Raw genomic sequence first — 226,650 nt, forward strand, 5'->3', positions numbered from 1 at the left:
CTCAGACATTAATACCTTGCCGTAGATCTCATCGTTAAATCTGCCTGCTCTTCCTCTTCCTCCAGTGTCCTTCAGCAGAGTCTGCTGGAAGCACCAGGGAGCCAAAAATCAACTCGTACAAGATTTGAAGAGTAAGTGAGGAGGATGGATGTGTCGACACAAAACCTGCGCCCTGCTGCCATCTGGAAACTATTACACAGTTCATCTTCTCTAGCTGTGAGAGGTGTGGCAGGACAAGGAGCATCCACAGAGTTAAGTCCACAGTTTCTAGGTGGAAAAAAGAGTTTTACTTATTCACAACAGATGAGAGGGGATGTTTTACACTGACTCTGCTTAGCTCATAGATTATTTGTTATTCTCACATTAGTTAGGTTGATATTTAATGATATAAATGTGCATTAAATGTGCACATATATGCCCACATGAACAATTTTTTTTCTGAAAACAGATTTTACATAATAAGATTTTACATTTTATAGCATTGGAGGTTTTCCATCTAATGGTATGTTTGTGGCACTGCAGTTCACATCATGCTGTGGAGTCAATGCGCCCCCCCCTCCCCATGTCACATAGTGTTTGTTATCACACCAACAACTGAATCAAGCCCCCCTTCATTAAGCTTCAGGATGAACTTACCAAACTGGTATAAACAAGAACTGTTGTATGTTTTCATATTTCAGTGATGTAAGGAGCAAAATAATTTTAGAGCACAAAATAAAATACACACTTAAATTACTAATTTGAGGACATCTGCCAGCCTTCACAGTGTTCGGTGTAGATTTCTTTGTCTTGTATCTGGGATGATTTCCACTCTCTTTTAGTCGCACAGCATGTTCTCATGTTTTGACTTCCCGAACACAAAGTTATATTTCTCTCAGGTGGAACTGTGGTTGGTTATCTGTGACCCTCAGCCTATACAGCTCCCACATGTCGCCTCCTCTGCTTATATAACTGATATTTCTCCATCCTAGTAAATCACAGAGTCTGTCTGGAATGCTCAGCCTGTTTCTGTTCTTTCATCTTTGTTTCAGGATCCTTGCTCATATGACTGGATTTCAGCCAGCGTTGTGGGAATGATGGCAATGGAGGAATTTCCTCCTGCCAGCTCCTCGACCTCCTCGGATAGACAAAAGCATCTTCACATCGTTCCCAGGGACAATGTTTAAGTGTCAGCTGCTAAATCCTGCTTCCCAGCTCAGTGTTTTTGTTCAGATTTATTTGTGAGTGTTTGTGTTTTACCTATGTGTGAAGAAGAGGAGAAGGAGGAGGAGGAAGGTGATGTTAAAGCTCTTCAGTGGACAATAAAACCCTGCAGCTCTCCTGAGGTTTAACAGGATAATTGATGATTGATGATGTTGGCATGTTTCAAGGTTAAAAATCATTTCGGTGTAGTGAGGAAGGCTGTCAATAATCAGTCAATACTGTTAACTAGTCAACAGCTTCTCTTTAGGCTCCTTTGAGTCAGTTTATAATTGATGTTTAACAGTAAATCAGCAACAGCATGAGCCCTCAGTGTAAGACAGGAAACAGAGTAAAGCTGCAAAAAGTCACACTGCTTCAGTCACGTAAAAAACATTAGGAAGATTCTGCTGACACTTGATTCAAACGATTTTTATAGAATTCAGACTGTTGCTGAGGGTTTCAAATCAAGTCACCAATTTTTCCCTAAGACGTCTGCATCATGAAAATCCAGGGATTAGACCTACAATCTGCTGATTATTTTCAGTTTAGAGGACGTGTAGATGACAGCATGACAGTAGATTTATTGCAGATTATTATATTACCAGAATATCATACTGTCTGCACATTGATCTGAGAGCTATTTGTGTTTACTGTAGAAGCTGTTTTAAAGTTCTTGCATTTTTCAGAAAAAAAAAACTGACAAAGAAAATTGGGAATCTGGAAAACTGCAGTTATGGTGTGCCACAAGGATCAATTCTAGGCCCTCTGAGATACATGACTGTTTATTTTCAAACTGAGCGTTGACCTTTTTTTTCTCTTTGCTGAATCACTGCAACCTGCTTCTTTATGAACACTCAAATCAAAGTTTCCCCTCAAGCCTCCTCCTTACACAGCCACTCCAGCTGCCTCAAGGTATCTCTGGCCCCTTCAAGGTTCCCTCAAACTCTGTCAAAAGTGACCTTCTCAAAGAGAACCTCAACTTCTTCAACATCCCTTAAAGCCATGTCGAAGATAAAACTGCTGTGGTTGTATCCTACTCCAAGTCAGTTGAAGTAGGATACAAACACAGTTCCAATTAGGTGTGAAAAGGAGCCAGAACTACAGATGTGAAACAGTCTGAAACACACCTTTTATGATGTCCCCATTTTTTGTTATGCCTGTGAAGGTCTAACTGGTCTGTTTGTTTTATCAGCTAGTGGAAAAAGCCATCAATGAGCACAACACCAGCAAGGTTTGAATCACAGGACAAAAAGACGTGGTCGCTGATTCAGAGGTTTGAAAGCAGCTAATTACATTCCTACAGTCCCTTCAGCAAAGTGCTCGGTACCTCCAACCCCTAACCTGACCGCACACGCACACACACACACACGCAATCATGTTTCCATCACTTCTGAGGACATTACATAGACTTAAATGCATTTCCTGTAGGCTTGAACACCACCTAACCATAAGAATAAACATTACTTGCCTAATCCTAACTCTTACTTTAATCTAATCCGAACCTCATCCTAACTGTAAAGCATGTCTTCACCCTAATATTTAATGATTTACACTCTGCGGGCTGGCATTTTTGTCTCCACAACCACAGGAATGCACACACTCACTTACACACACTCACTTACACACACACACACACGCACTCTCAGCAGGTGATAAGGCTAGCATGAGGTCTTCCAGATGACTCACTTCTGTCTGATCTCTGTGAGTGTTCCTGTGCAGCTGATAGAAACATTAAAAATGCTTAACGTCTGTGACCAGCTTGCACCCACCAAGACCTTTGATTTGACCACCAGGACATCCATATAAAACAAGATAAAACTAGAAAAACATGCTGTTATCGCTTTGTAGAGTTTGTCAAAGACAAAACAAACAGTACCTCTTTATTTCTGTTTTGTTTTTGTGTTTTCCATTTAAAAGACCACAGATCAGTCAGGAACAGGTTGTCATCTTTGATTTAAGATGTGTTCTTGTCTCACTTCAGTGGCTCAAAATATACCCCAACCTATACTGGTAGCATAATATTATCTATAACACAACAAATGACTGTTCTTGCAGCTTACTGTGTAAGTAATATATAATTACATTTTTATGGAAAACATGGGGCGGCACAGTGGTGCAGTGGTTAGCATTGTCCTCTCATAGCAAGAGGGTTCCAGGTTCGAATCCCGGTCTGGGCCCTTCTATGTGTGCATGTTCTCCCTGTGCCTGCATGGGTTTTTTCCAGGTTATCCGGCTTCCTCCCACAATACCAAAAAAAACATGCACATTAGGTTAACTGGCTACTCTACATTGCCCCTAGGTGTGAGTGTGAGAGTGTGTGGTTGTCTGTCTTTGTGTGTCACCCCTGCGATTGACTGGTGACCAGTCCAGGGTGAACCCTGCCTCTCGCCCGTAGTCAGCTGGGATAGGCTCCAGCTCCCCCACGACCCTGATGATGAATGGATGGATGGAAAACATGTGTGTTAATAAACATGTTTATATATACATCATTATGTTTTGGTGATGTAGTATATTGTCACCTTATTTAATCTGCTGTTTTTCTGTTGACGTCAATGCTTTTTTTTTTTTTAATAGTATACTGTATTGTGTTTACTTCTAAAAAACATTGGTTAAATAAAGTCGATAAAGTCACATTTCCTGTGAAGCCAGAAGTCGCAGCAGCTGGACAAGCAATCACTGAGTCACTTTTATTGATCAGTAACTCTATCAGATATATTATGTTCACCGCGTCCTGTGTGCAATCTTATCATTCATGTCAATAGTGTGTATTTGCTCCAGCTGCCTGTCTGGATCCAAGAAAAACTTGAAGTATCAGGTTAGTGAGATGAAAATAGACAGACCTGTTTCTGATCCAAAACTGTGGTGAAATACTTACAGGACATAAATAAGTTGTGACAGCTCATGATATTAAATTTAAGCACTTCAGTTCTCTATTGTGAGCCAAAAATACAGACATAAATCCAAGCCGCTACCAGACGACAGACAATCCTTCATTCTCCACCCTGCTGAACTTGTTCATTCAAAAATTATTATTAAAATATTTAAACTCTCAGAACTTTATTCTGAAGCTTCCTTCAATTATTGATTTGATAATTAATCGAAAGGAGAACAGTTTTCTAACGTGCAAAATGTTTGAAAGTCCACCTACTTGTTTCACCAGATGCGACTGACAAATAATTTTATATTTGTTCTAAATCAACAAGTGTTTTCAAAACCAGAATAGTTTATTGTACGTCTACCTAAAAACACTTTCTGTAACTCTAATCATTACATGAAAAAGTAGTATTAGTTTGTTACTGCTGTGTAGTACTCATGGTAACAATGACAGTAAGCTGAAGATAGTACCAAGTACCATGAAGACTCAAACTTAATGGTGAGTCATGGGCCAAGCACCTTTTGTATTGTCTTGTTTAGATATAAAATTAAATTTTATTTAATTGCCCTGATTGATTGACTTCCTGCTCAGAATATCATTCTGTCTGCTGTGCACAGATTATGATTAATAATTAGGAATTCTACATATTTAAAGCAAACGTTTCTGTTGACAGTTACGTTATGTAGCATTAGCAAACGATATCGGATAGGCGAGTTACAGCAACCTAACCAAATTGCGACCTTAGGTCATGTGACTATGTCAGCAAAGGTCATATGACGAAACGTCATCCATCATGTCATAAAATGACATGAAATGCTTACACCATCCCATGAGATCACGCTGAGTCATCAGTTTTCTGTAATCAGTACTACTGACACATTTTTGCTATAATAAGGCACTAAGGTTCAAAAACCACCACATTAATAAGCTTTAAATTCTAGTGGACATCAAAAAGATACCAAATCTGTTAGACTGAATATTGTGAAAATGTGTTTAAATTTATGCATAAGACATCTTAGGTTTCATTTCTATAACTTCCAAGCAAAGCTGGAACAACATGATATATATGAAACATGTGTGTATTTAAAATACAACCTCAAAGGTAATTTTGAGCAAAGTTCATTAAAACCAGAAGTGATGTGTGACCTGTGATGGGACCAGGAAGGTCACATTAAGGGTGATAAAATATTGAAGTGACCTCCTTTCCCCCCTGCTGAAACTGCAACTGAGCGGAGGAATTTTCCGGGTTATAATTCCATTTGGCAGATCTGATTACAACCTGGACCGTTTCCACAGGAATAAAACCCACCAAAGATGGACCCGGAGAGTCAAAGCTACTGCAGTCGCTCTGATTGAATTCCAGCATTTTCTTTCCCCTCCAGAGAAGCCAAAGTTTGATCTTTACTAATTGATATATCCCGGCTCTGCACATGAATCTCAGAAAGCTCATACCTTGGGCCAATTTAGCTGTTCCACTGGCTGAGTTTTAATTGAGTCCACATTAAAATTTACTTATAAAATAATAATGGGCTCCCATGCAAATGAGCCCATCCCGATATTGCTGCGGCTGCATTTGCATATCCACAAGCAGCCTGGGAGTTCAGAAATCAATATAGATGATTAATAATATATGGGCTACAGGAATAATTAAATTCATTTGATGCAAGGACTCAGTCAGCCTTGGCAAACCAAAGGTGCAATTTTGCCACAATCTAATTTAATACAAGTTGCCTGGATTGCGGTTTCAATTACGAGGACTGAAATAATAATAATGTGTGTTAAAGAAAAATTACACTTTCAAATATATGTTATTTCATTTCATTTCGTTGAATGCATTATGGGACGAATCCCTCTTTCTTCCTACATTAACATATTGCACCAAATTGGTAAATTAAACTGCTCTTTAATTTATTGCAGAGACATTAAAATATACAGCTTGCTACCGCTCAAACAGGCCAGATTTTAATGTGTTTACACAGTGTAAAGATGCAATATGTCATATGGAGACATGTGAAGCTTGTACTACAGTATGAAGTGTTAAAATCCAGATGTGGTTTGTTGAAAAAGACATAAAAAACATAATAATAGACAACGTTGTGTTAATGACTTGATGAAATGAATCCCGAAAATAACATCACACTGACTTATCTGACTGAGCTGTAATTACATGGAATATGCATATGCAGTCTGTGATAATAAAGTCAGTGGAGTGTGTTTAAGTCAAGTTAAAAAAAAAAAAAAAAAAAAAAACAGTCACTGGGCTTCCATTCAAATGTAAAGCAAAATTTAACCAAAATGGGAAAAATATGAGTGGTTGTTTCCATACACTCCTGTTATTTGAGTGAAATGGCTGGAGATAAACAGCTGCTGCTGTTAATGCTCCAGTTGGTGTCATTAAAAGAGCTCCAGTCAAAGGTCAAATGATCTGATGAATGATCAAATGAACTATGTGGAAAACATGATCGAAATATGACATTTCTGTTAGTTTCATGTATTAATTATTTCAGTATGAATTATTTATAATTTCCACCTAAGGTAAGTGTAAAAACATGTTTGTGTTATTTCAGAAATTTTCATTTTCATTTTTGTCAAACTGAACTGAACTTATGGAAACAAACCAAGAACATTCATACAAGTACTGAACTAAAATAAAAATTGAAGTCCTTTTTAATTTTTAATTTTATTTTAATATTTCCATTTTATACTACCTACATCAACTTCACCACAATATAGATAACAATGAACCTATTATTGAGCCTAGGGGAACCCCATAAGTAATTGTCATGAATGAGTTAAAATGATTAAAATTACTAACTCACTGTCTGTGTCAGACTGCCTGACCGATGGTGTATCAGTATAGAATTGTATACTTACGATGAATAAAATGTGAGAGCAGACCAAGACAGTAATTAAAAGACTGAACTTTCGTGTCCATGTATCCTTTATGTTGTATTTACTCCCTTCCAACAAACTGCCATGATACCAGTTGATTAACAACTAAGAAGTAATAGTAGTAAATAAATGATGTATTTAGCGAAGCTACTGTTTTGTGTTGAATATTATTGAGGTATTTTGAAATTTGCTTGACTGACCCGAAATGTGTTTCTAAAAAATAAGAAAAAAGAAATAAGGATACTAAGAGTCAGGGATAATGAGCAGAAGTTAAGAGGACAGATTTCTATATTCTTTGTCTCCACAGTAAACGTATTGACATGTTTGATACACACTCTGCTGCCTGTTTGTTAAAAACCTTCTGGACATAAACTGGTGCGAAGTAGCAGGTTTGACCATTAAATCAAACTGCTCAACCGTTTCAGAAACAAAAAGCCACCATCATGTTGTCCTCCCTCTGCCTCTTCTTTCACCTGACGTGTGAGGAAGCTGCTCAGTGAAAACAACCACAACCGCCCGGTCCTCTGGTACCACCTGCGAGTCACGTGACGCTTGCACTCATTAACATTCAGCTCGCATTACAAATGAGCGGCGTTCATCTGGAGCTCGCTGGAGTTCAGGGAGTCTTGGACTGCGGAGGAGATGAGATTATGGGCATTACGATCTTGACATCCTGTTACGTCCTGGGCATTGCCAAGGCGATGTCAACAATGCCCAGAATCCACTGCTGCTCGTAATGAATGCACTCCAATAAGTAATGACTGAGTAATCACATTATTTGCAGTCTCGACTTTATTCTGACGGAGCGGCCGCCTGCATCTGTGCTCCGTCAGTAATTGCCAGGCTGGGGCGGCGAGCGTGAGCAGCATTTGCATCCTGCACTGGGGAGTTGCATTGCAAATGATTATGCTCAATTGTTTTTGCAACAGGAATGTCCAATCCAATAAAGTTAATGATCTCGAAAGACATGGAGGGAGGAGAGGAGGAGGGAGGAAAGTAAATCGATTAAAATGCAGATGTTCGCCATCCGACAAAGACGATGATGGCGGTGCTGTGTCTATGTAATTAAGCCTATTTTTTTAGCTTCTCATTTGGCTCCACATTCATCACCTTCTGATCGCCTTAAAACGCCTGGAAGCAAATGGCTGGAAATACTCCTGCCAGTTGTTTCCATAACACTTTGCAGATAACTAACTGTAATTTTCTTATCAATCTTACACTTAAGCGCAAAAATCACAAATAACAAATCTGGAGTAGAGTAAAACCGCTGATTTTACGATTAACACAGGCATTATGGGAAATGTAGGTCTCAATGTTGTTGCACTGAAAGTCAGAGTATCTTCTGCCTCTTCATTAATAATAATGTGCGACAGAGTTGATTTGGAACCAGCGTGACTATTCATCATAGGTAAACTTTGTCAGTGACGTATTACAGCAAATGAACCCAAATGATTCCAACATGCTGATACGTTTAAATCAAATGTAATGTTGGCCACATTACATTTTCACTCAACACAACCAGAAATTGTTGTTTTGTTAACATTTGGCTTCATTTTACAAAACGATCAGATTAACAAAGTGTTGCTGTTGCCCAGACTACAGCAGACCTCTGACATGCTCTCTGCTGTGTGGTTGTACGTTCATTTAGGGATTAGCACATCAGCAACACCAACACCTGCTATATGGCCCTGCTCAAATTTTCACAAATGTTTAATCTGCTGCTGGAAATAGTCCCCAGCAATGCATTATTATGTAAGCAGCTGTTTTAATATATAACTCAACCTTAACCTAAAAAAGAAATTATAGATTTGTTTTTAAAGGCTTACATCTTCAGTAGGAACCAGTGAGCTTGGAACTGAGAGACACAGGCAGGGAGTCAGGAAGTAAAAAGAGACGCACTGTTAGTATGAGTCTGCCTGTGAAATTTGATGAAAAGAAGAAAAATGTAGAATAACACCAGACTTTATTCAGGAGAAACAAACATAATATTCACCTCTTAAAGCAATAAAAACAACAGATATGAAAATCCAAACACATTAACAACTGAATACTCCATGCAACTGGAAACAATTTGTATGAAATGACATTTTATGTAGCATACATCACCATAACACACACTCTGTGAAGGCTACCGCACACACAGCTACCATAAAGTAAGACTTTTTTTTGTTTTCACATGTAATTAGCCTGCCTGCATGATTAACAGGTAAAACAAATGTGTTTTGTTGGCAGCAGATAAATCTGGTCTCAATTCGCCGTAATGACCCGTGTAATTTTTAAGCAGCGCCTACATTGCAGCTCTTTTAACACGTATCATTAGTGGGGTTGTATATTAGATATACATTGTGTGGCTTAATTTGGTCTCCCAGGAACACTTGTAATGATGCAGCTGCCGGGTACAGGACACCTTTAATTTATGTATTTTAAATGTTGAGAGTAATTGAGTTCTTGAGAGATGTGAGGCGAGCCTGCTGCTGCTGCTGCTGCTGCTGCTGTTGGGCCCCCTCTGAAAAATGCATTAATTCGACATCGCAATCTGTTGCAAAAATTAATATGATGGGAAGCTTCTAATGGAGAGGGAGGAGGAGGAAAAAATAAAAAGCGGGCAGGAGCTTCTCCTCTAAACTCGGCCTCCTCTTCAGAGACGAAACGACAACGAACCGAGGCTCCAGAGGAGTTATTTATCTCCCTCTGAAGGGTTATTTATTACAGACGATCAAAACGGCTCCTGTGCCCTCACAGCATCGCAGCAGCTGCAAGTGATGATAGAAATAATTTGTTCCACAGATCTCGTAACACATTTCACCAAACATCAGAACAGTTCCTCAAAAACCAAACGGTCAGTGACAAAGACGACGAAGGTGGCAGCTGGTGGTAAGCAGGGGCCGTCCTCTCTGATGATGATGATGCCAGGGGAGACATCATCGCCGTCTCACCTGTAAAACCTTAAACAGAACTTAAAATGTCTCACAAAGTCACTCGTTCACTTCTTTTTTAGCTGTTAAACTGATCCTGAAGCAGGAGCAGGTCGAGTCTGAAATCATTTTATACAGTCAGTGTGTGTGTGTGTGTGTGTGTGTGCATGTGCGTATGAGAGACCAGGTGTTGGTTAAAAATAGACATGAATGTGAAACATAAAACTCTGACTGAGAACTTGATGAAAGATCAGCAGCTGGAATTCTGTCAGAATTCATTTTTCTGTTTTGTTTAGTTTTGTTTTTTTTCCTTTAGAACACATTCAGATTTTAGGGCAGCAACCAACAATGACTTTCACTGTTGACTAATCTGACAGTTAATCTACCATCATTTGTGGAGGCGTCTGTCTGGTACAGGAGTGTAAAGAGCGAGAAAAGTCTATGTCAGGTCTGGGAGGTTGAACGGGTCAAACACAGGACTAGCCTGTGGGAGACCAGCGCTCAAGTCCTGTATGTAACCAAATGTTAGCTGCCTTGTTTTGAACTTACAGTGTATTTTAAGTTAGGTAGTGAAGATATCTTAACAATAAAATCATGATTTTTTTGTTTCTTGTTTCATTATTGGTGGTTGACAAACAGCTGATATCCCTAACTTCTGACAAATCTATATTTTGCGTAGCATAATCCAATGATCCAGTTTTTACATGTTGTCCTTGAGGGGGGTCCAGGGGGTCCCCAGCAAAATTGGGAATCATTCACTGTAATTCCAGCCATAAATGGGACAATGAGAATTCAGACTATGAATTTATGGTCATGAGTTTTATACACTTTGTGTGATAAAACATCTAAAAGCAAAAGTCTGATCAAACGGAGGTCCATTATGTGAAACAGTTTGAGAACCACTGGTTTAGTTTATTTGCTCCAAACCTGTTCATGGAAACACCCCTAATTTTCTTTTTATTCTTTTTTGCAACATTTTAAAAGTTCACTTCAAATCTATTTGACATCTAGATGGAAAGAAAGCTGAGATCCTAAAGTTCTTTAACTAAAGTCGGCTATCAAGTGCACAGTTTTCCACTTCAGGTTTTCTTTTTGTTTTCAAAGATTCAGACCTGACCCTCCATAATCCTCCATAGTCCTGTCCTGCGGCACTGCAGCATGTTTCAGGACTGAAGGCTCACCACGCTGCCAAACAAACATAGCAAGAAGGGAGACCCGGGGTGAGAAGGAGGGCCGAGGTAAACCGTAAGATGCTCCTTCCCTCTCTGCCTGGCTGCTTTTTGGCTGGATGGGATCCTGGGGGAGCGGGCCTTGGACGGAGGCCCAGATCAATGTGACCTAAATTCAAATGCGAATTAGAGGTTGTCAGTAGGAGAGGACATTCTGTAAATGAGCTCAGACAGTGCAGGGTCCCTAGAGAATGTGGAAACCAGGGCCCCATGTCCATTGGAGATCTTTAATGAGTTCCAAATGGATATCCAGGACCTGGGCCCTGGCTCCACACCCTGCCTGCAGGCCTACAGCCAGCTGAATCCGGGATCAGGGAGCAAGGTGCTTCATGGGGCCTGGGGCTTCAAGCCTGGCACCCTGGGAACCTCAAGTGGCGCAAACATGTTGGTATCCAAATGATTAAAATTTGTGAGATCAGTAAATGTGCAGCAGGAAGGGAAAGGATTCTCTGAGAGGAAGTGAAGCCTCACGTTGTTCCAAACATTACACTCGTACTTAAACAGGTTCTGAAAATGAATTCTACAGACAAATCACCTGAATTTTGATTAAATCTGACTTTAACTCTGAATTGGTTTCCTTCAACAATCCAACATTCAGTGTCACTGCAGGACGTGGTGAAGAAAGGTGGAGGTGAGGAGGCAGAATGACTCTTACACAGGAGAGTTAGTGTGTTTGGTGTTCTACAATAATCCTGGGTTCTGCAGAATTATCCAACATCAATGCTCTGTTGAGAAAAATAAAAACAAAAAAACAGGCTGTGGTTGAGGATGTAAATCCCCACCTCTCACCTCCCCCTCCTTTGTGTAAGGCACTGGTTGCTCCGCAGCCACTGGAGATACAAAAACCAGTGCATTCCTAAGTGTTGGTTCCAGGCCTGGATAAACTGGGTGGGTTGAGTCAGGAAGGGCAGCGGGCATAAAAAAGCTTCTGCCACATGGGGCTACAGCCTACCAGATGGAAACAGCATGCAGTATAAAAGAAGAAGATATGTTTTTGCGCATTTCTATGACTATATTGGAGATTCTGACAGTGGAGAGATGACAGCAATTCATGAACTATGAACCAAATCACTGAAAACTGAGAACTAAATAAAATGACACAAACTGCCTCTAGTCTGACCTCTGGAAGTCAAAAGTTTGTACAGGAAAACTCTACTTCCTGCAGCGACGCTGCATCAACATTTATACGCATTTTAAAAGCCGAGACACCCTGCAGGCTGTCAGAAGAGTCCAGAGAACAAGCTGCTTCTGACCTTTTGTTTACAAGTCTCAGTCGGCTCGTAACAAATCAGCGTGAACAAACCAAAGTTCAGCAGAGCTAACTTTTCCCTCTTCTGGTTCTGAGCACAGAGAAACAACAGGTGACAACTTCCACCTCTGTCAAATCAAACTCCTTGTGTCATCCCATCACCCCTAGCCACCGACACACCCTCCTCTTTGTGTTTTCCCTGGTGGGTTTGACAGGGTGTTCAATATGGTCCACCTCCCCCTCCTTCTCCTCCTCCCCCTCCTCCCACTGTGGAGCTGCAGTACAGCAGGGTGAGAAGGGGAGGCTGCAGTAATTAGCATGCTGATTCTGCATGTAATCAGATCACCCTGGCATGCTTGCTGGCCTGCTTCTATATATCAGGCCAAGCGTCGGCGGACTGCAGCAGTGTCTGATTGTCTTCAACGCAGCATATGCTAATTGTTGATTGTCTCCAATATTATATGCTAATTGCTAGGAATTAGCATAATTCATTAACATTTGGGCCCTAATTACACAATGAAAAAGACTGGAAAATACTCGGCTGTGCTCCGACTGCCTAATGTGAGATACGATTAATGCAGCTCTCATTTACATCCGGAGAAGAAGCCTGAAATATTAAAAGTGTTGTTCAGAGAAAATTGTGATTAGTCCCTGATCAAATGTTGTTTCTGCTGTTTTAAAAGGTGTAACAGCGTTGGCCCCCAGGTGAGAGGAAGCAGTCTTTGTTCACTCACAGAAACACACTGAGACTTCCCCACATGCAAATGAGCCACAGATCAAAATCTGCAATTAGCTGGAACACTTCTTTTTGGCGGAGATTTAGAGAAACAAATGAATGTAGATCGTCTTCAGCATTGGAGTCGTCATTGTGGATTCTCTTTGATGTCTGTGGTTTATCTCGTATTAATGAGACACTCAAACAAAAAGAAACAACCAAATTGCTTTGATTTCATCATAATTGTAGTCGCGGGTCTGCTCACATCGTTCAGCTGCCAGCGGCGGGGAAACATTCACAAACACTTTACTGACAAATTCAAGTGTAAGTACCACGACAGAGAAATGCTCAAATCTGAAAGTACAAAAAGTCAAATGAAGTCTGAAGCCACAGGAGGCTACGAGTCTGACTGAAAGACAGTAAGGAAGACGGGATGAAACTAAAAGTAAGGGGAAGAAAGGAGGGATAGCATGAAGTGATCAAGGGAAGAATATTGGAGGAAGGATGGAAAGCAAAGAAATTAGAAAGCACAGAACTAAAAATAAGAAGACTAGTACAAAGGGAAGATAGAAGAAATGAAGATAAAAGATGTAGAAATGATAAGTGAAACCCCAACAGTATTAAGTAAAAGTAACAGGAGGTAGAAAAGTTTAGATTCACTAAACCTCACACTAAATTAAAGAGGGAAAGAAACATGAGGAAAGAAAGAAAGACTGGAGGAAAAGCAAACAGGAGAAGACACAAGAAAAGTTGATTCTTTGAGGATTTTATCTGAAAACGCATGTATTTACCTCATGTTGACACTGCACAGTGAACCAGTAACTCATTTACATCCATCATCTGAATTTCCTTATTGTTGAAAGATGTCAGACAAATATACTTGCCTATGTAGCCTGAGAGGTGAAACCCAGGGCAAATTCCTGTGAGTTTATGAGACTCAGATGAGTGCTGGACAGTCAGAGGACTCTGCTTATAGAGATGTTAGAGAGGACATCAACCTGAATGATGAAGACAAAAATAAAAAGAAAAAAAAAAGATCATTTTTCCCTCTAAGCAGGCTATCAGGTCAATGTGGTGCAGTGAGAAGTAGAATGTTTCCCTCCGAAATGTGGTGAGATACAATTGCAGCGACTGTATGAAACACTGTGTGCGATCTGCAGTAATCTGACCTCCTCCTGAGTGTCTCTGACATGTTTCACATTCGACCTCCACATGTCGGTTCATGACAAAGACCAGGACTCTGCGAAAGACACATGATGGATGCCAGTCTGTGTGACAACAGGATGATGCTCTGAGTTCAAGTTTCTCCTGTTAACAGCAGCGGGGCCGAGCTGGGCTGGGGCTCCCAGGGACACACATCGGGTTGTGGTGGTGGGGGGCGGGGGGTTTGGGGAGGGGGGCATGTGAACGTGGAGGGTGGGTTAACTCGGAGGTAATTGAAGCGGGGCTTTTGTCAGAATATGCTTCCAATCCACAGGAGAGAGGGCAAAGAGAGGAAGAATGAGAGTTTTAATGAATGGAGACCGTCATTAAAATGATAACTATTTCCTCTGAGATCACTTCCAATTTAAATGTGGGGGGAAAAGAAAAAAGGCATAATTGAAAGATCTTTTTTTTTTTTTTTTTTTGCTTCTTCTGCCATTCAAACTGTAAATTTGAATCTTGGGGAGAAGAGGGAGATTGTTTGTAGCTATAGCTCACTAGTTCCAATTACTCCTCTTTCGGCTGCACTTAAAGCCGTGAGGGAGCGCAGAGACTCGAATGTTTTAACCCCTCAGCCAACAACAGACGAGCAGCCATGTTTTCTTTGGATCAGCAGTGGTCAAAGGGAACAGATCTGGATCAAATAGATTGAAGATAAATTGAAGCAGACGTGAAGAATGACTTAATTGATAAACAATGAGGCAGACAGGGCTTTTCAGATCGGCTCATATTAACAGAGCAGCTGCACATGCAGTCATATCTCAGGTCCTAACAGTAACTCATCTGTTCAGAGAACATCAGCGGCTGGACATTTTAACCTGCCAAGGGTCACACAGACGCTCATTCTGATTTTTGTCTCTTTTAGGTTGTAGTTTAGTTTCTTTCATATTTAGGCTCAACAACTCACCAAATGGCGTGAGAAGAAAATGCCAATGTTTGAAGTCTTTTTTTTTTTTTTTGCTTGTGGTGTGTCATTTAACACTGACTGCATTAAGCTTGTTTTTCTTGGGTCATTTTAGGTGCATTTTAGGTGAAGCTTCATTGAGGACACGTTAGTCAAACCTCCAATCTGTACAAGTAACACAAACAGACCAACATGGGCAAATGTGACCATGGCACATGAAAGAAACAAGGTGCCTCACCTGACAAACATAAACCCTCCCATCACCCAGCACTTTAGACAAAATACTTCTCAGTCACACTAATTTCTAGTTGCAGTGAATAAAAATTAAGTTTTGTCTGGCCATTTTGTGGTAAACACCCCTGTGTCTGATGCATCTTGTCTGTCAGTCAATTCAGTTAGTCATTTATGGGATAAAATATCTCCACGTTCATTAAACACATGGCATCTGCTGAGTTAAATAGCCCCTGTTCCATAAAGGGGAATGTTTTATTTCATAAAAGAGTCTTTAGGACAGGTGGTCGATCTCAACTATAAAACACTGCACAATCAATCGCGTAACCTCAACATTTATATTTAGGTATGGACCATGATGAATATCACTCATGATATGAGGAAATGATGCAAATAGTTGTCCCTGAATGAAGTGATAAGTGCAGTCATAAACACAAATAACCGTCACATACACACACACACACATACACACACACACAAGGAGTGATCCTGAGTTTTTAACGTGCAGAGTTCGTGAGTGTGCTAATTGAAAGCCATTACGGGCCACATTATCACACTGTCACATGGCAGGGGTGCAGCACTTGCTCCACAGTCTGAACTAAACTCAGAAACCTGCATCCAGTTCTGAATCACTGTTTACGCTGTTAACAACATGTTCAAACAGCTGTCAGAGAGCGAAACCAGTTTCAGCAACAGCTAACAAAAATACAGAAATATCACAAAAAAAAGAAAGAAAAACACAGGATGTCCAAGAATGTATCGAATGAAATGATGCAAGCATCAGTGAGCGCAAGTATCTTCTTCTTCCTCAGTATTCTTCACACAATCGAGAGCTTGGGCGTCGGCATGTTTATCAAAGAAATGACTGATCATAATATCAGCCTTATTGGTCTCAACAGAAATGCCACAACCATCTTGCAGATTACTCCTTGATGAGGAAAATGCAATTAAAACGTCAAGTGCGTTTTATTAGATTCTACCCACCCTGCAGTGTTTTAGCAGCCCTGGGAGTCCCTGGATGCTCAGGCGATGGATGGCATATAGAGCTGCAAGCAACATTAGGAGAGCCATGCCAAAATAACAGCCGCTTGCTCCCCGATGATCCACCTTTCATCACCATACACTGCTGAATACCTACATGCTGGAGGACGGCTGTCTGCAGGCTCTCATGGAGGCTTTGCTGTCTCTATACAGGCTCATATGCAAGGATACTAGTCACTGTTATTATCTGATTTCAGCTGGCTGTCCGTTATGTGAGAATACAGCTGAACAATATGTTGAATGTTTAAATCTCCACCAGCAGGCCATAAACAGAAACCTGAAGTGAAGTGTGAATTCAGTTTGATTCCAGATTGCGACGCAGTGAATTGACTTCAGTGGCATCTGAATGTCAGGTTTCACATCACCGCATCAAGCAGTTAAGTTACATATCTATCAAGATAATATAAGTGATTCACAGTACAGCTGAATATTGTGCAGATACACAAGTCTGAGCTGTGTATTTTTAGACAGTCAAAACCCACAGCTCATGTCAAACTGTGACAAAAAAATTTAACAGGAGCTGCAGTTTGACAGATTAACAGGGTGAGTCACACACATGTGGAATTACTCCCATTCCTGCTAGTGAGGGGGCAAATAAAAGGTGTACTTCCAGTGGTAAAGCAGATTCACATCTTGGCTTCTCATGGAGTTCAACTTTGTTGAACTTTGAATTGCAAAGTCTCAACCAAGAGCAAAGACGTGAGTGTGTAAAGACATATCTGTGACTAACCAACGAACTGATGTCCATGTGTGTCACACTTTGCACTTCTGCTCTGGCAGGTGATGTTCGTTCGTCCTGTGTGACCTGTGTGGAACATATCAGAGAACAAACTGCAGAGGAGGGTGTGACAGATCACCTGACAAAAACAAACAAAAAACTGTAATGAAACCTGTTGTGTTAATGCAAGAGAAATATTCTGTCACATCAACAGGTAGCAACAAGTCATTTTGAGATCTAAGATGTATTTTTGCTCAGATTATTACAAACAGATTGTAAATAAACTGTTAATTGATTAAAATCTGTATGTTGAGAAATAAAATAAGATAAATAAGATTTAAAGTATGAAGAAGCAAAAAATAAAATAGAATATATAAAAAAAATTACAAACAATACTAGAATAAAAGAATAAAACAGTCCAATAGCGTGCAAACAATTACTGAGTGATAAAGTGATAAGTGACCAAGAAAATGTGCAATGTTAAACTGTCCAGCGACACAGTCTAATTCTGTCCTCCCAGGGTGGAGTTGAAGAGCCGTGTGGCCTGAGAGACAAATGTCCTCCTCAGCCTGTCTGTGGAGCAGTACAGGGACAGCAGCCTGTTGTTGAATGTTCTCCTCTGCCTGCTGAAGGCGCTGTGCAGAGGGTGATGGGCATTGTTCATTATGGATCTGAGTTTGTTCAGAATCCTGTCCATACAAGGGCTAGAAAGACTGAAAATATCAAGGAAAGCATTTCCTGTTTGTCCAGGAAGAGAGATATTTTGTGTTCACACATCAGTTCAAAAAATTTTCCATGAATCTGCATGTTCTCCTGGTGCTTCCCCATCAACAAAGACATATTTGTTGGGTTATTTCTCCTGTCAGTGCTTGACTGTATGGTGCTTTCATCAAACTGGAGTTGGTCCTCAGGTGCTGCACTCCTCCTAGCATCTAGTGTGGGTTACATGCAGAAAACAAATTTCCCTATAGAGAACAATAATGGATAACTTCCGTAAAGCAAGAGTTTTGCAGCTAAGACAGAAGTTTTGTCTGACCAGTATCTTTAACAATAGAAACATCTGACTTCATATTTTCACCACCTGTGCTGTTAAGGTCAAAAATGACTCACCCAAAGTGTCTGAAGACAAACTTTGTCCACACACGCACACACAAAGCATTTAATGAAGAGGACTTTTCTTCCACAACACCATGAAATACCGTTTTTAAGGCTTATGTCAGGCTTAATTTTACATTAATTACTGGATTTGGTTGGATGCAGCGTCATGACCTTTAAAACAGGAGTTTGTTTGCTTACACTTGAGAAGATGACACTGACCGTGTAGCTGGGAAAAAACACAAATAAAAAAAGGAGAAGGAAAATAGATCTTTTTAATGGAGTTTAACAATTGGTCTCTGGTGGACTCATTAGGATGACCAGTTTGACTTATTTTACAGCCACTGGTAATTAGTATCTGCAGGAGTTATAGCTATAATCAGCCAAGTTTTCCCTTCGACTTTCTCACAGTTTGCCATTAACTTTGTGTTATACTTGTACCAGGAAGGCGGTCAAATGTATAAAAAGACAGCAGCTGTAAAACTAATAAAACTGTAGGGTTCCTTCTGGGGAACTTTAATACTTCCAGCAATATGATAATTCTTTTTACTTCAAAGCAGCCATTAAAAAAAGGACAATTTTCACTGCCTTTCACCGCCTTGATGGAGCTGTGAAGGCCTTGTTGGATTTGACGGGTATTTGGGGTAACAGAGCTGCCTCCTGTTCACTCTACAGGGGGTTTAGTGCTCGTGATAAATAATGAACAGCAAGAGACACAGTCTCTTTGGTGGGTAATGACAAATATTTTAAAGTGTTTATCAGACAAAACATTTTGCTTATCAGTATTCCTCCTTATCAAGCCAATTCACTGTGGCTCATGAGAAAACAACTGTTAGCAGCAGGACTTTTCTGGATACATGCAGCAAGACAAACACTGTCAAAAAACACTTTTTAGCATTGTTGTGTAAAATATTGATCCGTCCCTTCATTATTACCAGGTTTTATTAAGCTATACAAGCAGAGATTGAATGTCTTAAGTTCCTTTTAGTTCATGTGCCAACTTAAGGCCACGAGAAAGTGATGCTAGAGTCTTAGGAGAGACTAAGCACAAAACTGTTAGCAGTAGAAAGCATGTTGACTCGCAAAGAAGAAAGGTAAGCGCTCACACCTAGCTGGCCTGCTAATGTTAGCTTGGTCACCAGCAGGATTAGAAGAAGAAAAATCAGCTTTATTAGCAATATATATATTTTTACATACACACACTGAATTTGTCTTCTGCATTTGACTCATCCTTAGTTAAACACACATGCAACACCTGGCAAATTACATGCAGTGAAACACACAGGAGCAGTGGGCAGCATCAAGCGCCCGGGGAGCAAATTGGGGGTTAAGTGCCTTGCTCAAGGACACATCAACCGGCTAATGGGGGGTGGGGACATTATCACTCCACCACACCCAAATTTTTCCTGCCCGTCCAGTGAGGGAATCGAACCAGTGACCCTCCGGTCACAAGCCACTTGCCCCACATTATCTAAACATGTTGAACACATGTTTAGAGAAATATCTGTAGCTGCGTGTGAACCAGGTCTCTGTGGTGGAGCAGTTCCCAGAAGCTAAAGTAAAACTGAAGGTGACACACAGCTAATAAGCTACGGTCATCCATGTTGGACTCTTCCTGTCAGGATCTGCCAGATGTCCCCTACTTGTGTTCTCCCCTGTTTTCCCCTCTCTTGTGTTTTGATTTGTCCCTGTCTTGTGTGTCCCCTCCCCTGTCTGTCTTTTTAGTCTGCTTTAAGCTGGGCGTATTCCCCTGAGCACTACTTTCCACCTCTACAAGCGCACACCTGCTGATCATTACTTGTAATCAAGTCCACTCCTGTCTGCTGCATGAAAGACCAGTTCACTCTCTCCAGCTTTGTCAGATTGTTGTGATGCCCACTGTGGTATCAAAGTTTCAGGCTCTCCACTCCTGTGAAATTGTGATTCTAGCTCTGTGTTTTGTGGGCGATCAGTAACTCTCTCCTTTTTTTCTGCCTCAGGTCCATTGCCTCCCTCCACTCACCCAGCATTTCCCTGTGTTCCTTTCCTGCTCTGTAGACTTTTGAGTTTTTTGTGTATTTTTTCCCCTGACCACTACTCACCCGCAACCTTTTCTCGAGACCTCTCTTTTACAGACTGAGAATTTCACTCTGGTTTTGAAGAACTTGACATTAAATCTGTTAAACCTATTTCCTATGTCGTGTGTGTGTGTGTGTGTGGAGTTCGGCTCAGAGAGTCCTCTGATTATCTGCATTTACGTAACACTTCCTGCTCTCCGTTCATTTAGCGTCCAGCTCTGTCAGGACAGTTTGCTGCTGCCTGAAAAAGGTTGATCCTCATCACCACAAGCAAATGAATTTGCTCCTGTTCCAAGTTTGAAACAGTTTCAGAGTAAGGACAAATTTACAAAGTCTGTTTGTCATAAGTTTTTTAAATTTACAAGTTGATGAGATAAAAAGAGATCAAATATATTGTTTTTGTGCCATTTTCACTCAGTCAGATGAGGAGACTCATCCGACTTACACACATGAACACAAGTCCTTAAATGTAAACTTCAAACCTGTCAGTACAGTAAAGCAGTGAAGCCCAAACACCTGGACCGCCCCCTGATGGTTGGCTGCAGTACTGCTCATAACCCTTCCCCCCTCCATGTTAGCAGATGGGACATGAGCCAAACTAAAAACTCAAAGTACACATCAAATAACTTTTTTCCCAAAGATGGTTTCTGTAACTTTAAGTAGTTCTTATTATGCTTATGGATGTTCAAGTGTTCATTTTTCTGCTAAGTTGGTTGATGGTTTTAATTAGTGATAGTAATAGCAAAATAAATAAATAAATAACTATTAACAGTACATTTAAAAAAACCACATCAACATTATTTTTGACTACACCACTGCCTTACATGTTCGTGCAACAAACAAATGTGCTAATAGTTACTGACAGACATGAGAGACCAACAGGTCTCAAACAAATATTTTAAATTGTTTATCAGAGAAAACATTTTCTCATTTTATCAACATTCCCTCTGACTTCAATTAACAGAAATTGTAAATGATCATCAGCTGGATTTTGTAATGTGTGCTGCAGGTTTTTAAAGTGTCCACATTATAGTTATCAGAACTCATTTTTAATCCTTGATTTGCGAACAAACACAAAGGTCGAAAATAGAAACTTCTCCAAGTGCTCATCAAAAGGCAACAAGACCCATCTCAACTCATTTCAACGATGTTGTCTTTTTTTTTTATATCCTCCTCTTTTTACTGCCCATCTAATGGCTTATTTATTACATTCATTCTTTATAAGCCAGCTCCTGTGTGGCCTCATTATGACTGTAGCACTGCTTTGGAATTCCAGGATAATTATGGGCTTCATTGTTTTAATAAGAGTCTTGGTCAGCCCAGATCTCTGCTACATCTTCACAGCTTCCAGTGGGAAATATATGAGGGCAGCACCAGCACCGGACAGATGGAATCAGGCGCACTGCAGGTAAATATTTATATGCTGCTGTGTGAAGGAGGATACTTGAATCTCATCAACTGTCTTGTAAAACTGGTCTGATGTGGTGTAAATCTATGCAGCTGTACATCCACAGCCTTAATAAGTCTGTGATGCAACTTCGGCTTGCCTGGTATCTCCTAAATCAAAGCAGCACTTTTCTTCTCATCATGAGGTAAAGTTTGGAAACTCTGTGTCTTTGGATCAGGCAGAGCTCAATAATACATCCATTATACATTTAGAGAACGTAAATAACTGTTTTTATTTTGCAAATGTGTTTCTGTGCTGATCCATTTTTAATGCAGCTGAAAAACACTGGACATTCAAATAAAGAACTAAAAAGTCATTAAAGGAAAATGTGAATGAATGTGTTTCAGGAACTGTGGTCAACTAATAATATTTCCATAAAATACACAAAAGGCTTGATTCCACAGCAGCCCTCATCTGAACGTGGTGTGAACATGACTTTAACTCTGTGGGTTTACTTTGGACAGATTTCATCTGACAAAACATTAACAGTGTGTTAGTTTCACTGTTAAACAAACTGTATTGAAATTACATTTAAAATCCAAGTGTATTTAATGAGCAAACTGAAAAGGTTGCAGGTTGAAGAAACATTAAAAAAAATTGGCAGACTGCGTTGTGTGGTGATCCAGTTTACAATACAACATACCTGCATTGCCAGGTAGTCTAACAGGGTGTATTGACCCCTGTTAGTTAAACTTAACCTGTTTTTGTTTTGGTCTAAAAAAATATTTAACATAAAAGCTGCAACTGAAAGCAGCAAAAGGTTTAGGTTTAAAAATGTGCAGCTGTCTGCAATGCAACTCACTGCTGCATTTCCAAACAGCACTGGGACTTCCCTCTGGTGAGGTGGAGATCTGCATTAAAGGTAATGTACATCCAAACAGCCATACAATGCAGCCCGACGGGTTATAACCTTGGTGCTCCCTGTGGAAGCTGTTCATGCTGCAGTAAACGGTCCTTGGCGCTGAAGGACATCACCTGTTGGCCATAATGGAAGGCCTGAAATCAAAGAACGATGAGTCTTTTACATGAGCTTCATGGCTGTATTATCTAATCAGCTACTTACAGCGAGCAAGACTCTTTATAGAGGCCGTCTTTGAGTGGATAATGGATATGAGCCAGTTGGCCCCAGAATCCATTTGTGCCCTCTGTGATGTTGAGCCTGAGCCTCTATACCTAATCGTCCGTTCTCCTGAGACATCTTCGGATGCTCAGGCAGATCTTTGTGGGACAAATGATCTGTTCTCAATTGCTTCTACGCTGAATTCTTACCCAAATATCATCACCTGAAGCACAATCATTTGAAAGCCAATACATTTACCCTGAAGAGAACAGTTCATCTAAACAGGAACAAACATATAACAGATACTGTTCAACAAATAAGGAGCTATGTAGTTATCGTACTTTTGTAAACTAATTTATGTCTATGGTAAATTTATAGTCCTTCATAATCTTCTCCAGAGCAGCTTATTTGATCCTTTACAATAGTGATCTGGCCAGGTTAAAAGAGAGCCATCATCGTTCAACATACCTCACCAACCCGTTAATCTCTTGTCATACTACTCGCCTCAGTGGGGAGCTAAAGTTCCTGTGAGTTTACACAACAACAAACAAAGCGAGTCAACATCCTGCTTCTGATCGGCATCATCACTCAAGTTACCCCCAGAGACAGTTTAACATTTCAAACCATAAACATTTGACTGAGGCCTGTGATTTCGGTGTGTGGCCTGTTTCACCATCCTCCTAATTCATGGCCGTTTCCATGAGGGTGGGGGCATCTGCAACATTCGGCTGTAAATCTGACATGCTACCAGAACATCTTCATCCATGACCGCCGTGGTGCCGCTGTCCAAAACATCCCCCCGACTGCTTGCTCTGGGCATGTGCCAATGATTTTTGGTCTGCTGAGATCATTAAAGGTATTAGTTACTTCCTCCTCCCCCACCCTCATTAAACATGCTGAATCCATTTGTTTAGCAAGCAGCTGAGGGAGCGATGGAGAGCTCACCCAGGCTGGGGATTGATTTATTAACACTGATTTCGGCCTCTGAGGCCATTCTGATGATGATCACTCCGCTTCAGGAATTTCAATGGAGACGAGGAAGATTCGATATGCCTGCTGTAGATGGACTTTAATGGACAATAATGTGAAGGACACAGAATAAATCCATCAGTCAGAAGGCCAAATATTTTTGCAAAATTGCCATCAAATATATGGAAGCCCAGTAGTGTCAGGAATAGAACATAAATACTGTCAAATTTATGAGAAAATTATTTTGTTCGAAAGTAAGTTATGCATAATGACAGTCTCATATGGTTTCATTTTATTTCATATTTCTTCTCCTCCATTCCCAAAAATTACACATAAACTCCATGACTCATAGATAAAGCAGCTCTAAACCTGTGCCTAAAAAATATTTATAAAGAAAGCTGCAAAATGGAGGAATACAAGAAATAAAGTCAAAACATTTGACCTATGTTAAGATCTGATCTTTTTTACTAAAGTCAGTCAGACTTTTAAGTAAGTCCTGATATAATAATATAATTTTTGTTTAGTAAATTAAAGTACTGATTTGATTTCATTTGATCATGAAAGACAGTATCATAATCTGACCTAATTTTGGTTTTGACCCGGCAACTCATAAATTAATTTATTAAGTCAGAGTTTTTATGTTTTTAACTTTTCACTTTTCTTCTCTTCTTGTCTTCCATATAAAGCAAGCGGGTCCATCTGGAGAAGGTGTTTACAGTTTGACTGTCAGGAGAGATGCTACGACATGAGCGATGAAACGCTATCTGCATGCTGCATCCGCAGATGTTTGTGCGATATTATCTTGGAGGGCTGAAGGTGCCCAGCTGTCTTTGCTGATTTTCTCTCCTGTGTTACAGTCCAAGCTCTCAGATATGTTTTATGATGAATCTACATATTTCCTCTCTCCGGGGGGACACACATTATTGGGAAGCACTCGATCTCTGCCTCCATTTCCTGTCGGCTCTAATAGCTTCCAGGTGAGAGGTGTTCCTCAGCCCTCGCCTGGGAATGCTTATTAAAACTGTTTTCCTATTGATACAGTTGGTTTGATACTTACCAGATTTGACAAAGTAAAGATCTCATGTTTGGCGTAATATTATAAGGGAAACATAAGTGAGTTATTTGGCCTCGACGTGCTGGAAACGTAACGTTGTTAAAGCGCAGGCCCTGAAACCTGAAACGGGGTCCCTCAGCTGCATTTGGTTTTCATTATTTTTTTGCTCGAAAAATTTAACAATAGCATCCAGGGATTAAGTCATGGTGCAGGTCACAGCCAAGTCAAACATCCTGCCTCCTCCAGAAAAATGAAGACAGATGAAGAAGGGAAGCAGGTGTAAAGTGTACTCTGGTGCTTTGCCTTTTTGGTCTTGTCTGGGAGGTGTTGTGCACAAAGCCTGTCGTCCAAAAACATTTCACCGAGCTCTGAGGAGGTGAGGAGGAGGAGGAACAGGAGGAAGTGAAAACAGGATATTTTCTGTATTCTTGCATGTATCGAACACTGTTCATGGGAACTGTTAGAGGATCTGATAATGTATTAAATTGGAGGAGAAAAAGTCTGCTTCTGTATTTGTTAGACTTCCTACCTGTGTGTGTCTGTTTGTGAATATGTGTGTTTTGGTTTTATGATTCACCGTGCTGCAGTGTGTACATCTTTTTTTTTTTTTGCATGTTTAAATTTTTGAATTTTGTGTTTTTAAATTGAGTCCCTTGCTAGCAGAATTTGATTGTCTTTCCCGTGCACATGATAAATTTGAACAGTCAGATAGTTAATCAGACTGAGATCTTATTGTTGTTGACTGCTATCAGTGGATCGACAAATCTTTTCGACTGGTTGGTTGGAGTCCAGTATATACTAGCTGTGCACTCCAGGAAATAATCACAGCCTTAGAAGTTTTTGTTTGTTTGTCCAAGGAATATTTTACTGATTGAAATGTTCAGAGAGAATTGGAATTGAATCTGTTTGTCATGGGGAACAGGTTTGTTGAAGTGATTTTTCCGGAGGTTTCTCCTTCACTCTAAAGCAGTGTGGAGAAAAGGCATCAGAGGTAAAGAAACCCAACTTTCACAAGTTTAAGACTTCCACTGTAGATCTGTCAGATCCCTGAACCTGAAACCTGAACCTGGTCTGTCAGAGTCCTGTTGAACTCTTCAGAGTTGGTTTCAGGCGTCCCTGTTAGCAATGAAGAAAATGCTGACCCTCTCTTTGAAATTTCTCCCTGTATTGACTAAGTGGAGGTTGAGCAACACATGGTTTCGATGGGCCCACATCAGATTTCCAGTTCTCGTCCAGAACCTCGTCCTTCCCAGGAAACAAGGCTGGCGAGCGTGAACCTTTGGATGAGTGATTTACATACCTTCTCTAGCTGCAAGCCCAGTTGGCGAGGGCTCCGGTGTCATTGCGAGGGCTGGGCCCGGGGCTTTTCCTGTGCTAGATGACTTACAGTCCTCCAGTCAGTCCTGAGCACTGCTTTATAATAGCACACACAGTATACCTTGAAACCAGGCCTGCAGTACTATCACAATGACATCATCACCTCACAGGAAATGGTCTAATTCTTTAAGTTTTAAGAGCGCAGATGTATGGAGAGCAGCAGTGACATAACGTCACTTAACTTCATTCTTTGCCCAAACTAAACACACCTGCACTAACTCAGTACCCCCTCTTTTTGTGACTGATTAAAAAATATTTCAGCTATTCAGGAAGAAAAAAAAGCTCTTTGGCCTTCTCCTCCTGTAGCTCTTAGCAGCTGGTGTCAACAAATCCAGCAAAGTCTTCACACTGAGCCTGCAATCTTGCAGTTCACACCACTGATTTAATTTTTCTCTTCAGCCTGAATTAAACGCATCACCTGTAGAAAAAAATGCAGGATCTAAAAACAATACGAATCAGATGTAAAGTCAACAGTTTGATATTACATAAAAACTCTGCACACTGAGAAAACACGTTGGCTGGTCTCACTGCCCTGCCTTTTAATTTGTAAGTCTTCTAAGTATTTTGAGGCTACAGCTGTTGGCATCTTTGTGTACAGTTATCACGGTGACTGTTGTCTATCTCATAATCAAAGAATTTCCCCTCGGGGATAAATAAAGGAATTCTGATTCTGAATTGTCTACTTGTTGTGACACTGTGACTCCTAAATAAATCCAGTTTTCATTATAAAACTATTTCGTGGTTGTTTAATGTCAAACTCTCAGTGGGTTATAAATCAGATAACATTACTGAATCTAACATGCTTCCTATTAGGCAGAGCAACAGGTCCAACGGATAATCCTCTGAACAAGTCAAGTCAAGACAAGACAACTTTATTTGTATAGCCCATTTTTACAAGCAGTTTGTCTCAAAGGGCTTAACATAACATCAGCAACATCCTCTGCCCTTCGACCCTCACATCGACTGAGGAAAAACTCCCAGAAAAACCTTTAACAGGAAAAAATGGAAGAAACCTCAGGGTGAGCAACAGAGGAGGGATCCCTCACCCAGGACGGGCAGACGTGCAATGGATGTTGTGCAGGCAGGAAAGCAGTTAACAACATGAGAATGACATTACTAAAAAGATAAGCAAAACAAAATCTCAACTGTTTAGTTTCACTTTTGATACCACCTCAATATGATTTTAACATTTGAAAATTATAATAATGAAAGTATAATGAACTGCTGTATCATTCATGTAAGTTTTATGTTCTGTTGAAAACCACTATCCTATCAATTCAGTTCAGTTCAATTTCGGCCCGCAGGGAGAACCACTCCGCCGATAGTCAGTGCGCAGAAGAATGACAGGCAGATGTCAACAATACACATTGGGTTGGTCATAGAGTCGGCTACAGTTCAACTTGAAGATCTGGATGGAGAGATACCTGGAGAAAGATACAGAGAGAGAGAGAGAGAAAGGGAGGGAGAGACACAAAACTACGAGGAGCCAAGAACAAAAGATGTTATTGGCTGGTGGGTGAAACCGGTTGACCAATCAGGAGCTACTGTAGCAAACTGACTAAGAGTTTGGGCTAAAACCCAATTTAGTTATTTTGTCCTTTTGTTCGTCAGTCAGTGACTGAGCGTCTGTGACTCTCAGCTCTTCTCCACATTCACTGCAACCTGTTCACCTAATCAGCAGCCTTGCTTTCTGCCATAAACCTTTCCCTCAAATTCCAGAAGAATTCCTGATCAAGCATTTCTGAGGTATTCATCAAAATGCGTCCAAACTGTAGAAGGTTGTCTCAGCACTGCAGTGCTTCTTCTTCTTCTTCTCTCAGTGAAAAAGAGTTGGTCCGTGTTCAGCTCGGCCTGCCAGCTGCAGCATGGAGTTTGGCTGAAGATGTGCAGACTCGGGGAGGGTTGGAGGTTTTCTTTGTGTGTTTGCTGTAGCCTCAGGCGTCAGTCTCTGCTAACAAGTGCGGTGTATTCAAGAAACTGACTTCACAACTCAAGCGTCAGTCTCCACTAACGAGTGCTGTGTATTCAAGAAACTGACTTCGCAACTCATCAAGGTTGGTGCTGACAATGGAATGAAAGTTAATTGTGCCTGTAGCCGAGCCTCCGTAGGCCAAACGCTGCCAAACAACCTCCACCCCCTTCCCCTCTGCTGCAGACTCTGATACTGGGCTGTTCTGGTCCTCCACGATGAAAACCAGACTTCCTGTTCAGGACCGCCTGATAAAGACTGCCACTGACCTTCAGACTTTAAAAAACACTTATCACACTCTGAAAGGAACATTTCTTTTCTCTCAGCATGATGGAACAAACAGAACAGAGAAGTTTGACTTACTTCAAGTCTGCTGAAGGAACCGGTGCGTTCACCGGTTTGTCCACTGATGGTCTTGTATTATGTCAACTCTAGCTTAACATTTCAGAGTTGATCATCGATTTGGAACACATTTCTCTGCAGCAAAAGGTTCAGCATAGCACATCTTTGTTGAATGCCAAGTTTGTCAAAGTTTGACATTTCCTAACCTAAAAGGCTCTTCTGTCCTGGTTCCAAACCTCTCAATCGCTGCCCACATGGATTTTTTTTTTTCAGTGATCCAAACAAGCGTGCTCTTTCATAGCTGTCTCTTCAGGTGTACAAACGATCAACCAATCAAAGCTTTACGGACTTACAGAAATAACAGCCTCGATCATCACCTAACATCCCTGCTGACCTGTTTCCAGCATCCTCATCAGCTTTTCAACATATACCAACCTTTAAACCTGAAACTACACCACTCAGTGTCCCCATGTTTTAATCCACATTCCTCAGATTAATTATGCCATTTGATTAACAGTGTGTTCTCGTCTCCTCTGCTCTCACTATCTGGATTTAATCCAGGTCGATCTGAATCTTAAACCTCTTTTAGATGGGATTAACGGTCTCTTCTGGAATTTACCCCATCATTCTGGACAGCTTTTCTGCCATCAGGAAACTACAGGATCTAATTGATGATAGAGATGGACATTTGGCAGGATAAAGATAAAAACTGTCCTTTAGAGAGTGCGGAAAGTTGATGGTGAGGCAAAGGTACTGCATGAAACTGTGTCACAAATCAAATAAAGTCCAGTCAAATAAATAAACATTCATAAATCCTTCTGAAGTTGTCTTTACCAAGAAACTGCTAATAGTTAACTATTACTATGTTTTTATAGTACGTTCTACTTTTACTGCTCACTATTAATGTCCTTCAACTTGTTATATACAAGAATCCATAATCGCTCATTAATTTCCATACAGCCAAACATTTCACCACATACAATGCAGCGTTAGCCTAGCATAGCTTAAAAAAACTACTTGTCCTCCTCTGTTCAGGAACACGTGTCCCCTGAGTCATTTACAGTACAGGTAGGAGAACTGTACTGTAAACTGTACTGTAAATGATAAAGTACAAAGGTGACATCCAATTGACAATGTTGTGTTCTAGAAATGGCTCCTACAGGAATAGTAATAATTAGTTTAATAACTGACTTGTGCTTCTGCTGCTGACTAGCAAGTGGAGCAACATTAAATAAACAGTCGACTAATCCCACACACACCTACTCGTGACCCCTTACCAGGAGATGCCTGAATGATCAAATTGGCCAATAATGTTAACATCACCTCACTTACATACATAAATCCAGTCTGAGTGGGGCATCAAACTGAGACATTGCACATGGATATGTTTTAAAAACAATGATGGGTTTACAGGACAACAGACTCTAAGAATGTTGACACTGCAGACGTCATCGGTTCATGAAAAGCTGTGCATCATTATGAAAGCATAATGATTAAAAACTCTGAGAACACAACTAATAAAGTTATAAAGAGCCCAGTCCATCTGTGAACTCATGTCTGAAGGTTTAGAGTTGCAGATTTACAGGCTGTCAACACAAACCTCCACGTAAACCCTCCTGAATCATCGTTTGTATCTCCGGATCCCAGCTGATGTTTTTACCTGCTGCAGAGCTTTCTTTCGGGCTGAAGGATTGCTGCTTTGGCAGGGAGCTGCCTTGACTGATTTACATCAGCTCAACTCCAAACGTCAATGACAACTCTGTCTTCAAGATCCTCTGCCAAAGGTCTTTGGAGGACCCTTTCTGCTGGGTGAACGATGTTGGAAGTTTTAAGATGAAATGTAAAACACTGTCCGTCCAAAACCTAAAAACTTCTCCTCCAGTCGCATCCTTCAATCCAGTTTGCTCATTCTGCTGCTTTACTGGACTATTTCCACTTCGGAGATTTTTCCTACAATATCTTAATCTGACAGCTCGAGTTATTGTAGACATTTGTTTTTTTCTACATTCAACCTTTATTCTGAAAAACAGTCTTGTTTCAGCTTAATGACGCACTTTCGCTTTTCTATACTTTCTTTTTCGATGTCACCTGTCCGGGTGAGCTTGTTTTCATCATGATGCCCCTTAAAGGTCCATTGACTGAAAGGGTCGCAGCTTTGTGTGCTGCAAAGTACCAGTAAAAACCAACCTGACATATATTGTACAATATTTTAAGACATTGTAAGTTTAAATGTGATGACACTGTAGAACTCTCTGCTTGTGTGCTCCTTCTCTCACGCCCCACCCCCTCTCCCTCTCTCTCTCTCTCTCTCTCTCTCTCTCTCTCTCCAACCGGTCAAGGCAGATGGCCGCCCATCTTGAGCCGGGGTCTGCTCCGAGGTTTCTGCCTTCTAAAAGGCAGTTTTTCCTCGCCGCTGTCGCCAAGTGCTCAAGGGGAATGTTGTATTACACTTTAATTAAAGAGTTTGGTCTAAACCTGTTCTAATTGGAAAGTGTCATGAGATAACTTTTGTTGTGAATTGGCGCTATATAAATAAACTGAATTGAATTGAATTGAAACATGAACCATGTGAGAACGTACAGTTCAAGCCAAATGTAATCTTTATTAGACCGTTTCTGTACAAAAAGCACTGGATCACAGGGAAAAAAAAACAAAACAAAAAAAAAAAAAACAAAACAAACAAAAAAAAAAAACATGCATCTATTTACAGCATGGCCAGAGACAGAAAAGAAAACAATCAGGGGTGTTGTTCCCGTTTGTATTTTAAAGACATTAATTAAACGTTGTGCTTTGATATACTTTGATGATATATTTCATATTTCACAAAGATGCAGTACCTCTGCCCTCTTTCACATTGAAGTAAAACATTGAAAAAAGTATACTTTGCAGTTTTTAAAACCTCGGCTGAAAACCAGGTCAGTGACTGTGACCCAAAAGAAAAGATTCAGCGAGCTGTTGAACGGTGAAGTCGGATGAGGGAGTTTATGCTGAACTGAAACGAGGTGTGACTGTTCACTCTGCAGACTGGGTTTCATTAGGGTAATTGAAAAAAAATGGCTTTTCCTGAAGACACTGGACAGATGTTCACCCACAAGCCAATGAAACGGTGTCTGGGTGATGCTGTGCAGTGACTTAAGGCTTCTGTCAGTCCAACTCCATTTGCATAAAGTTTAAAAGTTTAATCCATCCAAGCTTCCAATTCCTGTCCTCACCTTTTTCATTCCCATTTAATTTTTTTTTTTTTTTTTTTTTTTTTTAGGAGTTAAAGGGATGTTTGATGGTTCCTTGCTGTCTGGTAAAACTGGTTCTACAACAGTCCATTAATGTGAACTCTAATCACATTAAACAATGGAAAATAATGGAGATTTTTTTTGTGTAATTATATTCTCTAGACCTGCAGCTCAGTAGCTTTGGATCTTAAGAGCCGTGTCTCAAGAAAGACTTCAAATATTGAACTTGTAATGAAAACCTGTAACTAGGTTATTTTTTGGAAATATGACTGTTTTTTATGTCTTCCTGTGATTATAAGTTACTAAATTATAATTACGTAATGCAGAAGTAATGTCTAGCATGTTATTTCCGCTGTTGTAAACTCCTGGATTGAGTTGTAGTACCTTCTTTTGTGATTTGATGCCACAACTAAACCAGGAAGTTTTACCTTCCAAGTTTTTCACTGAAACCAACAGGCTATCTAAAAGGCTAACCGCTAACAAGGTTTTCTGCAGTTTGAGATCAGCGCTGCAAACGTATGGTGCGAAACAAAACAAATTCCCACAGTTTCACTGGAGAGAAGCTTGTCAAATGAATCAGAAACTAAAAACAGAGAGAAGACTTAGTGTGGTCAATCGTAAGGCATCGAACATGACTTTTAGTTCTTCTAATATTCCACGGCAGCGTGGAAGACAAGCTTGCATTACAGAAGAGGAACACGGTTGCATAATTAAATGATCCAGATTGTGTGCGACGACGAGAACAGCACCATCAACAACAACACCAACATCGATGGAAGTTTCCTTGAGATCAGTGACCCAAAAAACTTGGTTTTAAAATCTTCCTGTACTCGTACAATCATTCTCACCAAAAAACACAAAGACGAGGATCGGGTCTAATATCAAGATGGATAAAATATTGTCTTCTAAACACCAAAAACCAAGAGATACGCTTGGCCCAAAAGTAAAAGTGGAGGAATATTATGACATTATAAGCTTCTGAAATATAAAAATTTCACATGACAAGGATTTTTACCATTTCAGAATGGCAGAGAAAACATATCGGTGCATATCGTTCTAGCTTTCATCTTTTTGTTTGTTTTTTTTAAACTTTCAGCTTTTTTTTTCTTTTTTGCTAAGATACTTTGCTCTTATTAAGTGCCCCAACAAAAATAGTGCATTAAGAAATAACCATGATTATACATTTCACAATAATACACAAAGGACGAGAAGAACCAGGGGAAACACAAATGATGCCGCCGTTTACAAAAAGTTAAATATTGTATCGGAAAAGCATTTTTATACAAAAGTGATGAAAGCTTTTTTTTAACGTCCTGCTTTCAAAAACAGGGAGACTGCGTCATGACATTTTTTGTTTTTACAAAAGGGTTAATTCCTCTCACTTGTTCACTCTTTTTACAATATCTAAAAGGTATTAAGACATCAAATGTGTTTACATATATATTTGAGACTATCATCCAGGCCTAAATCACAAAGGAACTCCCCAAAACATACTTTATAAATACATATAAAATAAGCACAATCAGAAGAATCACAAGAAAATCTGGTACCTAAATGTGATTAAAACTGGTGCAAGCTTTTTCTGGTTAAAATCTACCACTCGGCACACCTGCAAAACAGAACTATTGTACTGAAGTTTTAAAAATGAGACCTCCAAAACAAAAGAAATAAACAGAAAATTTAAAAAAGAAACACTCGGGCTGCCTCGACTTTTCTTCAGACGAATGTTAGGGTAAAGTTCATTCTTCTCTCCCCGGCAGAACTTTTGTTCACTCTTTCTTTAGCTTTGAGATTTACTGCATTTCCCCCCTTTTTAGAACATGAGATGCAAACATTGTTAAAAGCTATGGTACAGAAAGGAAAATGTAAGAATATTTACTCTGGATTTAATCAGGAAAACCGTCTGACGGTCATTTCCACATTTGAAAAATGGTTTGAAGAGTTTTCCTGGTTTCTCAGGGCTCAGTCCAACTCAGGGCCAGTGTCCGCCGAGAGCTTGTGGTCCAGGATGAGCCAACTAAGTCAACTTCAGATGGGGTTTTTGTTCATGTGACTATGGGAAAAGTCAGTGAACAGACCATTATCTTGTCTTCCAACCAAATGAGGTCATAACCTGCTGTAAATAGTTGTTTCAAACAGATCAGATTTTAGGTGGTGAATCAATTAAAATCTGAACCTTTTGTTTACTACACAACCACATATTTACATGTCTGACAGAGTCCTTCACTGTGTCTTCATTTCAAAGTGCTTAATGAAAACAATGAACATCACAATACTGTCTGACCTCCACTCATTTCTGTATGAGTATTAATTCAAATTTTGTGTGATCTGTAACAGTGATTAGAGTGACATATTGTGCCTTGTTTGTGCTGTTGTCAGTGCTCTTTTATTGTGTTTTGAAATGTAGTTTAAAGCATCATGTTTCTGGATGCCACTTGGGTTGTTTTGCTTTTAATTAATAATAGAGTATCTTGATGTGTTTTGTCTGGTTTTAGAATCAAATCTGGTCTTACCAGTCAGGCTCAGTTTGGGTCTGAAGTAGAATACAGGCCCATGCAGAACATTTAAGTAGAGAGTGATTTAAGCAAAGTCTGTGCTTCAGTAGCAATAATGAGTCTTTGATAAAAAATAATTTTGTGATAAGTCAAGAGTCTCATTAATCTCATGTTATATGGGAATAAATGGAAGCTAACGAGGCCTGGAAAAGAATTCGGATGGCTGTGATGTTTGTGATTTTTGGCCCTTAAAATCTAATCCTGATCTTATTGGCTTATTATCCAACAATATCAGAACCTTTTTTGGTGATGTCATGGAGGTGAACAGAAGCTCTCGGTGGACACGCCTCTTTCCTGTCTCACAGTGGTTCTAACTGACCTGAGACCTGCGTGGCCTCCACAGACTTCTGAAGTCAAACTAACCTGCGTCATAACTCAGCACAACAATACTCACGCAACATGTAGACACCTGCCCTCCCACCCACAGTTCGCTCTTCGCATCGCTGACCTTTCGCCTTCTCTGAGGAAGCATCACCTCAACGTGGAGCTGCTGCACATCTGACAAGGTTCCATTCCAATTTGAACATCTGTGGCGCCTTGAAATCTGACAGAGCACGAAGACGTCAACTGGCGGTAAACTAATCGATGAAGAATCAAACTTATTTTCGTGGTGCAGTGATGATTCAGGGTAAGCTGGGGTTGGTCGGTCTCAGGGAAGATGAGTTTTTTCGCCACTGTTGTTGCCATGGCATTCAGGTTGGTGGGTCCATCAGTGCAGGGGTTTTTTGAGGGGGTGGGGTCTGACGGTGTCTGGCTGAAGATCCTCCTCACATGGGTGGGACGATGAGACCTGCCATAGCTGAGAGACATAAACACATTCAACTGTCTGATTTTCTGAAACGGCTTCAAACAAATATTTGTGAAATATCTCTGAGGTTACAGGACAAGTAAGATGAATTCGTTTATGCTGAACATGACGGTCTAACAGTCTGTCAGGAGTCAAACTTAGAGCGCATGACTCCCTCGAAAACTTCATCGCATCAGTTTTGCAGTAAATAAGTCATCACATCAGTGTGTCGCAGATTTAGCCTTCTAAAGTACACGTTATACGGATAAACATCTTTTTTCTGTCTACACATCTGAGTGTATTTTCCTTACATTCGGTTTGATTATTGAACCCAAACTTTTTGTTCTTAAAAGCCATTTTTCTGTAAAAAATAAACTTGAATTGAGTGAACAATCAGAATAAGTTTGTTTTTGTTCTCCTCGCGTCCCTGTAGTCCCAGTGTTGACTCTTGTTTAGACTTATTTTGAAAAGTAAAGCTGTCCAGAATAATTGACTAATTAGTGAATAATTGACTCTAACTGAACAATTGTTGACACTGCACAGAAATGACACTGCAAAAAAAAAAAAAGAAAAAAAAAATATGAACCATCTCACTTTTTTTGATTTGTGTTTGAAGCACACTGAATTGCCAGTAAAAGACTGGAATTACTTGACAAGATGAATCCAATCGAAAAGCATTTATTAAAGTCTTAACATTTTGTGCCAGAAGTTATGGATCAACTTTGACCTTGTCTAACAGCAGGTCTTCACATGGAACAAGTACATTATTATCATTACAGTGACACAGGACGTGTGTCTGTGTGTCCAGGTGAGACAAGGACAAGTGGACAGCAAAGGACGGGGAGTTTCTGACAGGTGGGAGGGGTGGTGGGATGCTCACCCTGAAGGTTGCTGCCATTGGTGGTGGTGCAGGTGGGGGGCGGGGAGGTCTGTGGCCGCACGACAGGGGCGAAGGCGCTCTTCTGTTTGACTGCAGAAACCATATGGACAGGAGAGAATGAATAAGGGCCTATGGGAGCAGAGGAACAGAGAGGAGGAGGAGGTGATGAAGAATGGAGGAGTCCTACAGGCTGAGGAGATAACAGTAACAAGCAGGCAGACAGACAGCGGAGGTGAGTGATCGGATGGAGATGAATCATGCAGGAGGAGGAGGAAGAAGAGGAGTAATGAGGAGTGGGGGGGTGGGTCCCTGGCTCAGATCGGGCCGAGGAGGAGCTGGAGGAACAAACATGCTCCAAACACAAACATCTGCACATCTGGCAAAGTTGATCCATAACTTATAGGACTTTTATTTTGTAAGAAACCAACCGGATCCAATCTGATCCAACCTGAGAACAGCGGCAGCTTCATCCACACACACAGGTGTGTGTGTGTGTGTGTGTGTGTGTGTGTGTGTGTGTGTGTGTGTGTGTGTGTGTGTGTGTGTGTGTGTGTGTACCCAGCATTTGATCTCCTCATGTAGCTCTACAACAGGTTCTGATTAAAGAAACAGTTCAACATTTTCTCCTTCTGAGTTCAGTCTGTGTGTTCAGCACACAACTGGAGGCAGGGCAGGGTTAGCTTAGCATGAAGACTGGAAGCAGGAGGAAACAGCTAGCCTGGCTCTGTCCAAACTTCAAATATACTTCTACCAACACCTCAGTAGCTTACTGGGACTTTTTAGTAAACCTGAGGACATTAAGGGTTAGCGTTAGGGTTAAGAGATCTGCATTTTCATCATGATGAAGATCATGTAAGATCACTGAAAGCTCTGGAACAGCTACTAAACAGACTCTAAAAAAGTTACCTGAAACACATGAAATTATCTGAGGACGTGACCTCAGAGACCCTATTTTTCTGTTTCTCCCTGCTACCAGTCTTTGATGCTAAGCTAAGCTAACCAGCTGAACACACAGACTGAAGAGAAAGAATCAGGGGATTTCAGACAGTGTTGAACTGTTCCTATAAGAGCTCTGCAGAGTTTATGGACACAGTGAGTCTGTGAATGATTCAAGGACAGCATTTGAAAATGAAACTGTAAAATGAAACTGGAGGGAATGTAGATGTGATTTATCACTTTGTGCCAATGACTATCAGTCTGTCCTGGATTGCTGCTTCTTCCTCTTCATACTTTCTCTCTTTCTTGTTGTTTTTCTGTGTCTTTCTGCAGCTGATATTAATGAATTCAGCCCAAAGCGTGAATGCATGAAGGGTGCAGTGAGGATGTTAGTGGGGTTAGTACAGGAGGAGGAGGAGGAGGGGAAGGGGTGCGGAGGAGGATGGACAGGGGGACAGTCAGGGGGAGGTGAACAATGCGTGGCGGTGTTCAGTCAACATAAACACACACACACATACACACATTTAGACCCTCGGTGGAGGCAAACTGTAGCTCAGCCAGGCGAGAAGTGAGCCCACCTTTTGTTTGGTCGCCAGGGACAACAACATCACCTGGCACAGAGACGCAGTGTAAAGCTCGATACCTTCTAAACGAGTCTCACTGAGGCTCACTGAGCTCTTTGATACAGAAGCCAAAACAATGGAGCACTCCCCGCGGGCGAGTTTAGACTTTACCGGTCTCCAAAACACACCTGCGCCTTCCAAGCAGCAGCTCCGACTCCAGGCATGTTAATCAGAGCCGAGTGTAAAGTTTCAGAGGAACAACAGGGCCAACTGCTACTGAAGTATCAACTCGTCTGTCTCTCGCAGCGCTTCACTTCTGTTAACTTCCATTATTCTGTGCAGGAAGAAACGACGACGACTAACAAGTACTTGAGCTTAATTCCAATATCGACTCTGACAGCCTGATCGTGTCAGAGAATCTGATGATGCATCAGTCGATCTTTTTCTTTACACACCTTAACATAAATTAACATTTTTGATAAGAATCCCGTAGATTTGCATGCTCATGAAATCTGCAGGACATTTTACAACGTGAAAAGAGAATGACAACATTGTTCGCGAGGATTTCTTTTGCATTTCTCTACTTTTTATCATTTACCTCCTGATGTATGTATATGCTGATGCCGATCTGCAGTGAGCTGATATTTAGACAGTTTATTCTCTGGAATCAGATAGTTTGACAGGCCTTTAGCAGCTTCCAGCCAAATGAACATTAGAAGCATTTCTCTTCAGTGCAATTACATGATATAAAAGCACAAAAGCTTGAATCGAAAATATCACAAACTGTTGACTCTTGCAAAAAACAGTGAAGTGTACTTCAGATTGTAGAAACACCCTTAAAATTCCAGCTGACAGTTTGAAAGGATTCGTCCTGCTAATTGCCTCTCAGATGGATGAGGTTTAGTTTTCAAAGTAAATGAACCCACTCACTTGCGTAAGCCGAGTTGGTGGAGCCATTGAGGAAGCTGGGGGAGCCAGGTACGCCCAGGTTGGTCATCCCTGCTCCGTATCCGTTCATGGTGGATGTGATGGTGTTGTAGTTGGACTGTTGAGGCGTGGAGCTGGGCACATAGCCACGAGGGGACACGCTGTTCGAGTTACGGGAGTAACCTGCAAGGAGCAAACATGTCAGTGTCAGAGAGGGTGAGGTCGGTCACTCACCAAAGCCAACATGAAATAACTGTTTTTAAAAAGAGAGAGCTGATCCAAAAAGGGCAGAAGGGTAACGATGATGATGATGTTGCAGATGATGCAACATGTGACCAGAGCTAATAAACTACTCAGGTCCTCGTTTGGGTTGTGGTTACAAGGACTGGAGACCTTTTTTGGTCAGAAATGTAAACAAAGTTTTGAGTGTGTTGTTCCTGGCGTTTCCTCTACATGTCCTCACTGTGATATCATCACTGCTTTTACCAACCGCTCGCCTCCCACCGGCGAAGACTGCCCTTCATCTCACCTTACTGCTGCGCTGTACTTCTGTACTTACCTTAACAACCCCCCCACCCCCCACTGATTGACCCTCATCCAACATGCATTGAATGCCGATGTTCCCTGCAGTACTCAGCCTGACTTTTGACCCCCTTATGAGACTCCCATGTTCCCAACGACCTCGGGCCGGGCTCGACGAGCAGAGCCAAAAATGTGCCAAGTAGTGCATTACAGCCCCCCCCCCATGTTCACTTTCCCCCACTTCCTGGTTTGGGCCAATGCTATTCCCAGCAGGAGCAGCTAATGGAGCACTGCCCAGGGACAAGGGCGAGGAGAACTGGCGATGGGAAACACATGTGGAGGAGAACAGTGCAGAAAACAGCCAAGAGCTGGAGCACGTCACAGCTCACACTAAATGTCACAATTGTTCTTCAATAATAATAATAAAAACAGAACTTCTTTAATAAATGGACTGTGTCGTATTTGTTTTGGTGTGTCGGTGTCCACAGCAGCGTGGGAGATCAGATGCACGTCACATCCTTTGACCGCACGCTGACAACTGGTTTCACAGTTTTCACAGGTCACATGATGGATTTCACTCACTGAGACAAACACCACAGCTGCGACAGGAGTGAAACCCTGAAATGTTTCATAATGGCTGGTACCCTGTGCAGAAAGGAGGAAGTTTTTGTCATTCTGTCTCTGCAGATGTGAAATCCTGCTTAATTATTTCTGACAAGATGATATGGAAAAATGTCTGTCTGTCCGTCATATGTCTCATGGTTTTCTTTATCCAACTGACGGATGAAAGATGTTGTATGTTGTGGATTTTGGGCCCAACATGATGTTGCGTTTTCTAAATAAAACTGACTGCAAAAATCATAATTAAAATATGCAGAAATCACAATTATGACAACATAATTACGAGATACACGCTTAAAACCAAGAAATCCAGTTATTTTTCATTTGGCACTTTTTTGTGGAACATTTTTTGGATTATTCATAAAGTTTTTCATCAAGTTGTTTATTTGCTCTTGCTGGAGTCGAGACAACGTGTGTAGATCTGTCTGTCTGTCTATCTTATATTCACAGAACAGTCTGTTTATTAGACAAGAATAAAGTCAGGTTTACTGTTGTTTCATTTACCAGGTTATTCTGGTTATCCTTATCCTACTGCATTCTTCGGCAACAGGTGTAACTGCTGCAAGATAACACCTGAGCGAGTTCCACTTACCGAAGAAGGCCATAAAATGCAGTCAAGCTGCAGAAAAAGTAAGCAAATCTTGAGTTTAGCGCAGATTCATAAATCAGATTTAACTGCGACTGTTCCTGCAATAAATCAGTCAGTCTGGAGGTGACAGCAGTGTTCAGATCTGCTCGAGTGTCAGACTCAACTTATTGCTCTGTAAACCTCACCAGCACCTCCACGCCTGCTGTCAAAGTGAAACAGAAGAACGAAGACAAGAGAGGAAGAGAAAGAAACTGAGGCAGAAAAAAAATAATCTCCTTTTTCAGGACGACAACATGACGCTGAGCAGGCCTCCCTGCTCTGAATTAGTGCCGTACATTACCCGCCCCAGCCGTCTGATAAGACCTGTGCTTAGGAACCTCTGTTTTTATTAATGTTTTAATCATGGTAGATAATTGCGAGGGGCACAAAGAGCTGTTTCATACTTCATAACAGCGGGAAGGACAGCGGTCAGATCCTGGGTGTAATGTTTCGAAGCGGAGAGCTCGATGCACATTAACTACTGGAGTTATGAATTTTCAGTGCAGTTGCAGCCCCGTTTCCCATGACCTCATAGATTCCTGTACGGTGTTCGCTTGCGAGCCGATCTAAAAAGCAGACGATAGTTTAGTCAGGGAGGAACAGGGAGGCTTTTGGGGAGCAAAAGTAGCTCCGTCTGCTTCCTGTCAATACATGTTCACAAGCTGTTTGCTGCACGTTTTCCTGAGCATCCGTGAAAGAAGCAGAACTGACTTCTGAAAGGAGACATGGAGCTTTTCTCTGAAAGTCTGCTGATACTCTGTTTTCTTCTTGTCAACATGTTCATACTCAAAACCAAAATGTGTAGTTTATTTTGACTCAGTTCTACTGCCACAAATAATCACTACAGCACCGAATGTGGATTGATCCTTCACCGATCATAGTCTGCAATGATTGAAAAGAAAGAAAGACTGAAGGAGGGATGTTTTGTCCAGATTGTATTCTGTAAAAATAGTTTTTATTTTAATATTTTTTTTTTATTTTGAAGTACGGAAGAAATGTTTGATGAGGTCTCTGCCTTTAGATGATTTGAGAAAATCTTAACCACAAGTAACTCATCAGGAAAAACGTTAATCAATCAGGAGGAAAGAGTCAAAGACAAGACAATAACCCTGATGTGAAACAATAATACTATCATAAGGTGTGCGTGTGCGTGTGTATGTGTGTGTGCTCTAAACTTTATGATAAACATCTTTAATTTTGTGAAGCTGACATCAACACTTTTCAAACTGCTCAGACAGCAGGAAGAGCAGAACCAGCAGAGACCAGAACCAGGAGAGCCCAGAACGAGAAGCAGTCGAGACATGGGCAGACAGGACCAACTGATCACATGGTTACTGCAGGGAGTCTGTTGGTTTATGCTAACTCACAGATTTTGCTGGACTCTACTGGTCTGTGTGAATGACCACTGGCCTCTCTGAACTTTACTCAGTTCTCAGTTTGTACAGCTTGGCCTGAAACAGCTGATGTCCTCAGCGGCCTTGTCTCGTTGGTGGCCCCTGGTGTCGAAGGGTCCCTCTCATATGGGCCTCTTCAACATAAACAGACACCACCCCCGCATCCCCCCAGAGGATTATGGGTAGTGACGAGCGCTCACCCTGGTCGGCCTGCGAGGCCTCGGAGATGTTGACGGCGAGCTGACTGCTGAACGAGTTCACTCCCATCATCCCTGAGTGAGCAGCCGAGCCGGTGAGAGAAGGCAGCTGGTTGTGACTGCGAGGGACGCTGTAGAGCGCCTCGGTGAGGTCAGCCGCTCGTTTCAGGATGATCTCCTACACACGGAGGGAGGGAGGGAGGGAGGGAGGGAGGTGGACAAGAAAGGGAGCGAGTAGAGGAGATGATGGAGGGAGTGATGAGAAAAGAGGGAAGACAGTTGTTATCAATGTTCCAATAATTTTAACACAAAAAACATAAAAATGCTAAAACTGCTGGCCAATAGAAAAAGAGTTTCCTGGCCGAAGCCAACTTTTCCTACAGAACCTTAATTAATTTAATAGAGAAAGTCGATGTGAAATGCTGGAGAACAAACATCTCCACTAAAACTGGAGAAATGACTTCACAGTTTTGACTTTGTTTCAGTCAGTAAGTCCAGTGTGGCTGAGATCAGGGAAAAATGGTTACAGTTCACAAAAAGATTAACAATAATTTCAGATATGTGACAGGATGTGAACTCTCTTTAGTTCAGGTGATGGCTGTTCCTCCAGTGAGGTTCTGTTTGAATGTGCAGAACTCAAAGGAGGTGAAAGGTCAAAGCGAAGCTGCTGACTCACCTGGTTGTTGTGTGGCATCCCGTACAGAGCCTCCACCAGGTCAGCTGCCCGCTTCAGCAGCACCTCCTGAGACACAGACAGACAGACAGATAGAGAGACAGACACAAAGATGGAGACAGTTCAAGTTCCCTTGCAGAACAGCTTTAAAATTGAATTTTTTTGTGTTGTGCTGTAAATCTGTAAATGTCATTTAAACTGAATCTGACTCAAAGTTTGTCCATGTGTCAGAAAATAGTTGACAACAATAAATAAATAATAGAAAACACAATTTCCCAAGACCCAGACTGATGTAATCTGATGTGTCAAGCAAAACTCAAACATATTAACAGATGATGAAGAACCAGCAAAGGAGCAGGAAGCGGTGGAAGTTGCCATTTTTCCTTAAAAATTACTTTAAACAATTAATCCATAAAGTAACTGATTGATTAAGGGATGAACTGTTTCAGCTCCAGCCTAACAACCATTGGATTATTTCTGCTTATTTTCAGAGTGACTAAAACTGTCCAATCAGAACACTCTACAGCTGGAGAACAGCTGGAGGAGTTTCTTCACGATGCACATTCCTCTCACTAAAGCGAACCTGTTAAACAAGGTAACAAATCAGTGTGTTACACCTGCACAGAGGGGAACCAGTCAATCATCAGCATCAGCTCTACTACAAGCACTCAGGTTGTTTTGTCTGAACTTCACTGAGACACCACGTGATGGAGGAACTGAGAGTCGATTCACGCCAGCATCTTCAAAATGGCCACTGATGGAGATCAGGAAGAGAGATGGGAAGAGGAAGGGATGGATGTTTGTATCCAGAAGGAAGGGAAAGAGAGAAGGGAAACTATTAACATTCACACATGCATGTACATGCACAGACAGACAGACAAACACACACACACACACACACACAAATACACACTTTCTTTCTCTCTCTCTCTCCCTCTCGCCCGGGGCTGTTTTCTCATCAGCCCACAGGAGAGGAAGCGTCCAATCCAGGCGTCGGCAATGCAGCAGGTCGCTGCATCGATGGCTGTTAATAACAATAACTGGACTAATAAATAGATAAACACACACACACACACACACACACACAGGGGGACACTGTGTGGTCAGAGGAGGAGGAGACAAAAGAATGAAAAGAGATGGAGTGAAGAAAGGGGGAAGTTCTCCCTCCCTAAAGAAGGAAAGGAAGGCAATGAAAGGAAACAGAAGGGAAGGAAATGGAAGAAAAGTAAAGGATGGAAAGTGGAGAAATGGAAGAAAAGCAAGGAAAGAAGGAATAATGAAAATAAAGCTAGGAAAGGAAAGAAAGGATTAAGAAAAAAAGGAGGAATAGAAATTAAGAAAAACACTGAATGGAAAGAAAAGAAGAGGAAGCAAGGAAGGAGACACAGAGAAACAGAGAAAGTGAGAAACAGAAATAAGAAAAACAGAAAGAATGGGTAAAGGAAGTAAAGAGGGAAGGAAGGAAAATAAGGAAATAAAGGAACAAAGAAAACAAATGGACCTGAAGGAAGAAAAGGAACAAAACAAAACTCCCATCAATGTGAAGGAAGGTGTGTTTTTTCACACCACAGCTTCAGGTGAAAACACACACCACACACACACGCAGGTGATCAGCTGATAGAGGAGACAACAGACAACAGGAGGGGGGTGGGGGTGTGTGTGGAGTCCCTGAGGAGCAGCAGTGAGGAGGTGGAGGCCTCTGCTGGAGCTCCCTGAGGTATTACAGCACAGAGGAGGATGAGAGACACTCAAAAGAGACAGACAGAGAGGCAGAAGGAGGCAGAAATAAGGAGAAAGCAAATGAGCGAGGCAAGAAAGGAAACAAAGATTTAAACCACCAGACGAAAACTGAACTAGCTCTGACTGCTGATGAATGATGATCGCGATGATAGAAATGATTTGATGCTTTTACCAGAGTAAAATTCATAATGCAGGACTTTTGCTTGAACTGGATTAGTTTAGGCTGTCTCCATCTGTGATTATTAAAGGAACCGTTCACCCAAAAATGCAGATTCAGTCATTATCTACTCGCCCGCATTTCATGGAACAGTAGTAGCAGTTAACAGATACTGACTGAATGTTCATTTTGGGTGAACTGTTTCTTTAATGTGTAATTGACATGAAGTGTTTTTCCTCGCAGGAGTCTTTGAACTGAACATTAGCATTTTGGCAGCTGTAAAACTCCTAAAAAAACCTTTTCTTTTCTCTTGGCTGTCAGCCTGAATCACCTGCTTCTTCGTCACATCACATCTGCTCAGGTTTGCTGCTCAAATCTGTGGATTTTACTTCTGTCTTCACTCAAGACAGAATGTGAGCTGCTCTGATGGGGAGAGATTACAGGGGATTTTTCTCTGGATTCTACTCGGGTTTTATTTTAAAGTTCTGGTTGAGCAGCAGCGTCCAAACAAACGTCTCCTGTGACTCAGAGGAGAAACAGTCGCCATTAACCACATTGTTTTCCTCCCAGCCAATCAGAATGCTTCCTCGCGGCTGGCAAACAACCAGCCTTCCACACACACACAGAGCTCTTGTTTCCCACGACAGACGATGACCTCGAAGGAGACGATCCAAGACACTGAGATGGAAACAGAACAAGATTTTGGGGAGGGTTTTTTTTTTTCTCTCCCCAAAATGTTTCACATCCACCGACCTGAAACCCACTGAAGAAATAAAATTCTAACAGTCAGAAGATTTTTAATAAATACTAAAAATGTTTACTAGAAGATAAACATTTACTGTCTTGTGTTGCACTGCTGCTTGTGTTGCACACTTTTTATCTTGTCAGTTAGACCATTTATTTGGGCTGAATCCATCCTGAGTCCACCGTCTGGACCGGAAGCCTGCCCATTCAGACATGCTGTGATTTGTCCATCATGTACCTTTGGAATAAAATGTGCCACAAGACAGAACCCATTAACTAACTCTGAACTGCTCTTAAGGGTACTGATCATTTATGTGGAAATGTTTTCCACAATGTAACAGAAAGAAGATTAAAAGTTATGTGAAAAGGATTAAAGTTTAAGCTCATATACACCGAGATTGCTGTAAGTCAGTGCGTTCAACCTGACTGGAAATCTGCACACAGATCACTTTAAGCTCCAAGTGGACTTGATGATTTGTGGATTTGGACAGACGTCAGTGCTGGCAGAACTCAAGGAAGTATGGACATTGGCGTAATTTTTTTTTTTATCTCAATAGGTGTCACAAAAACCTAAACAGTGAATGCATCACGGTTCAGCTGTTGAATGCCACATATCAGATTTTTGCTGCATCACACTGTTTGGATTCGGTTTGGTTTCCTGAAGAACTCCACCTGAGCAGCTAATATTTAATTAAATCGTCTGGCTAACTGTCAGAGTCAGGGAGCTTGAGGACTCTGTTTACAGCTCAAAAATGAATGTCGGACCAGTTTGTTAGTCTTTGACCATGCAGAAGGTGAATTTTGTGTCTGTGTGACATCATCTGGACTCGTGTGTCTGTGTGTGTATGTTTGATGAATGAATGGCAATCAAAGCGACACGCTGCCACCACTGTGAGTGTGTGTACATATGATACGGACTGTATATCTGTGTGTGTTTGGTTTGTATGTTTGCACATCATTATGTCTTTTTCTTTCCTCCCTTCCCTTTTCTTTTTTCCTTTCTTTACTTACGGTCCCTCTTCTCCCGCCTTTGCTTCCTTTCCTCTCTATTTTTCTTACTTCTGTCAGTCCCCTTTTCTCTGTCCTGTTTTTCATTTCCTTTTTCCCCACTTTTCTCACTTGCCCTTTGTTATTCCTCTTTTTATTGTTCCCTTCTTTCTTCTGCTTACCTTTCTATCCTTCCTTTTATTGCCTTCTTCTTTAGCTCATCTTAATTTGAGTTTCTCTCTTTTTATATTTTAAACTAAAAACAAAACAAAACAAACAACAGCCATCCTCATGCAAGTGAAAGGACAAGTCCCTGGCAGTGTGAGTATGAGTGAGTGAGTGTGTGTGTTTGTGTGTGTGTTCCTCCTCTGGCTTCATTAATCTCCATTAGAAAACATAAGTTAGTTAATGTCTCCTTCACGGCAGCAGCGAGATGCCACAAGGCAGCAGCTGCCCATCGCACACACGCACGCACACACACACACACAAATACACACCTGAAAAACACAGTTCACAGAGGCCTTATGCACAAAAGATTTTAGCTCTTTCAGTAATGTGTATTGTGTCCCTGTGTGCATGCGGAGAGTGTGAGTGTGTATTTGTTCTCTTTCTATTTTCATTAGGTCCTGACAGACACAACAGCCTTCTCAAGTTAATGACGCCTCCAAGGCCTTGCTGCCGCTGCTCTGTTTCTGTGTGTGTGAGCACTTGTTCATTTGTTGGCCACCACTCTCTAATCTGTGAATCAGACAGTTATCGCTTTTACAGCAGCAGCCATCCAATCAAATCTGAAGTTAGGAATCAGTCCATAACTGCTCAATGTGTGGAGTTCCTCTCTAGAGCCAAGTTTTGGTTTGTCCATTCTGGGCTACTGTAGAAACATGTGGGACTCCACCAGAGGACCCACTGCCTCTGTTGATATAAAAGGCTCTTTCTAAGTTAACAAAAACACAGTGATTCTTCATTTCAGGGATTTTACACTAATGCAAACATAATTATAATTATATTCCAGTTCTCTCCCTAAATTCTAGACACAAACAGAGCAGGTTTCCATGGAATCTGTCAGTGTTCCTCCTCTTCCTGTCGACTTCCTGCACAAACTGAACAAAGTGATTTTTTTGAGGGGGGGTCAGATCCAGTTTCAGCAGTTTCAGGCCTCTGCTGCTGCTGCTGGATGTGTTGTTATCTGTGTCTAATTGCCTCCACACTGCTACGCTTTACATCCCCATTCACACCATTACACACACACACCAGCTGTGTGGCCACACCCTTCTCTCTCTCTGACACACACACACACACACGCACACACAGAGCGGCATTGGATTCCTGTCAGCGCAAGTGTCGGCAATCAGAGCGCTGGGCTTTAACGGCGCTGAAAGGCCTGCCCCGATCGATACAGTAATGCACTGGCTCCCGGTTATCATCATAATCTCTTATCACTGACCCACACCTCCAAGAGAGGTGGGGGATGGGGAATATGAGAGAAGATGATGGACGAGAGGAGAGGAATGGGAGATGAGGAGAAGAGAGTCTCTGGGAGTTTCCCTTCAGTTGTGAGGAGATGGATGCACTCAGGGGGAAGGAGGGAGGGAGCAGGGAGGTCAGAGTGGATAACTGGACAGCTCAGGAATGGGGGCAGCTAGAGCCGGGGTCTGCTCCGAGGTTTCTGCCTTCTAAAAGGCAGTTTTTCACTGCCACTGTCACCAAATGCTTGCTCAAGAGGGAATGTTGGGCTCTCTGTATTACAAAATGTAATTAAAGAGTTTGGTCTAAACCTGCTCTAATTGGAAAGTGTCATGAGATAACTTTTTTTGTGAATTGGCGCTATAATAAATAAACTGAATTGGATGATGATGGACTGGTGTTCAGTGCATCTGGATGTAAAAAAGGTTCACTGCAGGCTCTAGTCACTCAGATTACAACATTGTCAACATTGTTTCCAAAGCAACAGTGTTTAAACAATAATAATCATTAACTTCAGTTCAACCACAGAATTAACTTTAACTTATAAAAAAAAATAAGTGTCAGAGGCAGTTTTCCATAATGGCCAGTGAGGAGGATTGAGGTTATTATTTTGTTATCAATAAATCTCATGTGCTGACCACTGACTGTATATAAAGATGAACAGCGTGAGAGCAATGTGATGCCAAAACATCTGGATGGCCCCCTGGTGGCTGGCTGCAGTACAGCTCATAAGTCCCTCCCCCTTCATGTTAACAAATGGGACATTGGCCCAAGTACACGTCAAATAAAAATTTCCCAAAAATGGTTTCTGTCATTTTAGGTAGTTCTTATCACGCTGTTGTTTGTTCAAGGGTTGTTTTTTCTGTGTTGTTTAGTTTTAATCATTTATTTGATGCTATAGGAAGGAGAGGAATTCTGCATTAGTTGGGGACTAATTTCAGCAGCAGATTAATCCACATTTGGTGATCTAATGGGTATTTTTTTCCACACAGGATGTGGGGATAAGTCAAAATAAACAGTGTGTGAGTTCATGGTAAACAGTGTGGCTCACTGATGTGGCTGTTCTGGACAACACTGGAGCTCTGTGGCTCAGAGGAAGAAGACGACGTATCAGGCTGTAATACACACAGTGCTTGTCAGTAGAAGCATTCGCTGTTGATCAGTATTTAGCCAATCATGCAGCAACTACAGTGACCTCTAGAAGGATCACAGATTAAAAAAAAACTTCTGATTTGTGAGACTCATTGAGGTGCTACTACAACATACGACACACAGGTCACATGACCAGTGCAGGTAGGTGAGCTATGACTAGCACTAGCAAGCAAATCTGCAGCCATGTTCACTGCCAGCTGATTGTCTGATGGAGCTCTTTCACTTTTTTTTTAAAGAGGATAAGAAAAAACTGGAGCCACCTGCACAGAGGTGAAAGCAAAGGAAGTGTTTGATGAGAGTGCAGCAGTGCGATAGACACCTACACAGGGAGCCACAGGGAGTTTATAGGTGGAGAGAAACAAGATGGTCTCTCTGGTTCATCCTCAGTGGGTCTAATCAACTCAGCACTGAGAAGGAGGAGGAGGAGCCCACCTCGTTCTGGACGCATTGCCGTCGGTGAAACTCTCTTTCAGACTGAGATAAACTGATCCGAGATCTGAGTGTGTGTGTGTGTGTGTGTGTGTGTGTGTGGCAGATAAATTTGTTTTTTGTTTTTTTTACAGTTTACCTCCTCTTCCTCCTCTTACGTCTCTCTGGTGGAGTCACTGTCAATATCATCATGTACCAGGACCAGCTGATATGACAAAATATGACCTCACTGTCCTCCTCACAGACAGCAAACCACATCATTTGTTTGTTGGAAGAATTACTGCCAGTTAAATTTGTAGTCACCACAGAATAATACACAAAAGATCCACCTGCTTTTAACCCTCAATACTTTGAATGAAACGTAAATCATGATTTCCCCAAGAAGCCAAACAGTTTAATGCCAAGAATAGTTTGTATTCTACAATCAAAAAGGCCAAAAAGTCATTACAAATCTTTAATCTTTTCTTTTTTAGAGTAAATTCTTAGTCACCTGCACCAGTCTTACAGAGTCTAAAGAAGGATTTCAGATAACATTCAGACCCATATAAAAAAAAAGGAAATTTTATCAACAATTTTCTTGTGTAATTGCATCCTCTCCTTGCTGACTTCTTCCATTCTTTCCTTACCTCCTTCTGTCCTTCCCTACTTCCTCCTCTTCTATTCCCTTACTCCCTCAACCCCTTACTTACCCCCTCCTCTCCTTGTATGTATGGAGATATAAATGAACTTTTAAATTCAAAAACAAAATGAAATCAATCCGAAACAAATGTGTTCTTTTTTTAAATACTCATAAAACTGAATAGATTTTAATTGGTGTTGAGGAAGTAAAACACAAAATCAATGGAGTCCTAAAAGCATAAATATCAAATAATAAGCATATTCTAACATTACTTTTTAAAAATGACCTGTTAATAACTGATATCTCTGCAGGTTAAACTAGATTCTTCTGAGCGTACACAGAAACCTCTCACTATCACAGTACAGTCCTCCCAAAAGACGGAGGGCTGCGCCCTTGTGACCTTGCCCTGCTTCCGTCCATCTCTTGACATATTCCTCCTTTTCTCCCCTCCTCCCTCTGTATTTTTTCTCTTTTCTTCCATTGGTTTCTAGGGGCTTAATTACGTGGGGCCGGCTCCGTGGTTGGGGAGGTGCTGGGCGAAAAGGGATCAGTGTGACCCTGGAGGAGAAGCCATCAGACAGCGGCCTTAACAATGATAAATCACCCCGAGCTGAGCTACAGATACAGCCGCCACCCCACTGATCTCTATAAAATATGGATAGACCTGCGCGCTGTGCAGGAGGAGCAAAACAGCATTGCTCCGGATCTCCAGATTAGCGATTATCAGGTGGAGAGGTATTCTAATGATGTGGTACATGGTGTGGGGTTAATTCTATTCAGAGGAAATGGATTGAAATTCAGCTCATGAATTGAATATTGCTCATTATTCTCAATGAGAGCAGGAAATCTCCTCATTCATGAAGTGGGTTGGAATTAATAATCCCCGAACAGACGGATACCCCCCCCCCCCACTCCCACCAAGTGTGGATGGGGGTCAATCATCAGAGCTAAAGGTGCACACACAACACACCAAACACATTTAATCTCTACTTCATGCTTAACAAATCAGCAGGAAGGAGAGGAGAAAAGGACTCAACTTTAATTTCTCCTGCAGTTAATTTCAGTTTTCAGGTTTTTCCTGTTAAACCTGAGGTTTAAAGTTTAAAGACTGGTTTTTCACCACAGAATGTCCCTCATTTTACAAACTCAGCATGTCAAGCTGCAGCATAGAAAAGTAAAGCCATCAAACAGCCTCCATCTCAAACATTTACTGAACAGAAACCTTAAAAGACCCTCAGATGAAGGTGGAACAGACACAAAATCAGTAACTTTAACTAAAGCTTTAAAGGACAAAGGGAAACAGAACATGTTGCTGCTTTTCTGACTCGTGTTTTTAAATGTCTCTCATCTTAGTAATTAAGGCAAACTTCAGTCACATTTTCATATTTAAAGGAGCGCAGTTTTATGTCTGTCTGCGTATAACAGACACAGATAGGCAGTTAACAGGCGGTTCAACAGGCTGTGAGGCCAACTGGTCACCGATGACCTCTGGGGTTTCTCCTGGATCAGGTTCAGCCTTCTAATTTCATTTCCAGTCTGGCTTGGCTGCAAGCGGACACCTCAGCATCCGTGTGTCCGTGCATCCAGCAGCCTCAGGGAGGACATGCAGGACTCACTGCTGCCGCTCACTGTTGTGTTGACACCTCCACTTCTGTCTGATTCACACGTGGTTTACAGGCCAGGAAATACAAACAAATTTTCTACATAACAGATTAGTGATTAGTTCATTGGCTAACTAAACTTACTGATTTCAGTTAGCCTTGAGTCGGCTTCTCTGTCTGGACTCCTGGATGAAAACCCAGCTGATATATCTGCGCCAGGTTGTTAGTTAACATCCAACATCCAACAATGTAAACCAGAGAGGCCAAGAGGTGAACTTGATAGGCTAGAAGTTTCCCTCTGATTCCAGTCTCTGTGCTAAGCTAAGCTAAGCTAATCATGGCCTGGACCTGTCGTTGAGGTAATCTGAGAGCAGTTTCCCATCTTTCAGATAAAATCAGCTTTGTGGTTTCACTCAAGGTTTCCATATTCACAGTCACAAACATTCTGGCTCCATACAGCACCCGCAATCATCCACCTGACGCCCTGCAACAAATCAATCTGCCCTGCGCCGCACTGCCTGTCCAAAAACAAAACCTTCATCGTCCGAACAACTCTTTCCATTCCTCCTCCTGTCCTCCGCAGAGTACCAGCAGGTGAAAACAAAAGAGAAGCGACAAGCTGAATTAACCTGTCGCTGCTCAGTCACATGATCCTGATACGCCGTCCTGTCGCCTCTGTGGCTGCGAGCCAACAGATCAGTACATCAGTTTTCTTCTTGCTGTGATTTTTTCTCTTGTCCAAAACCTCTCGGAAGAAAAAACATTGGTGGTCTTATTGAGTTTTCTTTTGAATAAATAAATATTTAAAAGGACAAGGGGATGGAGGGTGGAGGTGTCTGACGTTCCACTCTGGCTGCAAATCAGGCCATCAAAGGGGCTAGACAATGTATGCTCGCCATTAGTATCAATTTACAAATAAACTGCTTTTTTGGTGGCTGGATCTCCGATGTCAGATTTTGATAAATGGTTTCAATTTGGCAGCTGCTTTCGAGTGTCAGAGCCCATCTGACGCTTGCTGCCCACCACCTCCGCTCGCTGCCTCAAAGAATCTGCCTCAGTTAGCCTTGCAGCCGGCAGCCGCCAAAATAATCTCTTCATACTAACAGGGCAGGTGCTTCTGTGTGTGTATGTGTGTTTGTGCGCATACAAATGTCTTTCTGGAGGTAAATATTGAAACCAGGATCCAGATTTCATTCCTGATGTTTTTCCTTACAAATCTTGAAAGAGCTTCCTGTGTTTTTCTTTTTTTTTTTTTTACACCATTAACTACAAATCACAGGCATTTTTCTTCACTGTTTTCCAAAGCCTGCTGTTGTTTAATAGATTTTTAAATGTGTTTTTTTCTTCCAGGCAACTGGTTTCTTTTTATTTTACTACAGATAGAGAAAAACAGTTTAAACATGCTTTAGATTAAGCTGTGAATTTATGTGACCAAGCTTATTTGTTATTCTACAACAAAAGACTCATTTTATTGTTTTAGTGTGTTCAGAAGTCTGGTTTTATTTAACCAGCAATATAAAGCCCAAAAATAAACAGAGAAAAAAATAGACACCATTCACATTCTGCTTGAAAAACTACTTAAAATATTAATCAATTATATAATTAGTTGGTGATTGATTTTCTATGGGTAAATCACCTCAGACTTTTTAGCTGCACCCATATTAAAAGATGAAAGTGACATATTTCGTCATTGGAGGGAACTCACTCCAACGAAATTCATGCTCTGCATTTAACCCACCCAAGTGACGTGCACACACACACAGCAAACCCGGGGCAGTGGGCGACCGCGTGCAGCGCCCGGGGAGCAGTGGGGGTTAGGTACCTTGCTCAAGGGTACCTCAGCCATGGACACTGGGACGGGGAATCAAACCAGCGATCCACCGGTTACGGGTCCAACACCCTAACCGCTGATCCACAACTGCCCAAACGACTTCCTCCCCGTCAGGGAATCGAACCCCGGTCTCCCGCGTGACAGGCGGGGATACTCACCACTATACTAACGAGGAGATGTATATTGTCCCAGTGTCTCCATCCACGTTAGCAGATGGGACATGGGCCAAATTAAAAACTCACATCAAAAAAAATTATCCTAAAGATGGTTTCTGTCATTTTATGTAGTTCTTATCACACTGATATTTGTGTGTTCATTTGAATTTGAAAATGTTCATTTTTCTGATTTCATTTGTTTTCTGTTCATTTTTAGCTATTTGATGCTGTAAAAAGAGACCGAAATGTCATGATTGACAGCTGAGTGCTGCTCCTGATTGGCCTAAATGAGTGTATGGGTGGGAATCGATACAGCGGCTCCACCTCCACATTACTAATGCACAGACTCTGGCTCCAAATGACTTCACCAGAACAAAATGGCAGCTCTCGTACCCAGGATATGTTGGCTTTACTTTTGTACATAGGGAGGAAGTGGAGACACGTCGGCCATCTTCATATGTGTCAGTGAGTGTCTGAATGAATGGCACTCTCAGCCAGAAATTACTCACATTTTCTTTTACTGAGAGCAGGCCAGATTCTCTAGACAAAATTAAATCTCTTTCACCTGGAAAATGGATGATAACTTTTCTGACATTAACCTCATCAATAAAGTTTATTAGTTGAAAATCACCTTTTGCTATTTCAAGACACGCAGTTTCATGAGTGTGTCCATCAGTCAAACACTGATGAACCAATCATCTCCCTCCACCTGCACGATCCTTACTCTCCATTTTCATCACATCATATTTAACATCGTGGCTTCTGTCACTGAGACTCAGCCAGCAACTCGCTGCCGTCCAAACCTTCCTCCTCGTCAGTCAAGGGGAAAGAAAGAGCAGCAGCAGTGGCAGCAGGTTTTGCTCCCATAAACAGCTGTCTCCTGTTTGAAGGATCAGGAACAATCAGTCCACTGGCAGCGACAAGTTGCCGGTGGTGCCAAGAGCGTACAGAGCAGAACCAACAAATCCAATCTGGCAACTCGGTCCTGTGCTGCATTAAATAATACAAGAAACCTTAAACTCGTGTGGTGCAGGTGGTCTATGGCATCGACAGAGGGACAAACAGCCACTTCAGCTTTAATTCAGCCTTTAAAGAGGCAGTAAAACCTGATTAAACAGGCTGGAGCTCTGATTGACAGGTGTATTCTGGGACATACCTGCCAGACTAAATAAAGTTCACTTCCTGGTGTTCAATCTGACCTGTGACCTGAGCGTGCACCAGTGACTTAATGACCCGTGTCCACTGACCTTTGGTAACCTTTCGGGGTCCCCGGGGTGGCGAGGGATGACCTTCTGTAGCCTCTGGAAGCCGTAGTCGATAGTCGGCTCGTTCAAGGCTGTGGGACGAACAGAGAAAGCAGCGGTTAGGATGACAGACACCAACTCAAGCCAACACACAGATGAAGCAGCACAGAAACAGACACTGATGTTACAATTACAAAGATCTGACAGGGTTTTCGTCACATTCAGTTAATTTCTGCAACAAACAGTGAGCAGCGGCTGGGGGCTCCAGGGCTCACTGAGTTCAGCACCTTCATCAGCACCATCACAACTTTAACAAATTACTCGAAAATCACTAGAACTGCATCTATTTTGATTAACAGATAGATACAACACAACAAACCAAAATATCAAAAATGAAAAGATTTTAAAATCATCTTGACAGTCATGAAAGGAGCCAGCAGAATTAATAAGAGCTTCACTTGGTTTTCTCGTTAAGCACATGTCTTTCCAGTTAGACAATGTTTACCACTGTCTGTATATGTATTAAACATTCTTGTTCCCATTTTAAGTCAAACACTTGGTGTTTTACGTTTCAAATGCCTTTTGTTGGTTGGCTGAGTGAAACAAGTCCAGCAGTTTTTACAGTTTAACTATTTCATCAAACCCTAGAACGTTTGGAAATTTTAATTCATATTTGAAAAATGCTTGCTGAAGTTAGTTGTGTTTAAATCAGTCCTCTGAGATTTCTGACAATCTTCTACTCACCAGTAGGTCTGGGTATACAGTGGGGAGGAAATCCGAGTTTTGGTACCAACGCAATAAATGTTTGATGCTTTTCATTTGAAGTCAACTTTCAGGACTTTTTCTCCTTTAACACACCTCAGTCAGTAAGAAGACGTGTTGAGATTTACACCAAACCTTGTTTCTCTGCTGGTTAAAAAGTCCGACCAATTCAGTGCTCTTCAGTCTGTTGGTCCTCATTAACAGTGAACGCTAACAGAGAGAGAGAGAGAGAGAGAGGGGGGGAGCGAGAGAGAGAGAGAGAGCAGTGTCAGTTGATCTCTCTCTCTCTCTTATTTTCCTGCTGTTTATTAAGTGTGAGACCTCACACTCCATCTGTCCTCCTCACTCTGCCTTTTCACGGCTCCTCCACCGCTAATTCAATCCAACCTTCCCTCCCTTTCCTATTTTCCTCCACTCATTCTACTCCGCAAACAATCTGCTTTCCTCCTCCTCCTCTCCACATGCAGTGAGTAGAGCTGGAGAAACACCCGGAAATGAGTTTGGGGAGATACTTCTCCATAATCAAGCCCATTAATCATAAAAGCCTGTCAAATTTGACTTTGGGGACAATTTGTCAGCCGATCTTGCCCACTCCACTTTTGTCACCGTTGGCTCTTGTATTCTGTAAGGATGATTGACACACCAAATGCTGTTGAGTAGAATAGCTAGTTTGCGCTAATATGCATAACCGTGGCTTTCATGAATAAGAATAAGGCAGCTATACGCCAGAGCAGAGGGGTCTCCTTCAAAGGGCCCTGCCGCCGTTTGTCGCCAGCGCTCCAAATAGATGTTATTACCATTATAACAATATTTGTTTTCTTTCCCCGGGAATGGGTGACCGCGAGCTGCTAAATCAAATTTGTCGGGCCCGTTTCAAGCAGCGGCAGAGGAGAAAAGGGGCTTTCAGGCTGCAACTGGGGTGGGGATGATATCTGAAGGGTGACAGAGTGCTGAGGGATGTGGCCCTCCACGCAGGGGCTGCCACGTTGGATTTCTTGCCTCCCTGCCTCCCTTAGAGGAAGCAGAGAGCAGCACGGCCTGATTCTATTACCTCCACCCTCCGTGAATCAAAGAGGGATTCACTGTTGGATCCCAAAGAGACTTTTTGGGAGAATGCAGAGCAGCAGAGGATGAATGGAGATAATGCATCGAGGATGACACAAGCACCAATGGCCACGTATATACATCCCAACTTATAAAACAGGTGAAAGGCACTATGGGAAATGCTGCAATTGAATAAAAAACCCATTTACACTCAGAGAAGGAGAGAGAGCGATGTTTAACTCTTCAGCTATTTGCATCAGAGTAGGAAACTTTGCTGATCTGTGGCCTGTCTGGCTCATGGACAATTTTATCCTCAGTAAATTCAATAATCATCATTATTAACGTGAAACTTTATTAATGTCATATTCTCTTTCTGTCTCTACATATTGTCCTTTCTGTTCCAGCTGTGTCCATCCTGGAGGAAGGAGGACGCCTCAGCACGATTTCTGTTAATGAACTCATCAAAAAACTTGAATGAATGAAATAAAAAAAAACTTATTTTAAAATTATAAAAACAAGCAAAGTGTCTGGTTTGATCTCAGCAGGACAAATCTGAGTGGGGGGCAGGTTCAAGAGCAGGAACTGACTGAAACTGTTTCTGATTCTAATTTGATTCTACATTTATATGATAACTTTAGTTACAAGCAGACAGTGTTGTGGGTGGAACATTTGGTGGTGACTACAGACCAAGAGAGGAGGCTGCTTTAATTTAAATTTCAACACTGTAAGCACATAGCAGCTACAGTGACAAACCGAAGTGGACAAACACACACTCATCCACAAACCCAACCTCCACCCTCTTACTTTCCACCAGCTACTACTGACAGTTGGTGCAGGACGCAAATCTTAACCTGCCATGCATGCTACAAGTCATATGTGTTTTTTCTAATCGAAGAAACCTCTGTCCCCTGTCCCAGAAAAACAGATGTCTCAGAACAGGCCACCAAAATAACAGTACATACAGAATGCAATGAACGATTACAAACAGGACAGCCGAGCCGTTTAAGGTGTCACCAAGTGGCGCCTGGGCCATACAAAATACAACACAGTTACTGATGTAACTACAGTTCTGTGCTGGCTCTGGGGGCATATGGTGCAAGGCCGCACCCCAGATTTAGAAGGGAAAAAGGCAAAGACCAAGGTGCCAAGGTGCTGACTATGTGTAAATTTGGCGACAGGCAAAGCAGAGCTGAGTAATTCTTTAGCTAACACAAGATAAACTGACTTTGTTCCTGCATCCTGCTGGGATTCAAATCGTCTGAATATCTTATCAATGTCATTTAACCTTGGACAAAAGGAGGGTGGGATGATGTGTTCTTCATCATCATCGCAGAAAGAAACAAAGACTGAGGGTTTTCTGGACAGGCGGCTCAGAGTCAACCCCCTTCCCTTCTCCCCCTTACTCTGTACAAATTAAGTCCATTACTTCCCCTTATTAAAATCTCACCGAACTTTGACCTCAGCACCCCATTGGCTGCATACAGGGCCCCTCGCTCCTCTCAGCCAATCAATACCGCCTGCCTCCCTGCAAAGAGCTCAAGTAATTGGAGAGCAGCGGCTGGCAGCACGAACCCTGACCCCCCCCACGCATGCATTACACCGCCCATATGAAGACAGATTGCCTGATTTAGTGTAAACATATGCTGCAATTCCAGGCATCAGTGCCACTTTCTCCATCGTAATTTGTATTGATTTTTCTCTCTCTCTTTTTTCTCTGTGAAGAGGCTGTGGCCGTCGTTTTCTCCTTCTGTCTGATGTTTTTTTATAAATCAAGAAAGGAGGAGAGGGAGATAATTCAGAGGTGAGGGCAGACAAGGGGGATTCTTTATATATTTAATCAAATTTTTATCTCTCTCTCTGTTTGTTTTTTTCCTCTCTCCTCACTGTGAAAGTCATCAAACGGTTGGTTGGCATCCTGCTGATCAGAGCGCTCTGTTATTAGGCAACTAAGTGACTGAGGAGTGGAGAGATGGGAGAAGAAGAAAGGGGAGGCGGGTTATGTGCTAAACTAATTTCTTGACGGCAGATTTGTAGCATCAGAGGAGACAAGGAGACGCAGTGAACAGCAGGTCAGAGCTGTGAATATTTACACATTTAAGAGCAGAGATGTTCACAAAATGATGTGTGAAAACTGGAACAGCTGCACCCTGATTGGTGATTGAAAGGGATATCTAAATGATCAGAATGTTTTAAAAGGAAATTAAACATTCAAATAAAAGAGTGTCACGGATATAAAGGTCAGTTTTTCATATAGTAAAATGAAACAAGTTACACAGGTGGCACAGTGGTGCAGTGGTTAGCACTGTCGCCTCATAGCAAGAGGGTTCCAGGTTCGAATCCCAGTCTTGCCCTTCCATGTGGAGTTTGCATGTTCTCCCTGTGCCTGTGTGGGGTTTTTTTTTCTCCGGCTTCCTCCCACAATACCAAAAACATGCACATTAGGTTAATTGGCTACTCTATATTGCCCCTAGGTGTGAGTGTGAGAGTGTATGGTTGTCTGTCTTTGTGTGTTGGCCCTGTGATTGACTGGCGACCAGTCCAGGGTGAACCCCGCCTCTCACCCGTAGTCAGCTGGGATAGGCTCCAGCTCCCCCGCGACCCTGACGGATAAGCGGTAGAAGTTTCAGTACAGTAAAATAGTACAATAGAATTAGACTGAAGCAATAAGGGCTAAAACATAATTAAAAGTGCTTAAGTAGAAGAGCAAGACTAGAAAGCTGGAGAACATGAGAGAGTGAAGGGGTGTTAGAGGGTTAAGGTTGTTAGGAGAGAAGGTGCAGTTGGAAGAGATGAATTTTCAGGTGCTTTTTAAAGGAAGAGAGGGATGCCCCTGCTCTTACTGCGGCTGGTAGGCTGTTCCACCAGCATGGAACGTTGTGGGAGAAGAGTCTGGCGTGGGAGTGCCTTTTGTGAAGGGATGCCCGAGAAGGCTTGTAAGCCTGAATGAGAATGCTCAGGTTGCTGGGTACAGATCCCGAAGTCACTCTGTAAGCTAGCGTTAGTGACTTGAATTTGATTCTGGCTACCATAGGTAACCAGTGTAGGTGAATGAGTAATGGAGTGACAAGAGTCTGTTTGAGTTCATTAAGAACTTAAAAAATTTGAACACATTGTAAATACCTGTACTTTGAGATTTTAGTTTTTGTTTATCCTATTTTTATGTTTATCCTATTTTTATACTCTTCACTTTTCACCTTTCTTGGTCGGGAATACTGCATGTGCAATGTCTGTAAGAATAAGAATTTTCCTTCAGGGATAAATAAAGGAATTCTGATTCTGATTCTGATTCTGAAGAACCAGACGCACTGCCGCATTCTGGATCATCTGTAAAGGTTTGACTGCACATGCTGGGAGGCCCGTCAGAAGGGCATTGCAGTAGTCAAGGCGGGAGATAACCATGGCCTGTGCAAGAAGCTGAGCGGCATACTGAGATAAGTGAGGTCGGATTTTTCGTATGTTGTAGAGTGCATAGGACCATAGGACAGGACCGTGATACAAATGCAATGTGGTCAGAGAAGGACAATTGGTCATCAATCATGACACCCAAGTTTGTGGTGGAGGCAATTGTTATGTTGATATCGTTCTGGATAGATGTGCTTAGCCGGAATAACCAGAAGTTCAGTCTTAGAGAGTTTTAGTTGCAAGTGGTGTGCCTTCATCTAGGCAGAGAATGACAGGTAGAGCTGGGTGTCATCAGCATAGCAGTGATATGAGAACCCATGTGAGTTGATTATAGGCCCCAAGGAAGTGGTGTATAATGCAAAGAGAAGGGGCCCCTTCACTGAGCCCTGGGGGACCCCTGTGGATAGCAAGTGGGGAGTGGAAGTTTGCCCCAGCCATGACACACTGAAGGATTGCCCAGAGAGGTAAGATTTGAAGCACACATGCTTTACCTGAGATGCCCATGTTTGCCCATGTAACAAACAGCAGGGCCGTTTAAATGGAGTGACCACTTTTGAAACCAGACTGTTTATGATCGAGTAGCCCGTACAGCATTAGGTCTGCTTAAAAAAAGCCCTTTCAATAACCTTAGATAGGAATGGAAGCAGTGAGGCCGGCCGGTAGTTTTCAGGTAGAGCAGGGTTGAGAGAAAGCTTTTAAGCAGGGTTGTTATCCTGGCTTGTTTGAATATAGTTGGAAATGCTGGAATTTTATCTGAGGTAATATAAAATGAAAGGATCAGAGGACTGTAAAAATATTAAAAAGAGTGAGATCAGAGGACATACTACAGAAGGATAGCGAAAGAGGATTAGGTCTATTTTATTCCAACCAGTATCACAGCAGCTCGTCAAATAGTGACCAACTTTAATCTGTTGAAAGTGTCATGCACACAAATTGTCCATTTTTTGGGACATCCAGCACGAGTTGATTTGTTTTCATGTGCACAAATCCTCAAAGCTAAATGTCTTTCAAAATTTCAAAAAATGAATTTTTATTACCATACAATTAAAATCAGGATGTTTCTTTTGTTGACTAAACCAAACCACGGCTAGGATTTGAACCCTGGATTCTGGTTTGACAGTCAAGGCAAGATAGTTGTGGTGAGAGTCACAAGAAAAATTAAAAATGTATGTTTTTGTGCGTGAATCCTATAGATTATTATTAAACATTTTTAAATGCCAAACATTAGGACAAAACAGGAGATTTGAAGACTTTCACTTTGAGACTTTCACTATTTCCATATATTTTATAGATCAAAGTCATCATCATCATCATCAATCATCAAGAGAATAATGAGTTACAACTATAATCCTAAGATTTTTTTTTCTTACCTATTTAGATCACTGTTATTATGTTTTACCCAGCATGAAGGTTCGAAATGCTTCAAAGAGTTCCCCATGATGCACAAATTAATTTCTAGTGGACAAAAATATTTATTCTGTACTTTCCTTATTGACGAGTGGGCCTGAAGGTATTCCAACACTTTAACATGTTAACAGACCAGCTTCCCATGAGTCTTTGTTGTCCAAACCTATTAGCAAAGGGCTCACTGACCAATGACAACACCTGTACCAAAGCCTGTTCCCATGGTAACGTCTGGCATCACTCATATAGCCCACCTAAGGTGTTCGAGGTCAAATCAGGGTCACAATGCCATCATCACAGTGTCAGGGTGACATGAGACAGGCGTGAAACCAACGACCTTAACATTCCACAGACTGAAATCCAGCTCCAACCAATCAACACAACACACTCTCATCCTAGTTTGTAACATACCAATGCTTTGTCATGTCTTCGGACGCACAACGTACACTTTGGCGTGCAAAAGTGCAAAATCTGGTCCCTTGGTGAAAGTCCTGAGTGTTTTGGGGGGCTTCTTTGAACCATGAAAAGGTTTCTCCTGTCTGAAAATGTGTTACATGAGTAGGTCTATTCGGATCTGTGTTGCAATTTGATAACACACATAATAATGATTTAGAAATATGCAACATGTGAGCATTAAACTGAAATAACAAATCTCTGAACCTTACATGGCCTTCAGTACAGCTTCCCTGTAAGAAAACATTTCTGACAAATTAGCACAAACCAGTTGGGGCTTCCCACTTTTCCCAGTTGTTATCCCAGCCTTGGAAATGTGGTGTTCAACAATGTTATAAATTAATTAACATTTAAGTGGGCAGAATATAGCAAAGTGATTTTTGTCTTTTTGACCTCGATATGTCTCATTTTTCTCTCTCTGTAATTTGAACCCCTTAGAGTTTGTCTCTGTAACTACAGGTGAGGCTCACCTGCCCTGTATCCAACTGACAGAAGCAGAGATGAAAGAGAATCCTCCTCTTCCTCTCTGCTCAGTTTCTGATCATCTGTGTGTTGGTGCCGCAGATGCCGGCTGATAACAGATCAGAGGATCAGAGCTCTGGAGGGAGGGTGCCGGATTACTGGAACATCTCTGCAGACTCATTACCCTGCTCACATCAGCTCCCACAATTCCACGGGCCTCCATGCTTCATAGGACCATGTATACATCCACTAAGCCTCTGTTTACATCCTCCTCCTCACAAATGTTTACATTTATTTATCTCTTGCTATTTTTCATTTGTTGGTTCCCACTGCCTTCGGGCTTCTGAGTGGGAATCTGTTTTTCTATGTGGCTGGTTTGTACATATTTACCAAGCAGAGATGAAATATGCACTTTGGGGGATCCCTGCTCATCTTTACCTTTTTTGTTTTGCAGTGATGGCCTTGTCGAAGGCGCAGTCATGTCCCCCGACATGTCCTCCTGACGCAGATAGACTTTATCTGCAGCATCTCTGCGTGGTTTCCTCCTGTATTACACTTATCATTTCAAATAGACTCCATAATCCATATGAAACACGTCTCTGAGTGGCGAATCCCCCGACACACCGCTGCACATGTCAAGATGCTTCTCCACCCCGTGGCAACATGTACCACAATTTCCCATCTCCCCCGGCTGCATGATTGATGCAGGTCAGAGAGGCATTTGGCCTCGCTGCCTGGAGATCACCACTGCTGATGATTCCTCACTTCCTTCACGCTGAGCCTTAAGTGGACGGGCTGATTTGTTTTGGTGCTTGTCAAGTGGGCAACTGGCGTCACCTGGGGCCAAGTGGGGTGGGGGGGACAGCATGTTGACAAGCAGCCATGACACCATGGATGGATCCTTTCACCAGTTTGTTGATGTGTTGTTTTATTCCTCCGACTTTCAATTCATCACTCAGTCATCTGAGGGAAAATGCCATCATAAACAACACAAATAGCGGAACGCAGCCCCAGGTTTACGCTTATCTTAATCAACGTCCAAGTCTTAACCTTAAAACTTAAAGACGTGATCGGGCGATATTCTAAATTTTTCTTCCCGAACATTTCATGTTCAGATTCAGGCATGTTAGTCTGTCTCTCAATACAGACTGACTTCCAGTCTCAATCTACACCACACAAATATACAGCACAATTCAGTAACTTCCTAAAACAGCTGCTCACTGTGGTTTTTATCCATACGGATGAAGGGAACTGTGTTGCCTGATAGCCACGATAATAAAAGATACAAATAATTTAATCTATGTTTCATTTATTGCCTTGAAACGGTGCTTCAACTGAACATGACTCAAAAACAGTAAATTGTGAGGTATCTGAATGAAACAAAATGTTTTAAGTCAGGTTACTGCTTTAATACTGCAGCAAATTACACTGAATTTATTTATATTCTTTTTTCCTTTCCTTTTTGGCAGAACCTCGTCAAACTCTTTTCAACTTGGGGACATGGACAGTTTGGAGAGATTACACCTCTGTAGCTCCTCACGGCTACAACTGACAGCAAAGGAAGTGATCTGAGAGTAGGATTTGGAGATTTGAGGGAACAAGTGTTGAGAGTCGTACCTCCTCAGAGCTTCCAGGTACTTTCAGAAGTACAGGTAACCTCGTCTTGTTCTCCCTCCTCTCCGCGTGTCTGGGGAGTGACATGCTCTCCCTCCTCGCTCTGTAACCCAAATGAGCATCTCGCCGCATGTCATCCTGCGTCTCGCAGGACTAGAGCGACAGAAGAACGCCCACTCCCCTTCTGCCTCCTCCACGGAGAGCCGCCGCTGACGCAACAACCTCGGTGATTAGACTGAACATCCGCCCAGATCCAGCATGTTAATCAGTGAATAATTACGTCCCCGTGATTAGAGCCGAGCGACAGGGCTGAGGAGAGTGCCTCAAAGAAATAGGCCCCCCACCTGAGAAGTTATTATTTTCTGGAGTCGTGGCCGAAAATGCCCCTGCAGAAACAGCTAATTACCCGACATTAGTTCCACAAGTCCCCGTTCCCTAAGTGGCGTGGTGCCGCTGTGCTCTTTGATATATGAAATGTGGTGCGTCTCTGCTGAGAGTCGAGGAATTCCCCCGGTGAAGAACACACTTCTGCTGTCTATTAAAAGACGAGACAAGAGCCAAGATCAAAGACGAGGAGAAGGAACCGCACGTGTTGTTTCATTACTGCCGTGTGATAACCGCTCAGATACGCCAACACCTTGTTACACATCAGATGCCATGTTCAAGACGTTTAACACCTGTAGGGCTTAGCTCTCTCGAGTGTCAGGTGAGCTGTCAGCAGAGGTTGAGGTAGGCTTGTGCCCTCCAACTGTCCAGCTGCTTAAATCCAGATCAGAGATGATTAAAACGTTGACATGATTAAAATGTTGCCTTCAATCATCACCATATCGCCGATTTGGGAACTTTTTTTGCCCTGGGTTTCACCTTTCAGGCTACACTCAGGCTGCCCTGCCTTTTTGGTGGAAGTTGTTGGCAACCTGAGAAGAGCACCTGCAGTCCTGTCATTTCCTGTCATTTTTGGGTAAATCTTTACAGTGAATATTTTCTTAATAAAGAACAGAACTTTACTGTCCAGAATGGGAAACTGTCTTCAAAATACAAAAGCATCACAAAAGCACATAACACAGGAGAAGGCAGATATCTCCAAAACTCTACAACTCTCTCCAAAACACAATGGATGAACAGCACTAGAGGAAAAAAGAAAAATATTTATTTTTGATTTTAGTGTGAAATGTCCCTTTAAGTACAACTAGAGCATTAATATTAATGCAGAGATTCTAAACAAATTCATCAGGATTTGTAAGGTCTGCTTCAGAAAAGACTTGATTTAAATAAGTACAAATGCAGATAATAAGATGCATATATACACATGCATGACTATTTTCTACGTATTTATTTTTTTAATTTATTTTATTATTATTTTTGTGGCTGAACCTGGACTTTATGGTGCCCACCTCCACCTCTGAAACCAAACCTCCATCACTCACACTGTCTTTAAGGGCCTGGGCTTCATGGCGGTCGAGGGCAGAGCTGCCTGTCAATCACAGTTTAAAGTTCATGAAATTTCTATGAGCATCGATTGCAGCAGAAGCCAGTGGGTGGGAGGGTGGTGATGTGTTTGTGTGTGTATGTGTGTGTGTGTGTAGGGGGGGGGGGTGTTAGTGACTGTATTGATTGATCAAGTGTCTTGCTTTGAATTTCTCACCTCACTTTGTCCTCTCCACTGCGAACAGTTTGATGTGTTGTGTGTGAAGCCGCTGCTCTTATTGTCAGGAATAACACAAGTGTGGCTGGGTTTAAACCCAGGTGAGACTGGGTTTAAACACAGGTGTGACTGGTGCGATCACAGGCAACATTAGGAAGAACTGCTTCAAAACATCTGTCGGTGTTATTTGGAGGATTAGACAGATGTGAGCTTTCAACACAACACTCACTATAACTAAGCGAATCACACCTATTTCAGTACGGAAGTGAAAGCAAATGAAAGTTTAACCAAGACACCAATAATAATAATTTAGTAATTTATTAGTTTAGTTTAAATGTATTAATAAATTACCAAAAGGAAGGAAATAAATAATTCACTCAATAAATTAATACATTTTTTTCTTTAAAAACACACAAAATATTTCCTCCTAAAACTCCTCTGTATGAAAGGATCCTCTGTGTGTGGACATACCGTACACCTGAAAAACAAACTGAGTCAAACTGAATAATAAATGATGAAACGTGCCACTTTGAAAGCCAGAAAAACAATGAAATGTTCTCCATCACTCTCTGTCCATGAGTGGAACTTCGTCTCTCTTCTCGTCTCATCTCATCTCATCTCGTCTAGTCTTCCTCTGCTTATCCATGTCCAGGTCGCAGGGGCAGAACCCTCAGCAGGGAAGCCCACACTGTCCTCTCCCTGACCACTTCCATCAGCTCATCCAGGGGGACACCAAGGCGTTCTCAGGCCAGATGAGAGATATAATCCCTCCATCATGTCCTGGGTCTGCCCCGGTGTCTCCTACCAGATGGACATGCCCGAAACAACTCCCCAGGAAGACATCTGGAAGGCATCCTAACCAGGTGCCCAAACCAGCTCAACTGGCTCCTCTCGATGCGAAGGAGCATCTCTAAGGCTGATCCCAGCCACCCTGCGAAGGAAACTCATTCCGGCTGCTTGTATCTGCAACCTTTCACAACCCACAGCTCATGACCATAGGTGAGTACAGCATTCGCAAGGGTACGCTTGTCCTTGGTTTTGCCTTTCACAGAGGTCTCTGTGAACCGCGCTTTGTCACGCGCTTCCCCCAGGGCCAATTTGTCTTGGGTGACCCTACCAGGGGCAAACAGCCCCTGACAACATAGCTCCTGGGATCATCAGGGCACTCAAACCCCTTCACCACCATAAGGTGGCAGTTCATGGAGGAGATGAGTGGAACCATAAGACTGAAAACTGATGAATGTTCAGTTCCTCTGCTCTTTTTTTCCCCTCTCTCTGTCTGTAGGTATAAACTGATCCTGAGCCAGTTACAGATAATTACCTCCATGTGTTACTGTGACAGTAATTAAACAATAAAAATTCTGAAGTCAATTAGTGAGTGGCGCTTCACATGTTGAGAGGACAAACGATAAGACAGAGATGGAGGTGGAGGAGGAGTAGATCAGACAGAAAAACGAGAGTGGGACACCTCCTGTTTCCAGAAAACTTTACGTCTCAGATGCAAGGTTTAACTTTCAAAACTCTCAGTTATATGTTCCCTAGACTTTTAGCAGACCCTGATGGAACAATCTGCTAATGTCTTCCACGTGTGTGTGTGTGTGTGTGTGTTTCATTGCATTTCCAGTGGTGCTGATAGGAGCTGCTGCCAAAGGAAACTGTGAGGCCGAGCAGTTAAGATGTGTCAAGACTCGAATTTGAAGTTCTGTTTTTTTTGGCAATAATAAAATGTTCTTATAATTAATTACATTGTATGTTCAGTGAATGCCAAATATAAACTTGCAATAATCTTTTGTGTAACTCTGCTGTGAAACTCAAATAAAAATCCTTTAGTCAATTAAAAGCTGGGTCTGATAATGGCCGGGTGCATATCAGTTACCCATAATCTGCATTCGTACTTGTCTATTATTATCCTCCATTGGTTACTGTGGGTGACTGAGCCTGGAGACAAATACAGTAGCAATGACTGCTGATATTTTTATCTGGAGTTCTGATATCTCAGGTTTGTTTTGTTTTTGTTGTGTTAGACTTCAGTGGGGTAATTAAATGTGTCCAATATGGTTCAAACTGAGGCAATGGTGGCATCTGCTGAATTCATTCTGATCTACTTTGCTTTGTTATCATTTAAACCTGCATGGCTGTTGTTATATATGGCATGCTTACGCTTTTAATTTGAAAATACAGAAGAGAGGAGAAAAGAGGGGTTTTCCAACCATCAGAACATGGTGGGAGGACAGCGTAAAATCTGCAGAAATTTGACCTTTTTGTCCACGGTCTGCTTTAGTTATTTTAGAGAAACAATTGGGAGTTTAAGTGGAGTGGAATTTATTTGTAGCTCCTTAATCTCAGGGACAGTCCCAGGGGGATCTGAACACCCACACTGCAACGCTACCAACAAAAAACAATGTGAACAAGAGAGAGTACGGATAAGGGCTACAAATTCACAGTTTTACAACTTAGGATCAGGAGCGGAATCCTGTTTTCGCCACAGTGCTAAGTTCACCGACTTATAAGACAGAATTAAAATTGATGATAGCTCACAAACTGACCTTTGACCTCAGAGTCAGCTGTATTTGTAAGAATATTTCCCTACAGGAGCCAAACAGCTTGTTATTTGTGCCATACTGCTTCTGTCCGACCTTCTTCCTGCTGATGTTGTAACTGTGTGCATGTACTCAAGCTACATGTGCATCTTTTGAGATGTTTGACATCTACAATCCTCAGTGGTGTCATTAAAAACCATAGGTGGAAAGTATATGCATTCACGTGTTCGACAACAACTCTGAAGTGGAGACAACTTACTGCTCAAATTCCTCAGCAGCAGTCTTCAATACTGAGAGTTTTTCTAAAATGAAAAGCTCAGCAGGTGTCAGAAGAAGAGACTGTTTGAACTATTGCTTCCTCACATTAGCTACAGGCCTTTACGTTGAATGCTCACTGAAGGAGAAACTTCATGAATGTACAGAAAGGACAGGGAAACGAAGAGAGAAACAGAGTCTGGCCTAATTTATAGGTCATGTACATTAAGGTATTATTATTGGATCAAATGAACAGAATTTAGACAACCACAAATGTTCTCTTATCAGATTGATGTGAGTAAAACAAGGTGAGAATCATGAGGATGATGTCACAGTCACATGTGGCTACAACACTCAGCTACTAGTTATTGCATTTGCTGATAATCCAAACCACCTGTGAAATTACTTGCAACACACGAACTGCTGCTTCAGCAGATATTAAGCATCATTGCAACCAAAACTGAAAAACTGCTGCGCCTCGTAAGTGCACCCGGCTGGGCGTTTTCTGAAGAGCGTCTGGCATGGGGCAGGTCAGATGTGATGTCATCCATCTTTACTATCAGAGACTTGTCGACACACAGATCAGCCACACCTGCTCCCAGCGCGGGGGGGCATGTCGAGACCTGCCTTGACCCCCTGGAGGATAACAACCCCCTCCTTCTCCACTATGCATCAGTGCACAGTGGGAGAACGAGGAACGAAGAGGTGAGCAGAAGCATTGTATGGGATAAATGATTCACAATTAGAGCCCTGAAGGAAACAAACAGCTGACTGTACCGGTTAAAGTTTCATATAAATAAACTCCAGTGTGGCTCAACTCAAGTTTGCAGCAATTTGGCTCAGGTAACCAAGTTGACATCAATAATCTGCTGCAAACATGATCCATATTAGGGATCAGTATGTGCTCTTCTATTTTCTAAAAGAGGAAGCACATCTTCGTTCCTTCTTTTCTTAGAAGCACTTCTTTAATTCATTCACTCACACCTTCCTTTCTCCTCCTCTTCATCTCCACCACCTCCTGCATCCATCGTTTTCTTCCTTTTATCCTTTTGACTTTATCACCCCCACATCACCCACCCACTGCTCAAAACTTCCATCATCTCAGTTTCTCTCTCCACCTTCGTCTCCTCCATCCAGTACCCTCCCTCCCCACCTCCCCCTCCGCACCCCTGCTCTCCCTCTGCGGAGCTGCAGGTCCCCTGGTGCAAGTGCAGGAGGAGGAGGAAGGTGGTGGGGGAATAGGAGAGGGTTGAAATTAATGAGAGGAGCCTGGAGGTATTGACTTTCCTGGGAAAACACAGCTCTCTAAAAATCAGTGGCCGAGCGCCGCACTAACTCAGCACCCATCGATCCCACAACATCACCTGCCCTCACCCATCCTTCCCCGCCAGGCTGCATTGATTTGTGCATTACAAGCTCTGAGGCCGGCGGTGTGGACACAGCAACACTGAGGAGAGGGTGATGGAACCTGTAGAAATCCACAAAGCTAAAAAACTACAGAACCATAAAACTACAAATCTGCAGAACAAAAAACTACAACTACGGAATCCAATAACTTCAAAATTACGACACTGACTCAAAACAATACAAAAACTATAGAACTACAAACGAATTTCCCAAAAACAAAATAACATTTTTAAATGTAGAGTCACAAAAAATAAAAAAATAAATTAACACCCCAAAAAAACTAGAAAACTTCACAACTGTAAAACAACAGCCGGCAGGTGTCGGAGAGTTTTGAGTTCTGAGTCATTGATTCCTTCAATCATTCATCACTCAGATTAGTTATTTATTAGTCATTTATACTGATAAATAATGATCTTAATTTATTGTTTATTTGGATACCAACTGTCACCTTGGGGTTGATATGTAGAAAATCCGATATAACCATCAAATGTACTCTTATACAAACAGTCACAAAATAAAAGCTGCTCTGACATACAAATCTCAGATCTGAACCGTTTCTTTATTAGTTGCTCTAAAGAAAAACTCAATGGCCTTTAGTTCTTTCTATGGAGACAGTATGTTTGTGGGGTAAGAAAACTCACAGAGGAATGTGTCTTATGTTGTAGAATTGGGGTAGTAAATGATCGAAAGTACTGTGTGTATTTGTACACAGATGTATTATGTCTTCAGTGCAAGTCGTTAGAGACCGACGTGTCTCAGGACAACTGTGGGAGGAATCAGCCTCCCTTCTCTCAACCTTCTTGTCATTCTGCTTAAGATTTCAGGGCAAAGCCGATGGATCAAATGCTGAAACTGCTTTAAGCTACAGGCAGGAAGAGAGGAGGGAATTCTGGGAAAACAGTCGCATCAGATTCTTCCTCGCTTTACCTCCAGCTGTTCCTCCACAGTGGCAGCTGAGAGGCAGAGGAGGACTCACAGGAGATGGAGGAGTCAGAGGAGTCTGAGAAGAGGGGGGGAGGCGAAGGTCAGAGAGCAGGGGAGTCGCAGTCAGAGGAGATGGAGGAGTCACAGGAGACAGATTCAGAGCAGGTAAAGGAGTCAGAACGAGAGTAAAACTCCTTTAAGAATGTCCCGAAACTACACAAAAACCACTAGAATCTTCTAAAGGCTCCTTCTGTGGTTAAAATTTTGTCTAAAATTTACTGGTCAAATTCATTATAAAGACAAAGAGGAACAACCAAAGAAATTAATGATATTGAGTTACGTTCAACATAAAACATTTTCTCCTTGACTGCTCAGCATCTAATAGCATCTGGACCAGGAGTGGAGTGAAGACCACTTCAAAGACCACACAAAAAAAAACAAATTAAGGCATTTTTCCCCATGTGGTCACCTAAATGTTGCATTATGATGCTAAAATCTGTGGTTTCTATTCTAAGGGGGAAATCATCATCATGACAGAAACGGTTGTCTTGGAGAACATGAATGGAATTTGACACAGGCGGCAGTTGTCCACTAAGAGCAATCACAATGCTTTGTATTTTAGTCTTTAAATAAATGTTTTTAAATGAAATCAGGACTAGAATAAAACTTTTCTATCTTTGTCAGTAAGGGTAACTGGCAGCCATGTTTCTTCCTGAATGTGGTTCGATGAAGCAGTGATGTGTGTGATGCCATGTTTCTTTTCTGCTTCCAGCGAGTAAAGGAACATTCAAACGCGTGTGAGTTTAAATTCCTGAAGGAAATGACATCAGCCTTCTCTTCTCCTCTTCAATTATCCACAGCTCGCCTGTTTAGCAGTTAAAAGCTCGGCTCATTTCACATTCAGGAACAACACACTGCTGGCACAACGAATGCGCTGTGGAAATGCACACTGACTTAAAATATGGATGCGTAAATCAGATGAACTGGCGATGTGTGTACACAATATGGCCGCCTCTCTGGCAGGAGAAGCGGGGAGAAGACTTACAATTACAAGAAACTGTACAACATTATGATGCAGCCACCTGTCGGGGTTCAGCCTCACGATGCCTTCAGGGACACACAGTTTTGTTGTTTCCTATCAATCAAACTCAAGTCAGATGTTCACGTTTTTTTCACTGGATGTGTGGAAAAACCAAAGAATCCTGAAGGACCAGAGCCCAGGCTTCACTGGTTTCTACTGGATTTTACATCGCTGCTGACCAGTTTACAAAACATGTTGCAGTCTAAAAACTTTTCCTTTTCAGTTTTAAGGGGAGTTACTAAATACCAGATTATTTTACTTTAACAGAAACCTTCTGTGACATAAATGTGATTTTATACTGTTATACTGAGAGGTTTGTCTTTATAACAACACACCAACAACCAGTGGTGGAGGAATCATTTACTCAGATAAAAGTAGCAACACCACACATACAAATTTATTTATATAATACACTAAAAAAGTATGAATGTGTAATGCACTAAAAGTAGAAGTACTCATTTTTCAGAATAGTGCATTTCAGAATAAAGTATATTACTGCATATCTGTGGATTAAGATCACTTGCACATTCAGGTGTACATCACATGAATTAGCTGGTAAATGTATGGCCAATATTAATAAATGTATTGATATTTTAAATATGTACTACTTTATATACTGTGGAGTAGTGAATTTCCCCTGATTATTGATGAAGTCTCACTGATATCATTTATTTGTTAATTGTATTTTGTATTGTCTGAATCTGCAAAGTAACTGAAGTTATCAGATAAATGTTGTGGATTAAAATGTACGATATTTCCCACTAAAGTTAAGCATCACTCGGGAAAAATAATTTCAACAACATGCTATTTCAATATTTTATCCTCTATTTTTCTTTATTTGCTTGATTAATTGCATTTTAAATTGATAAATAATTGTTTTTGTATTTTACGAGAAAAGAATCAACTCACAGAGAATTGAAACTTGCTGCTGGAAGACAATCCATCCTAATCAAATGTCTGACTTTGTTATTTTATTGGTATCAGAGTTATTTTACTGTCACATGTCAAAGCCTTTGTGACTCCTGGTGGATATGAAAACTCTGCAGCATGATGTTCAATGAGGCGAACTTGATAATTTGAGCTTCAAGAGTGTCTAAGCAATGGAAGCCTGGAAGAACAAAACTACTGAAATCTAAATGAAGAACTGTTGGATTAATTTGAGGGTTTTTTTTTTTATTTGCCTGGACTTGTTTTAAAAAAATTTAAATATAATGACTGACTGCATAAAACCATTTTTTTCTCTTAAGTTTTGGTCAATTTGGTTATTTTCCTTTTTTTTTCTTCCAGGTTTTGCACAGTTTGCAGGATGTCTGTCGACCCTGACTGTACCCTAAAAGCTGACGGTCACTGATGCTTTTATTTTGATTTTACTATCTGATTATAGGAGACACTTGGTTTTGGCCTCAAATATCATCAGCCTTGATATCAGTCCTATGCGATTTGGATGAAAACATGTCGGGCTGGTCCGTCCAGCATGTAGAGAACACACTCTAATGGACACAGATAACAACAGGCTCTATTCACAGCACACTTCCATATAAAAGCAAAGCTCACAGCTCTTGTCAGTCATATCTGTAAATGGAATCACAGATTAGCATTGCAAAAGGAGGCGGCAGCTGGACTGGCCATTGTGAGCAACTGTCTCGTCCATCCTCTGCGTTGTGGTGCCATCGGAGGAGGCGGCCCCTCCAACAAAGAAGGAAGGAAGCGGTGATAAACTAGTGTTAAACAGAAAGACTGAACACGCTTGCCTCTTTCATGACTTGACGCAATGACATTTACTTATCGCACTAAACAGCCTTCCATCTGACCTTTCTGCTACTTTGAATGACATCTGGATATTCTGACGGAATAATCGAGGACAGTAAAAGCACTGATTTAAGAGACAGATAAAGAGTGGCGCATGTGGTCTGGACAGCAGACAATGAGTCCGAAGAACGAGCTGGACAGAAGAGGACGAAGGGACTGACACACCAGGGAAAATGTTTACTTTACTTTGAGCTGGTAGAAAACAGAGAAAAACAAACCTGATTCTCAATGGTACAACCTTAAGTCTTAAGACGTAGGCCAAGAGAGTGTCTGTCCAACACTCTAAACCGTAACATGCTATTTGTTCAAACTCACAGAACTATTTAACTTTCTAGTGGAGATCACAAAGTCTCCAAAGATGTCAAAAATCTTCTGCATTTGGCTCAGTGTAGAATATTTTCGTGTGACGCCTCTGAGTGCATTAAGAGTAAATTTAAAAGGGGAAATGAGGGTTTAAGAGCTGAGATTGGGGATTAGTAAACCCTTAAATGTTAATTTAATGTTATATCAGTTTTCCATGAAGACCATTGTTACTGATCTTCAAATCCTGAAGTCTGCGTGGCAAAATTTACAACTTTCTGCTCGAAAAACCTTTCAACAAGTGAAACTGTTTGACAATCCAAACATTATGGAGGAGAGCAGTGTACAAAACCATAATGATGCCAGACAATCAGACATCAGGCACATAAAAAACACCAAAACCAAGAGATGGTAATGTTTTGTGGTCTGTAAATTGTGTCTTTAAGAAAGACCATATGAAAGACAGATAAAGAGCCCAGAACTATCAAGGGAGGTTAAATTCTCCCAAACAAGGTGAATCAACAGATTAAAACAAACAAACAAACGTTTGTGACAATATCTATATATATATTTACAATGTCTAACCTTAAGTAAAATCATCGGCCCAAAAACGAGAAGGACCGTCGTTTCTCAAGTTAGAGACTTGAGTCATTCCTTTGATGAGATGAAACATAACGACTCTTACCGGTGTAGACGAAGCGTCCTGGCGCTCCTTTGCAGAACTGTTTGGATTTGTAGGACAGTGTGACCTCCACGACGCCGGGGATGTGACGAGGGGGAGTCTGGACCCGGATGGCGTGAGGGGTGATCAGCTGGATGATGAAACACACACAGACAGACGCATGTGGGTCAGAACGCGGAAACGAGTTTTGTTCTCAACGGAACAAATGTGACAGTTCAGCTGCCAGCAGAGTTTAAACTTGAAGCTAAAATTTTCACTTTTTCAAAGCTTTTCCGTGGCTCAGCTTCATCCAACACGTCTGCTTCATAACATACATAGAGGTTTTGGGAGACCTGGTCTGGTGTTGATATGGAACCTTATTTTATCAGGAGTGTAATGAAAACCTGCAGCATGAGACTTTTGTCTCTTAATAAAGTTTCTGTGGAAAACAGCCCGACTGTTTTCCTCCGATCTGGGTCACTGTGCAGTCTGTGTTCAGAGGGATGCTGGGCTTTGGAGTCCGTCTGCTCGCCGCCAGACGACGCTGATCAAAGTGAGGAGCTCCATCAGTGGCGTGTGATGTGAAGTGAACAGCGTGTAGAGGTATATCTGTCTGCCTCGCGCCTCCTTCCCTCCTTTCCCGCCAGGTGTTCTCTTCTGGACCTGCTTCAATATTTCATGGCGTGCCGTATGCACAGCTCCTCCTGCACCTCAACATGCACTAAATCTACATATTTTTGGAGGCATGCAGACCTTTCTGAGCTGTGCAGCCACAGATACAGATGCAGGTGTTTCTACGGATGTTCGTGAGTATGTCGATAAATGTGTGTGTGTCAGTGAAGATGGAGAACATGCATACTATGTGCAGCTGCTTTTGGAGCACAGACTGTGCTCTTATTTTGTTTTTCTCCGAACTTGCTGGGTGTGTTTGATTCAGCTGAAAAATTAAACGCAACTATTGCAACACAGATTTGTCTGACTATTGTTTATGGAGCCACATCAGGGCCAAAAGTTTCATTCATTTAACAAAAAAAGATTTGAAAAGGTAAATTTAGAATTTGAACTTTGAGAAATACAACATTGCGTTTTTTTCCATTTAAATATAATTTTTATTCAACAGCAGTTAAACATAGGACTAGCAGAGTGTATAATCACTGGCCAGTGTCATGCCTTGCTGGCAGATGAATACATCAAATGGCCAAAATGTCTGGTACAAAATAGGTTCTTGTGTGCTGAATAAAATATGTTCATACCTGAAAGGATAACTGATCTGAAACGCAAAAAACTATGATTTAAACCTGTAAAAAAAAAAAAAAGGTGAATCTGAAAACTGAAAAAAATAAGAGCCTCAAATATTGAAATATATATGAAAGTGAAAACTGAAAATAGATAATTCATTCAAAAGAATTTCAGAACTGAATAAAAACTATATTTAAACTGAAAAAAACGTTTCCTTCACTTGTCATTAGTTCGAGTACAATGTTGTATTTTTCAAAGTTCAAAACTGAAATTTCAACTTTCAAATCTTTTTTTTTTAAATTGATGAAACTTTTGGCCCTGATTTGGCTCCATAATTGTTGGTCAGAAGTCAGTTGTGCAAAAGAATAAGGACGGGTTCTTCAAAAACACATCTGGAATCATTCAGGAAACAAATAAACGTCCTCTCACCTCGCTCCAGACCAGCATGGTGCCAAAGACGACTTGCAGGCCGTCAAAGAAGTTGTCCCCGATGAGGATGACGGTGGCGCCACCAGTTGTCCAGCCTTCACTCGGGCTGATGGCTTTGATGCAGGGCGTGGCTGCTTCGGAAACACAGACGACACAGCAGCAACATAAGTGACATTGTTAGAAATTCAGCCAAGAAATAAAATTACATCAAATAAAATCATTTAAGGCAGTAAATGATACATCTTGCACAGTCAGGACCGTGTCTGGGATTTTCTAACTCACTGACAGCTGTATCCTCAAGGTTTAGGAAAGAGTGGAGCATCAGCAGGTTCAATCACAGTATCAGAAAGCTACTGAAGTGTCCTGCAGGAAAACACGTGATGTTTTGACCTCTGACCTTTGACCACTCTGTTAAACCACTTTAGAATTTTATAACAAGATTTTAACAAAACTTCAGCTAAATAATGGATTGACAGAGGATTCAGACAGGTTTGCTTCCACACGAGACTGTTCTATGAGCACCCCGTTAGTCCAACACTAACACATGCAAAATGGTTGGCTTTTCCGATGCCACAGAGATCAATAAGGAGATCCACATAAGCAGTGTCTCCATGATGACTAGACTGGAGTCCGGACAGAGTCAAGTTGAGTCAGACAGGCGGATGGACTCAGAGCTGCGAGGAAACAAGACGAGGCTCTGCAGGTTTACAACCTTTTCCCGGACCGAGAGCCATTTTACTGTGAGAACGATTTAATATTCCAGTCAGAGCTCTGAGTTTCCTTTTGTTTACTATGTGACCTGATCTAAGTCTGTGTTTAGAGACTCTATTAAACATTCCAGTTAGCATTTTCACCACATTAGTGGAGCTATATTTGCCCACTACAAATTACTGGCAGCAGACGCTCTTGGAAAGATAATATGGAGAGAATGTTTTATTGATATAAATTATACACTCTCAGTCAAATTCTTAGAATTTTAACAGTAAATTAAAGTACAAAGTCCATAATGTGAAGTTTTTGCTGAGGTTCAGGGAATCACTCTTTGGTTTCTCGAGAGAGCCAAAATTGTGCAAAATAAATTTTGCAATATCTATTCTAATATCTATTAGTGAACAGGAAGTAGTTTCTAGACAGCGAGTTTTTTCATGTGCAACAGATAATTTCCTGTATGCACAACACATGGGATAATTTTTCACTAAGTTTACATCATTGTAATCTCTGAAACAATCCGATAAAGTATTGTGAGGAGTTACTTCCGGCATCCAGTTTTATGTTCTCACAGACTGTGTTTTGTGATAAAAACACATTGTGTTGAAGCTGAAAGATTTACAGTTAAATACTAGACTTCTCTTGTCTTCAATCAGCTTTGTGATCCTTGTTTCCCTCCTTTAATTACAACATCAACTTCTGAAAGTCAAGTCAGAGTTTCAAGATGAAGAAAAGGAAAAGCAGCAGCAGAGGGTCGAGGCTTTTCCTGCTCTAAGGAAACGATTGTCATCTTCTTATTAATTTCCCCCTTTTGTCACAGCAGTAAACAAACAGTGTGATGGGGTGGTGGTGATGGGGGACTTTCCAGTCAAATGAATAGCGCACAAAGGCAAGGAGCAGGCGGTGGAAAGTTTTATCGAAGAGACGAGGGGGGAGATGAGGGTTGGTGACAAAGGCGAGAGCAGATGTTGGAGCTTTAATCGGCTCTGAAAACATCCCAGTCTGGATGAGATGAAAGGCCTCAGTTTTCCTGTGGGCTGAGATACAGGACCGTCTGGTAAACAATGGGCCCCCTTTTGGCCCCTGCAGGACACCATACACTACATCCAGCACCCTCAGAGAGGAAACGCCTCTGTACATGAATGTTTAACTGCTGATTGGATAAATTTCTTCAGTGTCTCAAGGTATTAACATATGTGAGAAACAAGCATATCTCAGCTTGGTGAATGACACATTGATGTCAAATAGCAGTTGTTTCATCCCTCTAGACGTGCCAGACAGGTGGAGGACAGTGCAATAAGAGTAAATAAAAGTTTGAGCAAGAACAGGTCAGCTTACTCTGCTTTTTCTTTGATCAACATCCTTATGCTGCCTGAAATACCCCCTGTGTGTTAAACACCACCCCCCTGGTGCTGCAAGTAGGTTAAACCAAACGAGACAGTTACATCATCTGCTCCTGGAAAAGCCTGAAAACTTTAAAACAAGTTGAGGGAAACTGCAGAGGTAAGACCTTTGGGAGGTGAAAAAGGGAGGACACAACAGCTTTCTGAAGTCTGACTGGTGGCAAATTGTTTCAGGGTTTCTTCCATTCTGCTGTAAGTCCCAGAGGGATGGAGTTTACTTCATAAAAACTAAATGATAAGTGTCAAGAAGACAGAAGTATACAAAAGTCAATTTAATCTACTGTTCTGTGACTTTAAGTTTTACCTGGTATCTTCCAATGGCCTGATATTATAAGACCCACCTGCCTGGTGTTCCCAGGAGGTTAAAACAAGCGAGAGGTGAGGTGAGTTTGAGGAAACTGCACAGCAAGGTGGTGGAAGAGATGGAAGAGGGAGGACATGACAGACGGTGTGACTGGTGCCAAACTGATTAAAAGTTGTTTTGCACTGTCCAATGTCCCAGAGAGGCGGGAAGCGTTCCACTAACAGACATGTCTGAAGTGTCTGAAAGTTCAGGAAAAGTGCACGAAAGTGAAAGTCTAGTTTTTCGTCACTAAGATTTCATTGGATGCCCAGATATGATGAGCCCACCCATCTGGTGTTACAAGTAGGTGAAAACAAGTGAGGCGGTCTCTCCTGGAAATTCCTCAAACTTAAAAACAAGTCAGGGGAAACTGCAGAGGTTTGTGATGTGAAAGTGAGAGGAAGCAGGTGGTGATAAACAGATTCAGGGCTTGTTTTATTCTCTTTTATATCCCAGATGAGTGGGGTTTACCTCATAGGAGAAATGACAACTGCCGTGGAGACAAGAGTGCATGACAGTGAACGTCAATGTAGTTAACTTTTCTGTAACTTTAAATTTTACCTGATAGTTTGATATGGTAAGCCCCACCCATCGGGCTTTTCAAGTAGTTGAGAATAAGCAGAACAGTTACACCATCTTTCCCGGAAATAACTCCCTAACCTCCCACCCTACAGTGGACCCAACTGATGGATGCCACATTGATTTTTCTAAACTACTTATATGGTTTGATATAACTTTCTGAAAGTTCCAAGCAGGTGGAGTTTACTGAAAAATATGAATCAATGATGAACATACCAAGAATCAGTTTAATGTCACCAGTGGCTGACATCTCATCTGAAACTATTAAAAGCCTTTACATCATAAACTCCACCTGTCTAATGTTCCAACAAGGATAAGTAGTGCCAGATGGTTTTACCAAATATATTCTGAGTTTGTTTTACTCTCCTGTAGGGGCCAGGTGGGAGGGGCTTTCCACACAGGAAAAAACAATGGATGCTGGGAGGTTAACGTGAAGTATATTAAAGTCAGTTTAGTCCATGTTCTTGTGACCCACATCCTTCTTGATGCTGTCTGAAAGCCCTGGTACTGGTATGGTTAAACCCCACCCATCTGGCACTCCAAGTAGGCCAAATCAAGCAAGAGACTTATGTCATCGCTCCTGGCAGCACCACAGTGAGGCTGGAGGCTTTTATTAGAGTGGGGACAGGGCAAAGAGGTATTAAAGTTTACAACTTCAGAGGAAACATTACCGCAGAGTTCCAGCTCGCAGAGTTGAGTTTCACTGTGTGAAGTTTATACGCGAATGATGCATTTTATTTGGTCGCTGTGGATGGTGGAAGAACGAAGCATTTGTTCGCCGTCCCCTCATGAGGGTGCAGGATGTCCAACAGGGACACAGGACAGGACGGAGACCTGCCAGCAGCTGCAGGGTTTCATATAGTTCTGCTGTCCCTGTTTGACTCTTTAAAAGACAACTTCCTCAAATTCCCTCCTCTGCTGGAGTTGGTTTTTGGCTTCTGCCAGTTTTCCTTTGTAAAAATGTGACAACTTATTTTCAGTAAAGACCAAAGCAGCTGAATCAAAGCAAGCTTTGATTTTAGTTTCATCTTGTTAGATTTTACATAAAGCTCATCATGGTGAGTCGTCCTCAGTGTGTGGAAGCAGCTGTATTATGTCCTGTGAGACAACAGAGACAACAAATGTCTCACATAGTATGTGTTACAAACTACAGGTGTGTTGTTTTTAAGACGAGGCTCTTTACCCACCAGGGAGAAAGACACTATCCAGGTCCATTAAGGGAGCTGGACTGAACTGGACATTGCTGTTACATTGGCCAACTTTAAACACCAGGATGCCCCAACTGGATCAAACCTTTGGGTATTTATGGACCTGACACAGGCCTGCTGCCCTTCAGTCCGAACTCTTTGACCCCAAGTGCCTCTGATAGACGTCTAACCTTCAGAAGGGTCCAGGCGTCGGGCACGGCGGCCATGTTTGGAGTTGTTGTGGACAAACATGTTGTCGGATACAGCCAGCACATGACCATCCACATTGACTGTAGTGGAAACCACCACCTGTACATACAAACACATTGCGGTAATTAACAGCAACACTGACTGAACAACAGGCTTCATCTGAAGGATAATTCATGACTAATTCATGACTAAGTGGTCCCTGTCCCAGGTGTACCAGGTGTGTCTCTTACCTGGAACCTCCTCATGTCTCGTGGGTTCCCTGCATTTTTCAAACAGTTCTGATTGCACTTGAGGAAGAACTTGAGGAAGAATCTGCAAATAAAAACAAGAACACAGAAAGAGCAGATTAGTCTGAAGACATGTTTCACAGCTCAGAGTAACGACTGCTGGACAACACGTCAAACTCATTAGGGCCTGCCCCAAACACCGATCTTGGGTCAGAGAGAACAATAAATGCTTTATATTCTTTATTGAAAGGTATCTATAGACACAAAGTGCATTCTTGTACATACATTTATTGAGTAAAGTTTCAAGTTCAACACATCTGTGAGTTTTTAGAGGCATTCATACGCATGTACAACCAGTTAATAAATGTTTTATATCAGACTGTGAGGATCATTTACTGTTAAGAATGGTCGTAGTTATGATACACTGCACCATAAATCATTCATTAAACATATAAATGCTCATCTATAAATTGTAACAAATACATCAATAAACACTTTCCAAAGCTCTTGTATCTGCTTACAGCTGTATTATTCTGTGTTAAAGTTACGCAAGGGTGAGATAACTCACAAGATAATAAATGTTTAACTGATTCTGCTGCCATTCGACCCAATGTGTTATGGTTACATTTTTTAAAAATTTAATGATTTCAATGTAATGTAACATTATGGAGTTTCATTATATTTGAAATGGACAAATGAAATTTATAATAAAATGCATCCTGTGACTGATACCTTCAAATTTATCTTCATTGAACACAGATGTTTGCATATCTGTCCAAAGCATTAATAACTTTAATCAAATGGTGGGAAATCTACATTTATTTTAATCATTGGTTATTATTGGTTATTTCACCATGACACTCAGTGCTTCAGTGTGGCTCCTTCTTTACTGAGGTGCGTCAGTCTCTGGGTGTCAGGTCACATGTCGTCTTTCAGCAGCAGATAAAATTATCATTCTGCAGCGGCAACTTCATAAAGATGGTCGACACTTGGCGTCTCATTAGGAACCGCCTTTTGATTTTTCCTCCAGCATGTCCGATCTCTTGCCTGCCTGCGTGTTGATTTACGCCGATTTTTATGGCAGCAGAGGAGTATTGATTGGAAATGGATATCAGTGAGGACGAGCGGTAATAACCCGCAGCTTGCTTTGAAGGGGGACAGTGGTTGGGGTGGGGGGATGGATTGCCACCTTAATGCATTTCCCACTGCCTTGTAATCTGTGCACATCCATCTCTCAGACCATAACCCCCCCCCCACCCTGTTCTGATGGAGCGCTTCCTTTTTAATTGCCACATTATCACAATAATAATCTGGGCAGTTAACAAGCGCAAGGTCGCAGACAGACATGTCACATTAACCAGGGGATAACCTCAGCAGAATACCCACACGCCATCTTTTCTACCTCCTCCTCCTCCTCCTCTGCCTGAGCAAGGCATGCCGGGAGTGCACAAGAAGGGGGCTGTAGATATTAATGGGGGCTCTGTGAGGTCAGCATCGATTTCCACCTTAATAAGACAGTAACAATATCTTTAAAAACACACAGTGAGAGCTCAGCGTGCAGGTTTTCACTTTTGGTTCAGTCTGACAGCACTTTATCTGAGAAGTTGAATCCTTTATCTTTTTAACTTAAATTCCATTCATTTAGCCTTTAATGGTGGTGTCATTATGGTTCTTTTTGGGGAGGCTCTTCGGGGGATGATTTATGGATTGTAATATTTTAAATTTTTTGTATATATTTGGCAGACTTTCTGCATAAGAAGTTTTTGATTGGTTGAAAACTTTAAATCTACAAAAACACAAAGACTTACCCCTTAACTTAAAAGGACATATGTATTTTAATGGATTATCTGGTCGATTCTAAGTCTTTTTTAAAGGGTAAAAAACACCCCTTAAAAACTAACATGAAGGCCACTGTTTCATTCATACCTTTAAAGGATCTTAATTTTTCACATTAAAAATGCTTCAGCCATTGAGATAAGCCATTACAACCCCTCTGTATTCTAGTTAAATAAAAAGTTTAATGAAGAATGTTCACTTGTATTTTTATTTGAGTATTTTTACAATGTGGTATTAGTGCTTTCACAAGTAAAGGATCTAAGCACTTCCTGTTTAAAATATCACTTCCAGCATAGTGAGGCAGTAATCTCAGAGACAAACGTGTCAAATAAAACCAGATAGATACCGCTGGTTTTTATAATTTGTGTGAACTGACCCTTTAAAGAGACACACTGAGCATGGAGAGAACAGGGAGAGAGATGGGCAGTGTGGATGAGTGTGTGTGTGGACTGAAAGTTGATCTGTTGCTCTTGAGGCTCTAATGCCCTTTATGGCAGTGAACAGAATAATATGGAGCTCCATTCAGATGATACCGAGTCCTTCAGAGAGCTGATATGGATCAATACGGATTGAATTAAAACGCAGCTGGAGACGAGACCAGAGTCTCTCTCTCTCTCTCTCTCTCTCTCTCTCTCTCATACACACAAACACACACAGACACACATTGTGTGAGAGAGCGAGAAACACGCACCATACAGACAGACAGAAGCAGAAACACACACACGGGATACACACTTATGTATACACACAGAGAGACACAGATATACAAATACACAACAACGATGACACACATACAAGGAGCTGCTCTGAGTCAGAAGCATACACACACTGATACGTATATATGTAAATGGGTACACATTGAAATGTACACATGCATGCATACACACATACAAACATAAAATGATACATGTATATGCACACATGCAAGTACACGGTAATACACACAAGTACATACGTACACAAACTACTCAGAAATACACACTTATCTACACACAGACAAATAGACACACGACCTGACGTCCTGACAACACACACAAAAACTCAAACATGCATGTAATAGCAGATTTTACTACAGAATACACACAAGAGAACAAAGCATGAACACACACAGTAAACACACACACACACATTATAAACAGCGGTCTCTGTATGAACTGTGTTTGTATGTGGGTGTATCTTGCCTGTGTGTGTGTGTAACTTCATTAACACAGAAACATTACAACATTGCCAACCAGATGATTTTACTCCTCTGATATAAGGAGCATTTCCTGTATTCACAGTCACATCACAGAGTGACATCAGCCTCTGACTGAACTCATCTTCTTTCTGTGAAGGAGGTACAGCATCCACCTCTTAATTGAAAACTTATCAAAACACGATAAATAATGAAGAAGCAGTGCATACAGCCGGTGCTCCATCATTAGATCTGCCAGTTCCTTCTCCACCTTCTTCTTTTCTGGCTCTTAAAAAGTAGGTAAAGATAATGAGAGAGATGGGGTTTGCTGGTGTAAGCTGTCACCTCATTACACAATGCAACAATTCCAGCAGAGTGCAGCTCTGAGATCACTGCTGCCCTTCTCTTTCAGCAGGACAACCTGGATAACCTGAGTATACACATATATATACACGTATACAAACACCATCCAACAGCTCTGGAATGAGCTGGACTGCAATCCACATACTTTTGGATATGTGCAAAGACGTATCCATTGTCATATTATTATATTATATTATATTATATTATTATATTGTTGTATCCATTGTCACTCTGTGGTCGGGCTCATATTCATGCTGGATACTGCAGTTGTCTGTAATTCTATCAGTGAAGGTCAAATATTGGAAGAAGAACCCAGTAAAACATGGGATTAATTTGTTTTCCCAAACTCAAACTGACACCTGGTTCGTGTTCGGTGGACATGTTTTGTTTTGCTCTGCAAGCAGGTCAGGTTCACATCCTGTCTGTGGTCACAGAGCTACAGATATGATGTTTAGACAACAAAAACAGCAACAAAAGAAAATAGATAATTATGAAGCAATAAAGTCCATTCTTGTGCTTTAAATCACCACAATCTCTCCTGAATAAGATGCTGTAGGCTGAATCAAGCCTGAACAAGCAGAAAGTATAAAAGTTCTCCAATGTTCAGAATCAACATTTTGTACCTTTGCAGGTAGGTTTATTAAAACCTTTTCCTACAGGGTATTCTGCTGTTTCTCTCTAATAATCCGAACATTATAAGCCTCATGAAGGGAGGATTTACTGCAGGACTGATGGACTGGATATCTTCAGCGAGGTGGACCTAATAAACTGGAAACTGTTGGTTGAAATGAGAGCTGTAAATCTATAAATACAGTTTAAAAACTCTGTATAATTCTACAACTTAACTTTTACTTTATTTTACATCCAATTTCACCTTTAACTCTGAATAGAGGAGGGAGGACATGATGATTGGTGTAATTGATCCAGTGGGTGGTTTTAAAGCTAATTTAGCTCACTTCGGGGGTGTGGACAAGGGTGGAGGGGGAACACTGGTCTGACCGTTTTCACCGGCCACTCCAGATGATGTCACCCCTGACCACACCCAGTGCTCTATGGGAAGCAATTACATCTGGCTCAGATAACACGGCCCTGATGAACACACACAGAAACACACATACAGTTCATATGAGTGCTTGAAGGCTGAGGTTGACTGACACACACACACACACACACACACACACACACACACACACTCACACACATTCCCTGGAGTCTCTCACTTATTATGTTAGGCAAGAAAGAAGCAGAAAAAAAAATCAATATTTCAGCAGGAGTATTTTTAAAGGCTGCCATGTTGCCAATCCTGCCGCCTGCCACCACTGTTGCTGCTCACCTTCACAGTTTGGTGCTCTCTGCAAGAAGCCAACCACACTGCCTGCAGCTGCCAGTTTACCACCTGACTGCCTGGCGAGTCCAGGCCAGGACACAGCTACTGCCATCAGCTCATCCTACTGGTGACAAACTAAAATAAAGCACAAAGCAAGCGTGGCGAGCAGGGGCCAACAACAATCCGTCCTGGTTAACCTGCTAACCAGCTCCCTGTCACATCTCATTTGTTTGGAGTTAATGAAGAGGAACGAAAGCAAGGAAAAACCAAGCTCACAGGCAGTTTGCGCTGCAGAAAACATCAGAAGAAGAAGAAGAAAAAGAGGAAAGCGCTGGTGGAAGCGTCACCTCATTAGAAGGTCGAGTAAAGTCTAATATTGACTCTGCCATGTTGTTGAAACGCCCTCTTCAAATAATTACAGAGGAATTCAGAAGATGCTCCTCTGCTGCTAATTAGTATATGAAACAAGAGCAGCTTCATGCCCATTACCATTACATGATGATTCACTGGCCTCAACAGTGTGTGTGTGTGTGTGTGTGTGTGTGTGTGTGTGTGTGTGTGTTTGCTTTTGTCTGGCCTTATTACAGCATATGAGCAAGCTGTGTGTGTGAGAGTGTGTGGATGAGGCCCTCCTTGGCTCTGCTACACGCCATCAATAATTCACAAGGCAAGATGGCAATTACAGGACCATGTACAATCAAACTAAATATTTGATGAGGCACTAAAACAGTCCCTGGAACAGATCTGCCTCTGTCTCTCTCTGTCTCTTTTTTTGCCTCTCTCTCTCACACACAAACACACACACACACACACACACACACACACACACACACACAGTGTCTCTACTGTCTATTGTCACAACACATTAGGTCCTCAGTCCCTTATTCCCTAGACTTTGTCTTGACACGCAAAAGCAGTTTATTCTGCTGAAAGAGCCTCGTGCATTTCATTTGTGCCTTCTGAAATACGGAGTGCCACCATTATGAATTCTGGGAGGCTGCGGATTACGACTGTCTCATTTTTGTCTTTGTAAATAAAGGGATGGTAGTGATGAGAGCAAAAAGAATAAGTAGGGAGGAGTCATTGCATTAAATATCTGAAACTAATAAATCTGAATCGATCACATTACAGAAGGAGATGCTTACGCCCTCCTGCACCTCCTCCTCTCCTGTGAAAATAATTTGATGCAAAATCCATCTCAAGGAAAGAAAAAAAAGCAGAAAACGTGATGACTGCATCACATAATCGATCGCTGATGACAAAATCTAAAAGCGTATGAAAGAGTTTGTCTGCAGAGAGGGATATGCAGTAGGTAATCGTTTGACATCATTGGGGTTTTCATCTTTGTTTTAAGTGTTTACGGCCTGAAATTCAAACTTCCAATCACACGCAGCATAGGCAGGACTGTGGCCATGAGACATGATAACTCTTCAGGAGCAAAGGAGGAAGTCAGGTGACCTCGCTCTACAGAGGTCCGAGGTTTGACTTTAGCACAGTAAAGGTATGTTCACTTCCTGTTTGTTAACAAAAACCAGCAATGTTCACCTTCACCTGCTGGTGATTATTATGTAACCATGACCATGCCCTGTGTTAAAGTCAGTTTTTGAGGCCTAATCTAACCAAACCTTAACCAGTGTTGCATATAACCATTTTCATGAAGACGTGTAATGTATTCAAAATCAGACTTTTACATTGTTTAAATTAGTACTTTCTTGTGCAGATGAATTTATTTGTGTCTGTCTTTGGTGATGAACAAATGTCCAGGAGATAAAGCAGCACGGAGCACAATGATGTTCATAGCGAACACAAACTGAAACAAAGTGGATCAGAGTGGAGCAGGAGCCGACAGGAGCAGAGATGTTTTAACATGGAGGTGTTGTAGCTTCTTCCTGTTTGTGTTCTGTTGCTTCCTGCTCGCTGGAGGTGAGACGAGAATGTGTGTGCGTGTGTGTGTGTACACATGCTGCGGAGAAATGTTGTGCTTAAAAAAACACATGCTGAGTTCCTGGAGCGCAGAGACGATAAGAACATCCCATAATTATTTCATACAAACTGAGGGAGAGCGAAAAACCAAAAAAGGAAAGTTTGTTTTGGGTCGAGTGAACCAGCTTTCTTTTCTAACACACACACACACCCTGAACCTCAGCTGTATTTTGGCAGTGTTGTCATGACAATCAGCATATTTGTCTCAGCAATTGAAAAATCATCCACATGATGCAATACTGCAGCCGGTTTGTGTGTGTGTGTGTGTGTGTGTGTGTGTGTGACATCATGTCTTAAAAATGAGGTGGAAATCTGACTAAGATTCACATCATCTTAAAAACACACAGAACAGACTGTCCAGCCAATCAGACACATGGAACCCCCTCTCCACACACACGCACACATATCACAGTCTACACATTTTTGTAGTAAAAATTGTGATGCTTTACTTTACAAAATCCATTTGTAAAGTAAAGAATAATTTATAATTTGAAGGGAAGGAAAGCTGTGGAGCCAGTAAGTGCCAGATTAATGTGACTGAATGTGCCTGAAGGCTAGTGGAGCACAAGCTGAAAGGAAAACTTTACTGATGCAGAATAATGTGTTATGATCATGGATAACATCAATAAGAGCCATCAATAATCACAAAGTGTGCCAGGAATCACCCACTCCTTGCGGTTCATTTCAAACCATCAGCGACCAACACTGTACCCCACCACCCAGACTAGCTGCAGCCCCATGGGATCATGGGAGTTGTAGAGTATGTTGCCCAGTATTGTGGACAGCTTGGCAGCATATTGTCAAGCACAGGGAGCATCAACCAAGCAGCTGCCACCAGATAAACCTCAACAGACAACCAAAACACTGAGAAACATGGGAGAGGAGGCCTGGGAAGAGCCTGGAAACAAGCTGGAAAACAGCCTGGAAAAAGTCTGGAAATGCTCAGCTCACTCAGGGGAAAGACACTGGGCTCTCTCACTAAACCAAATTTACACATACTACCTGTAATTGTTCCTGTTAAATATGCAAATATAATTGGTGGTTCTCAATTGAGAATCTAGAGAACTCCAGGCAACCTTCAAGGTTGTTCCAGGGAGCTCCAGGGACACAAATGTAATGTTAGAAATTAATTCACTAGAAATTATCCCAGTTTAGAATATGTGGCTGTTACACTCCAGAGTCTAATTATAAGCTATGTGTCTGCCTACAGCACAGACAGACAAACCAGTTAGCATTTGTTAGCTACTTCCTCATCAACAATAGTATTTGTTAGCAACTTAGTTTATCAGCAAAGTTAGCTTTTGTTAGCAACTTCCTCTAATAGCCACATTAGCATTTGTTACTATCTTCCTGTGCAAACTGACTTTGACCTTGTTGGTTACTTCAGGTAATTTAGTTGCAATTAGCCAAACAAATTTTTACAAAAGTTCCGGTTATATCCACATAAGTATTTGTTACCAATATTAATATTGGTCACTCTAAGCAGTTAGTTTTACAAGGGTTTTTTTTCTGAGCTTTTTTCTACATTCTTTTCAATCATTTCTGCGTTGCTTGAGTAGGCCAAAATTAGTTTTAAAAGAACGGCTGAACGGTCTCCAAAATTCCAGGAGACCAGCGAGGTTAAACAGGTCTATTACTAAGGTCAAGAGCTGAAGTCTTCACATCCAGCTCTCTGGGGCTGAAACTAATCAATTCTGTGCTTGAGGGTCACTGTGTATCTGTCAGGGGTCAGAGGTCACATTTCCAGGAAATACTCATGTCCTTAAAAAAAACATCAGAATGTTACTTGAGCTTTTATTTTTCACTCTAATCTTACTTTTATTGTTTTGTCCCATCTCTATCCTAATTGCTAAACACACAATTGGGTTTCATGTCCCATAATTTTTTCTTTTGTTTTTGTGTCTTTACCTTATTTTCCAGGTATCTGTCTGAATCCTGCAGAAAGCTTGATATCACTGTCATCATATGAAATCCTCGTGGCAGTGGTCTTGCCAGTCTTTTTTTTGTGTGTGTGTGTGTTCAACTGAAGGATTTCTTTATTCTCACTAGACGAAAAAGATCCTCCAACTTCTACTCTGAGGAAATCCTCCTAAAACCCAGCAGATAAACTCCAATCCGCCTGAAGCTTAAAACTAAAAGCTGGACCATTCCTGTCCTGAAAAGTTGACATTTCAGAGAAATGAGGTTTGACATAAAATTCATCATGGTCGAGCTGTTCGTTGCTCAAATGCACGTCAGCAGCTGATATCAGAATTCTGTTCTGAGGTTAGACGATGAGGCAGCAATCCAAAATTAAGGTCAGACCTCCAAATATCAAAGATCAACTTATTGAAACAAGATCAAAAGACACAATGTAAAGTAAAGACCTTAACAGTTGAAGTTTGGCTGGTCGCCTGGGAAAAAGGGCTCATTTTCCAAATGAGCTCCTGACCTGCTGACTTCTCTCTGACCTCAAAATCTCAGACTGCTTCCTTCAGTTTGCTGTGGTTACCCAGAGCTGCAAACAGGCAAAGTTCCAGCCACAGTCCACATGTATGTGTAAAGGTTTTCAGAGCTTTAGTCCCCATAAAATGAATGGACTGAGAGTTGTTGTATGTATTAGAACTTTATGACTATTATTAGTGATAATGTTCAGTTTATTTCCCTTTAAAGTCATTATGGCCCACATAATATTGACATTTCTTTGATTCTGTCCACCAAGTGGGAGATATTGTAGCCGTCAGAAATTCCTGACATCTCTGATGCAGCGTAAGATAACAGTCGGTATCTTGGCTAATAGCTTCTAAATACAAATGCCAACATGGCTAAGATAGTAAGGGAAGTTATTAAGAAAGGTCATCATTAACCAGTCGTTGTTTACCCAATACACTGTTTTGTGATAACATCTAAAAATCTAACAACAATCTGAAACTCCAACAGATGAACTCATCAGATTTAAGTAGATGTAAGTGGATCATAGGACAGAAGATGAAATATAAACGTGACCGTTTGTAACCTCAGTTTGTCCTGATTAACCTGCTGTTAACGTCTGCCTAAAGGTCAGATCACACACTAAGTGACAGTAATGGTTTCTCTGAGCACTTCGCGCTCATTTATAAGAAAACATCTTCCTCTCCAGTTTTATGATTCATTTAACACACTCACTGCTCATGCCTGCCTGAGCAGTAAATTCTTAATATGTACAACATGATTAAATTATTGCTCCACATTCAAACCAAGATAGACACTAACGATTTTAATTAATGTTTTACATATGTGAAATATGTTTTCCTTAGCATTCACTCCTTCACCACATTCAGTGGTAGAAAAAAACTTAAAAGACAACTTGTACCCCTTAAGTACCAATCATGCAGACTGCAGTACATGCAGTGTTAAACCACTAAAAACCACTTGAATATCACAATTACTACAGCTAAAGCAATTTTTTTTACAGCATCACAACTATCACTATTTTCTATTACCACTAGTTGTAGTACTACTTGAACAAAGGATAGTGCACTACAGACTGTAGTACTTCTAGAACTCTTGCCTCATTGGTAGAGCTGTATTAGTAAAGCAGTAGCAGTAGTAGTAGAAGTAGTAGCGGTCCAGTAGTCCTGATGCGTCATTATAATCGTCTCTCTGTGTGATTTGTCGTTTATTTATTGGCTCAGATGTTGTGAGCAGCAGGTTTACCTCTCACTTATTGCTCTGACAAATGTTTCTCTTTGTGTGTATTGCTATTCCACACTTGCAGCTTGTACAGCCGCTGAGGTATTTAATTAAGTGTCTGACTGCTGATGTTTGAACGTCCAGCTTTTTATTGAACCAAAAGTAATAATCGCCCGGGGCTTGCCTTCCAACCATTTCATTTCAATATCTCTTCATGCCACTTTAACCTTTTCCTGCTGCTGATACGACTCATAGAGTGAAGGAAAATAAAATGTTGCTGCGTGTCACCTGAATGGGCCTAAGGAACTTCACAGATTCAATTATTACCAATGGCAAGATTACAAACAAGAGGAAACTGACTCTTTTCTTATTTCTTTTTCATTTTATTCTTTTTTTTTTCACTGTTGGAGGACCTTCAGTTGCTGTTTCTTAAAAGAACATACCACATTTCTGCATTTAAAAGCTTATTGAACTTTAAACAAACTGGTCAGTTTTTAGATTCTCCTGTTAGGAGACCAAGTATGGAAGTCAAGAGCTGTCATACTTTCTGCCCTAGTTGCTAAAGGGAAATCATTTTGACGTAATTGATTATTTACTTATCACTTGTATCTGTTTTAATGGGTAATTATATCTTATTTAGACATAATAGTTTAAATTTTAATGAATGAAAATGATTAATTACTGCCAAAATGAAATTACAAAATAATAGCTTCCACTGGAAACTTTATTGACAAATAATTTTTCATGCAATGTAAAATGGGCTTCATATTTTCAAATTAGCAGACATTAGAAGTGCAACTTGTTCATTTTTCATGACCCATTATGACACTGTGTCATTAGAAGTTATTATGCATTTTCAAACATGAAAATGAAGTTCATTTAGTCAAATATCCTCTGCACATAAGTGAAAAATTATGCCAATACCGAGTTTATTGGGAAAAAAACCTGCAACAAATACAAAAAAATGAATATCTCCATTCTGAATTTGTTCAGTGTATTTCTCCATACTGTAGTACTGTAGCTGGCCTAGTCCAGCTGGCTGTACTCTGCTGTACTCTGTACTCTGCTTTGATTTTTATTTGTTCTTTTTTTTTTTTTGTTTGTTTTTTTTTTTAAAATTCTGGATTTTTGGACTCTTTGAAGCCTTGATTCCAACACCTGATCAATCATGAGGTTTTAAGTAGCTGAAGTTTAGTTTATTCATAGTAGTGGTAATATTACTGTTTAAATATAGAAGTAGTAGAATCTACACTCACGCACACACACACACACACACACACACACCAATTGGTTGCTGATAAAGAGGAGGAATAATGATGCAAGCATTACAAAGTAAATGTAATTTACTCTCCTTTGAAGTTGGCGTCGACACCAAACCACATCAGACGGTGGGGCGAAATTAAACACACACACACACACATATATACACACATACACACACATGCACGCACACACATAGAAACACAAACACACTCGCTCACATGCACACACATCCAAAAGAATGAGTAAAGAAAAAATAACACCTAATTGGCACAAACAGTTTGGAGAAAACATGTTTTTTGTGGACTATGTTTTCCTGCTGAATCTCCTCTGCAGATTTCAGGGTTTTAAAGCTCGCTGCTATTCTCCATCTGTTTGGCGGCGGCTCCACTCACTGTGCTGGGACCAGCGGTCAGCAGCAAGGTGAAGCCAGCCACACCATCTGGCCTGACCTTGGTCCGCACTCAGCACAATGGAAGCCTGAATATCTGAGGCAGGACTTGATAAAAAAAAAAAAAAAAAAAAAAGAGAAAATGGAACGGAAAGCTTCATCCTGTTAAATTAACATGCTTTTATGCTGGTTCTGCTTCATTGTTCTTTCATCAGATTTTGAAAGGCTGAACTGTTTGTTTCAAAGCATACGTGAATAGAATTTCTCTTGAAAATGAACAGGGACAAACCTTCCTGATACTGAATCAGCAAACTGGTTTGATGGTTTGACGGCTTTTTCTTGATCTGTCCATTCTTCTATTTTCTCATTTTGTGGAGGACCCAGAGTCTCTTCTGGACAAATACCAAAAATATTTATTCACTCACAAATATTTGAGTTTATTTGCCTGAAGCATCACAAAAAACTGGCTTTTGGGACAGGCATTTGCTTTATGAGTGCACTTTTCCACTGCAGGAACATAATAGACCAACAATAAAAGAGTTTCAATTTATTGTAGGTTTTCGAGTTTCAAGACCAGTCATTCTGTACATACTGTGTTTCACAGCCAACTAAACCACATTTTGTAAGGTTGGTCCTGTAGATACACATTTTTAAAATAAGTCTGTCTTTCTTGTCTGTAATAGTTATTTAAAGCTTTGAATTTCAAATCAAAAATGAAGACCTGTTATCACAGCAATTGTGTGCCTTTGGAAAAATTCTTCCTACCTGCAACTTGACCCTCAACAGGAAGCTTCCTCCCCAATGTTGGGACAAAACAGAATAAAATTCAGCCTCAAAAAAGACCAACAAAGATAATCAAAAATATAAATGAACCTCATATGTGTTCAACTCAGCCGTAATCATCAAACAAACGAGTCAATCCAAATTTATATCTGATTTAAAACATTTACTCACAAACATTTAATTACTTATTTTTGGCTGGTCCTTTATTTCCTTATCGAGGGGCGAGATGGCAACACCTCGCCCACAACACAGACTGATGTCAGCATTCATATTTTCATATTTCCCACCAGCTATAAGTGGATTACTTGCGAAATCATTTGCAGCATCCAGAAGGCCGACAGACACACAGAGAGAAAGACAGATTCCTGCAGTGTCGATCTGCATCTCATCTGCTCAGTAAATAATGACAGAAACACGATCTGAGGTTGAGGCCTGAGATCGTGCTATTGCTCAAGAACTCTCTCCAAGATCTGCTTCCTTTCCCCTGGAAAAAATACTTGAGGGATCCTCTGTGTGTGTATGTTCACAAACTGAGAGCTATCATATGAACTAAACCTCATCCAAACCTCAGTGATGAGTCCATGCAACTGTCATGGCTAAATACTCCAACCTTGAAAAGCTGTTGTTACAGCAGTGCAACAGCATGAACATTTCAGCTGCAGCTGTTTCTTCCAGTTACTTTTCACAGGTGCAGAATCACCTCAGGGGACAGGGATCAAGCCCTTCCAATGCACACGAAATGCGCAAAATTGCCTCTTTCAATAATTAGAAGAGACCAGTCCCATCACCAGATCCCTCCAAAAGCTAAAATAACTCAGAATTACCTAGAAAGACAAGGCAGCACAAAATTTGGAACATTTACATGTTCATGCAAGTTATTCAACTTCAGCAAACAACTGACATGTAGCAGGCCGCTAACTTACAGATAATGTACAGAAAGGTATTCTGGCTGAAACAAGTGATCCTGCAGTCAAACTAAAGTAACACAGGCAAAACTTCGCTTCATGAGGAGATGTGCTGCATTCACCGCTTCATCACGTGTGTGTGCAGCTCGGTAACCTCTGTGTGACTGTTTTCAGTAGTCAGTCATGTTAAAATATGTGTGGCTGCTGGTTTCACTCTGTCACCTCACTTTCAATACACCCCCCAACGGAGTTACAAAAAAAAAAAAAACATTCAAAGCAACAAAAGTCTTAAACTAACGAGAAGAGGAAGGTTGTTGCTCTACTAAAAACATCACGGATCTTAATCAAAGTAAAACAATAACATTATAAATTTAATGCAGCTGTTTCTAAAATCATACTTCTTTTACAGTAAAATATGTGTCCAGCATCCCGACACCTACAGTCTCACATGAACCAATCATAAGAAATCCTCCTAAAGGAACTCTATGTCACTTGTATACACATGGCACAAAACAGTTACTGTTAAGGTGGTGTTCAAAAAGTCTGGTGTTATTAATATGTACATGCATGTAACACACACACACATGCACACACCGTGGTCCTGAGGCGTTACAGACCATAATAATCTGGTCTCTGCAATACAAACAATACAATCAATGAGATGCACTTTACAAATGTGATTAATATTCATAAGAGAGAGGAGAGGAGACAAGGAGACAGGATGTGAGAGTGTGAAAGCTGCTGGGTGTTGTCCACGGCAACCTTCAGTACATCTGTGTGTGTGTGTGTGTGTGTGCTTCAAATCCAGACACAATAAACAACCCTGGGGGTCAAACAGTCAGCTGTGAAACAAAGCATCTTGGGCAATGAAGGCTGCCTTTATGTTTACCTGCAGTGTGTGCTCTCTCACCACAGTTATTTCACTTCCTGTTTATTATATCACAACACAAACGTTCAAACATCATCAACTTCCTGGTTTCTAATTTTAACAGCAGCACAGAGAGAAGCAGACATCACATCAAAACCTGTCAGAAACGGACTCTTTTCTTTCCATCAACACCTGATCAAAACATGGAATATCCTGTAGAAGACTCTAATGGAGAATTCAAAGGTAAGAATTCAGTCACAAACAGCAGCTTCCTGTTTCAGGTGAGGAGGGAAAACCAGCAAGTGAACATCTCATCGAGTCACTGCTGACATGCTGCTAGGTCTCTCTAGCACACACACACACACACAGTCACACAGCTGACATCACAGTGACCCCACCCCCACACCCCTTCCCTCTCCTCTCTGTGACCTCACAGAGGAGTGTGGTACCCGATCACCTGATCCAGATCCCACAGGTCCTCACTCTGGATCTCTGCTCTCCTGCGATCCAGCGGCACCTCTAAACGCCTCATCAACATGTTTAATCAAATTAGCAAGCAGCCAAAAATTGACGCTTTTCATTAATTATACAGAATAATTCTAATTGCACATTCAAATGTATTCTCTTCGAACAGAAGGTGTTCAGTAATATTTCAGGGAATTTGCATATTAAATGGGGGTCGCTCTGCATTATGTATGCTAATGTATGCGCATTGTCTTTATTTTTAACTTGCAGGCCATATGCGCGGCTGCCTGTCTGAGCAGGTGAAAACAGTCCTGAGTGTTTCATTTTGGTGAGCAAACACCACGAGGACGCTTGTCAAATGCTGTATGGTCCGTGTCAATCTCTGGTTCCTGCTCCTTGTCTTTGCTTTAGTTATTTCCTGGTTCCTGGCTTCGCGTTTGATTGTTGCAGACGCAGCTTCCTGCTGTCGCTTTTCTCGTGTTTTCACGGCTCTTATAGCTGCAAACAGTCAGTGATGACGCTGCAGCGTCAGCACAAACATGAGCACAAAGAGCGTTACACAACATGACCCGAATGCACCTTGACCACTGACACACACCGCAAACACATAGTGCACACCGCAACACACACACACACCGCTGCAATCAGTCACGTATGGAGGCCAAATATCAACATTAAAATAAGCTGAAATCTTAAAAATGAAAAATAAAAAGCTAAAACAATATTTTTTTTCAAATCAAAAGTAGGAGATACTGTGGCTCGTTTATGATGTTTTACCTGAGAATTCAGTTCATTTTAAATACACCAAAGTTGTGAGATGTTAAGTCAGATTTCTACCTATCAAAATAATCACCTCTCACATCAAAGCTAAAGAATAGGAAGTAACAAGGAAAAAAACAAGAAAAAAGTAATTATTATGTGTTAACTGAAAATGATGACATATGACATATAGTCAACACTTTGACTAAGTGTAAGTCAAAATTATCACTTCACGGATTAAGTTTTGATGTGATGAGTCAAACTTCCGACCTACTAACTAAAAATTATGACAGGGACTGAACTTAATAATTAACTTAATAATTGTCTCATATGTAGTTATGATTTAACAGTAGATTTTTATTTTTAATTTTACAAACTTTCACCTTTTTTTCCCAGCAGAAATTATCTCTGAAGAGTTAAACTGTGAAACAACTCAATGCTGCTCACCTGGAAGGACTTCAACATGTCTGACTCAAAGGGGGCGGACGGAGGTGGAGGGGGGAGGGAAGAGTACCTCAGGGGAAAGACTACAAAGCAGATTTGTAGCCTTTGAGATAATAGGTGTCATTAAATTTGTAGACCGTTTTCTCAGGATTGCTTTTAGACAATGGAGCCGTTTTAATGTTGGAGGAGCTGCCTAGTCCTCCATTTGGCAGAGTCCCAGATCAGCTCCATCCTGCTCTTCAAGGAGATGAAAGCCCGACTCCACCGTCAAGAGGCCAACAATGCCTGGCTTTTGGATAAAATTGAACATCATTTACACAGAATTACTGTTTCTGTTTGAACTGGTGTTTCTGCGGGAGAAACGAAAACTCTGTCAGAGACATTAGAGGGAATACTAAAACCTGCAGCCCTACAGGTGAAAAGCAACACTTCCCTCTTTAACTCGGCTGCTGTCAGAACGCACCGGAGGCTGGGACCTTGAATGTTTGATAAATAGTGGAAAACCTCCTCGGCAGCTCGGGCAGGTAGTGAAACTCTCGTCAAATCAAATCTTTATCGAGATGCTTTTACATCTACGGTTCCCTGACGGCGGCTCGTCAGACCTAAAACCTTCAGCTCCTTCCTCCCCGCACCTCAACACTGCCTGACACTTTCCCCTGAAGCTTCGGCTGCGTTTTGCGAGGTGTTAACACAACGCAGAATCAGAAAGGGTGTGTGTGTGTGTGTGTTTTTTTTTTCTTTTTTTGGGGGGGGGGTCGTGAGGAAAAATAAAGATTAATTAAAAAGCAGCCAAGTGTGAGCGAGCATTGTGACACGTTAGAGGACCGAGTCACTTAATGAACTGAGATCACAGTTCCACCTCCTCCTCAGAGACAGAGTTTATTAGGTCAACACACACACACATGACACGTCTCCATCCAAACCATTTTCACAGGACACAGAAGAGTTTTAGCCGACGATGTTTTTATGAATGACTCATCAGTCGGAACATGAAAACTAAACCTGCCAGTGGCACCTTTTAAAAAGTTTCTGACACCAAGCAGAAACAGAAACTCTCATCTTCTGTCACATACACAGACATCACAGTAACACATCAAAACTGCCTTGGGGGGACATTCATGACTCGATAGATCGATAGATCGATAGATAGATAGATAGATAGATAGATAGATAGATAGATAGATAGATAGATAGATAGATAGATAGATCGATCGATAGATAAATAGATAGATACTTTATTGATCCCGAGGGAACTACACACCTGAAAAGGAAATTCTTTGTTTGATATAACAAGTTAAGTTGATTTCTAAGTTGTCTTTCATGCTGCTCAGCCCTTTCAACAAATAAAGTGTAACATGAAGTTTTTGTCGTTGGATCTGCTTTTTGTTTCTGCTCCTTGCTGCTCAGGACCTCCAACCATGACCCAGACCAAATGTGACATCGCAAAAACCACAAGGACACGACACAAAGTCAAACTGTGCAGACAAAACTAAGAAGAAAAGGCAGATTACAGAAAAATAAAGACTCATGATGCTGCAGAGAGAGAGAGAGAGAGAGAGAGAGAGAGGGCGGGCAGCCAGCTCGACTGTTGATCGTCCCTCAGTGGGAAAGTGCAACCTGGCAGTGGACAAGCGAGGCGGGTCGCTTTGGCCCGCAGAGAAGAAACAGGCCGGCCAAAGGAGAGCACACCAAGGACAAAACCAGCTCCCCTGGACCAGACCTGGACCAAATCTGAGCCAGAACCAAAAATCACACTTTATCCATAACAAAAACAACAACAACAACAACAAAAGAAAACCTCACTCATGGATGAACAAAACACACAGGCTCAACATCAGGTGTTACACATCCTTTCAGCTTATTCTGTTTTACTTTATAACATCTCTACATTCAATCTTATGCGATACTAATATGCATCTCTAAAGGTTAACCTCATCTTGTGGACCTTGTGGACATGTCCAGAAGATGTTTTTCAATTTAACATAATCCGTGGTGTTAGTTGATTTTTTGTTTAGATGGCGCTAAAGAGTTTGCTGCATGCGCTGAACCTAACAGGGCTGAGGAGGGGGGGTCAGCATGGACACCCCAACAGGTCAATCTGTCAGTCACCTTATTCAACAAGTAGATTCCTCATAGAGATCATGTGGCTTCCTCTGAGCGACGGCCGCCAGTTTGTCACGCTAGCTGAACAGCGGAAACACACTCAGTTACACAGTCAGATCCAATAAAAGGCTTTGGCTCATTAAGTCTCCTTTATCTCTGTTTACACCTGCCATCCTCTTCCTTCTCAATGAAATCCCATAATTCATTGTTGCTGTTACTTCAAGCCAGTAAAATCAGTTGATGAAATTGCACTGAAATAAAAACACTCATTACTGAATCACACTGACAGCTTCTCCGTTCTAGTTTTATTAACCGCGTCAGCACTCAGTCGCTTACTGAAACATCTCAACAGCTACTTTAACTAGCTCGTTCAGGTAGGCATTCAACTGCCCGTTACTTGTTTCTCACATTCTCAAATGTTTTGGAGTTGTAGGTCAGGAAAAGAACCATGCAAGGTATCAGTGTTCCAAAAAAAAAAAAGACATTTATGTTCTTGCAGCTTATACCTTCAAGATGAGCATAAATAGCTGCAGAGAAGGCAGGCAGGCAAAGGGCACCCTGCTGATGAAGAATCTACTCTGGAATAAAGTCCACACTGCTCATTTTTACCTAATATTACACAGCTGTTTCTCAAGTGGTCAAAGAGGTCTGTGTAATTCTGCATAATGTTATTTAAAAGCTATAAGAATACAGAAGAAACGCTTTGTGCACAGGATGTGTCGACTGTTTTTGTTTTTTGTGTGTGTGTGAGACCAGCAGCGAGAGCTGCTGCTGCTGCTGACAGTTTGTGTGAAGGTGAAGAGGTCAGGAGCTTTGGCGGAGCTGGGGGGGCTGTGGGACTGTAAGAGTGGTGCAACATCTGTACTCAGCTGGAAGAAATGAGGTTTCCCAAGAGAAACTCCCATCATCCACATCCTCTGTCTCTCTCTTTAAATAGAAAACATATGTCGCGCCATCACCGACCGGAAGCTGCACATCATGGATCATAAAGTTGGTGGAAGCTGCAAACCTCTGAGGATCAATTGCACTTCATCAGATGAGTTAAACGCTGCAGGTTCATGTTCCTACACATCAGACAGTGTTTACAGCAGCAGCAGCTCTCACTCTGAACATAAAGAAACAACAAGAGGCTGAAAACAACCTCCAGACTGCATTACCCTGACCGTGCAAGTGACAATGAGCAGACGTGATGTTGATGCTGATCTGCAGGAAGTTTCAGGTGAGTTTACTATTAAATATCCAAAGTAAAGGCACTTAACGATAAGAGGCAGTAAAAGAGTCAACATCTCATTAGCTTTTATGCAGAGTAAACAAACACCATTTAACAAATGAGCTTTAGAGGTGGTTCTGGTGTTGTTACATTTGCCTAAAGCCAAGCCAGTTGTTTCTCCCTGTTTCCAGTCTTCATGCTAAGCCGAGATAACCAGGTGCTGGCTGCAGCTTCATGTTTTTTCCAAGATGTCAAAGTTTTCATTTAAGAAAGTAAGGTTATGAGGAAGAAAATATAATTCTCCATCATAACCAGTAACACCACTTATTGAAAAAATGTAGTGCAGTCAAAAGTTCAGTATTTTCCTCTGGAATCTCATGTAGAAGGTCTCTAAAATAGAAATACTCAAGTCAGAAGGACTGAACTGGACTGGACTGAACTCAGCTTTTCTGCAGGCTGAAAGGTCCGGCAGGTCGTCTCCAGCTGTGACTACAGCAGGAGTTCCAGGTCGCAGCCTGAATGTGAAGCGATGGGTGGAAGACCAGAGCGGGTCAACCCAAGGTCAACACTAATCTGCATATACTGGTGCAGCACTCACAAACGTCCCCCAAGAAACAAGTGGAGGATGGTGTCATCTCCTCCTGTTGGAAACTGGAGCAGCAAATGCTTTTCATGGAAGAGAGAGTCTGTGCGAAAATTAAAAATGATCGATAACATCAGAAAGCTTCAACGTGTGACACAAAATATTAGTTATTTACGACAACCCGTGTTCAGATTGGTGTAATTACAGAGTGTCACTGCGCTAAATCAGGTTTGTTCTTCTTCATATACAAGCTCTGCCTGTTTCCACTCAGTGTCATCAACGCAGGTAAGATGGATGTGGCGGCACAACGATCCCGTACTCTAACAAAAGCACTTATAAACTAAAAATACAGTATAAATAATGCATTGAAAATGTTGCTTAAGTAAAAGCATGCAAGTATAATCAGGAAAATGTATTCAGTGCGGGTATACAGCCGTTGTGAGTGTTACGTGATCACTTCTTTGGTTGAATTTGTCACGGATGAAATCACAGGCTGCAGATGTAAATAGTTAGCAAGGCTTTGGATAGAGAGAGACAGTCGCACAGACAGGTAAGTAAGAGACAGACAGGTGAAAGGCAGACAGGTGATCAGGGAGGCTGCGGACTGACCCTCAGTCAGCGACACACACTTCATTACTGTCAACCAGCAGGAATCAAACACTTGGCCAAACATTGAGTAGCTATGCGTAAGCGTGTGTGTGTGTGTGTGAAAGAGACTGACAGGTGGAGAGAGCTAACACTGAGTGCATTAATTAATGACTGACGGCTAAACAGCCACAGCAGTAATAACAGTTAAGCCTGCCGGCGCTCGGGGGGCCGCACCGACTCCGATCGATGGATCAATGCTTGTACACACACGCACGCACACAGTCGAGTTTATCATTTTCACTTCCTATGCACACACTTGCACACACACCTGCTCTCCGAACTAGGTGGCCTGACGCCCTCGGCTTGATTTTAACGGACAGGGAACCTCCAGAGGAACAAGATGGAAGCTCCAACTCTCACTTTGTCTCTTTCAGTCATGGCGTCTTTTTTTCCCAGCATCCTCCAGCAGCGGCCTCAATGAGCTAATTAAAAGGTGGCCATGCAGCGGGTGGATCTGGGGGTCTTTGATTGGAGCATCAGGTTAGGTTTTGACAGGTTGGATTAGCGAGATGTGATTAGGAATACGGTCCACGTACGAAATGCTAAGCCCCACTGTAGAGCCTGGGGAGGAAACGCCGAGCATGCTGGGAGAGAAAACAGAGGAGGATGCCCTCCCCCACCCCCACTGACTGCAACCCCGTATCCCCTCTTTTTACATGCACATGTAGAGGAACTGTAGTACTGGATATTATCACTGGGCAAATACCAACATTTGATTGTTTGAATCAAATCCTTAACACCAGAATCACTTAGTACTATAAAAACTGCTCATGTATGTAAAGCAAATATGTGCCTCCCACTTTAGTGTCCAGCTGCTGGACGTCTGCACAGTTTTTCACCAGCAGTGGAAGAGGACAAAGGTTGACATAAAGGAGTTTAAACAACAGAAGGAGAGAAAGAAAGAAAGGGGAGCATGGAAAGAGGAGGAGGAGCAGAAGTATAACAGGGGTTTATGGAGAAGACAGGAGTTTTGGCAGAGAGGAGTATTCGCTCGGCTGGCGGCGGCGTGAAGCGGACTCAGGGGCATCCTTACTGAGCTGCCGTTAGGCGTTAAATGAACACCTGGCCACCGAGTCTCAGGCCGGGATGTGGGGAGTGATGAAGAAGAGGAGGAGGAGGAGAAGGAGGTTTTAGTCTGCAGATGGGGAGGGATCAGATCCACAGGAGGTTCCTGATGGTCAATATAAGAGTCTTAATAACCTAATGTGAGCTGACTGGTGTGTGTGTGTGTGTGTGTGTGTGTGTGTGTGTGTGTGATGCAGATGTGTTATTCAGAATCACTGATATGATCTTCAGTTTATCCGTCTTTCTTCTTCCATTTCTTCCTTTTCTGTTTTCTATTTGAACTCATGTGAATGACGAACCTGTCAGGTTTTCTGTCTATAAATAGTGTTTATCTGATTAAGGGTGTTTGTTGTTTATTATTACAAATTTAAAAGCACAGTTTCTGTTGTAAAATTTGTGCTACCTAAATATAACCCTTATTTCAAAAGAATGGAGAATTTTCATTCATACTGAGAAAATTACTTTAAATGTTTCTTTGTATTTAGGCAAAACATTATTGTTTTTAATTTTGGCTGCATTAGTTCTTTTTGGTGGGATCTTTGAGATTAGATTTATTTACTTATTTTATTTATTTTTTTCTGTCTGGCTGGTTATTTTAAGTATTATTTCCCCTCACTTTATTGTTTCATTTGTCTTCTTTTTGAAAGTTGACTTTTTGTGTCTATATTTTATGTCTGTTGCTTTTGTCTCTTCTTAAGAGTAAAACCTTGAGACTTCAGAGGCAGTTTGAAACTTTTCTCCTTTGACTCACCTCTTTCTCTGAGATGAGACAATATTGGTTTCTCTTGCCGTGATCTATTTTCTGCTCGGCTGCAGGTTTTTTACTCCTGCAGGAGGTGAGGGGTTGGGGTGCCATATAGGTCTACGTCTGGATTAGCATTATCTAAAAATCTCCTCCAGCCTCCCTGAGTGTCATCCAGCCTGCTTAAGTTAAGGTGCAACGACTGGTGGTGATTTGCATAAGTAATTAGCTAATGTGCTGTTCAATTTCTCTCCCATCTGGCTCGCTGAGCTACACCTCATTTCTCAAATTGACAGGCTGGTCACTATCGCTACCCACACTGCAACAAGGCGCCCACCAAATTAATTTGTCAACCTTCTCCTGTAATGGGACATTCACCTTGAAAACTCAATTTACCTGAGGAGGTGAGAGTCCAAGAGCAAGCGAATGGACTGCGAGGAGAAGCTGAAGATTTCTCCAAAAACAGATTCTTTGAAGAAAAAGAAGCAGAAATCAGGTGGTGCTGGGTGACAGCAGCAGAGACTGGATGGAGAGAATATTGAACCAGAGTGTTTGAGGGGTTAAAGGAAAAGAACTGAACAACAAAGATCTGTGAGTGAGCAGAGGAAGGTCAGCAGAAACAAACTAACCTCAACAAACTAGTTCCATCAACATGTTCCGCGGCTCTAACGACTACAGAGGAGAAATTGAAACGCTGAAGATGTCTGAAGAAAAGAAAGTTCCAGATCTTGAGGAAAAACTACAAAACTACAGACTGTACAGTTTCACAAAGACAAACTTTTTCCTGCATCACACTTAAATTTGATGACTGTTTAATCCAGATAAAAGCAGCTGCAGCAGAAGCATACTGAGCCATACAGTCAGTTTGTGGAGGACCATCAGTTTTTGTAGGATCTCCTTCTGTGGAGGAAGACTGTGCGCTGAAGCAGAGGAGGAGGAGGATGATGATGAGTGGTGGAGACAACTGGAGGAAGTGCTGGCAGAAGACACCTCAGACCCCCACAGTACTAACGCAGGTCACTGTTAGCTGCAGTAAAGGAGGAGATCAGCGTTCCCCATTTGCTGCATAATAGTTTGTCACAGATCAGATCGCCTGAACACACACACACTGTGTGCGTGTGTGTATGTTTTTGTAAGAAACTCAGATACACATACCTTAAATTGGGATACTGATGATTCCTCAGGGCATTCTATTTAAAACACATCACACACACACAAACATCTTACACACCTCTATTTTATTGTAATTTAGTTCCTTGCTTCATCCCTGAGCTCAAATGTGAGTGAGTGTGTGTAGTTCTGAGCATGTGTGTGCGCGCTCAGGGACCAAACCCAAGGAAACGGGCCAAAAAGTGAATCTAATGAATCCCCCTCCCAAATTAATTTTCAGTCTCATCTTCAGCTGCAGGCAGAGAGAAAGTGAGAGGTGTAGAGATGGAGACAAAAGGATGAACAGAACAAAAGGGCAAAGAAAGAAAAAGAGAGCAGAGAGAACACTCTGGGCCAACACATCATCAGCAAAAATATCCTCAAAAACAACTCTGGGTGACCAAAAGGTCAACATCGGATGATTCTGCACAAACTACATTAAAGCAACACCTGCATTAAGTTACTCAGAATTACTGATAATAATAAGTTATTATGACTAGCTGATCTGTAAACATACTGTTCTGTTGCTGTTCCCGCTGTTTGTCCTCATCACACAGACACTGTCTGTCTGTCTGTCTGTCTGTCTCTGTCTCATTCAGCTGTTCTGTTATTAAATTCCTTTGTACTGGGAGGCTTTTCACTCCACCAGCTGCCACCTCGCTCTGTACGTGTTTGTGTGTGTGTGTGTGTGTGTGTATGTGTGTGCATTAAGCTAACATAGCTATTAGCTTTGATAGCAGTAGTCCTCCCATATGGCGAGCTAGCACTGCTCTTTAATGTAGCATAGCACGGCCTTGTCGCTATGGTTCCAGCGGTGCCCCCCACCCCACCCACACACACACCCACACACACACACACACACACACACACACACATACACACACACACATCCCTGCTGCCATTTAGCTCTCCCTTCCACCGCGCCACATGCCGCAGCGACCTTGGCGTTTTCCAGCGGCACGCCCGCTGCCATCTGCAGGCGGCAGGCTTGGGCAGTAAAGCATCGCGACCTCGAGTTTTTTGGGCGCCGTTACGCCTCCGCCAGGGGCCCCGGCCAGATGGCACTACCCACTAAGAGGGGTTTTACTGCGGGGCTGAAGGAAGACGACTGCGGGCAGGCAGAGGATGAACTCCACTCCCCTACCCCCCCACATCGCTCCGCCAAGTGCCAAATTTCAGCTCCACTCACCTCCAAAACGCCGCTGCTTCAATATTTCAGTCATGATTATCCGGTAGCAGATGATCCTCTTTCAGCCAAAAGGGCAGAGCTGAGGAACGACATGCCGGGGCGTCATGACCAAAAAATCCAATCTATGCCGAAAACTGACTCTGCTGCATCAACATCCTGCTGCTTCACTGCATTTATTGGGTTTCATTTATTCCCAAATATTTACTTTATGGAGGTGACAGCTGTGTGACACAGAGAAGGTAACCAGGACTCAAGTATTCAGAGGTGGGAAGTACCTTTACTTTACTTTACTTTCGCTGGAGTATGAAAACACCAGGTTTCCTCCCATTCTGTGAGGGTCTCGCTGTCAATAAACAAATCAATAACCCAAAACGATCAGAACACTGCTGCTGTGGTCCGAACAACATGTGTGCAACTCAGCTCACGTTTTGTTCTTTAATTAACACCACATAGTCCAGAAAAAAAGACAACAGAGACTTTCAGATACTTCAGTAACTGGAATGCAAGTTATTCTTTAAAACTAAAATCACAGCAATTCAGCAGCACAGCTAATGTAAACAGCAGGATACACAGGAAGATTCTGAACTGAACAAATCCTGTTTATCTCACAGAATCATATGAACCTCACATTCATGCTGTGTTCATTTGACTTCTTATTTCTGTTGTCAGCTGGTTCCTTATGGGATCAATAAATGTAATCTGATCGATCAGTTCAATATTCATTTGATTTGAATATGCTGATGAAATTATTATTTGAAATTATTTTCACTCTGCTTTTGTTTTGAAGGGTCCTTGTTGATTAGACAAATTTTAATGAATTCTGAGGAAAACATTTTTCATGCAGTCGAGGCTTTGCTAACAGATCAAATGTTAGCAGTTCACTACTGGAAACCAGGGACTGATACTAGTTTGACTGGTATTTGATCAGTTTTGCCAAGTGTTCAAGATCTTAAAAAATCTACAAAAATGACTTGGTTAGTTTAATGAAAAAGATCATGAATTGGTGACATATGTTAAGTAACTCATGTACAAGCTGATCTTTGGTTCCACACAGGACACAAACCCTGTTTTCCTGGGTGTAATTCCTGGGTTTGACCCACAGACTTTTCGGAAACACTGACACTGAAGCACTGAACCCTGACCCCCAAACTGCTCCTGATGGCTGTTTGAATGAATGGCTTTGGATAGGAGGTCCTTTAGTAACAAGTTCAGCTCTGGAATCTTAAACTATTTGTTGATCAAACATGTATATACAGTACACACATAGTACACATAGAGCATGTATGACACTAGCTGTTTGGAAAATGAGACTTTATGTACTCATTTGGAGTATCACACATATGTTTCAGTGTTTGCAGATAATGGAGAGACGGGGGTTTTACATTTAGCAGCGTAATAATCCTGAAATGTATTATTTTGTTGACATCACTGACACTGAACAGAGAGTCAGGGAATAACTAAAACACACACAAACACACACACACAAAGTCTGTCATTAATCTGACAGCAGGCATATCAGATGAGACAATCAGATCAGATGAAACTGTGGTGGTGGTCAGGAAATCAATCAACAAGAAATATGTCATTATTGTTGTTTAGTTCTGTGTATTTGTATGCATGTTTATTTGTGTGTGTTAGTATGTTTTTGTGTACATGTGTCTACAGGCACGTGTGTACTTTCCGTTATATATGTATCATTGCATTATATAGTGTTATTATTAGTGTCAGTGATGTATGAAAATTTACACACATTTACACACAACAGATTTTCAGCCTAAAATCAATAAATCAATCACACAAAAGGCACTGAATTTACTGTTCGTGTTTGTGCAAACAGACACCAGACACACAAACACACACACACACACACACAGATCCTGGTGATCAGTGTCCAACACAACGATGTTCATATTTGAGGTCGACAAATCCTCTCAGCTGCATCCAATGAATGAATGGACAGGCTGTGTGTGTGTGTGTGTAGGGAGGGGCAAAGGGGGGGGTGTTTGAGCCCGTCCATCAGCTATTAGCCATCACGTTATCTCCTGTTAGTTGTCTCATCTCCAACTCAAAGAGAATAAATAAAGAAGACTTTATTCCTCAGAAACACCCGAAAGAAAAGGAGAGATGGTGGGTGGGGGGAGGGGTGGGGAGCAAGAAAAAAAAACGCAGAAGAAGAAAATCTCCAATTCATTGAGATCAAGTCAATAACACTGTAATATTTATGAAGGCTGGAAGCCAGGCTGCCCTAAAACCCAAACTCCAGCAATCCTGAATTATAAATTGGTATTGATTTGTGTTGTGGGTGTGTGGGTGAGTGAGCTGCAGTGTGTGTGTGTGTGTGTGTGTGTGTGTGTGTGTGCAGCAGCACCATGAAGCTCAGCAGCTGGATTGTTTTCACGCTTTCTCAGAAAAAAAATTGCAGGGCTGCTTGTTGGCAACAGTTTGTAATGCTGAAAAACACAGAGAAGGTGAAGGAGCACGTGTGTGTGTGTGTGTGTGTGTGTGTGTGTGTGTGTGTGTGTGTGTGTGTGTGCACCTGTGTGTTGATGTGAATTGAGTCAGAGCGAACTTCAGTTGTTTCCTGGAGCTTCTGAGTTTTAGGGCTTCTTGTGCGGGAGTCATTTGGACAACTGTCTCAAATTTTATCTGCTTTACTTTCCTGCTTCTGATTGGCCTCCTGACAGAAGCTGGATCAACCAATAAACTCAGGCCTTCAACACACATTGTTGAGATCTGTGAGGTTTGTGCAACAGCTTTCAAATTTATGCACCTGTGGTGTTCCAAACATCATCACTTCTGTTCCATAACGATGGAAATGACTGGTCTCTGAACACATAACCAAGTGAATTTCAGTGATAAGACACAGAAAACTACCTCTGAGGGTCATGTGAAGAGGAGAAGGTTTGCGCAATGTAGCTTCATCATGATCTGATCCAGGAGCAGCTTAAATGTCCCAACAAACAGAAGACATCGCCAGACAGCCATAAAACTTCAAACATGCGGACGCTTGCATCAAATATGGATGACACTGCCTCCTCCCCTGGCATGTTGCATTCACACCCATAATGCCTCTGCACACACGCTCACGCAACACACTCTTGACACCACACACACACTCAAGCTGATCCTGGCTGTGTTTAGCCTCGGCGGTGAGGTGAAGCTGATGGATGCCTGCCGCGGTGCGAAGGGATTACATGGCTCTGTACAGCAGGTAGAAACACACTCTGAGAGAGAGAGCTGCTGCTGAGTGTGTGTGTGTGTGTGTACTCTATGTTTGGTGTCATTACTCTGGCTCAGTGTGAATAATTACATAAAGTGACTGAGTCTGAGAAGTGAAGGGAAGAGAAGGGTCGGGTTGTAAAGGGTCAGTTCACCCACAGGCTTGACTGTAAGGCTTATCTTGGCCAACCGGAGGAAAAATTTATTTGTCTGAAGGGGAGGTGTCTTAAAGAGATTCCTAAATCAAACAGCCAATCACAGGAAGCAACTGCAGAAACTCTCTAAAGCCTTCCAGGTTTTAGTTTCAGTTCCATGACAGGTGGAGGTAGCTGTAGACTTTGTGACTAGGCTTACTTATACTGTGAAAGATGAGCAGAACCAGTGGAGAACATGCAGCCCCCCTGTCAGTCACATGAACCTGGTTTTGCTTCAGAAGTCTCTTGTCACACGTGAACAAATCTCACAGACCTGAACATCCCGACACACCTGAGCACACCTGAACACCTGCTGCGTGACAAAACTGTCTACTTACTATCTTTATCAGGGCTTTCAGCCACACACTGAGACAGACAGACAGACAGACAGGCGGATGTTTTGGTCATTATGTAACCTAAACCGTCGTCTCTCCTCCCGAGTGTCCTCCTCTCCTCCTGCGACTCTTCTGCTCTGCCCCCCCCCCATATCACATCCCTCCATCCTTATATAGAAATCAATACCCTCTTAATCTGCCCTCCCCTCTCCACTCTCTTCTCCTCTCTGTCTCCCCCAGCTGTCTCATTCTCACCCCTCCATCAACCCCCCACCTGTCCATCCACACCTCCCTCTTCCCTTTCACATCTCTCCATCTCTCTTCCTGCTGTCATGTCTGGACTTGCTTGCCTCACATTTCACCCTTCACACCGCAGACAGACAGACAGACAGACGGTCTTGTTTCCATCACTTTTGGGGACATTACATAGACTTATATTAATTTCCCAGAGGCTTAATGACCACCTAACCGTAACAATAAACATGACTTGCCTAATCCTAACTCTTACCTTAACCTAACCCTAACCTCAAACTAACCCGAAGGCAAATCTTCACCCTAATATTTAATGATTTACATTGAGGGGATTTGCATTTGTCCCCATAATGTAAGGTGGGTCCTCAAAATGACTGTGTATATTTTTGTCCCCACAAACACAGGAAAACATGTCCCCACACACACACTTACCTGGCTTATTCGTTATTTTATCTACACAAAGAAGCTCTTTCAGCCTCAGGTTGTGTGTTTTATATTTTCTGGGGTTAAATGTCTTATTGAAACAGGGTCTAAATCTAAAATTCTGTTTGATTTTTGTTTTATTTTCTGTAATGGAATAAAAATAAAACTGCATTAATTGCTAAATATTTCCTTCTGTGCACCACATTTCACAAAGCTTCTCTGGAGAATCTTTCTAATCCAGAAATGTCCAACTGCCGCTCAGGCTTGTTCACAACCTCTTCATGTTTTTAGCCTGAATCGCATGGGACAAGTGTTACCACGGAAACTCCTGTGATTTAGAAATAAAGGTAAGGGTTAGGATTAGAAGGGTAATGTTTATTGTTATTGTTGGTAGGTGGTTAAGCCTCCAGGAAATGAATGTAAGTCTAAGTCCCCAGATGTGATGGAAATATGACTCTGCATGTGTGTTTGTGTGTGTGATGGGAGGTTATCAGTGCATTCGTAATTGGGAAAACACTCAAATTTTGTAAGTTGTTATTACCTCTGTTTTGTTTTGTTTTTCACTATCCACTTGCTGCTTTAACAAGGTGAATTTCCTCATTGTGGGACAATAAAGGAAATCTTATCTTATCTTAATTGATTAAGAGGCAGAAGAGGGCAAGCAAGTTTGAGAACGAGAGGCGGAAAGCGAGAAAGCAGAGTGTTGATGTTCTGAAAAGAACGCTGCACCAAATAAGCTCACACCTCCAACATCATCATCTCACTTTGTTATCTCAGGCACTGTCAGGGCTGGAGGCACCCACTTTGGGACCCCTGGGCCACTAACATACCCGTTCTTTGTATGAAAGCAATCCACAAAACAAAGCGTCCTGCTTTTGTCATTTTCTGAAACAAATTCAGATTTGTACAACCAGTAAAAAGGAGAACCCTGCGGGTGGGGGGAGAAGCAGGGTGAGAACAGTGTGTTGAGTGATAACAGCGATAGTGAAAGAATTGCTGTTGACACCATCAGGTTTGTCTCTGTGTGTTTGTGTGTGTGTGTGTACTAAGATTAACAAGATGATTTGCCTTGAGGGGGTGAGGGAGCATGCTGTGGAGAGGATTTGGTGAGGGAGAAAGGGGTGGAGTGGGGGCTCTCAAAGTTCCCATGATCCCCTAGTGAGTGCCCCACTCTGGTTCAGGGTGGGAGGCAAAGGGTGAGGCGGAGGAGAGTTAGGTGGTGTTTCCAGCTGAGCACCACTGGATGTTAACGAACCTGCAGGTGGTGATGTAATACCTCAATCCAATTAAAAGTCAACAGGAAGTGGGAACCAGCTGCTGGCACGATGATGGCACAGGTTCAGGTCTGGTCCTCTCTGACTCTAATGTAAATTTGTATCTGAATTTTACGCTCTCTTGTTTTCATCCCCCTGTGCACAGTCATAAAAATAATCTCCAAAACTAGATGGATAAACAGCACTACATGTGAGTAAAAATCTGTGCTATTGATTTTGGGGTTAACTGCCCCTTATAGACTATATGATGGTCACATGACTTCTAATCAACATCTGCAAATACATATTAGATATCAGATTAAACAAAACTCCAGGTGCATTAACTCACCCCTCAGTTTACCAGGTGACCTTCATCATGCCTCATGTCTAAACAACCTCCCCCTCTGCTCTCCTCCCCCTCCTCCCCTGTGGTAAATGGCTGTGGGCACCTCGGGCCACTGAACATTTCTCCCCGGATTACATCAAAGCTGGGCAAGCCCCAAGGGCCCCTGCGGGCCCCCGGTTTCAACAGGGCCTAAAGGAGACACCCAGACAGAAGGGACAGCTTTCCACCACACACATCTGAACATGTGAGAGACGAACCTGAAGTGTGTGGAGTCGGTCGATCAGAAAGACAGTCTGAGCTACTGAGAGAAACTGTCTATAAACAGTCATGAGATCTGATCCCAGAGCTGTAAACACACACGCGCACACACACACAATTTTGTTTCCATCACTTTTGGGGACCTTACATTGACTTACATTCATTTCCTGGAGGTTCAACTACCACCTAACCATAACAATAAACATTACGTGCCTTGTGTAAACAGATTTTTGGCCCTACAACCACAGGAATACATGCACACACACACACACACACACACACAGAGAGAGAGAGAGAGTCTTCATCATTCCTCTATACTATTGTCGTTAAGTTTCTCAGGCACGTGAAGTAAACACAAACTCTAAAACAGAACTGATTATTTCACCTCTAACCTCTTTCTCTCTGCCAAAATTCATTTTTTAAAACAGAACAGAATTTTATGTTATCAAACATAATAGAGATCAGACACAAATGTCTGAAATAAAAGCTGAGTTAGAGAGAACACCATGGAGGTCAATCAGCTTCAGAGAACATCTGATTCCGAAGGAGCAAAACTCACAACACTAATCACAAACTGATTAAACTGAAACTGATCTTCACATTTTAATTAAATAAGAAACATTACATGTAAACTAGGTGTGTGACCTCGCCTTTGTGTGAAAGTGTAACTTTGAATAATTCAGTGTGAACATCAGACCACCTGCTGCAGCCACCATCTTTCTTTTATAGCCCAGCAAAACACAAACTCAGCCCAAATTCACACCAGATGCAGGACATCAGTGGTGTCCATCCATCCAGCCCACACTGTCTCCAACCTCCATCACTGTCCTCAGCAGCAGCTGTCTGTCTCTCAGGAGCACAGCAAGGGGGAGGGGGGGTCAGAACAAATGGGTGAGGAATAGTGTCAGTGCAGTAAATCTGGAAATCATGGTGATCTTAAAGAGGCGTCAGCAGCCTCTTTCTAACAGAATCAAACATCAAAATAAAACATCCTGATCCCACCCTACCCATGATGCGTCGCCCCCTTTACATCCCTGTTGGCACCATAAAACAACATTAACACGTCATCATGACATCAGTTCCTTCAGTAACCACATAAACCTGAAATTATGTCGCAGAAGTTGACCTCAGTGTATCCATAGTCACCCACATCCTCAGCTCAAATTACCCAGAAATCCCTGCAGCAACCTCCAGGTATTCCTCCCCCTCTGTCTGACTCTACCTCTCCTCACCCTCATTCCCTCCCCTGTCTCTCTCTCTCTCTCTCTCCCCTTTCAATTTTAGCCTCGCCTGCCCAGTAATGTCCTGCTTTTATTGTAAATCTATACTCTTAATCTGGCCGGCTCCGATGGGCCTCGCTCACCCGATCAATACACCAGGATTGCTGGGAAGGGTCCACAGGAGCAGATAACCCCACTGACACCACCCACCCCCCTGTGGATTTAACCCTCCATAGGGTCCAACACACACATACTCACACTGAAACATGACTTAAATCTGTCATTTTGAGGCTAAGATAAAATCCAGTTATATTCACCTTAAATGTGTCTTTTTACTGTCAAATACTGGGAGGTTCAAAGGTTGATGGATAGACCACTCAGGATAAAAAGACATGTTATGTGGACAGAAATAAGAGAATTAAAAGCTGACATGAAGGAGGACAAACCAATAAAAACAAAGGAAAGCTCTGAGGTGTGTTCCCCTTGTTGTTTCTTCCTGAATCATTTCTTTAAATCAGACCTTCCTCGCTCCCTGCTGAAGCTCGCTCTGCAGCCTCGCTGGTATCTCTGCTCCCAGGAGACCATAAAGCATCTTAACTGTGAGACAGAGATGGTGTGCAGGAGTTTCTTTTTGCAAATGATGATTAATCCTCAAAATGGTCAGCACAGTCAGAGGCTTGTTTTGAAACTCTTGGCTTGATTTTCCTGTTAACTTTACCTTCATATCTTCTGATTGCAGGAGACAAAGAGTAAAATCACTTTATTCTATTCAGTGCACAGAGGTAGCAGGGCTGATGGGAAATGTAGTCTTAATTTGACAGTAACTTGTTGTTACTGAATACTTTTAAAACTTTAAAGCTGGTATAGAAAGAAAAATTATTTTCTATCTTTAAAAAAACAGGGAGGGGGTGGTGCCTGGCAATTAGAGGCCCACTGATTGGCTGGTAACATCAATCAAAGGTGTGTGTGTGTGTGTGTGTGTGTATGTGTGTGGGGAGGTCAAAGGTCACTCTCCATCACTGTAAACTCTCTACAGATGACATCAAAGCTGCAAATGGCATAGAGGAACAAGCAGTGTGTGTGTGTGTGTGTAAGTGTGTAAAGAGGGGTGGGTCATGACCTCCGTGTAAGGCCCAGCCATTAAAGCAGGAGTGTGATGGTCAGGCTGCAGAGGAGGGGGGGAGTTATGTGAGGTTGAGGCAGGTGGCAGTGATGGTGAAGAGGTGTGTTCTGTGTAATTAGAGATCGGCCTCCTCGTACGCATTGACACTCTGAGGCAATTTATTGCCCCACTCGGGAAAGTTGTCCACCCATCTAACTGCAATATTAGCGTGTAATAACGGTGGTGTTATGGCGATCCGTCAGTGCTGTGTTCTGCTGCCTCGGCAGGATTTCAGCCATTAACCAGCAAACAGACGAAACAAAGCGACCTCTGAGAGGAACATCAGCATGCATTTATATTCACTCACACACACACACACACACACACACGTCTGTTAATGTACAAAAGCATCTTTTCTTCACATCTGAAGGCTAAAAGAACTTCCCGTCATGGAGAGGGAAATGGATGCAGTTTTTACTGCTTTGCAACTGTAGTTGTGTCCAAAATCCCTCAATCCATTATTCATGTGTCTGCGTATCGCTAAATTTAAGAAAAACAAAACTATGTTGGCTGGGCTTCAGAAAAGATCACGGCTCAGGTTTGAACAATTATGTTAACTATGTAAGTTCAGTTACATATGTACCAGCCTGTTCTCACTCCCTACAAATACAGCACTCCGGTTAGTGGCACTAAGCATGAAGCCATAGTTACCCCTCAAAACTGATGCTAGAGGAGTAAGTGGAGCATCATAGTGTGAAAACTAAGCTGCTGTGTTTGAGTTGGGATTGAGAACATGCAAGTACAAAAGTACCAGCAAGCAAAGGATGAACTTAGCATCAAGAAGGAGTGAATGGATGGCTGACTGTCACAGGAAACAGAAACCAATCACACTGCAATCTTTTGCATCCTAATTAGGTAGAGTCAGCGGAAATTTTCCTTTTAGAAGGCAGAAACCTCGGAGCAGATCCCGACTCAATGTGGATTGTGTGTGTGTGTGTGTGTGTGTGTGAGAGAGAGAGAGAGAGAGAGAGAGAGAGAGAAAGCATTGTGTCGAAGATAAAACATGAGGATCTGTGTGTGAGTGTGTGTCAGTTTGATTTACTTCAGCGAGATGTGAATTCTTAACATTAAACGGCTTTACTGTAGCTGCTAAGCTACATAATTTGCATGATGATTCACTAAACACACTAAACCACCCGACTCTGTCCCCCCCTGCCCCCATGTGTTTTTGTGTGTGTGTGAGTGTGTATTAACCAGGGGAGTCACAGTAATAAATCCTGCATTTCTTAGCAGGCGCTGAAATGCAGAGAAACAAGCAGAGCTGCAGTAAATCACAAGCAGAGGAGTGACAGAGTGTGTGTGTCTGCACATATATGTGTGTTCATTAATATGCACACAATAGCTGTGTGTATATTCCCTAGGTTTGTGGACTAGTATCAGTGTCCTGTGCTGTCCTAATTAAAACAGTCGAGCTGCAGAGAAACAACGACCAAATACAACTATGAAAATAATTTCAGATATACACACCGATAGTAGTGTGAGCATTAGCACAAGACTTAAATACTCAAGCACAAGTACCTCAAAATTCTACTTAAGTATCACAATATTATATATCCAGATTGAATTTTACACACCCACAGGGATATACAATTCCTAACAATTTTAGGAAAATCTCAATACTCTCCTTAGAAGATATTGTGGCACACAAAAAGCCAACCACATGCGATCTTGATGTTATTTCCACTAAATTTCTCAAAGAGGCTTTTCATATAGGACGAGGTGGCCGAGTGGTTAAGGCGATGGACTGCTAATCCATTGTGCTCTGCACGCGTGGGTTCGAATCCCATCCTTGTCGGACTACTTTTGGGGCAGCCGTGGCCTAGAGGTTGGAGAAGCGGTTTGTGATCGGAGGGTCACCGGTTCGATTCCCCCACCGGACGGGCTGGAAAAATTTGGGTGTGGTGGAGTGATTAATGCGACAAAATGCCCCCCCATTAGCCGGCTGATGTGCCCTTGAGCAAGGCACTTAACCCCCCAATATGCTCCCCGGGCGCTTGATGCTGCCCACTGCTCCTGTGTGTGTTTCACTGCATGTAATTTGCTGGGTGTTGCATGTGTGTGTTCAACTAAGGATGGGATAAATGCAGTAGTAAAATTCAGTATGTGTGTATGTAAAAATATATATATACTGCCAATAAAAGTAGATTTTTTTCTTAATGCCATCAGTCCCATTATTTCACTTATCATAAACAATTCCTTAGAGAACAGTATACTTCCCTTTGCTTTTAAACATGCTATGATGCAAGCTCTTTTAAAGAGACCTAACCTTGATCCATCTGTTTTTAGTAATTTTAGACCAATTTCAAAACTTCAACATGCTGCAATATGTAGAAAGAAAAGAAAGAAAGAAAGAAAGAAAGAAAGAAAGAAAGAAAGAAAGAAAGAAAGAAAGAAAGTGACATATTTTGTCACTGGAGGGAACTCACTCCAATGAAATTCGTGCTCTGCATTTAACCCACCCAAGTGACGTGCACACACACACAACAAACCTAGGGCAGTGGGCGACCGCGTGCAGCGCCCGGGGAGCAGTGGGGGTTAGGTACCTTGCTCAAGGGTACCTCAGCCATGGACACCGGTACGGGGAATCGAACCAGCGACCCACCGGTTACGGGTTCGATACCCTAACCGCTGATCCACGACTATATGTGCAATATATTCACTCATGCCGGTCATTTTAAAGATCAGAATTTGCACTGATACTTTGTATTACTTTTATAGCTAGTTCTTTTTCTGATATATCTTAGGTCTGCCTTTTTTATATTATGTGTCTTATTGTGTGCCTCAAGCCAAGAGCTGCTTAACAAAATTTCGCTGTGTCTTGCATAATGACAATAAAGATTCTTGATCTTGATCTTGAAACTGTCCTTTTTATCTAAGGTTTTCAAGTGGTGTCTGCTCATCTTTTAGAGTTCATGTGTCATAATGGCCTCTTTGCAAAATTTCAGTCTGGTTTTAGATCACTACATGGTACAGAAACTGCTTTCCTCAAGGTGACCAATGGCCTCCTTTTATCAGCTGACAGTGGAGAGAGCTCTATTTTAATCCTTTTAGACCTTCGTGCAGTTCATAGGTGAATACACCATTCACAGCCCACATCACCGGTGGTGTGCCACAGGGCTCAATTTTAGGTCCTATTTTATTCTCTATTAGCTCCCACTTGGCCAAATTATTCAAAGACACAATGTCTCTTTTCACGGCTATGCGGACGACGCACATATACCTTCCCTTGAGATCCAGTGACCCGAGAAGTCTAGCTGCTACCATTGACTGTCTTAGTGATGCAGACTGTTGGATGGTTCAAAACTTCTCAACAACTCAAAAACAGAAACCATACTATTTAACCTCACACATCCCCAGACGTCAATCAACCTTGGTCCTCTGTCCACCAATCAAAAACTCACTGCCAGAAGCCTAGGTGTTATATTCAACTCAAACCACAGGTTTGACCCACAGGTCAAAAAAGTTGTCCAATCATGGTTCATCCAACTGTGTATGATCTCCAGACTCAAAGCACTCCTTCCACAGTCTGATCTTGAAAAAGTGATCCATACCTTCATTTTCTCCAGGTTAGACTAGTGCAACTCTTTTCTGTCTGGGTTAAAGCATGTCTGAGTGTGGCTACAAGTTACATAACAGAGTTGTTGACCCCTATGAGCCAGCCCGAAACCTCATATCCTCAGGTGGAGCCCTTCTGGTCATTCCAAAGCTGACATTAAAGAACAAAGGTGACCGGGCTTTTGCTGTCAGAGCCCCTCAGCTTTGGAACAATCTTCCAGAGGAGATAAGGCTTGCAAGGTCAGTGATTTCTTCTACATCACTGCTGAAAATCCAGTTCTATAGACTGGCTTTTATGTGATGTTGTCTTTTCATTGTCTTTTTACTGTCCCTTTTAGTTTATTGGTTTTAAATTATAAAGTTATTATTATTGTTATATTGATATCAAGGTATTTGTTAAATAATGCTGATCTCTGCTGTCTATCAGGTTTTTTACACAGACTTACTGATTGAAGCTGGTTCTGATGATGAGCAGGGTTATAAAAAAAGAATGAAATCAACACATTTCTGCAGATTTTTTTGACTTTAGTCTTTGCTTCTTCATGACGAAATACAGGATAGTCCTGACTCTTTTCACAGCACAGACATCGTGCAGCAGTATCCACAATGCATTGTGTCTGTATATGTTGCGGGGGTTGGATGTAGGGTCCATCTCATGTGTGACATGACACACAGAGAGGTGACAAAACCTCGAAAAACACCCATCAAACACACACGCACTAGATCACACACAAAGCCTGAGGTGAGAGGATGCACTGTGTGTGGGTGTGTGTGGGTGCGTGCGCGTGAGCATGCATTGTGTAAGATAAGATTGTTACAGCTGGATGAATAAAGTTGTGGATCCTACCCAGAAGAGCTCCTTTTCTCCAAACCATGGACTCCTTTGCCTTCTCAAGCTAACGCTGGACTAATGACCTGATTGAGGTAATTGGTGGAATTTAGTGGACTGCCAGACATTAAAAAGCAACAAAGGACAATGTCTTTGACTAACAGAGACTAACATCATGGACATCATTTTTCAGCTTCTTCTGTGGATGTTCATGCTGCTTCATCTGGGAGTGCTGTGAACTTGGGACCGCTGCATTGGAATTGGAATTGAGCATGTTTTACTCTGGATGCTACAATGTGAAAGATGGACTTGCCTGGCTAACCAAATCAGGCTGTTGAGTTTGCATATGAGTATTCTGAACTTTCAGTGCGGTTTTATGTGCACCTCCTTTAGTTGAGATGCTTAATGATGGCCAGTCACAATAACGTCTAGCATGAACTGCCCTTTCCTTGCACCGCTCCTCTCATGTCACAATGTATGTAAGGGAGATTTCCCCCATGTTTTCATGGGAGATGGTAGGACTTCTTAAAATGGTGGACAAGTTTGGAAATGGCTGTATAGGCTATAGGCACCTCTCTGCGATAGACATGTCAAGTGGTTACTGGCAAGTTGAAGTGGATCCTGCAGACAGAACTAAAACAGCATTCACAACAGGTGATGGACTGTTTTGTTTTGTGTCATTCATCTTGTTGACATCATTTGTATGGAACGTAACTTTGACGTACATCTTCAAAACCTGACAGACATTCTCATACATTTCAGACAAGCGGGTTTGAAACTAAATCCAAAGAAGAATCTGCAGTCAAGTACATGGGACACATTGATTCACGATTGGCACTGGACCCAGTAAACAGCCAACGTATACATGAGTGGCCTGTACCAAGATCACCTGCCGATGTGCATTTCTGAGACTGTATTACAGATATTTTGTGCACGTGCATGTATTCATTGCTCATTCTCCTCACAGACCCACACAAAAACATGACATTTGAACAGACTGAAGACTGCTCATCAGCATTTCAGACATTACAAGATGTACTCTCTTCCCCGCCCATAATGGCATTCCTCAGCTTCAATCATCCATTCAGTCTTAGTATGCATCTAACTGTACTATTGGTGCTGTGCTTTCTCAGGTTTAAAATGGTAAGAAATGGGTTATAGCATAAGCAAGTCATACTCTGACCTGCACAGAGAAAAAGTGGTCCACCTATGACAAAAAAAACTCTGGATGAGTGTAGAGTGTAGAAGCTATGCCAATGCTTTAAGTCACTGAGGTGTTATCACACCAGAGCTCTAATTGACATGCTGATAACCTTGACAGATAAAGCATGGTCTGAGACGAACTTAACAGTTAAACACTCGGACATGATTCCGCACAAAACATGAATGAGCTTCTCCGGCATACTAAATGCCCCTTCAGTGGACAAAAACTGTTTACCTTCTGGGTGACCTTGTAAAGACTGATTCCTATTTATAGACTCAGGCACTATATCCTCCAATTAGACCTCACACAGCATACAGTACATTCAAAATATCTATCTTTATTATAGCTCCTACAGCCTGGGCTGGTAGGCATTTCATACACTACTTGAGCTGTAAGCCATTTATCATCATCACAGATCATTGTCCACTCCTGAGTCTACAGAAACTGGATGTCAAAAACGACCCTACAGGACAACAAGGTTGTTGGGTTTTAGAGCTCGACCCATATCAATAGACCATAGTACACAAAGAGAGAAAGAAACACTGTACCGATGATGCTATGTCATGAATTCCACTCTCTCAGGACTCAGTGGTCTTGGAGGGAAAAGAACCTCCCTCTCAGGAGAACCAGGAAACTCATCCTGTTCCAAAGTCACATGACCTGCTGGAACCACCTTCCACTGTCACCAGCACATCAGCGCAAGTTTACTGTTCAGATGTTCTGATGATGTTCTTCTGTTGCTGTTCCATCAACCACCACAGGAATGGACTTGCAAAACACACTTTCTAGTGATGATAAAGATATGTTGTCTCATCAGCTGTCTGACCCAATCCTCTCAGACGTGAACCAATGGGTAAAGCAAAACAAGAGCTTACCTCAGACACGAGAAAGGGAAAACTCAGAGAAAACTTTGTTGGCAAGTCCTAAAAATAGTACTATGTAATAACTTGCTCTGTCGCAAAGCTCACATTGCCACAGGGAAACCTCCTGTATACCAAGTGCCGATTCCCTGCACACTAATTTCAGACTGCGAATATTCTACATGGCGCACCCTTCTCTGGTCACCACAGTTCTGATCGCGCATTCAGAAAAGCTGCAATTTGTGCTATTGGCCAAGCATGAAGTCTGATTTTGAGAACTTTTGTGATACCTGTTGCACATGTGAAGCTAGAAAACCTGTACCTGAATGCAGAGCTCCTCTGCAATCTATGCAAGCAGACACTAGTGCCCTACTAATACTGTTTACAGTGGAAGTGGGCAGCTGCTGACTTCGACGTGGGACACTGTTGGACGGAGGAAGGAATACTTTGAGGATCTCCTTAATCCTGCTGATGCGCCTTCCGTCATGGATGCAGGGGCCGGGGACTCATGGGAGCGTTCATGGGAGTTTGCTCAACAGGTCCACATGTGCTCTGTGGACTTGGAGAAGGCATTTGACCATGTTGCTCGCGACATCCTGTGGGAGGTTCTCCAGGAGTATGGGGTCCAGGGCTCTTTGCTAAGGGCTGTGTGGTCTCTGTACTCCCAGAGCAGAAGTCTCGTTTGCATTGCTGGTAAGTCAGACCTGTTGCCAGTGCATGTTGGCCTGTGGCAGGGCTGCCCTTTGTATCCGGTCCTGTTCATCATTTTTATGGACAGGATTTCAAGGCGCAGCCAGGGGCCGGAGGGTGTCTGGTTTGGGAACCACAGGATTTTGTCTCTGCTTTTTGCAGATGATGTTGTCCTGTTAGCTTCCAGGACTTTCAGCACTGCGGAGGTTTGCAGCCAAGTGTGAAGTGGCTGGGATGAGAATCAACACCTCCAAATCCGAGGTCATGGTTCTTTCTTTGGGGGGCAGTCATGGCGTAGAGGTTGGAGAAGCGGTTTGTGATCGGAGGGTCACCGGTTCAATTCCCCCATGGACGAGCAGGAAAAATTTGGGTGTGGTGGAGTGATAAATGCGAAAAATGCTCCCCCCCTCTTCATTAGCCGGCTGATGTGTCCTTGAGCAAGGCACTTAACCCCCCAATATGCTCCACGGGTGCTTGATGCTGCTCACTGCTCCTGTGTGTGTTTCACTGCATGTAATTTGCCGGGTGTTGCATGTGTGTGTTCAACTAAGGATGGGTCAAATGCAGAAGACGAATTCAGTGTGTGTATGTAAATATATATATACTGTCAATAAAGGTGACTCTTCTTCTTCAATAGAAAAAGGTGGCTTGACCCCTTCAGGTCGGAGGAGAGTTCCTGCCTCAAGTGGAGGAGTTCAAGTATCTTGCAGTCTTGTTCATGAGTGAGGGAAGAAGGGAGCATGAGATTGACAGACAGATCGGTGCAGCGACAGCAGCAATGCGGTCGATGTATCGGTCCATTGTGGTAAAGAGGGAGCTCAGCCAAAAGGTGAAGGTCTTAATTTACCAGTTCCTACCCTCACCTTTGGTCATGAACTTTGAGTCAGGACCAAAAGAACAAGATCTCGCTTACAAGCGGCTGAAATGAGCTTCCTCCGCAGGGTGGCTGGGCTCTCCCTTAGAGATAGGTTGAGGAGCTCCGTCACCCAGGAGGAGCTCAGAGTAGAGCCGCTGCTCCTCCACATCGAGAGGAGTCAGTTGAGGTGGCTCGGGCATCTGTTTCAGATGCCCCTGGATGCCTCCCTGGGGAGGTGTACCAGGCATGCTCCACAGGGAGGAGGCCCTGATGAAGACACAGGACACGCTGGAGGGACTATGTCACTCAGCCTGAAAACACCTTTGGGTCCACCCAGAAGAGCTGGAGGAAGTGTCTGGGGAGAGGGAAGTGTGGACATTCCTGCTCAAGCTGCTGCCCCCACGACCTGGCTCCAGATAAAGTGGAAGAAGATGGATATATGGATGGACATCACTGAGCTTCCAGTCACCTCACAAGGACACACGTATGTACTTGTAATACTAGATCATTTTACAAAGTATGCTACAGCAGCCCAACTACTTTCTGAATGATATATTCGTGAACATGAAGTTCCAGAAGAACTGTTTTCAGCTCGAGGAAGAAAATATGAGTCTGAGATCAAACAATATGCCAGAAACTGTACATCACAACATCCTTACCATATTACCATATCGATTTTTCCTCGCCACTGTCAGCAAGTGCTTGCTCATGGGGGTTTTGTTGGGTTTTGCTGGGTCTCTCTAAAATTCAAATTAAAGAGTTTGGTCTAGACCTGCTCTAATTGTCATGAGGCAACTGTTGTTGTGATTTGGAGCCATATAAATAAATTGAATAAATCGATTTTCTGTTTTGTAAAGTGATGTGAAATGAGATTTATTTTTCATAACCTTGGAAATGAGGACATTTCTTGTCAACCAAGGGAAGAATGTAAGATTAGATTTATTTTTGTTAAAATATTTAATTCTGTTTTGAAACAGGAACTATGCTCTTTAATATGGTTGATAGTTAATTTAGCGTAAGTGCAGCGAAGTTGTGTGCTACAGCTGGGGGAATAAAGTTATGGATGCTACCCCAAAGAGCTCTTCTTGTAACCCACTACCCAAAATAGCTTTAGTCAGTTAGCAGTAAGGAAGGATAAGCATAGGTAAGTAAATAAAAGAATACACATTTACAGTTGTATGTGCATACAGATACATACAGTGCACACATGTATGAACATATGTACACTGTACTTTTGTACTAGATACTACTGTAGACACTTTTGTGTATCTTCTCTTATGTATGCATGTAAGTAAGAGTGTGTCTGTGTGTGTCTTGGCCGCAGTCCAAGGCCTCTCTAACAAGCTGGAGTTGGTACTGACCCCCTCCCTCCTCCCCCTCTTCCTCCCTCCTGACCTCCTCTGAGGTCATTGGGTCCCACTACTGTGACCGGACCAATAACAGCCAGGTGTGGTGATGGACAGCTGCCGACTCCAAGGATGCAGAGGGTGGAGGGATTAGACAGTGAGGAACACAGTTTTAATAAAGGATTGTGACGTGTTTCAGATTGTCTGATTGGCTATCGGAGTTAATATTCACACTGAGGGACTTTGCACGTGGCATTGGATGAAAAATAAATGAAGGCATCATCACTGCTTGTTTTAAAATGCATAAAGTCAAGGCAGCAGATTTGGTAAGCAGTCAGTAAATTCATTTCTATATAAGAGTGGTTTTCAAACTGTAAGAGAGAGTCGAGGGGAGGGTGAGGATAGAGAAAAGCGAGCCGAAGACACCATGTGAGGTGCTGTAGTTAGTTATTGTTCATTACTGGGGTTAACCTACTTTAAGCGTGTTTTTCTCCTTCTCAAAGTCATAACTCTGTCAAATCTGAGACACACATTTCAAGATTCAAGAGTGAATTGCACTTTGGGATTATGTTATTTTGACATCATTATCACAAATTAAAGTCCATAAATCCACTTAAAGACCATAGAAAGCCAGTTGTTGTGGTAGTTGCCTGTTCATCCATATCCACAAGGCAAACAGGAGCGAACAGCTATTTTGGTAGAATTTTAATGCAGACAGTTTGATTAAATGTAAACAAATACTGGTTACAATAACAGTTGTAGCTGACTCATTTAGCAACATTAAACTTCCTGTTTACAATCCCCAAAGTATTATGGGGACTGTTCCAAAACCATCAACATGGTTCTTAAGTTCCAGTAACAATTTATATTGGTGTCGGTGGGTTATTGGGTGGTGAAATGATATGTAAATGTATGAATTATCCTTTTTTTACCCCTTAACCCTTTAGGCGGCAGGGTTTTTTTTCCTTTTAATATTCGGTTTTTGACACCAAGATTTTAAAAGGCTGTAACTTTACAATCCACACCGACATTTGGTAGTGTAATTACGTTTATGTGCACTGCTGCTATGAGTGGACATATGGCTACAATGCACGGACATATCATCATATTCTAGACATCTGATCTTCATCCTCTAAAGGCTGATTTTCTCCTTCATAGTCAGAATCAATAGCTGATATAAAACATCAACTGTGAACAGATTTCTCAGCATTCTGTGTGTTTTTGCAATGCTTTACTTCAGAACTTTGGACAGAAACACTGTCACAAAATACACAAAATGTATTCCAGTTACCATTGAAAGTAAGTTTTAACTTCGATGTCTTCAGATACTTTGAATGGGAATGGGGTGATTTTGGGTTAGAATTTAAGTATTGCATGTACTGCCATCTACTAGTAGGGAGGACAATTAAGATTTGGCCCTGTATTTAGTTCAAGCCTCTGTTTAATGCAGTAATGCAACTTGTCACAATTTTGCAACTTCAGCACTTAGAGGGTTAAAATAAGCCTATTTTCCCTTTATTTCCAATTTTCAGATCAATCTAATATAACTTCTTATGATCAATCTGGTATCTTTGTCTCATTAAGAGCATGCTTGATGTAAGTATGAGGACATACAGATCTGATCTGAGGGCTGCACTCATACTGCAGCATTTAAACATTATTTCCGTGTGGTGTTGATTAAACAATTCACACAGTCGTGCATTGTGTCGGAAGTAAGAGGTGCGGAAGAAGTGAGATGCCGGAAAACAGAAGCAGGAACAAACAAAGAAATCAGACTGATGTTGGCTGAGTTGGGACAAAAAAGAATACATCAAAAGAACTGAAAGTTATCCAGGTTTTACATACAAATATTAGAATTAGAATCTACTATACTATAATAGAAGTATGGTTGAAGGGAAGTCATTATGTTCTTCTGAAAAAATTGGAAATTTGAACATCTGCAATAAAACAACAACTGAGAATGAAGACCATGTGATTTTTTTCATTCTATCATGTCTGATAGAACAGAGGAGGAAGAAGAAGAAAAACTGAGTTGAGCATGTATTTCAGTATTTTTTTTCCCCAATAATCTTTTTAATTTTTTTCTTAGGACCTCGTGTCATGAAAATTGTGAAAGGCCAAGATACATCCCATCTGTTCAAGTAAGATACAATTTATAAAGAAAAAGTTCATTACAAGTTGATTAAAAACAGTGACTTTCAGGTTTTTTGAGTTGTTCAGGAATGAGGTGAAACCAGCAGCTGCCTGACGGATGCTTTAGAACACGGTTAGCAGTGAATGTAAATGAGCGTAAAACCCCCAGAGTTCAGCCATGTTAGCAGGATAATAAAGATCCTGATCTGCTTCATACTCAACCAACAAGATTCACCTCAAGACAAGAACTGAGTCTAAGAGTGATTCAACAAAGATTCAACAAAGAATTTATGATCTGAAACCCGAGAGAGGATGAATTCACCTCTGACAAATTACTGATTGCAAATACAGTTCTACAGGAGAAGTGAATGAAACAGTGTGTGTGTGTGTGTGTGTGTGTGTGTGACAGAGAGAGAGAGAGAGAGAGAGAGAGAGAGAGAATGATAGACAGGTTTCTGAGAGAGCAGGTGAGTTCCTACCTGTCAATGATAACAGGATCAGAAGGCGTCTCATTGCGATTTCCACAGCTCTTCTTGTCACAACACCGACTGGAAGAGAGAACAGCACATTGAGCTTTACACATTCAAACTCTGAATGCAAAAAACGTTAATCATATCAAGTCATGTCTTTTACTGATTGGACGGCTTTTAAATCTTTTTGAAAAGACCTGAGAGAAGTTAGACATAAACTCAAAGCAACAAATGGCACAACTATTTCAGACCTTTATCTCTGTTTTTGATGACATTTTATTCTTTCAGTAAACCATTAGGAAATAACAGACCTACAAAACTTTGACTTTTACTTTGAGCCCCCCCCCCCACACCATACACATGCACACACACATTCTTTCTGTCCAGCTGGGTGGGGTCCAAGCCAAGGTCACTAACAGTTGGACAATGCCCATCACCACTGTGGACACTGCGCCGCCATGCTGGCCCTTAGCGCCATCGCCCCTGACAACCAGCCAGCCAACAGGACAGCGACTTGCCAAACAGCCGTCCAGGTAGCCAGAGGGCAAACTGGCCAGTGAATGTTTTATCTGAGCACACGACCAGGAGCTGGTCCACAGTCTGTACAGGCATCCGCAGGGAGGGAGGGAGGGGTCCGCTGGGTTTCAGTTTCAGCCCTGCACGGGATGGGTGGAGCCAAATGAGGCTCTTGGTGTGGTGGGTCAGTGTGGCATGTTTAACAGCAGCAGGCTGAATACAGCACATTATTATCCTTCAGAAAGACTCATGTTTACAGGAAAAACTGCAGGAAACAGTTTTCAAATGTGCTGCTGGCAGTGAACATACCACGTGGTTCACAGTAGGAATTTACTCAGGCGAGAAGTACTATTTTTGCTACTTTCAGAGGGAAATACTTTCAGTTTAGTCCTTTTAGTTACTGAATACAACAAAAGTAAAAATAAATGAATCAAGGTGCTAATTTAATAGACTAAATTTTGACAGCTAGGATCTTAAATTAATACAGAATAATAATAAATAGAGAAAGTATGTTTAGATTTAAGTTCATGTATGAATTTATTTCTTTATCATCATAAGATTTAGCTGATCACATTTCTTTATATGATATCATGCAGCATGTTATGTGACAGGCTGTAAAGCTTTTTGTTTTTTAATAATCCATTAGTATAATGGAATCATTATCGTGGAATCCTATTTAAAACTGCTGGGTAAGGATAAGCATAAACACAGTAAAATTGTAATACATGTTGGTGGTAATGACACCCGTGTGTGCATTTGCTAAAACTATGTCGGACTCGACTGGTTTCCTGTGAAGCAATACCCAATCTGACCAGTGATGACATGTTTAGCCACGTGTCATCAGTCAACCACTGGCTCGAGGTGGTGTCCAACAAACAATGTGGCTTTGTAGACAACTGACAGACTTTCTGGGGAAAGCCTGGTCTGGTTAGGAGAGACGGCATTCATCCCACTTTGGATGGAACAGCTCTTATATCTTGGAATCTGACTGAGTTTCTTGACAAACTCAAACCATGACAACCCAGAGTTGAGACCAGGAAGCAGAGTCACAATTCTGCATGCCTTTCTGTGCTAGCAGTAGAACAGTTACTCACCCAAGAAAACATAGAAACTGTGTCTGTGCCCCGACCACCTAAATTAATTATATCAAATACAAAAAGAGGAATTTTATGCAAAAACATAATTAAAATTAACACCAACAGCGCCACAATTCAAACAAAGAGGAGAATTAATTGTGGACTCTTAAACATAAGGTCTAAGTCGTCTAAATCTCTTTCAGTAAGTCACTTAATATCAGATTATGATATAATTTATTTTGTCTAACTGAAACTTGATTCTATCCCAAAGAATATGTTAGTCTAAATGAATCCACTCCCCTCAGTCATACTAATGATCACATTCCTCAAGACACTGGAGGAGGCGGAGTGGCAGCCATTTTTGACTTAAGCCGAGCAATCACTCCAAAGCCCAAATTCAATTATAATTCATTTGAAAGCCTTATTCATTGCCAGTCACAGTAAGTAACTATTGTCAGTGATTTTAATTGCCTTTGTACAGCACTTATCTCTTTATTAGATTTGATCAACCTCTGTCAGGGTGTACATAAACCCAGTAATAATAATAATCATACTCTCAACCTTGTTCTGACATATGGCATTGAAATTGAAAAATTAATAGTCTTGCCACAAAATACTCTTTTATGTGACCATTGTTTAGTAATTTTTGAGTTTTTATTACCTGATCACACTAGGAAAAAAATCTTACACTACATACGATAGTGCTGTGGCAAAATTTAAGGAAGCGATACCATCGGCATTTAATTCAGTATCATAAAAAGGAAAATGATAAAGCAAAAGAGATTAGCACCTTGGTACAACTCTGAGATCTGCCAATAAAGCAAGATGCACAAAAACTCGAAAGGAAATGGTGTTTCACCAAATGAGAGGACTCTTGCTAGTCTGGCACAACAGTCTCAAATCATAGAGCAGTCTATTACTCAGTAATAATTGAAGAAAATAAGAACAACCCCAGGACTCTCTTCAGCACTGTAGCCAGGCTGACAGACTCATAGCGCTATCGAGACTTGTATCGCTGTAACTCTCAGCAGTAATGATTTTATGACCTTTTTTAATGATAAAATTTTACTCATTAGAGACAAAATTCATCTCTTCCTGACCTCACCTGGTACTGGCCTACCTTCAAACACAGAAGCCTTAGAAACAGCTGTAGGACCAGATAATTACTCCCACTGACCTCTTCATCTAAACAAACAACATGCCTCTTAGACCCCATGCCAACTATGCGGCACAAAGAAGTTTTATCCCTACTTAGCACTTCCCTGTTAGACATAATAAATCTGACTTTAGTAACAGGCTATGCACCACAGTCCTTTAAAGTAGCTGTATTCAAACCTCTCCTTCAAAAGCCTGCTCTTGTTGCAGAGGTTTTGGAGAATTATACTTCCTACATAGTAATAGTTTATTTGAGGATTTCCAGTCTGGTTTTAGAACTCATCACAGCACAGAGACAGTGCTGGTCAAAGTCACAAATGACTTTCTACTTGCATCAGACAAGGGTTTCCTGTCCGTACTCGTGGTGTTGAACCTTAGCACAGCATTTGATAGTGTTGACCATTATATTTTACAGATTGGAACATGGTGCGCTAAGCTGGTGTGAGTCTTATTTATCAGATTGAGCTCAGTTCGTTCATGTTAATGATGAATTTTCCATGCACGCAAAAGTTAGTTACGTCCCCATGCCTATAAAGCAATAAAAACATGGATGACTGGCATGTTACCACTTCTAAACTCAGGCAAAACTGAAGTTACTGTGCTGGGTCCTAAACATCTTAGAAATAAATTATCTAGTGATATAGCTACCTTGGATTGTATTACCTTGGCATCCAGCCCCACCGTAAGAAATCTGTTATTTTTGATCAGGATATGTCCTTAACTTCACACATAGCTCAAATGGCAAGGACTGCCTTCTTTCACCTTCATAATGTTGCATAAATTAGGCACATTCTGTCTCAGAAAGTTGCAGAAAAACTGGTCCACGCATTTATTACCTCCAGGCTGGACTACTGCAACTCCCTGTTATCAGGCTGCCCCAATAAATATCTAAAGACTTTCCAACTAATCCAAAATGCTGCTGCACTTGTACTGACAAAAACTCATATTAGAGATCATATTTCTCTTGTATTGGCTACTCCACACTGGTTGCCTGTAAAATTCAGAACAGAGTTGAAAATTCTCCTCCTCACATACAAGACCTTAAATGTTTAGGTTCCATCCCATCTCACAGAGGTCATAGTACCTTATTATCCAAGTCGAACTCTACGCTCCCAGGATACAGGGTTACTGTGTGGTTTAGTCACCAAAAGTAGAACGATGACTGGAACCTTTAGTTACCAAGCTACTTTCCTATGGAATCATCTTCCAGTCCGGGAGGCGGACACCCTCTCTATATTTAAGAGTAGACTTAAAACTTTCCTCTTTGATAAAGCTTATAGTTAGGGCTGGCCTAGGCTGGCCCCTAGTTATGCTGCTATAGGCTTAGCCTGCTGGGGGATTTCCCATGATGCCCTGAGCTTCTCTCTCCTCCCACACATATTCATGTCCCATTAATGTATGTCACTAACTTGACTTCTTCCCGGAGTCTTTGTGCTGTCCTGTCTCGCAGGTTCCCATGGATCGTGTTTGCGCCTCCTGCTGTGGTCCTGCTCAACACCTACTGTTGTTATTACCATCTCTCATATTTCTGCATTATTATTACTGCTACTACTACTAACAATAATAATAACATTGTTTTCTATCGTTCCGATACTGTTATTATTGTTGTTGCTACGAATCTCTGCCACGTCTCTCTGTTCCAAAAAGAGCCAGTCATGAGACAACTTTTGTTGTGATTTGGCATTATATAAAGAAATTTAATTGAACTGAACTGAAGTTTTTGTACTCTGAATTGAGAGAAGGATTTGTGTCATATTCAGCTCAGATCAAAAGTGATCCACCTGTCATTAATGACAAGAACACCTTCATGACATAAGATCTAATTTTCTGCTTGTAATCTTCTGACAAGCTGCTCTCCACAATGAATTCACATCCTTTATTTCCTCTCTTTCTTATCGCTGTGAGGGTCATTAACATATCTTCCGGTAATTCTTAAAAATTAATCATATTACATATGACCCGTGACGTCCAATTATGCTCCTGCATTCGCCCCATGCTGTCCTGAATCAAATTGCCATTTGACAAACAAGCGTCAAATCGAGGCTGCGAATGCCAAATGAGTTGCTTTATGAATCATTTATCATACTGTTTGATCTCTAAGTACAGAAAAATCATAAACTAAGCGCTGTGTTTGTGTCCCTGCTGTCTCTCTGTCTCTGTATGGATGTGTATGTGTGACTGTTGCCATAGAATGCGCCACAATAATTTATTCCCCCAGCTACTTGGAACCATTAGTGAAAGTTCCAGGAGACCAATTAGCATTGGAAACCCACTGGTGCTGCTGTGGTGACAACCTCCTCCAAACTGCCAAAGAAGTGTTATAAACAAACTGGACCCCAGGAGCACTGCTGGGGCCCCTCCAGGGACCTGGGGCCCCTTTCCAAAGACGAAAACAAACCTTGGCTGAGCGTCCACAATACCAGCTTAATGACGTTTCCCCCCGGGCCGCAAACAGGCTAACACCACGGCCTGCTAATGACTGAGACGAACAACACTCACAAACCTGAGAGGGAGTGTGAAGTGTGTGTGCGTGTGTGTGTGTGTGTGTGAGGCTAAAAACTGACAAAAATAAAACAAATAGTGCGTGTTGTTGTTGTGGTTGCCACTGTCACTCAATTTAGTGGAGAGATTTCGTCCCCCATCATTGCTCCGCAGGTCGTTGTACAGCCACCACACACACACACACACACACACACACACACAGGCCCCAAAAATTCAGCCACAGGAGCCAGTTTGGCAGATGAGCCCCGGTTGGGCCACACAAGCATCATTACCGCTGGCTACTCCTCGTGGCTCAGCAGCCACTTCAGACGTCACCACAAGTGGAATCTACTTAAGGCACAAAGGGAAGGTTTGTCTGGGCATGTCGGCACTCCACTATCACTCACACACACACACACACACACACACACACACACACTGCAAGAGCCCGTCAAAGGCTCCCTGAGGATTGTGCAGAGGCCGGGGCTCGGATCACAGCGTCCAGATAACAACGAGCAGGACGGGCCGGCAGCGCAGCGCTCACTTTCAAAGGGCAAGTGTTGTAATTACCCGAAGGCCTGGAACGCCTCTGCGGCAGCAGCCATGCCTTGTGATTCACTCAAGCCAGCCGGCAGCCATTGCTGCCTGGTGTTCAAGCCACCTTCCTCTGGCCAAGTGGGGCAGCAGGTTTTTTTCAGCATTGCCCGCAGCCTGGCAACCAGTGAGGGAGGGAAGTGGCAACAAGTCAAGCGGCCCAAAGCTTGGGACCCTCCGGGAGCCTTTTGGCAGTGCCGTGCCAGCCTAGCTGCTGGTAGTTTTGGAAGGCAGCAGAGTCCCATTTAAGAATGGTTAATGTGCGGCAATGATACGACGAAGAGGTCCTAGCTGACACACACACACACACACACATACTGACACATGTAGTCTGTCATGGAGTCTTAAAACCATTTCTTCTGTCTTTCTGTTTCTCAAGAATTTATGACTGAAGAACATGTTATTTAAGTGTTTATATTTGACTCTGGAGATGAATGTGATGATGTCAGTGAAGTGGTACACACACAGGTCAGAGGTCAGGGTGGATGGTGGATGAGGCAGATGTACAATGAGCAGGACTTAAGCAGTTTAAGCACCAGCAGAAAGACTTTGGTTTGATGTAGTGAAAGATTGTAGTTTCTTTGATGTGTTAATTAAATCAACACATGTTTTCATCTCTCTGTTGTCTTCAACTGAGATCACCAGCTTTTTGTAACCTTAACCAGGAGCTGTACAAACTGAAGCTGGGGCTACTGAAATAAAGTACTAAGTATAAGTATACTAAGTATACTAAGTTTGGCAACATTAATGGTTTGTGCATCAATTTAAATTACTATGAACAAACCGTCTATTTCAGACTGTTTACACTACATGGCAACAGTGGACGGAACAGTAACCATAGCACTGACGTGAAAATCAAAACCACATCTTAACAAAATATGCTGTGAAATGTCCTGCTGTGTTCCTGTACAACACTAGTAATTAACTTATTATCTGGGTGGATGAAGTACAAAAATGTGAAATTATAAATATTTAAAACACAAACACATAAAAATAAAAATCCTGTCATCCTATAAATAATGTAGGGGTTTACTGCACAGTTCAAACTTAATAAGAACAACCTACAAGTGTATCACTGATGATTGATATTTTGATGCTGTTGTTTTTGTTTTTTTTGTGTGTTTTGTTTTGGTTTTTTTTGTTTTTTTACTAGGCAGCAGCCATATTTATCTCCTGTTGACTGTAAACTGTGAATCTTCCAGTAACCAATGAAAAGTACAACGTTTTCCCTCTTCAGAATGGAAACAGGAGATGGACTCAGTTAGTTTTTGTTCTATTAATCTCACGGGAAGGGAACAGTGTGTTCCTCCTCCTGTATGCCCACAAGGTGCAGCCTGGTGTCATCCAGGTAGACAAACCAACAGGGACGCCCATAAAGACAAGTTCATCTGGGACCTTACAGTATTGAGACAGAGAACGAGAGAGAGCAACAGAAAGAGTGAACCGCTCTCTGATCCCTCACTCATTAGTAAATGGAAACACAGCATCCATCAGGGGGAAAGCTGGTTAATAATCGCACTCAATCACATAATGACTGAAGCTCAGAGACGCCGACAGCCAGCCATCATTATGGAAATGAATCTTGTATCGAAAGGAATCTCGCAGGGGGGAAATGAGCCTTATGCCCCGATAAAAGTCAGAGGAGGAGGAGAAGTTTAGAGATACTGAAGTCATGTTGAAGAGGAGGAGGAGGAGGAGGAGATAACACCCAGAGAAGATGTTCAACGACGAGAGGTCAAGCTACATCTTCCATGGAAATGTTATTAAAAGACAAGAAGTACCAGTTCACTTTAAATCAGTGTACACCAAACCAAACCACATGTACACCAGTCTACTGCGGTTACAAACGGCTTTACTGTGCATTTGGACACATTTTACATTTGCAACACACCAGCTGACTCCACAAGTAAACCAGATAACCAGACATGGAAGTACAGAAATGTGCTTCATGAAAAATACCTACTTAAAGTACAGAAGTATTAGCAGCAAAATATTAGTTGAAGTATTTGAAGTAAAAGTACTTGTGACTGATAAATATTATATTTGACATCATTAGATATCAATACTGAAGCTTGCTGCTGGAGGTAATAGTTTGAAGAACTTTTTTTCTATGCTTTGGTTTTTGTTGAGATACTGAATCATTATTAAAAAACCAGGAAAGAAACCTCAGAACTGTACTTACATAAAAGTACTTATTTAATTTCCACCGCTGCAGATAACTGTACTGGTGGTGTGTATATGCAGAGAAAAAAATGGCTCAAACATACAAAGACACTCTTCAGCTGTGTGTGTGTTCGTGTGTGTGTGTGTGTGTGTGTGTCCTATTTTTATCCCCTCTCACTCCTCCTCACTCTTCTTCTTCACTCCTCAGTCTGAACCAGTAAAACCATTAACTCACAGATGACAGAAGAGACATGCAGGGCAAGAGACGTGTTGATTGGTGTGACGATCGACAAACCAACAGCTGCTCTTTTTTCTCTTACACACACACATGCATACACACACACACACACACACACAGAGACAGTCGTATTTCCATCACTTTTGGGGACATTCGTTTCCTGGAGGCTTAACCACCACCTAACCATAACAATAAACATTACTAGCCTAATCCTAACTCAAACCTCAACCTAATATTTAATGATTTACATTGTGGGGACTTGCATTTTGTCCCCATAAGTACAGTCACAATGTGACTATGTAAACAGATTTCTGTCCCCACAGGTACAGGAATATGTGCACACACTCACAAACACACACCATCTTTCAAACACAAACACAGCTCACAGTGTTTCACAGAGAAAGAAAAGTAAAATAAATAAATCAGAATTTCTAATACTAAGCACCAGTGTGTGTACGTGCTGTATTTTAGAGCTGAAACAATTTCTTCACTGTGTTTGATTAACACACAGTCACACATAATCACACACTGCAGTGTTTAAATCCTATGTATAAGTTCAGTGAAGCTTCAGTTCACCTGAGAACAACAATTAAGAAGTTGCAGGTCTGTCAACAGTCATTAGTCCTGCCACAGTGTCAGTGAATGAGGCAGCCCCTGTGAGACCGCGATCGGGGTTCAGCTCTGTCATTAGTGTCTTACCTGCACATGATCTCGTGGGTGAGGAGGACACGACACATCTCCGGGTTCTTGTCCTGACCTTCATACAGGATGGGCTGATGAGACAGAAAGGGACAAAGACACAGGTAAGACACTTTTTGAATTGGTCTTCTTACATGAAATACTGGACAGGTGAAGATTACACTCTGCTGAGGTTAGAGAAATTACTGTTGGTTGGCCTAAACTTCCTTCTCAGTTTACAGAGAAACCAGTACCTTTACTAAACATTTAAACCAGTTTATTCTCAAGACAATCTAGCTGGCCACACATTTAAACCAGTTTACTTTATGTAAATCAGCTCAGCGTTCAGATAGGCCTTTTTAGTGCACATTTAGACCCTTTACTATATCAGGGCATAATTTAACCAGTTAACAGCAACGGGAACAAGTTCACTGTCTCTAGGAAGCAGTTGTATTCACATCTCAGCTGCTCTGTTGATCTGTTGATGTGCAGCTACTCCTTTTGTCGCCCCCAACACACCACAGCACCAACAACTCAAACATGGCCTCCGACTACTTCCTGCATGTGCTGACACTCCACCATCTCCTCCTCCAGCCTTCCCAGAATTCCCTGCCAGATGGCTGGCAGCACCCCAGGATGAAACCCTCCTCCTGATCACCCCCCCCCCACCCCCCCACTGAGCTGTCATGTCAGCGTCCAGATGACGGATGACCGCTGTGTGTGTGTGTGTGTGTGTGTGTGTGTGTGGTGCTTTTTGTAATACCCTGGTGGTTGTAAATGAACTCCAGTAAGAGTGTGTGTGTGTGTGTGTGTGTGTGTGTGTGTGTGTGTGTGTATCCTCCTGCCTCCTCCCCCTCTTTCCTACGATGACCTACCACTACCTCATCCACCGTTACAGTCAAACAGACCCCCGCCTGCCTGGACACACACACACACAAAAACACACACATGCACACACCCCTGGGGGACAATACTTTTAGGATAACGACCACTTCTGCATTATTGATCCTGATCCTGGCTCTGTTCCTCTGGATTAAAATGTTTCAGTTTGACCAGGAGGGATGTGGATTGCATCACACACACACACACACACACACACACACCATATATTGTGTGTAGATTTTGGCCATGAATTCACTTTCATGCTCGGTTGTGGGTTAATGTCCACATTCTACTGCAAGCCTGTGCTCTTTTAGTCCATCTCCTTGAGGACTAGCTCAAGTTTTTGTGAAGACATTTTGAGAAAGTATTTTGGGAAATGTGGACATTTCTGAGAATGCAAAGATGCTTTGGAAAGTTGGAGAAAAAGAATTTGGAAGTTGAGGGTGTTTAAGAAAGATGAAACAGACAACATTTCTGGAACGTCAGGATGTTTTTAGAAATTAAAAAGCACAATATATTTCTGAAAAACAACAGCACTTCTACAAAGTGAACATTTTTCCTAACAATTGCATTGTGGACAGTGAGGACTTTGGTCTTCATTTCTTTAATTGTTTGAGGGTTCAGGTCTGACTTAAAAGTATAATGTTGATCTAATGTTGATGCCCTCGGTGAGTCTCAGCTTAGTCTCTTTCAGTACTTTTGGTTATTTATTTTTCATTTGCTTGTTAAAATACAAAGAAATGTCCCACAGAGATGTGGCAGTCGGAGTCACACTGAGGCCTTCAACCTCTCTGTGTGATATAACTCACTGTAGAAAAGTTGTGGTGGTGGCTTGGTTGCTCCACAGTTCAATCTGCATTAATTGAGCTCCTCTCCACTCTGACAATCCCACGGACGCGGGGCCCCTAACAGGCCCTTGACGGGGTTTTATCGATCTGAGGGGACTCCAGCCGACCTGTCTGTCAGGTCAGACTGTCGACCAGGGTGTCACATAGTGGGAGGTGAGACGTGTGTGTGTGGGAGGGGTATCAGGATTATTGTCTCCAGTGTGCCGTTTCTGCGCCACATTAGGGCGTATTGATCGGTTTCCATGGATGACGCTTTGTCGAGGAGCCGCTTGGTACATCGATCGGTAACATGCCGACAGGGCCGAACCAGCAGGGAGTGGGGGGGGTGAAATTACTCGGGGGATAAATAAGTAGGTGGTATAGCTGGGAGGACTGGTGGAAGGTAAAACAGGTGTTTGAAATGATTTCATGTTTTTTAGATTTTATTTAATCTTAAGAATCACTGAATTAGTTGATGTCAGCAAGTAAATTAATTTTATTTTGGCCTCTTCCAAAGACAAGAAACCCCAGACCACCAGGGCCCACAAAAGCCTCAGATTTACTGTGCGTCAGCTGGTTTTGCTAATTAGATAAACTTCAGTTCTGTTTGGGACTGTGCATTATCATTGATACATATAAAGATGGCTAATGCATCTGCACTTCCTCCCACTGTACAAAAGTGAAGCCAAAATATTCCACATACAAGCGCTGCCATCATTTTCTGGTGACATCATTTGGAGCCATAGTCTGCAGTAATGATCGAGACGTGGAGCAGCAGTATCGAGTTCCCACCCATACATCCGTCCAAACCGATCAGGAGCTCAGCTGTCAATCTTAACATTTCAGCCCTTTTCTGTGTGAACCAAATTTTACAGGAACTTGAAGGCAACACTCAATAGCCTAAACGCATCAGTCCATAACAAGAAAAAAAAGAAAAAGTCAAATTCAACCTAAGCTATAAAAACTACGAACAGCTGTGACACTACAGGGAGCTGTTCACTTTAACTCATTAAATGTATACGCAGTAAAAATAAGTAAAGCAGTAATTTTTTTTTTCTGTTTGTATAATTATAAATCCAGTTGAAGCTTTTCATTTGGAGTATGCATTTGGAGTTTAAATGCTTTGTTTTAATGTGATAAACCCGATGAAAAGCATCCAACAGAAGAAAATACCTCCAAGAGGTTCTAGATTATTGTTCTCAGATTAATATTTTTAAAGTAAATCTTTAGGTAAGAGGAACAGGAAGATCTGGAGTTGAGTGAACTTCAGGAGTAAAGCCAAGAGGTCGGCTGGCAGGATTGACTGGAATTTGGAAATATTTGGGGGTTTTTCTTGGCGGAGGAACCATTCACAGCTTCAGATCCCACATGGGGGTTCTGAGTGAGTGAAAACCGGAAAAGTGGGAGGAACAGGAGGATCTGGAGTCAGCTAAAGACGAAGCTGCACTGCTGGAAAGGAAAACACATCAGTGCTGCTTGAGTTTAGGAAAGTAAGAAGAATGTAAAAGAGGATGAGGAGTGAGAAATGAAGGGTTTGAGGAGATTCTTGTAGCAAAGCGGAATTTTTAATGGTTAGATAAAGTTTGAGGAAGGAGAACAGTGCGTGAGGAAGCATCCGAAGGTTACAAACAGGAATGATTGTTTTATTTGAGTTCTGTTTCACAATAGGAATTATGGGTTTTGGTCACAGTGGGTGACTGGTTTTAGTGACCAAGCTATACGTGCTGAAACAATCAGGCTGGCAGTTTCCACCTGCACCAAGTCTTTATGCTAAGCTAAGCTAACATGGGGCAGATTTCTAGAAAACTGTGTGTATGTTGGTTTGTGTGATGTGAAACATTCACATCACAACCTAAACTGTGGGTTTCCATGTGATGTTTCATAAAAACAGCTTACCAAATAAACCAGGCTTATTTCAGCTAGTCTGACTCATTTTCCAGCTGACTCAGCTCCACAAACTCAAGCTCAGTTACTATGGCAATAGTGGTGTTTAGGCTTACACAACCTAAAATTAATGAAAACAGTTGCACAAATAGTTACCAGCAAAATTGCAAAAGAAATGTGGTATGTAAATCCTTACGCTTTTCACCTATGGGTATATTTACCATTCTGAAGACCTGTAGGTTATTGAAATAACCTGTATGTCTGTTCCTTACCATTTGAATGTACTATTTCCAGTGGAATAACTAAAGAATGAGACAGGAAATGAGGAGAGGGAAGGGTTGGAGTGGAACTCACACCACTGCCCAGTACATGGGATGCACGCTGTACAAGCTAAGATACCCGGGCAGCTTGAATGGGTCAATACATTTTGATTTAGTTGCTACCTACACATTTAATTCAATTTCTTACCAGTTTTCCTCTCTGCTTACTCTTTTTTGGCCGCTATATGTCTGAATTCTTCATGTGTTTCTAATAGTAAACTCTGCTCCGATTTGACAACTTGAACCTGTTGTGAATTAGTCTCACTGTGTGAGCTTCAAGTCACCTTCGAGGAAGCACTTAAACCTGATTTGTCAGGTTCATTCAAGTCAGGTGTCGGATATTTATCCTGGCTTTTTCAGCTTCTGGGTGCTCACATCATCTCACCTGTTTGGTCATGGAGTCTATCAGACGGACATAAAGATCCTGTTCTGTCCTGATGCCTGAAAAAGACAAACACACACATCAGCAGCTGAAGACACACTCAGAAGAATCTCTGAGTTTGAACACAATCGACTGCCTGATGACAAATTTATACCACCAACATACATACATGCCTGATATGCTAATTTGAGCTCAGTATTCAAAAAAAATGAAAGAAAAATTCCCCAACAAAAGAAGTGAATCTTAATAATGTTCTGTAAATGAATTCTCTTATTATTTATGTCCCGGTAGTATATTTATGTTTTCTGTAGGTCTTGTCATCTCGTCCTGGCTATGCTAACCCCCCTCAGCAAAAACAAACATTTGCATGGCTCCAGAGCTGTTCATTATTTATAGGCTAGACCGCCTTTAACTGCCGAGCTCTCCCCGCCTCCCCCCGTCGCCTTTTTCCTCAAGGATAACAAGGAATCCTCATTCTCCAACAAATTAAATATCAATCAGGACTGCTTGTCTTTTATTAGCTATGCATCCAAGCATAAATGTGACACAAACACGACATGGGGTGGAGGAAATTGCAGGGAACACCTGTTAGCGGCGGAGTAGCTCTAATTGTATTCGATGCTGTGTGTTTGGGGTTTTTTTTCTTCTTGTTCTTCGGGCCGTTTCCTCACAGCTTCCTCTGCTTTCTAATTGACATGATTCACTCCTCACTATGCGGCTGAGTGCTGAGAAGTCTGCAGCCTAAATGGCGGCTATCCGTCCTGGTTTCAGATGAGGTCAATTACCTCCGTACGATGCTAATCCAACGATGCTGGCTCATATTAGAGTGATTTATCCCTGTTTGAAAGAAAACGCTCTTTTATGTCCCACTTTGTCTGGTGTTTCTGCAGGGGTCTGAGAGCATTACGGCTGTCCTCTTCCTGCAGGTCTGGACCCGTGCCAGCACAAAGCCAAGCTGTGAGTTTTGAATCAGCAAAAGATCCCCCCACTCTCCCCTTCACCATCACCACAATGGACAAAACAGAGTTCAGGTTTGGTTTGTTGTCAGATATTCCAGATGTCTGTAAAGCTGCTCTGTCTGTGTGTTTGCTGATAATGAAAAAGTTTTTCCAGCCTCACAGTTAACTTCACCTTTACTGTAAATCCACTGAGGTGACCTTTAATAAAACTTCCTTCTCTACAAATCCTAATCTCTAATTCATGCATGAAAAGTTCAACTGCAAACCAACACAGGCAGTTTCCCCCAGCGGGAGAGAGCAGTCATTACCTCATCTTCATCAATCAATACTGCACAAAGACTCACCTGATCTCCGGTCCTGCCATATGAAAAAGGATAAATTTAAGTTTAAATGGGTGTAAAAATGTGTGTGTGTGTGTGTGTGTGTGTGTGTGTGGGAGTGTTTCAGCTGCTGTAAGCAGACCCTAAAGAGGAAATTTATACAACTTTTATGTTCCACTGTTTTGGAAACATTTTACAGGAAACACAATAGTTGCCAGGGGTTAGAGTTTTAATCCAGGAAATGTGGCATAGCAGATCGTAGTGGTGAATACTGGAACCAAGTTGCAGTCATTATTTTCTGATCATTAATCAAGTGTTTGAAGCTGTCTGAGCAAAACCATAAAAAGGTTAATCGTGATTTGGTTCCCTGAGAGCAGGTTTTGTAGGGGAAAAAATATGTTAACAGTCTAAAAAAACTAAGTCCAAACTAAAAAACGATTTTCTTAAGAACTGACTCAGATGTTTCTAATCTGATGCCTCTGTTGGTTTTCTATTTGTGCTTCTAGACGTGCACTACTTGCTTTTTATATCTCCTTTATACACCAAAAGTCCAAAGCAGGTGAGACACTACTTGGCAGTAAACCCAATTCTGAACAGAAATTATTTTTAAAACAGTTTCCTGATCCTAACACGATAGCTATTCTCCACATGTCTAGATAATTTCAACCTCTGTGTTTTTAACTGCACTGATTTGAGAACAGCTAAATCATCTGCGTGTGGTTTGTAGTTTCCCCCACTTTCAGATATTATATGGTGATGTTTTCTCCAGACCGGGCTCACCATTGCTGTAGAGGAGCTGTAGCCTGTAGTGGATCCCGTTGTTGGTCTTCTCGCCGTTGTACTCCTGTCACACAAACACACAGATGACACTTTACACCCCAAGCTGCTGCCATGAAGGTGAGATAAAATATTTACAGTCATCCAGCAGCAGCCTGCACACAGCTTCAGATCCGCACCTGTCAAAGTCCAACACATGTACATGCATGTCACAGTACTGTAAATACTGAGGGAATATAATATTAAGTGTTTTCTGTCTGTAATTTGAGTAGTTTAATGGATGGGAGTACCAGAATGAGATGGACAGATGAAAAGATGGAGAAAAAGTGATGAGCATGAGATGCTACAAATGTGACTTTTTCTTCATTGTACTAAAAAGTTGAAATACTTTTCAAATCATATTTATGAAGTCAAAATGTTCAAGATCTTGACAAAACTGTGAACTGTACAATTGGATCTGGATCTGGATTCTGTCATCAAGTACAATTGATGATGACAGAAAATAAAATCCAAATTTTTTTACTTAAAAATTCATCCTGTCTTTTTAAGAGTAAAGTCTTTCGACTTTCTAACAGTTTTGAATTCACAAATTTGACTTAATGTCTCATCATTTGGATTTAACTTGAGCATCTTTGAATTTAATCTACTGTTTTTTTCCTTCCATATTAAAGTCTTACTATTACTTCAAGCAAATGAAAACATTTCAGTTCAGTTTGAGACATTTGAGACAGTTGGATCGTTATGATCTCCGGGTGACCTTTGACCTCTGATCTCTACAACAGCGTCAGCTAAGTGGCGAGACACTTGGCATGAAGAAGAGGTGGACGTCCTTCTCTTTCTCTCTCTCTCTCCCATCTGTCCGCTGTACGTCTCTCCATCACTCAAACCTTCACACGTCCTGTGTCACTGCTGACTGAAGTCTCCACAGACAGAAGAGATCACTTCACAGTCAGTGTGAACAGGAAGAGTCCTGACAGCTACCTAAAGGCATGTTAACACCAAGTTGAAAATATTCATATTTGTACTCTCTCTCTCTCTTCCCTGCCCTCCCCATCACCATATCTTCCTTGTATCTTTTGACCGTCGCTCATCCTTTTTGTTTTCTCTTCTCTCTCTCTCTTTTCAACCTTTATCCCCCTTTTATTGCAGTTCTCTCTCTCTCTCTTCTTTCAGTCACCATCAGTGGGCCGCTCTGTGCCAACTGTGCCTGGGAGTGTTGGCTCAGTCCCAGTGTGTGTGTGTGTGTGTGTGTGTGTGGGAGGGGGGTGGCGGGTGGTGGGGGTGGGGGGAGGGATCTTGAGGTCAAATCAGAGGTGAGGTGAGCGAGTGACTGGGAGGAGTGGAGGGGAGGATTTAGTGCCAGCTGGCAGCAGATCAAACAACAAATGCTCCAAACCTGTCTGGATATTATTATCATTAGTTATCATTAGTATTATTAGTATTAGTCACAGTATTTTGTGTTTTATATGGTACATCTCTGACTTTTTCTTTTTCTTATTTGTCATCATTATCACTATTAGTGTGTCTGTCAGCACAGTCCGATTTTCTCCCTGTGGCTCTCAGCTCCAGGCTCATTGGTTCCTTTATCTTTAAAAACACCTCACAAATATATTTTTTTCATTTTAATTAAATTTCATAAAACAGCTGCTCAAGAGAAAACAGTGCATCTGTCGGGGAACTATTTTCATTTGGTGTTGCAGTGAGTGTTTGTGGCAGCAGTATGGTGTGTGTGTGTGTGTGGCTGAGTCAAAGTGAACTGAAATGTGTGAGTTGGTGGTGATGAAGGTGGCTCATCATTTTTAACTCGTTCTCACCTTGTCTTTCTCCACGAAGTCTATGTAGGAAGTCCTCTCGATCTCAACCGGCTGGCCCTGTCTGTCGTACAGCGCCAGCACAAAGTGGAAGAAGTTGGACTTCCTCAGGTTGGATGGAGGCTGCTTCTCAAAGTGAGCTCGGGCTAAACCCACGCCGCTGAAACACAGACAGGAAGTAATACTTTACTGGTTTATCGACACGTATCTGCACTGAGAGACATGAATAAAAACCAGGTGGCATCAGCACCAATAGTGCCGACCTCCAGAACTGAGCTTACACCATACTTCACATTGTCAGTATAAAAATACTTCAGGCTGTATGGACAGCAGAGTTAGTGCTGCAGCTGATTAACATGGAGTTCATTTTAACTACTCATACACACACCCAAAATAAGACAGTAGAAGTACCTCAAAATTCTTCTTGAGGTATCGTGCTGGTGCAAATGTAATTGCTGCCACTGCTGCCTTTTACAGCTGGTTTTAAATTACTGTAAAATTTCCTGCTGCTGCTTCACATTACAAGCTCTCATCAGCTAGATACACAGTTGCTTTTATTGTGAAAGAGTCACAGGAAATACGAGAGAGGGAGAGCAGCGCATCATACATTCATCGTCTTGGTGTTGATCCAACAGTTAAGAAAATGTGTGTGCGCACGTGCATGCACGCACACGCAGAATTGTAAATCATGTGTTCGTGATGACCGACAGGCTGAGAGCACATCCTGTGAAACATCTTGTTCCTTTCTAACACGCTGAACTGAAACCTCGTCACAACAGATTTTGAAAACTGCTTTCGAAACTGTGATTACAAAAATAAAGCTAATGAAAGTGTGTCTGTGTAAAGCTGAGTGATGGCTAAGGAGCAGAGAGTGGAAAACTACTCAGGTGATAATAGTGACTGAAACAGGGAAGTAACTGCACTGATCTGATTTATTGTGTGTGTGTGTGTGAGTGTGTGTGTGTGTGTGTGTGTGTGTGTGTGTGTGTGTGTGTGTGTGTGTGTGTGTGTGTGTGTGTGTGTGTGTGTGTGCTCCTCTCAGTAAGCGTGACCTTTAACATAAAAGCTAGAAAAACTGCAGAGACAGAGGCCAAAACCCAGGAGAGATGAGACTTCCTACAGTCAGAGAGGAAGAGGAAGGAGGAGGCATTTTCTGTCTTTATACATCATAGAAAAAATATAATTCTGTCTTTCTTAAAGGAACATTTAAAGCCTGCAGTTTAGCTTTACTGTTTACAAAAATGACTCACTTCAGCCCAGGAAATTTGTGCAAATGTGCTTCAATATTTTTTTTTTTCTGCAACAAAAGATCATTTTCCTCATGCTTATTTTGACACATTTCGGACAAAGATCATACTTGCAGAAAACAAACACAGAAGCACAAAATTTGTCTGCAATTTACAAGTAAAAATCAACTTTGAAAAATAACTATCTCACATTTGTAGGCCATGTAATAAACGGATAAATACTAATATAGCCTGAGACACACATTCTCATTCTGACTCAATGTCCCACTGTGTTTTGTCATCAATGAGACTTTTTAACCCTTTCAAACTATTTGCAACCATGTAAATAATAATAATAATAATCATAATAATAATACAGCCCATTTCCACCTGGTAATAAAATGGAATCTGTACACACTAACTGATTAATCCGTCAAGTTTGTTTTATTGTTCAAATAAAAATGGGATTGGTTAAACTGAAATTATTTATGTGGAGTTAGTTTGTTAAGAAGACTGAATGATAAATGAATGCTTTCGTCCACATCTGGTGGTTGTGAAGCCCGATTATAACTGCACTGACTAATTATCAGGCGATGCTGCAAACATGTAAATGATGTCAAAGCACATAGAACAACATAAAGTGCAAAATGTTATTAATAAAATGAAGTATTTCTTCGATCAGGCATTTTGTACACTACCTTATAGTTTTAGTTAGTATACGCAAGTACGCAGAAGACAAATCCAAATCAGATTGGGATACTTGAAAAGAGAATTCCTATTAAAGTGACCGATTTCAACTTTAAAAAGAAAGAGAGCCGTTTATCCTTTAACATGATTATACATGCATTTTTGTTCTTATTGTGGATGGTTAACAGTATGATCACTGACTGGAGGTCAGATGTCGCGTTCTTTTCATTTACTGTGCCATTATTGTCTCTGAATGTTCAGCATTGTATTTGCAAAATATAAAAGAGTTTTTATATGTGTGTGTGCAAAGAGAAAAACAACACCAAGTTAATGTCAGCAACTGATTTAAGGAAAAGCAGATAAAAAATCCTTGTTGATCCTGAAATAAAATCAATGCTCCTGCAGGAAGCGACCTCTGTTTTCAGCCCAGAGAACCTCAAAGTGTCCAAGGGGGAAGCGCTCAAAGCAGCGGCTGAATATTTTTACATCAATCTCATTTTCCTGCTCGTTTTGTTTCCTAAAACACTTTATGATCAATATGATCACCCGGGCATAGATAAATATTTATTCATGCTCAGGGTTTGTTTTTGGAAACCTGCCCGCTCTCTCTCGGTCTCTGTGTTTCCCGGCTCATGGGTGTATTCCCCAGACGACAGATTAATACAACCGTGACCTTTCTGCACCCCCATTACCAATGCTTAATGCCTCATTTGTAGGCCTGTTTGTTGAAAGCTAATTCTTCTGACTCGCAGCATTTGGCTAGGTGGACAATTGCATAGAGTCTGCAGAGAAACCCAGAGGAGGAGGAGGAAGAGGTGGAAAGCAGCTCAGGTGTGTGTCGGTCGGGTTAGAGTCTGTTTTAAAGGAGGCTTGCTGGGAATAAGCAGCTTCAGAGCCAGAAAACACACAACAGAGGAATCACAGCGAGGAAGACTTCAACACTACCAGATATTTTCAGTGACTTCCTGTGAGGAAAAACACTCACAAGCATCTGTTTTTATCCATGTTGCTATTTTGATGCACAGAGCTGACAGAAACATCCTTTACTAAAGTACTTGTACCACACGGAAAACACTCAGTTACAAATCCATCTTTGAAAATGTCTCTTAAAGGTCTAGTCTGTGGGACTTAGTGTCATCTAGTGGTGAGGATGCAGATTCCAACCAACCGAAAACCCCTCATCTCTCAGTGGCTGCTAAAAGTGTCAAAGGTCCTCTCTAGAGCCAGTGTTTGAAGAGCTCATTCTCAGGTGACAAAAACACAAGTCTTATTTTACGGTGACAGTACACCAATGGACACTTAACGTAAAACAGCCTGGTGTCAATGGATTTGTGTTGTTCACAGAGAAAGAATCAGTGGAAAAGCCCCTACACACTCCCTGCTCAGCAGCAAACTGCACACAGACACACGTAGATGTGAGCGGTACTGGCATCCTCCTCGACATACTTGTAACATTAGCTAACTTACCCAATTCCAAGTTTGATGATGAATAAAACTTCAACAACAAAGTAAGACAATATTATCATTGAATTTGATGGAACACATCATTACAGTTTCGTCCTACAGGACAGCCTGCTCGAACGCATGGGGAAGGTAGATGTGAAGAGGGCCACTTACATGTTCAGGTAACCATCTCAGAGGACCTCTTTGACATCACTCCAGGTATATGGAGGAGGAACTGAGCCCCACCCCCAGTCAAATGCCAACATAGAGATCAGAGGACAAAAGCAGCGTGCCTGTGAATGGACTGTAAATGTTCATTCAGTTAAGGCACTGTGAAAAAATGATATCATGGTAGGGAAAACTCTGATATTGATAAAGTGTATCCACATTTAGCAGAGCAATTTCCCCCGTTAGTTATTATCCAATCTTTAAGATGAAATACTATGATTATGGCCCTGCTTTCTGCATTGTTGAAAACACAGGCCGCTAACTTTGATTCGGGTTTTTTTTTATTTTTAAACTGTAGGAAAACATGACGAAGACAAAGAGCTGATATGAATCTAGGTTTTTAACAATAAAACAAACACAAGGACAACTGACTCTGGTAAATTTGGCACCTGTTTCATTCAGAACGCCATCAACGCATCACTTCCACCACTAAACCACCCCATTATGCCAATTACGCACAATGCTCTGCAGCGGCCATCCAGACAAGCCGACGGCCACGATGACGAAGTCGCCGCCTCCATCACCGCCACCATCCTCTCCTCTCTGCTCTGCCTCCACTCAGAAAACTTGTTAGCATTATTATTATTTCAATTATGCTAATTGTGGCTCCATCCACTCGTCGCAGCGCCTCACATCCGGCTGTTAGCACTTGGCACAAGGTGTAATAAAAACAGTATCAATGGCACACGGCTCGTTGGAACATGCCCGGAGTGTAAATCACACGCCAACAGCCAGAGAGAAAAAAATAGGCACACGCGCACACACACACACACACACACACACAGAACAAACACTGGGAGGCCGCGGCCAACAAGCTGCACGTTTTCACCACAAAGCCTGAAATTAAAGGTCAGCAAGAGTCGTGTTGAGCACTCAGCAAACAATTACTGAGCAAGACAGCCGGTCCTGGGTGCAGTCAGTTCATATCCGCACACACGCACACACACAACACACACTGACTAAATTCATTGCCTGAATACAGCAATAAAACCTGCGAGGCTGATCTTTTCTTTTCTTTGACTAAAGGAGGGTCATTCATCAGCCAGTGATCCACTTGAAGAATGTCTTCAACTGGTTCCACACTAGCCTCACCTGCTTTAAACTCATGTCCAGACTTCGGTCAAACGGGCACATCTTTATTTAAAATTTTTGAAGACACCCCAAAGTTTCCCAAGATTCCAAATCTGTCAGGCTGAATGATGGGAGAAATGTGTCTAAAATAATGCAGCAGACAGCTGACCAGCAAACAGTCTGGAGCTGAAACAACATCAAATCTGTCTATGGGACAAATGTGGACAGATATAACCAAAGTGAGTCTGCTGGTAACAATGTGTGCTCCTTCCTAACAGACCAGACTCGCAACACCTGTAACCTGTACCTTCAGGTCCTACCAGAAACCTCGAGTCTACGGAAGCCCTGAGAGGCAAGAGAGAAAAAACATCTGGTAATCCATTTTGTAATTCTGATCTAAGTAGTTTTCTCTTCTGTGTTCTCATTTTGCTTAATACTGTTGGCATAAAACTATTTTGTTTTGCATAGACTCTAAACAAAGGGTACATAATGTATACTGTGTGTTAGCAGTTATCTAACAGTACTGTCATGTCTCTATTTTGGGTACCAACAGGCTATGATGGCTGCTTAGCGCTATATTTGACCTGTTGTCATCCTGGAAGATCTTTTGCCAGGTTTTAACTAATATGAAAAATAAACAAGAAGCAGACGTTGTGACAGAAGAGTCTGGACAGCACTCTGAACATACCGGTTACGTCGTGTGCTTTGTGCTGCCATTGGTATAATGTGTATAAACATGGTTTCAAGTCAAACGTTTTAAATCCAACATGACTGAAACTAGCTCGAATTGCAGCCTTAAATTCTGTCTGATGTTGAATCTAAAATGCAGCAGAGCAGAACCAAAACACTGAAAATCATCTTCGCACTTACAGGGCTCGATGCTCACACACACACACACACACCATGATATTAATCAAACACAAGATGAAGCGTGACCGCTGTTTGAGTATTTAACCAATATGACATGCCATTTCACACACACACCAGTCTAATGAGCCATGCAGCATTCACACACTCACACTCTCTCTCTGTCTCTCTATCTGCCTGTGTACCCGGATGTTAGGTCTAAATGTCTTCTGAACGTTCATCAGAACCAGAGATGACATGATGGACTGAATGGATGCAAAGTGAAACTAAAAAAGAAAAAAAACCAAAAAAAACAACAAACATGAAAACTCTGCCATAAACCTGCAGACATTAGAGGAAGTCACCTGAACAGGTGTGCCTCTAAAAACCACAGGGTCCCCTGAAGTCTGTAATCTGTTAGCTCTAATCTTCTCTGTTCATCCACATTCATTAAATAACCAAGAACCAAATTCCATTGGCAAAACACCTATTTTACTTTTTTGGGGGGGTATAAATGAACTGCATTATTGTCCTCCTTTTCTGTTTAAGTCAGTTTTCAGTATTCATTTACTTATCTGCTTCATCTTTTTGCTGAAAGAACAAACTTCTGTTGCTGTATGTGGTGATTCCAGAACTGACCATCACAAATGCATTGCGGGAGGATTTTTTTGGTGAATCTGCGTTCCGCGCTGGGTTTGATGGCGGCGGAGGACCGTCGGGGAGGAAACGCCCGCTGAATGATTTCGATTTGTGCACCTTAATAGTGTGTGTCATTTCTAATTAGGGCGACTGGCTCGGGGAAACGGTGGCTCGATGCTGAAATGGCTCTCCTGTCATGCTGCAATTACCAACAAATTAGTCTTTAGACTGAGGGGCTTCTGCACACACTCACACACTCCTGACCGTGTGTGTGTGTGTGTGTGTGAGAGAGAGAGAGAGAGAGAGAGAGAGAGCGCAGTATGTGTGCCAATTAGTGCGTTCCGTGAGGTGTTCAGTGTGTGAAAATTCATCGTAAAGGCAGACGTCAAACTCCGACCTGCAGCTGTTTGTGCTGCGACTTCGCCTTCAGCGTGACGACACTAACAGTAAAAAAACACTAATACACGCTTAAATACTCAGAGTACTGACGGGAACTCAACTAGTCTGTCAACGACCACATAATTAACATTTACAGTCCAGTGACATGTTCTAACTAAACTCACGCAAGGGTCAACAGAAATCGTAATGAGTGTTTGTTCGCCTCTGCTCCCTGGTTTCCAGGCTTCCGTAGATCTGAATTATGTTTTTGTAAACAGATGACTTTCACTTCCTCTGATTACTTTAAAAAGAACAACATGTGGAGAAATCAATTCAAAAACTCTTGTCAAAGATATAGCATGACTGTTTCTTTTTTCTGGTGACATTCTTTTTTGAGAAATTATTTTAAATCTTGACTTTCAACTCTGCAGATTTATTTAGATGTGAACAAGATTTTTTTTTTTTTTTTTAAAAAAAAAAAAACATTTTTAAGGTTTTTTGTGAGATTTTGCCCCTCCGCTCTCAGAATGGATGGAGAACCGGTGTAAAGCAGCTGTGCTTTCTCTACTCAGCTGTTTCCTGCAAAACACATCCTTTACCCACACACTGCCTGTCTCTCTCTCTCACACACACACACACACACACACACACACACACACACACACACACAGGCCCTGGCCGAGCCTATTAGTTTGGTCACCTGCTCCTCCCAGACGCAGCTCGGGTTAATTGTTTGCAGCTTTTTTTTTTTTTGCCTCGCCGCCTCTGATTAGCCACTCGGCCTGTAGCGGCTGACATTCAGCAGAGGCCACGAGGAGACAAAAGAGTCGCGCGCGAGTGCCGACGGTTTATTTATACGAGTCAGCTTCACTTCCACCGCGGCGGCAACGACGAGGACAACATGTCGGGGAGAATTTACAGTAACGAGGCTGACGCGGCATCTGCTGGCTGCGTAATCATCTAACACATTTTTAAGACGCCATTCAGGAGAGTTTAATTTTGCGTATGTGAGGGGTGGGGGGGTGACAAATGCAAATTCAGGAGGAAGTGCATTTTGCAAATAAGACGTTTATAACAGGGGGGGGAAGAATCACAACTAAGCAGTTGAGGCCTCGGCTAACTTCCTCCATGTTTCCTCTGCCGCCGCAATGACTTATGACTCTCCGGTAAAAAAGTCTCTCAGCACTCAGATCCATCACTGCCACACACTACAGATCTGTCTCTGCGTACAAATCCCCGACCCCGCACACCTACCCGCCCGCCCCCAGGGAGTGCCGTCTGGTATGCCAAACGCTCTATGATTGAGCCGATGACGAATGACACCACCGACTAAGTGGGGAATCCCCGGTCGACGATTATTCACCTCATCCCAACCCTACCTGAACTCCCCCACCTTCTCCACTGATCCTGGGAACCTACGGTTTATAGCGATCCCCCACTCCCCTTAGCCCCAGAGGACGAAGATAGGGTGTGGAGGGCAGGATCACTCACTCTGATGCCTCTTTTTTTTCCTCTTCCCTTTTCTTTGTACGGCGGTGTCAGGGAGGAGGGTCGAGGGAAATCTATTCACCTGAAGCTTCAGCACACACACTCATTCAGACACACACCTACCAACACAGCACGAAACAACGGCATCTGACACTGTATTTCTAACTGTTGTTTAGCGACAAAAAGTCTCCAGCACTTCACATTTCATCCACTCGTTTTAGAAAAAATTCCAAAAATTAACTCGAGTGTCATTAAAGAAGAAAACGCTTTAGACTTTGTTTTAGACTCTCTCTCTCTCTCTTTTTGCTTGGTTTACTAACAACATTAGAATATATTTATAGATACAACATGTTAAACTTTGTTTGGAACACTATGAATCAATGTGTATTTTTCAATCCACTAACATTTAACAACACGGATGCACTTTTAATGTCTGGCTTAAAGGACACCAGAACCTAAAACTAAACTATAGAACTGAATTAACAAGATTATGTTTAGGAGGCAGAAAAGGCATCATAGAAGCCCAAACAAGTCACATCATTAACATTGATGGCTGTGTAACAGTAAACCTGAACAATCTGAAGGGTGAAAGCACATTTATTCATTTATTTATTTTTTTATAAAAAAAAAATTTAAAAAAGTTTCAGGACTCGACAAGCAGAATGTGTTGATAAGAAATAAGTCTGAACACCAACGGCTGTGCAGCGACTTGTGGAACTGCTGGACAACAATTGTGTTTGTTGATTTTGACAAACTGCGAAATACAGTTTGACCTCTTCGGTCCTCTGAAAGTTATTCTAAATTCTTCACAGTCCATACGGAGACAGTGATGAGAGGTCAAGTCTCAGTTTTTAGTTGTCGGTTTTAGATATTTCCATGCATAAAATCGTCCCCTTTCAGGTTTAAAGTGTTGCTTTGCTTGCATGTTGTTCACATCTCCTACAGGTTTCGCTATCACTTCTCCGCTTTATATCAAACAGCAGAAAATGCTGCAAAAACATTTCAAAATAAAGTGCCTTATCTGAGAGTCAGGGAAAGGACACAAACACCACACTGTCCACCTCTAAATAAAGCTCAACAGGACTTCCTGTGTTGGCTGTGACCAAACCTCTGAGCTGCCTGAACACAACTTGATAATGTAAAAATACAAACATGTGACACTGAGGTATATAATCTGTGAGGCACACACACACACACACACACACAGGCATTTAACTTTGACAGGCAGCGCTGACCTCTGACCTTTATCAGAACTACAAAAGCTTTTCGTTTTCAAAGACAAAGGAAGTTCTCTCACGTGAAGCACAAACACTTTGAAATCAACCTCTCACGTGTGAGAAGTGATTAAAACGTGAACGAATGCCGACACATGCAGAAAAACAGATTTTAAACCAGTGCAGGCATACGGATGATTGGCAGGTTAATGGTGCTGGTCCTCGTCTCTGCCACCCATCATGTTCTAATATAATCATTTAGGATGAGTTTGGACTGTGCAGTGTAGTCACACCAATTTGTCTTTTAGTTTAATTCAAGGCAAGAAATCGACTTGATGATTTATCTAACCAGAGCTGAAGCGGCGTTCTCGTTCACATCGCAAGTCGTCTCCAACTCTGTGATCAGCGTCTTCAGCTGATGCTGTGACACCAGCAGTGAATTCAGCTCATGATTTGATCAAACTAACCTTCAGATAAATTTCCCCGCTGTGGGACTAATAAAGGCCTATCTTATCTTATCTTATCTTCTGAAAGTCTACAGAGGCTCCACAACTAGCTTGATTCAATAAATTCAACATTCAACAAATATCTTGAATGGGAGAGCAGGAAGTGCAAGGAAAAGCAAATCTCGTTCACGTACAAATTCACAAAAAATGCAAAGTGTGGGTTTGCACTTGTGACTTTTTTGTGCACCAAGGAAAAAGAGGAACGTGGCTCTTAATCTTTCTGCGCGTTATGTGACAGTAAAGAGCTCCAACCTGACATCGATTCATTGCAAATCACGCTGGGGTTCAAACCAGCAAAGCAGCACTCAGTTATCTGAAGATTCATCGTTCATGTGCCTACGGATAAATAACCCACACAAATGTCGAGTTTCTCCTTTGAAAAACCAACACAGGAACAGGTGAAAGTCCAGCACACAGAAAAACGTTCCCGATTTAACACCTGATCTTCTCTAATATAAAACACATCACTTACTGTCTGTTCAGTTTGTTTTGGACTTTCTCAAACTTTCCACGTGAAATTATTCATGACGTTTGACTGTAAAAGGTGCTTCTCTTTGTGTGAAACGAGTTTTCAAGCATCAAAGCCCAAAGACAAATCGTTTGATTTCTCCTCGACCTACAGATTTTTTTTAAAAGCATCAATTAAAGGGTTCAAACTGACAGTGTGGACAGATTCTTCACTTGTCATTGTGTGTGATGAGCGCTGCAAGAAGTGATACAGATATTATCGTAGTCTACAAAGGACCATTCATGGCACAAGTTCAGAACAAAAGTAGGAACTTCCTTACATCATATATGGAAATATTAAAAAAAAATAGATCTTAGATAAACACTAAGAAAATAAATATTAAAAACCTTTAAAGCTTCATGTTTTAAAAATAAACAAATGTCTGATTATTACATTTAAAAGTAGTTGTGAAGCCTTGACAAATGATGAATCTACACGTTTATTTTTCATTCACAACTAAGAATTTCCAGTTCCCATTTTTATTCACTTTACTTTAATTTACTGATTTTTTTGTGTGTCTGTATTCCACACCATATCTATTGTTCCCTCACGTGAACCTGAAAAGAAGCAAAAATGATCTTCTTCAAAACCTTCAAAATTCAAAAAGTGTGAGCAGCAGATGGTTGAAAATATAAAAGCAGAGAGTCTCAATTTCCCCTCCTTGTTTAACCTGATCAGGTAACAATCACTAATCAATGACCAGACCGGAGATTATCTGATGGATCGAATAACAAACAGCTGCAGCCCAGCCGTTTTTAAGCCCTTGGACATTTTCATCGATCCTCAGAATAAAGTAGATAAAATGTTTGTGAACGCAGCCTCAGTTCTGTAACACTGACATCAGGTCTCAGTACATCCACACACAGTCTGTTTCACATGTAACAAACTGTTACAACCGTTACATCACACACACTGATTCCTTACCTTGTTGTTTGATTTAGACATGTATGATTCAAACAAGCAACTTCCTGTGACTCGCAGCACAAATCACAACACACTCTCAGTAATTTTCATTATTTATCTGCTTCAGAAACACCAAAAATCTGCAGCTTCTTTGCCTCCAGCCTGCCAGACCGACAGAAAGCGACGACGACGACAGCAGCAGCGACAAAAACACAATAAAAATAAATATGTGAAACCATGTCTACGTCCTTCCCCAGCTGAACCCATTCCCATTCTGACCTTCACCTTCAAATTCACTTAAGAGACTGCCAGGTTTTAAACATTCTGGATGTTCAGCAGAGACTCTGAGGTCCATCTTTCCCCCAAACTTCTTCAGTTAGGACAACCACACAGCGCTGAAGACAAAACAGTCTCATTTGTCATGTTTCTTTCACATGTGTAGGACTTTTGAAATGTTTTTTTCCCCCACTGCGCTGACCTCAACACCTGACTGCTAAAGTCTGTGTTTGACTTTGAGCAGCTTACTGAGTCCTTTAACGCCACATCATGTTCGTTCTGCATCTGATGAATGTATGTGATTTTGGCAGAGATGAACCTCAGATGACTTCATCCTGTGTCGGACTAACGTTCACGTCAGGTTTTTTAGAGTGAAGTCGAAGCAGGTTGTGTGCACTGCGATGTAATCTGCATTCAGAGCAGAGCTGGAAGTATTCACTGGTTAATCCATTTGTTGACTGGCTCAAAATGAACTTCTAACTGTTTTGATGACTGACTAATCATTTAAGTGATTTTCAAACAAACAAACAAACAAAAAAAAATTCTTTAGGCTCTTTTGTGAGAGTGAGTAAATGAGTGTGTTTGGTTTTAACTCCTGCTGGTCTGGCCTGGATTTTTTTAAATTTTTTTTTTACTGTTAGCTGACTTTCTAAGTAATTGAGAAAACATGTTATGGAGGTGTTTTGAATATAAATATCAAACAGCAGCTGTGACATTCTGATAGTTGTGTGTCTACACATCTGCACAATAAATTTGTTATAAGACTTTTGAGGTGAAGTAGGTGTTTAAAATGTGTTTTCCAGACAATCCGGGTACTTTAGTGTGTCAAACTTCACGATGCATCGAGATTTAAAATGAGTTTTGTTAAAATGTGATTAAAACGTTGAAAATTAAAGGCTAAAAATACTTCAGTTTGTAGTTTTGGTTTTTAAATCTTGTTCCAGATTGCGGGCAGAAATCACGAGGATGTGTGCTGGAGTGTGAGGAACACGCGGGTTTGGGGGTGTTGAGCTCCATCAGACCGTCAGAGGAGCAGCAGCGGATGGATTTTCTCTCTTCGTGTTCAGGTCATTTAAACCTGAGGCAGCGCTGCGGATCCTGCATTGATTTATTTTAGTTAAGAGGTCAGATTTCACTGCAGCTCACCTGAGAGACACTTCATCTATTTAGACGTTCAAAACTTTCGTCAGTAGCGTCATATTTTAGTGGATAAAAAAACTGGAGACAAAGGAGAATTTCAAGACCTTTAAAAACTTTGAAAATATATATATATATATTTCTATTTTGAACTGTCTATACTTTTAAAATTCTGGTCATTCAAACAGCTTTGAAATGAATACTGTTTCTTCATCTTTATGAGGATATCAAATTTAAAAATGCTGAAATGGAATAATTTGAAGCTGAAACGCGGTGGGTCAGATGTCTGCCGGGCTGTGTGTTTGTGGGTCAAACGTTATTTTGCAGAACGATTTAATTCGTCCTGTGACCCAGTTAATTTTTGCTTTATTTATGAACCGAGTTGGTTCATGAATAAAATTAAATGTGCGTCTTAAATTAAATTCTGAATTTGAAAACAACGATGTTTGTAAGAGAAAATCTGTTTAATTTAACTAAATAATCTCTTAGTAATTCTTGTAATTATCTGCTAAATTATGTTTAAGTAATCAAAAGGAATCCCAGAGATCGGAGCAGCTCCGTGCTCCTCCCGCCGCGTCTCCTGCGCTCTTTGCGTTCGGCGTCTGTGCGGCACCAAACCGCATGTCAGGTTTGTTTAAATGAATTACCAGAGCCGCGCCGTGGGAGGCGTAAACATTATTTCAAGTTGAGTTTTGGATTACAAAGACACGAGGAAGCGGGACAGCAACACGGCGGCCGTCTCCGCTCGCAGCGGGCAGCTGGTGAACTGGAACCTGCCGGAGAGTTGGAGGGAAGCGGCTACCAGCTCAGCGCTGAAACAATGAACCCTGCTGAGTAAAACAGACCGTTTACAGCTCACATGATTCGGTGTGATGATTCTCTCTGGGATTTTGATTTTTCTCCAGATAAATGTGACCTTTTGTGAATTCTAAGCAGAACCCGGTGACTTATTTCTGATCTTTAAGAGAAACCCGGTAGTAAAACGCTTTCCCAAAATGTCTTTCTGATGCTTTTGTTGGTGCTCTGCCAAATCAGAATAAAAGTTTGCAGCCTGGCGTCCTCAGCCTTTTCTGTGTATTCAATGTATCTGATCATTTTCCAAATGACAAAGAGCTAAACCTCGCCTGTTCGTCCTCTCGCTTTAGTTTATATTTCTCAAATTGTCAACTAGTAACTAACGCTGAGGCTGTGACTGCACTTTAACTCTTTCTGCAGCAGCAGAAGCATCCATGTAGTTGACCTGGTTTTAACTTTGCTTTAAACTTGCTGTTGTGGGTCACTTGGCAAACGGGTCCTGGAGGATGCAAACAGACCTTAACGCTGAGTTGTCTACCTGTGGCATTAACAAAAGTGGTTTTGGTGATGTTTTTACCTCTGGGCTGCTGTGTTGGCATCCAAAATCCCTGCGCCCTGCATCCAGGAGCGGACCGGGGTCATGCCGGTGGGGAGCGGCTCCTCCTTCATGGTCAGGGCCCCCCGAGGGAGGCTGTCCTGGATGGAGAACATCAAAGTGTCCTTCTGGGAGCTTTTCTTCACCAGAAACAAGAAAGAAGATGAATAATCCTCCCTGTATCAGCCACTCAAAAAAAGCCCAAGGACCACCTGGATTAAGGTGGAGAAAAGGGGAGCAACGAGGAGGAGGAAGGAGGGGAGGAGGGACACACGAGCGAGCTTCCCCAAAGTACCGGGTCCTGATCCAAAGAAGAGCCCCGGATCCCTCTGGGTTTCTCCGGGGTTGTTTTAGATCCCAGCCCCGGCTCGCAGCTGCCCGGGCTTTAAACCAACGTCTCTGTGAAGTTAAAAGAGGGCGGAGAGAAGAGCGGAGAGCGGGGAGAGCATCTCAAAGGAGCCGAGAGACGGAGAGAGAGAGAGAGAGAGAGCGGGAGAGAGAGAGAGAGAAAGAGAAGAGAGAGAGAGAGACGGAGGAGAATCAGCCGGGATCCGAAGAGCCTGACGCTGGGAGAACGGAACGTGGAGAGCCGGGGATCAGAGGGAGGCGAGCAGCCACGGATTGTGGAAAAATGAAGAGTGGGATAAAAAAAACAAGCCACCGCTTCAAAAAGGAGTAAAATGAAATGATTAGCAAACAAGAGGGAGGGACGGACCGTGGAAGGCTGCAGTTCCTGGGGGAACAGGGGGATTGGGCAGCGAGAAATCTCATCCCCCTCCCTCCCCGGCTCTTTATGGCTCTTCTGTCCCGGCGGAGAGCCCCTTCTCCCGAGGTCCGGGGCTCTGAAGCTCCCGGGGGACCGGCGTGGATGAGGAGGGGCGGAGACCCGACCATAGAAGGACAGCTCATTTGGATACTGGTCGCACCTCTGGCGTCTCATTGGACCAAGTGCCGCGTTACGTCATTGTTTTTCAAAACGCACGCCAAATAAGTGTTTCCGCGTGTTCGGCTGTGAACACTGTAAAACATTAATTCTAACATAATTTTTTTAAAAACCGGACAGAGACACAGAGAGATCCCATTTAACGAGAAGCAGAACTGACAGACTTTATGATGGACACGTGCAGACATTTGAAACTTTTAACGCTAACAAACATGTTAAATTTAACAGGACGGAGGTGAGTCTAATATTTAGTCATATCTGAAGCCTGTCCGCAGCACGTGAGGGAATGTGTTGGCGTGCGGAGTTCAAGGTCTGCTCTGTAGCGCAGGAGTCACTCTGGGCGAGATACGCATCATTTGTCTGATTTCAATAGTACACGTGCACACTGTCACCTCTGTTTAATAACTGTCATTAAATGAGCTGCTGAGGCTGACGGGCTGCTGCAACGGAGACACGAGGCTGCCTGCTCTTATGTTTTTATTCTAACCCTCCCTGTCTGTTTCCGTCCAGGCCTGCTCACTAAACACCCGCTGCAGATTCATTTTAGCTGAGACGAGAGTGCAATACTGAACCTCATCAGTAACAGAAATCTGTATTCACTTACTCCAAGCTCACAGACGTCTTCAGATTTTGTTGGATTAACTGGTTTCATGTGAAATAATCTCCTCTGTCATCCCGCGTTCAGGCTGACTGACACGGGAGGAGTGCAGATTTGGCACCAATTTGCGCTTTTTTTTACGCACGGACATATGGCGCGCACACACTCCCTCACACACACACACACACACACACACACACACGGAAGGAAAGCCGCTAATGAACTGTGTTTTAGTACAAGTGTTTTATTCCACACTGCTATAAGATTGGCCTATCTGTGATTTTAGAATTTAGATTAAACAAGACTTGCAACGCTGGCCATAATAATAATAACAATAATAATAATAATTGTTCTGACCCTCTCTCTTGATGTTTTGGAGGTTTTTGACGTCTCTAGCAGTCATTTTTGTTCATTTTCGTGGCAGTAGCAGAATTCCTCTAATTAAGCAAAAACTCCAGAGCAGCGCTGATTAAATATTTATCCTCCTTTAGCCCGCTGCCTTCCTCCAGGGAAACAGAAACGTCTGGAAAGCCTGGAAAAATATTTCTGTGTGCAAGGAGAGAAAAAGTCAATGAGACGCTGCAAACATGTTAGCGGTGAAGAGGAAGATGAAGAACATGAAGAGGGTCCAGATTAGAAAGCAGACGGTAACATCGGCTCATCGGTCCGCCTCCTTATACATATATTGTTTTATTTTTTAATCACTTTTTAATAAATGTAACTTGTATTTAACACTTCTGATAAATACAAATTAAATTGGTCCGACAAAATGTAACAGAAAAAAAAGGTTTTTCTAAATAATCATCTGGATAATATTTTAATCGTGTTTCACACAAGGCCATGATGGAGGTCATTTTAAAAGCACGGGAGATGTTTTCCTTTCAAAATCTATTTCATCATTATTTCATTTTATTTGATTTCATTGTGTTCGTGCTGCTGTTTCTCCTCCTGATTGTGATTTGTGATCCACAAACACAATAAAACGAACTTTAAACCTCCTCATATCTGTTCTGAGTAATCCTGGGACTCTCTTAAGATTCCACCTGAAGAACTGATGAAACCACTCAAGACACGGTGATAAGGCCTGAAGATATGCTTCTACAAGAGCCTAAAAAATCCTCATCTACACCGTCTGCAGCACCTTAAGAATTACCTCCAAATCTTCCCTAGAACCTCCTAAAAACACCCGGAACTGCCTCAAGTGCTCTTGGAATGATTAAGCCCTCTCACAATCGTCTTCCTTCGATGAACCTCAGAGCTCCGTGAACCACTTCTAGTCGGCCGGTTTTAATATGACCAGAACCTCCTTTATATGCCTTGAAAAGCTCCTAAAAGCCTAAACATCCTGAGAAACAGTGGAACCTCCTGGAAATCTTTTAACAACCGATGGAACTTCCTTTAAATCACTTGAGAATCCCACAGAGAATGTCTTGAATCTCAGCTGGTACCGTCTTAGAAGCCACCTCTTGTCTATCACATGAGGCCCCTTAAAAATGATCAGAACCTTATATACACCTTAAAGCTCCTTCAGAACCTGCAACACGTCTCAAAGAGCTTGTTGGAACTGTTTGATTAGCAGAACCTCTCTTAGAATTCCCAGAACCCATGCAGATGCAATTCAACCCTCTTTAAACAGTCCTGAAAGCCTCTGCAGTATCCCCATTCACAACCGGCTGGATCTTTACTACAGAACTACTGCAGAACAAGTTTGGGTTAAATGAGCAGCATTAATGTCACATGTACACATCCCACACACGGTGTAAATGTTTCTTTTTAACCTCACTTTAATCTTAGCAAAACCTCCCAGAAAGCACAGTTGGTGATTCAGCCCAGAACACCAAAGCCCCACACCTAAAGGACCACACTCCAAGGTTCTTAATTGCTTTTTTAATTCTGCTGCTCACATAATAAACAGGAAACACAGATGGCATTTTGTTCTGTTATTCTGTTGCTGAAAATAAATCCACCACGGCGCCCCAGAGTGGACGGCACCAGGTACTGCAGATCAGAGTCACTGTCAGTGAACCAGAGAGAAGTTAGGTTTTGAGCTTTTCGAAGGTTTGCATTGGTATTTTAGATCTTTACAACCAGAGACACAGAATATAATAACAACATTTTTTTAAAGACAAGTAAAATGGTTTTTATTTAATGTGAAAGAAAGTGAATCAATTCAGCTGTCTGTCCAACATCAAATCAAATACAGCAATCAGTGTAGAAGTGAACAATAAGAAATGGTAGAAAAGAGTGTAAAATACTGTATATTTAAGTAGAGTAACAGTAAACAAATTGTATGTCTATTTAAGGGGACAGAAAACAGAGAAGCAATGAAAAGCTGCATGCTTTCATTCGCTCCACATAAGAAATGACTGATTATCAGTACAGCTGCAGTTTGGTTGCTGTTTTTCTGTTGATCGACTGATTGACTGACTGCATCATAAAAATGTTAAATGAGAAAATCACTTCACACTTTTTTTCTGTGCTTTAAGCCACATTTCACGGTCGTCTTCAGTGCTGGTTGTCACAAAAGAAAATAGTTCCTTCACAAGCCTGCTCAATGAGCTCTGTGGATTATCTTGAGTAGTGATTTCTGTCGTGATTTCTGGGACGAGGCATTGCTGTTGAGTTTTTCTGAGGTATTTCTTGTTCCTCACGGAAATATGAAAATCCAAACAAATTGTGCTTTTTGTCATGGATGTGGAACGAAGCCTCGGAGGATGAGAGGATCCTGAAGCCTACAGACCTCCTGCTGTGGGAGGTTATGGCCGCACTTTAACCACCTGGGGGCAGGTAACCTTCGAGACCTCCCGAAACACTCCCACATACCGTAAAACAGTTAACGGCCCTAGACACTCAGCACTAACCAGCCATCTGAGTGTGTCTGTCCCAGTACATCAGTCACAACACACATGCTTCTACTACGGTACAATAAAAATATTTTAGGTACAAAAACACACAAAAAATAACTAACTAAGACCATCAGGAATCTGTTGCTGTTGATGAAGCAGTACTGTGGCTCGAATCACATGATGTACAACTCACTAATATTGAGAAAATTAAGAAAATGAAACGAGTGTCAAAGAGGAAACAAGACCCTTTCTCCTGCACTGAACTTCAGCTGCCACATGAAACCTCTGTCAGTGCATGTGAAGCACACGATCAGCTGATTATTTGGACATTTTCCTAACTTTGTTTTTGGTTGATACAGACATTAAAAATGTTTTGTTTTTGTGGTCATTTGTTTAATATAAATAAAAAATACAGGATGTCAGATGGAAGTCAGATATGTTAAGTGAAGGCAAAGAGTTCCATCTAGTGCAGAAAACAGCACATTACATTCGTGTTTGCACCTCCACTGTATTATCCACGACTTCTGGAAAAAAATCAAGCAATTCAACACAGTGTCTCAGTTTGAGCTGCACCTAACAATTGCATTATTTATTCAACCCAATACTTTACTAAAATAATTGTTCAGTCTACAAAATGTCCATTCCCAAGTCATCAAATCTTCAAATGTCTTCAACATACAGTTTTACAAAGAGCACACACCTTAAACATGAAATTTAAATAAAATTTAATATGTGCACGTGTGCGCACAGAGGAAACAAAAACTGTTTAGGTTTTCACATGCTCTGGCCTCGCAAACTGTGTGGTGTGATTGCACGTGAGGTTTCATCTGCCTTCTTCCTGTTTTAACCAGACATATTTTTCCCCTCAGTTCAGTGATTTACAACAGAAAATGAACCATAGAAAAACTCAAAAATGTCTTTGTAATGCAGTACACAGTGTCAGAGACACAGCCAACATTTTAGAAACACAGAGCTCAATAAACCAATATGTCAGATTGTTATTATTATTTAATGATATGAATTCAATTCATATTCCATGATTCTGTCAGTTTCATCGGTCAACAAATTAGACTAAGACATACAATATCAATTAAATATTAATACCTGGTACTTTGTCAAAGTTCGTTTGGTATTTTGGTAAAGATAATTAGTGTAAAACATATCAAAATCACCCTAAAATCCACCATGTACCACTTGCGTGTGACCATTGAATGTATACTACACATTAGTTTGTTAAATTACCCAAATATTCAGAAAGAAGACAAAAGACAGGGCTTCAGTGGCTGGACCTGAAAACTTCATTTCACCACCTCACACCACTTCTCCTTCTGCTTCTGCCAAATGACATGTAACAAGAGTCCAGCACACAGAGACCACATGGTAGTGTAAGACCATTTCTATCATCCACTGCATCACAAAAATATTACATCTGCTGTGAAAAGGTGAAACCTTAGTTCATCATCACAAAAAAGTTCCTTATTATTATAAAATTATATACACATATTCACTGATTCTTGCCTCTCAAAGTTGAGGATTGTGAGATTTTCTCTGTTTATATCTTGGGTTGAAACAAAATAAAAACTCAAAGATATAACCTCTTTTCTTATTTTTGAAGCAGTCAGTACCATTTGATGTTTCATACACTAAATGCAGTAGCAGATGAATAGATTTTATAAATAAATTCCAATTGCATCTCTACTCTGCTGTGCTGTGTAATCGACATGTTCTGAGAACAATGCCTAAATCTCTCTGCTTGTTTTATACAAAACAAGCCAAATCTTAACACGTTATTTTATACAACATAAGTAACAATGGATAAGTACAACTCATAATAAAAACTAACACACTTTTGAAATACTCAAGTAAAGTACCAGTACCTCAAAAATGTACTTAAGTACAGTAACTTACTTAAGGAGAATATAGTCAGGTACCTTCCACCAATAGGTTACCTCTAAGTAATAATACTGACATTTGACACATAGGGCTAACGCTGGATGTTGGCTAATATAAGCTAAAAGTTTTGACGCAAGGCTAGCATTGGCTAGTAACAGTCCCGCTGTATGGCAGTTAGCCAAAAAAAAGTCAGCTCATTGATGCTAATTTCGAAGTAAACACTTAATGTGTTTTATGCTAATGTTTATAAACTCTAAATAAACACTGTAGCTCATTTTTACAGATATAAACTCCCATAAATCATAAAAGACTTACCACTGTAATTCAGCACTGAGGTAAAGCGACGGTATTATCTTTAACCTAGTTGTTTGGAACTCACTGGTCAAAGAGACTCTAATAAAGGAAGAACTCCCACTCTCTTACACTTCCGGTTATGTAGGGGGCGCTCGCGAGATAGTCCAATATGAATGGAGATTTATGGAACTGTAGACCCAAATCGTTTAAATTTAATGGTACAAAAAAAACCTTTTAATTTTCTTTATGTTTTCGGTCGTACAAACAGTAGATCCGTTCTATTGGATTACATTTTTGTAGCTTTTGTGATGAAATATCTTTCTGTATTATTATTTAAGCATTTGCGGCATAAGCGCAACACATCAATCAAATAATAAGTTTGTGATTTGTTTTAACCACGCTTCTGACGTCTGCTGTAGCTATCGTTAGGGAAATACATAAGGACTTTAATACACCAAACCGGAACCGTACTATTGTGGTTATGTTCACGTAAAGATAATTGAAGTTAGCCTACCGTAACGTAATGCTGATAGTCGTAAATCTTATACCAACCAATCGGCATACATTAGGAGAATTTGGGCAAAAAGGTTTGCCCTGTGAGAACAGATATTGGTATTTTTTCTTTTTAATTCTGATACATAATCGATTTTATTTGCAATAACTATAATGAAATTTGGACGTTTTGGTGTAGAAGTAGGTGTAAATAATAGTTTTAGGCACTTAGCTCAATTCACTCCCGTTCATTTCGAGTGCCCCCTAGGTGAATTGCAACCAAACTTCAGCTTGCATGTTCTCCTTGTGCCTGCGTGGGTTTTCTCCGGGTACTCCGGCCTCCCACAATCCCCAAAATATGCAAACTAGGTTATTTGGCTACTCTGCGTTGCTCCTAAGTGTGTGTGTCTACGTGTGTGGCTGAGAGTCTCTGCGTGGTAGCGCTGTGATTGACTGGCAACCAGTACAGTGTGTACCCCGCCTCTCGGCCGTACTCAGCTGAGATAGGATCCAGCCCCCCCCCCGTCCCTGACAGATAAACGGTATAGAAAATGGATGGATGGGATTAATAGGGAGTGGACGGCAAACTTTAATCCTCATTGATCCAGGATTGTTCAACCTGGTTCTGCCTCTTCTTCTTTTGTTTGTTCAAAATTTCAATTTTATCTTTAAAGTGAAAGATTTTCTGATGGAATAGTCACTTTATCTTAAAACATCTCACAATTTTCTTCTAAAGTTCTTCAAACAGAGCCCGTAATTTATACTGTAGAAAACCGATTGTGAAAAAATTTACATATATACTTTAAATATAAGTGTTTCTCATAAAATTACAACTTCAATCCCATAAAAGTATTATGTTTAGGTGGTATTTGAGGAAAAAGTTGTAACGTTAAAAATATTTATATTTATAACTTTATTTATAATTTATAACTCTTTGTTTGATTTAGATATGAGAACTGAGTTTCATTTTCGATCCAATAGAGGCGGTAATGCTTCCATAAACAAACCAATTAGAAAAGGAAAGGTCATGCTGTAGAGTAGCGTTTTGTAGTGAGTTGAAATAGAGTCAGAGAGTGAGACCTCCTGTTCCCGGTTCTCTGAAAGCTGCTCTCTGTTTGATCAAACGGAAGACATTTTGAGCTGCCGCGGTCGGTCCCGATCCGTTATTTCAGTGTCAGCTCTATTAAATAAGAGCTGACGTGCTGGAGAGACAGTCTCCAGAGTGAGCTGTAGCCGGCGAAAAAGACGAGATTGAAAGTAGTTCGTAGTTTGTAATTTAACCGGCGTATGTGCAGAACAGCTAGCTGGCATAGCGCCTGAAGCCAGTCACAAAAGCTAGCAAATTCCTAGATGCTAGTTAGTTAGTTAGCGTCACCTAGCTAACTTGCCCTCCTGTTCCTCCTCTTCCTCCACCACCACCTTCTTCTCGACAGCCGGTTCCTTCACGCGGAGACTATGGCTTTAAAACGAATTTCTAAGGTAACGAACTACCATTTCATTGCATTTAATAATAATAAATCTGACGTATCGCCTTCAACTGGTGTTCGGGTGCTATTAGCGTCGTAGCTAGCAGAGTTAGCTTGTTCTCCGCACTGAAGCAGCTGCTGCAGATGACACAATATTTGGCTTAAGCCGTCAGATTATTGCTGTGGTTTGGTTTAAGTTTTGTTCTGTGTGCTGTGCGTTTACACGTATCAGCGGTAGTTGTGGCCGGGTTTTGACAGAACTCCCCACCCCACACTGTAGGTCTACAAGGTTACACCTGAAACAATGGTTCAGTTTACTGACTTGACGTTAGCTTTAGCTTCAGTGTCTGATAGGGCTATGACTTAAATATCCTGTGACGTTAGTTTATTTCTACTCATGGTCATTAAAATGAGCGTGTGAGCTAACGTTATTTTAGTGGCACAAGCTTTTGTTTTGGCCACGTTCAGGTTTCGGTTGCCCGTTTCATTTCAAGTTTACAGTCAACTGTCATTTATATGACCTGAAACACGATTGACTGGGATCCTTGCATTGCTTTTTGTAATAATACTGTTTAAGTTTACACATTTTAAAGTGTATCTTACTTTATAAGGGGTTCTCACACAACAGCTGAACAAAATAGAAGGGCTTGTCACGCTGCTTATTCTAAGAACTGGCCCTTGTATAACTTGATAACGCTTCAACATCGACATACAACTCAGAGCTTATTATCATTATTTATTCTTATCTTACTCTTGAACTATAAACAACTTGTCTTTTTAATTGTGGATTTCCTTGAAAACAAAAAATGTCTTATAATTTAAATATAAACACATATTTAATTTTTATTTGGTGTTTCTCAAAATCTGACCTGCTGGCAGAAAATGTTTGAGAAGCTCTGCTTGTGTACAGTAGAAGATGAAGAGCAACCCGTGCATCTGACCATTGAACCGTTGAGGCGTTTAAAAGAAATATCTGTAATGCTCTCTATGCTTTTTAGACCTGGGAAATGTCCGCTCTCCCAGCTGCTTCTGTCACAGTCGCTGCCTAAATGCCTGACCATTTTCTCGTCTCACAAACTCACTCAAACCTGAAAGATGAGCTGTGTGCAGAGTATGTATGTCACATACCAACACACACAGCCAATTTGGCTTCAGGGAGACCCGCAGGCTGGAAATCCAAACCTCGTCCTTTAAGCAGCAACACACACACACACACACACTCATGCTGCTGCTATATCCCGATCTGGCTGTGCGACTCACAGTAAAAATAGACTTGCTGCTTACACATCAATAGCAACCCGTGAGTCTCAGTTTGTTTTTGATTCTGTATTCAGATGGAAGACAGAAATTAGTTACGAAGGCAGCAAATCTGAAACTGGAGGAAGTGACATCAGATTTACAAGGTCAATAATGAACCTCCCTGCTCAAGCAAAATCAAGTAGAATCAAATGACTTGTGATGCGTCAAATATTTTTATTTGAGTGAATCAACTGGTTGTTTTTGGACCTTGACGCAAACATATTGGGCCCCATGTTCGAATGGCTGCTGCATTTTAAATTTAAGAGCAAAATCTGTAGAAATAAACAGGATTCAAACAGTTCTCTTCAGCTGTGAAGAAATCAAGATGTCAAGACATTTCCCCTGGTTAAAATAATGTGTCAGTGTACGCAGAGGACTGTGTTGTTTGTTCGGTGCTTCGGTTAGTGTGTTGGCTTTTTCAGTGGCTGACATGTTGGATTATAATTTCATCAATTTTTGGTTTTCATAGAGGAAACTGGAAGTGGAAGCCTTTTTACCATCCACAGAACTTCTTTGATTGTTTCAGCATATTTCAAGAAGTCTTGGATCTCCTTATATTTTGCTTAACGTAAATCACTTCTGCAAAATGTTCTCATTTCCACTTCTGCATGATTCATTTGGATATAAGTCAAAATCTCTATCTGCTCACAGCACCAAATCTCTTAATGTCTTCATGTAGACCAACTCAATAGCGTCATCTTAATCTTGTCATCCTCTTTACCCTTCACATGTTGGACTGCACCAGCAAACCCAGCATTCACAGGTGAAACCCGCTTGAACTAGTGAAAACCTCTACAGTCGCTGCTGCTTAATAACTCAGACAAATGGTGGTTTTCCAAGTTGCCCCGTTGGCTTTTCTTTTCCTTCTTTATGCTCCAAAACAAACCTGTGGACTGTTAGAGCAGTTTCTTTAGCTTTAGACAGTCAGTGACTGATGTGAGGACAGATAACACACCATCAGCACCAGCTTAGTGCAGCCAAGGTGTGCTAATGTAGAAGACATTGTGGTTTTGACATGTGTCTGCTGTTGTCAAACAGGAAACGGTCCAGCAGCACAACATGCAAAACACTAAACAATTGCAGACAAACGTGATGCACGTAAGCTGTGAGTTGGTTTGCTCACATCAAGAAGAAGAAGAAGAAGAAGAAGAATCAGCTTTATTGACAGTATATATATTTTTACATACACACTGAATTCATCTTCGGCATTTATCCCATCCTTAGCTGAACACACACATGCAACACCCGGCAAATTACATGCAGTGAAACACACACAGGAGCAGTGAGCAGCATCAAGTGCCGGGGGAGCGTATTGGGGTGTTCAGTGCCTTGCTCAAGGGCACATCAGCCGGCTAATGAAGGGGGGGGGGGGCATTTTTTCGCATTAATCACTCCACCACACCCAAATATTTCCTGCCCATCCGGTGGGGGAATCGAACCGGTGACCCTCCGATCACAAGCCGCTTCTCCAACCTCTAGGCCACGGCTGCCCCCAAATTTGTTCAGTGGGATTGGAGGGACACGTGCCAACAGGAAACGGACAGCACCTGAAGAAGTGAAAAGAGAACAAATCTCCTGTTTGATTGTTGTTGAAACAATTTGGCATTAAAACCTTTTGTAGGGCGTCCTGATCCTGTCTGTTGGTCTCTTCTGTCCTCACTTTGTCTGTCGTCCTCTCTGTGTTCTCAGGAGCTAACTGATCTGTCCAGAGATCCTCCGGCTCAGTGCTCTGCTGGACCCGTCAGCGAAGACAGTAAGATGATTTAAAGATAAGCTCTGCTTTAGACACACAGTAAATATGCTTTATTAAACCTCCTCTTGTCCTTTTTTTGCAGTGTTTCATTGGCAAGCTACTATTATGGGACCCGTAAGTATCAAGCTGCTCTGAGATCAGTATTTCTGTAGATTTAGTGTAATCACATTTGTTTCCAACCTGCCTGAACTGATTTCATAATGACATGATAAGATACAATGCACATCCTCTAATGCACTTCAAAGGGATATTCTGTTTTTATTATCTTCTATGTTCTACAGCCATTTTTTCTGACCTGCCGGATCTTATTTTGAAATGTAACATGAGTTTTGTAAAGATAAGACCCTGTATACAAACAGAATTATCCAATCCTACCACACCCAAACTCAGATACTGAAAAAAAAAACCCAGAAGCCAATGTGATCACTGATCTTCCACCACAGTCAGAGGCCCTCAGCTTTCCTGGTGGAGGCTCACACTTTATTATATCAAGGTTGTCGAGCTCAGCCTCAGTAGGCCTGGGTTTGCCTTTCAGCTCCTCAAGGCACTCTACTCTTCTCTTCTGTGTCGTCTGAACTGTGGGATTTTATTTCTGCCACACTTTGTTGCTTTTCTTTTCATAAGGTCTCCACTGGCCATTTCTCAGCTGCTTAGATATCGTGATTAACTGTATCACATGACTTTTCTAACTTGGCTCTTCTCACTTCTGTTGTTAGCAGTCATTGTATGTAAACAGCTAAGTGTCTTTCCTGTTTGTTTTCTCCCCTGCAGCCTGACAGTCCCTATCAGGGTGGTGTGTTTTTCCTGACTATTCATTTCCCTACAGATTATCCTTTCAAACCACCCAAGGTCAGTAAGCTGCCCTTCAGACTGAAGTTTGAACATTTTGCTCAGCCTCATTTAAGAGCTGGCATGAACAGCATGATGTACACAGTGTGTTGTGTCTGTCTGGGATTCGGTCTTTAAGACCATCAGCTTTAGATCCACGCAGAACTTAAACTGTTTACCTCTAAGCAAACTGCTTTTGTGATAAATTAAGTAACATGCAGTTCTGACAGTGAACAGGGCAGTAAAGTCTCATCAAGAACCTGATTTTATGTAAAGTGTGCAAAGATTCCATGCATTCCGTTCAGTTTGAAGTGGTACTGTCTTTCACAGATGAGCACAAGAGAACTGTCTGTTCCAGTGTGTTTTGTATGGTTCAAGCAGCTCTGACATGTCTCCTCCCATCAGGTCGCCTTCACAACAAGAATTTATCACCCAAATATTAACAGTAACGGCAGTATCTGCTTGGATATATTGAGGTCACAGTGGTCTCCAGCATTAACGATCTCTAAAGGTGAGAAATCCAGCTGACGTGACAATGTAAATAAATTAAATAATAAAAAATCTGATAATGAGCTTTAATCTGTTGAACTCAAGTCAGGTATAAAAGCAGCAATACGTTTCTCTTCCCTGCAGTCCTTTTGTCCATTTGTTCTCTGTTATGTGACCCGAATCCTGATGACCCGCTAGTGCCAGAGATCGCCCGCATCTACAAAACAGACCCTGTAAGGTGAGTTGGTCACAAACTATCGCTGCAGCTGAGCTCCAGCGGTACGAAAGTGAAACCAGCCAGCACACAGCTGCTTGGTTTCACTTTTTTCAACTTGACTTGTGTAACTTGTTTTTACGACGATGAACAGGAACAAAGAGTCGGTTAATAAAGTGCTGACTGACAGCGAACACATCTCGGGCTCATTGAAACGCTGAGACACAACATGAGAGCAGGGTTTAGGCTTGTTATTTTATTTATTTATTTAAAGCATAAGCAACCTGCCTCTTCTTGCTATCACTGACGGAAAGCGTTGATGCAAAGTATGCGTCCGTCAGCTCTGTTCACCTTTCTTTTCATGTTTTAGCTGTTTGATTTAAAAACTGCCAGTCTTCTTCTGTTGCCCACAACATAGAGGAACCACAGAGAGTTAAATATGAAAAGAACAGCATAAAGTGAACAGAGCTGTGTGGTTCTTCACAGAAGTGAAGTGAACCCAGTGGCTGTGTGTGGACAGGAAGGAAATTGATGCTGGAATGAGCTAAGAAATTCACAAAAAAGTGAAGTTGACTGTTTCTGCCTCATCTGAATGAATTGTTTTAATGTCCGCTGCAAAACACGAACACTTCTGTGATCCAAGTGTTTTGAGTGGAACACATCAGCTGGACATGTCGCGTTCATAATGAGACAAGCAAATGTTGTAAAGTGACAGCTTTGTCATGTAGTAAAATGTACATCACTATCTGTGTCTGTCCACACAAGGAAATGATCCCGTACTTGCAGTTGGTGAGGCTGAAAACAGAAGTGGGTGGGGCTGACTGGTTTAGGCTAATTAAAGGCTGAAATTGATATGGGTTGATCAGACTTTGCTGTATTTATCATCATTATTGTTACTGAAATCAATCCACCCTGATAAGATGGCGATGGACTTACGGCCACAGCAGTAGTAGGAGCAGTACTACTCACACATGGTGTCATGAGACAGACTGTTTGGCCAGATTCTTGCCCTGATGATTGGAAATTCAGATGTCATTCATAATGTTTTGTAAACTGTACAGATATTTAGAATAGAGAACCTCAAAGTAAATAAAGCTGTGACATAAAGGTTGTTAAAAGTGGATCTGAGATACAGAATCCTACAGTAGTTGAGTTGATGTACTTTCCGCTGCTGCCATTCAGGTTCTCCAGAGTTTTGATTGAAATCATTAATCAATAAATAAATCAATGTGTTATGTCAGTGTGGAGGCATTGCATCATTCTGCTTGTGTCCACCTGCTCACAGACTGACTCACCTACATTTCCACCTGCAGGTACAACAAGACAGCTCAGGACTGGACTCAGAAATATGCCATGTGACCCTCCTCCTCCTCTTTGTCCTTCCTCCCAATGCTGGAACAAACTGATTTTCTCATAAGGCCACGCCCCCCCTCCCAGCATCATCAGCCAATACCGGCAATTTGTTCACATTTGTTTTTGTCCCCGTCTTCGACGCTTTTAAGTTTTTCTCTGCTTTTCTAAACAAACGGGGTGAAGAAGGGCTGAGGAATGTGCCAACTGCAGAGCAAACCCACAGACTTGGAGTGGACCGAAGACAAACTGTTACAGTAAAGATAATCATTTCATGCATGTCAGTGATTGGTTCATGTGCTGCTGAGACTTGTCCACTTTTTATCCTGTTGTTTTTGTTTTTAGACAAGAGAGCCATTAGTTCATCCATCATCGACAACACTGTTCTCCTCTTTTTGCACTGAAGATGAAACTCAAAGCTCTCAACGGCTGATCGATCAACTAATAGCTCTGTGATGGGTTTTTTTTTCTCAATAAAGTTGAACAAATTGCAGGTTTTTGTTGTTCTGTTTTCATTTTCTGTCATGTTTGTATTTCAGGCTACAGCTGAAGATTAAGCCTAAAATCACCCAAATATACGCTGAGCTGTCAATCAGATCACAACAACTTTACTGATTAATCAAAGTAGGATCAATTTCTCATCATGTCAGCTTAGAAGTTTAATGAAGCTGCTGTAGTTTGAGTTTTAAAGGTTCAAGATACTCAAAATAATGAAACTGAGACACTTGGATGTTAAATGTTAAATCTGTCATAATGCATCAAAGTACTCAAACTGGAATACCTCAACCAGGTCACGAACCAACTGGTATAAACTTTAGTACGTGTTTCACTTCAAGAGATCATCCTGGTGTTTTAATGGAAATACTTCAAAACTACAGTAACAGAAATACACACAAGAACTACACACTTTACAAGTCTATAAAAAACAACTTTATTTAAAAAATAACAATAAAACCAATGAAAAGCTCGTGTTGAACTGTACAGTGCAGAGATATAAATATCATCTGTTGGACACAGAAGCTTTGCTTTCACACTGACTAAAGACAACGATTCCACAGCTCTGGACTTTGTTTCCCACAATGCCTTGCATTAGGTCTTTTTTTTTCTTTCATTTGGCGAAGCTAACAGCACCCCTTGCCTCCAGTCTTTGTGCTAAAACACATCTGTCAAACTCAGGGGAAGACAAACTGAAGGTACACAAAAAAACTGCAGTCTTCAGTGGTGAGATGACAAAAAATCAAACAAGAAAATCTTTAAACACTTGAAGGAAACTTTGAGAAGTTATCAACTCTGTCTTAATACAATATTGTCAAGCCCACATGTGGATACATTATAATGATTCCTCCTGTTTCCCCCACAGAAGCTTTACAGTGAGGCTCATGTCACATGTATACTCAGTGGCCACTTTATTAGGCACCATCTTTTGTAATCCAGTAGTTCTATCATAATTTCTGCCTTAATGAAGTTTACACAAATGTGTAAATTCACATAAATGAGGTCACAGAAATGAAGTTTATCATGTGTGACCATCTAATGTGTGTCCATTTATTCACATGAACTATAATTTAAAGGAATAGTTCAACATTTTAGAAAAAACACAAACTCATTGATGCCCCTGTCATGTTTGTAGTTATCAGCTCGTTAGCTTAGCACTAAGTCTGCAAATGGCCAAACAACTAGCCTGGCTCCAATTTTTTCTCTGGGAGCCATAATGTCCCCGAGACTCTCAGACTTCAGGAAACCGGGGCCCAGAAAAAGATCCCCAATTGATTTCAATATCATTTAATCTGTCTATCATTAGCTTCATCAACTGATTAGTTGTTTGGCGCATAAATGTCTGAAAATGGCAAAAAAAAAATGCTAAAAGTCTAAACATATTCAGTTTACTGTCATAGAGGACTAAAAGCAGAAAATACTCACATGTGAGAAACTTAAATCAAAGAACTTGAACATGTCACTGACAACTAATCGATTGATCTTTGCAGCTCTACTGTGACATCATCTAGCAACGCGCCGCATCAGCCAATCAAATTTGTGTGAATTCCTGTAGATGAATGTGTAACATAAATGCTGTTTCACCACAGTTGCGTTACAAGACACGAGGAATCATTACAAATGGACAAATGGACATGAGCGTATTAAGACAATCTGAACCGATCCTTTAGGGCAAATTACAATCATTTCAGTATTCATAGCACCTTTACCCTGCTACAGAACAAACACTTCACACGTCACTGCTGAATGATTCATCAAAACTTAAAATCTACCAGCAACTCTGGTTTTGTCTCTTCATTCAGCAGCCAACAGAACTTGAATCCAAATGAGGATTAAGCAGTCACAACACTTTCAGGGATCAGATGTGTCCACTGAGGAAATGCAGAACTCCAAGGTTTCATTTTTGGGTGAATTATTCCTTTAAACCAATGATTTCTTTAACTTCTTTGGGTGAACTGCTGGAGTGTAGTGTGGGCTGAATAAGATCGAATCACATATTTTCTTTTTCTTTCTGTGAAACATGAATAAATCGTTTACTTTTAGTTCATTTCAGTTAAACTGCTGCGCCTTTGTTTTCTTTAAACACAACAAACGTTTTCTGTATCAGCAGGTAAAAAAAAAAAAAAAAAAAAATTCAAACCAAAAACTGGTTAAAATGTCTGTGAGGAGAAACATTCATGAAAGAGGAGGAACCTCCTCAGCTCAGCCGGCAGGGATGGACTAATGGACCAATCAATGGCTGGATGATGGATGGATTGTGGAGACGGACTAATGACATCGTTACGCTGTGGAAAGCTCCACCCCGCTGTCACACACCCCACTGTCAAGCTGAACGTCCCCCTTCAGATCCTGAGCCTGAGACTCGCCTGCAGAGAGAAAGCACAGCTGAGCAACCAATAAACAGCACCGACAGTCCCGACAGGCCCAACTGCAATCACCACATCTGCTCACCTCTTGTCTCACTGGTCGCCTTTGTTTCCCGATCGTCAAGGTGGCACAGCGCCTCCTCAAGGATGCTCAGTGCTCTGCATTCTCCAACTGACCTCAAACCAGCCAACAGGTCAGTGACTGTCCCGCCCGAAACCTGCAGGACAGAAACATCCTGTCAGCATCACAGTTATTACAGTGACTCGTGGGCCACGTGACACATCAAACTGTGTGTGTGTGTGTGTGTGTGTGTGTGTGTGCGCACCTCGTAGCTGTCCAGCAGTGTTTTTGCGGGGGAGGGACTCAGTCTGAATGCCATGTTGAGGATCCCAAGACCCAGACTGTGAGCAAGACTCTCCCAGCATCCTTCATTCTCCAGAGCACGACACACCTGTTGCTTCACCTGCACGTCCAGACTCACCAGGTCCCCTGTGAGCACCCACACACACACACACACACAGAGTCATATATATTCATATGCAGAAAGCGCATGAGGGAAGTTAGAGTCCAGGCTTTACTGCAGGTATCAGATTTAAATTCAATCTGACTGATTTCCATTCCACTTTATTACCTTTATATTGTGTCTCTCTTATGTTTGTTTTTACTACCATATAAATAAACTTTGCTCACTGATCCTTCTGAAGCTAAATTTGAAGCTTTCAGTTTTAATGATTACTTGTGTTTTCTTCTACCCCCTCACTGCAGACAAAGTATTTCATTCCAATGCTGATGTGAAGAAACGGAACTCACCTTGAGGAGGGGAAAACGCTCTGTGTGGAGATTTTGGTTCATACTCCTTACCATTCAGAAGCTCCAACACCTGTGCCACACAGACACACGCACACACACCATCATATACAGACTGAACGTATAGTGATGGTGTAAACAAGCACAGAGCAGAGTTTCCATTCTACCCATTAGTGGTCAGAATAGCTGACTTATGCAGCTTTAAGGCTTTTATAAGAATTCTGAAACTGGATTTACTTGGCATCACCTGAGTGGTGGTGGCCATGCTGAGCGGAGTAGTTCCTGGGATACAGCCTTCATCATCACTGTCATCCTCCCTCTCTTCATTCTCCTCCCTGAAGAATAATGGCTCAAAGTTCTCCTTATGGGGGTCTGCACCTGAAAACACACCAACACAGCATGAAGAGTGTAACCCTTCACCAAAGACTCTCCACACAGGGAACAGGCTCTCTGTTGTCGTGAAAAGGATTTTGAAACTCCTCGTTGCAGGTGTGTGTGTCTCACCTGCAGCCATCAGGAGAGCAGTTAGTTTTATGGAGCCCCGTCCTGCTGCAATGTGGAGGGGGGTGGAGCCATTAAATGTGCAGGAGTCCACGTCAGCGTTTCCCTGACAACAGAAAACATCACACACGCTGTTAGATCTTCAAAGGTCATAACTGCTGTCTACTTTGTTGAATTGTGGCTAAAAAGCTGAGGTATCCTGTCTCCACTCTGATTGGTCCCAGTTTACCAAGTGCTCCCAGTCTGGTGTGTACCTCCAGCAGCAGGCAACCAGCCAGCGACACGTTGTCAATCTCAGTGGCAACGTGGAGGGCGGTCCGTCCACAGCTGCGCTCCTGAATCTCCACGTTAGCCCCGCCCTCCAGCAGCTCCCTGAGAGAAGACAGCTGATTTGCCAGAACCGCCAGGTGGATTGCACACAGACCTGTGGCCATGGAAACAGAGAGTCAGAGAGTTGACATTCAGTTTTACGTGTGTGTGTGTGTGTGTGTGTGTGTGTGTGTGTGTGTGTGTGTGTGTACGCACGTGTACCTGCTGTGTTGGCCTGCTCCAACAGTTCTTTCAGCTCTTTGTACTGTAGTAAAAACTCTACCATCCCTCCTCCGCCCTCTAGCTGGGACGCCAAGTGGAGCACTGTGTTGCCATGGCGATCTGTCAGAGTTGGGTCAGCACCGGCCAATAGCAGAGCTTCCACCGCCTTCTTCTGCTGGGTGATCACAGCCAGGTGCAAAGGAGTCTGGGACACATGGAGGAAGAGATTATATTGTGAAGGCGTCGTCTGCTGCCCCCCCCCTCCCTGCAAAACTTCCCCCCAACATCAGAACCTCCACCACAGCCTGACCCATTGACCGGTCAGAGTCATACTGGAACGTCTGATTAATAGGATGAACTTCAGTTCCACATCTTTTCATAAGAAACATCTTTGGATTTCTTTCTTGCTCCTGCTCCTCTAAGTACAGAGCTTCATTACTCCTTACTCCCCAACTAGAAAGCTTCCTTGTTTGCCTCCAACACAGAAAGCTCTCTTTTTGTGCTCTTGTAGCTGAGAAGCTTCCTGAGGAGTTTCAGTTTGAAGCACCTGGTAGAGGTGGTTCCTCACGTTGAGCACCTCCTGTCCAGGCAGGGCGGAGGCAACCTGAGTCAGACTCTTCAGTGCCTCCTGCTGGTTGTGGAGAACTGCCAGATGGAGCCCACTGGGAGAAAATGGAAAAAAATAAAGACTTACTGCACTCCTAAAATAATGAATTTGAATTTTAGGATTTTTACTTAAATTTAAGTTGTAAATTGTAAACTAGTGGTTAGACATTTCTATAAAATACTCAATAAAGTTACCAGATTTAGAGATGTAAGTAAGCAATTTTTAAACCTGATGCTTATTGAAGATTTTGAAGTATAAAATATGTGTTTTGTGTTTACTGACGTGTCTCCATCCTCGTCCTGTGCATCCATCAGCAAGCGCTGTGGAGCCAGCAGATATGCCGAGTCTCCTGTTACTGAGTACTGAAAGAGAGCCTCCAACTGTCTGTTGGACTCCTGAAGCAGCTGCTCATCTGCAGCACACACACACACACACGCGCAGACATGCACATCAGACATTGTTTCGCAAAGAGCTTCCCAACGTCAGCCTTCTGTGGTGCGAATACAAACAATGCCTGACATTAAAAACAAATCATGAAGCATAAAACCTGTTATTGACAGAGAGACGTTGTGTGTTTGGATTTGTTCAGTAGAAAAACAAAGCTCAGTGCCAAGCTCAGTTTTAATCCGCCGCCTTGTGCGCTTCTTAAACTGAGTTCATTTAAGAAAGTAAACTTTGATCCATTTGAATGCTGCCCTGGCTCAAACAATTAGTCCATGAACTGATCAGGCAACTAAACAATAACAATATTGATCTGTTTTGTAGAGCAAAAATCACAAGACTTCGTTTTGCTTGTTTTCCGTGACAGAAAACAAAAGAACCGTGAATATGTAAACTATAGTGGACACATTTTCTTAACCAAATGTGTCTTAGTCAGGCTGTGTTAAACTCCGGATTAAACAACAGTTGTAGAGGAGTGTGTTATAAAGGGTCAGTGTGTTTCTGAGTGACGACAGCAGTAGTTCTGTACCTGTGTGTTGCTCCACTCTGACCCCTCCCTCCTGAGTCTTATCCCCCTCCTCAAGGTCGCCCGGCTGGCGTGAAGCGGTCAGCATGAGCCCCGACCCTGAGTTATCGTCGGGGTCGCTGTCATCGCTGCTGTCGTCTGCCACATCACCCTGAGAGGCTTTAACAACATTAATAGAGTGTTAACACAATGTTAATACAATGTCGCTACTGCAATTGCGTTTGTTTACTGTTGTTGCTTCTCACCGTGTTTGATGCCCCCTCCTCCTCCCAGACCAGCTGAGTATCCGGTGGAGAAACCTCCACCTGCTCCTCCTCCATAGTTGTAGGTGGTGAAGCCCTGGAAGTAAGCTGGACAACAAAACAAACACATCCACAAAATCAGCTGACAGACTGTAACCGAGCAGCTGACACAAAACAACTCAACAGCCATTTGTCCACACTGTCCATGATTTTCAAGGTCTCCAAGGCTTGTGGTAACCTCTGCTGAATTTACCTCCTCCTCCTCCTCCAGCAGAGCCAGGTCCTCCTGCAGTGGGACCTCCTCCTCCTCGGTACAGACCTCCTCCTCCTCCTCCTCCATGGCCACTGAAATCCTGGAAGTTTGGCAACGTCTTCTGTCTCTTCCTCTGCACCTCCTCCTTGTCTGAACACACACACACAGAGTAATACATGTATATTAGCATGTGCACAGGTGAGGCATCATGTTCACAGTATGTGTTTGTTGCAGCTGGTTAGAAAGATTCTGTGTGGGGCAGTGTTTACCTGCCTTGTCTGTAGCTACCTGACCTACCTATGATCCAGGGGTGGAGCTATGAGACCACCTACGATCTGGGGGTGGAGCTATGTGACCACCTATGATCTGGGGGTGGAGCTACGTGACCACCTATGGTCCATGGGTGGAGCTATGTGACCTACCTATGATCTGGGGGTGGAGCTATGTGACCACCTATGATCCGGGGCTGGAGCTATGTGACCTACCTATGATCCGGGGGTGGAGCTATGTGACCACCTATGATCCGGGGGTGGAGCTATGAGACCACCTACGATCTGGGGGTGGAGCTATGTGACCACCTATGATCTGGGGGTGGAGCTACGTGACCACCTATGATCCAGGGGTGGAGCTATGTGACCTACCTATGATCTGGGGGTGGAGCTATGTGACCACCTATGATCCGGGGGTGGAGCTATGTGACCTACCTATGATCTGGGGGTGGTAGGTGAAGGGTTTGGGCTCGCTCGTCTCATTGTCAGACTTCCTCTTCAGCTGGACAAACACAGACGTCGGCTTCTGCAGGTTCTGGTCTCGATACTTTGGAGTCTTGAACACGATGGCAAACTGACAACAGAAGGGCACATTTACAGAATTACTGATACGCCCACTGCTCCTGACCTTCTGGGTACTACTACTTTATTTCTACAACAACCACTACTACTGCAACTACTATTGTTATGTAGTTTATAACGAATACTGCTGACACCACTGGTTCTATTTAGTATTGCACTGAAGTACAATTGTACTGTAATTGCCCATTTGATGGGCTAAACTACCTGACCTACCGGTGCACTATTACATGTAATATTACTTTCATTACTATATGAACTGCTATTTATGATGCTCCAGCTTTTATATTTATTCCACTACCATCACCTCTTTCTCTACTAATACATCAAAACTACTACACAGATTACAATTACTGACTTCCTGAGACTACTGTAAACAGTAGTAAGTTATCACACTGACCTGTCTGTGAACATCTGTGGGGGAAAAGTCTCCCAGAGCCTCCCAGGTCAACCCTGAGTCATCTTCTTCATAGAACCGAACCTGGATGTCATCTGGAAACACACACACACACACACACTCAGTGAGTCTCCTGCATCACACAGCATCAGACTCTGTTGTCTTCCTTCTGATCCCACATTATCTCTCCATCTCGAAGAAAAAAAAAATCATCCCAGCCTGAATCAATCTCTTCCTCCTGAGGAATTTGCATACAGGAGGGAAATCCCCTGACGCTGGACTTCCTCCTCCTCCTACAGGACAACAAAACTGCTCCAACCAGGAAACACGTTTAGCAGCTCAGACAGATTCATTTGATTGCACATTAAGTTTCGGAAAAACAACTTCAGTTAAAATAAAACAAGACGGTTTCAGTCACTCGACCTAAATGCTAAAAACGAGCCAAAGTGCACTGAAAGTACAAGAGATGTTTACCCTCAAAGTCCATCAGCCTCTCAGAGTCCTGCACAACTTGTCTGTAATGGGTGAAAATATTTGTTTCCAGAATATACAGGTAGAAAGTAGTTTCAATGTGACTGCAGCTGAGACAATCCAGACTAAAAATAAAAACTAGTTCATCTGATTTATCATTCAGGCTATGGTGTTTTCAAAGGTCAACAAAGAGTCCAAAAACAGTCAGATCTTCTTAAGAGCATCACTGCTTTAAACACGCATGTGCAGAGGATTAAACAAACCAGCAGGGGGTGATATCAGCTAATAAACAATAAAATAAAAACACTTGTGTGCTTACATGCCCTACACTTCCCACCTCACTGTGAAAGGAGAGAAAGTGTGAACGTGTGAGCTGATATGAACTGAAAATGGAGCTTTTTAACATCTAGTCATCTATAGAAGAGAAAAGACGACTTGGAGGAAAAAAGCTTCATGATGAATCAGACCTGTAACTGAATATTTGGGTGACTGGTGAAGAAAAGAAAAGGTCACATAGGTTGCTCACATTTGTCAGTGACAGTGTGCTCTTGGGTTGATGTTTTTGTCCTGTGGTGTAAAATGCATTTAATGAGACAACTTTTAAAAAGAGCACAGAAGAATCCTGTATCACCTTTCTGGACTTTGTCACAGAGCAGGTAGACCTCCTCTCCCCCGCTCACACAGCCAGCAGTTCGATCCATCCTCACAATCTTCAGGTTGGAGGCGTTTGGAGCCTCTGAGGGAACAGAGAGAAACACAGAAGTTGACATTTCCTTCCCCAGCTACATTTACTTTGGTAGACTATATATGTACTAACAGACCCCGGGGCTTTTTCAAGGACTCCTGAAACCTTCTTAAGGTTCTGAAGAAGTTGTACAAGTTATGGCTGACAGACAACAACCAAACTGTGAATACAAAACACTGTAGTCATGTTTCAGTGTGTACCAAATAAAGATGTTTCAATTCATCATTCGATCAGATTTCCTTCCTGCTTTCCAAAGGATAAACAAGCTCCATGACTTTTCCTCTAGCACCACCCTCAAGACAAACTCTACTTGTCACATATCATCACTTTCTTGTTTGTTCTATGCAACACTTTTATCTCGTGGCTTGATGACCGCAGATTAGAGGAGATCTCACATCTGGAGAAACTCTTCACGAGCATGGGATCAAGAAGTGGAAACAGAAAGTTCAAAAAAAGAAAAATGTGAAACTTAAGACTGAATATAAAGAGAAAATTAGGAACAATCCTGAAATAATGAACAGGTTTCAGTTCTCTGAGAGGAAGCTGCAGCATTGTACGGAAACCAAACCAGCAGGAAGAGGGAAATGAAACCAGGCAGCCTGACATGACTTTACGTTAGCTGTGAGCGAGAGTCAACAGGAGACACAAACAGCTCGTTGTTATCATTATCTTCATAGTTTCTGTTTGTACAAAGACAAAATGAGACATATGATAACACTGCTACCATTGTATATAACCAATTACAATAACTGAGGAGCACTTTGTTTCTGAATCACAAAACTTGTTTTTTGCACTACAGGATGATGGAATTTCTGGAGTCTAAAGATTCATTCAGACATCCACATAAGCCATCATGATTCAGTAAGCGACACTGACGCATGGCAGTACGGAGGATCAGAGCTCAATGATGAGGGGATCCACTTTAATATGAAGGGCAGCTCACAACAGGCCTATCAACATGACCTGCAAGTTGACAGTGTTTAAAGGGACAGTTCACGCCAAAATCAAAAACACATATTTGATACCATCTAAAGCACTGCGGCAGTCTGACTAGCTGGATGTGGACTGTAGGTACGAGCCTGTCATGTGAGATGAAAAGAGATGAAAGTGACATATTTTGTCATTGGAGGGAACTCACTCCAACGAAATTCGTGCTCTGCATTTAACCCACCCAAGTGACGTGCACACACACACAGCAAACCCGGGGCAGTGGGCGACCGCGTGCAGCGCCCAGGGAGCAGTGGGGGTTAGGTACCTTGCTCAAGGGTACCTCAGCCATGGACACCGGGACGGGGGATCGAACCAGCGATCCACTGGTTACGGGTCCGACACCCTAACCGCTGATCCACCTGTTTCAGCCAATATTCTCAGTTGCAGTTTTCAAAGTCCCTGTTGGCTTCATGAAACAACAACCATCACTGCGTTAACAACCTACCTGCTAAAAATCTACTCTAACCTGGTCGCTGACTGTACAAACCTAAACAAGCTGGCGGTGGTAACCTTTTCTTTGGTGAAGCTTTCACCACTTTATTAATGCCAGGGCTCACCTCCATATGTGCAAAACAAGTTACCCATGACATGCTTTTGCAGGAACACCAGCCCAGGCCCTTTACTTGCCGTGAAAAAGTAACAAGCCAGAATCACAGAACCATAGAAATAGTCAGTCTGAAGAGGGCTTACGGATCATTTATGTTTAGCTGTGACCTCTTCTACCAGGTGAAAAAAGAAGAACGACACGATGTGAAAACTAAACGGAAACTGATCTTTAACCTGGCTCATATTTCACCGTGATGCATGAATAAAATACTGGTTTAAAACATAACATCATGCTTGTTTGACTTCTTAAAGTTGGCGGAACAGAGCTCCTGCCAGACTGAGGAAGGATCTAATGGCTATAAAACAGCCCAGGGTTAGCAGCCTGCAGTGTCTGGATGTGTAACTGTATGAGAGACTCACTGCTGTCATAGATCGGCTCAGACACGACGGGCTCGAGTCGTCTGGAGAAACCACCGTCACTGTCAGGGAGGAAGGCTGTGAACATGAGCCGAACTACACTGAGGTCCATTTCTTTAGCCTGAAGAGACGCCGCACTGCTGATTATACTGCGCTGGTGGTCTGAAGATGGGGGGAATGACACACTTTGATTAATTTGAAAACAAGATGAGAAAAAATTGAAAAAGACAGGAAAGAAGATTGAAGATGGTTTGTCAAGTAAGGTGGCAGACACAGATCCTGTGAAAATGTAAGACCTAATGAATATGATTTCACTTTAATTTCTATGAGTCATTTCTGTCCCCACAGACTTCAATACATCTTCACAACCATAAAGAGAGCACACACAGAGCAAGACTGACCGCTGATGTCTCGGGGGAATCGGACCTCCCCCTGCTGGGCGTCGATCTCGGGGTGAATCATAACCCCACAGTTGTATCCCATCCTGAAGGCTTCGATCATCCTCTCCTCCAGAGTCTTTGCCACGTTTTTCTTCGTCACATGGAGGATGCCCAGGTTTGGAAAACTAACAGAAACACACCTGTGAGTCTCACAGCTGTCATTTCTACTGGGTTTCAACTGGACTGAACATGCTGCAGACCTGATGTTGGAATCTTTGGGCTGTAGGTCGACAATGCAGATCCCTTTGTCACACTGTTTTCCCACCAGACTGTGAGCGTGAAGCTGAGGAAGGGGGGTCAGCGCTGTCACCAGCTGCACCACCACCCGGGCCAGACCCTGATAGTTACTGATCTGAAACACACACATACACATACACGCACACACACACACACACACACAAAGCTTATTTTCCACTTGAGACTCATTAACATTAACTATCAATGGGACTTAGATAATGGAGACAGTCCGCAGATTCTGGTTCATGCGGATTCACATCAGCAAGGACTTGACCTGGACTCACCATGCCACACTACAGCCCCAACAATTAGGTGATTAATCAATTAGCTGATATGAAGAGATTTTGGGTTTTAGCTTGTTGGTTGGACAAAAGCAATCTGAAGCAAACGGATATTTGTAAAAATCAACAGACTTGAATCATTAAGGAAAATAATCTTAATTGCAGTCCTGTTGGACACCATCACAATAACAGCAACACAAAAGCTTTTTTCCAGGATACTCTGCCACGGGATGGATGCTGATCTTCTGGGCAGTGAAGCTGTTTTCTTGTTTGCACAAGCGCACAAGTCCTTAGTTGCAAAGAATTCTTCTACGTAACTCTATTCAACTTAACAATCAGTGCCGAGTATAAGTGCCTAATCAATTAACAGAAAATTAAACAAGTTCTAAATTTGTTTGGATAGGATAAAAAAATATAATGCATCTTTTGGGTAAAGGAAATCAACACTGATTCAGGCTGGACTCTTAGAAAAATTCCACATTCCTCACCTTTGTTTCCAAATTAATTCTGTGCCTTTATGATTTATATTTATCTTTGGTCTCAGAGTGTGAGAGTGAGTCGGTGCTGGAATCAGACACTTCACAATCTGCCTCTTTAACATATGAGTCATTTTCACTGATAATTAACCACATTCTCTACATTAACAATCAGGCAATAGCTTCCATTTAAAGATGTGTTCAGCCTTTGACATTCAGATCTCGACTGTGTCAAACACTGAGCTGATTACTGGTCAGATTCAGTTCAGAGAAGTTGAACAGCTGCTAACATTAGTGGTGGCTCCAAACTGCGATGCCACTTTCAGAATTTCTTTTACTGAAATCAGACACATGCTTCTAGTCTTTTTTGACTATGGTTTCCTTTATCAGCATTGTTTTCATGTTCCTGGTGTACTTTCTTTTCTTTGGTTGTCTCTGAAGTCCCCCCCCCCCCCCCCCCCCACACACATTTTCATATCAGCTCATTTTATTGTACTGAAAGAGCTGTTTAACATAAAGGAAATGATTCTTCTGTGTGTGTGTGTGTGTGTGTGTGTGTGTGTGTCATGTTACTGCAGGTATTTGCCTGCAGGAACACTGCAACTGCCACAGTAAATAAACCCCAGCCCACTTCCTCTTCCCGGTTGGGACGGCCAATCGATGTGCTACGACAGACAAACGCAGTTCCTAGAAACACAGCGAGTGTTGATGCTTAATGGTTTCCTGATTCGAGCATGTTCACACTAAATAATTTTTGTTATCTGGCACTCCCTGCAGAACAAAACAGTCATGTGGAGTCTGCAGTGAATCTGATTGATCCCAATACAATAAAATGATTTGTAGCTGATTCTTCACAGAAGTCAATATGAAGAAACCTGCATCCATCAAGTCAAGTCAATGTTGTTTATATATCTTTATGGAATAAAGCAGGGGTTTTCCAGTCTGGGTCTGACTCAGCTCAGGTGACCACTGATCAATCATCATGTTGACCTTCACACTGCCAGAACTGGATGAGCAAATGAAATGAAAAGGTGTTCTCATGTGCCAGGCTTTTGTGCAAGAGTTCATGAAAAACACCCAAAAACCTCCAGAAATGTCTATGACTAAATTCTGGACTAAAAACTATGTCTCACTTTCTTTTGAACTTTCCTCCAAATTTACCTGAAATCTGCTGACGAGTGTTTTCAGTTCATCTGCAAAGTGACAGATTGATAGAGCAGCACAGCAGTGAAATCAGAGGCAGTCAGTGATCGGAGTTATTGTGCATGAGAGCACCGCGAACATCGTGATACAATATATAGACAAAAGTATTGGGACAGACCTCTTTATTATTGAATTCAGGAGTGGTATGGTGTTGGGCTCAGCCCCTTATTTCCAGAGAAAGGAAATCTTAATGCTTCAGCATACCAAGATATTTTGGACAATGCAATCTTGTGGAAAGTCTGCTGCTCTAGCTGCAAAGCTGTCTATGCATTTAGAGAGTGATGTCATTAAAGTCCCTGTTAATGTAATGGTCAGGTGTCTCAAAACTTTTGCCTATATAGTGTATTATCTCATAGCCCTAGTCTAGTCTTGTATTAGCTTTTTTTTGTATTTAGGAAATGTGCCTTAACAAAATCTTTTTTGCTGCGCATAAAAAAGCGCTAATATTTTCTCCAATTCAAATGTTTTCATAGTTTAACACTGAAACCATCACAGAAAATACAATATATAATATAGTTATCATATTTCACAATGAAGATTATTTCCATGTATCTGGTGTGACTACTGGCCTCAGGTGGGACGGAGTTAATCATTCTGGATAATGGCTGAAGTCTGCATCAATGGAAGTTTCTGTATTTTTTTCTACCCTGCCAACACAGCGTTGACATGGTATCAGGCTCTGTTGCGCTTGCCGAAGGAAAACGCACTGACTCTGAGTCAAACCGGCTTGAAGTACAAAACAAGAACTAAGCCAGAAACTGAACATTTTTAAAAATGCGCCCTTTTTCTTTCTCGCTTTGTCTTTGCAGCATGTTTTTCCATCACACATAAGGCTCAGCAGCAGTCAGCAGCCTGTGCCTGCACTGAGCAACACGCAGTCATCCAAATGTGAAGCAGGACTTTGATCTGACGGTCACAACAAAGGGAAATCATGTCTGGGCCAGAGTGGGCGAAAAGACACATATTACACCTCTGGATGTCATGCTTTCATCTCTGAGCTGAAACAAACACCTTCCAGTCTGTGACGCAACTCCACTTCCTTGTAATTACATGTGGGTGTCATGGTAGGAAATTCCCAACAGACATGAAACACAGCAGCAGCGTGCATGTGTGCGCGTGTGGTAGCTGGTAGTATAAACCAGGACAGGTCCAGGCCAGCAGACAACTCTTCAAAAGCTTCTTTAATGCAGAACTCAACTCGTCTCTGCAGATACTTTCACTCAGAATTCATGACAACTGTCACTTCACTGAGAGAAAAAATGTTTTGAAAAAGTTCTGATCTGCATTAACATTATGCAGTTCACGGTAAGCAACTAAAATGTACAAAAGTCTTTCAGTTTATTAAGGAATCAAAAAGGTAGGAAAATAAATTCTGGCACTTCACCAAAAAAAAATCTTTTGGCTATAATCAAACTTTCCAACAAATTTAACTAAAACCTGTTCAGTAGAATTTGAGATAATCTTTAAACTGACACACAGAGTCAACATTTGTGACACATCAATATAGTTCCTAAAAGATAAGATGGAATGCGGAAGACGTCCATGTGGAAGACACAGTCCACACGTGCACAGACATATTCTGTAGTATGCTAAATAGTACAGGATGTGCAGACTTGTCTGGACTTGGTCACAAAAAAATTTACGACTTTTATGTCATAAGGACCCTCGTGCACTTGTGGATGTGAAAAGTATACTTTCAGCTCATATTTCAAGGGACAAAAGCGACCAGTAGAGACGAGTCGAGGGTTAGAGGCGATGACATGAATAAAACAGGGCAAAGTGTCTTCACTTCCTGCCACTGTACAAACTTTACATTCCGGACACACACGCTGCCATCTCAGTGAGATGTGGAGATAAACTACAGGTTTTACTTGCTCAACAGCAATTTGTCTTTGACAACCAAATTAAACAGATTCACAGAACGGACTGTTCCACTATAAGTACATCAGTGAAGCTTCATTTTACAGGTCTGTCATTGCTGAATAAGTTCACACTAACTTTGTTGAAGTGTCCTAACAAATAACTGTAATGAATGAACATTTACTGTGTTCATATTCAGTACTTATGTGCTGGGAAATTTCCATTTCCCACAACTTTTTGTTCCAACTTCTGTCCAGAGAGCTTCAGAGGTCAGAGTCTGCTTCAAGCTTCTGGATAATTTGATGGATTCAGACTGAATCAACAGGGCCACCAGTAAGTTAAACGCAACATCACTCAATAAAAACAGGGACACGAGCAGTGAGGGATTGTGGGAGTTGTTGTCTTCACTGACAACCATCATTGCACATAAACTGGCTGAAATGTTCGCAGACAAGATGATGTTTTTAACATTTACTCACATTAATTCAAGGGTGTTTTCACATCCGTCTCGTTTGGAGCAGTTGTGTTCATTTTCCTGGACTGCTTAACACCACTCTTATTACATCCCACTACATCCATGGGAGCTACATCATAAGACCAAACCCACACATAGTATCTGAGGATGAGTGTATGTGAGTCTCATGGTCGATCCATAAGAGTTGGCATCCCTGCATAATATTCTAAGCACGAAAATCTACTCATAAAGTCAGTCTAACATACCACCTAGCTGGTTAATGTATGCAAGCTTGTCACAACAGCAATAGTGGATTCATAACCTTCAAAATGAGTCACAATCTAACAGTGTACGAAACAAACAGAACTACACCTATCTAAGTTACATATATTTATGCACTGGATAATCGCAGTAATGTGCCTTTTAACGGATTACTGTGTAAAAAGTTGGTCAAACTACTTGGCTGCTATGCTACTGCGTGTACTTTTCCAGTTCTTAAGTCCATTAAAAAGTGTGTGATGTGAAACACACAGTAACAACTATCGAGTCGTTATTGTTTAAGATGCCTCTTTTGCGTTCTGTCTCAATGTGTTAGTCATTACTCATGACACACAATCGATTTGCAGACTATTAATACTAACGCTGGTAATTTTTGTTTTTATCCAGGTGAGCTCTTTGTGACACTGAGGAACACAAATACACACATCAGAAGCATGAAAGTGCTGCATAAAGTCTGTCAGTCTGACTTCGTCTGATTTCCCCATGTCCTTTACGGTGATGCAGGATGACGAGTCCCCTGTCAGTCTGTATATCTTCACGTTTTCTTCTCTAAGTTTGTTTGTGAAAATTTAGTGTGAACAGGAACTGAACTACAGGTGTGTCGATTTCCTTTCTCAATCTCTGATCTCTCCTGGAAGTTACAGCAACAGACGACCAAACAATACTCAGCGATTTCTCTGGGTTTGAACATAGTTGGAAACATTTGGGTTAATGTAAGCGTATGTAAGAGATTATGGTGCAGATACATTACATATCATATTTTAATGGTATACAGTATAGATCTGAAGGATGATTTATCAATTAAAGAGAAAAAAAAATCTCATTTCTGATTAAAGGTTTGGTGAGTCAGAAACATCATCATCATCGTCCCACTGGTCCTACCAGCTCAAGAGGAGGGGTTTTCCCATTCTGCCTCCTCAACATAGCAACAACACAACCACATCTGTCTCACCCGACCATGAGGCTGAACTCAGGAGAGGGCACAAAATAGACTTTGTCTCCTGCATGACAGAAAACATCAACATGCCCAGAAACAAACCTTCTGCCCCTAAAGAGTCGTCAAATATTTGTCACAAAGCAGCTCGCCTAAAAACAAATACAAGTTCTTATTTCTTTATCCAGAAACATGACACCGTCTGAATGTCCAAATATCGCACATCATCAGTTCCCAGGTGTATCTTATTACTTTAACGTGTCCACTGTGTGAATGGAGAACTTTGCTATTTCAGTTTCCAAGTTGTAAAAACCTCTTTCCATTTACTTCCACTTTTCAAAATATTGAAAGTTCTGAACAAAACGGAAACTTAAGACAAATGTTTCTCCTCTTTTCAAGACACTCTTTTCTGTGAAATAACTGACTCCAAAAAGAGAAATAATTTCACATCATTGTCATACTGTTTGGTTTGCTTTCAGGATTATAAGATGTTACAACAAATAACAATATCTGCTGGGACATGTCTGAAATCAAATCAAATCTTATGCATATTATTTTAGTAAAGTGCGCTTAAGTCAGTGTGTAGAGACAAAGAGCCAAACTACAGCAGGAATCTGGGGATTTCCACTCTCGTCTGGTTTGGTTGGAACATGTGGGAGCTTCTGACTCCAAACTAAACATCAACAGAAACAACGTGGCATAAAATACAGCTCTTGTAAATCTGACAGAGTACCCTACAGAGACCGAATACACAGTGCACGGCTAAGGGGGGCTTACCTTGATCTGAATGTAAGATTCAACAAACAAAGGCCAACATCTGGGGGAAGGGGCTGGTAAATGACAAAATCCACCAAATGTGCATATTTTTTAACCATTCCAAATATAATTAATAATAATATACTTTTTTCTCCCCCATACACAGTTTCAAGGTGGTTACCCAAGATTGCTGTCAACAGTTCAGTATGTGACCACATGCGAAATCTTGTCACAGTCTGTCCTTCTGTTCCTGAGTTCTGTTATAGGATACTCATCAGTGAAGTGACATCATCAAGTGACCATCACTTCATCATTTATCCTGTTAGACATTTCTGAAAAATAGCTTATCACCCGCTCACAGACATAAAAACAATGGAAGAGTGAAGGTCACAGTGAACATCATCAGCTCCAAGGAAATCACATCATATTTGTTACGCAATGAAATTCCACACCAAACAGGTGAGTCGGCTTGCTCTGGAGCTGCAGCTGGAGATTTAAGTGTTTGTTAACTCCTCACACTTGACAGTGAAGCTGCTTCAATGTCTTCACGTTCAGCACAGACGATGTTAGAACCTGATTAAACACATTACTCCACTGTGATGACAACACACAAATGTCTGTTAGCAGGTCATCCCGCTGATGTCAGAGAGGGCGAGCCAGAAAGTGTTACCTTGACTGTGGGGTAGGTCTTCCTGTTCTTCTCACTGGAGGCTCCCGGTAGACCACCGTGAGATGGACCCTCACAGCCATACCTGAATCTGAAGCCACGCTGGGAGACAAAAAAAAAACACAATCAAGTTATAATAATGCACATTCAAAAGCAGAACTGTCAACTAGAGGCTGATAATTATTTACTGCACAGATGACAGCAGTGTCAGGACATGTCAACAGACACGTGTCAAGAATATGTTGTTGTTAATGTTATGACATGTTTTAAATCCTGGAGATGTTGTTAATGTCGTATCATGTTTCAAATACTAAAGGTGGTGTTATTAATGCTGTGTCGTGTTTCAGAGCTTATCGAAGTTATTAACAATGTGTCATGTTTCAGAGCCTGTAGAAGCTACTAGAGGTGTGTCATGTTTCAGACCTTGTAGATGTTATTAATGCTGCATCATGCTTGCTGAGCCTGTAGATAGTTAAATAAGGATTTCTCTGGTTGCTTCAGGCTTTAGTTATCATTGGGATACCCTTCAAACTGACACCCCATACTGACAACCTGAGGCCTCATAAGAGTGTGCAACATATTTATCAGAGCGGCATGGTGCTGCAGGAAAAGACTTCACACATCTCAGCAGTGAGATGGAGAAGTGAAAGAATGAAACTCTCATTTACTAATATAGCATAGCATAAAACCCAGAATCAGTCAGGCTACACTGTCAGCCTGCTGGTGATCATTTACCATTTTCAGGTGAGATTTTTAAGTCATTACAGTTTATTTTGAAGGCACAGAAGTGATTTCTTTGGTGAAACCGTTTTAAAAATACATCGACCTCCCACAGAAACACATTCTTCACACACACACACACACATAACTTGTTCTTATTAGTGAGTTCTTGTAATAAGGCAGTAGGAGGAGGACAGGTGAACCTTACCTGTTTGGGCTGCTCCACGATTTGCAGGAACGGTCCATCCACTGAAACCACAGAGAAACTAATTCAGTATTCACACAAACATTTAACATTCGCAGAGTTGAGTCAGTGCTGTTTGAGGTCAATGGAAAGTAAATAAACAACAGTTATGATAATTTTCAAATGTCAGATTTTCCCTTTCTTACATATCCCAGAAAACTGGATCTCAAACACAAGATAAGTTAAGATAGACTTTTAATAGTCCTGCACTTGGGCAATCCACATTGTCACAGCAGCACAAGGATAGCAAAACAAAGGTGCAGGTAGGTTGAGAGAAAAAAAAAAAAAAGGTAAATTAAGGTAAATTAAATACAACGATATTTACACCATTTTTTAAAAGAAACTATCAAAACACACGATACATCCACGACACATTTACAGTATTTCACAATTTAAACAGTTAGCAGTTACAAAAATTACTGTATTGCACAAGGAGATGGGGGATTATTGCACAGTGATTTACTGAGATTCAGTTTGTGGTGGAGTGCATGGGGTCTGCCGGGAGCAGTGCTGGTTGTACAGCCTCACAGCAGCAGGGAGGAAGGACCTGTGGTAAGGCTCCTTCACACACTTGGGGTGAAGCAGCCTTCTACTGAAGGAGCTGCTCAGTGCTGTCAGAGTCTCATGCAGGGGGGAGTCGTTCTCCATCAGAGAGGATAGCTTGGCTATCATCCTTCTCTCTCCCACCACCTGTACTGAGTCGAAGGGGCTCCCTAGGACGGAGCTGGCCTTCCTGATGACTTTGTCCAGTCTCTTTCTTTATGGAGTAGAGATGCTGCTGCCCCAGCAGACCACTCCATGGAACAGGGCTGATGCTACCACAGAGTCGAAAAAGGTCCTAAGGAGGGCCCCCCGCACTCCAAAGGACCTAAGTCTCCTCAGCAGGTACAGTCTGCTCTGGTCCTTCCTGCACAGTGCAGTGGAGTTGTCTGCCCAGTCCAGTTTGCTGTTGAGGTGAACACCCAGGTACTTGTAGGAGTCCACTATGTCAATGTCCATTCCCTGGATGTTCACAGGTGTTGAGGGAAAGTGACGAAGGCTTTTTTGTATGCGCACAGGAATTGAAGCAACAGTGAAATAAAGACCATGTGACACAAACATTAACTTCTCACTCTGTGGTGAACACTGGTCATCCAACCCCCATCGGGGTTAAATTGGTCCGAATGACCTGAACTGTCTCACACTCACTCACATTTATCTTCTGCAGCATCCTGCAGCCACTTCCTCCTTCATCAACCACAGCCTATACCTAAAAGTACTAATACCATACAGTAAAAATACTCTGTTAGAAGAAAATCTGCCAATTTCAAAATATTACTGGCAAAAACTGGCAAAAAATTTTAAAGTTAAAGTACTGAGTGCAGTTATGTGTCCCCTGTGAGTGCTGTCCTGTTAACTATGATCTCTAATGAGATTATTGTGACTCCTGCATTAAAGTAAAAAAGCAGGATTTTGAGCCGGAGGTAATTTTGAGCTATTTTGTACAGAACTGCAGCTAATCATTATTTTCATGATTAATCAATTAATCGTTTAATCTGAGAAAAATTCTCATCACTGCTTCCCAGAGACCAAAGTGATGTCTTCAAGTTGATTCTTTCATCCAACCAACAATCCAAAACCCAAAGATTATTCATTTACTCTCAAAAATGACACAGAAGGGAAAATCAATTAATCAACTAACCTTCTGTTTAAATTTCAGAGAAATTACTTATTTAGAACATCGCTAATTTATAATACATGTCCCAGTACAAGTTAACCTGAATGTACCTTCAATGAAGCCTATAATAGAGGAAATGACGAATCACATGTAAATATCAAGAGGGAATACGTTCCCCTCATCCTACAGCTTCACAACCTCCTGCTCTATCTTCACAGAAACGTCTTGCGGACTCAAACAGGGAAGTGAGAGCACAGAGAGACGTCAACCTACACTCACCACACATAACAGATATCGACACGTCATGAAACTCGGCTTTCACTTAATTTTATCACACACAGTTTAGATATAATTACAACCTTGATTCCGAAATAAAGTTGTAAACGGAAATAAAAACTGAAAGGCATGACTTTCAGAAAGAGACTTTCAGAAACAACGTAACCACAGCAGTTTTACAAAGTGTTCCTGAGCCCATGTCGTAGATCAAACCCAAGTAGCAGTGACAAATACTCACTAATCACTCTGAACATTAAATATTTCTGAACTGTTGCTCTCTGTTTGTGCGAAAAAAAAAGCTTCATTCAGTCACTAAGTCGACCTACTGGATTATTTCAGAGCCTTAAACCATGTCCCATAGTCTTCATCAGCAAACAGTTTGCTCACTGAGGTGGACCTTCTGAAAGCAGCTCTAATGATCATCATTAAAACTCCTGACTTTACACAGAATTCTGCAGGTCACTTGCTTTCAACTGTAACTACATAATAAATGAGAACTCAATCACACATCAGAAGTGATGTACATGGAGGAGCAGTTTTCCTCCTCAGTGACAAAACTGTCCAGAACCACAAAATAAAACAAACAACGACACTATTCACACTGCTTGTGTTCCAATACCCATACTACCATAGTATTCAGTCTGTGAGAAAAAATATTTAATATATTATTCCCAATACATAGTATGTAAAAGTGGCAGGATGTCCTACTGCATCAGGTTGTATTTTGCAGTGTAAAAACCAGAAAGCTTTTTTGGCCATTCTGACCCACAATCCTTTGTACAGCAGAAAACAACATCACAACTGAGTCACTGAAACAGACAGACGACACCTCATTGGCTGCATGCTGTGTCTTTTTACTTCAAATTTCACAATACGGATAAAGACAGATGTATCAGCTAAAGCAGATCCGGGCATTTTACGGCCCGTGGGCTACATACTGGCATGTCCAACCCATGGTATGTCAGTCACAAACACAAATGAACACGTATTTATGCTCTGCATGCAATACAACTGTGTTACTTTTATTTTGAAAAGCCTGGCGTTTTTATTATTTACGTATGGATGCATCTATAGACGCATGTAGAAATTAATTGCCCAGTCCTGAGCTAGAGGGTCAGACTTCAAGGTGCAATGTTATGATGAGGTACTAGGTCCCAGTTATATGCATACTCCACATAAAAGTACATACAATACTAAATATACGATTTGCACCATCATATCTGTCAGTCAAATCAGCAGGTGACAAACTACAATAACTAAATTCATGTTGTTTCACAAGGGCAGCACAGTGGTGCAGTGGTTAGCACTGTCGTGTGGAGTCTGCATGTTCTCCCTGTGCCTGCATGGCGTTCCTCCGGCTTCCTGCCACAGTCCCAAAAACATGCACATTAGGTTAACTGGCTACTCTACATTGCTCACTCCTAGGTGTGAGTGTGTGGGTGTGTGTGTGGTTGTCTGTCTTTGTGTGTTGGCCCTGCGATTGACTGGCGACCAGTCCAGGGTGTACCCCGCGGTATAGAAAATGGATGCATGCTGTTTCAGGATACCTGCATGCATGTTTTAAAATGTCAGTCTTCAAATGTCTCATTTTGTCCGACCAACAGTCCATAACTCAAACATATTCAGTTTACTGTCCTTATCCTGGACAGTCAATCACAAGTCAAAGAGGACAACAAGACTTTGTAAACAGTAACAGGGCATGTCCAGCTGTTCAGTGGAAACTTTGAAGCAGGAAATAAGGACCAAATTTGAGAAAAAATGAGGAAAATCTATTTGCCCAAAGTTAATGTTTCCTCATCTATGTTCATTTGCAGTTATCAAATAACAGCAAAGTTAATTGTCATGTAAAGCTTCTCCTCCTTATTCTCAAACATGTAGCAAATTGCACAATGCTCAGCTGGACATGTCCTTAAATGCCACCCAGCTGGGCTCCTGTCTGCAGGAAAACTGAAATGTTCATTTGCACTTCACCTCATGAACGTGTTAGCCCAACACCATTTTGTCACGATTGCCCGAAGGAAGCGAGATGATTCATTCAATGTGAACATCACAATCTGAAAAAAATGTGGGGTTTTTTTTGCTTTTCTGCCACTTGCCCAATCAGGCAAGAGGGTAGTTAGATTCACTAGACCAAAGCAGCCATTTACCTGCCCTGGGCCAGTGGGCAGTGCTTACTGTTGAGCCCTGTTTAATGGACTTTGAGCTGGGATTGTTCTGTTAACACTTGTTAAGATTAAGATTTTGTTAATTGTAAAGAGGTAATCTATTCATGAAGCTGAGAGCCACCACAGAAAAATAAAGTTTCACATTATATCACATTGAGTTTTAGACAACACATTAGATCAGTTCGGTCAAGCCTGTAGTTGGTTTGCAGGAAGCAGTAAGTTCAGCCTGCAGCTCGGTGTACGCACTTCCTATCAGGACTGAGTAAACGGTTTCCATCTATCAAACTTGCAGTTCTGCCCTTACATCTCAGAAAGCACGCAGCCCTGATGTGGTTCAACAGAGGAAATGCAGAAACACTCTGAATTCCACCTTAAAAATACATTTTTGTCTTCAAAGGAGACCTGAATTATTAAAGGACCAAAGAGGTGTTTACCTGAGGAGGGATGGGCGAACAAGCTTTCACAACAGGTTTGAAAACTAAGCAGAAGCTCCTCTGGTTGATTTTAGAGGAGATGATGAAGCCATGACTGAATATAAAGGTGTGATCTCAATGTGCCAGGCTTAAAAAGAATTCTAAACTGCTCTTGGTTTCTGTGAAAACTGGAACAACTGCTGACTGAACACTGGCATAACAGTCAAATAAAGACATGACGCTCCTTCAAAGCAAAGGTGTGGCTCTCACCTGTCCGTAGGGACGACGTCTGAGACATCGCAGGAAAATGTGTGAACTCCCATGACGGATCCATTATGATGTTGTCAAATATCTGAAGGGAGAAGTCAGACATGAAGACATAAAGGTTCCCATTTTCTAAATATTATGTAAAATCTTTCTAATAACAACAGCATCAAAAACACCTAAACCAAAGTAAAAATTAAAATGAAAACAGCTTTCTAGTTCTGATGCAGGATCCTAACAGTCTGAAATCATGTCTTCGCCTGACCACAAACCTCAAAATATTCAGTTTAAATGACAAAACAAGTCATTTTAAGCTGATTAGCTAATCAATGAACCCACTAATCCCTGCACTCAAGTCAACACACAACATATAAAATCAAGTATGTTACCAAAAAAGTTGAGTATAAATACTACTGTTTAATTCAGTAGTATTACAAAGATATGACTTATTATCATGTGACCGATGTTTCATATTTGGTTCATGTGAGCTGAGGGAAATCCATTATCTGAATAAAGACTGCGAGACGAGGCTGACCACTTAAAAAGCTCGAAAAGCTCATAAGCGAACCTGTGATTTTTTGATTTCCCAAAGGTAAATAGTCAACTTCTCAAATCCATCATACTTTTGATGGAAGAGACATATACAGTGTTCAAGTGCATTCTCCACATGACTGCAGGACCATGATCCTTTCTATTAATAACACACTTCAGTCTTGTTATAACACTACATTTCCTTGGCTGTATTGCTGTACAAACAGAAGAAGAGAGGAGAGTTCACCTGGTTGGACGTATGAAGGTAATGGTCGTCTGCAGCCATGATGTCTGCAAAGGTCAAAACACAGCAATCACACCTTCAATCTACGATAAGATAAGATAGGCCTTTATTAGTCCCACACAGGGGAAATTCATATTGTCACAGCAGCACAAGGATAGCAAAATAAAGGTGCCAGTAAGATGAGTAAAAAAACATACAAAGAAAAAATACAGGAATATTTACACTTTTTCTTCAAAGAAACTATATAAAACACACGATATTTACAGTATTTCACAGGGAGGTGGAGGATTATTGCACAGTGATTTACTGAGATTCAGTTTGTGGTGGAGTGCATGGGGTCTGCCGGGAGCAGTGCTGGTTGTACAGCCTCACAGCAGCAGGGAGGAAGGACCTGTGGTAAGGCTCCTTCACACACTTGGGGTGAAGCAGCCTTCTACTGAAGGAGCTGCCCAGTGCTGTCAGAGTCTCATGCAGGGGGGAGTCGTTCTCCATCAGAGAGGATAGCTTGGCTATCATCCTTCTCTCTCCCACCACCTGTACTGAGTCGAAGGGGCTCCCTAGGACGGAGCTGGCCTTCCTAATGATTTTGTCCAGTCTCTTCCTGTCTGCAGTAGAGATGCTGCTGCTGCCCCGACAGACCACTCTATAGAATAGGGCCGATGCTATCACAGAGTGGAAAAATGTCATAAGGAATGCTCCCTGCAGCCCAAAGGACCTAAGTCTCCTCAGAAGGTACAGTCTGCTCTGGCCCTTCTTATACAGTACAACACTCTGTAATGAAAACTTTCATACTTAAGACAAAAGTTAACATAAACATTTTACCCTTCTTTGTTCATGCAAAACGTTACTTTTCAAAAGTCTAAATATAATAACATTTGTTTAAAAATCTACTTAGTCAAATTATTGTAAAAAATACTTGGGTAAATTAGTTTTAATAATAGCATTGCAGCATTTGTTGTGCAAAACATAATTTTACTACATGTTTATTATTATTATTTCATAATAAATAATCCTGACACTTGTTGCTTCTGGCATCGCGCGTTCCCGCACCAGTTCCACATGAACGCGCAGGCTTTCTGGCTAACAGCTAGCACTACCAGACTGTTATTGTCGTTAAAGCGAGCGTTTAAAAAATAAGCAGCCATTATCAACTAACACTTCAGTATAAACTGTGGTACAATTACCGTCTGACTGTTGGCTTTGCGTTACAAAATTTCCTACAATAGCTGGCTCAAATAGCTACTAGCTAACAGGGAGCTAGCCGTTGCAGGTTCCGTAAGCAGAGAACGTAACGCGAAACTCCGTATAAAAATCTTTCAGTGAAACGGTTCTTTATTTTTTACCTGAAAACTGAACTGCGGTACTTACACTAATACGTATTCGAGTGAGGTGAATCTAGCAGTGTTTTCAGTGAGTGTAAGAACCACATAACACTTCACTTTAAATACTAATTTCACCCTTTTCTACAGTCTGTCCGTTCAACCACAACGTCTTCTGCTACCGAGAAAACGTGGACTGCGTAAGAAATCCTGCGAGTGAAGCTACAGTAGAAACTCTAACTTCAACTAAAATAATGACTTCATGTTTGATATATACAAGCCGAATTTACCGGTGGCTGTAACGTAATTCGTTATTACTGATGTAAGACATTCTTACGTTTGCTGGTGAGAAAGGAAACTCTAAGTTCCCATTTTTAAGGTTGAGTTTGGTATGACGTTCTTGAAGTTACCTGGCTAATACGGAAGTGAGAAACGTTAGCATAACAAAGCCAGACTCGAGCTATTGTAGCGGGTCGGTAATAAATTCAAATATACATCTATTATATACTATCTACTGTGGTATAACATAGAGTGGATGGTTAACATGTTCTTACCTGGTTAGCTAAATTGGGTTAAAAGTCGGATTCTCAACATGAATTATGAGTGACAATCCACCAGGCAGTTCACTTCAGTTGCCTTTTGCACATCATTTCGCCATGTCCATGCTGAACCAGTAGCTCCATTTACAACAACTTGGTTTAACTGGACTGCGTCTTGACGCGATAGGTCCCCGTCATTACACTTAATAACCAGAAAATAATTTTAATCCTTGTAAATAATTTATGATTTAATCCCAAGAACGAACAGCAAGGTCCTGCAGGTGACACCAACTGTCTCAGTTGTTCATGAAGTTGATTTCCTTCCCCACTGGAAATTCCCTGTGACGTACAGTCCAGCCAGAGAGGGGGTAAAACACGAAGACCTCTCACTCTGAGACCAAAAATATTTTGAATATTTTAAATAATATTTATTTTACATTTTAAACTTTTGTTCTTTGCTCTTTAAGAATCCACACAGATGATGTCCTCAGTCGGAGGTAAACTGGTGTTGTTCTGGATAAGGTGCGACAGTGTCTCTGACGTGGTTGAATACCTGTGGTTCAAATCATTTTAAAATATCATCTAAGAGCGACTGGAGTCACAAGTTTGTCGAAAACGGGCCCGGCGGTGGTGTATTTAAGGTACGTGGAGACTGTGTAGGATTAGAGAGTTTGAAAATGCATGTGAATAACTCTGCTAGCTGGTCGATACGAGGTTGGAGAACACGCTTGTACACAGTCAGGCCCAGCTAGGACCTCGTGAGTGTGTAGAACAAGTTGTTAAGTCTAAATTCAACTGCCTTGCTGGGCGATGTTTTTTCCCCATTTTTTTACATCTATGACGCACTGGATGGCTTGTTACATACCTATACAATGAAACTGAAAAGAGCCGCAACTGAAAGTGCATTTGGGATAAAAACAAGAGCAGGTAATTAAAACAAGAATAAATAAACACCCATTCAATAAGTCAAGGTCGTATGATATAAATAAAATCAAAAACGCACATTAACTTCCTTTTAGTTTAAATTCCTTGGCCCTTTATTTTCAGTTTTGTACTGTATTTACTTTTCACCACTGAACATCACTGGGCTTGAGTAGAGGGGAGTAGGGAGTACCAGGCAGATGTAACGAGAGAGAAGAAATGAGTGAGCAAAGTACATTAGCTTCAATGGAAAGTGAGCCCTCATAACAATCATAGAACATCTTTGGTTTGGGGTAAATTTTTGGTCTTCTGTCCCCTGCTGGTCAAACACAGCAGCAGCACAGCTCTGTTCTGGGACTTCACACGCATTCTCTCACGAATCTTACAGGAAAAAAGTTCTAAACTTTTTCAGCTTTGGAATAGACTTTGAAAGAATGAGCATTATGTGATTAAATATTACCAGCCGTAGTTTTTGTATTGAGCTAGTTCTTCCACAATCCCTGGGAACACTGATGCATCTATTTATTTACTTTGAGCGCATTTATCTGAGCGATTTTGAACTATTTTGAAAGTAATTGTGCCCTTAAATAATAAATGGTTAAATCTAGTGGAACAAAAATCTTAGACTGAGATACATGGACGTTGAGCTGATTTTACAGAACAGTTTGATAAAGTCCTAACTAACTAATCATTAGTCACTCTATAAAACTGATCAATATTTGCTCATTACCTAATTGTTAACTAGCAGTTAGTTTCTCATTTGTTCCCCGAGAACTACTCTAACTTTGTCACTCAACATAAAGTGTTATCAAATCAAGAAATTTGACAGAAATCAGAATGTCTTTAGATCTTAGATGACCTTTAGTTTATTATGATTGAACACATAAGAATCAGTTATTTAAACATATATACTATATATGTACTTTATATTTGGCTTTAGTTGTTACAACATTCATAATAACCTGAACGTCACATCTAAGAGCATTTATGAAACAATTAGTGCAATTTACGATTAAAATTTTACAGCTGAAATGAAAACAAAAACAGCTTCTGTCTGCAAAAATATACATCTATTCAATAAAACCTCAGGTAAAAACTGAAAACATTGTAACGGCAAAAGAAAAGTTGAGATAACATCTAGAGGCACAACAGCTCAGCACGTTACGCTGCACACACAGGTTAAACATCAGGGCACTGAGGCTGTCCAAGCGTTTGAATGAGGCACTAGGCAGAGTTCACCAAACCAACACGTGGCCTGAAGCTTAACCACGACAAGTGAGTCAGACACTGTGAGGTACGACGGACACAGACAAGCAGACAATCAGCAAGAAAACTCACACTGAAGCACATTCCTGACATCCAGCAACTAATGAAAGCTGTGTATGGCATTGAAGAAAATCCAAGGGAGGGAAAACCCATTTAGGCTTTCCAAACAATAACTGTTGTGGATGTGGAGGAAATGTTTTTAACGGCTCAAAAAGCAGAAAAATTAAAACCTACATCAGGTGTAGTTTTCTCCAAGTTTCATTCAAACCAACCAAACTTTATTTTAAATTCTAGTGAAATAAAACCAAATAAACCAAATCTGTGTCTAGAACGATGCATATGCAGAATATTTGCTAGATAAACGAACTGAAGCTTCAGATTATTAAATTGTGCACAACTGAAGCATGAAAGTGGCTTTTTGTCATTCATTTCTCCAGTCTGGACTTACTCAAAGAGGTGAAAATCTGGATTAATTAAAGATTAATCTTCAGTGGTGGAACATCAGCTGCAGGAACTTTTGTTTGGTCTGAAGACTGAGGCTGCTGATTCTTTCAGCTCATTAATAACAAACTGTCTGAACTTTATATTGCCACAAATCAAAACCTTGGGTTTTTATTTCAGTTCATGTCTGTCAGATCAACTTGCAGAGAAATGAAAATTTCTGCTGATCCCATCAGTCAGTTTTAGTAAGTTATACGATACCATTACAGAAGTGCTGAAAGATGTTATTTTCATATCATCGATTTATCTTTCAGGACCTGGGATCTAGTGGTATTGCTCTGTAGAGGAAATCTTTTCATGCAATGTCCAATGCGGAAAATATTTAGAAAAAAAAAAAATCACTAAAAATGGAACTATGATTTTTCAGTGATAAAATAAACGTTTTGGTAATATAACAAACAAAATAACTGATGCAACCAGTGCAGGGTGTACCTCACCTCTAGCCCATAATCAGTTGGGATAGGCTCCATCTCCCCTTGCCATCCTGACAGATAAGCACAATAGAAAATGGATGGATGGATAGGTGTATATCCTTTTGCAAGCACTTGCAGCAGCTACTCTGCAGCTTTACAACTTTACTTTTGTCTAAAGATTATCAGCTCTTTAAGTATCTTGAATGCATTGTGAAAGAAGACTTTTCAAAAACAAATACTAAACCATCTCTGTGCAGCAAGTTTGGAAGCAAGCTGATTTTCACAGAAATGAACTGAAAACGATGAAGCTTACAGTTTAACCATGTAAAACCAGCAGTCATGGTTCTTTAATGGCGGTGGCGGACAGATGAGAAGATAAAACGCTGTACTAACAAGACTCAGAACTGCAGCACTTCATGCATGTAATAAAACACTGACAGTACCTGTACAGTTTAAACTACTCACAGCTACATCCTACTGTCAGTACACAACCTGACTACTGACTCCTCACGTCAGTGAGGATTAACAATTTATGCCACTGACGCATTAGCACTCGTCCTCAGACCTTTGTTTATTCAAAGCCAAAAACCTTCACCGCGATCTACATTTGGTTTAAGGCTCTGAATAAAAATAGAATCTTTGAATTTCAAGTTAAACACAGAACTATAACACGTGTTACCTTCTAGCACCAAAATACATCAAACTGTAAATCAGTTAACGTCAATCCTGGATTAAAACTAAATATCACAATCAAAGTACAGTGAATAAATACTCTTGTGGCTACTTCAGGAGCTGAGACCTTCAGGTCCCTTGCTTGCTTCAGTGTCCATTACAGGCTGTGTTTCTTTACATTCTGCATCTCTGGGAATGTGGACGAAGTTCAGAAAATTCTCCTCCGTCTTTCAGTCAGAGGCTGTTTGAGTACAAACTGCCAGCTGAGCCTCATCTTTGAAACGTTCCCTTTAAGGGCAGGGTTTCCAGGTAACAGAGCAAACTGTGATGGAGCGTCTGGACTCTGCCTGGTCGCCCTGACAGGAATAATGACAGAAATACTCTGCAGCAAATTCAATTCATTTGAATGCAACTGTGATCTTCTTCCATGTTGTTGACTAATAACAACATTGGTGTTCAAATAGTAAAAAGTAAAAGAGTAAGTGGCAGGATGGTTTTTGTTAAACCACTCCCTGAACTGGGCATTGGAGTGAGCTGGTATTTGCTCTGTAATGAAGCGTTTTGTAGCTCGTGTCTGGTCCAGGTTGGCAAGTATTTTAGACAATTAGTGGGAGTAAACATGGATTTTGTGGGGGAAAGGGCCTTTACTAAAAAAACTTTGTCATCCCTTACAAAAAAGAATCCACAGCAGAGATTTGTCTGTTGTAAAGTTTGGGTTGACTGCTCTCTGATAGGCTGTCTGAGGCTAACTGCTACTGTAACAGACATCAGTATGTTAGCATTAGCTGGAAATACGGTGTAAGCTGCAGCTCAGTTTGTATTGTAGTCATGAGGAAGACTGTGCTCTAATTAAAAAAAAAACCATCCCCTGCAGCAGGTCAGCTTATTTGTAGCTCATGTTCGGCAGCTCTAACTTTGTGTTATCGCTTAGCCATATTATGTACTACTTATTACAGTCTCTTTAAAGTTCTAGTTTTCCTTTCAGCATAAAATGCATCATCCAAGAATCTGAACTCGAACGTTGTCTGAAACCAGCATGACTTAAGGATTACACACAAGAGAGGAAGAGGGCCAGTTCAGTGTGAATCAGAAAAGACAAAATGTGGTCACAGCTTAGAGAAAGGCCCCTCAGCCTCGTCAGGAGGGATTCAGTACTCAGTTTCTTCATATTCTCCACTGACGGTTTGGCACACTGAGGTCAGAATCTATAGCTGCACGTTATCTTTCACAACCAAAGCTAAGACAACATATGACACCGAGGCTACGGCTACTTACTGTACAAATACAGTCACATGTGAGAAACAGAAATTTAACAACTTATGTTAAATACTTTTATAGATTTTTTTTTTTTTGTTCAACTCCCAAGCTCATCCATACTGAGCAACTGTAAACAGTTAGCAACTTGCTAATCTATTCATAAATCCTGTTAGGAGCCTATTAGTCATTTGTTACTCTTGCTTTTTAAGTTAAAGAAAACCCATCTATTTTAGTTAATGAATTTTGACTGTGGTTATTGTGAATTCTATGTTTGGTCAGCAGGATGGAGATGTGATCCCAGTTAGGCCAAACTCAAAGTAATTCAGGATGTCCTCCCGTGATGTGCAGGCTGTGGAAGTCAAACCTTCTTCCTTCTCCGAGTTGATCTGCGGCCCATTGGCGATGCTACAAAGCTACATGGGTGAAATCACAGCTGGCTGCTGGCACCAAGAGGTGCAGCAGGAAGCAGGTAAAAGGGTGGACGCTGATTTTCAGCTTGCTCAGTCAGTGTCCACCGTCTCTGGAGGATGGACTCTCAGAGCGTCCATCCTTCACACCAGCTGATGACTTCTTCTGCTTCTGTTTGGACTTCCTCAGCATCCGGACCTGCAGGCAAACAACATGCCGACCGGTTGAATACAGATCATCTACAGACTATAACAAACCAAAGGTAAATCACTTCAGTATGTGGTGGGACAGAAAGACAGATACTAATGATAAAAACACTGAAACAAAAAGACAAACTACAGGTGCCCCACAGGAACAAGCAGTGTGCACCTTTGGTCCAGCAGCAGAGATGATGATGTGCCCAGGTGGTTGGATCCACGGTTCTCCGTCTACATGGACAGGTATGGGTTTGCTCACCATCAGCCTGATGTAGTTCCCTTGAGCAATACGAATCCCGGACCGCATACCACTTTGCACCTGGCCCTATACACACACACGCGATATTTTGTAATTCAGCTCTAGGTTCAGAGGTTTCAACCTGTGTGTGTGTGTGTGTGTGTGTTGTGGATTATCTCACCATGTGGACAACCCCGGTCACCCCAACCACCTCCAGCAGGCCGTCATCGATGCTGGGTTTCCCATAGCGACTGTCGACCTCTGACCCCCAGAGATCAGCTCCAGAACCCCAACTAGACACACACACACACACACACACAGGGGAAGGTAAGTGTGAGGTCACAATGATGTTTGTCCCTCTGTGACACCTGTGTGTGTGATGTGTGTGTTACCTGGGTATGTTGAGGAAGATCAGTCCCTCTATATTGGGTAATGGGACGTCCTGGGCATCCACCTGAAGCTGCAGCTCTTTGTGGAGACTCCTGGTGTAGCTGATCTTTTGCAGACCGACCTTCACGTACACTCCTTTGTTATGGAACCTGTGCAGGAGGACAAGAAGTGGGACGAGCAGACGGTGAACGAAGTCTTTATGACTTAGCTCAGTCAGAAGGAAGTGAAGTGAGCTTAAGTTTACCTGCTGGTGAATTTATCCGGTTCGTCTGCTCGGGCTTGGTGGAAGTCGAGGCTCAGCTCCGCATCGATGCCAAGACCAAAGTAGTTGTTCATCTGCACAATCTGAGACAAGGAGAAAGATAGAAATCTGTTACAGTAACAAAAAAGAAAATGTGACGTGTGAAGAGACTATACAGTAAAGTGCAGTGATTATATAATCAGTATTAAGGTAACAAACTTGGAGTAGATTCTGGGCCATTGGAAAAGCACTACAGCTGAGAATTAAAAACGAACTAGTATGTCAAAACTTGATGTTTTTTCATAGATGTTTCAGCGGCTCTAATATTTCAGCTTCAAGATCCAAACTGAATTAAAGATTAAAGCTCTTCAAGTTATTTTTGGTTTTTTTGTAAAACATTTCATCAGCCACATGCAGAGCTTCAGTGAAGATCCAGAATTGAGGGACTGATTTATGAAAACCTAACAAGGTAATAAATAGTCCTGACTGTCCTACAGCACCTGAACCAGACCTTGGGTGGCTCAAGGAAGCCATTGTCCTTTCCATCTTCAGAGATGTCCTGGGCGTCCAACAGGATGGTCCATCGGTCCATCAGGACCTCGTCTGCCTCGTCAACAGAGACCAAGATGTGGTGGGGGTCCTCGCCGCTGTAACCTGCTCCCCAGCGGAGGACTCGAGCCAAGTCATTACCTGACAAGACAGGATACACTTCAGTACTCGTTACTGCCTCAACAGATAGTTCTTCATGTCCGATTCTACAGGACTGAGTCATAGCAGGTCTTCATGAAGATTAAATCAAACTAATGATTTACTAAACTTAAAAAAAGTGTCTCAACTAGTTAGGACTTCTGTTGCTAGGAAACATCTCTAATGTTGTCCAGCCAAAAGTGGTCAGCTGTGAAGTCACTGCATCACAAGCTAAAATAACTTCCAAAAATCAGTTTTAGAAGCTAAAGGATGAATCCTCGTAAATGTAGGCACTCAGAACTCAGCACGTAGAACTCAGTTTCAGAGTTGACATTATTCATAAAACTAAAATATAAAAATAAAGAAATTTCACGTTAGTATGTGAGGCTAACTTTGAACTGATCAAATTAACTATGCACTCACAGAACTATGCACTATTCCTTCATTTGCACAATTCTGCAATACTGCTGTAAATATTGTTGCCAGCTGGTCCCTGTTCACCGGTTATATCTTGTTATTCTGGTTGTTTTTACATTTATATAGTGTTGTTTTTATATTTATAGCATTAGTATTTGTTGGTTATTGGGCTTATAACGGGACCAGGGAAACTAATTCCGTTCCACCTCATGTTTCTACATGTGTGAAATGACAATAAAGCTCCTTGAATCCTTGAATCCTTAAAATGCAGCAGCGATTTGTCTAACCTGTTCCCAGTGGCACGATGCCGATGGGCGGCTCTCGACAGACCATTTTGTGCCGGATAGCCTCCAGGACTCCCAGCACCCAGCCCACTGTCCCATCGCCCCCACAGACCAACACCCGAAACCTGGGAACCTCGTGGAATGTATGGAGGCTGGAGCAGAGGGGAGGAACGGAGAACAGGCTGTCAGCGACCAAAGGCCTCTTGTTGTTACTGCCTCAGCAGCAGCCAAGATAAAAATGTGAGCAGTCTGTTTACGTGCATCAAAATACGTTCGACAGTAATGTGATTTCTGGAACGTCTCGTGTAGATAAACCTGTTTTATAAGACACCAAATGTCCCGGCTTTATTTCTCCTAGAAGAATTTCTTGGATAAGTGCATGTTACTTGATATAGAACCACATGTAGAGATGCACTCTCCCTTTCAACATAAATAAATCAACCAGCCATGCTGACTTCAGTGTCAGTGATTTCCTGTATAACCTGATTTCTTTGTCTTTTCTATTTGTTTTGGTGTGTCCATGTAAACGGACTCCTGCTGTCCTGAACATTTAAAGGAACAGAACATTTCATGAAAACTACCTTTTTTGTAAATGAAATTTTAGATTGATGACTTTTTGGAAATGAGTTTCAGGTCTGTTCAGGTTGATTTTCAGAGAGAAATCAACTGAAACAACCCTAACAAAAAGTAAATCTGATTTCTAAAATGTAGAAAATCACAAATGATCCCTTACAAGTGCCGGGATTAACCAAAAGTAAAAATCCCCCATCACCCCTGTAATCTGGACTGAGATATTCTTCATCCACAGTCCTCATTTACCTCCTTATTGGACAACAGTAAAACTTCAAGTCTCACCCAGCCAACGGTCCGCCGTTGGAAATGTCAAAGACCTGATGAGGGTTCAGAAGTTTCCTGAAGCTGTAGAGAAGCTCTCTGCCTTTCAGGCCGCCGCTCTTTGGGTTGACAAACACTAGCAGAGGACAGACGTCTTCTCCCAGCTTGTCGTTCTGAGGGACGACAAGAACAGTCACTGAACAGAACTACAAGTTCACAGTCAGAGTGTTTGTCATGGCGGCCTGATGACACACAGCTCTTATCTGCAGACTCCACAGGAGTTACCTCAATCTTTGGGATGATGAGTGAAGTGAGTGTCTTGTTGTTGACGGTTGTGTCTTTAGCCAGCATGTAGATCCTCTCTGCTTCAGAGAAACACGAGATCTGCAACACCAGCGCACCTGAGCACACATGCATTTGGATGGTGTTATTTGGTTTCTCTGGGCTGCATTCGGTTACAGTTACAGTTCATTTTCAGTTCACAATGTCCCTGATGTCATAAGAAAGGTGGTTTCCATGACAACCGTCTCACCTTGACTGGCATAAATGTGGCTGATGGTGACCAGGTGACCTGCAGAGACAGAGAGGGAGAGTGATACCTGTAGTGAGCTGACCTTAGGAAGAAGAAGAAGATGAAGATGATGATGATGAAGAAGAAGAAATAGAAATAGACAGGACAGTAATCTGAAAATTTACTACAGCACGTAAAGTGCGTAAGGACTTTTTAGTGAATGCTCAGGTAGATTTGGCTCAGACTCACTCTTGATGATCAGGTGTTCCTGGATCAGCTGGGCGTACACCTCTTTAGTCAGCAGGGGGGGCAGTCCCCCAATCAGCAGGCTGACCTGCACTGACCGGTTCCTGTTCTCCACGATGTAAAACCGAGTCTGGTTCATCTGACGCAGAGACACCTGGGAAAACCAAACTCATCATCATTTCAGCAGTACAGTTTGAAGGCTGAAATTGAATGCAATAAAAAAAAAAAACCCAAAAACTTCATCACAAAAAAAGAGAGAACTATGTGCAGCCTGTCGTGCTGCTGCAGCAGTTTTATCGCCTCCTACCTTCCTGATCTCCTGCAGCTTGTCCAGAATGTTCTCCTGAGGAGTCAGCGTCTGTCTTTGTACTGGTGGAGAAACATATGGAGGTCACAACCTTCTGTTCATCAGTTCAAACTTCACTTCGTGCTAACGTCAATGTTTATCATTGCTAAATGAAAACACTGACCATATGGATGGACGACATGAAAGCCCCCAAAAGTGAAGCCCATCTATCTGCATGGCCCTCCCCTTCCCCCTCCATGTCAGCAGATGGGACATGGGTCAAATACACATAAAATAAATTTTCCCAAAGGTGGTTTCTGTTGTTTTAGTTAGTCCTTATCACGTTGATGTTTGTTCAAGCGTTCATTTTTCTGATCAGTGTGACAGCTGAGCATTGCTCCTGGCTCAGACAAGTGTTTGGGTGGGAACTCGAATCACTACTGCACAGACTTTGGCTCCAAATTACATCACCAAGGCAGATGGCAGCACTGGCATACGGGATATTTTGGCTTCACTTTTGTACAGTGTGTTGAACATCTTTATATACGTCACTGGTCCCGACATTCTGTTCAGAGAGTAAATGATGTGTTCTCCCACAGAGCTTCAACACTCGACAGTGACTTCAGGTTATAATAACTTGTTTTCACCTTGCTTGCTGCTCATGCAGACCTCCAGCAGGCTGAAACTGGAGGAGTCTTCGTCCTGAAACAACACACATTCATCACCATGAGCTCTGACAGAAACCAAAGATTCATTCATCCTCAGACACAGCAGCTTTATCTCACAGAGGTTTAAATTACAGTGCATTGACTCAGCAGTTCTTTCTGTCCAAAGAAAACACACACACACACACATTTTAGACAGAGCTAAAATAAAAAAAACTTAAAATGCTTGATAATAAATGATTATCGTTATACATATGATTTTATATATATGTACATGATTACACATCCATCCATCCATTTTCTATACCGCTTATCCGTCAGGGTTGCGGGGGAGCTGGAGCCTATCCCAGCTGACTACGGGCGAGAGGCGGGGTTCACCCTGGACTGGTCGCCAGCCAATCGCAGGGCCAACACACAAAGACAAACAACCACACACTCTCACACACACACCAAGGGGCAATTTAGAGTAGCCAGTTAACCTAATGTGCATGTTTTTGGTATTGTGGAAGGAAACTGGAGAACCCGGAGAAAACCCACACAGGCACAGGGAGAACATGCAAACTCCATGATTACACATATAATCGCCTAATTCTGTCCACAGGTAATAAAATCCAGTAACCAGAAAGTTACTTGTTGTCTCTCGTTGGTTTGCTGTTGGCTTTCTGCACTGACTAAACCAAACGTTAGTCTGAGCTGTAAATCTCAGGTGGTTGATGTACCTGTCTGTGGAACTGACTGAGGACCTCAGTGAGGACTGAAGCCACCGTGCTGCTCTTAGAGACAGAGACAGAGACAAAAGCTGCACCCGACCTAAAACAAACAGCAGACGGGTTCATTAACAAACTTGAAAAATACCACCGCATTTGAGCAAAATGACATTGTCATTAAACCCCCAAATCCATACGGAGTCCGTCTCACCTGGGCCAGCCTGCGTACACCTTGATGACATCAACATCTCGAGGTTTGGCCCTCAGCAGCCAGGCGTCCCCTCCGTCCTTCAGAGAGCTCCTGTTGTCTGGACTGCCGTTACGGTTCAAGATGTCGTCGCCATGAAGACGCTGCATGCCACCAATCTCGTGCAGCTCGTAGTCCTGAGGTTCATCAGGGAGGTAGAACGCCCTCAGCACCGCCTCCTGCGGGACAGCAAGGGTACTGCAGCTTTAGGAAAGACTGAGCAGCAGTGGGACAGGTGAGATCATGATGACAATAATCCCAGGTGGCACAAGAGGCAGCAGTCACTCAAACAGCTCTGGTAGTACTCCACTTTTAGTAACAGTGAGAGTGAGTCAGCAATGGTGGTAAAAGTAGAAGGAATTGTGTTCAGAACGGAGGATACAATGAAATCTGAAATGTACTGTATATGTCAACATGGCCAATAATGAATTAGAATGAAATGGATCATAATAATACCAGTATGTTAATGCACCAACCCTTCTGGGGAAACATTTAGTTTCCTATCAGATAAGACTAATAATAACAGTAGTAATAACAGTAGTAGTGGTAGCAATAGTTTTAGGGAAGGGGCCCAGCTCTCACCACCACTTCCTCATTCTTCGTGGCTCGAAGGACGGAGACCAATCGAAAGCAGTCACGCTTCACTGCATCATCGCCGTCAAACACTTTAAGAAACTGTTTCCCTGTGGGTCACAACACACAACACATGCACACACGCGCGCACACACACACACACACGCACAGTCAGATTGTAATCTAACTTTTTCTTAGATTCTTGAGAACAGTGTGAAATCTTGAAATCAAGACTCCTTGTCTTCTGTTCTATATGTCTATTGCATCATTTTTTAATTCAGCCCGACAAATTTGATGTCTCTGGGAATGTTGGGACAGATGAACTGACCTGACTCTGAAGCAGCCAACTGACCGTCTTTAGACACAGCAGCAGATGGATCAGCATCATCTGGGTTATCTGATGAAAACATGAAGTGAAACAGTCAGTGTCTGAAAACACGAGTGCTTATTTTATGTGACCCATCACACATGGAACTATGTTCCACAAAAGAAAAAGAAATCTAGTTCACAAAAGGAACATCTGACGTACTAAAAATAATGTTTTTAGTCTGAAGTTTTCTGTTTTAGTTTCATTTGCTAAATTCACGTGCACCACGTAAAGCCCCTCACAACGACTTATTTCTGACAGTCTAATATTTTTCCATTCTTAGAAAGGGTCAGTTCACCAAAACCACAATATTTTCCCCACCTACTTCAGGCAGAATCTCACTGTGCAGTTCTGTTTGATTAACTTGTGCGTGAGATCTTTTCTTCCTTTAAACTTAAGCAGAACCATGTTCTCTGCAGGTCGAGCTGCCATTATTTACGTCAGTTTTGTGAAAAACCTTGTTTTTAGTTTCACACTCAGACAAGCAGAGCAAAACTGTCAGGAAATGAGCCGAGTGTTAGTGGTTCACATGCAGTTTGGCGTCAACAGCATCACAAAGGATGTGGTTTCTGTGCGTGCGTGTACCCAGGTCATGGCTGCAGCTCTCTGTGATGCGGTAGCATTGCATCTTGCTGAAGTTTCTGGCATCGAGGCGGACGCAGGCTGGATGCAGCAGCATGCAACGCAGACGTCCCAGAGTGCACTCTGGTGGCACGCTGAGGTAACACGCTGCATGAATCTGCACAGACGACAGACAAGATGAGAAATGTTCGGCGACACACACAGGACAGAGCTGATCGATCATCAGTGATTCAGAGATTCATCTGGGTGTGTTAGGTGGCCTTAATATAGCTTTTCTTCATGCGTTTTTGTTTGTTACGTTCAGGTCTATCCCCCAACAGGAAATAATCAAATTAAATAAAAAAGTCTGGCCAACAGCCAGTGTGCAACTGACTGCTGCTGGTTCAATTTATTACTCTGCGCAAACACTAAAAACTGATTCAGATGAGCTGACCAACAGTTTTATCATCTCCAGTCATCTCACAACGAGACAACAATGTGCAACTTTGACAGTGCGGAGACGCGTCCCCACATCCTCAGTGACTCATTTGTTCTGAATTCTTAAACAGCAATTAGCAAGTGATCAAACCAGGAGGACAAAGTGAAGTTCAGCGAGGCCTGGATCCCGACAGTCCATCCATGACTGTGAGTAAGTCGACATATAACCATAGCAGGACTGGGTGATGTGGTACTTACTGTGATGCCGCACCACTCGCACCTCATCCCCGCCAGGGCATCAGAAGAGCCGCACGACCGCCGACAAACCTCGCATCTCGCCCCTGACGCCAGATTACCCTCCCTCCAGTGGTGGTGAAATGTATCCTGTACCGAAAGTAGATCCAGTTTACTTTATATTAAAAAAGGCAAGTTAGAGTGCTCTTCCTGTTCACCCCTCTTATTGAAAAATAAGGATTAATCCACCACTAAAAATAGTCCCTAACAAATGCACTACTTTTCCTGCTTCTTTCATTGGAAAAACTACAGTGAGCAGCTGTTTTAAGAAATTACCTAACCTTTTTAAACATGAAAGTGTATTTTTGCGAGGTGTTTCGAAGGATTTACGTGTTCAGCAGGAACCGACAGGCTTGTAGCTCAGAGAAACAGACAGAAAGTGTGAGAGGACATATTGAAAGACACACCAACACAAAAAAACCATGTTCTGACTGAATGTATTGACTGGATCTGGATGACTGCTTCCTGTCAACACTCTGGCACAACTGGTTTCTCTCCACAGTCAATGAGCTGAGAACCAGTCTGACCCAGTTGGTCATGTTTCTGCTGCTGCTTTCCTGTCAGCTGACCAATCAAACAGTCCACATTGACACACACACACACACACACCCCTTTTAATTAAGTGAATGTCTCACTGGAAATCTGTGTATGAGGTGTGTATGACAGCAGCAGGTGTGAGGTGATCAATCAGACTCAACTCTGATCAATAACACCCAGTCTCAGTCAGACACACACACACACTTTCCTTATAAGCTGCAACCGTTCAGTCAGGGTTATGGTTTTACTATAGAATATTTATGCATATGCACATGAAGTCCTTTTGCAGCAGATTTGTGATTTTGGGCAACAAAAATGAAACGAACTTCAGATCAGATCACCACCATTACAAGAACCCAGTGATGGGATCAGAGGTCAAAGGTCATCACTGTGCAGACTGATCCAGAGATACTGGGAAACTGAGTGGGGTGAGGGGCACCTCAACAGATCGTTATGTGACCACATGTGAAATATGGTCTGAATAGTGGACAGAAAACATTATGATGTCACAGTGAAGCTGACCTTTGATCTTTTCAACATAAAAATGTCATCAACATTTGTGTGAAATTTTGTCTCTATTAGTGTATGAATTCTTTGTTTTTTGGTGCCAGTTTTTACTAGCGAATTTCGAGGTAGTGAGGTGATACTGACCTCCTCCAGAGCGACATCCAGGTGAGATCTGCGACAGTCTGCACAGCTGAAGGGGGCACAGTCAGCGTGGATATGCAGCTCACACACTGAAACATACACACACACACACACATTACATTGGTGGCATGCAATCCTGGTCATGTGGGATCACAGCAAGAAGTTTGCAGTCTGTATTTCACTAGTTTAACATTTTAGAAATTTCAGTCTTTAATTACAGACAAAATCTGATGATTTATGTGTGCATTACTGATTGACTTATGGACCGATTGATTGGTTTCTCTACCACTTGGTGCTGCTTACAACTTCATTTCTGCAGTGTAACTGTATCTTTGCTCTACTCTATTTGCATATGATTTAATTTTACCTACTTTTTACAATTTAGTTTAATTCTATTTTCACTGAATTGATTCTGGCAGTTGTTGCTTCGCGTCAGTGTTTCATTACCTGAAATGTGATATATATAAATGAAGCTCCTTCATCTGCACTACGATATCACCATCTTCTCACAATAATAAAAAATGACAGCTTTGAGGGATGACAGCAGTGTAATTCTATTTTTTGCATAACACTATTACTGCATATTAAGAATCTGAGCCCAGTGATATTTAAATAAAGAGTTGAGGTTCGCAATTTTAGGACCTGCATATCTCTGAGAAAAATTTTCCGTCGTGCTGTCCAGCTCTAACTGTGCTGCTGCTGAGGCTGCAGGTCACACCCTGTTTTCTTCACACTGTCCCCTCTCTGTTTCCTGTGAATTATCTCAGAACAGCTGACCTTCAGCACGTCTGAGCTGCAAAGTACAGCAAAGTACAGCAGTACATAACGCAAAAAACATGTAAAGTGTGAAAAATGACATGCAAAGTGGTGTGATTTACAACATTTGAATATTCCAAGTGGGCAGCAATAAAACTACATACAGAAACCATAACAGTGGGTGCGGCTCTTCTTTACAGCAGCTACATTGGGCTTCATCTACATGATTTTCAGATTTTTACTGATCACCTTTACAGGATTTCATGGTTGATTTTATGAGTTTGTTAATTCAGTAAGTCTCTAATGCAGACATGAATCCTGGTGGAAATGGTGCCAGTCCGAATCTGAAGGCTGACTTACGGACTAAATGAGTTGAAATTGTTTTGTAAAAAACAACAATGTTTTCTTTACATTTCACTGTGCTGATAAAATCACTTCCACTCCATAAATAAACTTTGTTATTCACTATTTCTACAGGTTTTATCTCTATTTACATAAAGTCTCAGGGCATCTGAGTGGGTATGTTCATAGATAATGATGGCTGGAACTCGGTCTCACCTTCGCAACGCAGTGCTGTGTTTCCCTCTGCTGGTTTCCTGCAGACGCAGCAGAAACGTTTCTTGTGACCCGCCGGACCAAAGCAGTGAGCCACCGGGACCTGAAGGGGACAGCAACAACACTATGTTAACACACCTGAAGCTAACGTTAACCAGAATAGGATACTGTGTGCATCCTGCTGCCATAAATACGTACTGAGGGAAGCTGTAAAGTATGTTGATATGTATATAAAATGCATGTTCAAAAGGTCAGCCTTAAACATGTGGGGATTTAACCTCTGTTTACTCAATTAGTTCTCCAGCCTCCACAGGATGGAGGAGCAGTGGTGGAAAGTAACCAGGTATATTCACTCAAGTGCGGTACTTAAGTACAATTTTGAGGTACTTGTACTTAATTATATCAAATTTTTGCTACATTTTACTTCTACTCCACTACATCTCAGAGGCAAAGAGATCTTTATTATTTATTATTTTTACAACTAGTTGATTTTACAGCTGTTATTTTACAAAAACAGTTAATTAAACTGATGAAAGGCCCATCAGAGCCTCACCGTGTCCTCAAGTCTATTAGAGCATACAAATTATTATCTATTCTTTGATTATTCTAGATCGATTTAAGTGCTGTAAGCCGACCCTGACATGAACCATTACTAAAGCAACACGTTATATAACACCGAGCTGTGGGTGACAGGGCCAGAGCTCAGTGGCCTCTGAACTAAAAGGGCCTGCAGCTGGTTTTCACCAAAACATCAGAATATGATGCCAGCATGAAGGATGGATCATGACCCTGAACCCAAAGAAAACCAACTGGATTCATTTCATTTATGGTGGGATGTTGATTGCACAAAACAACAAATACCTTAGAAATGCCTCTCATCTGGATGAATTTCTTAGTTGTTTTAGTTATTTGTCAGCTAAAAAAATATTGCTGGACATCTGGTGGTTTTTCTAGTTCTTAGTTTTTGGACTTTGGTCTGATTTGGGAACATGTGAAGGACATTTTTTTCCAATTTCCTGATAATTTGCAGAATTAAGAATAATCGACCACTAAATAATTATTTCCTGTGTCAGGATCTGTGACTCAGCTGAGGAGATCAGAGTTATTGATCACACTTTGTAGAAAAGAAAACTTTGTTTAGCTTTCACTTAAAGGTCCAGTTATTGTTCAGAATGATATCAGCTGGAAAATCAGATGAGAAACTAACCAGACGAATGATGGATTAATCCACCAAATTAAATACCCAACAAAGTGACAGTGACAGCCAAAGCACATGACTTAAACAATGTGGCTGACATTTCAATCCAAAGAACGGGTGAGAAAGAAACATCTTTCCACTCTTTTGTTCGTGTTTATGGCTGGTTTATTGATCAGCGTAGCAGTCAGTCAGGCTCAGTGATCACTGCTGTGCTGATCAATAAACATCATGTCGATGTGTTTGAAGTTTCAGTGAGGCAGCCACTGTATGTTACTCACCCGGACCAGAGATGGAGTCATGCAGGAACACACTGAACGCAGCACCTTCAGGCATTTCTCATGACACATGAAGTTACACACTGAGAAGGAGATCAAGACGAAAGTAAGAACAATAAGCAAGGCACTAACACCATCAGGTTCAATTCCCGACAGACCCCCAGTAACACTGACCTTCAGCTGGTTAGGCTGGCTTGCAGAAGTTCAAGACAAATGAAAATATCTGATTTCTCTTGGCACCACCACATTTTTGACCAAGCGAAGGCTCAGCGATCTGAGGTTATTTTCTATGTTACTTAGATTAATCATCACTTTCAGTTAAAGATAACATGTCACCTTGACAGAAAACTACAACTCGCAATCAATGGGTTAAAAACTAAAAGTGGCTCAATCTAACGAATAACATTTCAAACCTATGATTAATGAATCCAGGATTTATGCTGCGGACAAATAACATAAAAAAACAATGTATTATGATTCAGTTTTAATTCTGTATTAACCATAATTATGTACTGGAGAAATGTATTTGTTGGGAACATTACAAGTGTAGTGCTCTGAAATTATTTGCTAAGAAATAGCAAAAATATGTCTAAATGAACTGAAATTACAGATAAAATTGTAACAACCAATATAAGATTTTGCTTGCATAAGAGAAGATGAATAAAATGATGCTTTAATTTTTGTATTTATCTAGGTTAAAGTCTCATTAAGATTGAAATTTATTTTTCAAGTGAAACTTGGCTAAGTTGACTTAAGCTTAAGCTTAAGATAACTGATAAACTGCCAAGCAGCTCTATGTTATTAGCAATGAGGCAAGTTACCTTGTGCTAATATTAGCAAGCTAACTAAATTTAGCTAAATCATCGTGAATACATATTTTACATATTTTATGGCTTCAAAGCAAGTAAAAAAACTGAGAAAAAAAATTGTAAAATAATGTTCAAAACACCTTATTATTTCTCAATTACTTATATATTTTGTTTTCTTTCCACTTGTTCGCTAGCAGTGGTTTCATCTTCAACAAGAACAACAAATTTTTAGACATTAGACATTAGCCTGCTAATGTTAGTTTTCTCTGCAGCTAACTGTGACCTTTAAATGCAACTTGTAACTGTTTCTAAAGGGCTCATAAAAAGCATTTTAAAAAACTCCCACAAATGCATTCAAAGGGACCTCAACTGAATAGCAGGAAATATCCACAAAGCTCATATTTAAAAAATAAATGTAAAATAAATTAACTACAGTTTTAAAGGCAACTAGAATACAGACTCGCTCTTCTTCAGTATTTATATTTTTTATATTTATGGCTATTTAAAGAATTTCTTTATTCTCTTCCGGACAAACGAAGGAAACGTTGCACAGTTCAGATAAAATGATGATTTCAAGTTCCTACTTGAACAGTTTGCAATAGAACATAAACATGCTACAATTTGCTTTAAAATGAAGCCGCTTTGGATAAAAACAAAACAAAAACTGCTTTTGTAGGATGTTGTCAGTTAAATAAATGTAACGTGTGAGCTGACACGCGAGTTGACATTTAGTTTGTGGTGTTTTCTGTTTGTTCTGTCACGATTGTGGTAAACCTCACATGCTCATTCTGGCCAGTTTGACACACTGAGCTCCTCAGCCACCCCCTGCAGTCAAACACTTATGTCTGTTTGAGTCAAAAGTCAACATTTTAAGGACAAAAACAGATCAGCCATGTTTTTCCCGTGTAGGAGCTTAACATACACCTCAAATATGTTGCATCACAAAGACTGCTTATTAAAAACCAGTGAATCAGCAAAGACTTAATCAGTCATTTGAGAACCCCCACACCAACCACTCGAGTCAATTTATATATTTACATACAGAGTAATTCAAATTGTTATTTTGATGTGCAGTGTGAATGGAAATTTGCATTTTACCATGCTGCAGGATGGAACAATTTTGTTACTCATGTGATAATAACAGTTAAAGTAAATTATGACGCAATAAACTAAAAGTTATCTTCAACTGCAGCTTCACCAATATGACTGTTGTCTGATTTTATCTCACAAACTGTGACTATGGCATTACTGTTACATCAGAAAATGTCAACTTGGGCTCTGTGATGGCTGTAATCTGTGAGGGACAATTTCATATCTTTTAAAATCTTCTGACACCAAATAATTATTCAGCTGATTTAAAAAAAAAAAAAACACAAAAAAACAATCATTAGGTACAGTACTACAAAACTCCCTGTTGCCTTTGAACTGCACAAATCACCCTCCTCTGTCTGAACGGTCAACCACCACTGTTGGCATTTCAGACTTATTCTCAGTGCTATCACATGTCCACAGACCTCAGACAACACAGCTGGTGCAACAACTGATACCAATAATGAAAACTACCAAAAATGTCAGAGTTGTACCAAATTGGAATTATCATTCAGGATCTGGACCGTGTATGTTCAGTAAAAGTGGAAGCGCAGATGTCTTGATAAAAATGGATTTGGTGTTTTATTGTGATAGACAATTCCACAGGCAGATGCAGCACTTTGATGACATCACAGGCTTGTGTTAATCCAAGTGACAGCTAAAAGAAGAGAACGTTATGTAATCCAGCCATGTGCTGCTGGTGGTGCTGTTGTTGTTCAGCTGCAGCTTTCAATGCATGTGCAGCCATTTGTGATGAAGACCAAGATGATGATGGTCATGTCACACAGCACACCGCCTGTTGCCATGCCAACCAGAAGAAGTGAATCACAACTTGACTGCACAACAGACACTTTACACTTCGTCAGACACACACACAGACTATGAACGACTATGTTGCTGGGCAGAGTGGAGTGTGTGTGTGTGTGTGTGTGTGTGTGTGTGTGTTTGTGGGGGTGCTGTCTTGGATCTGCTCTTAGATTTGCCTGTTGAATTCCTGATTAAGTTGTGGTGAGAAAGGAAAGGGAAAAAAGAGAGGAACGGAAGAAAAAAGGACAAAAAGGAAAGAAAAGAGGAGGAAAAGAAGGAAGCTGAAAGGAGTGGAAACAGGAGGGAAAGGAAGGAATGAAAAATAAAAGACATGAAAGGAAAGGAAACAGGACAGAGGATCATCATCAGATGTCAGTGCGCACAGTGACTTTGAGTGTAATGACACACACTCTTTGCTTTAAAGAAGTTTCAAACTGCAGCCGAGTCAGTCTCGTCTCATAGACATGCTCCACGTTTGGGTTTGGGTTCCCTCTGCACAGAACCACACACATTAACTGCCTGACAGCATTCACCTGGCGGAGGAGGGACGCCTAAACACACCTTGTTCAGTGTGACCCACAGCCTCACACGCAGAGCAAGCAGGGTTGGTGGTTCATTTCCCATTGGGAGTATATGCGCTTATGCAGAGGATGCGTTCAAGTTTTTTGTTAGAAATAACTGATGAGAAATATAAATAATACACGAGATACACTCATGCTGTCTTACCTTCGCACAGGAAGCCGACGAGTCCCCATATGAAGTCACTGCAGCTGTGGCAGAAGGTGGGTTTGGTCAGGGTGACTTTCTTGAGGCAGTGGCCTGGTGCGGAGCTCTGGTACTTGGGCCGGCAGCCGGGGGATTGCTGTGCCCTCTTCTTCACGCTCAGAGGGCTGCCCGAGGCGTCGGGGTCCGCCGATCTGTTCCGGCCGGAGTCAGCCATGTCCTCCTACCACACACACACACAAACCGACGGTAGGGCGACAGCACAGGCTACGGCCAGGTTCAGTGGCGAGTCATTCCTCCGGGCCGGACACAGCGGCTGAGACGGGCGAACCGGCTCCGTGCTCGGTGTCTGTCCTGGAGCTTTTCCTTCAGCTACTTATCCAGGACCAGAAATACAGAGAGGCAAACAGGTCACGACTTTCTGATCCAAATGAGATTAGTTTTCTGGTAAATATGACGTCTTTACACCCGGTTGAGTGTCATTCCATCGGCTGGACCGAGAGGTGCTGCCCGGCAGAGGGTGCGCTGCGGCCGGCGTGTCTCCCAAAGCTTCTCGCACCACAGGCTCGCTGAATATCAAACTCCTCAAACGTTGATCATATAAGCACCTTTGTAAAGCACAGAGCGAGCGTCCGCGTGAAGGCAGTACGGCTCGGTTTTCAAGCAGTTTCGACGATCGTCCACCACGCCGAAATCAGAGCCCCTCCACCCGGAGACAGCGGTGCCACCCAGCGGCGCTGCACGGAGCAGAGGGCGCCGTGGTCAGTGTGATCTCTCCCGCTCGGGAAGCTTGATGGAGGATTAAACGTCGATCTGGTAAAGCTGGATGTTGAGTGTGTGTGTGTGTCCGCGGCAGTTTGAAGTCTAGCAAAAGGATGAATGATGTTATTCTCAGAAGCGATCAGTAACATCCACAGCCTACCTGTCAGCCATGCAGTCCAAAACCAGTAGCCCCACAAGCGGGAGAAACAGACGAGAAACCCGGTGAGAAACACTCAAAACTCGCCGCAGGGTTGGAGATAAACGTTCCTCAACAAAGGCGAACTCAGCCGGGGGGGGGCCGCTTTCATATACGGTTTCTTCTTCCTTTTCCGAGGCTGGTTGCTCTTCCGCGTCAGAGTCTCCAACACTGATTTACTCCTCCTCCCTCTTCTTCACCTCCTTTCCTTGTCTTCTCTGTTTCTTCCCTTCCCTTCTTTCCACACTGAGTATCTTCTGAATCTCATTATATGAACGAATGGTTCATAACCAACATATTTTGGTCTGTCGCGTTTTCTCGTCTTTTTGGATCATCCTCTTCATCTTTTTTCTCACCTCTGATATCGTTTTGAATCTCTTTGACTTACAGTATTTGAACAATGAGAGTTGAGACTCATCAACATTCAACAGCTGCCCAAACTAAGTCTTGTGGCCAACTGGTTGCTTTTGTTGTAAAATATTTGCTCTTGAGACTTTTTTCACTTAATATTTGAGGTTTTTGGCCTTCTTAGACCTCAGCGTTTTGTCATGACTATAGTGAAATAGGTTAAGAAACAACTACAGATGATTCACAGAAACCGCAAAATGTGACAGTATTTTTTGTTTGGTTTGTTTTTTAAGAATCTGTAATATTTAAAACAAGAATCTATATTTCTTTTGGCAGGGCCGTTGCTAAACTTACAGCTGTACTGGGGAACAGCACCCCACCCCAGCTCTTGTACCCTCCCCCTTGGCCATATGTTGTTGTCGAGGTCTACTCATTTCAACATTTTCAACACATCATCAGCACTTTCTCATCTTTCCTTGAAAATTGGTCCACCCAAAGGGGTCTTTGTCATGTTTTATCTACCATCGAGACATCCAAGGGGGCGATGTTGCAGCTTTTTTCCTCAAACATGGGGTCACCAATGAGTATCACTGCATCTCAGGTTTAATGACAGGTTTCCCCCCATTGTAGACAATATGCCTTTTCTTCTCATTGTTTTTATTTATTTATTTATTTATTTTATTTTTGCTGTTTTGTTTTGTTTTTTCTTCTTGACTAATACACAAATATTATGATCAGTTTTAGTCCAGTTCAGGGTAACACTTTACTTGTAGTCTAACATATCAATCACAGGAAATACATGATACAAAGGAACAACACAATCACTTCTTTAGACAGTTCAAAACAGTACTGATCCATAAACCAAACCAGTCCATCCTCTCCCACCGCACTGACATATGAAACCCGAGAGTACGCCTTTCCAGTCCAGCATGGAGCGTAAACAGGGTTATCGTCAAACATTATCTTTTTAACTTTCTCATGACCTCATTTCTTTCATCAGTATATTAACAGGCTATCACCGTTACTCATACATCATATAAAAGGGTTTGATGCATGGTTTCTCTTAAAGCATTGGCATATGAATCTGCTCAGGACAAGGTCTGTGGTCAATGGGAAACAGAGCTCCTTTAAACATCAGTTTGTCATCTATGGAGCCATCAATTGTTGAAAAAATTAATTACAGACAAGTCTGTGTTGTCCAGATGAAATACACAGACTCACAACATTTTGTCTTGGTAACTAAATATTTAAGAATATTTAGCTTGAAACCTGCCTTTTGTCCATAGGTCATAGTGTGAAGTCATCTGTGGTTCCTCACTTGGTGTCAAAAGTTTGCAGGTCTGACCTCTGGATGACACAGAAATAATTGGACCTAATCAGTCTTTGTGCTGGTTCCACTCCTGCCCTGCATGGTTTAGATGTCTCCCTCCTCCTACATACCTTAGTCAAATGATGAGCCTGTCTCAAAGCTCTGCACAAGCCTCATAATGAGCTGTCCATCTGACTCAGGTATGCTGGAGCATGAAGATGTCTGAAACATGTAGGACAGGAGTAAGAATCACTGGATAATAATAATCATGGTCGGTGCTGTTCTGCTTATGGACCTTCATGTATTTGTCACAACCGTGTGTGGAGCAAAATCAAAGCACCTCTCTGAGTAGTTCAGCATAATGAAGATGTGCTGTTAGGTTTAGGACCAGGTGAGTCAGAGAGAGCAGAGTCAACATCAGGTAGTGTACTGTGTGAAAGCAGCCAGAGCCTCAAGTTTCAAAGATTATTTCCTGTTTGTCCTCCATCAGAGCACAGACTTGTACTTACTGTACATGTCCACTAGATGACAGGGCAGGACAGAAATGGATCACATTGTAGGCCTACACTGTAGGTTTAGTTATTTAAATAAACTAAAGATAATAGTCCGATTAATCTTCAGTTGATTCAGCTTGCTCATTTGTTAAGATGAAATAATTTGTTTTATTAATAAATTACATTCATACATACACAATCATTCGCTGTCAATGCTTAATTTGCCCTATCACACTCCTGTGTCAGTCCAAATCGCATGCAATTGATCTTTCCTAATTCTGAATCTGTTAAAATTCTGTGCAAAGTTTTAAAGTTGTTAAACTTTGCTGTTGTGTTATACTTCAGTGTCATGATTGCCATAGCTTTGCAACCAAAAAATATTTTGACCTTCATCCTGCCATTCGACCACCAGGTGGTGCTGTACACTGTTTTCATCATAGCTGCAGTCTCTGAAAAACTGCCAAAATGAGTAAAATCCTGACCTTTACTTCGAAACCCATCAGCTGTGTTCACACAAAACTCAAACTGAGGTTTAAAAAGACAAAGAGAGACAGAACGGTAGCTTCAGCCACAGGGAAAAAAAACAGATTTGATTTGTTGAAGAGTTTTAAAGATACAGTTCACCCAAAATGAAAAATACATATTCATATTTCACATTTTCCTTTTACCTGTACTGTAGTTTCTCCATCTAGAAGGTTTTGGCATGAATTACAGTCTTGGAGATATTGTCTGCTCTCTCTTGAATGTAATGTTTTATCTGTTGTCAGCATTATGGTGTCAGTTTTTCTCAGGAGTCATTGGTAGGAAAGCAGGATCAAAAACACTGGATCAAAATGCAGTTAACCCAGTATTGCACCGGGGTCATATTCATATTTTTAACCCAGTGTTTATTAGTGTGTGGGTTTGTATGTTAGTTTATGGGTTAAAGGTTTGTATGCAGTTTCCCTCATTGGAAACTGGTGTTACTAAAAGAAAAGCAACATATGTAGGTAGTGTGGGAGTTGTTGTTTTCATTGCTGATGAAAATCTATCTGACATGATTCAGGCAGAATCAGGTGTGAAACTACTGAAGGGATCAGTATCTTTTCTAACCCTCATTGTATTCAGTTTTATAATTTGTTAATTTTGATTTGAATGAAGCATTTTGTGTGCCCTACATTGCCCTAGGTGTGATTGTGTGTGTGTGGTTGTCTGTCTTTGTGTGTTGGCCCTGCGAATGACTGGCGACCAGTCCAGGGTGTACACCGCCTCTCGCCCGTGGTCAGCTGGGATAGGCTCCAGACACTTGGTTATGGCATTCTAGATACGATGTTCCTGCCATAATCTTACACCCTGCTGGATTCTCTCAGTTGCATCTTTGCGCAGCCTGCACCTGGGATCCTGTCTGGTGTGGTAGACCCCCAGCTTCTAATGATCTTGTGTGTGCCTGTTGTTGTGCTCCCATGATTAGTGCTTCTGTGTTGACCTTCATTCCAGCCTTCTCTAGCCATTGGTAGGATTTCTCGATATCAGCCACTTCTTCTATCTGTTGGTGGTACATGCTGTGCCATGATAGTTCTTCTTCTTCCTTCTCATCATTGCCAGGTTTCTGCTGCCCAACTTGGGGTGGAACCCTCCATGCATCGTGAGGAGCTTCCTTGTCTTGATATCAATGGCCTCAACCTCCTTCTTTGGCCAACTTATTATGCCAGTGGGGTATCTGATGATGGGTAGGATGTATGTGTTGATGGCCCGGACCTTGTTCTTGCCATTCAGCTGTCTTCTTAGGACCTGCGTCACCCTGTGTAGGTATTTGACTACAGTTTACTTCCTTGCGGCCTCCTCATGGTTTCCATGTGCCTGTGGGATCCCAAGGTATTTGTAGCTTTCCTGAACATCTGTAATGTTGCCTTCTGGTAGTTAATCCCCCTCTGTTCTGATCAACCTACCTCTCTTTGTTACCATCTGACGACACATTTCTAGTTCGAATCACATTCTGATGTCATTGCTGTAGATTATGGTGGTGTGGATCAGCGAGCCAATGTCTTACTCACTCTTGGCGTACAGCTCAGTGTCATCCATGTAGAGGAGGTGGCTGATGATTTCCCCACTTCGGAACCGGTATCCGTAACTACTCTTTGAGATGATCTGGCTGACAGGGTTCAGGCCTATGCAGAACAGCAACGGGGACGGCATTACCTTGGTATACGCGCAACTTGATGGTAACTTGTGAAAATGGCTTTGAGTTGACCTCTAGAGTTGTCTTCCACAGTCCCATTGAGTTCTTTATGAAGGCCCTTAGTGTCCTGTTGATGTTGTACATTTCCAGGCATCTCAGTATCCGTGTGTGTGGCATTGAGTCGTAGGCTTTCTTGTCGTCAATCCCGGATGTGCACAGGTTGGTCTGCCTGGTTTTACAGTCCCGTGTGACTGCTCTGTCGACCAGTAGCTGGTACTTCTTATCCCTTCTCCACAGCTCAATAATTAATAAACATCAGTTGACTTCCTCACATTATTCAGTTTCTACATATATTTAGATGTATATACCCACGATGTGTGTGTGTAAGAATAGAAAATAAAAATGTGAATAAACAAGTAATTAAATAAATCTGTGAGATCATGGTTGTAACTCTTCTTCCTCTCTGTATCTTGTGAAGGCTCTATTTTTGTATTGCTTTTTGAACTGGGTCAGGCTTGGGCATTGCTTTAGCTCTTTGCTCAGTCTGTTCCACAGCTTCAGTTCATATATAGAAGTACAAAAACTTAATGTTACTTAATTTAAAGCATCTTTGTTTTCATACAAGTTGTACGGAAACAGAGATGCTTCAAATTGTATACCCCATCTCTATTAAAAAGCAGTTTTTGAATATTGTCAGGGAGTAGGTTGTTGGGAGAAGGTAAGGTGCAGTGAACCGAGTGTGTGAAACATATAAAGTGCGTAGTGACTGTATGTTATGACCAGAGTTTAGCTGTTATTGTACAGTGTGATGGCATGTGGCAGGAAAGATTTCCTGTATCTGTGCCTTCGACAGCGGAGCTGTAGCAGCCTGTGGGAGAAGGAGCTCCGCTGTCTGTCTACTGTGTGGTGGAGAGGGTGCTGTTCATTGTCCATGATGGATAACAGTTTGATCAGCATCCTCCTCTCCACCACGGTCTCAAAAGACTCCAGCCTGAGACCGAGTACAGAGCCAGCCTTCTTGATGTTCTTATCAAGTCTGTTGGTGTCGCTGGCTCTGATGCTGCTGCCCCAACACACCACAGCATAGAAAATGGCGCTGGCAACAACAGACTGGTAGAAGATCTCCAACATCTTGCTGCACATGTTGAAGGATCTCAGCGTCCACAGGAAATAGAGTCTGCTCATCCCCTTCTTGTACACAGCCTGGGTGTTAGATGTCCAGTCCAGTCTGTTGCCGATCACCACTCCCAGGTATCTGTAGTCCTCCACCACCTCCATCCTGATCCGTAGTGGCTGTGAAGGCGTCCTCTTCCTCCTGAAGTCGATCACCATCTCTTTGGTCTTGTTGACATTCAGTCTCAGGTGATTCTGTTCAGACCACTCTATGAAGTTGTCCACCAGTGTCGTATACTCGCCCTCCTCTCCCTCTCTAATACACCCGACAACAGCTGAGTCATCAGAAAACTTCTGCAGGTGACCCGACTCAGAGTTGTACTGAAAGTCCCTGTGGAGCTCCTACATCACTGACCACCACATCAGACAGGACGTTTCCCAGACTGTAAGCGGTCCAGAAACATCCTCACCTGTGGCCTCAGCTGGGCTA

At 41.8% G+C, this 226,650-nt stretch overlaps 4 protein-coding genes, 1 long non-coding RNA gene and 2 other non-coding genes across 13 annotated transcripts; 3 read left to right on the top strand and 4 right to left on the bottom strand.

The window, feature by feature from the left end:
• Window positions 1–31,098: 31,098 nt before the first annotated feature.
• LOC124068207 (transcription factor COE3-like) lies at window positions 31,099–158,258 on the bottom strand. 3 transcript variants are annotated; one of them, XM_046406226.1, is made up of 16 exons: window positions 157,137–158,258; window positions 143,218–143,374; window positions 141,407–141,470; window positions 139,351–139,406; window positions 135,074–135,147; window positions 126,161–126,229; window positions 80,652–80,733; window positions 80,403–80,520; window positions 75,992–76,122; window positions 74,348–74,474; window positions 54,564–54,652; window positions 42,441–42,506; window positions 41,768–41,942; window positions 38,406–38,585; window positions 35,977–36,066; window positions 31,099–35,108 (listed from the first exon to the last, which is right to left on the bottom strand). In XM_046406226.1, exons 1-16 carry the CDS (start codon window positions 157,268–157,270, stop codon window positions 35,077–35,079), a joined length of 1,644 nt encoding a protein of 547 aa, XP_046262182.1. In that variant the 5' UTR covers window positions 157,271–158,258; the 3' UTR covers window positions 31,099–35,076. The 3 variants fall into 3 exon arrangements, with proteins under 3 accessions (XP_046262182.1, XP_046262180.1, XP_046262183.1); XM_046406224.1 differs by having other exon boundaries at window positions 75,992–76,125; window positions 157,137–158,257; XM_046406227.1 differs by lacking the exon at window positions 35,977–36,066 and having other exon boundaries at window positions 75,992–76,125; window positions 157,137–158,257.
• trnad-guc lies at window positions 53,265–53,336 on the bottom strand. Its single transcript has one exon. It is a non-coding gene; the product is annotated as a tRNA-Asp (tRNA).
• On the top strand, window positions 115,922–116,003 carry trnas-gcu. Its single transcript has one exon. It is a non-coding gene; the product is annotated as a tRNA-Ser (tRNA).
• A 7,021-nt stretch (window positions 158,259–165,279) lies between the features above and the next one.
• LOC124068445 (ubiquitin-conjugating enzyme E2 2-like) lies at window positions 165,280–172,112 on the top strand. The gene is made up of 7 exons (XM_046406712.1): window positions 165,280–165,699; window positions 168,675–168,738; window positions 168,821–168,852; window positions 169,510–169,587; window positions 169,972–170,077; window positions 170,200–170,293; window positions 171,583–172,112. The coding sequence occupies exons 1-7, from the start codon at window positions 165,676–165,678 to the stop codon at window positions 171,626–171,628; spliced, it is 444 nt and encodes a 147-aa protein (XP_046262668.1). The 5' UTR covers window positions 165,280–165,675; the 3' UTR covers window positions 171,629–172,112.
• A 414-nt stretch (window positions 172,113–172,526) lies between these two features.
• Window positions 172,527–199,100, bottom strand: nfkb1 (nuclear factor of kappa light polypeptide gene enhancer in B-cells 1). 3 transcript variants are annotated; one of them, XM_046405281.1, is made up of 24 exons: window positions 198,778–199,100; window positions 196,908–196,951; window positions 196,136–196,217; window positions 191,319–191,359; window positions 190,394–190,492; window positions 183,444–183,595; window positions 183,205–183,368; window positions 182,807–182,965; window positions 180,737–180,841; window positions 179,638–179,729; window positions 179,094–179,232; window positions 178,390–178,539; window positions 178,140–178,244; window positions 177,898–178,053; window positions 177,210–177,339; window positions 176,868–176,982; window positions 176,321–176,525; window positions 176,044–176,213; window positions 175,793–175,895; window positions 175,536–175,666; window positions 175,292–175,361; window positions 174,807–174,970; window positions 174,566–174,698; window positions 172,527–174,480 (listed from the first exon to the last, which is right to left on the bottom strand). In XM_046405281.1, exons 2-24 carry the CDS (start codon window positions 196,944–196,946, stop codon window positions 174,395–174,397), a joined length of 2,790 nt encoding a protein of 929 aa, XP_046261237.1. In that variant the 5' UTR covers window positions 196,947–196,951; window positions 198,778–199,100; the 3' UTR covers window positions 172,527–174,394. The 3 variants fall into 3 exon arrangements, with proteins under 3 accessions (XP_046261237.1, XP_046261238.1, XP_046261236.1); XM_046405282.1 differs by having other exon boundaries at window positions 178,456–178,539; window positions 196,908–196,987; XM_046405280.1 differs by having other exon boundaries at window positions 196,908–196,987.
• An 87-nt stretch (window positions 199,101–199,187) lies between these two features.
• Window positions 199,188–204,980, top strand: LOC124067728. Of its 2 annotated transcripts, XR_006844807.1 has the most exons (5): window positions 199,188–199,403; window positions 204,075–204,261; window positions 204,390–204,462; window positions 204,553–204,640; window positions 204,853–204,980. It is a non-coding gene; the product is annotated as an uncharacterized LOC124067728 (long non-coding RNA). The 2 variants fall into 2 exon arrangements; XR_006844808.1 differs by lacking the exon at window positions 204,853–204,980 and having other exon boundaries at window positions 199,189–199,403; window positions 204,542–204,656.
• LOC124067727 (diacylglycerol kinase theta) lies at window positions 200,522–221,080 on the bottom strand. 2 transcript variants are annotated; one of them, XM_046405284.1, is made up of 24 exons: window positions 220,703–221,080; window positions 219,784–220,003; window positions 216,356–216,435; window positions 214,883–214,982; window positions 213,572–213,657; window positions 212,348–212,473; window positions 211,676–211,829; window positions 211,052–211,120; window positions 210,733–210,833; window positions 210,115–210,329; window positions 209,916–210,006; window positions 209,179–209,233; window positions 208,553–208,614; window positions 208,249–208,399; window positions 208,021–208,059; window positions 207,774–207,889; window positions 207,510–207,661; window positions 206,658–206,806; window positions 205,778–205,956; window positions 205,270–205,370; window positions 205,028–205,174; window positions 204,817–204,928; window positions 204,570–204,722; window positions 200,522–204,398 (listed from the first exon to the last, which is right to left on the bottom strand). In XM_046405284.1, exons 2-24 carry the CDS (start codon window positions 219,995–219,997, stop codon window positions 204,297–204,299), a joined length of 2,754 nt encoding a protein of 917 aa, XP_046261240.1. In that variant the 5' UTR covers window positions 219,998–220,003; window positions 220,703–221,080; the 3' UTR covers window positions 200,522–204,296. The 2 variants fall into 2 exon arrangements, with proteins under 2 accessions (XP_046261240.1, XP_046261239.1); XM_046405283.1 differs by having other exon boundaries at window positions 219,784–221,079.
• Between the last annotated feature and the right edge of the window lie 5,570 nt (window positions 221,081–226,650).

Source organism: Scatophagus argus, chromosome 12, assembly GCF_020382885.2.
Source record: "Scatophagus argus isolate fScaArg1 chromosome 12, fScaArg1.pri, whole genome shotgun sequence".
NCBI lineage: Eukaryota > Metazoa > Chordata > Actinopteri > Scatophagidae > Scatophagus > Scatophagus argus.

Excerpts from the sequence above, each read along its gene's own strand:
- LOC124068445 (XM_046406712.1), top strand. The coding sequence starts at position 165,676 with ATGGCTTTAAAACGAATTTCTAAG. Across the intron at positions 165,700-168,674 it reads CTTTAAAACGAATTTCTAAG|GAGCTAACTGATCTGTCCAG; the intron begins GTAACGAACTAC and ends CTGTGTTCTCAG. Across the intron at positions 169,588-169,971 it reads ATCCTTTCAAACCACCCAAG|GTCGCCTTCACAACAAGAAT; the intron begins GTCAGTAAGCTG and ends TCCTCCCATCAG.
- nfkb1 (XM_046405281.1), bottom strand. The coding sequence starts at position 196,946 with ATGGCTGCAGACGACCATTACCTTCATACGTCCAACCAG. Across the intron at positions 183,369-183,443 it reads CCCAAAGATTCCAACATCAG|TTTTCCAAACCTGGGCATCC; the intron begins GTCTGCAGCATG and ends TGTTTCTGTTAG. Across the intron at positions 180,842-182,806 it reads TGAGCCGATCTATGACAGCA|AGGCTCCAAACGCCTCCAAC; the intron begins GTGAGTCTCTCA and ends CTGTTCCCTCAG.
- LOC124067727 (XM_046405284.1), bottom strand. The coding sequence starts at position 219,997 with ATGGCTGACTCCGGCCGGAACAGATCGGCGGACCCCGACGCCTCGGGC. Across the intron at positions 212,474-213,571 it reads TGGATGTCGCTCTGGAGGAG|GATACATTTCACCACCACTG; the intron begins GTCAGTATCACC and ends CTTTCGGTACAG. Across the intron at positions 204,723-204,816 it reads TGACCGGGGTTGTCCACATG|GGCCAGGTGCAAAGTGGTAT; the intron begins GTGAGATAATCC and ends GTGTGTGTATAG.
- LOC124068207 (XM_046406224.1), bottom strand. The coding sequence starts at position 157,270 with ATGTTCTCCATCCAGGACAGCCTCCCTCGGGGGGCCCTGACCATGAAG. Across the intron at positions 41,943-42,440 it reads GGATGCCACACAACAACCAG|GAGATCATCCTGAAACGAGC; the intron begins GTGAGTCAGCAG and ends CTCCGTGTGTAG. Across the intron at positions 36,067-38,405 it reads CACCAACTCGGCTTACGCAA|TCAAACAGAAGAGCGCCTTC; the intron begins GTGAGTGGGTTC and ends TGGTTTCTGCAG.